This window comes from Salminus brasiliensis, chromosome 8, assembly GCF_030463535.1.
Source record: "Salminus brasiliensis chromosome 8, fSalBra1.hap2, whole genome shotgun sequence".
Taxonomy (NCBI): Eukaryota; Metazoa; Chordata; class Actinopteri; order Characiformes; family Bryconidae; genus Salminus; species Salminus brasiliensis.
The window spans coordinates 21,396,622-21,684,979 of record NC_132885.1 but is presented as its reverse complement, the minus strand read 5'-3'; the positions used below and the strand labels follow the sequence as shown (position 1 = coordinate 21,684,979).

At 42.1% G+C, this 288,358-nt stretch overlaps 2 protein-coding genes across 5 annotated transcripts; one reads left to right on the top strand and one right to left on the bottom strand.

Moving 5' to 3' along the window:
• Positions 1-5,719: 5,719 nt before the first annotated feature.
• On the top strand, positions 5,720-23,188 carry irs2b (insulin receptor substrate 2b). The gene is made up of 2 exons (XM_072686095.1): positions 5,720-9,341; positions 20,666-23,188. The coding sequence occupies exons 1-2, from the start codon at positions 6,086-6,088 to the stop codon at positions 20,668-20,670; spliced, it is 3,261 nt and encodes a 1,086-aa protein (XP_072542196.1). The 5' UTR covers positions 5,720-6,085; the 3' UTR covers positions 20,671-23,188.
• Positions 23,189-99,923: 76,735 nt separating this feature from the next.
• On the bottom strand, positions 99,924-283,439 carry myo16 (myosin XVI). 4 transcript variants are annotated; one of them, XM_072686093.1, is made up of 36 exons: positions 283,414-283,439; positions 245,441-245,698; positions 225,423-225,493; positions 224,724-224,867; positions 210,062-210,170; positions 203,597-203,721; positions 202,741-202,866; positions 197,234-197,309; positions 193,904-194,054; positions 193,102-193,252; positions 191,604-191,714; positions 188,200-188,265; positions 183,322-183,449; positions 177,585-177,690; positions 176,435-176,552; positions 173,911-174,058; positions 171,670-171,787; positions 167,066-167,183; positions 166,119-166,190; positions 163,379-163,520; positions 160,184-160,256; positions 155,475-155,627; positions 151,270-151,470; positions 151,030-151,105; positions 149,386-149,561; positions 145,721-145,801; positions 142,742-142,947; positions 129,845-129,947; positions 129,657-129,753; positions 129,277-129,523; positions 126,112-126,482; positions 124,769-125,938; positions 120,871-121,023; positions 118,590-118,675; positions 112,524-112,604; positions 105,593-105,680 (listed from the first exon to the last, which is right to left on the bottom strand). In XM_072686093.1, the coding sequence occupies exons 2-35, from the start codon at positions 245,661-245,663 to the stop codon at positions 112,557-112,559; spliced, it is 5,544 nt and encodes a 1,847-aa protein (XP_072542194.1). In that variant the 5' UTR covers positions 245,664-245,698; positions 283,414-283,439; the 3' UTR covers positions 105,593-105,680; positions 112,524-112,556. The 4 variants fall into 4 exon arrangements, with proteins under 4 accessions (XP_072542195.1, XP_072542194.1, XP_072542193.1 ...); XM_072686092.1 differs by lacking the exon at positions 283,414-283,439 and adding an exon at positions 282,928-283,157; XM_072686091.1 differs by lacking the exon at positions 283,414-283,439 and adding an exon at positions 266,705-266,920.
• Between the last annotated feature and the right edge of the window lie 4,919 nt (positions 283,440-288,358).

The following is a 288,358-nucleotide window of genomic DNA, read 5'->3' as shown; positions in this document are numbered from 1 at the left end:
TGCAAGCACCTGAGAAACTAAAGCGGGGTGCTGAAATATTCGACTTAATCCTCCATTACAGTTTTAGTGTGTCTCATTGACGCCACACCTTGAGTTTGATGGTAAACAGAGAGGAGCTCTAATGGGTGCACACGGAGCCTCACGGCAGCCTTCTTTACAGCCGTATAAATAAGAGTTTGATGGGCATTTAATGGCCTCATAAATTAATGCATCATGGTGCGTAAATCTCAGGCCAATACATATGCATGCTTCAATAGAGAGCCCAGAAAGACGAAGGGGGATGAGCAGATGGACCTGAGATGGGCCTTATGGTGTGGGTCGGCGTGTGTGTGTGTCTGGGCCCGTGAGTGTGTGTTTGTAGTTTACAGCGCGTTTCACGGGCGAAAGAATCATGCACCTTATTGCAATTTTATGGAGGTCTGATTTGCATTTTGCAGTGGAGTGGGCAAAGTGCAAAACAAACACACACTCTGCCCCCGTGCTCCCCCTCATTGAGGGGGGGGGGGGGGGAGAGAGAGAGAAGAGGCTGTGCTTGTAATGGTAACACAGAGGGAGAGTAATGTCTAGGTAAATAAGATGTATACAGTGACCTTCAGAGTGGTTTGATGTGAAATGCTCCATTCTAGAGACACATGGAGTCAGAATTGTTCTTGTGCTGGTGATAGGAACCAGACGTCTCAAGAGTTTAAATGCCTCTATATCGCTACATCACAAAAAATGATTACATGAAGTGGTCACATATATGTTTTCTGATGCCTGAAACATTGTTTTATAATGGCTTTGAGGTTTTGACTTAAAACCTCAATTTTTCTTTTTTTTTTTTTAATAATACATTAATGGCGGAGAGGTAAATGTGTGGCAAAATATCAGAATAGTAGCCAAAATATGGCAGATTTACACTACATTACCAGAGTTATTACATATAAATGTTACATATATAAAGTCAGAAGAGTTATACAGCAATAGATTTTATTGTATATATTGTGACCCCTAGTTCCTATCAGCACCATAGCAATGATATTTATTGTAATTATTATATAGTTTTTGTAAAATTCTGAAAAGCATGATTTCATATTTAATTTCACATATAATTCAATCATTGACATGTTGCTTACATCAGCATTGAATTATATAGACACTTTGGGAAATTAGTGAAATTCCCCTTTAAATGTGACATTATGATTCAGGTCTCAGCAATGAAGGCAGTAGGCTGCAGTGTTTAATAGGCTAACGATACAATCTGTTCATTTAAAATCGCTGACAGTGTGAGACGCCTAACAATGAAGCATCTATGGGAGCCCTGATTATTACTATGCCTATTACACACATCGCAATAAATGAATGAGAATACAAAAAAAATAATGGGAAAAAAAGTATTAAGTCACTCAAACAACCTTGCTGAAGGACACTGCATTACAAATGAACTGCATTGTCTCCTCTGTGCTCGGTTAAGGGGAACTAACCAAATACATCATTCAGTCCTACCATTTGATAGTGACAGAGTGGAAATCAGATAGATTAATAAAGCCTCCCTTGGCTCTCAGTCACCCCGGAGACTGGGCCCACTGAACTGCTCCGGCTCAATTGAGTTATTCATGTCCAGTGGACAGCAGCAGTATGAGAGATGTCATGCCATAATTTGATTCTATTTCCACAACCATACCAGCCAAATCAGTGGGTTTGTTTGCTTAACCGACCCATGCACTGCTCAAGCTTAATTGACCTTGCCATTGAATAAGCAGGTGATGAAGTGAGCTGAGCCAGCAAAAGCCAGAGTGTTCAAAGCACAGAGAGAGAGGACGAGGCTGGATTTCCCCCCTGCGGGACATTTAAAATGCTTCACAGCAGATTTCAAAATTCACAAAATACAAAAGATGACGTTTCTGACGTTTGTTTTCATCGTTTTATTGAGATATTTTTATTACTGTGCCTATGAGGGCACCCATCTGCACAGTTAGTCTAATGATGGCCTCTTGACCAGTTGAAATAGTCAAGTGGAGTAACGAAGTCAAAGACAACTACAGTTTGTTGGCTGTCCGTGCAGTAAACACACACATACACATCAATATAGTAAGCACACGGCCCCAAAGCAATGGGCAGCCATCACTGCGCCGCCTGCTTGCTCAAGGGCCCCACAGCGGGAGATTGGCAAACCTGTCATCAATAACCTGGTGCTCTAACCACTGAGCCAGCAATGCCCCCAGTTCAGACACACACTGAAATATAGCTAGAACACAACTAATGTACACAAAAGTAGCACCTACAGTAAAGGCATAAACATTATGAATAAAGTAATGCAGTAAATGTTTGTGTATTTGGTTTATTAACGTTAAACAAGCATCTTTCATTACTTTAAAAGATGATCAAATTAAGCATGGACTTATTGTACACATAGTTCTGTTCACTGATACTTTTCACTGTATTTTTCTCTTGTTTTGTGAGCACTGCTAATAATAATGGCATGATGTGTCTTAGAAGATCTCTACAGAAAACTCTACCCATGTGTTTGGGATCTTGGAGACCCCAGTTATAAAAACGTGCCTCGGTGCAGTAGGTCTCTGATCCCTGTTGTTTCATGGTCATTTACGAAGTTCACCTTGCACACACCTACTTGATGCGAATGGTTTAAAGCTTTAAGCTTTTTCTATCTGCTAGATTTAAGGTAGATGAAAAGAAGGAAAACCACATTTTCCATCCATTCATCTTCTTATCCGCTTCAGCATCAGTGTGGTTCCGGCTACCGGGAACTACTGCCTACTCGGAAACACTGGGCGCAAAGCAGGAATACCTCCTGGACAGGTTGCTAGTCAATCATATGGTACCACACACACATGTTCATACAATTTAGCATAGCCAATTCACCTACCAGCCAATGATTCCAGGTAGACTCCAGACCCACCGCGGTCCTGGCCAGGAAGAAGCAGATGGAAAATGGATAGATGGATGTAATTTGCCTACTGTGTTTTTGGGAGGTGGTAGCAAACCACACCAAACTACTGACAGAGAGGGACTGGAGAGAGTATCGAACCAAGAACCCAAGCTCTTGGAGCTGTGTGACACACACACACACACTACCTGCTGCACCATTGTGCCACCAAAAACCCAAAGAACCAGGACAAGGCCTTCAAATCAGGGGACAAGACAGGCCTGAGAATAGACGAGGAGATTGTTAAGAGCACCAAGGTCCATGGTCAACGTGTCACCTCACCTGGTCCCTCAACACCAACTCCACAGCCAGGAAATCCCATCAGCATCTCTACTTCCTGCAAAGACTGAGGGAAGCTCATCTCCTCCCTCCCATACTCACCATGTTCTAAAGAGGGACTTTAGAGAGCATCCTGAGCAGCTCAGGCTTTCACTGTCCGGTTTGGAAATGACAACATCTCACCACTACACCCTACTGCGGATAGTGAGGACAGCTGAGATGATCATCAGGGTCTTTATTTCCACTATCATAAACTTTAGACCCCACCACCAACACCAGCATTGTTACTGATCCCACCCATCCCTTCCACAGACTCTTTGCACTGAAGGTACCAGAGCATCCAGGCCATCACTAGTTCTTCCTACAGACTGTTAGACTCCTCAGCTTTCTGAAAACACCACACAAATGGCCATCTAATGCACCCCCACTATACTTCCTTGCTCACGTTTTCATTTGCTGCTAAATCCTGAATTAACAGGAATACTGTACCTCAGTGACTGCTGTGTTCATATATGCTATAAGCTGAGTGTGAAATATTTATCATAGCATGTTCCATATCTTACACCTTTGTCCTCAGCACACACATTCAGTACTGCTGTGTCAATGCTGCAGTGCGGTTTTTTGTAATTATCATATTAACTTACTTATTTGCTCCATGTTTGCACCTTATTTAATCTTGTGTGGTGTTGTGTTGCTCCATATTAAGACATGGTCCTGTAGGATCATCATTTTGCTTCACTGTGTGCTAGTATATGGTCAATAAGGCCTCCTGTTGTCTGAATTAACCCATTGCCCTGAATATTTTAGTGTTTCTGCTTTGACACACTCCAAACCATAAATGTCTATTATTGAGGTAATTAGTTGGGTCAAGTGTGCTGGGAGCAGGGAAAACACTTAGATGTTCAGGACAGTGGACCTCCATGATCATGGTTGGAGACCATAGTTCTACATGTGTTGGTGGATTCTTTATTAATGAGCAAAGGACAGTGCTGTGAATAGGCTCATTAAACTAGAGACAAACTGAATGTAACATTTGCTTGATTGTGTAGGAGCGGTGTGTGTAACGCCCTTCAAAGCCTGAATCCACTCAAACAACAAACTTTAGGATTCTTTGGACATTTAATAAAACGCAAAGCTGCACAAAAACGCTTAGCTAAAAAAGCAAAACATACCCCGGTAATTTTCTACACAGCTGTTCAGTCTTCAGATCTGCACCACAGTGTCCCACCAACATAGACTCAGTTACCCCAGCATATAGGACTCACACTCCGGCATGAGGGTGGGCCTTTAGCGTAATGTGGGTTACAACAACAGGTAGACAAACACCCGGTTCAAGGACCCATGTAATACATGAAAGTGAGGCTTTCCGTGAAATGGGACCTTTAATACACTTGGTTTAGGGAAAAAACTTTGAATACTCAGGTATCTACAGGATTCCTGGACAGGGAAAGCCCATTTCTGGACTACATTTTCCCTTAAATCTCCATTTCGAATGACTAGCATTACTTAAATGACATCATGCTGCTGGGTGACTTATTCATTATTAACAACAACAAGACAAAAAGGCCAACTTTAGCAATTTTTTAGGATTGTTGTATGTAAATGAGCTCTGTTCTGATTGGCTGCACAGCATTTTGACTGAGCTGGACTACATTTTCATTTAAATGGTAGAATCTCCATTCAGAAGTCTCAGTGGTCCAGGACTAGACTTAGTCAAAGTTTAGTCCAGGACCCCCTGCCAGTGTAAGCGCTGCAATTCTCGAGGTGAACGCTAGAGGCAGCAGTCTCTAACTCTGAGCACCGCTGGCGTTACGCAACTCCGAGGCAGGCTTCTGTACAGTTTCCCAGTGAAGACTTCTTACGAGCCAAAGGCGTGTAAGAGAGCCTGGCAGACCTGAGCCGGGGACGGGAGGAGCTGCATGTTAATGGAGAAAGGCGGAGCTGCTCCTCGCAGCCATGTGGGAAACGAGCTCGTCCTTGTTTACAAAGTGGCAGAGGCTGTGAGCTGAGCCGGTTCAGACTTCTCTTAATCAGCAAATAGTAAACGGAGCAGCGAGTGCCTTTCTGGTTAAGTCTGTCTGAGTTCTGAATCTTGAGCCCTTATTACTGTACGAGATGAATGAAACGAGGTGTGCAGTGAGAGAAACGAGGACAACAGAGAGCGAGTTAGCCTTCAGCTACGCTAAAAGCACGTACTGCACGAGTGTGAAGCTTCCTGTAGCATTAACGCCACCTCGAGTGTGTTACCGCCGTTAAACCCTTTTAGGGGTATTTCCTCCATCCGGCTGCTTCAACATACAGCCCAGAGCAGCGTAGTTAGGCTGAAACGAAGAGTGTTTTTGTAACCGGAGTTAGTCAGAGGCAGCGCTCATCACTCTCTAGCCGGACCAGCCGGGCAGGAGAGGGGAGGGGAGGGGAGGGAGGAGAGGTAAAGTGGGCGGGGCTTGGTTGCCCCCGTGCGGCGCGTGCCTCACTACCATTCACTCGCTTTGACCAATGAGCAGACAGAGCTCGATCAGATTGGGCGGACTGGCATCTACGCCTTCCCCCACGGTCTCACCGCCTCGTAGCAGTGTGTGTGAGTGTGTACGAGTGTGTGTATTTTTTCCTCCTGTGTTTTTTTTTTTGTAACCGTAGCTGGATGTGTAGGACGTCACATGTTGTTTTTCCCCCTCTTCTCTCCAATCAGTAGGCGATATGCGTTATTTACTGTTTAAGCGCTCGTGAGGCTGGAGCGCCGTTAAACGAGTCTCACAGTCTCACCGACCGGCTGCGCGTTTCTTCTTGTCTGCTCGCGCATCTCGTCTCAGCCTCTCCTCAGCTTCGCTTCGTTCAACTTTCAAGCAGGGCAAAAGCGCGAGCCTTCCCCGGGAAGCGAGGATGGCAAGCCCGCCTCCGGCCGACGGCGGCCACGCTCCCTCGGACCCGAGCGTGAAGAAGTGCGGCTACCTGAGGAAGCAGAAGCACGGCCACAAGCGCTTCTTCGTGCTGCGCGGTCCGGGCGAGGGCTGCGCGCCGCGCCTGGAGTACTACGAGAGCGAGAAGAAGTGGCGGAACCGGGCGGCGGCGCGGCGCGTCGTGGCGCTCGACTCGTGCCTGAACATCAACAAGCGTGCAGACGCCAAGCACAAGCACCTGATCGCCCTTTACACGCGGGACGAGTACTTCGCCGTGGCCGCCGAGAGCGAGCAGGAGCAGGAAAGCTGGTTCCGCGTGCTCGCCGAGGTGGTGAGCGAGGGGCGGGCGTGCGCGGGCGGCGCGCGAGCCCACTCCGCCTCGGCGCTCGTGGGCTTCGACGAGGCGAGCTACGGCGTGATCGCGGCGGGCACGGGCGCCGGCGCCTACCGGGAGGTGTGGCAGGTGAACGTGAAGCCGCGCGGGCTCGGTCAGAGCCGCAATCTGGCCGGCGTGCACCGCCTGTGCCTGTCGAGCCGCGCGCTCAGCTTCGTCAAACTCAACTCGGACGTGGCCGCCGTCAGCCTGCAGCTGATGAACGTCCGCCGCTGCGGCCACTCGGACAGCTTCTTCTTCGTGGAGGTGGGGCGCTCGGCGGCCACGGGGCCCGGAGAGCTGTGGATGCAGGCGGACGACGCCGTGGTGGCGCAGAGTATCCACGAGACCGTGCTCGAGGCGATGCGCGCCATGAAGGAGCTCTGCGAGTTCCGGCCGCGCAGCAAGAGCCAGTCGTCATCGACCACGTCGTCGGCGTCGGGCGGAAGCAACCAGGTCACGATGCCCGCGAGGCGCCACCACCTGCACAACCAGCCGCCCAGCCGCACGGGACTGCCGAGGCGCGCGCGCACCGAGAGTGCGTCGGCCGCGGCAAGCAGAGGCGCCCCCTGCCGCGCGCGCACAGCTAGCGAGGGGGACGGCACGACGGGGGTGGCGGCGGCAACGACGGCGACGAGGTCAGGGTCCGGGAGCCCGGTCAGCCCCGGAGTGGACCGGACGTGCTTGAGCCGCTCCAACACAGTAACCGGTCGCCCGTGTAGGACGCCCGAGTCCTCCTGCTCTTCCCTCCAGCACAGCAAGTCCATGTGCCTGCCCACTTCCCGCTCACCACCTTCAGCCACCAGCCCGGTTGGAAGTACAAATCTGGATGGCATCCCCCGACCTGCAATGACCACGTCTGGATCACCCAGCGATGCTGGTTTCATCTCCTGTGAGGAGTGTAGTTCCAGCCCGGCTGACCACCTGCGCCATCTGCTCATGGCTCACCGCAGCAGCACACCTGAGTCCTTCACGAACACGCCACCATCACAGGACGGCAGCGACCTATATGGCTACATGATCATGGAGAAGCAGAGCTGTGGGAACATTTTCCAGCGCTGCCACGGGAGACGTGGCACCCCCGATGGCTTGGGGGATCTGGAGAAAGCCTACAGAAAGAGGACGTACTCTCTCACCATGCCTCACAATAAGAGGGGGCCATCCCAAGTGTCTTCTGCCTCGCTGGACGAGTACACGCTCATGAGGGCCACTTTCACAAATGGAGGGCATTCGGGGCGCGGCTCGCACTCCGCTTCCCCAAAAGTCACGTACCCCGAGGACTATGGTGACATAGAAATTGGATCCTTACAAAAAAGTTCCAGCAGCACCCTGGGAGATGATGGCTACATGCCAATGGCACCTCAGGGGAGCAGGACTGAAAACTACATGCCCATGAGCCCCATGTGTGTTTCAGCACCAAAGCAAATCGTCAACCCCAGGACACACCCCCTCACAGTGGCCAATGGCTACAGGACCAGCTCGCCCAGCAGCTGCTCTCTGGATGACAGTGGTTATATGAGGATGCTGTGTGGCTCCAAGTTCTCCGTGGAGAGTTCGGATGGGAAGCTGTCCAACAGTGAGTACCTCAACATGTCTCCAGTAGACCCCTGTGTCTCAGTCACTCCCCCAGACTACTTTCTCACCACTGTGGGTGGCACGGAGCAGCTCCCTCCTCTCAGACAGCCCTGCTCTTACAGCTCTCTGCCCCGCTGCTACAAGCCCCAGCAAAACTCCAAGAATGAGGACAGCGATCAGTATGTGCTTATGAGCCTTCAGAGTCAGAAGATAGTAGAGGAGCCGGCAAAAGTGGCGCCCAAAAGTGCCCCTTCTCCTCTGAGGCAGGGCAGGGCTGATCTGCTGCACAGATCCAGGATGTGCCGACCCACTCGCCTCCCCTTGGACTCTCTCCGAATGCTGCCCAGCATGAACGAGCACCCCATCCTCCCTCCTGAACCAAAAAGCCCCGGTGAGTACATCAACATAGATTTTGGCCACGCTGTCGAGAAGCACTCCCCATCCTCCACAGAGAGCCCCGCCTCATCCCTCAGCTCCTCCAGTGAGCAGAGGAGGTCCCCCCTTTCAGACTATATGAACATTAACGTCGCAGAGTCGCCCAAATCTGGAGATGCCGCCCCATTCAGTCCTGTGGATGCGGTGCCAGAGCTGGCAGCCTGCCCCGCCCAACCTGAGGAGGAGGAGGTGGGGGGAGTGGAGTGCTACCGCCTCACAGCACAGGTGGCACCCGCATGCAAGGCTGGCACAACCACAGCAAAGGACGATTACACGGAAATGACATTTCGCGTGCACGTCTCTCCTCCTTCTCAGTCCACGCCTCAGCCCGCTGAATGTTCCCAGACCACCAGCCCGTCCTCCTGCGTGCGGAGGTTAAATCTGGGCGAAGCTGTGAGCATACCCCCGGTCGAATCGTTCCTGTTGAGGGGTGCTGCCACTGTGCCACCGGTGGACCCGGACCGGGGCGCCAAGGTGATCCGGGCTGACCCCCAGGGGCGCAGGAGGCACAGCTCGGAGACCTTCTCCTCCACCACCACCGTGACGCCCGTTTTCCCCTCCTTCGCACATGACACCCGTCGCCACGGCTCGGCCTCCGTGGAGAACGTCTCGGTACTGGCCAGGAATGGCGAGCTCCCCGAAGACGAGTACGGCAGCCCCATGTGCAGGGAAACGTCGGCAGGCTTCCAGAATGGACTCAACTACATCGCCTTAAACCTGATGGATGAGGGGCTGGCCAGCTGCGATGCTCTCGTCAGGTTCAAAGCTGCCAGCTGCTGCAAAGGGGGCATCAATGCCATACATGCTAGTCCGTACGTCAGCCTTGGCTTCAAGGAGACTGCAACAGTGGTGAAAGGTGAGCTAGCTATGTGTTTCACTTTTGACGCAGCCTTCTTTTCTTTTGCATGCTGGAAGTGTCAGGGTTATATTCTTAGACATTTCATGTGACTGCTTACAGTTACAAATATGTTCCTGAGGAACTACAAAGGTTAAAGGGTCAAGCTGTGATCGTACATCCGTAAGCGACTGCAGAGACGGGAAAGAAAAGCAGGAATGGAGTGGCATGGCTTTTAGATTACGCAGCAGTGTGGAGAGTATGTGGCTGCTGCTGGGAGTCATTCAGCCTTAGTTTCGTTTGTGAACTTGCTGCCAGCGGTCTTTTGAGATTTCCTCCTTCAGAGGGAGAAAACCTCAACTGCCTTCTTTAACGATTTCCCAGTGCCTGTACATTGCCAGACTGTTCCAGTATGAACCTTCTGAGGCTCGTACTTACTCATATTGTGTGTTTATACAATATGACCCGAGGACAGACCAGAGACAATTGCCGGACGATTCCCCTGGCATGCCGTTTAGCAACTACCTGGAGTATTTAGCAATTACGCACTGGTTGATACCTTCAGCGCGACACCCCATCCAGCGCTTGTGAGCTTATATGGCATCAATATTTAAGGGGTTTGTTTGGGTTCAGTGGGGGGAATCATTTTCGAACTCAAGCTAATGTACCCAAATCCTCTCAGACTGGAGAGAACACTGATGGAATTGCTGTGTAATTAAATTATGGCACACAAATCATTGCTCTGAGGTGACCGTTACACCTTGTCGTGTCCGGTCTGGGTGCTCACAGAGGGAATAGGTGAAATTAGTGTAGTATTTGGTGTGTGATGTCCCGCAGAAGCAGGCAGGAGCGTTTGTGCTTTGAGTGCTATGAGGACGAGGCTTACACAGGGCTGTGTGTAGTGGCATGTAAGTGAGGGGGCGCTGTACACATCACAAACCCTCAGTCCTTCGGCTCAGTAAGGAGCGTAGAGTGTTGAGAGACGTACTGTAAATGACTGTGAGGATGGAATATACATAAATGGCTGATGGACTTCTGTTGCAGCAGCTTGGAATACAGTCATTAGTTTTACCCTTAGTGGAGCCCAGCGTCTCTTATGGATTTCTTCCTTTGTCTCTCTCTATTTCACACACATTCTGTGTATGTGTGTGTGGCTTGCTGACTATTGCCCCTCCAGAAAACAAGCGAGTCTGTTGTTTATCAGCTGGCAGGTACTGGGTTTCAGGGCAGGAATGCAGTCTGTTCACAGCGGTCGGTCAGGGATGTGAATGCCTGCTTGTTTTCCCAACCTGACAGCTCTTTTAGGAGGGGCTCGCCTTTTGTACAGCTCTTGAATCGCAGAAAAACACTTTTTATGTTTACACGTGGGACAAGCTAATAATCAGTCAATGGCAGAGAGCAATGCTGTTTATATAGTATGGCTAATGATGAAGTGAGTGCAGAGACTTACCACCCTTCAGTATTTGTGTGGGTGTGAGCATGTGTGGGTGTTTGCTTTCAGGCATTTTCAGCACATGGGAAAATTTTAGGAAATGTCCTCAAAAAGGAGTTACGTTGTTTATATATGATATTGGCGATAGCGGGGCACGCTGTATGTATGACCTCATGACCTGATAAAAACAACCCAAGTGTGTGTGTTTGTGTGTGTGAGTGAGTGAGTGTGTATGTGTGTCTGCTTGTGGGTGTGACTATGTGACCGCCCCATGCCACGCTGAGTTACTCCCAACATTGGAGGAGTGGGATTCAATTAAGGGAGCACGTGTGTACACTCGCAGAACAGAGCCATTGATGAATGAGCCTTTAAAGAGGTAGCTCTCTCATCTAAACAGCAGACACACACACACACACACACACACACACACACACACACACACCCAATAACACTCACATGTGATCCATCAAAGGCCCTGACGGAGCTGATTTCCTGTGCAGTGTGTGTGTGTGTGTCTGTGTAAGGCTTTGTTGTCCTGTAGGTGAGTATGTGAGAGTGTGTGTCTATGTGTGTATGTGTGTGTGTATGTGTATGAGTGGGTGGGTGGGTGTTGTTCGAGCCGGCTGAAGCAGGTGTACCTGTAGTACTCCTTGTTTACGTCAGAGCAGTGGGCCGAGAATAAAGACGTAGCCTCCAGCTACGGAGCCTCTAGAACAGTGGGTGGAGGCCGCAGCAGAAAAAACACACTCACACACCCACTCGCGCACGCATACTAATGCTCATCCGGCAGGCTCTGCCGTAGGTTAGGGCTGGCATTCCGGAAAAACAAAGGATCAGCCGAAGTGAAAGAACATGGCGATGTTATTTTTGTTTTCCGGAAAAGCCTGATAGGGAGAAGTGCCAGAGCCGGCCTAATCAACATGCTCCATTGAGTAGAGATGAGAGTGTAGATAGGCTGTGTGTTTACTACAGCCAGCCATACACACTTACTGTGGCTCCTCCCCCATCAGCACGCACACACACACAAACACACACACAGACATTCACACACAAACAAAAAGTGAATTTTTCAGTTCTCAATAAACATTGAAAGGAGCTTGAAATAAGCTTGTGTATGCACATATTGCACACACACACATACACACACACACACTCAGGCCATGTTATCCAAAATGATTAAGCAGGTTTATGAGGGGAGGGGTAATTATATTTATGAGTTGATTGTTTTATTGGATTCTGTCAGCTGCTGGGTGCTTGAAGGAACACGCATACACAGGAGGAGGGGTAGGCAATATGACACTATGCTAACTCTATCATGATGAATTACGTTATACATTCTGCCTTTTTATTGTAGTATATTGTCAGTATTTGTAGAACACTGAATAACTGCGGTAGTTGTAAAGCGCTCATGAGCTCATTATGGGGGGCTTACTACTATATATATATATATATATATATATATATATATATATATATATATATATACATACATCCCAGCAGATATTATTAAATGTTTGATATTGTGATGTAAAGGAGACCTCTCCTTGTCTCTGAATAGATGCTGCTCCTCAGCTGTAATGGGGTCAGGGTTTTGTGAATGCCGAGCAGGGCCGAAAGTAAACACTCTACTATTAAAAATTTAGAGGCAGGTCTTGGGGAGAAGGCTCCTCCTTGAGAGTTGTGTGTGTGTGGGTGTATGTGTGTGTTTGAGCAGGGCCAGCAGATGGTGGGGGCCAGGGTCATGCACCTGTCATTCCAAGCAGTGCTCAGTGGTTATCAAGCCCATCACAGGCACTGACAATACACTAATGACTACAGGCCATCTGCTGCCTCATACAACAGCAGAGAGAGAGGCAGAGAGAAAGAGAAAGGAAGAGAAAGAGAAAAAGAGAATTAGAATATATATTTAAATATTAAAAATGTACACAAATACATCATTTAATGAAGGATTTAATGAAATAAAACTAGGTATCGGGTGGCAAAATGTAAATACTGGGCTAAGCTAACAAACTGGCACATTTGGTTGTGTGGTTATTATAATGTTAAAAAAACAACAAGAATATAGTGTAGAAATGTCCAATTTGAGCTGATTTGGAGTTTTCCACATTATAAAAGTGCAGTGTTTGCCTCATTTTGTCCTGGTGCAATTCTCTAACCACAAGCTAATGTGTAAGCCACAAGCAAACAGCTACAAGCTAGCACACTAGTGCCATGCTAACATACTTATCACAATACAGAAATGAATCTTCCTTCAATAATACACACCTGTATTGTGCTTTGAGTATTCACCCCCCTGCCTGACCCAATATTCTGTAAAGGGCCTAAAGGTCCTAAGAGGAACTATCCTTCTATCTTTCTCACACAGACTATATGTCACACTCTCTCCCTCCTTTCTCACTCCCTCTCTTTCTCCAAACCCTCCCCTCCCTTCCCAGTCAGTGTGTTGTTGTGTTTGGTGTACTCAACTTTGCTGATGTGAGACAGACACACAGTAGGTAAACCCACGTTGGACTTTAACTAGGCCAAGATGTTCTCCTAAAACACTTCACTGTTACCCACTTTTAGCAGCACCGGTAAGACGGATTACACATTGTTGAGCAGCTTTGGTTGGGTGTCCAAGGAAGGGGGCGCGCACACATTCACACAAACACACACGCTCTCTGTGTGAGCCACCCTTGTTCTCCATGTACCCCAGACACTGAGCTTAGGTCGTTTCCAGTAAACATCCGAATTTCCTCCAAACACAGCAGAATTCTCCCTCCATGTCTTTTGCATTGAAGAATGGGGGCATGGACCTTTGCTTAGAATGCCCAACTGTGTGTTTCACATATCAGTCTGACTCAGAGGTACCAGAATCACCTTTGGTCCCCTAAAGAAAAAACAAGTGTGTTTTGCGATACTAGATTTCATGGTTATTTACTGTGTATAGACAGAGAGTTTACAAGGGCTGGTTTCCACTGGCAGGGATCAAGTCTGTATAGTCCATGGCCGGGGCAGGAAACGGGCCCTGTGGTAAGTGACCATATGCTATAGATGCAACATTGAAGACTTTGATTTGATTAAAGAACTGTCCAGTGAAAGGTTCTTTAGGGAATTAAAATAGGTCCTGCTGTGGCATCTGTCCCTAGAACCTTTCAACAGCTTTATTTTTGAGACTGTAGAGTTGCTTTGGCTAGACTTGTAGCTTGTTAGGTTCTTTTAGATTATGAGTAAAGGAAAGAGATGTAATCCACTATGTGTGTGTGTGTGTCTGGTTGAAGCATGTGGTTGAATGAGAGTGCTATGATGGTATGAAGAAAATGCAGCAAATGAGCAGCATGTGCCGGTGTGATAAGGCGGAAAGAGTGTGCACAGGCTTTCTTTTAACAACGGGTGTCATGCGTGGGAATAATTGTACGGCATGTGACATGACTGTGAATGAATGGCGCCTCTTCTCCTGTTCCGAGCTGAGCAGTCTGGTTGTGTGTGTGTGTGTGTGTGTGAGTGTTTGCATGTGCTTGGGCTAATGTGTGGTGATAATGATGACTTAATATCATCAGATGACTTGCGAGCTTCATAAATGAACATTAGTCTTAGTCTTCATTGGGACTTTTTTGTGTGCCGTTTTTCTTTGGAAGCCCGTCAGGAGTTAGGAAAGCATGTGCCAGCTGAGCTCAGCTGTCAGTCATGGCCAGGCTTTCATTTACATTCCCACAAAGCCTCTGAGCTGTACTGCGCTTGAATGGTAGCACATATTATAGAGAATGAGGACTAAACTGTTATTCCTGAGGAACATCTAAGCATGCATTTAGGAATATAACCTTTCTCTCAGACATGTTCCTCATCTCTCTAGAAGAACATCGCTACTCTCCATGCAGCCCAGGCAAGCACACCATGCTATATTGAAAGAGTCCAGTCCTAGGGGAGGACTTCTAAGGCTAGAAACATAAGGCATGTAATTACCTAAACGAGATACGTCTGTAATGATTGGCTGTCCTGTATTGTGCCTCATGCAAAAAGCATTATGGACTAAAACACTCCTTTTAACTTATGTTGGTAGTCTTGCCATCCCAAAAAAAACATGGGACTCTGGTGCCAAAGGGACAATACAGTACAACTTAGAGCACCTGTAAACAAGATGTACTATTCCCATAGCCACATTGACTACCTGACTACAGTGACCCGTAAAAGTCAAGGATGTATCATACACTATATGTTCAAAAGTTTGTGGACACCTTACTAATGGCACCATGCCTAATGCCAGGCATGAACTAGAGGGCAATGTGAAACAGTGTTCTCTGGAATGGTAATGCTTCATCCAGAGGTTTCGGGTTGAGTTGGGGAGTCAGGGATGAAGTGACCTAGTGACGCTCTTGTCACTGAATGCAATCAAATCCTCACAAAATGCTCCATAATCAACTAGAAAGCCTTCCATGGACTGTAAGAGAGATTTTTTTTATATCCTTGATTTCAGAAGGAACAATGAAAGGTGCAGGTGTCCCAATACGTTTGTGGTGTCCCGAAAGGTTTCCCAACTTTCACCATTGATTGCAGTGGTGAAATGAACCAGATGTTCATTATGTCTGAAAAGACGGTCTCTAAATGAGCAGTTCATGATGTGGACCGTAAGTAGGGGTGTGTTACTGAGGGAGACTTAGGGAGACTGAGCGAGTGTATAGTCAGGGCTGCTCCTCTGCCTTTTGAATGAGAAAGAGAGAGAGCATGAAAGAGAGGGGGAGTGTGTGTGTGTGTGTGTGTGTGAAGAGAAGGCCTAGTGAATGGCCTCTTGTGATGGCAATGTTCCGCTCATGCTAACAGTATAAGGGAGAAACGATTAATAGTGACAGTGTTAATTAGTCTTATGTAACGCTCATTACTCTTGTTCCAGTGTTTTTTTACACCCTTCTGCCCCGCCTATACACACCATACCACTTTGCCTCCGTACTCATACACACACACACACACACACACACACACACACACACACACACACACAAACATACTCTCTGGGTTATTTGGAATGGCACAAAAAAATAAATTAGTAACATGTTTACACAGAGACCCAGCACTGGCTCTCACACTCTACACTGTATGTGTATTTGTCTGTGTGTGTGAGTGTGTGTGTGAGTAAGAGCATTTGTGTGACTGAGCAAATGTGTGTGGATGTGTGTTCAATTCATGTGTGCATGCGGGCTAAGACAGGCGGCACTCCTGGCTGGTATAAGTGCGGGGGGCTAATTTTAGCTCATGCGAAATAAATAAAAAATGAGCCGAGGAGGGAGAGCGTGTGTGAAGAGGGGTAGGGGAGGAGGGGGGATTTAGGGCATTGGGTTCACTGGCGGGTGACTTATGGTTGATCTGAGTGTTCTGCAGGGGGTCTGAACTTGAGAAGCTTTAGAAATGTGCCTGCATTGAGTTTTCACGCAGCTTTCCTCTGAGGTGTTTTTATACACTTTGCGTGTGTTACACTTTCCGCTCGCTATGGGGCTGCTGTGTGTGTGATGTTGCACTTGGTAAAGTTGTCCAATCAACAATAGAGCCCTTTATGACAAAATTCAAGGGGAGTGGGGGTGTTAAAGACACACACATACACACGCCCTGCTTTTTTTCACCACCTCCCCTTGAAATCCTCGGCCTATTCAGCATATTCATAAAGAGGGGTGTGTGAACTCACACAGCTTGGCTGGGTGAGAATATCCACAGATTGTTGAAGAGGACAGGAAACAACAGGGATGGATGGATGGATAGATAGACAGATATAGCTTTGCTGTGCTCACTGTTTTACCTTTCTGCCCCACTCTGAGCAGCCCCTCTCTGGCTCTTTGCTGCTTTCTGTGGAGCGGTCCCATGACCTCATCGCTCTCGCCCCCTCTAGCCCCTCCGCCTGGTTGCTTTTTCCGCCTCTCTGGAGCGGAATGGGGCATCCGTGGAATTGCTGGGTTTCCTTTTGCTTAATTAGCTCTGTGAAATTCAAACTGCCCTCCTGACCTGACCCCCCCCCCCCCCTTCACCAGCAGCACCTCACACACATACACACGACAGAAAAAACAGACACTCATATGACTCTTGTTCCGTGACGTCAGTAATGTGTGCATGTGTGTGCAAGTGCGTTTGTGGGCTCATGGCTATTTATAAGGAAGGCTAAAATGAGACCACCTGCCACGCTGTGGTCAGTGTCAGGATGCTTATCAGTCTATCCCAAGATGAGAGTCATCCTCTTTTTAGGTTGTTTGAGGCCGGCTAGTATTTCACTGCTGTTTGGGACGTGTTTGGATATCTTGTTTCTTGGTTCTGTGGTTTCACTGTTGTCCTTATGTGGCCACACATTCGGGCCTTATTAATCCTGTCTTATCTAATGGAACATCCAGAGACTTAAGCGATCAGTCTCCTTTACTACCATTTGACTGTGTTGTAAAAGAAGCAAGATGCTGCCTTTATTGTTGGATGCACTGTGGCAGTTTCTGAACATTCGGAGCAGAATTTGGATCTCTAATGGCTAATTATTATTAATATTATTATTATTGACTACTGAGTCATCGGAACAACAATAAAAATTGATTTGGGGTATAGCGATCCATAATATTCATGATTAGTTATGATACAGTTATGGTGGTGTCTCGATTCAAGACGTTATTTTAATACAGCAAAAAAAAAATTTATATATATTAATGCATTAAACTGTCCATTCTTATTTTAAGAGAGCATTGAATAATATAAGTGTTCAACATTCAATTTGATAGCATCATTTAGAATGTAGAACAGTCTGTTTTTGCTGTCAGGGCAGCCTATTTTATAATCTATGTACATGTGGGGCCCAGCTTCAAACAGGGAGAAACTCTCACTGCTGCTGTTTTCCAGAGAAGTGCTAAATGATGAAAAAGAAAAGGATGAGAGAAGCCCCTCTCAGTTTCTCACACCCTCTCTTCCGGGCTGGCTATTAGCAAACACATTCGTCACCCCCTTTACTGGAAGCACAGTGACAGTTAGTGGGGGCTCCTAGGGAGAGAAAGAAGGAAGACGGGGGAGTAAACGGTCAGATGAGGAGGGATGGATGAGGCCATTTCTTCCTCCGGAACTCCATCTCCATCTCCACCCTCTATCTGCACACTTAGTCCAGAACTGACAGATTGCCCAACAGTGTGTGTGTTTGTATATTTATATATATGTGTGTGTGTGTGCGTGTATGTGCATATGTGTGTGAGTGAGTGCACTCCTGGTGGGCTTAATGGTAGTTATTACTGAGGCAGTACAAGCAGTTCCTCTGTGGCCTGGCCTGCAGTGTGTGGATGTGGTGATACTGGGCTTTCATGCAGAAGTGTGTAGACAGCATGCGGCCAGCAAGATAATAGCTGAGATTGTGGCCCACTGTATAGCCGAAGGCGCTGAATCGAGGGGTTGTGGAGTGTGTCAGTGCCCGAGTCCGGCTCAGTGAAAACAGCTCTTGTTCTAGACGGAGGAAAAAAGCTGTCGAGGAGGTGGGGGGCTGGGGCACAGAGGGTCTAAGTGAGCGGATACTTCCGCCCCGTGCGAGGCCCTCATGCTAATGAAACCTCACAAACAAGTACACAGGGTCAAAGGTCAGGCCAGCTATCCTCCCCACACCACTCAGATACACACTGTGAGAGAAACAGTGTGCCTATGTTTCATAATCGTACATCCCCTGTTTTTATAGATAACTATGTTGGATTTTGATGTTAGTTAATTATTCACCATTTATTCACTCTTAGTTATCATTCGTTTACCCGTATCCATTGGAAATGTTATGATAACCAGCATTAATGACCAGGTTTACTACTTGTACCTCAGAAGGATCCCTGAAAATCACTAAAAAACCAAAGACAAGCAAGAACATGAACCATAACATTACTGTTTGTGTAGGTTAGTATTCAGTGTTTTAGGATGGTTAGTATTTTGCTGAATATTCCTTCTTTTGGATGACAGCCGGAAGTCTTCTAGGCATGGCGTGGATGAGTTTACATAAGTGGCGTGTTGGGTTTTCTCTGTTAGATGGCACCAATGTGTATTTCAGTAGCTTCAGTATGTTTTCTGATTTTTCAGTCCATCTGTATCTTTCACAAGACATTATTTTGCACAGTATTTTATTTAAATTTTTTTATCCATTGACAGATGAATTCACCCTAATATTGAAGATTTCTCAAGCAGTTTTATTCAGAATGGTAATGACATTTTGAGGCAGGGGCATTGAATGGTGGCTTTGCAGGAATAGCCTTGAATCGTCATTATGCATGTTTAAGTTTGTGGTCACATTTCTTAAGTAAAATAAGGGTTGGGTGAAAGATGGCACCCCTGGTCAAATGACACATTTTGTTTTTTTGTGAAAGTGAAAGTAAATGGACGAATCCTCAACTCAAATATTTTTAAAAAAAAGCACAATTCATGTTTATTTTGTGAATTTAACATATTTTGATGATAACATGTAATTTGACCTGGGGTGCTCACACCTTTGCCTAATACTGTAGCTGTAGGAGACATTATGTAGGCCTACTTTTTTTGTCCTACCTGCTGGGTAGGACAAAAAAGAGACCATGTAGAAAGGCATTGCTGTCATAAAGGCCAGTTTAACCAGAAAAAGGCTAGTTTAAATTTGCTTACATTTGTTCTTGAGATAAGTTCATCTAATTCATCTAATAATAAATCCATAAGCATTAACATGGAGTTGTTCCCCCCTTTGCAGCTCTAACAGCAGGTTTAGACTGCGGTTATTGAGTCAGCCGAGCGTTAAAAACCTTTATGCACTCAGCGACCCTGCACGTAACTTCACGTGGTCTGTCACTTTATGGCTGAGTAGCTGTGGTTCCTAAATGCTTCCACTTCTCAATAATAGCACTCACAGCTGATGGTGGAATATCTAAGAGGAAGAAATTTCACCAGCTGACTTTCCTATCACAGCACCACGCTGGAATTCAGTGAGCTCTTTAGAAGCTCCCATTCTTTCACTAATGTGTGTAAAGGCAGACTGCATGACTAGGTGTTTGATTTTATACACATGTGGCAATAGAACTGTATGAAACATCTTAATTCAATGATTAAGAGGTGTGTCCCAATACTTTTGTCCATATAATGTATCACAATCAAAACACATGACTGATTGTAAGTTTAGAGTCTGTGCTGATTCCACTGGCGGTAACTGTGTCTGCTAGGGGTTAACAGTGGTTTGCCATCACAGTTCCTCAGTGTCTTGAAGACAGCGTCCGAGGAACTGTCTTTGATTATGTGGGTGTGTCTGTGAGTGCATGTTTGCTTGCAAGAGTGTGTGAGTGTTTATGTGCCTGAGAACCAGGGTGTGCGTTGTATCTCAGTGTTTCTGAAACATGGGAACGCTCTCACCGTCAGCTGCACAATGCTAAATGCCAGCGTCTGTGTTCTCTCACAGCACCTGCCACTTCAGTTGCTCCTAGCTAAGGAGCTCACATTCCTTACTTGGTAAAGGAGAGAGAGAGGGAGGGAGAGAGAGAGATAGGAGATGAATGAGGAGAGAGAGAGAGAGAGAGAGAGAAAGGGAGAGAGAGACAGAGTGTGTAACCTTTTCACTTCCTCAGTCTTACTCATCTCTTAGATATAAATCAGTTAGGAGGAGACGCTGGCGGAGACGTCAGAAGTCAGGCACATGAAAAAGAAAGACACTGAAAAGAGTGAGCAATGTGCCGCTCATCAGGAAGAAAGCAAGGTAGGGAAGAGTTATCCATAAAAGGCAGCTAGTAGATGAGTGTGAAGTGTGAGCGCAGCCTTCCTCATGCTCGGGGTGTTGCATCAGCATTGTTCTCAGAGGGAAAACATGTTTTATTGCTTGTTTTGTCCTGCTGTGTTTTTTTGGCCTAAGTGGAGCAAGGGAATGTCTCTGCGTCTGCGTCTGGATGTGTTTATGGACATCACATTAATCTGTTGCCTCTCTCTCTCTCTCTCTCTCTCCCAGACTAAACAGAGCCAGGCCACGTCCCGCGCCGGGTCCCTCCATCCGTCACAGTGGACGAGGGATGAGAGGAGGAGGAGCAGGAGCGGTGTTCATGCAGACAGATGGACGGCACTCCGACTGCTGCTTCGGACTGCTCACCCCTGACTCGAATGGCCGTCGTCACGGAAACAAAGACACTTGACCTCTGACCCAACCCTCCTACCCACCCGCTGTGCCCCCTAACCTCACCCCACCTGCTGACCAGCTCCCTTCTCTCTGCTGCTCTAAAAAAAAAAACTACAACTCCCAGAAACACAAAGGCTGGACTCCACATCGATCTGAGTGTCACTCCAGAGACCCTTCTTTATAGACGTTGTAGTTCTTGCTCTTCTCTTTCACTTCCCCACTGTTTTTCGTTGTCATCGTTGGTGTTGTTTTTTTAAGCACCCTTGACTTTGAGAGAGGCCAGTGTTCCCCTCAGTCTCTGAACCTGTGAACCAAACCTGGAATGTAACATCTAAACACGTACCTTCTCGCACACGTACACGTACACACACACACACACACATTTACGTGCACACACTTGTTGCACATGGTACGTATTTATTTATTTATTTGTGTGCATTAGAGCACATGTGCTTTGGGCGCATGCATATGTGTGTGTGTATGTGTGTGCGTGCCCATGCACCAAGGTGGCATTTCATCAATATCTTCACAACAGCCAACTGAAAGAAGCCCAGTTGCTTGAAAAAAAAAGAAAAAAAGCCTACCTCAGATTAAGCCAGGTTTTAACTTGCATACAAAAAATATATATATTGAAAAAAACAACAAATAATAATAACTATTTATTTTCAGTACTGAATGTTTTCATGATTTAAAAAATGCCAATCCAAAGCCTTACTGACTGTACTGTCAAACAGTGTTTTCTTTGAGGACATTTGTTTATGGACCTACACACACTCGCAGAGTATCAAAGATAGGCCGCTCGCCATGGCAACCGAAACTGAATGTCTGTCTGTGCAGTAGGGGTGGGTTTCTTTTTTTCGCCCACTGCAGACGATAGTGATTTCTTCTGCAATCAAAGCTTTCTTATATTATTGCTCTTATTATTATTCTTTTAAGTATTACACATATATTTAAAGGATGTTAATATAATTCTATTTATCAGTGCTGGGAGAAAAAAAACGGCAGCGCGAGGTGCAGCGCAACGCTGCCTTACACACGTACACTTATGCAAAGCAGCCTTCCAGAGAATGGAGAGTTAGACGCTTGGAACGAAGCCAACCAGACAGACACAGATACCTGCACCACGCACACTCAAGACACGCTCCAAAAGTGTGTGTGTGTCTGTGTGTGCACTTTAGTCAATGAGAAATGCCACAACGTCAAGCCTAGGCACACCTGCAGCCATCAACCTTTTGATCCTTGGCAACCCGGAAGCCCCCTCTTCCCCCAAACTCTGCCCCCTTTCGTTCACTATTCCCACCCTCACTCTGAAACTGCAGCCTTCCTTTTGCCTTAGATCAGCACAGTTGGCTGGATGTTTCAATTCAGCACCTGCTCCACCAGAGAGTCTGTGGCAGGGCCCGACCCGGCTCCGAGGCGTCCCAGTGGAGCAGGCGGTGAACAGGAGTGATGTGTCGTTTTTCAGGGAACGTATTTCCAGAGGCTTTAGACCATCACTGCTGCTCCGTAGTGTCAGACAAGGACAGTGTCAGTACCAATGCTTTCGTCTTGCACTTACAAACTCCTTAGATTGTAAACACAAGACACTTTTGAATGTAGAGTATTCTGGCGCTCGCCCACGAGCAAAGCACGGACAAAAAAACACCCATCGAAACGAGACGGATGCGAAACAGAAACAGACAAAACAAACAAGCAAAGCGAAAAAACACAAACTCACACGACTCTTTTTAAGCATACAGAATTGCCTAGAAATATGTAAATAATGTACATATGAGACTAAATAAAAGATATGTGCAGTTGTGAAAAAAAGTTTTTTTTAAGTTAAAGATGTTTCTTTTTGTACATAAGCAGTATACATTTGAATGGAATTTCCCCAACCAGTTAAAGCACTAATGAAGGTACTTGCCAAACATGGATGTTTGGCCTGGAGGTTTTCTTTTTCTAATTTTTCTGTAGGTTTGTAAGAGTATGCACACTGTATGATAAAACGCCACTAAGGAAATATTTTCTAATGCTGTAAAAAAACAACAACAGAAAAATCTAATTGAATAATAAAAAATAGGTACAATTCACAAATGGCATATGCAATATTTACATTTTTTAAAAAGAATTAGTTTACAGAAAGAAACCAAATGTATAAATACTGTGTTCATAATGTTTATTAAGGATTTTTTGCTGTACACATTTTTTCTGCCAACTTTAAAATGAGAACTGTTTTCTGTTTTTGCTATTGGATCTTGATCTTACCAGTGATTTTCAGCAGTGTTCTTATTCTGATGATCTTTGTTATTTCTCAGTATGAAAAAGATGACTATTTCGAGGCCTGGCTTATATATGCAGTATATATATATATATATATATATATATATATATATATATATATATATATATATACTGTACTTTTTATTTTATTTTTTGCTGTGTCTTCCATTGTATATATTTCATATACTGCGCATTGTGATGCTATTAAAAGATAATTTAAACTTAGTGTAGTTAGTATTGCTTTAGAAACTGTAATGATTCTGAATAGCCACATGCAATAAAAAAGGTAACATTATTTAAGAAATATTGAGTGTCTGTGTATTCTTACGTTGATTATAAACAGGGTTGGGACATAACTGTTATATCTATGTAATAGCTAATATTGTACTAACTATTGAAAATACATGTGTCTTCATTTAATTCAAGTAAAACTGTAAAAAGACAGTATTTAGTTCCTTAACACAGAAAGCTTATTACACACTAAGGTGTATTACTCAGTAACTACAGGGACTTCTGTACAAACTGGTGGGACTATTCTTTGGTAATAGAAGTTGCTGAAATGGTGTTTAAAGGGTTAAAATACAGTTACTCTAGTATATTTAAATAACAATAAAATATTTAATAGAAACACCACAAATACTTAGTGCAAGTGCAATTAGTGCAAGGTATGTTACAAACGCTCTACAAAAGTTCTTGCTAAAGCATGAGTAGACTGATAAATCACTGTGCTGATCAGGTATTTGTCTCAGTGTTACTGAGCTCTACTAAAGCCTGAGTAGACTGATAAATCACTGTACTGATCAGTTATTTATCTCAGTGTTACTGAGCTCTACTAAAGCATGAGTAGACGGATAAATCACTGTACTGATCAGTTATTTACCTCAGTGTTGCTGAGCTCTACTAAAGACTGAGTAGACTGATAAATCACTCTGTTGATCAGTTATTTACCTCAGTGTTACTGAGCTCTACTAAAGCCTGAGTAGACTGATAAATCACTGTGCTGATCAGGTATTTATCTCAGTGTTACTGAGCTCTACTAAAGCATGAGTAGACTGATAAATCACAGATTTTCAGGTATAGGGTTGTAGACGACAGCCCTGCTTGGGAGGTTGTTGGTGGCAGAAATGGCCTGAAGCTGATGATAAGAATTTATCCCGTTTACCTGTAATATATTTAAATGAAATGCGTTACTGAATACCATTTCTTAGAGCATGCTGCCCAACTCATGTTATGAATGATTGCTCTGTTTTGTCTGAGCTAGTGAAGTTGAAAAAGACTTCATGAAAACAGCCTGGGCCTTCCAGGCAGCAGATGGCTTCATTCATCGCTGCTTCTCAGGGAAGTGTGTTCATCATGAGATCCACAGCGGAAACATTTCGACCACTCTTTGGTTAATCTAAACGTTGTGAGGTCCATGAAGATGATATGAGTTGAAGTCCTATTGAATGAATGTAAGCATCTGTGACAGCGCACAGTGGGTCATTAGGGCTTTCGCAGTCTGATCTACATTGTGCCCCAGACTGTGGCAGAATATGTAATTGGTTGACGGGATTATCATTTTCTGCCCTAAGCCATATGTTGAAGGATTATTAATTCTTGGGCCCATGCTAATTAAAATGGTAATTAAGTCTGGAATGAGATGAAATTGCTCAGTGTGGTCTCTTCTAAGAGGCCAGTGTGTGTGTCTGTGTGTGGTTGAAGTGGACAAAGGCACACCAGAACAGATCAGCAAGCTTGGGATTCTCAAATGTGTGTTTGTGTGTGTGTGTGTGTGTGTGTGTGTGCATGAGTAATTGTGCTGTGATTAGGTGTGGGATGTGTGAGTTCCTCCAGCATCTCTAGAGTGGCTAGGTGGGTTTCTTTCAGGCTTTTTTTGTTATTGTTAGTGTAGGTGCTCTTTTATGTCCAAATGTATCCAGACACCCTTCTGACACCTTATTGCTGACATAGCGCTTATAATCCCCATTGAAATGCATTGCCAATGCAATGGGATGCTCTCAAGCAGGACGCACAGAGGCGCTGAAACGGTGGGGTGGATTAGGTTGATTCAAAGGGCCTCAAATTTATTAAATAATAATTAAATACTAGGTTTATTTAGATGTATTATCAACAGCAATGCAAACAGGGTGCTCGCAGCAGCACCGGCGCTCGGCTTTAAGGCAAACAAGGTCCTTAATATAAACAGACAATTCTTATCTGTTACCTTATGTGTCTTTAGAGTACACTTGTATGTGTGTTTCATGTGTTCCACTTCCCCCAAAACATTGGTCAATAGAGCCATGGAAATACATTATCTGGAGTGACGGAGCTCAATGTAATATCACTGAGATGAGTTAGAGTGGTGGTCCAGACCAAATCATCAGTATGTGATCATACCAATCCTTTTATGGCTGAATGCAACCAAATGCTCACATTAAGTTTCCAACTTTTCATCTAGTGGAAAGTCTAACCAGAAGAATAAAGGCTGCTACTTAGGGTCAAAGAGGGTCAACCTGAAGAAGGTTTTGTCAGAATAGCCACGATAAGCAGAAGCTATACAGGCCATAACTTCTCTCCTCCCTATGTCTTATGAAATGACATCTGTCTGCTCCTACAATGTGCCTCTAAATGGGCCAAATGCCTTTAATACCAAATATCCAGTTCACTAGGTGTTTACGTTACTGTGTGTGAGAGAGAAATACAGAAAGAGTGAGAGTCCATGAAAATGAAGGTTTCACTAAATATGCCTAAAAAAGCCATCATTCACTTCACGTGTCCTCCAGTCGTTCTGTTGGGCTAATTAAGCTCACTAATTGATCCCATTAAATACGAGAGAAAAAAAGCTAGCGGGTGATTGAATGGGCCTCATAGTCCCTCATGAAGACCTCAAGAATATGAAGAAGACAGAAGATAAATAAGAAGTAATAGAAGGAAATCTTTCAGAAAACATCACTCACTCTGTCGCAGTCATTTCTACTGAGTGGCAGTTGGGTGTTGCCTGTAGCATCCCCCAACTCAGATATATGTCAACCTTAGAAATGCTGGACTGTGAACTTAACATGTGCACAAATGTGACAGGTGTGTCCTGCTTCCTTTGGGATAGTGTAGAGCACTGGGTCCTGCTCGTCTGTACTACAGGTAGTGCATTACTCATTGGCCTACCCCTAAACAGCATGTACACCAATTACAGCTGGTATGTTTTCTACTGTCCTGGGAAGACCCTGCTGTGAAGATTTGATTGCATTTGGTCACATGAGCATTAGTCAGGTCATGTGATGATGGTGGAAGATAAGTGTTGGATCATAAACACCACTTCAACTTATCCAAAAGTTGTTGGCAGATGCTATTATTATTATTATTATTATTATTATTATACTAGCTTTTTCTTTGTAAATATGTAAAAGATGAGGCTATATAAACCATCATCATCATCATCATCATTATTATTATTATTATTGTTGTTGTTGTTGCTGCTGCTGCTGCTTGTGTTGTTGTTGATGAGGGGTAGTTAATTATCATTCAGTGTGTGTTGGAGCAGCAATGGCAGGACAGAGACAGGCATCCTCCAGTCCAGGTTCAGAATTTGAAATCAATGGTGCAGACAATTAAAGTGTGTGCTGCACTCAGACTGACGTGAGAGGAGCTGCAGTTGCATGCGTGTGTGTGTGTGTGTGTGTGTGTGAGTGTGTTTGTGTTTGAGTGTGTTTTAGAATCTCTTATTTGCTCTCTAGGGATTCAGAGGCTGTCAGCAGAGGAGGAGACACAAGGAAATTTGATGTTTCCTGAAATTAGTGAGAGCTCGATTTTATTACACTAGAGCTGCCATTGTGTGTGTGTGTGTGTGTGTATGTGTGGCCTGCCTCGCTTCAGCACCATTTCTGCTTCTTTTCCAGAAGGCCCATCATCACCATGGAGATGGCTGTGTCCCTGCAGTGCACACACACACACACACACACACACACGGAAGCTTTACTGGAAATATGTGGCTTCACCTCAGTAAACACCTTGTCCCTCTCTGACAGAGGTAAGTAGGGGATTTGTGTGTGTGTCTGTGTGTGTGCGTGTGCATGCATGTGTGTGTGTGTGTGTGTGGGGGGGGGGGTAAGCAATAGTGGCTTGAGGAAATAAATAATAATAAGCAGCTGTACTACACAGAGAGACGTACCTCTGACCCTCAAAACACAGTGTGAAAAGAATGAGAACTACAAGCATTACAGTTATATTTACCTATTTAATGATTTTAAAGCATCCATATACTGTCAATGGATCTACTGTAAATACACTGCTCAAAAAAATAAAGGGAACACTTAAATAACACATTCTAGATCTGAATGAATGACATATTCTCATTGAATACTTTGTTCTGTACCAAGTTGAATGTGCTGACAACAAAATCACACAAAAATCATCAATGGAAATCAAATTTATTAACCAATGGAGGCCTGGATTTGGAGTCAAAAAATTAAAGTGGAAAAACACACTACAGGCTGATCCAACTTTGATGTAATGTCCTTTAAACAAGTCAAAATGAGGCTCAGTATTGTGTGTGGCCTCCATGTGCCTGTATGACCTCCCTACAACGCCTGGGCATGCTCCTAATGAGGTTGCGGATGGTCTCCTGAGGGATCTCCTCCAGACCTGGACTAAAAAAAAGCCAACTCCTGAACAGTCTGTGGTGCAACGTGACGTTGATGGATGGAGCGAGACATGATGTCCCAGATGTGCTCAATTGCATTCTGGTCTGGGGAACGGGCGGGCCAGTCCATAGCTTCAACGCCTTCATCTTGCAGGAACTGCTGACACACTCCAGCCACATGAGGTCTAGCATTGTCCTGCATTAGGAGGAACCCAGGGCCAACTGCACCAGCATATGGTCTCACAAGGGGTCTGAGGATCTCATCTTGGTACCTAATGGCAGTTAGGGTACCTCTAGCGAGCACATGGAGGCCCTCCAAAGAAATGCTGAAGAATGTCGCAGGCAGCAGATCGCTCTCCACGGCGTCTCCAGACTCTGTCACGTCTGTCACATGTGCTCAGTGTGAACCTGCTTTCATCTGTGAAGAGCACAGGGCACCAGTGGCGAATTTGCCAATCCTGGTGTTCTCTGGCAAATGCCAAGGGTCCTGCATGGTGTTGGGCTGTGAGCACAACCCCCATCTGTGGATGTCGGGCCCTCATACCATCCTCATGGAGTTGGTTTCTAACCGTTTGTGCAGACACATGCACATTTGTGGCCTGCTGGAGGTCATTTTGCAGGGCTCTGGCAGCGCTCCTCCTGTTCCTCCTTGTACAAAGGCGGAGGTAGCGGTTGTGCTGCTGGGTTGTTGCCCTCCTACGGCCTCCTCCACATCTCCTGGTGTACCGGCCTGTCTCCTGGTAGCGCCTCCAGCCTCTGGACACTACGCTGACAGACACAGCAAACCTTCTTGCCACAGCCTGCATTGATGTGCCATCCTGGATGAGCTGCACTACCTGAGCCACCTGTGTGGGTTGTAGAGTCTGTCTCATGCCACCACGAGTGTGAAAGCACCACCAACATTCAAAAGTGATCAAAACATCAGCCAGAAAGCATAGGTACTGAGAAGTGGTCTATGGTCCCCACCTGCAGAACCACTCCTTTATTGAGTCTTGTCTTGATTCCATTTGCACAACAGCATGTGAAATTGATTGTCAATCAGTGTTGCTTCCTAGATGGTCAGTTTGATTTCACAGAAGTTTGATTTACTTGCAGTTATATTGTGTTGTTTAAGTGTTTCCTTTATTTTTTTGAGCAGTGTATAATGTAAAATGTAAGTACATAAATAAACACATTTTACAAAAACTGCACTATTTGGTTTTTGTTCTGCTAGTCAGTTATACGTTAAAAGGGTACCATGAGTTTAGGCCTCAATCATTTTTACGAGGAAGTCTGAATTACATTAGAGCTAAATGTGAATAGGGTGGATTACAGCCCTCATGCAGCAACCTGTAACCTCCATCTCTCTATATTCAGAGAAGGAAAATGAGGGGTAAAGGCTGGTGATAAAGTGAGGTGAAGTTTGACAGAATGTAAACTGTGATGGAGATGGAGTGTGTGAGAGACTGTGTGCTGTGCTGTGCTGACTGAAATGGAGACCGGAAGTATTAACCTCCACAAAGTGGTTTAACAAGCTTCATCAGTGCTCTGTGTGAGTGTTAGTGTAACACTGCTGCTGACAGTGAAGGCAGTGTTGGGGGAAAAGACACCTGATAGTGTAGGGTAGTACAGATGAATTTAGTAAAACAGTGGATGTGGCAAAAATGATTCATATATAAAAATAATGAATGTAGTTAAATGGAAAATATACAAAATAGTGAATATGGTAAAATGGTGAATGTGGTGAAATATTGAATGTGGTAAAATGATGAATTCAGTGTAGTGAAACTGTGAATATGGTGAATATGGTGAAATCAAACATATGATGATATGGTAAAATGGTGAATGTGGTAGATGTAGTGAAATGGTGAATGTGGTGGAATAGTAAATAAAAATAGGAAAAAAAAATAGGAAAACAGTGAGATAAGTGAGTATGCTGAAATGATGGACATGTTGAGGCTGGATATGTTGGAAGAAGTAAAACTAAGACAACACTATTTGGACTGTTTTACCTTCTACCATCAGGAGAGCAAGTAGCTGAATTCATTAACCTCTTATACTTTTGGACAAATATAGGGTCCCCCTCATTCTCTTGGCCTGAGGTAACATGTACTCTGTCCTCTGTCCTCTGTCTCACCTTGAAGTGAGGCCCGGCAATAACACAGAGACAAGTCAAATCCTCCATAGACAGGTACAAAGAGAGACCTCCTGAGACACACACACACACACACCTGAACAGGTCCTGTGTGGGATGAGTCAGTGTCAGTTTGGCAGGGATTCAGGAGGTGAGCTCATGCTCTCTCTGCTCTGCACTCTTTGTTGTGTTTCCCAGAAGTAGCATCAGAAGCAGGAAGGGGCGTGGCTCTGCCAGGATCCACTCACACCTCACCTGTTCAGCCAACACACAAAAAACAACTACTGTGCCATGTGTGGATGTGTGTGCGCAGGTGTGCGTGCATGCGTGCGTGTGTGTTTCTGTGCGTGTGCAGGTGTGCATGTTTGTCCCCACCCTTTGGCCCAATTTGTGTTGATGGATCGTGGGAACTGTGTGAACTGTACCTGCTGCAGCTGGAAAACATTATAACACACACAGCCACCCACCCACCCCAGTACACACACACACACAAACACACACACACACACACACACACACACACACAAAACCACAAAAACAAAAACACTAATAACATACAACAAGAGGACTGGGATGGCAAAACAGGCTTATGTCAGTTGAATAGTATTCATGACTGTACATGTGAGGAATATGAGCTGAGAGGACATGAAAAAGCCACAGAGTGTTTTCTATTAGTCATTTCTGCAGAGTTGCGATCTGGGTACAGCGTGACAAAAACAAGCTAACCATCTTTAAAACAAAACAGTTCTCCTCCTAAGAAATATGACCATAACGTGGGAATTAACCAGTTCTCTGTCCTTCCCTGGTATCTGTCTCTCTCTCTCTCTCTATCTCTCTCTCTCTCGCCTTGCTCAGACAAGCCTTGGAATGTATCCTCTTTCTTCAGCAGAATCGGGTCTTTCCCACTTGTTTACTCTGAGCTGGAGCTGGAGGCTCACTTCCTTGCTCAGCTGAGGTTTGGGGGAATGTTTACAGCTTCCTGGGGGATATAAGATCTAAACTGCAGCTTCTTTCCCACCTCATCCAGCCAAACCGAGCTGATGACCAACAACCACAACACCACCTTGCCACGAAAGCCCCGTCCCATCTGATCAACAACATCTTACCGCGATAAAAGCACCCAGCCTGTAAGTGCTAGAGCATCCTGTCTTGCATAATCATCCTGAGAATTATTGATATTGTTTCCAAGGAAGTGCTTCCATTAAAAAGGAATGGACCAAGACACACCAAGGACCAGGAATCTGCCAGGAAGGCTGTGGTCTAATGACTAACATTTTGACCTAAAGCACACACTAAAATAATTAATGCTTGATTCATATGTGTGGATTGTGACAGTACAGGGATCCTGCCCACACACCATGAGAAATGCGGCTGCTAGCTAGCTGTTTATGTTACTATGTATGTTAGACTGATGTATGGAAATAGGCGCTGTTCTGATTGGCTACTCTGTTTCAAATAGCAGTCCAGGTTAAAACCCTTGCTAGAACTTTGTATGAATGAGTAGCGCTATACTGCTGTAAACTCAATCAGCTATTTTATGGAAATATATATGTATTTTCACACGTCACAAAACCAGTGAATTTTATCCACCTCATTCTTGTAGCTCACTTCCATATATGCACCCAATTTGGGTGCAATTGGTGAAAGAACATTCCAGTAAGAAGCTGCAAAACCTCCTCGTCTCGTTGGTGTCAACCAACAACACATGTGTTGTAAATCACCACATTCTGAATTTATTGGCTGAAATCTTCACCCCTGTCCATGAGTGATTTAGAAGTGATTTAGAAGCACTGTGTGCTGGGGTAGCAAGTAGATGAGATGAGCTTGTCGACTAAAGCTAATTGCTGGGGCTTGTTTGAACCTGAACCTTCTACACCGAACATTCTGATCCCACAGATGAAGCTCTACTGACCAGGGACCAGTCGCCACAGCAAGTCCCACTGGTGGTACTGTCCTTACAAAGGGTTAAAACACAGGTTGCAAGCTGACTGCAACCTACATATAAAGTCTGGAACCTACATATAAAGAAAACAAATAGTGGGTCTCTCATTCATAACCATATTTGTACCTGTTCAAAACATACTGTCTGTTCTTTCCATATAATGTCTTCATATTTCTGTCACATCTCCATTACACACCAGAATGAAGTGTTTTGCTATCAAAATGATTTACCGTGTGTTTACCTCCTCTTGCAACCATTTGTCTTTACTTGCATTCGGGAGGGGGTGGAAGTCTTAAGTAAAGCCCCTTGTAATCTGTACCCTGCTACTGCCCAGGGCAGAAAGATGTTCTCATATTTGTGGAGTGGGTGATAAAAAGGAAGTTTGTGTATGTGCGTCTTTTTGTTTTGTGTACTATCAGATGGAGCCAAAAGCCAAAGGGCAGATGAAAGAATGACGAAACCGAGGTTGTTGCCGTTGTTTACTACGTTCTTCTAGCCGAAGGATTGTGAAACTCTCAGACGAGGAACTCTCTTTGTTTTTTTCTCCTGCATGCTTTTTTTGCATCCTCACTCTGACAAAGTCTGATGGTATCACATTAATCAATCAGAGTATTAATGTGAGTGTTCTATCCTTTTGTTTAGCCGCCTGGAGCAGGACTTGTACAGTAGCAGAAAGGCCTTAAAAACAAAAAAAAACAAAAACAAAAAAAACATCGAGTCCATTGTTTCCTGACCCTTCACTCTATGACCCCTGTTTCTCTCTCCCACTTTCGTCTACACTTGTGTTCATCCCCAATCCCTCTCTGCACTTCCCTTCTCTTTTTTAAATCTATTCTTTTCTTCCTTCCACCCCCTTGTGCCCCCTGCAGCCTTCAGTACAGTGTGTTCTACGTAGACAGCCTCCAAGGCCTCTGGGTCAGATTGTGTAACACAGAATAAGTTTCTGTGAAAGAGAAATGAAAAGAAGCATAGACAAAGGGAGGAGTGAGGACCAGGGAGTATGTGAGAGAGAGAGAGATTCATTTTGAAGGAACAGAAAATAAAAAATCTGCAAAAAAAAAAAAAAAAAAAAAAAGACAACCTGGCCATTTTAGGATTATTACATGTACTAAATATACTTTGACCATTGTTTATATGCATAGTATTGTTGTGCAGAAATCAACGGATATCAAAGGATAAAAGGATGATACAAAGCAACCAGTGTGATTTTACTTCCTGAACCTAAGTCCAACCTTAACCTAACCCATACTGCTGTAATTTTATCACCAGAACCTGCACCTCAGCCTAAACCTAATTCTAACCTTAATCTAACCCTTACCCCCTAACCCCTGTCATTTTATTACCTGATCCTCCACCTCAGCCTAAGTCCAACCTTAACCTAATTCTGCCTTTAGCAGTTGCCCATTCCTTTTGAAATACCAGCCAGGGAGTGGAATGTATCTGAAAAATATGATAGTGCAACTAATCATGAAAGATTGCATCATTACAAATAGCATTCTTACTTCAGTCTTAACAGTAGAGTAGCCACAGTAGCCAGGAAAAGAAAAGCGAGTGAAACAGTCTATACCTTCATTTACTGATTTTTATTGTCCAGCCAGAGAGAGAGAGAGAGAGAGAGAGAGAGAGAGAGAGAGAGAGAGAGAGAGAGGAAGTCTGGGTGGCACAATAGTTGGTTTATGGAAGAGCTGACCTGCCCCAATGATGACCCACATCTCATCAACATGTTATGCAGCCCAGTAGATGTCTAGTGTGTTGTCCTGCACTGTGAGCTTACATACATACATACAGACAGACAGACAGACAGATAGACAGACATTGACATTCAAGCAGATAGATAGACAAACAAATTGATAAACATTGAGGCACAGACAGACACAGATTGACAAACAGATACGAACAAAGTGACAGACAAATAAACAGACAGATAAACAGAGTCAGAGAGACACTGAGCTAGACAGACAGATTATTACAGAGAGACAGATAATCAGACAGTCACAAACAGACTAACAACAAATAGACAAACAACTAGACAGTATTACAGACAGATAAACAGACAGACACAGTCAGAGAGACAGATAGACAGACACATGAGGATGAACAGACAAACACAGACAGACAAATAGACAGACATATAAACAAGAGTCACAGAGACAGAACCATACAGACAGACAGTTACAGACTGTTACAGGATAATCAAACAGCCACAGAGAGAGAGAGAGAGAGAGAGAGAGAGAGAGAGAGAGTCACAGGCAGGTGAATAGATGACAAACAGACCCACAAATAGCCAGAGTCACAGCCAGACAGATAAACAGTCACAGATAGACAGACAGACACATAGATATGTGTCTATGTTTACTATAGGTGCACCAACCAGTGCCTTTCAACCACACATGTGCATCCACAGGAAGTGATGCCCTCTTCTGTCATAATGGACTGTCAGAAACAGGTACATATGTGTGTGCATGCATGCCTCTGTGAGTGTGTGTGTGTGTTGTGGCTGCAGAGTATCAGCACAAGTAAGACAGACAGGGAGACAAACAGTCTCTCTTTCACACACACACACACACACACACACACACACACACAGTGAGAGTGGGGGCTGGGTGAATGAAGCTCTTTGGGGAATTAATGTTTTATTGTGAGGGGTCGTGCTTGGAGGGGGAAGGGGGCTAAATAAATAATTAGGTAAACTCAGCCTGCAGCTGCACACAGGAGGCCGCCCCAGTGGAGAACATAACCACGTCTACACACTGCTGTAGGAAGAACTGAAGGAATACAACAACACCATCCATCACTAGCCATTTTTCAAGATACGTCACCATTCAGTTCATCAATCAGGATGCCGTTATTAGTTGTCGGTGTTGCGTTGCGTCCACCTACTTCAGCTTTGCCAGTAATGATGTTCCCTTTCTTAGTCAACGGTATAAACAAGCCATTAGACCTTAAGGAGTGTTTTCCATAAAAGCATCTGAGCCTTCAGAAAAATTGGTGCCTCAGGCGGCTCTAGGAAAAGATCGGGATGTTCCAACCGCCGTTGGCTTGAGTTCAGCGCTGTCACATTTTCATACTGAGAGATGGAGTATTGTTGTCCCATAGCTGAGGCGATATGCCAAGCCACGGGAACACTTTGGACAAGACACTTCAGGATCATCAGGTCTCTTTGTTTAATGAAACAGATTTACACTCAGCTCTTTGTCCTGACACCTGCATCAAAAGCACCCGGGCCTCTATAGAGACAACAAGCAAGCTAATCCAAATGGCACTATAATTGGACTGACAGACATTACTGTGAAGTTTCTTCCAGTGTTTCACGCTCATCACACTTAGCTGCAGTCAGTTCCAGCATGTTGTTGCCAGTCTCCTCGCGATGAATTGACCTGTGGCTTCTCTTTCTCCTTAGTACATCATGGAGTCTTTAAAAGTATGTATGTGTGCCAGGCTCTGGGTGTGGACTACTCGCCTGACTGCTCTTTGTGGACACAACATCACGTCCCTGTTGACATTCTCTCCGTGGGGGTCACCTGCTAATGTTTGGATATCAGATGGGGCAGAACAAGCAGTATTTATTTCCCCACACAGACCACATTGCCCAGCGGTCACTGGATCACACACACTATCTGCCTCTGCTTATCTCACTTCATCTCCTAGCACTTCCTTCAGCAGCTCACTAGAAATCAAACTGAATATAATGCCGAAGAGCAAAGATTGAAGAACTCATGCGTGTACTGCAGTCCCAGACAGAATATTAGAATCAGAGGTTTCAGTCCTATAAAACAAGGGTTCTTTACTGATTACTAAATTGAGGGTTCTTTACTGATGGCAGAGAGGTTGGCTTGAGACTGGTTTGATTCTGTGGACCAGCAGGATGTTGAGATGGGAGGGATGGAAGGAACACAGCTTTTTCCTCCCTCAGTGTTCATAGCTGATGGTCCCCATGAGCAAGACACCTAAACCCCAAATGAGGTGGATTGCTTCTAATCCAGGTGTGTGTGCTCATTGCCTTTAGTTACTTGTGTGTCTATGTGTGTTCACAGCCATGGATGGGTTAATTATGGAGTTTAAATTCCATTGTACTGCTGGATGATCTTAATCTAATGGCTCTATATAGTAACATGACCAGTTGAAGAACCATCTGAATGTTTCAGGGTTCTTCTCAATGATCCTAGCTGGCCACCAACATTAATAGATATTGTTATCCGGTTAGGTTAAGTAGGTTGTGGCATTGGGTAACCAAAATTCAATGTCAGGACAATGTCTAATGCCAATGTCGGAGGAGGCATGTGACCATTACATGTGATGGGGAGAGTACTAATGAGTGGGTTGGGTAATTGGCTAGGAGGAGGGGGAAAATTGTTGAAAATTGTAAAAAATTATGTCTGATGTCCTTTGTCTGCTGGCAAAGAACCTTTATAAATGTATTATAACACCAAAAAGGGTTCCCCTATTGTTAGGAATGGATTATGAATTATTTGGTAAGTATCTGTTTTAGGGTTTGTGAAATTGACACTAATTGTGGCAGTAATGTAGTTACACATGGGCCTACGCACATCGAACCAGACTGTACTGTTAATTGGAAATCATTTTAGAGCAAGTCTTTTTTTAAATAAATATATATTTTATCTGTTAAAAGATCAACAGCTTTATAGATTCTTTTCTCAGATGCATCTGACCTTTAAGATGTATGACCTGACTGATTGAAATGCTTGACCTTATTGTACCTCAAATACTTAGAAAAACGATAATCTGAGTCTTACACTCTGTTAATTATTCTACAGTTCAATAAGGCAGCCAGGTTACTTGCTTTCTAAGCTACAACAGCGCATCATTTTTTTACAGTGTGAGTGTGTATGAATGCACGAAGGGAGCAATAATGATGGATCCAATAAACACTCCTCTTACTCTCACTCATACACACTCTCCCACCCCCCTCTCCTTGTCCATCTGCGATGTCCCCAGTGTGGGGCGGCGGACAAAAGAGGCCAGCCGCAAGTCCCCATCCCTCATTCGTCCAGACCAGCGGGGACAAATCACTCACTCCACACACTTTGAGTGAAGAATAGGCCCACTGCGAGCTACAGCCTTTTAACTAATGGACCTGGAGGCCTTCATTTCTCTCTCTCACTGTCTTTCTCTATACTTGTTTGAGTCATTGTAATTATGAACATGGAGGAAAAAACTATCAGCAGAAGTAAATGAATGACTCTTGGTTGTTGGTTTGTGTGTGTGTGTGTGTTTATTATTTTTTATTTAACAGAGAAGTGCTTTAGAGAAGTGAATATGTGTTAAGAGCTATTATTTATTTATTGTGCATTTTTTGTTATATATATAGAACATAATGTATATATATATTAGAAATAATCAATGGGAAATGTTTAGAATGTGAGGACACAGTAAACTGGGTTTAAACTAAGGAGAAATTCAGGGAAAAAAAGGAGGGAAATGATAGCACGGAAAGAGGTGGCCAATTTGGTCCACCAGAGCTCACAGTGTCTGGCCTGCAGGCTCTAAAATGTTCTGGCTCTAAAATCTAAATGCTTTTCTAAATGAAGTCAAAGAGGAGAGAATTAGCCTAAGGTGATCCAAAATCAGTCCTACCAGTCCTGAACTGAACCAGGCTAAACATGTCCACACTTTCGTCCTTCAACCACAGGCCAATAAAGGGAGCAAAAAGAAGCTTGTAAGACCTCACTCAGAAGGAATCTGGTGTTGTAGTAAAATGTAACCTCCTCAGTTAGTAGACATAAGGTTCAAAACAACTCACTTTGTCTCCAACCACAAACTGTTGGATGTAGGTGAAAAGGTCAAGTAGGCCAAACCTAGAAAACACCTAGGAAAAAAAACAGAGAGCCCCCAAGGGAGAAAGAGAGAGTGAGAGAAGGAGAGAGAGGAACAGGGAGACATGTAAAGGCAACAGGTTGAGTAGACGATGTGCATAATTCTTCAGTCCAACCTGAAAACAAACTTAATGAGAAGCAGATAGAAGACCACTGCTGCCGGGATTCCACTGAGCTCATTCAACACACACACACACACACACATTAATGGGCTACTTTGATTACTGTCCTAGGCTTGGTCCACATAATTTCATTTGTTTTAGTATGTCTTATGAGCTTCTTTTATAGAGCCTGCAGATCACAAACAAATTCCATTCAGCATTCCTGAAGCAGGGAAAACAGCAGGAAGAGCAGTAAAAATATCATCAGCCTCATTTGTTTTTAACCTGACACTTATGGTTCTGTGTGCATGTGTGTGTGTGTGTGTGTTTTTGGAGTGTGCGTCAGAGAACGAAGAAGACGAGAGAAAGAGATAGATCATATGTTATTTTGCAGTCTTCTGGAAACTCTCTTTTATGCCTGGGTTTCCACAGCCTCTATTTTTAGGGGGTGGTCATTGATTATATTAGCTAAAAGGGGCCCTAGACTAGAAAACCTTGTACCTTGGAATAGTTTAATAATAAAAGTTTGGTACATGGAAGTGACATAGACTGACCATGAACATCAAACACTGTTGTGTCCTTCTTCAAAATCAAAACTCATGTGAGTAAAACAGGGCTGTAAAACAGGGCAATTCTCCCATCCCCCTTAAAATTTAAAAGACCCCCAGCCTACAAGCAAAAGCATTTCAAGGCTGAACACAACAGCTACCTAAAGAGAATATGGAGTCCATGCTAAAAAAAGCCAAAAGCTGGGAAAGCTGATAAGCTAGCGGGTTGATAACTGGGTGCCAGGCTACGAGCTAACCCTACCAGACCCTAAAACAATCTCCTCAGCTAGCTAACAGCACATTGTGTGAACTGGGAGGTCCCAGAAAGGACATCAATATTATCTAAAAGTTCTTATTACAGTCTTAAAAGTTATACTAAGCCAGGCTAGGCTAAACTATGCTATGCTTTGCTGCTGTGGGCTGTCACAATGATGTAAACCAGCCAATGAAAGCACATCGTATAAAATGTTCCCATCATAAAAGAATAATCAGCATGCTTTGTTTTGTGGCAAATTAACAAGATTGTAAATTGACTTGTCACGTCGCACCTGACCATTTATGCACAGATTTCCATAAAGTGAGTAACAGAAACTGAGAAAATACATTGAGAAAATGTGTTCATTGATAAAATTACACACCCCCACCTCCTCACTCCAATACACACACACACACACACACACACACACAGTCTAATCTGAAGTACAAGTTGGGAAAGTGCTGTAGTGCTTGTGCAATTACGTGTGTATATGCATTCTTCAGCATGTAAACAGTGTAAGAGGAGGACAAGTAGAGAGAGCGAGAGGGAGCGAGAGAGATCGAGAGAGGCATGTCAAACTGCAGTCATGAATAGATTTACACTGGAATGCTCTGATGTTGTCAGCTACTTATCTGACATAAATCTCAGTCTGAGTTTGAGAAAAACATGTAAGAACTTAAAGAACCCCCCCTCCTCTTTTCCTCAGCCCCTCTTCTTTACTCAGTGTAGGTGTTTATACAGTGTATAGTGGAGGGGGGGTCAGAGGAAAGTCAGCGATTAGCAGTTCACCTTGTAAGTGCCTCATGCAAAACAAACAACTGAGAGGAGTTTCATATGCTGTGTAACCACACACATACACACACTGCCCTTGAAAAGCTGAAGTGTATCCAGAGCAAGTCATTGTGACTGGTGTAAAATTTAAATTTGCAGATTTTGAAAAGCGCATGATTTCCAGTCTCACAGTCATCTCTTCCAGAAACAAAAGCAGGTCCGCTCTGTACTGGTCGTCTCATGTTTGAGAGACGCTGCCATAGAGAAAAAGACGGCTATCTCCCTGAGTGACAGCTGGAACAAAAGGAAACATTTGGGCCGGCTCAGCCTTCCCCTTTACTATAAATATTTCAGTTCCTACCGTCTCCCTTTCACTCTCTCTTCCGCTTTCAGGGCAGGACACTCCACACTTCCCTGTCAACCGACCCTGACGGATCAGAGCCATTTTATAGTCTACTGTCTGGGATTTTAGATGGGGAGAGGAAGGAGAAAGACACATTGACAGAGAGGAGGAGAGAAATAAAGAGAGGAGAGAGAGAGAGAGAGAGAGAGAGAGAGAGAGAGAGAGAGAGAGAGTTAGTGAGAAAAATAAAGAAGGAGGGGAGCGAGCGAGAGAGAGAAAACAGAGTGAGAAAGAAATGGGGAGAGAGAGATTGAGAGAAAACAGAGAGAGAGACAGCAGTTGGCACAGGAGATCTCAAAAACAAATTTAAGTGGCAGATGAATCATCATGTCTAGGATCAGATATGATGTGCTAATCATGCTCATACTGGGTTTTTGACTAGTGTGTGTGTGTGTGTGTGTGTATGTGTGTGTGTACACATCTCTAACTTCATGTCTGTACAATAGACTGTAAGCACTGTACGTGTTCCTGTACTGACTTATCTCATTATAATGTACTGGTTGGCAACAAAAGGGTTACATTTGTGAAAGGCTAAATGGAAAATGGTCCAATTTGGAAATTTCTCAGTAGAATCCCACCCAGCACTATGTCATTAAAAAGACATTGAAGAAACATTAGTGCTGTTCATTAAACTACGTCCCATTTTGGTTGAAAGTGAAAGCTGAAAAGACATTTCACATTCACAAGCAGAGATGAAGACAGATTAGCCAATAACATGCTTGACAGGAACTGACAGAGGAATCAACCAATCACATTCTGATTTTCAGTGGGTGGGGCCACTTTCAATGACTGTAAATACCAGCGGGAAACTAACAAGAGCTGTCTGAAACTGTGCCCTATTCACTACATAGTACACTACTTGTGTACTATGTACTGAAAACCTAGCACTGAATTTTCAGTGCACTGTAACAATCCCACAATGCACTGGGAAATAGTGTACACGTTATGTCCCCTAAAAGGACATGGAATACCCATAATCCAACATGTTGTTTGGTTGAAGATTTGTGAAGAATGTATTATAATTCATGAGATATTAAGATTTTCATTTCAATCGTTTGCCAGACGGCTCACTGGACAAAACAAAGGCTGAGTTTAGCTATCACCAGAGTACATCCCGCCTGAAATACCTATAGTCGACAGGATTAACGAGCTATATGAGACGGAGAGGGCAAAACTAGCTCAGGATTTGGAACACAGCCACTATTGCTTTTATGCGTTATTATTGGACAGCACTAGGTAAGGACAGCTATCTCAGAGTTACAGGTCATTATGTAGATGAACACTGGCAACTTCATTCACATGCTTTAACAGTCATGAAAACAGAGGAGAGGCTTCATGCTGCGACCTGTGCCAAACATTTTATGGATGTGGCAAAGCAGTGGAACATCGAAAGTAAAGTGAGCACCCTAAACCCTAAACCCTAAACAAGGAATATGATATCAGCGACGAGACACCTACCTGGTATAGATAGATAGATTGATAGATAGACTTAAACAAACTTATTTTCTAACATTTAACATTTACACAGATTTTTAAAAATGTGATTAATAATCACGATGAATTTTTTGAATCGTTTGACAGCTCTAATATTAATGTGTTAATAAGAGTTGAATATATTACCAATTTATTATTTTAGAACAAAGTATGTGTGAATGAAGCTTTGTTGTAAAATAATATCATGTTAAAGTCATGTTATGATGCATGATGTACACCTAGTGTCTGGGATGATGCTATTAGTGTTGTGCTCATGTTAGCAGAGCAGCAGTGAGGGTACAGCCCCCATCCCCCTCATTTCCCTCTGAACATCCAGAGGAAGCAATTGGAATAATGAGAGGAAAGGGAGCTGTTTGCACACACCGCAGACCTGGAGAGAACTGGCCTGCCTCCAGAACAGCACCACTTACTGCTGTCACACACTTCAACATTTACCATTACACACGCATGCATTATATGCATATACTGTCGTGGTCAGAAGTTTATAAACACTCGTTGGGGGCATGAATGTCATGCCAATGTTGAGCTTTAATAATTGTTTGGTTAGTAAGTGTTATTTGTCTCATGCGGAATGAGTTACAGCATTCACTTTAATAGAAAAAAATACGAATTTGGAGCACAAGGGTTTTTTGGGGGGGTGGGTGGAGGGTTCTGAAATCAACACAGGGTTTTAAATATATTTACAGTCTCAAATGGGCACATACAGCATATATATCTATTATTTGATTAAATACCCTTTAGCAATTGCACCTTGACCAGATACTTTTTGTAGCCATCAACAAGCTTCCAGCAGAATTCTGACTGTATATTTGCCCCCAAAAATTGTTGGTTTCCTGGCACCTGACCGGTGAAGCACAATCCAAATATTTTCAGGTCAGGACTTTGGAAAGGCCATTCCAAAAGCTCAGTCTAGCGTAATGTTAGCCTGGGGTCATTGTCCTGCTGTAACACCCAAATGTGTCCCTTTTCAACGTTTCATCGTCTAGCTGATGGTTTGAGGTAGACCTTTTCCTTCTTCATTATTTCACCCACCCTTTGTGTAATATACCAGTTCCACAGAAAATAATACAGCCCTAGAGCATGACGCTACTAACGCCATGCTTTACAGTCAGTACAGTGTTCTTGGGGTTGAACCCCTTACCTTTACTTCTCCAAACATGCCTCTGGTCACTGTAGCCAAACAACTCAATCTTTGTCTCATCTGTCATCATGCCTTGCCTAATTGACCATTCAAGGCATGGGCTCCACAAGACCTCTGAAGCTGTTCTGTGATATCTGGCACCAAGACGTTAGCAGCAGATTCTTTAAGTCCTGTAAGTTGCAAAGTATGGCCTCTTTGGATTGCATCATGACCTTGTCACTGGTTCACCAGTTGTCCTTTCTTGCACCACTTGTGGTAAGTACTGACCACTGCCCCACAAGAACTGCCTGATGTTCTGGAGATGTTCTGACCCAGTTGTCTAGCCATCACAATTTGGTTCTTGTCAAAGTAGTTTAGATTCTTATGCTTGTCAATTTTCTTTGACAGATGAAGATAATCAATGTTTGTTTTTACTTTACCTATGCCAACTTAAATTCAGCATATTGACAGAAATTGTGATTGAACTGCAGAAAAACCATAAATTTGCTCCAAAAATGGTCCAAATGCGTTGTATTTCTTTGTACTTGAGTTCTGTTTCTGGCAGCATCTTAGTTCAGCAGTATTTTTGGACTCTAGCCTATTTACACTAGCTAAGGATATGTTTCCTAAGAGGACAACAAAGCACTTTCGTCAGTTGCTCTAGATAAGAGCCTCTGCTAAATCCCCTCAAATATAAAACTGTAAATGTTATTTAAACACTTCATACTGCACTGACATTAGCCAGGACATTCTGTTTACAGCAGAACGCATGGCTCCACGTTTCAACATACTTTGCACATGATGTGACCCTGCTGCTTGATCTGACCTTTCCCAGTGAATGGTAATTTTTGGTCCTGTTGTGACGCAGGGATGAAAGAAAAGCTCTTGAAAAAAGTCCATAGTTCCATAGTTTCAAAACCACCTACTGAGCATGACAAGCCCTGATCCTAGCGGACAGATAGCTCACAGCCCAGCGTGTGTTTATATGGGTCAAAGCGCACGTCAACCTAACACTCCCAACTCGTTAAGGAGAGATCACATTCGGACACTGTAATCCTCTCTGCCCTGCTGTTGCCATAGCGTTGCTATGGTGTTTCACCAGCGTTTCCGTGGCGTTATGTGCTCTGTTTGTTCTGGACAGATCTGTACCAGAGCCGAGGGAGATAGACGCAGTGCTTGTTGCTGTGGCGACGGAGCTTTGACGTAGCTGTTATCAAACAATAGCTGAAGGTCTGAACTTCTGAGAACGGCGGTTTTCAGCTCGAGCTTAGTCAATAATGGTTAAAATGCCATGACTGCTAAGAATATCACAACTTTGTTTCCAAGAGCTAAGCTGGAAGGAATGACTCACACAAAGTGAGTAGGCCTTTTGCTACTGCTGAATGCAACAAAAAAAGAAAAAGAAGAAAAATGCAGTTAAAGAAGGTAGAACACACAAACACACACTCACCCACACACACAAAAACATCATTAAAATGTCACCCAAACCCATAACCCTTTTAAAACTCTACATCTAATCAGTAAAGCTGTCAAGTTTGGGTAGAGATATTACAGTAATAATATTAGGCGCTCCCTTCCTGCTAGCCTGATTTATGTCAGTTAGAATGCCCACTGCTGCTTATGTGATGTGTGGGCCTGAGTCATGTGTCGGTGTGTGTGTGTACGTGTCTGCGTGTCAGAAACGAAGCTTGTAAAAGTGCTTATTGCAGATTTATGACAAAGTAGAGGGACCTAGACTTGATGTGATTAGACAAGCAAGGCCTAAAGTGAAGGAGTAATGCAGGTATGCGCACGCAGAATGTGTCCCCATCTCATTGCTTATTTACGCTAGACCTACTGATTTGATTTCAGGAATACTGCAGGGCTTTGATTTGACTGAGATAAGCATTCAATTGTGCAGCCAGCCACCGGAGCAGCGTCAATTCTTCACACTCTATTCATAAGGCCTTGGAATTGAGTCTTTAAGCAGCCTAGAAAACAATCTTTACATCAGCTCGAACTGACCTGTGCCGTAATGTCTGACATTTGAGAGTCATTTGTGTTTGTCACTTTAGTGACTCCCCCCTCCAACCCCACCCCACCTCATGTCTGGACGTCTGGTACAGCCAGTTTTAATTCGTCTGGCTTATCTGTCCTTTCCAGCGGCACTCATGAGCCGAACAGCACCAGGCTGTTCCTACTGCATTACTGCCGGATCACGACAGAAAGGGGCACTCCGGAGACAGCAGCATGGCCACTTATGGCACTTTACATCCAGCAGAACGATTATGTAAACGTCCAAGACCTTCCTGTCTGTCAGAAAAGGGCACCCAGAGCCCAATTCAGGCATGAAGATTAGAGCTAAGAGAGAGCTCAGCCCAGCAGAGCATGTCATATAGTTTGCAACACTTTCTGGTAGATGTTCACAGACATAAAGACAACAACTTGTTCTTGCAGGCTAAGCTGAGCTGAGGTACAGATGGCTGACAAATGAAAGGATAAACCTGAATAAATGAGTACAGAAACATAGCAAGTGCTTTCATCAAATGCTGCCAGATATGTGTAATAAATAATAGAATCAAGCAAGAGGAAAAGGTGTATGGGACTTTGAAAGCTGGTTAATCATTGGGATATGGATTGCAGGAGATTCAGTCCCAAAGACTGAAGCTTAACTGACCAGTGTTTCAATAGGAACAATTAATAGACAATCACTTCTGCATTTAGACATACAGGTAAGACATTAATAAATAGGGTTGGAAATTGTGGTTGAAAGCACAGTGTGATAACAGTGAGATACGTAAGAAAAACAGAAGAGCAAAAGTTCCTCCAGTGTCTAAGAATGCCACTACAGGTTGAGATCAGACTATCAGCAAGATCAGTCCGTCCACAACTGCATAGAGAGTTTAGTAGTGCTACACAAAACCACAGGCACTGGCCAACAGTGATGTAGAAAAACATAATATGTTCAGATGAATCATGGGCATTTCTCCACCACTGGATTAGTGCATGTGTGGTGTATACAGGCCTTGCACTGGAATGTTCCCTCAACCTGAATCTGTCCATGTTGTTGCCTCAGCCTTATTTGCAACAACAACTGAGTGGTCTAGGAATTTTGTCTTGAAACATTTGAGAATGTTCTTAAACGTTTTATTTTGGTTTTATTTAAATGTTAAGTTTTCTCAACATTGCCAGAACATTTTTCTGAAGTTAGGTGAACATTCCCAGCACATCAACCCAACTTTATGTGCAACAACAACAAAACATTAAATTAATAACAGAAACATTGTCTTGGAATGTTGTGGGAACATTCTTTGGTCATTCTTTGGTCATTGATTGATCAGTTGAATCTCATATTGACCAGAACAGTCACTGAGCTATGCAGGAATCTGACCCTCCAGAACTGCAGTCACGGTTACCCTGCCTCAGAAGAAGGGGTCACTGCAAATCAATACAAAATTATTCAGACTCATTACATGAAATAAAACATCTTCATCTTGATGGGCGTGGTCTGTTCAAGCATGCCGATACTCCCATCCACAGGGCATGAGGGGTCACTGAATGGTCTGTGGAGTATAAAAATGTTGTAAATCATGGACTGTAGTCTTCACAGTCACCAGATCTCAATCCAACTGAACTCCTAAGGGAGCTTTTGGACTGACAGCACTCTTCACTTCCCCCATCAAAACAATGATGCTCCATCTCCAGGTATGGTGCTCCATCTCTCAAGCACAGATCCAGAGACTTGCAGAATCTAAACCAAGGTGCAGTGAAGCCGATCTGGCAGTTCTTGGCCACCCAAAGACACTTTAAATGGTCTTTTCCTTTCATTTGTCACCTGTCTGTACAAGGGAAGTCATTTGGCCCAATTTACTGGAACATGTGCCTCAGTAAAATCATGGTGGGAAGAAGTCTAATTTTATCTTGGATTGCTGAGCAGAACCACAGGACATGCCACACAAATGCACTACTGGCACTGCATTTCCTATAGTGCCCAGCATCTTTCCAAAAGCTAGAACAGCTAGCATTCTCAGTTAGGGACAGTTTATTCCTTATCAGTCATGCAACAAAAACAAAGGCATTCATCAAACCAGTAAAGGCATCAGTTACATTAGCATAGGATATATTCATGCTAGTAAGTAAAAGGAGGCCTGATGACAAGCTGGCAAAAAAGGGTTGTATTATGCATTATATTATTTACATTTATGGCATTTAGCTGACGCTCTTATCCAGAGCGACTTACAAGGTTACTCGTATTACAGAGGCGTAGTAATTAGGAGTCTTGCCCAAGGACTCTTATTGGGGTAGCGCAGCACAGTCATCCACAGTCTTCTACATGGTGTGGTAGTTCACTGGCAGGTAGTGGTGTTATCTGTTGCGCAACACCAAACACCGACATAACCAATATAGCTAACATAACAGAGAACTTTTTAAAAGCCTGTTATTTAGCTAACATGAATACAAATAATAATAATAATAATAAGAAGAAGAAGAAGAAGAAGAAGAAGAAGAACTAATAATAAAGTAAATAAATAATTATTTAATAGTAATAAATTATTTTTATTATAGTACATATATAACATTATTAGACAACCAGGATGGTACAGCTGTGCCCCTCTAAACTCTGTGCATGCCCCAGTACAACAGTAGTCTAGAAACGCCCTTGGTCTGTACATATTCAGCATTACTGGAAATAGACACATAAAAAATAACATCCTTTCTGCAGTCATGGCTTGATCGTTCCTAATGTATTCCAAGTAGCGCATTGTATGGTACAGGGGCCGCCAAGGTAATTTTCACATAAAGCAATCATGTGCATATCAGTTGTGTGCTTAACAGCAGTAGCTTACCCACACAGTAATCTTTGCAATACAGCAGAGGACCACTGCTTCACAGAAGCAGAACAAGTTATATTAGCTTCTGCTTTGGCCATCCTCTATACCAATGAACCTGTCAGGTAATCCTCAGAGGCTTCCCATGCATATTGCCTATTTTCAGTCAAATCATTTAGTTTCTCATATATTATTTGCTCAAAGAAAAATTGCACTTGGTATTATCACAGGTGCTGCACATTTTCTTCTTACTTTCTCCGGAATGGTTTGTAATTCCAGCACTTCTTCATTTAAAGATGATAAGCTCTTGTGGGACTGTCAAAGCATTCCCACGACTGCATTGGAGTTTCCTAAATCATGGCTGGACCACACTGATAACACCTTCCCCTTCACGATAGGGATCGCACATGTGTGATGATGTGACAGATAATAAGCAGTACTATATTGGAATGGTGCTAGGCTAATAACACACCCAGAAGTCACCATGGTTTTCCATGGGAAGAAAAGGGAACGTGCTTTAGGTAAAAATAGATAAGAGAGGGTGGAATGTTTCAGATGCTATTCTTCATCCTGAGGCTGGAGGACATCTGAACATGCATCATATATACACATTAACCTCACCCACAATTTCTTAAGTGGCAAGAGTGAAGAACAAGAGGAATGATGGAAGAATGCAGTAGAGGCATGTCCTCTGTTGGGTTTCCATTGCTAGAGTCACTAGATTAACTGTGTCTGTGATGGTTATGTGATAGCTTACTGATGCTTTATTTCACCACTCAGATTGATTGCAGCCTCATTCTTGCTTTTACAACACTGTCTGGACAAGTGATCACACTGCTGATGGGGCTAATAAAGCCCGGCCGATAACCCTTCCTCCCTTGACCTCCCATATCCATGTATCTTTAATTCTTTAGCTACACTGCTTATCTCCCCTTGTTCTCAGCCTCCACCCCACCCCACCTCCTTTGCACTTGGGCCTTGGTAAAAGCTTTTGGCTTTATGAGACCAAATTGATTTCCAATGTTTACCACTGGGTCTCTTCTGCTGTCGCTGAAAGGATCTTGACGGAAAGAACCCTACAGCTTGGTCACAAGAAAATGAACCTGCTTATTGCTGTTAGGTCTCAGCAATAACTCAGGAGACAGGAGACATGCACATATCATTGCCATTGTAAAAAAAAAAATAGTATTTGTTCAGGAGAAGTTGTAGTAAAACTGTACTCCTAGAAACAATGGTAAGTCTTCCAAGGAGTGGTCAACCTGCCAAACTTTTCCATGAGGTAAGCCTATGAGATTTTCATTTTAAGGGGAAGATTGTACGATTGTTGTATAACCTAGCTCCATACATGAATTCAGCAACGTTTTTAATCAACAATATGTAGACATTTAACCTTTAAATAACTTAAAAGGAAGTAAGAGTATGGCGTCTCATTGTCAATCCAGGCCCAGAATGCTGCTACTACACTACACCAATACTGCACAGCCCTAGTCATATTTGTAGTCCTACTCTACCGCGTCCGTCCACATGCTTCTTTTACTTCCAGTGCCATTTCTGTATCGCTCAGCTTGTCAACAATTGCACAGTTGCAACATTGCACAAATTGCACATTTACTGCAGTGCATGAGGGGGAATTGCACTCCCCAACTGCAGGGGGAGCTCAGGAGCAAAACGTACCAATTCTTGCATAATGCTGCATATTTTATTATTTGTAATTTTTTAGATATGAAAGAATTCAGTATTACAAATATGCAATAACAGGTGGAACTAAGGGCATTAACATAGGGGAGTGTTAGGAACAAGCCCATGCAGGGTAAAATATAACATTAATATTTTATGTAGTTTAGCATGTGATCATATCATGCCATAAAAGTTACTTTCAGTAAATAGTAGAGAGAGAGAAGTTAAAAGCTTTGATCACACTCTTTCCATATTCTGCTTTTCACATACTGACCCTTGCTGTACATGAAGGAGACTGATTTAATACATTTTACAGCAAAAGTAAAATGATTTTAATAAGGTTTAATAAGGTTCAAAGATGATTGAAGTAGTGTCAGTTTGAATGTTGATTTTTGTTAAAAATTGTTCAATGTTGTTTCCATATTAATTTAGGGCAAAAGTGATGATGAATCAACATCAGATTGGAACATTGGTTCAATGAAGTGAATGTTACAGTTTGACACTGATTAAAAATGTATTATATATATATATATATATATTATAATTACTGATTCACTGGTATGGTAGGAAAACAGCATATCCTACACTGCTTTGCCTCAGAACAGTCAAGAACATCTCTATACTAGACCCTCAGAGCCACAACAAACAGTAAGCTGTGGTTAATACAGAATGATGGTGAAAAGATGGACAGAACAAATAATGATACTAAATGAGATGAGGTTCAGCTGAGCCCATGGCGGCATTATGTGGCCATTGTGACTGTGGGTGTCGATACAATGAATAGTTAAATGGTGGACAGGCGTGGAATCTGAGTAGTCTTTTATTTTTAGCCAGACTGCTAATGCATTTCAGTCTGTCTGCCAAGTCCTGCCAAAGAGGCAGGAGGTGTGTGTGCGTGGTGGGGGAAAGTGTGTGGGGGGGGGTGTTATAGTGCATATGATGCTCTTTTCAAACTAGCTCTCCCCTCCATTACCCATCTAGACAGTCAATCTACCCCTGCTGTGCTCTCTCTCTCTCCCTCTCTCTCTCTCTCTCTCTCTCTCTCTCTTTCTCTTGCTCTCTCTCTCTCTCTCTGTGTCTCTCTCCCTCACTCTCCCTTGTTTTTGTGCCCTAGTGTGGTTCTTGTAATCCATACCTGGATGGGCGCCAGCTGTCTCTGCAGGCACCTGCGTCAGCCAGCTGCATACAAAAACAACTTACTCTCTCCACATTCAACCGCATACACACACACACACACACACACACACACACACACTCACACACACATCCGCACCACCACATATATTTCAGCTGTGTCCTATATATAAATTGTACAGTGTGGGGTACTGTGATTATGTTTGGATCAGATTATTGGGTGCATTTAAGGACACCGGTATTATAGAAATGATGTGTAATGTCTATATAACACTATATTATTGCTATATTCTTATAATAACCAATGTCACTACAGTATGTTTATGTGTATGACCCTCTTCATTTGCTACTCTACCAGGGAAAAGTAAACTTTACCAAGAGGAGCGTGTTGACCTAGAACAGGCAGTGAGTGCCGGAGGTCACTTTGAGCCTCAGGTCACACAAACAAGTCAAATGGCTGACCGGTTTCTGTGTAAAGACCACATGTGTATGTGTGTGTGTGTGTGTGTGTATGTGTGTATGTGTAGTTGAGAGAGAGAGAGTCATTGTAGCATTCTCCCAACAGTAAACACCTGCATTAACTGCAGGGCGAGTGGCGCTGCACCTGTTGTCATGGCTACGGGTGTGTTAGGGGGAGTGTGGCGTGCCGGGCTGCGCTCGTTATCTGGCTGACCCGTAAACCACAGGCGGGCTGGCAGGGGGCCAGCCTTGGGCCAGCTCTCCACACTGCTTTGATTTCAGAGAAAATAAAGGAGAGAGAAGAGGGTTTATCCTCCACGCTCCACAGCGCTCTGAATCTCAGCACCCCACCCCCCAGCCATAGAGAGGAGCATGCAGGGAGGAAGAGGAAATCCTACAAGCCCAGGCACTCACCCTGATAACCCATCTATTGTGGTGTCTACATGTTCTTGTGGGATGAACCTGCTTCCCAATAGGCCTAAGTGGCCTAATCGTGGAATACTGAAAGTAGATTGCATTTGCAAGATTAAAGAAGTACGTATACTTTTAGCCAAAGGGGCTTTATATAATGTGGCACGGCGGTGCAGCAGGCAGTGTGTGTGCTGCACAGTTACAGGGACCTGGGGTTATAGACTTGCTCCTCGCGCCGGTCAGTGTCGGTGAGGAGTTTTGGGCTGTTCTCTTCATGTCCGTTTGGTGTTTCCTCTGGATTCTCGGGTTTCCTCCAACCTGATGTTTGATGCCCCATTCCAGGGGGTCTTCCTGTCTTGCTCCCAATGGTTTCAATGAAAGAAGAACATAAGAAGAATGATGAATGGGATCTGTGTGGTACTATTGTTAACAATAGTGGTTTGCGTGCTCCACAGACCTATAAAGTTCTTTAAAGAACCATATAAGCTCCCAAATAAAAAAAATCAGTCAACTTGTGTGTTTAAGGTAGTAGTGACTTCAGGCTCCTGCAAATGACTGGGTGATTGGGCCATAAATACCTGTGGGGTGTGCAACAGGATTCATAGATTGAGAGGAGGTGGTACAGTGCAGTGAATGTCTCATTCAGTGTGTGGAAAATGGGTCACAAAGCAGATGTTAGTGATTGGCACTCTGTAGCCATCTTTGCAAAGCTGCCAGCTGTTTTTTTCTGGTCATACAAAACCCGGTGTGTGGTGGCCTGTCCATGGGTATTCTTGCCTTCTGCCTGGGGATTCTGGATAGGCTCTGTCACCCTGACTGGAAAGACAAGGATGAACGTGTAAGGGTTAGTGAGGAACTTGTGTATCAGAACTGACTTGAGAACTTGAGAACTTAAGAAGAGTATTACAAGAAATCTGCTATCGTGTGAAGGCAGCATTATGGTGCATTTGAACAGCTGTCATCAACTTACATCACCAAACTGTAACTACCAGCTGTTTGCGTCTGCATAGCCATCAACACCTGGTAGATTTATCATGTAAACAAGCATAAGGTTGGTCTAATTGTATTCATGTGGTACCAAAGAACATAATGGCTGGTGACACATCACAGCTCCTAACCTTGAGCACCATGGAACTTGTTTATTTGTAAGCTGTGTTTGTGTAGCTTTCATGTGGTAAAGACAGAAACGCATGAGTCTGCAAGAACCATCTAAACATACCATTAGCAGTAAGTTTCCGACAGAAGAACTTTGCTTATTGACATCTGAGGAACAGGGCGTACCAGCACGTAGGTGAAAAGTTAAAAGAAGTGACAGGAGCTTTCAGTGGCATTACGTTCTGTTCCTCAGCAGGGGACACACTAAAGTGGCTCCCAGCTAATAGCACAGAGAGCTGCTTTTTCAGGAGCTGGGTGTGCTAGGGTGTGCGTCAGTGCTGAGATAGCGACAGGCAGGGACGTGCAGAGACATTTTAAAGGGCTACTGCTCTAATCTGAAAAAAGGACAAAACTCCTCCTGGATTGTTGAAGTTGCTGTAGGCTATAAAATACAGAAAAGCCCTTTTTAACAGTAAAGATTAAAGATGAAACTCATTTCCTCCTTTAAATTCACAAGCTTACAAACCTACTTTACATTGCCATTAGAATAGGACTAGAATAAGCAGATATAAGCAGATAAGCATTAACCTATTAGCACCATGCCTTTGGCCAGGCGTGGGTTAGAGGGGTATAAACCTTCAACATTGAGCTGTGGAGCAGTGGAACTGTGTTCTCTAGAATGATGGTGCTCCATCCAGCACTTTTGGGATGAGTCTGGGACTTGAGGATGATGTGGGGTGGCGATCATCCAACAGCCTGACCTCATTAATGCTCTTGTTCCTTGTCGCTTTTAAACCTGGTCACATCGTGCATCTGGAATATTAGAATTATATCTGGATAAGGTCAAGCCACGTAAAGATGCAAATGTAAACGCACCAGTAATAATTGTGGTGCAATGAGCAAATCTAAGCAATGAGATCACAGAGCAATGAGATTTCAGTCTACATAACCCGAGACACATTTGACAACTGTAAATGCATATTACTAGTTACATAGATACTAGTTACATGAAGTGGCCAGGTGTAAACAGGGTCATAGTACATGCATGGTATGAAATATGCATGGTAGCTTCTTACCTTCTACGCTTAGGTTAACAACTTTTAGAAAGAACTTTTTAGATCCAGCTTAGCCGGCTATATGACATGAGCTAGCTTATATGTTAGCCAGCTACCTAACTAGCTAAGACTGATTCATGCAAGGGGTAGAGGGACAGCTCAGCCAAGGAGAGTAAATGTGCAGTTGCTCAGGCAACTTTAGCCCAGCCTTGTGCACATTGATGGCGACCGGGAATTTCCAAAAAACTGTAGAGATTATTATGTAGACTTCAGTAATGCAATGTAACAAGTCTGGTCAATAAGGGACACTCCAATAACTGTACTGTTTCTCTTTTTCTCTTTCCTAAACCTGTTCTTTATTCTTTGCTGCATGTAAAAGTTTCTTAGAGAACAACTTTAACTATTAACATCTGAAGAACGAGGTACCAGCACGTAGGTGAAGATTTAACAAGAACAGCATGCAGATCTGCACACTGTTCCTGAGCAAGGAACGCTATAAAATACCTGCCAGATACCGATGGCACTGGCTGAAACTGCCGTTGAGGGACTGGGTGTGCTATGCCTCGTCTGCCTGAAATGACTAAAGCTGTTTGTGTGCCCTCACAGTTTTGGGCTACTTTAGAGAGAGAGTCACAATGTTCCCCTGACAAGCACACCGAGACCCAGCAGAGCCAAAAATCAATGACAGCCTTTCACTCACACTCCCATAGCCACTGCATGCAGCACACGAGCTAACTTGACTAACACTCTTTTAATTGCCTCTTAAAAACTCCTCCAGTCTGAAGTTTGGCTCTTTGTATGTCTTTCAGTCACGCAGGCAAAACTCAGCCTCTTCTATTTTAACAGCATAATTGCCCACTCTCGCTTCGACCGGCACGGCACTCCAACTCCTTCTACTCCACCACGTCTCTGGCTTTGATTGGCTACACTCTCTGCCCAGTCAAATGACAAACATTTCGGCCCGCTGTCCGGCTCTGAATGTTCTGGCACTGATAAACGCAGGTGTTGACAAGAAGATGCAACAAACACACGGTGGGCTAAGCGAGTGTGAGGGCAGTGAGTGGTGTGTGACAGAGTGCAGGATATCCTTTATCTGACTGCTCACAGTGTAACAGTAACATATTGTCCAGCCAAGATGGAAAGGCAATAAATTCAACTCTATATTAGCTCTCTTCTCATCCTTTCCACAACAGCTGGATGGCTCTGCATGGTGTTGGCTCCATTGTGGGGCATGTTGTACATAGGCAGTAGCTCTGTATACACTCTCAAAAATAAACCTGCCCTTAGAAGAACCAATTTTGCGTCCCTAAAGACCCTGACAATACATAAAACACACATTTGTGACAAAGCTCATTTCTCATGCCCCCTGTCAAGTCAGTCCTATCATTTTCACCCCAACTTAGTCATGTCCAATTCCCAGCTACCACTGCTAACACAATGTCAATGGACAGCTCAACACATGTGGAGGAGAATGCTAACTGCTCATTCTGCTAAAACATCATCTACCAGACATTTGCATTGGTTAGCATTGTGCTAGGAAATGGGGGGATTGGGAGAGCCATCTTACCCACCCAGAGAGAGCAGGGCCAATGATGGTGTCTTGGACTCTAGGCCATAAATGGCTGTGACATCACCAAACATCAAACTTGTAATCTCCTACTGTGACAAGGCCAACACTTAGATAGCTGTGCCACCTAGGACATAACATTATTAGCATATCTTTGTTGTCACGCATAAACCTTGTATCTCCATTGTGGACATTTTTCATCAATGGGGCAGCACAGCCAGCTAGTTAGCACAGAACAGTAGCTATGCTAATGAAAGAATGACAGCTGTTAACTTGAACCCCACCTTGTCTTGTACAGTCATTTATCTCCGTTTTGAATATTTTTTACATTTTGACATAAGACAAAACTTTATATTGCGTAAAATACCATGATAAATGGATAATAATAAGTATGCTCCAAAATGTCTTGGAGTCGATTATTTTTATATTGCATTTTTTTTTACTTTGCCTGTAAAGTCACCATTTTGGAGATGCGAGCTTCTTCCACGAGAGCAGCAATATATTTGTACAATAAAAAAAGAGAGGTCATGTATCAGCCCTCAATATCCATGGTAGAGCACAGCCTCTCGTGTATTACTGCGTGTTCTTGGCAGCGTTTGATAATCCTGATATTTATTCCTTTTTCAGACAACAAAGATACAAAAATCTGATTCACAAGAAAGTTTACTCACATCCACTAAGAAAACTAGCTTTATCTGTAATTGAGCACTGCTGTATCCAAACACTAAGGATCATACAGCTCTCTATTCTCCACCTCCATTGATTAGTTTCTCTTTACAGACATCCTACCCGGTGAAAACCCATTTCAAGGAGGCAGCACCAATCAACAACAACCCCCCACCATGTCCCATTTAAAGAAATGCAACCCCCAATGCAACCACCACCCCTCCCCCATACACACACACACACACACACACATACATACATACACACATATGAGGTGTCTCCTTATTATTATTTTTGATATTTTTTTTTTTACAGATTTTGTCTAATGTAAAAATATGTTGTAAAATATGTAATGTATACTTTTCTGTGTATGTAGCAGATTTACAGCAAAGTTTCAGTAAAGAGCCCTTGCTCTTCATTTTTGCAGTGAGTGAGTATGTTTTTGTGTAGACTTACAGACTTAGTGCTGTTTTTTCTCAATTGGTCCCAGCATTTACATCACAGTGAGTAGGTCAGCACTAAAAGATTTAGGGGGTTTCAGAATGAAGGCAGTTACATGGGTGCGCCTGAAATACCTGAATCAGAGACAGTGTGAGTGTGTGTGAAAGTGACCCCTGGAAAGCCTTCTCTGGAGATCCCCTGTCATTCTCTGCCTCCTCTCCCTGCCGGACACTCCGTTCCCTGTTTTTATCGCTCGCCTGTCTCAGAAGAGGAGAATCAATTACTTTTTAATAAGAGCTCCAATTAGGCCAGAGCGCATTGTGCTAAATATAATCCTTATTGTCATGATCTAATAAGCAGGAGGCCGTGGTTTGACCCCTGTCAGTGCTGAGATAGCGACGGGGAGCTTCCCAGGAAAGATTATTATTCAGAACACAGAGTGATGGAACGTAACAAGACAGGCTGACTGCGCTACAAACACGCCCGCGCCGAGGAGCTGCTCAGGCCTGCCAGCACAGCTCAGGAAATGTAATTAACTTTTTCAATGGAAGTTTGGAAACACAGTTCAAGTGGTGGGAAGCTTACTGAGTGACACTGCTTTGTCTCTGTGCAATATTCTCGATGTAAGGCTGCAGTAACTCAGCTAACCAGTCTGTACAATTATGGTAAGCAGAAAGGCATCCCAGAATACACAACACATTGAACCTTAAGGCAGATCGGTTACAAGAGTAAAGGACACATTAGGTGCCAATTCTGTCTGCCAAGAACATAAAGCGGAGGCTGCAATGGGCACAGAATCACCAAGACTGGACAACTGAAAAACAGAGAAACATGGCCTGGTCTGATGAATCTGGATTTTTGCTGAGGCACATAGATGGTAGCGTCAGAATCTGGCATCAACAGGTTGATTTAGGAATGACTAGTACTAGTACTAGTTCCACCAGTTAACATATAGCATATGCTGACATTTGACATTTTGACAGATTTGAATGTACCAATTCAGACACCACAGACCACAACAGCAAATTTTCCTTTAGCCTTGGAAATGACTTGGATGCAAGGTACATGTCACTCCAGCCACTGCTGGAGCTTCAGATTAAACCCTCTAGAGTGTAGGAATGTGCAGGTGTGTAAGATTCTTTGTTTCTCTTTATTTCTATTAATATCTTTGTAATAACACAGAGCAGAAATCCAGTTCAAATATTTCCTGAACCTGTAGATTGTCACATGGTACGTGACTCACATCTGGAGTTATAAGGCTATGAAGACGGTTTGTGGTACTCGTCTCTGCCTCTCATCTGTAATTGGTGGATTTGTGCGGCCGTCTATGCTTTAATTGAAACTGACCAATGTACACTCAGACACACATCTTCTGTCTTTCATTGTGTATAACTGTTAGATTTGAGTGTCCGTCATCTGCCTCTCATCAGTAATAGGTGGATTTGTGACCAATGGAAACTCAGAAACTCAGAATTTTTTTTCTTTGGCGAAGCCACAACTCTTTTCATTTTAAGCACCAAAACTATTCGTCCACATGAATGAAGGAACATTTTCAAAAATCTGACTTCAATCTGAATACATTCTTCAAGTTTAAGGTCAAAGTGTATCTTCAAACAGTGCTCTAGGTCACATGGGGTCTCATTATAGAGAGAGCTGAAATTGTTCTGAACATTTTGGTATTATACATGTGGGTATTATCTTATATCCAAAGGCCTTTAAAAGCGAACTTAAGAGGATATGCAAAAATGGAGAGAATGCCCTTAGACTCCATCAACCGGTGCACTGCTGTGATGGCATGAGGCAATGGCAGACAACTACAGCTGTTAAGCACAGAATGGAGAACTAAAAAAATCAATTGGTCAGTTGGACTATACCTTGTGTGTGAGGGAATGATGCGGACAGTGAAAGGACTTTGATTGACCATGGTATACTGAATAAAATGGTTTACTAACTAAAAACTAATCAAATGACATTATCCTGACTCAACACATAATAATAACACAATTTGATTGGCTAGGCCTGTGATTACACAATCTGGGTAGGCCTAGGTTCTGCCTATAGCTACACCTATCCAACATTAAAGACTTATAAACTTAACCTCAGTGACCACAACTGTTGTCCTAGCATTGTGTTTCCAACACAGTCTTTTGGTCCAAGAAAGCCATATTAAGCTCATGGACCTACGGTGACACTGTGCAAGTCAGTGTTCATGTTCTGTTCTGCAGACAAATGACCTTGGTGCTGCTGTGCCAGCTGGCACTAGTGGAGGAGTTTGGCCTGCTCACATAACCAAGATCATCTCAATAAATCAGACATGCACCATGCTTCCACTGCCTGCCAATCACTGCCATTGTTCAGAAATCTCTCTCTCACACACACACAAGCACACACACTCCGGGGATAAAGATCTCTGAGGCTGCCGGCACTTTTCCATCTTTCCACCAGCTCAAGGTCGTTCTACGAGACACAGAAAGGAAACAGGCACAAATGTGTGTGGGTGTGTGGGTGACATACTGTACACTGATATTGTACTAATATAATAAAAGGTCCATTTTTAGAGCATGTCATGGACGTCAGCACAAGCGCACACTCTCAGCTACCTGCGCACGCAAATGGCATAGCTGGAAATAGAGGCTGAGAATAATTGTAAACAGTCAAAGGACTTAATGAAGTTGTACACGTTGAATAGAAGACTGAATGAAGTGTGTATGTGACACGCATGCCTTGGTCTGGTTGTCGTAATTTTAGATCTGTCAGTCATCGTACTGTAAATGGCTTTTACGGAAAAACGGCAGCAGGACAGCGCGGGACATGCCTGCATCAGCAGAACAGTAAATGCAGTTTTCAAAACGTTTTCATTATAATCACCCTGCTTGTGATTGTAGGTGTATAGCAGTCTGGATGTCTGGTCTCATTGATAAAAACGTGGGAAATTTACACTTTACACAGTAATCCCCATGTAGTCGGCTAATGTTATCCTACATTAAGTACTGATAAACCTTTGACTGCAGTGTGTAAACACTCACCGTTTGACCCCAAGTGGGATTTGATGGCTAATAAACAGTCCGCACAGCCTTGTATCAGTGTTTACTGTGAGATTGGGTTGCAGTATGAACCACTTCGCTTCAGTGGTTGGAATTAACAAAATGTACCGACAGTGCTTATCTCCATTTTGCATAAAAGAGTATAAATAAATGGCTTGGTTAGTATAAACACTATACGTCCAAATGTTTGTGGACACCCCTTCTAAAAAAAAGGCATTCAGCTACTTTAAGTTGCACCCGTTGCTCACACAGATGTACAAATGCACACACATACAGCTTATCTAGACCCTGCAGAAAAGTATTGAATAAGACTCTCTGGAGCAGATTAACCTACTGCAACCATGCCTAATGCCAGGTAAGGGCTTGAGGGGTATAAAGCCCCCCAGCACTGAGCAGTGGAACTGTGTTCTCTGGGATGATGGTGCTCCATCTAATAATTTTAGCATGAGTCTGGGAGTTGGAGATGAAGTGGGGTGGTGATCATCTAACACTCTGACCGTACTAACCTTATTCTTGTCGCTGAATGCAAGGCTCCAAAATCTGGTAGAAAGCCTTCTTACCTGGACAGTAGAGACAGTTACTCCAACACAATCAAGATGAATTTTGGTTTTTAATACCATTCATTTAGGAAGAAACAGTGAATGAGCAGGTGTCCCAATACTTTTGTCCATATAGTGTATCATCTCAGACTGCTTGTTGGTTGAAAATGTATCAGCCTGAATGATGCATGTTAGCGAGCAGCTCATGTCACCAGCTAGAACAAAGCTAACATTTCACATTTGCCTATTTCATATCAAATTGATAGTGAAGTTCTGTTAAACTAATGTTAGCATCTTTAAGAAAGAAGCTAAGGTCCATGTTAGCTTGCAATATGAAAGAAGCTAGAATTGGCTTGTTTTATATAGCTGCCTATATCTTGGCCAGCTAGCTAAGCTTGACTTATGTGATAAGACAATATAAGGCAATATTGCAATAGATGACACTGTATACAGGACATCGCCTTAATTTGGTCTAACTATGGCAATTATGGGCTACAGCCACAACAGCAAAAAATAAAAAGGCAGCCCAGCAAAAGAGGGAAAATGTTGCTTGCACATATTGATGGAGGCAAGGAGTTTCCATGTAGAGATTATTCTTCAGACCTCAGTAACTGAACGTTAACTGAGAGTAATGGAACGTAACAGGTCAGGTCAGCTACGCTCCAATAAGGGTAGCGTTTCTTTTTTTGTCTTTCCTACACTCTTGATTATTTGTGTATGTTCTTGGTATGTGTTGGGTATGGTCCGGGTATGCCAGCTGATGGCACAAAATCTAGTAGAGAGGCTTTCCTGGACAGTAGAGTATGTATATATGTATATATTCAGTCCATCCTTTACCTTTATCACAGTGTCAAGAGACTTACATCCAGTTCTTTGCAAAGTTCTCATCATCCAACTAGTCTCGCATTACATGATGTTAAATTTTAGACTCTGGGGTGGCCAGTCTATTATTCTGAGATGTCTGGGTGTCTGGTGACATTGAAAAAACATGGGAAATTTGCACAGTAATCCCCATGTAGTCTGCTGATGTTATCCTACATTAAGTACTGCTAAATCTTTGACTGAATTGTGTAAACACTCACTGTTTGATCCCAATAGGGATTTGACCCCAAGTGTTTGTTGTGAGATTGGGTTTCAGTATGATCTTCTTCGCTTCAGTGGTTGAAATGAACAAAATGTAACAACAACAGTGCTTATAACTCTGCCATTAATTTCTAATCAGTACAGGACACAGTACAGGTTCTCAAAATCCATCTAATCTCAAGCACATTCAATGATGTTGAATTCTGGACTCTGGGGCAGTCAGTCTATAGTTCTGAGAACACTATCAGCTTTTTTGTTTGATTTGAAAATGTTCTTCTATGTTGTCTGTTTCCTTAATGTTTCTCAGTAAGAGCTTCGTGATCAGTTCTGCATATTTTCAGATTTTTTTTTGGATGGACCAGACTCTTGTGGATCTGAAGTGAGAGTTAACTTCTCTCTCTCAAAGATGAAAGTGGCATCCGATGGGGATAGTTTTGGTGGTCTTGCTTTTCTAGCCATGTGCTTTTGCTTTGACTTTTTTTCTTACTTGATTTCTGTCAAGCCCCTTACCTGGTTTCAATTTGTTGACCCTCCTGTTTGTTCATTCTCGGCTGTTCCTTGGTATGTATATCTAGCCCCTTGTTTGGGCTTGTCCCTTCCCCTACATTGTGTCTGTTACGTTCTGTTGCATGTGTCATGACTGCTTCTGAAAATTAATCAAAAAACTCATCTCAAAGTCTGTGGGATGAGCTATAGGTGCCCAAGACCCTGTCACTGGTTCATCGGTTGTCCTTTCTTGAACCACTTTTGGTTGGTACTGACCACTGCATACCGGGAACACCCCACAAGACCGTCAACCTGTTTTTCATATGCTCTGACCCAGTCATCTAGCCATCATAATTTGTCAAAAAAGTGTCAAAGTGGCTCAGATTCCTATGCTTGCTCATTTTCCCTGCTTTTTATCACATTATCTTCAAGAATTTACAGTTCACCCGCTACCTAATACATCTCACCCCCTGACAGATGCCACTGTAGATGAAGAGAATCAATGTTTTTTTTTCTCTTTACCTGTCCGTGGTGTTAATATTCTGGATGATTAGTGTAACTGTGAGATGTTTATCAGATAGCTCTGTGCTCCAGGTAGTACACCACGCAAACAATTGTCATCACTGTTTTCAACATGTTTTGGCGGTTGGGAAGCTGGCCTCATTCCACATAAGCACTGGCATTGACAAAGCTATTGTGTCCAATGTGGTACTGGGTTCTTTGTCCATCACCTGCGCTGGCTTTGGAACACCACTAGTGAGTCAGATCTTTGCCTTTCTGTTGAGAGTAAATATTGGAACATGTGTATTCTAAAACACCTACTCTCCTACCACACACACATGGTCTTGGTATTGGCGGTCACTGAGGAAAAGGTTATACTGAAGTACTGATAAGTCTTTCATGAGAAATGCAGAATTTTTCAGGTCAATGAGAATTTGGAGATGTTTTGCAACATGATACATTTCAAATTACAATTTGAGATGGATTTCTTTTAGCAGGAAATGCTCTGTAATATAATTTAGGGAATTTGATTAATTATCTGTGCAATGTTTCATAAATGACCAAAAAGACAGAATGAAACATTGTAAGTAAGTAAGATGTAGATGTTAGTGTTACATTTAGGAACGATACACTATAAGCAAAAAGGGTTCTATATAACACAGAAAAGGGGTTCTTCACCATTACAACCATACAGAACTATATAGCAGGCCGAGACCATCTGAGCAGGTGGGTCTCGGCCTGTTTCTAACCAAGCTCTGGTGCGGTTTGTTTGAAGGAGAATGCAGGATGGGATGTCACAAGATGGTTATAAGCATTCTTACAGTGTTCTTACAGCTAGAGTAGAGTATGGCCGAATCTCTGTGCAGGGCGGCCAACTTTTCTGTGCTTCTGTCAGACGCTTTAGTTTAGCGGGGCTGTGTCCCAAACCACACACTACCACACTACTAACATTGCAGTAAAATTGCATGCACTAAAAGTCACTACAGTCACTTGCATGCACTAAAATGCAAACATGTCAGTATGAACACAAAGCAAATCGGCACTCAAATCTAACAATGTGTCATTTTCTAGCTTGGACTGGACCAAGGGAACCGAACTACAAGTAGAAACACCAAAATGCCCAAAGGGTTGTAAGTTTTCACTGAGTATGTGTGTGCCACTTTTCTCATTGTGTTATGAAAATACCTAAGTCAAGTCAAGTCAAGTCAAGTGGGTTTTATCGTCATTTCAACTACATACAGAGTACACAGTGAAACGAAACAACGTTCCTCCAGGACCATGGTGCAACATAGACAGTGCATACAAAACACAAGTGCAACACAAACAAGTGCGGACAGACAACACAACACAGTACAGACAGAGAATAATAAATAATTGCCGGTAGTGTGCAAATGATGTCCAGTGAGGTAGTAAAGTTGTTAGTGCAAATGCTTTGTGCAAAAAAAAGACAGTCTTTCCACTGGAAGTAAACTGAATTTACACTCAAATTGAACACAAAATCATGTTGACAAACAGTGCTTTCATGTACAGCCTAGATTCAGTTTCGTTTCAAGGTAGTGACAGGTGCATTTACTGTATGTGAATCAAGCAATCTATGACTCAAGTGTGTCAAGTAGCTGCACACAAAGAAAGTATGCTCATCGACAGCTTTACTTTTGGCAAGAATTGTGTTGATGTAACATTGTAATAATCTGCAACCACTTGGCACATTTGAATCACTTTGATCCTAAGCACATTTTTTTTGTATTTTTTTCCCCATTGAACCTGTTTTGATCCCACGTCTTCCTGGTACAGACGATTCTGATTTACTCCTCTGTTTGAATATGTGACATTACAGTGAAATTCCGCGAGCTTGTTGTTATTTCAAATAATTATCCAAATATTAACTATTTTACTATGTGCTTTTTCACCTTCACCTAAAACCTGTTGGGCATTTCAGTGTAATTTAGTTCACCTGTCTTGGAATGTACAGTCATGCTACCCAAAATATTTACGTAGTACTGTGGAGTTTGTACTTGGCTCGGTTACTAGGCTTACTTAGAACTGAAGGGACTGTAAAAAGAAAGTGTTACCATATTGTTTACTACAATGTTTTAGGCTTAAAGATCAGATACCAGTAACACTAACAACACATATGACTACCAGCAACAACAATAACAAACAAACTGGACAGCAATAGAACTACTACGTTAAAGATAAACTGAAATAACACAAATAAAGGTTTAGCATATACACATCTATGTACTTTAATACCTGTAATTATAAGAGAAGAAAAATTATAATAAATATTACAATAAATAGAGAAGCAAAGTTTACAATTTAAGGTTATTTTACTCAAATAAGTAAAATTTTAGGAAGAAAAATGTTTTGTTCCATAAGAACAATTCACCAATTCTTTACCAGTTTAAAGGTTCCTCACACTCACAAAACTCAGAACAGTAATGGTTCTTCAGAGACCCAAAATTGTTCTTCTATGCTATTCCTTAAAGAACCTTCTGTAGCATCTTTATTTTAAGGGTGCAGCATATATTCACTTTTGAACATTTACAGATGTTATCATCATATTTATGATGCTGGATTAAAATCACAAATCTTGCCAGCAATCACTGAGCTACATTTCTACTCCTAAAAACATCTATCTCCCAAGGGATCTTTAAGGGATGTCATAGAAGAACCATTTGTGGTTTCAATTCATTCATTATCATATCTTCTTAAGAGTTTTCTTAAAGTGAACATTTTGGGAGCTGGAACACACCTCAAAACCCCTCCTTCTTCAGACTATATATACGTCCATTTGTTCACTTAAGCTATGAGTGGACCAACGGACGCTCCCCAATCCACCCTGAACTCTATTCCATTCCAAGCCCCTGAGAATCTCTTGGGCAGGGTTAGTTCTTAGAGAGAAAAGAGAAGAATGAGTTCTTCTGAAAAGTCCAAAAAAAAGTCGGCATCAGCTTTGTGAGTGCAGAGTTGTTCACAGCGATGCTCTTATATGATGGATCATACTGGGTCTGGAGCCTACCCAGAACCATTGGGCACAATGCAGGAATACCCCCACGACAGGGCGCCAGTCCATCACACAATCATTGACTCACACCTAGAGGCAATTTAGCATGGCCAATCACCTACTGTGTGTATTTTCGGGAGGTGGGAGGTTCTTCACACTCACACATCTATAATACAAACATTGTTCATGTTTCACAAAGTGGTTCTTTTATGGCATCGCTCAAAGAACCCTTGGTAGCACCTTTATTTTTCAGAGTGTAGGGCTTGAGAGTTCATGGTTCAAACCACTAGATTCTCTGTTTATGATCTTTCTAATGCAAGTCAGTGTGACTGACACTCAGAGTGTGTGTGAATGTATGTGTGTGTTTGTGTGTCTAGTGTACCTGATACAGCATTACCCACTTCAGACAAGTGTGGCGACTGGTGTTAAGTGGAAAATGAGCGAAGGATTCAGACAGTATTGAGCAGACAAGCAGGATGTGTGTGTGTGTGTGTGTGTGTGTGTGTGTGTGTGTGTGTGTGTGTGTGTGTTTGTGTGTAACAGTGGACCGTAGCAGTCGCTACTGAGATGCCTGCTGCATACTAATGCACCTGCTCTATGAATGTGTACGTGTGTGTGGGTGTGTGGATCTGACGTTAGCAGGGTGTGCTGGGGGTTTGTGTGTGAAGGACCCTGTCTGGCGAAATGGTACTGTCCCAGACACTACGCACCTGATCTGCCTGTCACAACTGCAGAGGGAAGGAGAGAGGGAGAGAGATGGGAAGGGAAGGCTGGAGGACTCAGACGTTCTGTTCATCAGCAGCTGCGGCCCACGGTCCACGTTTCCAGCTACAAATCAAAGCAGCAGAATCCATCAATCTCATGGAGCCATTCCAGCAGCAAGACTCCAGAGTGACGACTGTCGTCATTCGCTCTCTCGCTCTCTGTCTCCCTCGCTCACTCTCTCTCTGTCTCATTCGCAATTCAGATGCAGACACAGGTAGCTTTATTAGCATGACCGTAATACTGTAACAATATTGCCAAAACATTAGAAAAATAACAACAAATTAAAAACCAACAGACGTTAATTAAAATGAAAAAAAAAAGGTTTTGGCAAATGTACAAAAATACAGTTAATAAATACATATATACTTTAATACCTACACTGATCAGCCATAATTTAATACCACCTGCCTAATATTGAGTAAGTCCTCTTGTGCCACCACAACAGATCTAACTATTAGAGGCATGGACTCCACAAGACCTCAGAAATTGTCCTGTAGTGTCTGGTATCTGTTCCTGGTTCCCAGTGTCTCAGATTCTTATGCCTGGCAGATGCCACTATAGATAATCAATGGTTTTTACTTCACCTGTCAGTGGTGTTAATTTTATGGCTGATATAGTTCTAAGTAAAAAAGAAATAAAAATAAAAATGATGCCGTAAGTATTGCTGTAAATAGTGAGGCAGTGAGATATGTGTGTGTAGGTGATATGGTGAGGTGGTGACCCACTAATACATACTGTGCAGCAAGGGGGAATGTGTACCCCTCTGCACCAATTATCTCTCATTTTTTCAGCCCTGTAAGTTTTTCATAATTTGGCATTAGATGCTTAAATCTGTCGCGTGTTGAATTTTTGCCAGTGAAGCAAATACTTTACTCCCTTTATGGCTCTCTCTTTCTGGTTGTTGGTCTCCCACCTCCTCCCTTAATGTCTTCACTTCTCTTCCACTGTCACTCTATATCTACCTCTCTCTCTCTATCAAATATTTGTCAATTTCCCCATCAAAAGTCTGGTGTCTCTCTCTTTCTCAAGATGGCCTGACTTTAATGAGTACAATATTGCAACAGTAACAATAACAGCAAAAATGACTACAGCAACAATAATGACAACAGAAAGAACAGTGCTTATAGTAAAGACAATAATAATTAAAATAGGCAGAATATATATATATAATAAAAATAATATATACATATAATATTAAATAAATAATATATATATAGTCTGATTTTTCTTCAAATAGTATCTTATATATATATATATATATATATATATATATATATATGTATATATATAAGATACAATTTGAAGAAAAATCAGACTTACAATAATGCGTAAGGCAGGGAGTGAGTAGTTAAGGTGGATGTCTGTGATGTTGGGGTATGGAGTGTGTTACACATGGTCTTCCCTTTTACATCTGTCGCTTCAAAATCCTGCAAACACACACCCTCACTTATCACCACAACACTCATTTTATGACATTCTGAAATTGCAGTCATTAGCTAATCTAATGAATAAGGGAATAACATGAATGTACTACACTGAACATGATCCTTTGCTGACAAAAGGAATGATCGGCAAGAAACACTCTTTCAAATATCTTAGGCAATTACAGACAGTTCCCAGGGGGCTTTTTTAATTAACGCACACTGATGGATCATTTGTTTTCCACAGACACCATTATAAGGTCATTAAAGCGAGAGAAAGATTTCCTATATGGCCGCCTGTGATGGCCAGGCTGATATTATGGAACTGGGTGGTGGAGGGCAGCGCTGAATGGAGAAGCAGACAGATATCATCTCACTAAGAATAACCACTGGCTTATCTTGCGGAAAAGAAAAAAAGCCCTATGGATTAGGCCTCGAATCGGACAGGTGGGAGTGCTGTGTTTAAAAGATACTGATTCTATCTATTATTATGATAAATGGAGCATATGTGTGCTACAGCTACAATAGCTTACATATAGTATAGCCTACATAGCACCTCTCAAACCTGTAATGAGAGTGTAATAAAAGTCTCACTGTTTTCTCTGACAGTGTTGAAAATATGCAGTTCTATATTCATTATTTCTTACCAATAGTTTGCTGAAATACGCAGAATGTTTTTGTTGAACATGCGGAATCTAACATTTTTACTGATTCCAAGTGATGTGTTCATATGTAGAAGAGGAGATATTACTATGGTTTGATTTTGATTTATGAGTTATTGTTGTGTGTACAGTCTCCCTTTGTGGAACGACCATCCTTCATCCTTAAGCCCCCTGTTTGGCATTACTTGACATTGAACCAAATGGGGGAGAAAAAAGATGGATGTGCTACATTTAAATAGTATCAAACATAAAGGTGATGCTAATTTAAATTTCAATAGGGTAAACAACTGAAGACATTTTAACCCTGAATGAAAAGACAGAAGGACATGGGTACATGTTAGAAGCGTGGGTTAGATTTGATCGAAAAGAACACATTAACCCTCTTCTCAACAAATGTGTATTTGCATTTAATGATGCTGAACACTGCTGCTGACAGTAAGTGAGAAAAGATACCTCATTCGTTTATCCATCTGTCAGACCAGTCATCCATCCATCCATCCATACATACAAGCATGTACAAGACATAAAGAATTACAAGACTATTACATGGACACACAGTCTTTTGTAAAAAGGTTAGCCCAACTGCAATGTGTTATCAGGCTGATATAGAATGAAAGCCAGTGTGAATGAGAGAGGGAGGGAGATAATGTGAGGCAGAGGGAAGCTAGAGGGAAAATAGTGGTGGTGAGATTATTCCACTGCTCGTACTGTTTCCTTGTAATTCCACCCTCAGGACTGCTATAACATTTCCTCCAAAGCCCCCTGAGAGGCCTGACAAGACAAGACCATTTGCAGAGCCTCTACAATTCTGTCTAAAGTCCACTTAATGGATTAAGTCTTGATGATATCCGTACAAAAACACCAGATGTGGTGAGTTTTAGCACACATGCCTACATATAAAGTATTTTTAGTGCAATGCCATAGAAGAACCACTTTTGGTTCCATAATGAACTCCATAAAGATATTTCATAAAGAACTGCCGGAAAGCAAGGACCTCTACTTCATGGACATTTCTAAGCTACTTGTTGAACCAGGGCATACACAGAATTTAAAGGGGGCACATCTGTATCATCTGCTTGCCTTAACATATTACTAGTATAAGTAATAATATTATTATTATAATAGCAATAATAATATAAATAATCTGCAACTGTACTTCTGTTTTGATTTTATTTGTTTTTTTGTTTTAATTTTTAATTGAATTACATAGTGTTTGATTTTGAAATAGATGAGCGGTCCCCAATTTCAATCTATGTATTTTTTAGAATGTATGAGAACATGATCAACAACCATTAGCTAAACATTATCGTAAAAAAGAACCTCATATTCTGCATTAATGAAAAATGCAACAGAAGTCTGTGAATTATGAGCAATGACCACAAAGCCCTGTAAATGCAACTCTTGCAGAAATGGTTGCATAAATCCTGCGGAATGTGTGAAAATAATTCTAAAGGGTCGGATAGGCTGTGTGCTTTAAATTGGACAGGTGAAAGGTTAAAGTGGCCAGGGATGCTGGTGAGTCACAAGCCTCTTTAAAAAGACAAAGGGTCGTTAAAGTGGGGTGGAGAAGAAGAGCTGAGGGTCATTTTTACAGCGCATTCTTTACAGCGAAACTCATCAGAGACTCTTACAAGACAATAAGGCAGAATAAATGTCAGCAGTTGGGTTTATGTTAAAGGGTTAATGTGGAAATCCCCCTCCTGCACCTACATACAGTCAAATGAGACAGTTTGGGAACCCTCGACCAAATGACATACTTTGTCTCTTCATATTGAGAGGTAGTAAACCCCTCAAGAAAGGGAAAGATTACCAATCATTTTCAGCTTGTGATTTCTATTTGCTGTTTATGACAGTTCAGGGAACTGTGGAGGTCAAGGTGAGATCTGGAAGACTAAGAAAACTCTCAGAGAGTAAGAACTGCTTGTATGTCTGTAAAAAGGCAAATCCAAACCTATGTATGACCAAGGAGAACATTAATTAAAGAGCCAAGAGTGTGGTGCACTGTTCAACTGTGCAGCATTGTGTGCAAAATCATATTCTTTATTGAGAAGTCATAAGAAAGAAACCTTGACTCTAGCTTGGCCTCAATCAGTAAAGACAAATACATTTAGAAAAAAGGAACGGCTTTTCATGAAAAGAACACCTTGCCAACTGTGAAGCATGGAGGTGGATCTATCATGATTTGTGGTTATGTTGCTGCCAGTGGCATTGGCAATATAAGAATGGATTCCACAAAATTCCAGAAAATCATGGATGCAAATGTCAAGCCCTTTGTTAAAAGGCTGAAGCTGAAAAGAAGATGGATTCTTCTGTAGGATAATGATCTAAATATCATACCTATGAAACATAGTGGACTACCTAAAAAGACACAAACTAAAGAATTGATATTAAAAAAACAATTAAATGTGTCATTTTTTGCATTTGCATAAGAAACATTTGCATAAGACACACATGTAAAACATTCAACAAACCAACTGCTTATTCTCGCTCTTGCGCAGGAAGCAACTGAACATTTGAAACAAACATTTCTATGTCTTCCTTGTTTGTGCTATGTCCATGTTCCTCTTGTGTGGGAATCCCCCGTTTTCTCACCTGTCCTAAGTGTTTACACTGTTTGTGGGAGTGGTGTTCACACATTTGCTTTCCTCTGTTTGTTCAATTGCACTTGAGAGAAAAACAAGACAGAAAGAGAGGGTGAAAGAGAAAGGTCAAATATGCAAATTAGCTTAATAGGGTGTAGCAGGTCTAAACAATGTGTGGTCATAACAAATAGACACATTATAAAACATTAGGACAACCTTTGTCTTTTGTAATATATTTAAACATCTGGACATTTGATCTTCTGTTGAACAATATTGCGAGAATTAGGTTATATAACTAAACCCATACAACTGAAAAAAAATTATTTTACATATCATTTCTAAAATGTATTTAAAAGTATAGCCTCCACCACATTTATTTTTACCTAGAATGCCAATACATTAGAAATCAGCAGAACATCATTAGAGGAGGACGTTTTGGAGGAGTCTGTTTAATTTATAGCTCAGACATTTAGCTTGGTGTGCTTCTGACTGGTAAAGTGAGTATTATTACCATTGTGAGATCCATCAAGCTTTCTGAGGCCTTCAGAAAGAAGGTTGTAGATGCAGATGAGTCTGGGAAAGGATTTAAAAAGATCTCATTAGCAACAATTAGAAACCAGCCATTATAAGTGCAACAACTGCTGACATGACCAGGCCATCTTAGCAAGTTCAGTCCAACAGCAGACCACAAAATGCATAAAGAAGTCTCCAACAATCTGAAAATGTCATCACTGGATCTAAAGGTAGCTCTTGCCATAGCTGAAGTCAAAGTGCAACATTTACCATCAGACAGAGACCATACAAGTTGATTTTTCTAATGGGAGGTGTGCAACGAGGAAACACTGTAGGCTAGCGTGAAGCTATTTTTAAAAGCATTTCTATTGGTCCGCTCCTCACTAAATGTTCACACAATGTTTTGCCAGGGATCTTTACTGAAACCACTGAAACAACAGGCAGTCATTGTAAACGGCAAAATACAGGGAATATAAAGCAACATCTGTTACAAACTTCCAAATACAACCAAAAATGGAGGCCTAGCGGTAATAGTCACATTAACACAGGGAAACAGATTCAGAAAAACACGCACACACACACACACACACACACACACACACACACACACACACACACACACACAGTGAATGAGTGAGAACTGGGTCAATGCATCAATTTACATTTCTTTTCAGCCTGTCAGCTTCAAAACACGAGCTGCCTTCTTATATGCTTGTCAGGTGATTGACAGAATAATGATAGTGTGACTTAAAGCAGAACAAAGACTGTGTCCAAACCTGACCTTACACTGCTTCTGAAGCCTGTGCCACTATTCGCATTATGATGGCTTGTCCATGGCATGTACGACCTCTACACAAGACCTAACTGCTATCTACTTCAAGCTTCATCTCTGTACCTTACATCTTTGATTGCAGTTTCAATGCAGACACATACCAGTAATGGGAAAGTAAGAGGATTTTTTGAGCTTAAGACATTAATGTCAAATCACTACATTTATGACATTCTGACTTTGATTGGTCTGAAGTGATTATTCATGTATTTTGTATAGTTGTCAAACGATGCGAGTAGTTGTGTAATAAAGAGACCAGGTTAAACAGGTTGTGTCTTTTACACTGTTTAACCTGGTCTCTTCGTCACACAGCTACTCGCATTAGTGTGAAAAAGCAATCGTGAAGCAGACAGAAGATGCAGGATACATAGCTTCTTAAATGGGCACACCAACCTGCTCAGTCCCATTAGCAAAACCGCACATTCATTAATTACATCAATTAAGAGTCTTAATTAGGAAGAGAGCTTGATTCACAGGGATCCAAAAAAGTATCTACATCATGCAAAATTCTTCCAATCCGGTCTCCGTTGCATTTATCCAAATGGGCAGAAATGGCCAGGCAGACAGAATAAATGCAGTCATGAAGATAAACAGGCTTGTCCTAAAGCCTAGTGCTTCTCCATTTCTCTCTTTCACCCATTTCTACAATGGCCATGAACATGACAATGGCCCATAAAACACTGCACTAGTGTCGGTTACAGCCCAAATACTTTATAGACCCACAGCAGCTATTTGTTTATCTCATGGTTATTTCCATGAGAGAAATCATTTAAATGGATGACTGCTGTAATAAACCATGATGGAAATGGGCTGCTTTACACTGGATTTTGGAGCTGTCATGGACTGTTATTACCTATTTTAAACACAGAAAATATCAACAAACATAGACACCAAAAAAAGGATGAAACAATTATGAAAAGCTTTTTTTGTGATTTCATGATTATGTATTGTTTTAATATTTGAAGATTTTAGAAATAATTAAATAAATAAGAAATGTACAACAACAATGATTATTATTACTACAACTACAAATTTTTACAACAACAAATTATTATTATTATTATTATTATTATTATTACTAACAACCATTCACAATAATAATAATAATAATAATAATAATAATAATAATAATAATAATTTACTAGTAGTAGTTGTATTGTAATACTAATAGTAATAAGTAATAATAATTTGTATTTAATTATTATTATGATTATGATTATGATTATTAGCAGGAGCAGTAGTAGTTTTACTACTAGTAATAATAATAATAACAACTAGTACAACAACTACTGCTGGTAAAACTACTACTAATGTGTTTTGATTCAGTCTGAAGCATGACATTTTTCTTTTATATGTACACAATTCATTATACACTAATTGCAATTAATATCATTTTTTATCATTTTTATTCAAGATATTTGCATTCTGTAAATTCCCAGCCGGTCACTGCACTGGGGAAAAGCTCTTCAAAACCCAAAAACTGTCTGAAAGTTTGTGTATTTATTGGCCCATTACCTCATGAGTACAGTAGATCAGGTTTAATTGCTCTCTGTACTATTGATTTTAAAGTATAATGGCTTACTGGTTTGAAGATATATGGTTAAATTTGTTGCCTCGTTTGCTGGCTAACACATTACCCATTTCATTACCTTGCTTTCATTTCTTTATTCATCTAAGCTCCTCGGCTGGATGTCTTCCAGACACATCATCTCCTATTGCTACTTTCTCCTTAGATCCCATTAAGCCCTTAATGAAATCAATTATGAGTTTTAATTAGCTTGCCGATGCTTGATTATGCCAGTGAGATATAACACTGCAGAACAGCAAATCTTCAAGCAGCCAGAACCACATGCAGCAACATGAATTGTGTGTGTTTATTTAAGATGACACAGGTTTACCCCTTTTTCTTTAGCTGTATCAAACAATTTTGCACAAAGGCAACTTTTTAATTAATCCCAATTAGTATCAGTGTGTACAAAGACTCAGAAGAGCTTTTTTCATATGTGCAGTCTGCAGTGGGTCCGTTTTTTAATATACTATGTGAGTGTTTCCACCCCCCGCACATTCTGATCCTCCCCCACTCCCAGAGAGACCAATGAGAATATGAATCTTATATTATTCCCAGACTCCAGTATTATCCGTGCCCCTTCCCAGTTACTCTCAATCCCTTCTCTGCGGGATCCTACCTATTCATCAGAGCCCCGCCCTCATCCCTCAGCTTCCTCCAGCGCCCTCCTGCATCCCACAAATCCATGCAGCCCAGCCTTGAGCCTGGCCAATGCACAAATCAATAATTTCATTTCTACACTGTCTCAATTTTCAATTAAAGATGAGCACAGTTTCAGCAGACCACTCCGGCGGGCCGTCAATCAAATGGTTCCAGGCAGTCTCTGCTGGAACACATGTGCCCTCTCTGTTTATGATCACACTTCATCTCTTCCAGCTTCTAGAACAACAGAAGCTCACCCTAAAATAACACATTATATCAAACAGACAATAGAAAACAGGTCAGGCTATCTAAAGCACAGGTAAACTTCATCCTTCATTTAATCTGTGTGTTTAACACTGTACATATGAAAGATAACTGAACTGTACTGTAGATGTATGCAGTGCAGATACATAGAGTATGTATGCATTAGTTTAGAACACATCCTCTGTAGACAACACACTACTGCTACTGCCTATTTGTTTGATTTGACATCAAATATATATTTATTTTCACATATAAAAACATTTTAACGGGGTGTAGGTTTTGGTGTTGATACTGGATAATACTAGTATTGGTGTTGATACTGGACAATTCTAGCATTGGTGTTGATACTGGACAATTCAAGCACTGGTGTTGATATTGGACAATTCTAGCATTGGTGTTGATACTGGATAATTCTAGCATTGGTGTTGATACTGGATAATTCTAGCATTGGTGTTGATACTGGACAATTCTAGCATCCGTGTTGATACTGGATAATACTAGTATTGGTGTTGATACTGGACAATTCTAGCATTGGTGTTGATACTGCATAATACTAGCATTGGTGTTGATACTGGATAATACTAGTATTGGTGTTGATACTGGACAATTCTAGCATCCGTGTTGATACTGGATAATACTAGTATTGGTGTTGATACTGGACAATTCTAGCATTCGTGTTGATACTGGATAATTCTAGCACTGGTGTTGATACTGGATAATTCTAGCATTGATGTTGATACTGGATAATACAAGTATTGGTGTTGATACTGGACAATTCTAGCATTGGTGTTGATACTGGACAATTCTAGCATTGGTGTTGAATAACCTTTAATCTAACCCTAAAACCCTCACCCCAAACATAACCATAGTAGAATGTGATGTTTTTACCATGTCTGCAGGATTTTCAACCCATTATTCCTTTTTAGAAGCTCCATAATGGAGAAAGCAGAATGCTGTGGCCCCGCTGTTTTCTCAATTCCTCTTAGAAGACAGGTCAGGGTTGGGTTGTGCGTATTTGGTAAAACAGCGCCACCAGTGGACAGGTGTCACAATAGCATAAAGCTGAAGTAAAACAGTAAAGCTGGTTTAATGGCAGGGCTATCCAACAGAAGGGTTAAGCATAAGTATACCAGTTACATTGATCTCTGATTGGCAGAGGGTGAACTCATAGCCATGACATTAGGATCTGATGAATTATGAGAGTTAAAGTTTGCAGGCTGTTCGGATATGTTATGAGAACTGGGTAGCATGACAACTGGAGCTCCTTATGACTCGTAAAATATGTCATATAAAATATGAAATACTGGAATGGGAACTCCAGGAATTTATTTGGGGTTCACTTTGGTGGTGTATGAACAAAGTTTATGAGATCTTTCCACAAGGTGTAACTCGACATTTAACATAATAATAGATGTGCTCTATATATATTTTTTGACTTTATATTTGTAATTGTGACCTTTTTGTTTAAAGTAAAGATGTAAACATGTTCTAATTTCTTCAGATCAACGAGTAACACTGACAGCAGTGAGCAGGGCCCTCTTTCTCTTTTAGCATGCTGTAAATTGTCAGCAGCTTTGCAGATGAGCTGTGGAAGACTGCAATAATCAAACTAATTAACAGAGTGATTAGCATGATCGGCTGGTGCCGAGGGTGAGCAGGCAGTGGAACGGATGCTGGAGTCTGAAGCTCTTTGTCTGACGCTTTCAGAAGTCACAAGGGAGGCCGGCACAATGAGTCTTAATAACCCACTGCAAGTCTAACTAGAAGAATCAACACACACAGCCCTGAATCTCCACTACATGCTGAGAGGAGCAGCCTGTTCCTTCTTGTCTGAATTACATTACCTCTCCTTCTGCATTGGGTTATACTGCAGGATTTATCCTTTCTCCTCGTTTTGAGGAGCAGCAGTAATCCATGGTGCTCGGCAAGACTTCAAATTGCATGGGAAAAAATTGAATCTCAAAGCAGTTTATTAAACACAGTCAATAACAGTTGCATTGTTTCCAAGGAAACTGCAGCCATGACCTTAGCCGCATGCTTCACTCCACCTGCAAGGCCTGTCACTGTAGCATGCCTTTAAAAAAAACAGAGCCTGCTGTTCCTGAAGAACCATAAGGAGACCAAATACGTAGATAAAAAGGCCTCTGAAGAAACTCAGATCAATTTCAGTCATAATCCTGAACACCTAGTAAATGAGAATGTATGCCATTGTACAATTTACAAAAAGTAATTCCCTGAATTTTATTCCCTAGCTCATGTGATGAAAAGTACACAAGGAACACTGTGAAAGTGCCCACATAAGTAAAACAGAGCTGTCAAACAGGTATTAGCAGATTTATTAACCATAATATAATATGGTATAATATGGTATAACTTAATATAATTATAGTAGTGATGGGATAATTGTTGTTATAACAATAGTGGCAGATAGTGGTAGATTGAAGACTCCGTGTATATTATATATATATAGTCATTAGGCAGGTAGCAGTAGTAGGAGGGTTGGCAGCTGGCACCTTTTACTGGTGTTTCGGTTACACTGGGACAGGTTTTTGTTGTCTAATGTGTCTTGGAGAGACGAGTGTGTTTACACTGCTATAACGTGGCTCAAATGCATCTCAAATCATCTCCTGAAGTGGTTTGAGTGATTGGATTTGTATCTGGTTTAAATCTTGGGTGTTTACACTTGCATTTTTGTGTGAATTGGCCTTTTTTTCTAGAGACCTGATACTGAAGACGGATGCAGTGACCAAGTGTAACTGGGGTCTTAGACAGGGTCTTAGACACCTGGTCACTCTTACAATCTTAAGTATCAGGATTATTTTTTAGATATAATCCTTATCCAGATATAATCCTAACACTCAAGTGATCAGATGTAAACAGGGTCTTAGACAGAAAAAGTGACCAGGTATTTTTCTTCTCTTGTAAAGTTGACAATACACAATACTATGATGCTGAATAAAATCAATAGCATGACTGTTCTGTAGATAACAGGTACTGCTGAACCATTTGCTAAATTGGTCATGTATTCCAATATTTACATATTATACTACATGATCTGAAGTTCCTTAAACAGCAATGGGTGCACATTAGAGCTCACATAAGTTTGCATTAGGAATACAGGGCTGTAATATAAAGTGTACAGTATACAATAAAGGACCCAAGTTGAGTGCTTGTCCGTTTTCCAAAGCAGTATTTGTAGCTTTCTTTGAGTAAACACTGAAACACTGAAGCAACCGAGGCTTTGTACCTTCTCATCTCTCACAGATGAGGTCTCTCATTACTGGTCCACAGAAAGACTTCTGCAGAGAGAATGCAAACTCCTCTCCCTCACTTTTTTCTCCTTCTCCCTCACTTTGCTCATTAGTGTGAGGAAAAAGTTGTGCTCTCTTCAGGGAGATGGTCATCTGACTTCTCCTAACATCCCTCTCACCAGAGACCCCAAGGTCTAGAGGCCATGTTTGTGTTTCTCTGCGTTCATTGTTCAACTACAGTGAGCTATTGATTTCCTTTTGTTGCGTATTGAGCTGCGTTTACCTGTTTGTGCTGTGGGTGAATGCTCATTTGTCTGTATGTGTGCAGTATGTGGGTGGCAGCACAGAGCTGATGAAATGTATGGTTTTCAGTGTGGCTGGAAAGTGCCTCTATTTTCACCCGCTGACATTTACAGGTGATCTAACATTTGCAGGTGATCGCCACCAAACACATTTGCTGTTAACGGCCCACTGGGGAGCGATTGGCGTTGGGGCTGAGAGAGGGTTCTTGATGGTCAAAACCAAGTGGGATGGGGCAAATTTAGAGCAAAGGTGACCTAGAATAGAAGCTTTGTTCTAGGCAGAGAAGTCAGGATGACCAGTGTGGCCTGGGCCATTATTACTAAGGCATCAAGGGGCAGTTTGATAGCAATTACGTCCCAAGCCCATAACTCTGCACCATGTCCCCAAACAGCTGTAATGAAAGACCTTTCAACCTACACAAAATGGCCTCCTCACCATCGCCATGAAAACAGAAATAAATCAGGAGTAGGGATGCTGGGGCCGGCTTAGCAGCGGAGGACCCCATGCACGTGCATGTGTGTCCATGTGTATGATTGCTAAGGGGATAATTGGAGACTGGTAGGACCTGAGATTTGACTGGTCACATATTGGACATGCTCGGGAGATGGTGCACTGGGGGGGGGGGGGGGGGGCGGGGGTCTGTGATTAATTTTACGAGGCTGTATATTGCTTTCTTTCGTTTGTGATTGGAACATATTGGTCCTCTGGCTGCAGTAAGAACTAATCAAAACCCATGGCAGGGAAGGGAAACAAAAGGCAGACTCATAAAGAGTCCCGCTCATTTTCTGCATGTGGCAAATCACTGTAGACTTGCGCTGTAGGGTGGAACCTGTAGATCACTTTGACTTTTTCTTTTTCTTGCCAGGACGCCTTTCATCAGCTCATGCTGTGCTCAGACGATCATGATTATTGCTGGAAGTGTGTACTGTCCACAAGCACTTCGCTTGAGTCCTTTGGAAAAGAAGAAAAATAGAGACGTGGTCTACTTACACCTGTTTGGTGAAGGCTGTGTAGTTCAGTTATATATCACACACACACTCATATTTCCAATTAATGGGATAAAAGGCATGAAAGTAATAATGTTTCTGAGAAGATAAAAGCGGATTATTATTACTAAGAGTAATCCAGGGCTACACAATTTTAGCGGACACTTGAATGTACGACCTTCTTATGAGCTGAAATCTATGCTTTAGTGATTGTAGTAAGCGCTAGTTTCAGAGAGGCTCCTTGAATAGCATTCCCCTGAGTACTTCACCATCCTTTGAAAGATACAGGTGAATAATCCCTGAAGAACATGATGTAAAGACTAGAGACTAGAAAAGACCTGCTAGTGTCTTTCGAGGTTAAGTGTCTGCTAATCTGTTCGGGTTGCTGGTTTAACCCCTTACCCACCCTGCTGCTTCTTCTGTAAATCAGTGTTTCCCATCTTCTGTCATGTGGTCCACCTGCACTGCAAGATTGTGCGGTTTGCCTGCACCTGAGTCTTATCATTAGCTAATGATCAGGTCCTTTTCAAGCTGAATCAGGTGTGTTAGAGCAGAAAAGCACAAATCTGTGCAGTGCAGATGGGCCTCCAGAATTGAAGCTGTGAAATTCTCCTTGAAACTCGTTATCGCACAATGCAGAGGAGGGAGAAAGTAGACCCTGCGCTGTAATAATGGACGAGTCAGTGGTCAAGCGAAGTGGAAAGGGGAAGTAAAGGTCAGAGTGATATTTAAGGTGGGTTCAACATGTTTTTTTCATCCCAATCCAAAGCAGTTCCACCCAATGTGATCTCTGCAGTGAGATCTAATGGTGGCCTTGAGAGACCATATTGATTTTCTCTTGTCTGGGTTTTCCTGTTTGTGCAATCATCCCCCTCACTCACTCTTTTTCTGTCTCTTTCTGTCTGACTGTATAGTGACCAAATTATCTGCATCAGGGTGTGTGTTGGTGGAGAACTGGAAGTAGGCATGGTGTTATGGTAGAATAAAATGTGGTTTATACATTGTCTTTTTTGGTACATTTGTGTAACCTTGTGTATTTTCACTGTTAGGGTGACCATATGTTGCTTTTCAAAAAATAGGAATAGGATAACAGAAACATGTGGTTAGGATTTCAGAAACAGTTTGACCAATGATTGATGCAGATGCAGGCACATGTAGACTCCATAGCGGGGGTGAGGAGGCAGGGCTAAAACAGACGTGTTTAAAGCTGTATAAATTCACACATAGAATGTGTCATACCCGTAGAAGCAAACATGAAATCAATGCAAAATCCCAGACATTTTACACAATTTAGAAATCCCACCCGGATGCATTTTTTACATCTTGAAAAGAGAACGACCAGGAAAAAGAGGATGTATAGTCGTCGATGTATAAAAGTTGCTATTTTGGAACTATGGAGATATGAGGCCTTTGAGTAATAGCAGTGATGTGCTTTTTTATATATAGATATAACAGTCAAAAGTTTGGTTGAATGTGTTTCAAGTAGGCTCAAGTTGTAAGTTGAATTGAAAGGAGATGATTTGGTCATATAGGCTATTAAGGCTGTTTGCTGGTTTTGCTAAATGAGTTAAAGTTTATCTATTAATGTACATATATATATATTAATGTACAGTATATATATATATATATATATATATATATATATATATATATATATATACTATAGATGCATGGTTTGAGAGATATTTCCACCTTCACACATACACATAACCAAAGGCCTACTTCAACTTCTAACTATGGAGGATACCCACGTGTCCCCAGTGTCATCTTACAAAAAAAAAAGTCACCCTGGCATTTGGATCAAATGTTTACAACTGTCCACTGTGTGTATATATATATATATATATATATATATATATATATATATATATATATATATATATATATGTATATATATATATATATATATATATATATATGTATATATATATATAGATATTACGTATATACACATTATATAAACACATAAAAAATATATATGTAAACATTTATTGAATAACATACATACAATCTCGTGTAAGTACTAACATAGCAGAGAAACAAAATGGGAATACTCAACATCTCAGCAGCCCATGATGCGTGTATGTGGTTGGTTGTGTTTGCTTTGCTGTTCATTGAAAAAATAAGTCCCAATCTTCCCCAGGGAGGTGATGAAGTGAGACGAGACCGACTGGTACCTTGGGGGAATCTAATTGCTAGTAAGACTTCCTTCCAGCAAGATGTTTAGATAAGGCAAGAGAAAGATCTAAACAGGTGATTATAAAACAAGCTCAGGCTTCTTCTTTCCTCTTACAGTACATCTAACACACCATGCTGTTTATGGCCACTTCCATCTTTTCTGTGTGTATATAGTATGTAAACAGAAAGGGAAGATGAGAGTAAATGAAGATAATACATTGTTGTTGGTTTTTTTTTGGATTTTTGTTTTTGTTTGTTTGACAAACATAAATCTCTGCAGTATTCTGAAAGGTGCTGTTTATTGTTCTCTTGCATTAAGAGGGAACCCGAGAAAAGCATCTCTCTGTGAGCAGCTTCTAGTGCTAGTGAAAACACTGTTGCTCCTCAGGGAAATACCTGAAAGAACAAGATCAATGGTGCTATAATGTCAAACAATAAGCAACTCTTTTACCACCTATTGCTTTTTTTACTGCAACAAGGTGAGATCACACAGTCACTGAAGGCAGGCGAGCATGGACCTGCTGCAGCAAACGATCACCTGCCACGCCCACACTCGTCAATCTGTGTGGCCATGTGCATGAACAGTCTTGTCCTTTGTGTTGTTTGTTCTCTCCCGATGACTGTGATGTTCCCGATGTACCACTGCTAATCCTCCACAAGCCACTTCCCATGGATCCTGTTTCCTCTTCCATTAAAAGCTAGCGTTTAATTAAATCTGTTTAGTCAAAAATGTAAGAAAACATTAAGAACACACACAGACACACACACACAAAACAGGTTCATGAAAGTAAAATGCAATGTCAGGGTGTCCGGCCATTCGTACAGCATTTATGTATCACATAGAATAACCACAAAACAAATGTAGAGAAAATGTTCAAACACACACCCACACACTCAGCATCTCATTAAACACACACCAGATATCCCCAGCACTGTATCAAAGGGCAGTATGCTCACACACAGGGCTGTACCTGCAGCCAACTGCCCTTATGCAAATACGCACCGACGGAAATCACCTACATTAATTTTAAATGGAAGAAGACAACTGCTGTACCTGGGAAGTCATTGGGTTTCTATTTGCTTTGCATGCATTTTATTGTGCTCTCTGAAATGTCACACAAGCCACCAGAGGGGATGTAAAGTCACACACCTATTGCCATTTATAGTACCAGTGCTCAAAGGTCAAAGTGCTTACAGGGTCTGTAGTTTCTTAAGGAGAAAAGTGGGCAATTAGGCACATTTATAGGTTAACAGTTTCTAGTGGTCACATTTTATCAGTTAGTTACAACGCTCTCTAATTGACCTACACATTCTCCGCCAACACATACGTTCTTTCATAGCTACTGTTGCCAGGATGGATAAGCTTTACAGCACATTGAGAAAAACACATGGAACCTAATTAGAAACCATAGTGCCCTTTGTGTTTTCTAGCGCAGTTTCCACTATACAATGCTGCACCACAGAAATCGTCCGTAGGCCTCGGGATTCAGACGGGTTTACATTTATATGAGGTTTTGCTTCACTGTCCAGATCAGCCATGTCAGTGTTTTTGTCCCTGGTCTTCTAAGAAAATGACAGGCAGGATTACCTACTGTTTTTCACTGAACTCAGTGGTGGTCCGGTCATTTTAGTCCCATTACAACGAACGTCTCTATGTTTTCCCAGTCAGATTTCTCCTCGCATTGGAAAAAACATGTTGTTGGCCACTGCTGAACACAGTCTCTAGTCTCAGAGCGCACATGTCAGAGACCCTTTCCGAGTTATGAAATGAAAATGAACCGAAAATGACTCAAACTTCATGGTTCCTGTGACAACGTGACGCAAACATTCCGATACTAGAAACGAACTGGTCCTCTTGTAAAATGTGGTGCCCAGATGTGACAGTTTTATCACTGAGATGTGTAAAAAAAATGCATGACAACTATGCCAAATTTGCCCCATGCTAGTTTGCTAGAAAATGTCCTGAGACAAATACAAAAAAAAGACTATTTGAAATGAATGAAACTCATGCATGAAGTTAATGCTACAATTTTTTCTTTAGATTGAACAGAATTTCTGAAATCCAGCTTTTAGGCTACCACTTGTGTTCTCAGTCCTACTCAGTCCACACACCTGGGACTTCCAGAAGGTCTTGAGTGACGTCTCTTCTTAAAAAATTAATCCCACCCACTGTGAATTGAAATATGATTGTTGATTCCACTGTCACTTTCTCATCACTTTCTAGTGCAGCTCCGGAAGTCCTAACCAACGAGAGAGGCAATTTAGACACATCTGCTTAGATACCACAAAGATACAATTCTTTATTGAACAGTTTAAAAAGCTAATGTTAATGCTAAAAGCTTACGTTAGGCCAACAAGAGCAAGCAACAGTGCTGTTATCCGGTGTGCGGGTGTCTCTGTAGTTTTCATTTTTTTCCATTTCAGTTTGTAACCCTTTTGTCTCTAACCAGAATTGGAAACATGTATTTTCCCCTAGACACACTTCATCCTTCTCTGAAGTTCTGGAGGCCTAGAAGGCCCTGAATACCCCCTCTGAAATCATTCTGTAAAGCTTGTCCAAAATCATGACAGCAGATACTAGAGAACATATTTGTGGGTATAGCATGGACAGGCCAGTTCCTCTAATTTCAGATCCTGGGTAGCGCCAGGCCTTTCTCATCCGTGACATCAGGTAGACTGCAGCCTCTTGCGTAAAGCTGTTTCTGTGTTCAGCAAAGTCCTGTGACATTTCACATCTGTCTTGACGTATTCCGTCATTACTCTCCCTCTCTCTGTGTCTGTCTGTACGTCCTTAGTCACTGCTGTTTTGGACTGCCTTGCCCACAATCTTATTATGATCAGCTGTGTGTGCCTGGTTGCAAGAGATGATCCTATGTGGCAGGGCCCAGATGTGCTTCATGTCTTATGTGGCCCTCAGAAAAAGCCAGGACAGACTAAAGTAAGGCAGATGGGTAGATTGTGATCGTGGTGTTCTTCTCCATCCTGATGTAAAAAGAGCAACACTATGTTGTTTGTTGCTTTGTGGTTTCCTCTAGCTAACGTGAGTGAGCTGCTAAGGTTTATTGAAATTGGTTACGGCCGGGTGTTTACTGAAACCCCAGTCGCTATGTGCGTGATGTGTGTGAGGTGGACATATATTGAACCATATAAATAACTGGTTGACTGTGGATGAACAAGGTGAACTGTGTGTGTGTGCATGTCATGGATAAGGGTCAGCAGTGTTTACTGGTCTCCTAACAGCTATAAGCAGAGTGCAGCAGGGCAGGCATGCTTAAGAGGCTCTTCCCCAGCCCTTAGCCCGCCTGTTATTACCTCACTGTAATGAAGAGCGTGCTCCCTGAACCTCCTGCCCTGCGCACACTTCAATTCCTTTACACCACCAACAGCCATCCATTTAGGAATCTGTTTGTATGTGTGTTTGTTTTTCATCCATTGTTTTTGTAGGAATTGAAAGAATACTGGGAAAAAAACAACATAACCTACCAGGTCAGGGTCTGCAAAAATGCTTTTAATGCCCCCACCCCCCACATACAACAGGATATTTTGAGGATATTTAATGAGGCTTGGATCAATTTAAATGGCCCACATCGATTCAGACTGCTTTAAATTAAGCTGTCAGATCTAGGATTTCAGAGATCTGAGCTTTAATACAATAGAAACACCATAAAACACATAAAACATTCAGTGCTGTGCTTTGTTTACATTAAATACCTTATTATATTACATGTGTTAGTCTACCAAGCCCAGTATTTAAAGCTACCATTCCATACCATATCTAATCAATGCTTCATTAAAGTAAACCCGATGAGCTGCTGGTGGAACTGAACAAATCCATACAGCGTCTGGAGTTCACAGAGAAGCCAACATTATTTAATGAGAATCAACGCATTTTGACTGCTGTATTTATCTTTATTTGTATATATTGTATTGCAATTTAGTGTCTTTTACAAGCTGAGAATATCATTGAGGTAAATAGATTTAAGCAATCTTTGCTACTGCCTTGCATCCAATGGTTTTGACCCCTCATCCAACAGTACGGTAATGTATTTATTTATTGCATAAAGGTTTCCTAAGATGGAAAACTGCATTTGGCATAGTTGAATTCTGAGAGTTTGGCACATGGAACGGACATATTGTGAGCTGTTAAATCTGAAATATGTTAATTATACAAATATGGAAGTTAGGCATAAAAGGCTAAAAAAAAAGGCTAGGCGAACCAGAGCAAGCACCGGAGCATGCAGTTAACCGAAGCAAATATTCAGTTAACCAGCATGCAGATGCCTCTGGAGCGACTAAAAAGGCTAAAAGCTAATGTTAGGCCAAGCAGAGCAAGCGACAATGTGGTTATCTGATGTGCAGATGCTTCTTGAGCTAACTAAAAGCTAACACAGCTGACAGGCTACAGTCTTTTCAGCAACGAGAGAGGACAGTAACACTATCTGATGAGGGATTAATTAATAATTAAAATAATAGAAGTTTTTATGTGTGCTTGCTACAGTTCTGAGCTATGCTAGGCTTTTCTAGGTGGTGGTGAAATGTCATAAATCGTCAGGATCGTCATTTCTCTCATGTTTCATTGTAAGGCAAAACCACAGGGTTGTAAACAGGCTTGCAAAACTACATCTGAGCATTTTTCACTCCCACCAAAAACACATACTTCTGTGCCACCAGTGTCCGCCAGCTCAATATGGAAATCTGGACCTGGTTTTCATCCGTTTCTTTGACAAATTTGTGTATATGAATTCATTTCTTCATGTGTTTTCTGTAGTAGAACATCACACTACAGGAAGAACAGGGGTGCATTAATAGTGAAGTATTTGCACTGGGGTCATGAAAAAGAGGCAACCTGAGGAACAACATGCATACGTTTATGTTTTAAACAACAGATCTGAATGTGTGTATCTGTATCATTTCAAACACACTGACAAAATGTGCACAGACATATACTAACACACACACACACACACAAACACGCACACAAACACACATATGCACATATACAGTTTATGCAGCACATTTATCTTTTGACAGTGTTTGTGTATGGCAGTGTTTTTGCGAGGGTGTGAGGCATAAGTATGTCGGGGTGTGTGTATAGGAGTGTGTAATCATTTGTGGTTACGCTTAATCATGGTGTCAACACCTGTGTGTAACAGGTGTGGTTAAGGTCGTAAAGGCAGTGTGTGTGTGTGTGCCTGGAAACCATGTCAAAGAGCTTCCCAGGTTCGTTTATACATAATGCGTCAGCACAGGCGAACACACACACACACACATACACTGCTGTAAGGGTACACTTGTCATAAACCATGCATAGTGGAGTGACAGGCTACAAATCACCAGCTGAGTCAAAACAGCATGATTTCTCAGAGAGAGAAAATGAGTAATGATAGTGAGCACATCCATACAGTGTATTCTGCTCTCACACAGCCATATCTACACACACACACACGGACATACACAGTCTTAGGACACATTTGAGGTCGTATGACAGAAACGCCCCACCATGGGGACACCACTTTCCCGAAAGCGTTAGAGAAAAGCTGACAACACAGCTCTGTTCCAAAATGTCTCAGTAACACAGAAAATCACTTATTCATCAATTGATATTTTTCAATTCAAGCATATTTTTGTCAGTGTGAAATAATAATACCATTTTATAATACCACATACACACACACAGTCATTTTAATGTGCCCAGAAAGACGTGATACACTGAATCAATTACTTGAATCTACATTGTGCATCATTTGAATAACATATTGCATCAATACTATACAGAGACTGAGGGGCACAACCTAATGCATTTTCTGCTTTGATTGTGCAGGATTACACAAGCAGACTGAAGAAAATTAAACCCTCGAGACCTTAAAAACTTAAAAACAACACCCTGTAGGTAGGACTGACTGTAATGGACTGAGGGGATTTAATTTGGTGTAATTATCAAACACAATTAAGGTGAAGCACCGCAAATAAACAGGGTATTTTTTTCTGGATATCAAAATGAATTCTGCAAAAAAAAAGTTTTTTTTTTTTTTATATGCAACATATAATGGTGCTTTATCTAATTATATATATATGTATGTGGTTGATTTGAAATGGCAATTTTGGTGTGGTGCAACAGATAACACTGCTACTGAGCTGAGCTGCCACACCATGTGGGAGACTGGGGTTCGATTCCAGGTCTGGGTGACTATGCTGCGCTACACCAATAAGAGTCCTTGGGCAAGACTCCTAACACTACATTGGCCCTCCCTTGTAATACCAGTAACCTTGTAAGTCGCTCTGGATAAAAGCGTCAGCTAAATGCCATAAATGTAAATGTAAATGCAAATTTTACTGTTAAAATATGGGTATAACTGGATACAATTGGTATTGTATGGTACATATAGAAGCATTGTATACACACAGAAGAAGTATACACACAGTATAAAAGTATACACACAGTATAGCATTGTAATGTAAATTAAATAAATAAATAAATAAAAAATGTAACTTAAATCATCCTTTTAATCTGTTACATCTCTCTTGAACTACTAATTTGTGTTGTTTGAACAAGACAAGCTTTTCCACCTACATATATATCAAAGATACGTATGATCAGTAAAAAGCAGCTTTGTCAAACATAGCAAATCTATTTTTGGCCACAAAGTTGAAGAACTAATATCTAAACCATACAATTTAAATACATTTAATTTCACATGAAAACTATTAAATCAATACACACTATATGATCAGTGCTTATCTCCCCATTTAGAACCCATTTCTTCTTTCAGTATAACAGACACACAGCTCTATGCTGGAAAAGAAAGCCAAACAGAGGCTTGTATGAAATGATGAAAGGCTCGCTGGTTTGTGAAGAAAGAAAGGCTCAGGAGAAGTGAACTAGGTGGGGAAATGTGGTCAGGCAAACTCTTCCTGGTCCCAATTGAGCAGCTCTGGCTTTCAGTCCACTCTGTTACTGACCTCTCTCTGTTGCTGGGAAACGTGCTCTGTTTGAAATATTGTAAAAATGACAGTTCTTCAAATGAATGCAACCCCCAGAGTGTGCTTGTGTGTTTGTGTGTGTGTCATGTGGCATTTTTGTTTTGCTAATACAACAGAGAGTTCTGGTTCTGAAATCTGATAGGCTAAGCCATAGTAAAGCTGTAAAGAACAGCAAAGACCTACAGGAGACTGTACTATAAACAATGTAATAAAATACACTAATAGTCAATATAGTTCATTAATAGTAAGATGTGGTTTCCAAGATGCATAATGGCTTAAGGGTATTTCATGGACAGCACAATGATTTCAATAACTTAACGTATTAGTAAAGAATGAACGTGTTTAGTCACAACATATATGCATGTATTTATCTTGCTGTGCTATGATATTTCAACCTAACAAACACTCTCCTCTTATTGCTGTATTTCAAAATGCAAATGTATTGACAAAATACTGCTCAGTATGTAAATGTGCAGCCTTCAAATGCAATTACACTGCAGATGTAATGGTAAAATGATGATATTGAATTGCAAAAACACGATGATGGTTACATGATTTTATAATTTACAATATTTAAGGCCATAGCTCACAAGTCTATGAACAACCAGTATTCACTAGGATATCGGCTAGGAATATGTTAGACCCTATTGGTAGATATTTTAGTTGAAATTGAAAATCAATTTGACGTCAAAAACCAATATTGGGTTGACCTCAAGCTTTAACATGAGCTAGACGTTGAAGATTGGTTACCTGATACCACAATTTCAAATCAACAAAATGTCAACGTCTAATGATGTTATAATTCCATCTGCTGGATGTTAAGATTTTGACATTTAGCAGACGTTGGGTTTTGTTTTCCATGCTTCTTGACTAAATGCCAATATTCTGTGTCAGTATTACAGTATTATTATTAGTTGGAATGAGACGTTTGGAAGATGTTGGATTTTGGATACCTGACACTAAGATTTGAAGAAACTAGTAACATCTAAAAAAATATTAGAATGTCATTAAGATTATGACGCCCCATCAACAGCCAGAGCCTAACAGAGCACAATTGGCCATGCCAGTCTGGGTTGGTGGATGGCACTTTCGGCGCTTTCTTCTGAGCGCGGTGTTTGCCTAGTGATGCTGCTTTGGGGGCAGTTCAAAACTATATTGGAGATGGCATGTGTCAGTCCTCACCCTCCTCATTAAATTGACCTTGGAATTTTGAACATTTGACATCACAACCTACAATCAGTCAAAATGTCAGCTGAGCCTCCTCCTACCTCTAGTCTCATTATTAAATTATGCAATAACATGAATACAGTATATCCTTTTCTTTATTAAACTTTTGTTCGAATATTGTGTAAATATCAAAAGCTGAACTCATGAATCAAATAGACTCGTGGACTGAGTGTATCATCACACCCCTATCATCTTCAGATACCCTGCTTCTGGGTGAGCCCATGTTTTTCCTGTTATTTGAATACCTCACCTTTCCTCTTCTATTCTCCTCTATCCTTTTGTCATCTTTTCAGTTTCTGCCTCATTTACTTATATGGTCATATTTTATGAGCCTCCTACACCCAGCTATGAACTTCCTTCCTCAGACTAATATACAAACATAATAAAGGACATGTTAGGTCTACACATACACACAGTACTGTGAATATTGATAGAGGCAACTGGTTGATTAACCCTGTGTGCTGATGCACACTGGCCATCAAGTGATGGTAATGAAATACAGGGGGTTTTGAGAAATTAGTCTATTTCACTTAATGTTTTAGATGTGCTACTGTGTCTTTTATATATGCACACACAGAGAGAATACACAGGACACTGATTTCCCCTTCAAATTCCCAAATGCACAATGTTAAAAACAACCTTCGAGGACATACTGTTTTTAATTCACTGCCAGGGACGTCGCATGTGCCCTGTATGACCACATGTGGTCAAAAACAATCTGCTCTCCAGATTTAGTGTGTGGGAGAGTTATGTGAGAATGCTGTTTGAGGGAATGTCCAGCCCCAATCTAATGGTGCAGAATCATTGTGGGCAATGACTGAAACAAACAAGCCTGCACTCCTTTTACAAACACACACGCATAAACACACACAAACACACTCACGTGTTATATTAATCCACTGCTATCACAAGAAACTTTGTTCAAGCAAAAATCTAGAGAGATTGGCAGGTATACATATAACATGATAACTCATTCACATTTCAATTAACCCTCTAAATCAGCAAAAATTATTACACAATAAGGCATATTATAAAAGTTTGTGTTTTAGTCATAAGCTGTTTAACAGTATGTGTAACATTATGCCTTGTACAGTAATGTATTAGTCTACTCATGCTTTAGTAGAGCTCAGTAAAACTGAGATAAATGACTGATTAGTACAGTGATTTATCAGTCTACTCATGCTTTAGTAGAGCTCAGTAACACTGAGATTAATAAATGATCAGCACAGTGATTTATCAGTCTACTCAGGCTTTAGTAGACTTCAGTAACACTGAGATAAATAACTGATCAGCACAGTGATTTATCAGTCTACTCGGGCTTTAGTAGAGCTCAGTAACACTGAGATTAAGAACTGATCAGCACAGTGATTTATCAGTCTACTCAGGCTTTAGTAGGACACAGTAACACTGAGATAAATAACTGATCAGTACAGTGATTTATCAGTCTACTCAGTCTTTAGTAGAGCTCAGTAACACTGAGATTAATAACTGATCAGCACAGTGATTTATCAGTCTACTCAGGCTTTAGTAGACTTCAGTAACACTGAGATAAATAACTGATCAGCACAGTGATTTATCAGTCTACTCAGGCTTTAGTAGAGCTCAGTAACACTGAGAATAAGAACTGATCAGCACAGTGATTTATCAGTCTACTTAGGCTTTAGTAGGGCACAGTAACACTGAGATAAATAACTGATCAGTACAGTGATTTATCAGTCTACTCAGTCTTTAGTAGAGCTCAGTAAAACTGAGATAAATGACTGATTAGTATAGTGATTTTTCAGTCTACTCAGTCTTTAGTAGAGCTCAGTAACACTGAGATTAATAACTAATCAGCACAGTGATTTATCCGTCTACTCAGGCTTTAGTAGAGCTCAGTAACACTGAGATTAATAACTGATCAGCACAGTGATTTATCAGTCTACTCAGGCTTTAGTAGACTTCAGTAACACTGAGATAAATAACTGATCAGCAAAGTGATTTATCTGTTTGACAAAGTCTGCCCATGCTACTCATGCAGTAATTTACTTTGACATAGTTAATAAACAAACACTTATAGTATTTTATACATTTTCTATAAGTAACTATTCTCTTCACTCCAAAATAACTTGTCTGACTGAATACAGACACCTACTTTCTGTATTGTTTAATGTGTATTCCCAATAAATATTGTAACATCTCAATTTCAGTTGAAAGGTTATTGATATGTCATTTAATATACACTTTAAATCCTCTGAGTTTATTCCCATACTGTTTAAATAAAAAACTGACATCATTCTTGTTCACCACTTTCACATTTTCAGTAGCTGACTAATTGGCACATCCCAAAGGACTCAAGGTGAAAATGGCTCATTCCCGTTAATCCTCTGGGTCAGAGAGCTTATTCCTCAGAGTGCCGTAATAGGGTAGTCAGGTACAGGTAGTGAGTGTGTTCACAGTTTTCATGAAATGTTGCATCAGCATTTCTCCAGACGTCTCCTCTTGTAGTGTGTGAGGTTCATACCTGTGCTGTTGTTCTTCCACAGCCTATAAGATCCAGGCAATAATTACATCACATTGCAGCTAGGGATTACAGTATGGCTTCAGCAACAGCAGGAAATTTGATGCATATGTATGAAATGTTGGAAACACACAGGAGAAACTGACATCTGGTTACTTCAAGGAGTGTAACATTACAGATTAAACAAAGGGAGAGAGAGCGAGGCAGACAGACAGACAGACAGACAGTGTGACGTTCTGCTACCCTAAACAATAGCGTCTAGTCCTGATCCAATTAGGCTTCTCCACAGCACATTTCACAAAAGCCTGATTCAGTTTCAAACTCCAAAACACAACACATGAGAATGCACACGGCGCTCGCTTTAACTCAATCATCAAATGAACTCATTACAGTCAATGTGATTCTGCTGCTACGCTGCTAGGTGAAGATTCATTTTTTCACAAAGGGTCAGTTATTATAAGCTCTTACATTAAGTTTTTAGATATCACTGCTCTGATTAAATCAGTGTTCACATTCTCGACAACTGCAGCATCTTTCAAAAGCAAGCATGCCATGAATCAAATGCTTACGCAAGCACTGAAATGTCTGTCGCATGTTCAGCTTTCTGCTCAGAATGCTGATAAAACAAAAAACAAAAGCCAATCTAAGGCATCGTCCAGCTCCCTTGGCGGGCACGCCTGGGCTACTCAAGTTGTCCTTTCTTCCATTGCAGTTTAAATGTGATATAATAACTGATAGTGACCTAGTGATATTCTATAACCTGTAATCTTTCTTTTCTTAAACATAACGTATGTAAGCATCTCAAACTAACAAAAAGGGTTTAGCTCCTTCAGCTCCATAGCTTCATCACCTGCAGTGAAGCTTTTCATTTGTCCTCTACTCTCTTTTATCCACTCCAATCCCACCTAGCACCCCCACCTGCCCACCGATGCCTTGTCGCAAAAGAACATAAGCCCCAGGCCATTGAATTGTTCCTCCTGGATAAGTTCTTGGAATCTAGACCGGAGGCTCAAAGGTTTAAACCAGTACTGCAAGTAGGTACAAGATATCCAGGAGAAAAGAAGCATAGGAATTTAGACCTTCAGGTCTAGACTCTAATCCAGAAGCTTAAGCAATTAACCCCACAGCTACCGAGCGCTCCACATTCAATAGACAAACACCATTGGCATTCCTAGGTCCATTCCTGAGTAAATTCCCTAATGTTTCTTAGCGATTTCCAGACCAAACACCCAACATTCCTTCCTCAAGCAGTTACGCAGCATTCCATAGTTAAGCGCATGTCAACAACATTCCATAATGATTCGGCACAAAACATATCCCAATCGAGTTATCACGTTCCTGTCATTGTTGTGACATTTGCTGGCAAAATGTAGGGGCTCCAATTACACCGCGATTTCATTTCCAACATGCCTTCATCTCACAGTAATCAAATGCTAAGAGACAGCGATGAACAGCAGTGATCTTACATAAAGGGGGGGCAGTGGCAGTGTCCTAATACATGTACACAAACTGTCATTAGTATATGTGACGACCCACCATTTTCTTGTCTGTTGAACTCTCTTGGCCTTTGCTCCTCATTCATGGAATTAAGGTATTACTATTCACTTTGGCATAGCTAAACAATGAGAGTTTGATAAATGGACGTGACGTGGATGTGAACTTCAAATTCAGCTCTTTCATCCTTTCATCCAAAACCTCAGAATAACTCAAATTTGGCTGTGAAATGGGCCATTTCCAAAACCTCAAAACTTTGGTAACAGTCTCAAGTTATTATTTATGCCCCCAAAATGTTCATAGACACTAGTTAACTAGCGAAAGCCTTGTGAGCCTTAAAATGTCTCCTAGTAATGGGAATACAGATTGCTACAGGAACCTTGCTTCTACTAAACTATGGCAGCTGACTACCACACTGGAGCTAACCACACATCAGAAGGGAAGGTAGTGGTGTAGGACTCCAGAAAGTTAAATCCAGGGAAGCAAGCAGGTGCTATGCTAAAATCAAACTGGCTAAAGTCTCTTCAGCTAGCTAACCGCACACCGTGATGATAGGACACAACAAGACAATTGCGACACTGGAAGTCTGGTAAGACTTAGGGATACAAGTAATTACGAGTAAATGTTGTTACAGTGTTCAAACTCTGCTATAATATTCTAGCTTATGCGCTTTTTTCATGAGCCCCCTGTTGAAGGGAAACAAGCATGTCTCATTCTGAGGCCAAATAACAGGGTTGTAAATAGGCTTGTAAAACTGCACGTGAGCATTTTCCACCTCAACTCAATAAACGCATAAGTAATAAAATGCATTCTTTAGCACTTTTAAACTGCTGACTTCTGTGTAGCCATTTCTGGTTATGCTATGATTTACTATACAGTCAGATCTGGTCAGCAAATATTATAACTATATTCTGTCCTTTATCACGCTGTAATTAAATTAACATATGAGAATTTGTTTCTGCTACTGTCTGTAAAATAATATAATAAATAATTTTGTCTATTTAGTCTAATAATTTCATAGTAATATCTTTATAATAAAAACAATACTTATTCACTAGATTCAAGATGCTATTTTTTTTTTTTTAATCTAACGACCGGTCTGATGAAAGACCATCAGGCCACTGTGCACACTCTCTCACTCCATCCCTTTTTCTAATGAAGTTCCCCTTTCAGTTCATCTCTTTTTCATACCATTAGAAAGCCATTATTAAGCAGCACCAATCTGGTGCTCATTAGTAACAAAGACGAACAGACTGCTATATATATGCAGAACAATATCATATTCATATTCAACACCTGCATGCTTCATTTCTGCCTCTATCTTTAGTGACCTCTGACCCTTAGAGACTAATGAGTCTGGCACACTCTCTCTCTGAAAAGGCCAGTGACATATGGGTAATGACAGCCCAGGGCAGGAGACGAGGCCCTCTCTGAAGTACCTTTTTTTCCAGCTGTTACTTAATGTAGCCTGCATGTACGCCTTCACATTTACAACCGTCAGTGGACACAGCTATAGCTCCAAGCAATGCTGATCAGTCCACAGGCTTTAGAACTCCACTAGGTTTTCCATTGAACTTAGTGAAAAAAAAAAAAAAATGGAGGTGCCAAAATGCGTTATTTGGAGCAAATATGTAGAAGAACCGTTTCTGGTTTCCTACAAATCTTTTAATGGAAGGTTCTTTAACATTTACTCCAGGCCCTCTTTAAAAGTTCTAAAGCCACATTTTCTGGAGCAGATAAAGGCATTATTCTTAATGAGCTGCATGAGCTAGAGGGTTTTCTGGACAGTAGGGACAGTTACTCCAACAAATGCAGGACAAACTCGTTTGTAATAGCCTTAATTTCAGCAGAAGCAGTGAATAAGCAAGTACCCCAAATACTGTCAATAATGTCAATAAAGTGGATACATACATATACACTGATCAACCATGACATCACAAACTTATACAGGGTTAAAAGGGGGAAGACAACACTTGTGAGGTTTAAAAAGATGAAAAGATTGTGTTTGAAAATATTATCATTGGTATTTTATCTATATTATAAATCTGAGCCTACCAAGAACATAAAACCAATCTCACCAAAACATGATGGCTAGAAGTTCACTTTTTGAAGGAACCAAAAGTGGTTCTCCTAGCTTTTGCTCCAAAAAGTCCTTTGATGAGGAGGCGTCTGTATTCTGTGTTAACCTGAGGGCTTGATGTTTGCAGTACATTTACTGTACAGTTTGTAGGCATGCTGCCAATTTACACATGATGTCAACGCTTGCAGTCCAGACACCATGTGCATGTGGAAAGGTCATGTAGATACTGTAGTGTTTTTGGATTTTTGTTGTTATGGCAGCTATGTTTTTTAGTCACAGCCAGGTCTCAGTGTTTACACTGCTTGTGTTGTAGCATGTGGTGTGATTTACGAGCCATGGTCTGTCTTTATGGCTCAGTGAGCGATAAGAGAGTAATCAGTTTACACAAGAGCTGCACCCAGCCCAGCACTGTCACACAGTAAACACACTCACCCTGTACTCATTCACATCCCTGCATTATGCAACAGGACTCACTCTCTTTCCACCCCCCATTCACTTATACACACACACACACACACACACCCATTTCACACTGTGTATGGCCTCTGCACACCCACGGATGTTTGCTGTTTCTGTCTCACAGGAAGGATGCGTAAAATCTAATATTTACCTGATCTGTATCAGCCGTGTGCTGAGAACAACACGATACCATATGCTTATGCTCATCAAATAATGCAGTGTGAGAAGTCATGGACCAGCTGTTTATCTTGCTGTGGAAAATAACAGGTTACTGGTCCCTGGTTAACTACAGCTAGTACACAACTACATCTTGCCCAGCCTCCGTTTAATCCTGATTTCACACAGCAAAAGGAGGTGCCCAGCTGACAGTTTTTGGCTAGTAGAATGTTTTTGTTGTTGTTGTTTAATGTATCAAGTTTTCTGGACAGGCCTAGAAGCCTTTTCTGGTGAAACTTTATTTGGAGTGGTCCTTTTTGGGTGAAATAAACACTCTCAGAAACACAGCAACAACAGATCAGTGATGAAGCAGCAGTGAAGCATCTAAACATCCAGGAGATTGTCAAGAGACATCTACTGAAGACATCTACTGAATTCAGCTGTCTCTCACTATATGTGGAAAGCCCAGGTTTAGATCTGTAGATGTTCAAGTGAGAAACCACTGATGGTCTGACAGGTCTAATACAGACCATCTCACATCCTCAACCAGCTGTTGTAGACCTGCTGCTGACACCAGTCTGGAACTGGAGTTTATCTAGATTAGGCTGAGATTAAGGGGCCATGATAAGGGTTAGGATTAGGTTTTGGGCTGAGTTAAGGTTAGTCTTAGGGCCAGGATGAGGGTTAGGATAAGGTTTTGGGCTGAGGTTAAAGTTAGGTTTAGGGCCAGGATGAGGGTTAGGATAAGCTTTTAGGCTAAGGTTAAGGTTAGACTTAGGACCAGGATGAGGGTTAGGATAAGCTTTTGAGCTGAGGTTAAGGTTAGGGCCAGGATGAGGGTAATGATTAGCTTTAGGGTTGAGGTTAAGGTTAGGACCAGGATGAGGGTTAGGATTAGCTTTTATGTTGAGTCTAAGGTTAGGTTTAGGGCCAGGATTAGGATTAGGATTTGCTTTTAGGTTGAGTTTAAAGTTAGGATTAGGTTTTGGGCTAAGGTTAAGGTTAGCCTTAGGGCCAGGATGAGAATTAGGTTTTGAGTTGAGGTTAAGGTTGGAATTAGGGTTAGGATTAGGGTTATCAGGGTTAGGTGTTACATTTCAGTAATGTTTATTTGTTTATTCATTTTATAATACAGGCTTTTCACATTTGATAAGCATTTTTCAAAAAGTTAATCAATGAAAGTTCATCATTTAAACTTTTTTTTAATCAGTGTAAATTCAGAGTGCATTCAATTCTATGTTAAATTCTATGGTGCTCTAATTCACACTTGTCACATTCATTACATATTATGTATAAGTGTGACATCACTGTGATTATCCAGCAGTTGCAGAATGTTACTCCAAACGTTTTCAAATGATGTTGTAAAAATGTTGTGATGCAAACCTTTATTAAGTCACACCTTCAGAACATTTCTGTAATGTTACTGGCTAACCTTCCTGGAACCTTTTAAAAATGTTGCTGAACATTTTTATAACGTCCTCTGTTTTTACTCCACAGTGATTGAACAGACAGAACGAGGCAGGCTTGTGCTTTTGTGATGAATTCTGTGGTATTTCAGCTTCTCCATGTAGGTAACTATACTGCTATACTGCCTTATATGCTTCATAGAGCAAGACAGAGACAGAAAGCACATTTGTGACTGTACAGTTTTTTTTACTATGTTTAAAGGTGGTAGTTTTCAGGACTTTCTGCATAATTAAATGATTAAGGTGTAAGAAAGTCATTTAGAGTGGTTTAGTCTGAAATGCTCTCTTCTACAGAGTCAGAATTGTTCAGTGTCGGAGACAGAAACCAGATGTCGTACTGATGATGATTGATGAGGGTCTTGTAGTGTATTTGTGTTGGTGGGGGGAGATAAGGTTGAGGGTGTGAGTGGGTCATACACTAGTTTAATTTGTTGGGAACGTGTCTAGAGGGAGTGCACAAATTCAGGGGGTCCGGGTACAAAAGGAGATTGTACATTGTACAGTCTTGTGCAGGAGAGTGCTGTGATGGGTGGGAGCTATATTTCTCTCATGAAATCACCCAGTGATTGTGCTGTCATGTGCTGTCTGAATATACTGTACCTCTGGATATAATGCAAGTCATAAAAAAATGTAAATAATAATTATAATCGAAACATAATACTTGTGTGTATTAATAAGAAATATTTAAATACATTTTTGAAATACATTTTATAAATAAATCTTTTTAGCTTATTATGATTTTTCCAATTATAATTTCTCATGTACAAATTCATTTTATAAATACACTTACAATCATCAAAATGGTTGTGTTTGTGCTGTGGACATCACAACGTCTGGTTCACCACCACTGTAAAGAGATCACGGTATCACTTGAATGGTCCATTATTAAGGTTAAGTTAAGGTTAGGTTTAGAGTTAGATTTAGGGTTAGATTTAGGGTTTAGGTAAGGGTTGGGGTTAGAATTAAAGTTTAGGTTAAGGTTAGGTTTAGGGTTAGATTTAAGGTTTAGGTTAAGGTTAGGGTTGGGGTTAGATTTAAGGTTTAGGTTAAGGTTATGGTTGGGGTTAGATTTAAGGTTTATGTTAGGTTTAGCGTTAGCTTTAAGGTTTAGGTTAAGGTTAGGGTTGGGGTTAGATTTAAGGTTTAGGTTAAGGTTAGGGTTGGGGTTAGATTTAAGGTTTAGGTTAAGGTTAGGGTTGGGGTTAGATTTAAGGTTTAGGTTAGGTTTAGGGTTAGATTTATGGTTAGATTTAAGGTTCAGATTAAGGTTAGATTTAGGGTTAGATTTAAGGTTTAGGTTAGGTTTAGGGTTTGATTTAAGGTTCAGATTAAGATTAGGTTTATGGTTATATTTAAGGTTTAGGTTAGATTTAGGGTTAGATTTAAGGTTTAGGTTAGGGTTGGGGTTAGATTTAAGGTTAGATTTAAGGTTAAGCTCAGGTTTAGCATTAGATTTAAGGTTTAGGTTAAGATAAGGTTTAGGGTTAGATTCAAGGTTTAGGTTAAGGTTAGGGTTGGGGTTAGGATTAGGGTTGATTCGAAGGTAATGTTTAGCATTGGGTTTTAAGGTTTAAAAGGTTGGAATCTTTGTACTTCCAACCAAAAAATAATTGAAGTTTTCATTTTCTAAAAGAAAAACAACACTTTTTACTCCTTATATTTCAGTTACACATTTCAAGCACTTCCTATAATGCTCAAGATTATCCAATTGGCATGTCCTTCAGCTGGTCTGTTGTTGGACAGAGCTTCAGTTTCGTGGAAAATTTAAAAAAAGCCTGCTTTGTGGAGGAGTGAGGTTTTAGGCACCTGATCACAGTATTTGAAATTATTTATCTCAGCAATAGGAGTGATATTGCTTGTAAAGATCACTTTTAGAACAGATATGAGTAAAACACAAACACAGTCGAATGTAACAAATGTGTCATTTTAAAGAAAAGTAGTTGAGATCTTGTGAGCTGGTTTGAGAAACAGAGCTTGGCTCCACATTTCTCCTGGAAGCCTGAAGCCAGTTTGTGGATTTGTTTAAATTCATCACCAGCTCACCTGATTTAACATCATTTAGCACTGATTTACTAAACCTATATATATATATATATATATATATATATATATATATATATATATATATATATATATATATATATTATTAACCACATTTCTAAACACTTACTGTCCAGATTAGGACATCCGGAGAATTCGACCCGGAGGTCACCCAGGTGCTTGTTCAGTCTCTCGTCACTTCCAGACTTGACTACTGCAACTCTCTTCTGGCTGGTCTCCCTCTGCGCACCATCAGGCCCCTGCAACTCATCCAGAATGCAGCGGCACGGGTCGTCTTCAATGTCCCAAAATTTAGCCATGTCTCTCCACTGCTGCGTTCTCTCCACTGGCTTCCTGTAGCTGCTTCCCACATCAGATTTAAAACCCTGACGCTGGCCTACAAAGCCAAGAACGGACCAGCCCCTCCGTATCTGATGGCAATGGTCAAAAGCCGATCCGCACCAAGAGCCCTTCGAGCTTCAAGTACGGCTCGGCTCGACCCGCCATCCCTCAAAATCCACAGAAGACAAGCGTCCAGGCCTTTTCCTGTTCTGGCACCAAAGTGGTGGAACGAGCTGCCCCTGGGTGTCCGAATGGCCGAGTCGCTACTGTCTTCAAACGCAGACTGAAGACCCACCTCTTCAGAGAGTACTTGGACGAATAGTTCTATGGTCGCCTTATTGTATTGTGTTTAGCAATGTCTAAGCTTAGAGGTATCTTTTGAATTATTAGCCTATTCTAACTAGCTAAGGCTTTTCTTGGGTAAATAGCAAAGCACTTTGTAAGTCGCTCTGGATAAGAGCGTCTGCTAAATGCCGTAAATGTAAATGTAAATGTAAATTTACTTCTAATTTTCCACAGGTGAATAAACATTTGCTCAGTACTGTACGTGCTGTACCCCAGATTCTACTCTGTCAAGCTGTTTGGCTTAGTGTTCAACATGACGCGTAAGCCCTCACTGTGCAATGCTTTGAAGAAACTCAATAATGCAACTCTATATGGTGCTTTATATGTTCTCCTTTTTATAAATATGAGCCTTTCTTATAATTGATGTAGAAAAAAAACGAGCCATGTGTGTCTGTGTCTAGATTTCTGACTGTATGCTCTTGCTAACTCCACTACTCCATTACACTGTGTAAAAAAAATACAATAGCACAGCCCACTGTAGAGGTGTTCTCTGACATGGCCTTTGGAGGGGGTGGGGAATGTCTAATTAGTGGGCCCAGACCCCAATCACCCCCCCCCCCTTAATTTGCCCTCTGGAATGACAGTGTGATAGAGCCAGTAATTGGACACTACTCTGCTTTATTGCTGTACAGGAATTTTATAAAACATAATTAAAAGAAAATATGTACCAAGACATACATTTTCTTTCCTTCCCCACAGACACGCATGTATTGAAGCAATAGTTATATTTATATATTGTGTGATGTACAAAACAAAACAAAACAAAAAAGAACATGAAGAAAAACAGGGAACCACAACTAAGAATGGCAGCAACAGCCAGGTTGGTGCAGTCCATATACACCATGACTTTAGAGAGTTGGATCAAGCATGGGTACTAAAGCTCTGTCACTCTCTGAGACCCAGGGATGACTGTGAGAAGTAAAAGTCTTTGTCTGTTCACTTTAACGGGATGTTTTTTGGAGTCGAGGAAGGAGGATTGGGTTTCACATCACATGGATATATCGAAATGTCCACAGAAGGGGTCAGGAAGGTTCCACAGCACCAGATGAAACATGAATGACGTCCATATGTCCACAACGCAGCACACTCAACACAAAGAAACGGTGAGGTGTGCCATTCATGCTGCAAGTATTTTCTTTTGGAACTATACCATAATAATAATAATTAAAAAAAAATGGGTCAACTGTACAGTTGTTGCGATTACACTGTTTTTGCTTATGGTACGGGCTAAATGCAAAACAACTGGCATTGTAAAAAAGAATGGATAAATAAAAGAGTGCCAAAATAGATCATCCATAATAACCCTGTTTAGCAGAAGCAAAGCAAGAAGCAGCTGTGCTTGCACACGCCGTAAGTAATAATCTGGCTGACTGCAAGAGCAGGTGTGGATCCAGCTTCTCAAAGCGCTGCAGTGTTAAGCTCTTCTGTAACTATTACACAGTGTTCAAAGTCACACTTACACAATACCGTTTGGGTCACCCCAGGTTCTGCTTCCATTTCAAACTCCAAACCCAAAGTACAGGGCCGTCTTGAGTGATATGATCACACTGCTCACAAACCCTACCCATCCTAACATCTTTGATAAGAGCTGAGAAGAGCTTTATGGAGTGAAATCTACAGTATGTTACAGAGCATGGCAGTGCACAAATTCAGGGCATCCAGTCACAAAAGGAGATCCATTCACTGTATGAATTTGAGAGGGCAGAGATGTGGTGGGTGGGAGCTACATATCTCTCATGAAATCACTCAGCGGATGTACTGTCTAGATATACCTCTGGATATATAACGCAAGTCATATTAAATAATGTGGTTTTTTTTAGATTATAATTGTTCTCATGTACAAAGTCATTTTATAAATACACTTACAATCACCAAATGACAGCGGTCGTATAGACGGTAATGGGGGGATTCCCGGACAGAGATCACAGATCAGAGAGACTAGATTAAAGTCACCATAATCACTGGCCAGAAAATCCATGCATTTTCATGGATGGACTTATTAAAGTATCTCTGCAAATTGTCACAGGTAGGACAAGCATGTGCTTATTCTTCTGTACATTCAATTAGTCACCCAGCTCCAGAATGAACGGCAATAAGATTGGGTGAATGTGGATTCAAGAAAAAATTAAAAATGTAATTATTGTGGTGTTTGGGGGCTCCTTTGCACGTCAGTCGTAAAACACAAGATCTAACTCCGCCATAGCCGGTGAACAGATCGGAGCTGACATGCCACAAAAGAAAGTGCAGGGCCGAGCAATAAGAACAAAATAAACAGCAAACGTAACAAAAGAAAATACCTCCGGAATAAAACATAACAAATATTCATTGTACATTTAAAAAAACACTAATTGCAGTCTTACAAGGATGAATGATATACAACTCATACATAAACCACCGTACTCGGCCATTGCAGTAATCCTTGAACATTCATAAACCTCTCGCCAGTCAATAGAATTAATATATTCCACCTCTGAATTCTGTAATAACGTTACCTCTGTGCTTTACAATTCCATTCAATTATATCAGACACGTGCCTATGCGGAGCCCCGGGCAGACAGATAATAAGGACCTGGTCGACCTAGAAAATCAGTGCCTCAGCATTAAGCACCTTAAGTCAGTGCTTATAGTGGGGTCTCCTGGTGCATACCAAAAGAAATTCTCCACAATTCAACATTTACATACACACAATCGATAAAAAAAAGAGAAATCAAAAGCAAATGGAGTGTATAAACTACACCTCTCACAACTGTTTTTCATCTTGTCAAGATGTTAGAGGAGTTTTTACTCATTAAGAACAAGTGACAGCTTTTAGGTCTCAGAAGAGACCACAGAAGATACAATATATAGCAGTGTATAAGTAGTTGGACAGTGAGAGAGCTTTTGGTTTGGTCCTGTTCAGAAGCGCATTAAATGACTAGAATGAATGACTATGCAGTTAAAGTGCAGACTGTCAGCTTTAATTTAAGGGTATTTACATTCATATTGTGTGAACCATAAGGGAATTAGAACCCTATACCTTGTTGCAGGTTTTTGTCCATTTTGTCCATAAACACCTGCAGGGTGTGTGACGGGATTCATAGATTGAGTGAATGTCTCACTTGATGTGTGGCAAAAAGGAGTGACTGCATTTGGCGTGCCAAAGACCAACGTGTAAAGGCGGAGCTGAATTTGCAGGTGTAACAGAAGCGTACGGTTATACCAGCAGTGCAAAAATCCCAGAAAAGGAAATTCTCGTTAGAATTGTGCTCAAAAGATAAAACTGATGGACAGGGTCCTTCGGCGTGTTTTGCAGTTTGTGAATAAAAATCTCTCTTTACTTCCAGGAAAATCGCTTCTAGACATTAGGTATTTCATAACCAATTTCTGAAAGAACACTCCACAGGGAACCTCATTTTCATTGACAAACCATGAAACCTGCCGGTCATCCCTGTCCTCTGGCCACAATTCTGACAATAATTTCCCGTGACTGGTATTTTGCCACTGCTGGTAGACCAGTATGACCGCATGCCTCGACAAACCTGCAAATTCTGCTCCTCCTTCACACTATGGTCTTTGGCATGGCCAAATACAATCCTTAACATCTGATTAACAACCTATTTTCCACACATCCAACAAGACATTACTGCCCTATACCACCTCTTCTCAATCTATGAATCCTGTTGCACAACCCACAAGTATTTATAATCTGATCATCCTCGTGCAACACCATCTGCAGGAGCCTAACATTACTACCTCCTAGAACATGCCAGGTGTCCAGGCAGCTTATATACATACTGTAATATCGTATATACTGTAGTTTTTACATTTTAGGGAAACAAACCTATTGGCCAGTTGGCTTTCATCTATTGCATCTGCCTGAGACTGTTGGCACACAGCAGAACTAACGTTCTAAGGTTTTAACAGCCTAAGAGTTTATTCTCTTCTGGCTCATGTATCTGGAGCCTGGTGCTGTTGCCTCTCAACATTAGGAAAAAAGATGCGTCAGTGCCAGGAAAGACTGAATAGATCTAAATAAATCAATCAAAGACACGGCCAAGAACATTAGGTGTGTGATGAATTGTTTGGTACACTGTTAAGAAAGCAAGAATGCCTTGGGGAGTGGCAGAATCCTCTCAGCAGTAGCAACCAACTTGGCCAAACACCAAAGATCACAGCAGCAGAACACTCAGAGTGCTCTGAATCATGAAGAAAAGTGGCAAACACATCAAGTATGTGTCCAGAACGTATGCACTGATGTCAAATACCACCACAAGGAGAAAAATACACTCGAGAAGTGGTGATCCAGAGCATGCCACCTCATCTATAAAATCCTGTGGTATGGGGTGTGTATGGCTGCCAGTGAAACTGTCTCACTTGTCTGCACTGATGATGTGGCCGTTGACGGATGAATTCTGAAGTATCCTAACTACTCGGATACAGAAAACGCACTGGATGGTGCTTCACCTTGAAGCAGGACAATGAATTAAAGCATGCTGCTAAAGCAACTATGGAGTCAGACAGGGTCAAAAAAAGGTTACCTTCTGGAGTGGCCAACTTAAACACAATGTATTTGAACAGCCACTGCAGAGAAGCAGAACCTGGCCAGGCAGACCATCAACAGGGACGATACCCAGCATCTGGTGATGTCTGTGGATCACAGACTTCAAGCAATCATTGGATACAAAGGATGCACAACCAGGTGCTGAACATAAAAACAGCTGTTTTACAATAGGGCTGGTATTCCAGTGTGGTTCACCTAATGAAGATGCAAATACCCTTGAACTAACCCCATTTCAAACCCACTGTGAGCTAGAGCACAGAGCCAAAGCCCCACTGTGTCACTGTCCAGCCTCTTACACACTGCACTGTGCGCTGTAAACTGTTCGTCTGCCACCACAATGGCATGAATGTGCGTATTCTCAATCAACACAATGCAGAAAATCTCACCTCGGAAATATCACAAGGGTTTCTGGCAACCCTCGAGGAGTGGAGTCTGGGGACTGTGGCTCAGAACCCTGTGGTGAAATCATAATTCGAAATCCACACATACGACTTCTGATCATGTATCTCTTGATTAGTTTCCACCAGCTGTCTTAATTCTGCATCTGTTTGAGCTATAGGAAGTGACACGTCTGGACTAAAAGTGATGTTCTTCAATATTTACCAGCGTTTGTTTTCCTTTGTGTGTCTATGTGCTGCTCGTCTGCTTGGTTAAACGGAGAGTGTGCTATAATCCTACTCTGTCAGGTGGACGTGTGCTTTGTGTCTGAAGCTGGTGGGTTTTTTTGTTTTGTAGCGTCGGATGAAAGTGCACCTGGGCTTTCACTGAGAGTTTCCCTGAACCCTGGCCTTCACGAGAGCTCACGACAGCTCCTGTGAAAGGGTCGTGACCTCTGAAGGTGGGTCTCAGAAGCACCTGAAAAGAAGCGTGAGGCATAGCTGCGTTGCTGAACCTGAAGGAACGACACAGTTCGCAAAGCAAGAGCACTGAGGTCCTCACAGACACAAAGAGACGCATCATGTAAACTTCAACTATGTCCACCGCCCCTTTATGTCATGCTGTACTTCAGCTGGGTCATAAACGCCACTTTTTCAATATATGAATATATCTAGTAAGCGGTGGACACCAACTAAGGCAACAGCATCACATAAGAAGCAACCAGCACCAGTTTGATTCTGAGAAGCAACACTGACATATATGGCGTACAAATGTAGACTGGAACCACATTACAGAGGGGCAAATTGCAGATACGGTTGAGAAGCCCTAGTTTTAGTGGTTCGGATAAGATCTTCCATACCAGTGCAGTGCTTGAAACGAATAGCTGTAGACTTGTAGGGCTTAGAGGAGCCACCCAAAGCAGTGTTTATGCTCCCTCTCTCTTGTGATCTCTCCCTCTCTCTGGACTAAGGCATGGCAGTGAGTCCTTTGGGGTTCCACGTTTTGGTCCCGAATAGCCACTAGCCAGAGACAGAGACAGACTGTCCACTGTGAAGACTTGAAGACTTCACAGAGACAAGAGAGAGGAAGGAGAACAGGAGAAACAAGAGCTAGAGTCCTTCTCCTTGCATGAGGATGCACACTCAGCACACCACCATCTACAGAAAGGACCAATCCATAGCCAGACACTTTGGAAAGGGAAAGTCTTTGACAGTCTCTGATCATTCAGGCTGGGGCAGTAGAGACGGACTCGGTGTAAGCTTGGATTCTAGGGTGAGGTTTTCTTGGCCATGTTACTCTTGTGTTTTAGCAACAGGGTAGGTGAGGCCTGTGTGTGGAGCCAGGCGTTCTGCCAGTCTGTCCGACCATCACACACACTTCGCCGCCGCCGAAACAAATCCTGCAAAGCAGCCCTCTGATCTCCACACACACGGAACCGCTGCGTGACCTGAAAAAAGAGAGATGGAGAGAAAGAATGAGAGATGGAAAGGGAGGAATTTAGCTTAGAACTGTAACAATATACCGATGTCTAGAAATCAGCTAATTAGTCTTATACAATTCTCAAAATGAGAACTATTAGATACTTTGACTGGATGTAAGATGATCTGATTTGATATTGTCGCTTTGTAGATGCATACTGCTACACAATTTATAAACCACTCTTTGCCCTTTATCCAGCAATGGAAAGTTACCATTGTCTGACACTTACTGACCAGATATTGCAACACTGCAGTGAAACCAAAGTAACTATGGAACATCAACGTGTAGGACTGGTACACGTATCAGGTATCACACTGTGCTGAGGTTTTCACACACCTTGTTATCACTACTGTGTTGACAATAGTCTGTCAACCACAATATCCAGCCAACAGAGGTCCTGTGGTCAGAACCAATAAAGGATGACAGGACAACTAAAGTAAACTGGGCAGTAAAGACGGGCTACTGTCTCTAACTGTAGACCTACAATGTGGATCAACAAGGTAGGTGACAGTAAGTGTACATTATTTTAAACCCGAGCAACTCTGCTGTGCCTGATCCACTAGTTCACCTCCCAAATAAAATCCAATGGTTGTCCCTTTCCATTGATGCATAGGGTACAGAATGGCTGACGAATTGTGCATAGCACAAGTTACTTACCGTAGAAAATACATAAATACAAGTAAATCACGTCTAAATCTGATATTTACATTTCAATAAGGATTTCACAAAAGCTGGAACAGAAGGGGCAAAAAGAACCCAAAGCATGAGAAAAATGGTGAGGGGATGTGTGGAGATATCAGAGCTCTGGGACAAGCTAGCATGATGTATCAGCTACCATTACAAACTTAACTGGACTTCAGGCTGTAGTAAAATCCATATTTCATGTGTAACAATTTCCCCCACCTGTCTGCTTGCAGAGCCACACAGCATGAAAATGACTTGCTCACCCATAGTGCCCCAGCTGCGAAATACCTGGGCATGAATTACCCATGGAGACAGAACCTTGTCCTGACAGCTGCTGCTTGATGTCAATGTATATGCATGAGACATAACTAACAGTCCCCGTTTGCACACACATACGCTTAGTCCTCATCCATCAGTCAAAAGTAATCAATGCACAGTTAAATCAATCAAACAGCCATTCTAATCATCTGCAGCTGGCAGCAAACAGAACAAGACCTCCTTCTGGGCCTCCTTCTCTGATCCATTCGAAAAGATGATGGGGGTGTTGAGTCGAGGACAGAAAAACATAAGGCTAAAGAGCCCCCCCCCCACACCATACACATCCATGATCATTCTTTCTTTTGGTCCCCCCACTGAGCTTCAATCAAAGGGGGGATTTCTTAAACGGAAGAGAGGTCTAAAAGGGTGACTCATTAGGCAGTGGATCATTATCTCCACACATATGGTCACTGAGTGGACAGGAAAATATGGAGTCTAATATGTGTGAAGGAAAGAAGAAAAAAGAAGATGAAAAGAGGCATATAAAAAAGCTCTAAATCAAAAGAGCAAGACAGGGGCTGCGCAGTTAGGAAGAAAAATAATTTGGTTTTTATAATGACTAGAGAAGCTAAAAGCTCTGTATCACTGCATAGATTGCATAATGCGTTCAAGCTTCCTGTGCTCTGCTTTGCTTCAGTTATCGTTTACAGCCACTGTTTTATTGGTGTTCAGGTTCAGGGTCCTAACAGAGTAGTTTGAGGATTACAGCCCTAATGCAGCAGGAACATTTTACGTGCAACTCAACAGGGTGGTAAGCAACGCAAGCATTTCAGATGAGGCGCCAGGCTATCCCGGTTTCATCATCCAATCTGAACACATGTGAGAAGAACTCATCCATAAACATTGTCAGAGCTTCGGATTGATGTTGCAGTAGAGCAACGGTGCATCCCAGGGATCCAGGACACCCAGGGAGAGCCATAAGACGCTCGCACAGACACACGCATACATACACACATAACCCCCCAAACATCCATCAGTGCACAGATGTCTAATCCATAATTTACACCTATCTGTCATTTTTTTCCCTCAGTATTGACGCAACAGTCAGGAGCAAGAACAGTGAGCTGACACACTATTGACTGTATGGACTATTTTCCGGCCTTATCTCTATTTATACTACATATGTGGCCAAGGTCATTTACATTTATGATATTTAGCAGATGCTCATATCCAGAGAAATGTATGGTTTGGTAACTATAGGTAGGCTAATGTAGTGTTAGGAGGCTTGCCAATTAGTATAGTGCTTTTGTTGGTGTTGTGCAGTGGACATACATTTAGGGCATTTGGCTGTTGCTCTGATCCAGAGCGATTAACATTAGAATCATGTTACACAGATGGGAGAGTGTATAGTTTTACTTTTAAATGGTGTATTATAGTGTACCTGCCCAAACAGGAGACCTCTCGAATCTCTGCGGTAGTATTACCTACTATGCTACACCAACTGTGTATTCACGTCTTTGTTCTTAGAACCCTAATACACTTCAGCCTACTGGCTTCTATTATAAATGCATTTGAAGTCAACAGGTTTTCTGTTCCTTTACTAAGCACAATGAAATTGCTGTTTACGGTAATCAACCATATTCCACACATGTGGCAAATAGAGATCAGATTAAGAAACACTAGAATACTCCTTTGGACCTTGCCTTGTGAATAGCTAGCTCATTTGCACCGCATTGATGGAATATTCCACATTATTTTGCAATTCTAATGTGATCAATGGTCTCGTGTGCAGGGAGGCATCACTGTGGGGGCATGAGGATGAAAAGAGTGACTCCTTTCAAAACCTTTCAATCTAATTGCAAAAACACTTAACACACAGGTCAAATACATCTAAAACATCTCTGATGGATCTGCAGAACTGCTCGTCCAGGTGTCAGATTGAGACAGAATTTCTAACATCAAGAAGGTCATGTCAGGGCTATGTTTGCGAGTGTGTATATAACCAGCATAAGCAGAGGTAGCTGGCGAGTGTGTTAAGAAGCAGGGTTCACTATGAGATGAGATGTCGTCTCTGAGGAAAAGACAGCCTGTGCTCTGACATTAAGACCCGCTCTACCTTTTATGTTGATAAAGAGTTGGAATCCAATGAGGGTCGCTCCTGACCATCACTGTACTGAAAGGTCAGTAGGGCGTGCTGGCCTCATCACAGTCTTATCAGCCTACGAACACTGCGGTGACATCCAGACTGCATTAACCCCACACCTATTAAAGCAATCTGAAGACACGCGGCAAAGGGCACAGCAATCAAGGAGAGTCATTACTGTAGAGCATATGAGGCAAAAGCCAGCCATCTTTTCAACCATCCATCCTGTGGAACTACTCATTAGCTTTCTAATCTCCTGTGCTCGGCCCGTCACTCTACATCCACCTTATCCATTTACAGAAAACGTGTCAACAGTGGTACGCACAGTTGAAATGATACAAGCTGTTTTTGTAACTGTGCCTTCAAGACTGATGCATGCAAATGATCTTTGTTCTGACTGGCTGCTCTTTTGACTTGCTATTTCAGCGTGAATGGGCAGGACTAAGCCGGCTGAACTGGTGGATTATACAGTATGCACGTGCACTGCTATACATGATACAATAAAAGTCATGTTTTTTTTTTACAGATTGATTTCCATATATGGATTAGAGAAAGGGAAAAAATCTTTTTTTAAAAAAGCAAGAAAAAAGATTTTTCCATGATATGGGCCCTGTAAATCATTTACATCTGTTGTGATATTCCTGGGGAAATTCCTGCATCCTTCTTTGGAGAATGCTGTATTTCTATGCACACAGCAGATTTATAAAGTTATATCACTTTACAATCAATGAGGAGATCAGTCTGGGTGCTCTCTTACATGTTACCAGTAAGCCTACTGTAACAGCTCCCTACTCGGCAGACGTTCCCACAAGGGGTTCTTTTGGATGGCGAAATCTAGACAATGCGCATAAAAAAACAACATTTGAATTTAATAACAATGAAACTCCTCATTTTCATTTCCTTCTTTGTCTCTGCATCCTAGTATCTCTCATTTGGATAGCAGCAAAGCAGCATGTCTTGCGCACCGATGGGACAAAGCTGCCGTGGAGCCACTTCGTCTATGTCTTTATTCTGGGAGGTGGCGGTCGTCCATGGGCTTTCATTGACTCAAATTCCAAACACTGTTTATTGAGGATTAGCCTGTCCGAAAGCAGCACAACTTGAGGGTAAATTAGACAGGCTCTGCAGTGTAATTGGCTAATGGTGGGAGTGAATGGGTGGGCATTGTTTAGGGAGTGTGTACAGGGTCCCGTGCACAAGGCCAACTTGGTCTCATCAGATTAGCGCCTCAGAGGGAGGGAAACACACACCCATCGGCCCGTGTGTATTAATCAGATGCCACAGAGACTGTGCACACACACAAAGGATTCGGGATGAGGATTAGGGGCCATTCAGAAAATATGATTGTGTGTGTGTGTGGGTGAGTGGGTTGGTGTGAAAAACATTAATGTTGAGGATGTTTTCCCCATGTTGTCTGCATAGAGCATTATTCTAAGACACCTCAGAGAGAAATACTGCTGGCAGTACTCTGGAAAGATGAGTCTGATGAGTTTCCCTTTATATGATGATAGTATTCGGTAGTCTGAAAGCTACCATTTGATGGTGCTCAAGTTTAAATTATTAGTATATGGACTTAACAAATAATGGGTGTATGTGCTGTTTTTTACTTACTAGTGTTTGAAACCCACTGCAAACCACATAAGAGCTCGAGATTCATGGTAAACATCACCTGTCTGCGGCTGAGTCTAACTACACTATATGTCCAAATGCTTGGGAACACCCCTTCAGATTAATGAAGCTGTAGTCATTACGGACACAGATATGCAAATGCACACACACAGCATGTCTAATCACTGTGAAGAAGTACAGAACCTATTGACACCATGCCTAATGCAAGGCGTGGGCAAGAGGGGTATGAAGTCCCCCAGCATTGAGCTGTGGAGCAGTGGAACTGTGTCCTCTGGAACAATGGTGCTCCATCCAGTACTTTTGGTACTTCATTTGAGGAGTCAAGGATGAGGTTAGGTGGTGACCATCCAACTTTCTGACCTCACTAATGCTGTTGTTGCTGAATCCAATCAATTCCTCACAGCAATGCTCCAATATCTAGTAGAAAGCCTTCACTGGACAGTACAGAAGGATAAACTCTAATACACCTAATATCCCTTGATTTCAGAAGAAACAATGGAAGAGCAGATGTCCCAATAATTCTGTCTAGCTTGTTTAGTGTATACACTTCCTATTCTGTCTGTTTTCCTTGATTCTAATCTGTATACCATGACCAAATATAAACCTGTGTTCTTTGTATAACAGGTATTTTGTAGCTTAACCTCAGTATCCAAAAGGCTGTGCACTGCATTCTGTTCCAAAGGGTCACAAAGCAGTGTCCTTATAGTCCCTACAGTTGATTACATTTCTGTACGTATTTGTCCTAAAAATACATGAAAACAAACAAAGCACACACAAACAACAGATTTGTTCTTGCTGTAGTGACAGATAAAGGCAGATTGGATTTGTGGCTAACAGTGACCTTACTCAGCTCTTCATCTCCCTTTTCTCGTGTTCCTGAAAAGCCTCCAGCCTGCAGGCTTTAGTGGTTCAACCGAGTGCTCTTACACTCAACAATGTGTATCAGTTCGCTGGGTCGTAGCAGGACAATCCTGGAAGGAGCTTGCTTTCACGGGACAATCCGAGCCAAAGCAGGATTTTGCTTGAGTCAGTTCAGCACAGGTTAATACCAAACCTTATGTTACACTAAAGAGTGGAGGAGAGGTTTGACTGTGTTGACTGAGGTTTGTGGAAAAGGGTCTGAAGAACCCAGAGTGATTACACCAAGTTACCTTTATTGTAGTAATAGAAAGAAAGCAACGATGCAACTGTGTATGTCTGCCTACACCTTATCAACTGCACACCATGTATTAGTTTAAATTAGTACTTTTACTAATATTACTGTGCCATATACACAACAATGCATTTGGCAGACACCAGCATTTGTGGTTTCGTAGACGTTCCAGTCAGAGCAGAGATGTGGCTCAAAGCTTCTGTGTACATAAGGCATGATTCACCAGCCAGCAATAAGCATCTCGGCATGTGAATAAACTCTATAAAGAGCATAAAGAGCCTCTGTCTCTGGCACAAATAAATAAATAAAGCCGAGGGAAGAACTCAAAGAAGGAATTGACTGAATGAAAGCTTGAGCGGGACTGCTATGGAGTCAGCAATGAAAGAGAGCAAAAGCAGCAGAGGGGGGGGGAGCAAGCACTGGGGTAAAAAACTGCAGCTCGTTTGTCTTTTTTTTTTTTTTACCCGCTGACAGGAGCATGCACATCATTGTGAATGCACATATTTAGTCTTCTTCTATAGAACTCAAGTGGTTTCAGAAGATAATCAGCATGGAGGAGCTTTTCCATCATAGTCAGCTCCTATTGAGGACCCGTTTCTATCTGATCTACAGCTAGACGTAAATTATAATTACAGACATCCAGATCCTTAACACCTCTAGTGCTGATGCTAGATATTTCGAACATTAAAAAACGTCTTTCTGAACGTTCTTCTGACTGACCACTGTTTGTTTTCTCTTGGCATAGCACTGTACAATAGACTCCCAAGTCAGCTCCATTTCAGACAGCCTTTACTGGCAGACATGAAGCTATAAACCATAAGTTTATTGCAAGAGCACGGAGCTGCAGTTTCCTATCGAAAAAAGATGAAAACAGGGAGTGGCCCAGGTGGGAGTGCAGGGCGAGAGGGGAGCTAATGAGGCGCCGGCTAGGAGAGCAGACTCACCCCATCCCTACAAAGACAATACACATGCCCAGGCTACAGCGCCGCCCCTGCACCAAAGGGCGAGAAGTTGAGATGCCCCCTCTGGAAGAGAGGAAAGAGAAAGAGAAATACACAAGCTTTAGAAGTACATAGAAAAAAAGAACACTGGGTAAAAATGACTGGTGTCCCAACTTTGAGTAAGTAACCTGTCTGGCTTTAAACTGTGGTTTTAGTGAACTTCGAATAGTTTGTTAAAAAGGAATGCAAGACATGGACATTACTGCTCTGTTAACAAATTACTAGAGGTTCAGTGCAATTTTAAGTCAGTCAGGTCACTTATATTTCAATTAAAACAACAATCAGCATGTTTACAGTGAAGGCATTTGTTTAAAACACTGTGTCTTAGCAGAGTATAGCAGTCATAACACAGCATTAGAAGACGAAGGCATAGCATGTAAGTGTGATAAATGCAGAAAAAAGGTCCTTTAGTTATGTGAGGTTTTAGTAGATCAAAGTGAAGCTATTCTCACGCACTGAGGAAAATTAATGATCTTATTAGCAAAACACCATGATTTCTGCCTGAACTCTGAATTGGGAAACTACACCTTTACACCAAAATCAATCAATTTGCTGTTCATGGTCTGAACCTCAGGTCTGCTCCTAATGAGAAACTTCATGACTTCATGACTTCGGGGGTTTGAGGAATTCTGTCATAAAGCATCACTCTCCAAGGTAGCAGAGCCCCTTCTTCTGGGACAGGCAGCACAAGACTCCTCCATTAGTGAAAGGGATGAGTGGAAACACTTTGTTCCTCCAGCTGTCCCGCTCACTCCTCTTGAGAATTCTCCCCTCCACATGAATTGGAACACCGATAAGAACAGAGGAGCATTTTCCCTCTCAATCATTATCTCTACACAAACCGAACCAATCAATAATTAACCACCATGATATTCCACATGTTGACTTTTTCTTTTTCCTTCTTCTTCAATGCAGATCAATGGCGAGCGGATGTGGTAGGCAAATGGAGACATGTGGTAAAGGCAGGCTGGCTGCTGAAATATGAAGCAGACATGTTGCCAGGGCACATTAGCAGCAAGGAAGGAGACTTCTATATTAAAAGGCCATTTCCTGTTTCCGAGTGCCATAAGGACATTATGGGCTAGAGTGTCCTTCTGAAGTTGACCTCTGTTGGGGTTACAGTTGAGTAATGGAGGGGGCATGTCACTACAGCCATCTGGCTTTCTTCCAGCCAGGCTTTGGGTACTCTGAGCTGCTTGTTGTTTGTACAGTAACCTTGTATCTTAAAAGTCTTGGTGAAGACTCACTCCTCAAATTGTTTTCCACATTTTGTAGTGTTAAAACCTGGAATTCAAAGAAATTTGGATTTTGCACAGAACAGCCCATCACACTGGAGTGGGGGGAAATCTTTCTGCAAAGCATGGTGGTGGTAGTAGCATCACAGAGAATCTTTTATCAGCAGGGACATTGTGTAAATCAGACTGCAGAAATCCAAACTAACTCAAGTCCAGGCAGTGACAATACAATATAGTCATACACAGTCATATCAGAATATTATGACCACCTACCTGGCTCAGCTCACACTAACGAGACATTGTGGCATGGACTGTATTAGGTGATGGAAGGTGTTCATTACAGAGATTAACTGGTCCAACTGTAGCACGTAGATCGCTCTGTACCATGCACCGGACTCATTGGTCCCTTTTGGCCTGTGGGGCAAAACTGTTATGACAGTTAGAAGGCACTTAATGTGTGAGAGGTCCATTCTCAGTACATTCTCCAGAACATTTCACAACATTAGCGGCGAAAGGTGGTAGCATCTCAGAAACCACTAACTTTATGGGATGTTCTAGAGCTGCTGTAGTAAAGAGTGTACCGGGAATGGACATTGAGTGTCTCCAAACAACATAACTGTGGTGCTCCACGGGCCATTGATGCCAAAGGGTAACAACGAATCCAATGGGTGGTACAGAGCAATTAACACTGTAAAAACACAGTTAAAAAAGCACTGTATTTACTCTTCACATGATAAATTGGAAATGGGTACTTTCTTACTTTTATTACGAATTGTCTGTACCTTCCATTTCCTCTTATATTGTGTGTGTGTGTGTACCAGCATAACATCCTAGCATAATACTCTACTGTATTTGCTTCTCTAAATATTGTATTTGTGTGTACCAGGCACAGACGGCTGAGCTTTAAAGAGCAGGTGTAAAGTTACCAGCAGGGCTGAGCATTAGCGGTGAAGGAGAATACATCCCAGCCTATGTAGCTCCAGTTTCAGGGCGCTTGAGTTTAGATCGCTGGCCTCTGTGTTTATTTTTTTTTTGGGGGGGTGGGGGGGGGGTTGGTCTGTACCTGTGAATATTTCACTGGCCACTTGAATAATTCAAGCTTTATTTAAAGCGCAGGAGACGCGCCTGACTGTACAACATGTGTATCATTTATGATGCCTTTTATGGCTACGTCTCTGACTCTCCACTGGCTGAGGACTTCCTGGTTTCCAGGCAGTCACATGACCCTGACCCTATCATGTGGCACAGTATGAGGATGGAGGGTTGAAGGGGATCTGGTAATTGGAGAACCTGTGGCACTGAGTGTCCCTAGAGGCAGAACAGGCTTAGGTATCACTAGTGAAATGTTCAATACTCCACCCATCAGCCTTCTAAAATAACACAACAAAGCCAAGTGGTGCATGAGTTTTAGGAGAAGAGTACTGGACTTCAGCACCGTTTGGATTTGGTTACAAAAATAGTGAACCACAGAATGTGTCAGACATTCTGTAAAGTTTGCAGTTTGAATGTGTTTGAATGATAAATCTTATGGTTGGTCCGTTGCCCACTGCAGCCTCAGCTTTCTGTTCTTGGCTGAACAAAGTGGAAGCTGATTTGGTCTTCTGTTGTTGTAGCCCTCCCCTCTCGAGGATAGATTTGTAGATGAGTTACTGTAGTCTTCCTATCAGCTTGAAGCAGTCTGGCCATTCTCCAATGACCTTTCTCATGAAGGAGGGCTTTCTGCCACCAGAAGATCAGCAGTTCCAGAAATACTCAAACCTGCCCGTCTGGTACCAACAATCAAGCCACCATCAAAATGACTAAAAATCATATTTTTTTCCTTTCCTGATGGTTGATGTAATTGTTACCTGAAGCTGTTGGTCCATAGCTACATAATTTTAGGCACTGCATGGCTGCCAAGCAATTGATTAGATAGACTGATTACATAATTGCATGAAAGAGCAGGTGTTCCTAATAAAGTGGTATAAAATAATAACATACAGTGTATGTACTGGAACAGTGTGAACCATTTTGAACACACAGTTAGACACACTTTTTATGTAAACAACAAAAAGAACTGTAGTACAGCCATTAAATTCAAACCAATCCTGAAGCCCCACAGCTGTTTATGTGATTATATAATCTGTTAGTTAATTACAATAATGACAGGCTTCATTCAGTCTGAGTACACGATAGCCTGCGCTGGATGGGAAAGGCAGGCCACTGGGGCCATCACTGAGAAACTAGGACACATCTCTCTGTCTACAGGCTCATATGACAATACTACTCGAAAGTGAGGGAGCTGAGAGAGAGCCGAGAGAGAGAATATCACCTCTCCACTCAGGTATGTTCCAGCAATTATAGCCCATGATAACTGTTTACCTGACACTGTGCTTTACATTCAATGACAAGTGGCCCGTGTGGGCACACTAGACATACATTACGCGAAGGAATGCCTAAGTGCCGGAGAGAGCAAACTGACCTATATAGTGCACATGCTCATAAATCATTACAGCTTAGCACGCATTGCATAATGTGAGGCCCACAGCAGGGAGGTCTAGATAATATGCCGAGACAGACAGCAGCCTCTGCTGGATATCTCACACTCTCACAAAGACACAGATATGCGCACACACACACACACACACACACACACACACACACACACACACACATTATCTGTCTTTTTCTCAGCCATTATAAAAGTACACAGCCATTACTGCGATGTGTGGGAGAAGAACCAGTCAACAGAATGTATGAGGCACATGATGTATACATACCTTTGCAAGCGTACAGTCATTATAACGTCAGGTCAGTGTAGTGTGAAGGAAGGTGGGCAGTCCTGTAGCCCATGAGCTTGAAGCACATGAGCTCATGCTATGGGCATGTGACAGCCACCCATCATGACTACTCTCTCCAGGCTGTCAGCGAGTATCATCATGTGCAAATATCTTGTGTAGTCCAGCTTAGGAGGTTAGCATGATTGCATGCACCTGACCATTAATTATACCACCCCACCCCCACACCAACACTCTTACCTCCTACACATCCTACATGTTTGTTGTTTGTTTGCTACCTTGGTGGTCTTAAAATGTGTGAGAAACACTTGCATGACATGTCATAAAGGACATGGCTAAAGCCCTAAATCTGCTAGCCAACATGGCAGATAGAGAACATTCAGCTCGACTGATTTAGGTCTCTGGCTTTAAGCCACATATTATATATGACAGGTGTCACACTTGTCACCGCACATTTGTCATGTAATCCCTTATCCCAGATTTTAAGATCTAGCCACAAGTTCTGCCCACATCTGTGTCTGAGAGGCATTCAGATCACATAGAAACAGGTCATCGTGGCATAGATGTAGAAAATGCCTTGTTTCCCACGCTCTTTTTTTATACTTTGGTTTAAATTTCTCTCTAAAATTAATCTCTGTTTGTTTAACAATGTTTGGGTGCAGAGAATGAATGGAGAGAGAAAGAAACAGACAAAGGGATGAGGGAGATATGCCAATACTGCAGTGGAAACCTTGTGTCGTGTCGCTTCATTAAGCTTTAATACAGTGCGAGCATTAGCCTGCTCTCAACACACAGTGTGCAACAGCGAGAAGTGAAGCTGGGCAGATGGGGATAGACTGATAGCTCTATGATAGCTTGGCATGTGTGCTGAGGATGTGTGGCAGGGGACCGGTGCTCCTATTCCAGGGCCCTTTCTACGCTGGATGGAGTGATGCAGCAGCGAATGTAATCTCTAGATAAGCTCCCTCTGAACTTATCTGGCAGAGCGATGGGCCTGAGAGGACACGAGACCCACTCTTACTTTCATTACCCATGATTACCTGCCCACTGGAGGGGTCCACAATCCCAGAGGCTTGAATAACAGAGATATATTTTTACATGAGTGTGTGTGTGTGTGTGTGTGTGTGTGTGTGTGTGTGTGAATGAATTGTGCACCTCCAGACACTGCTTTAAGATGCTCCCATTGATGATACTGATGTTCAACTGCGCACACAAACACACACTGGAGGGACAGAGCTCCATCCTGTACTAATCATCCAACATCAGTATCTGACCCTAATTAAGACCTATTGTTGGTCTTAAAATCAGCACTAATGTGGACAAGCAGGAGTCTACAAGTCATCTAATTGGGTATATGCAGGTTTGGAAGCTTAGGTCATATACCATATTTTGGTATATAGGTCAAATAGCAATTTTGCAAGCCAGACTTCGAACCATTGCCAAATAGTCTTGTCACCCAACACGGGGCCAATAACCATCTTACACAAAGAGACCATTTCACTCATTTTAAGAAAGGAGTAGGGTGCAGGTTATGTGTCAAGGCGTGTGTCAAATATCTCTTTAACAAAAACGCACCTGTGTGAAAAATGATACTCCATGACTCCTATCAATCCAGCATCTACGTATTGCTCCACAAGGTTCAATGTCATGCTGTACAGAGCCGGGGCTGCAGGCTCCGAAAGTTTGTTTACTTATAAACTGATAGAAATCAGTGCGTAGATACATGGCAGTGTGAACAACCAATGAAACTCTTACATTCTGATTCAGCCAATAATGTATATATAAAAAGTGTATAAGTGCAAACTGTTATTTGCCATCCTCAACAATTGGAAGATGTCATATTAGGAAAAAAGTCCATAAGGAAAATCTATTAAACTCTCAGTACTGTTGTGGTGCCCTTTCTAACCAGGATAATGGTTTATGTGTAACAGGACAACAAACACATTAAAATAAAATAAATATATATAAATAATAATAAATAATAAAATATACATTACCTGTGTGTGATGACTGTCCATGTGTCTGTGTAGTGTGGAGGCACTGGATGCATTTGACTTGTGGTGTCCCTCATCCTCTAATGTCCCTGTTCAGATAGTAACGCACACATTGATGCATGAAATTGGAAGTTTCCCCCAACAACCATCCATTGAACCATTAAGTGGTTGTGCTATGCATATCATCACTGTCCAAAGAAAAACACGTAACTCCAAAATGGTGACTTTACAGGACAAGGCAAAACGTTATTGACTTTGAACGGAAGTAAAAATATGAGTTTCTATATGCAATTCTGAACATTTCTATTGGTCTGTTTATCCATAATTGTTTATGCAGTGTACAGAGCAGCTACAGTATTCAAACCCTGGAGAAAACAGAAGATATATGTTTTTAATTGGACAGCGGTGATGTATACAATGGGCAATGGGACTTTATGTAAAAGGAAAATAATAAATAAATAAAGTTTCTCTCTCTCACACACACACACATACAAAAAGCTTATATGGTTTTACACAATATCCACTGCCCATTGTATGTATATAACATATGGTCACTGTCACACAAAATCCTTGTATCTCCATTTTTAGATTTTTTTTTTTCACTTTGTGACATAATTTAAATCTAATATTTGTACTTTACATTATGATGAATGGACCAACAGAAATGCTCCAAAAAGCTACAAAATAAATTATTTCAATACTGAAATTCACTGAAGGCTGAGAATGTTTTTCCCTTCTCCTGTAAAGCTGCCATTTTGGAGATGTACTGTAGGTGTACTGTATCTATGCAGTTTAATTGAGAAAACTTTTCCCATTGCTGTTTTTCCCTCTTTGAGACCATTAGCCTCTTCAACTCTGTGACTTTTACTTCATCCTAAGGACTGTTATGTAGTAATTACCTGCACATTAATGCATACTGCCTTTTATATAAGTTATATAAGTATGTTGTTTAGTCGAGTTTAAGAGGTTAAAGGGCTACAATCAGAGCATACAGAACCAATTAGTGGTAGTAATTATGGACTTGGAATTATGGGATGCTAATCTTAACACATACTGACTGTGGGAGAACAAAAACCCACAGTGATAAAGTGATAAAAGCCATCCCTGTATTTAACAGGATCTTCCTCAAACTCATTCATTTTTCCCACTTCCTTCAGTATCTTAGGGTGGAGAAGCCACCACCGTACCCTAAGCCATATTAGTCTCACTGAAGACACAAAGGCAAGCACAAGAGATGGAGTAAGTGTATGACAGAGAGAGACAGAGAGAGAGAGAGAGAGAGAGAGAGGGGAATTCTGGTTGGACTGATGGCTCTTAGGGAAAGCACTTTATCAACTGCAGGGCCTTTCACGCTAATCACACACACTGGCTCACTGATAGCTTCTGGGTCAGCTCACTTCATTTTCTCCATGTCTGTCCACCAACCTTGCTCTGGGTATGTTCTACACACACTCATTCCTTCATTCACCGTCTCCCTGTTTCTGCCCTCATTCTGCCAAGTTTTTCTATCTCGGCCACTTTCCCATATTTCTTCCCAACATCACTATCCAGCCTCTCAGTCTCCATCACTCTCTTCCTCCTCTATGTGTCATGGTCAGCTGGGCCAAGGTTAAGCTGGCTGAACATGTGAATGGGTAAACATACTCCCAAGAGCAAGGCTGAAGACCACTGAGGACTGGACTTTCCCTTCATACTTAATCTGTGTATTTGCCTAAAGGCCATGAATAATGTGTCGTCTGTCACTATTATGATTATTCATTTTACTCTGCCAAGGCCCGAGCCCTGCTGGAGGGTAGTGTACAGTATTTATACACATAGTGCACTGGACACAGGATCCGATTCGCCATGGATATTGGGGGGTATTGATTATTTCAATTTTTATTTTAATATTCACTTATAGGTTACACTTTAGTAAAATTGCACATAATAAAACCTGTGTGAAAGTCCTTGTAAGCTTCATCAAACCAGTAGGTTTCCAGAGCATTTGTGTATTACACATCATAACCTACTGCCCCACATTTTAGATGTCAATTATTACAGTGTTATCAATCCCTTTTCTAGTTAATATCTGATCATAAGTGTGAAGTATGATGTATCTGATCATCATTATATAATTAAGGAGTAACTAGAGCAAAGCAAGCATTTCTCTATATGGACAAAAGTACTGGGACACCTGCTGGACTTTCTTTAAAATAAATATTTGGAGTATAGATTCTCTATGAATGAATTGTTGTAAACACTATGGTAGCCCAACTACCTTATCACCATGAACTGCTATGGTTACCGTTAGAGATCTGGTTTCCATTCTCAATGGGGGCGGGACCAGGGGAGTTGGGGGAGGTGTGGTTATTGGCGTTCTTGTCCTGCAGCTGTGGGGATGAGGAGGTGGGACCTTGTTCCTCTCTTCCTGGCAGGTTCATGTTGGAGTTGGAAAAACCTGCAGAGAGAAATACAATCAATGACACACATCACCAAGACTTATGTCCTTCTCTGTACCTTTAATCAACCTTCAAATAAATCACTAAAAACCATCTGCAACTTCTGATATACATCAACCAGCTAAAACAGTGACCTCTGGCCTCAGTCTCTGCACATACGACATGCGATGAGGGTGATGCGATGGCCGGAAGCGCGCGGAATGCAAGGCTAACACCTGCCACCTCTAGCCACTCTGGGCCTGGGCTGCAGCAGCTGCACAACTGATGGGGGTCCCATGCTGACGCCAAAGCAGAAAGCAGCGGAAGCAGGAGGGGCTGGTGTTAAGCCGTGCGGCATGCAGTCCTGCTTGGATCTGACCGCCAACCAGGATGGATTTAGCATCGAAGTCAGCTGCCCCTTTAAAACACCACCATCAGCCCTATTTCCATTACAGCATGCTCTCAGGCAGCTCCTGTGACCTCCAATTCAGCACCAACTGGAGGTCCAAACAAGGTCTAGACTTGACATAGGGGTAACACAGAGACATCTATTACTGTTTAACTGGATGACGGCATGGAGGTTAAAATGACCTTCTAACATGATTGGCGATGTGATGGAATACTAGAAATTGATTAATACTACTAATTATCGAAAGCTTATATGTCAATTAAAGGTCAAATTACACATCTATGCAGATCTAGCTATCTTTTTTTAATGATCCCTTTCTCTCGTTTAAATCCGGAAGGGATCAAACATGGCATGGAAGAAGACAACTCACAGAAAAGTCCACTTAAGTTTACTCAAGATGATTGACAGGTAATGTCTTTAATGAAGTAGGAGCTGAGCTTAAGCATTGTCAGAGGCTCCTCCCAGCAGCCTTCACTGACAGACGGCAAAATGAACAGAGCTATTCATACAGTAAGATCAACTGGGGATACACCAGTACTGGCCACTGAAGACAAATACTGCATAATGCAAAATGTGACCATGCTAGTGAGTGTGTACAAGGTAGACGGGCCTATTTGACATGCTGTCTGATGTTGTAATGAGTGAGCATTCCACAGCTTCAGAGAAAGTGCCTGGCTGTGTGAGAAACACAGTGACAATAGGCTTGTGTGATGAAACATGCTTTTAAACAGCTTGATGATGATGACACATATGTTGTGGCGATTAACACGCACACATGGACAGTAATTCAAGGAGTCATTTCTTCCTCTCTGGTGTTACACACATTTATCCTAGGACACGAGCATGCACACACACACATACACGTTTCTCAAGGGAACCTCACATACTTGGCTATGGAATGAGCCACACTCGTCAGCAGAATGGGAGACTTCGATATTTAATATTTCATAGCTACATCATCTCCTGCTCATGTAATATTCATGGAACTTGTGCTAATACCCCCTGCACACCTTCAGCCCCTCCGGTTTGGGGGAAGGGGGTCTGAGCCCAGATTTTGATGCTCATGTTCATTTATTGGAAGCGTAAATGGTAGGAGAAGAAGAGAGTAACTCTAGTGGTCTCAAGTGTGCTGCAGTAAATACATGACTCTGTATGAACTCCATAACAAACCAGTAAATAGCACTATGATGTGGCCATTAGAAATACCAATTAACACTATCCCCACTACCCCCCCCCCCCCCCCCCATTCAAAAATGAGCAATATAAAGGCCAGGTTTCCAAACAGGGATTAAGCCTGGTTTTGGATTAAACTGCAATGGCAATAGTATTTCCCCATTATCTTAGGCTGGAAACCCAGAAATAGCCATAGCCATTACATACCTAAATCATATGTGAAAACACAATTTTATATGATAATGTTACACATGTACATAAACTCTCAAACAAGGACACACAGTGTTGTTGACTCAAAGCACCAAAAGGTATTTGATGTTTATAGCACCCTCTTGTGTAGAATCTTCAAACTGCTAAAGGTGAGTGGAATGAATGACAAGGTGCCATTTAAATGCTCAAATGTTTATTTTTCTGCTAAAATTGTTCTTAATAATACAAGAAAATTATCATACATAAGGGTCAATATCTGAGAGCACAAAGTTGAGTGAATGGTCTTGGGAGTGTTTTTGATCGTTTTCAGGCACACTCAGTAGATTGGTTCATTCTTACTCTGTCTTTTAGACAAACTCAGCGTCAATAATCTGGCAACTATAGTAGGCAGCTACTACCACAACTTCTTTCCACCTGTTTTCAGAGTGTGATATTAGTGGGCACCCACAATGCCCGGACCCTTTGGCATGTAACAGAAACGGATATTTGACACATCAGACACGTCGTAATTTGAAATACCATCTTCATTTCGAGATACCGTCAACATTTTTAAATAGCGTGATTGTAAATGCGGTATTACTGTTATACTGCCCAAGCCTAACAATATAATATAAATATATAACATACATAACATTTGAGATGTACATGATACTAAAGTATTAAAAAAATGACTGATCGGTATAATCTGGACCAAGAAGAAGAAGAATGGCGAAAAACATTTCCCATTTATCAACAGACAATGCATGTGCCCTGCTCTTACAACAGTAGTACTATGGGTCATTCTCAATATTTCTAATACTTTGTTTTTGTAAACATATATCTGTGCATGCTTTTGTTGTTCTGCATAACCACTCAGGGTGCTGTAGAAATTAAATGTAGTCTTGTCTTGCTTACAATTAGCATTATCCAATAACCACGAGCCTTGCCTGTACGCACACAGCAGGCTAGGAATAATCAGAGCATGTCATTAAAGATCCTTTGCTATGGAATTTATAGGCAGACAAAAGATATTAGTGAAAGACATGACACACACATTTAAGGAGGATGTGCTTAGGGATTTAGGGTGAGAGGTGTGTGGTTGTAAGGCTTCCTAACATACTGAAACTCCCTCTTCCTCCCACACACACACACATACATACAGGGAGGAAAGCCAAGGCGTGGTCAGGGACGTGGTGAACCGATGCTCATAAATCCATGTGATGGGAGCAGCATGGGGCTAAAGCATCTTTAATTAAATACAAAGGTTAAGAGGGGGAGGGGGAGACTGTGGGTTCAGCACAGCATGAGAAGAAACTCTTGAACTCACCCCCTCCATAATACACACACTGCATGCTACGTAACTGTTAGAGCAGTCTGTTATCTCTGAGGGTTGTTTTGTGTTTTTTTATGATTAAGGTGTCAGTTTCAATGTGCCATTAGGCAACCTCACAATAACCCAAAGTAAGCAAGAGACTCATGCGGACTCATGCAGTCTTATCCACCATTCAGGCTTTTTTGGATGTGTGTATGGGGGACCAATGGCAGTGACAGGTCAGCAGTCTAGCTGTGTTTGATGGCAGGGTTTGTACAGGGCTGCTGTAGTGTGGTAGCACTACTTTCCCACAGCAGATGGGAAACGGGCCCACTGACTTCAGTTTTACTACAGTTTAGTCAACCATAAACCATTTTTTTGTTTATTTTATGTACATATATACTTTTAATCAACAACAAGTTGCCTGTTTTTGAGAATGAGGGACCTGGCTTCCGATGAAAAGAGTGAAACCAGTGCTTCAGAAAGTGCCTTTTCAATAAAAGTATTGTTCAAAGCCCTCAAAAGTATCTCCACATGTAACCAGAATGATGCTGGGAAATGCCTCTAAACAAACCAGACCTCTGGAACAGACATTTTTGTGTGATGCTCTGTGAGTGTTTCAGTTTGCTGGTGTTTCCACTGTTGAGCACACATGATCACACACACACACTCTTCAACTCACCACTGTCTCTAATCTTCCTCCCGGTGGTGGACTTGCGCAGCAGGCTGCGACCCGAGCTGAAGAGCGTGTTGAGCTCATCCAGGGGGCTGGTGAGGGGTCTCCCGTTGGCCGGATTGAAGAGCAAGGGTGAGGATGAACAGGAGTGAGCCCTGCGTGGCTCTGGGCGAGACGACTTTACCGGGGAGTAAGGAGGTTTTGCACTAGCTGGGGGCGTCTCTGCTAGGCTGTGACCCCCTTTATGAGGTTTGGGGGAGTCAGTGCTGGCCACGGAGGCGGCCCGGGTCAGAGCCAAGAAGTTGGCTTCAGGGGGAAAGGGGAAGTGTGAAGGTGGACGATACGGAGGAGGCGGGATTGTGGGCGGGACTGGAGGTGGAGGAGGCGGAGTCAAGGGTGGAGTGGATTTGTCTGGCATAAGAATTGAGAGGCTAGGGGAGGAATCAGCCCGCTGGCGCATGTATTGGGGTGAGAGCGGGCTGCCGCCGTCCTGGCTGGAGTAGTTGAGGTTGGTCTCGAAGACGGGGAGCTTCTTGACCTCCAGAGGTGTGAGGGGTGACTCATCTGAGGCTGGCGAGCAGGTGACTGGGGATGGAGGAAAGACCAGCAGTGGGGGTCTGTGCGGTAGAAGGTTAGGGAAAGGAGCTGGAATGTCACACGATGTCCCGTCCTTGTTTTGCTGTCGCCCCACCAGCATGTTAGGGTGGTCCAAGAGCGCCACTGGCCGCTTGGCTTCCAGCATCTGAGGTGGTAGAGGAGCAGGCTCACATACCTCAGGCTTGACTTGCGGGATGGGTACTCCGTCCTCAGGTGGGTAGTACTTCATTTCCTCATAAACGGCCTCACCCTGCTCCGGACTGCGGGATTCGGCCCGGCTCAAAGCCCTCCAGGCACCCACCATCTCTATATAGACATCCTCCTCATCCTGGCCAGGGCGCAAGGTGAGCATGGCCGAGTGCGGGCCATCCTCAGAGGCCGCCCGCTGCACCAGGCCCAGAAGATGCCCCCCGCGTGCCAGACATGCCAGCTTCATGTCGGTGGGACGAATAGGGGCAGGGGCAGAGATCTCCTCATAGGAACCCGTCAGCTTTGTGTTGGGGCTGCGCTTGGGTTTGGGAGGGGGAATCTTCTTCATAGTGCTGTAATCATCACTGTGAGGACGAGGTTTGGAAAGAGCTGGAACCAGAGAGGGACAAAATAAAATAATTACAAATAAAATCCAAATAAAATAATTCATAGGGGTGTAAAAGGTATAAGCACATTCTAATGCAGTGATCAGAAAGTTGAGATTAACACATAAACCCAAAGAACTCAATTATTATGGTGCACACTATAATGGGTATACGTACGGTCAGTGGGGGAGAGCTGGGTTTTAGGGGGACTTCCAGAGGGCGAGCTTTGGCCCTCAACAGGACTGTCCTTAGGAGCGATGCTCAGACCAGCACTCACTGCCTCATAAGATGCACTTAGACGTGTATTGGGGTCCCTTTTAGGTTTGGGAGGAGGCTGTTTCCGTGGTGATGAGAGCCCGCCACCAACCCCCTCCTCACTGGTGTGGGTCACTGTCTGCAGGGCTGCTTTGATTGATGGCCCAAAACCGGAATGTACCAAATTGTCCATGGCGAGGGGGATAGGCACCGAGCTGGAGCGGAAATGTCTTGCCGTCCGGCTCCCTCCTCGGCCTGCTGTATCATTCATCCGCCCGCTCTTCTCCACAGGCCTGAGAGCAAAAACAGAGGAGTTTGTTTGTCCATATAGTATAGAAAGTATTGAGACACCTGCTTAAGGTAAGGCTTTCAATTAGATTATGAAGCATTGTGGTGAGGATTTGATTGCATTCAGTGTCAAGTTCAGTATGTTGGATGATCACCACCCCACCTCATCTCAAAAGTACTGGATGGAGCACCATTATTCCAGAAAACACAGTTCCACTGCTCCACAGCTCAATGCTGGGGGGCCTTATACTCCTCTAGCCCACGCCTGGCATTAGGTATGGAATCTATAGGTTCATGTTTATCTGCTCCAGGTATTCTATTGGCAGTACTTCTCTACAGGGACTAAACAAGCTGTTTAAAGTGTGTGTGTCCGCATTTGCACATCTGTGTTTTACCATATGACAGAGATTCTGACATATTTTTCTTGGGATCAGTTAATCAATCTATTCGCATATTTAGTCATCTATTTACTCTTATCTCGTTCAGTTTTGAGTATCAATTGAGAGACTCCATTTTGGTCTCTAGCCTTTATTGCCTTCCAGAAGAAGTAATCACATATCCTCTTACAGTATGCTACAGGAAAGGTAGGGAAAGTGCTAACCAGCTGCTAAATGAAGCAAGGTCAGCATTAGCCTCAGTAAAATCAATACTGGAATCCAAGCTGACCAGGCAAAGCTGGCATGACTAAGATCGGCACAGGTTTCAAGGGGTAGCTGGAGAGAGCATTTCACTAACTAGAGGATTTCCGTATGAAGTCACTCATTAAAGCACTGTGTGTGATTTAACTGTGGTCTTTTTATGGGAAGTAACAAATAACATAGCAAGCAGTGTTCAATGGTGCCCAGCGGCAAAGGATAAAAATAAATGGCTAAATGGTTAATCTGTTGATTAAACACAGAATAGCTTTCCCTTGCATGGTATGAAATGTGCATGCTCTTCTGATATGCCCCCTTTAAAGTGGGATTGCCATCTGTTGGTCCTCAGAGAAGTGTGTGTGTGTGTGTGTCTGTGTGTATGGTTGGTGTGTTGGGGGCCTTGTAGGAACTTAATACTCTAAAGAGATTTCCCAAACTGTGTTGGGGGCTTTATCCATCTATGATTGGCAGCATGGCATTCAGAAGTCATAACCCTTTCAACAGTTATTCCCTCATCTGTTCACTGACTGAATGGCGACAGTAAAGGAATAGAAACATGAGAGACGAGAGAGAGAGAGAGAGAGAGAGAGAGAGAAACAGTACCTGTCGGCAACATCTGTAGATTACTTTTGAGTAAACGGTCTGATTTGAAAGCAACTTTAGAAAGATTAGAGACTTTAGGTAAACAGCTGCGCCGTCATCCCATGGTTGGGTCTTTTGGCGAACTAACAAAAACGATTCAAAATTTGGTTCTACGCATACATGCAAACACACACACACACAAACACACACACAGCTCACAAGTGCCACTGCTGCCAATGACATCAGAAGCAAGCAATCTTTGGCAAATTCCCTTTAGACATTTGCCAAGGACATGGAGAACCCATAAAACTTCTCATAAATTGCAGCAATTTTTTAAAAATAAACTCTAGTTATAGAATCTCCTGTTGGGGAGATATTATGTCATCCATCGCAGAGATCTCTCAGAAATCTGGCCTATGGTGCAGACGGCTCGTTATCTGTAAGCAGTAGACAAAACAGGGCTAAAGGAAAACATCTTTGTAGGGACGTCACTGCATCTGAATGGCTGCGATGATCCAGATTCGCTGTAAGGGAATGCTGGACTGCATAAAGAAGAAAAGTCTGGACCTCCATTGTAGATATTATAGTATTATAGTAATTATTGTAAGCCCTGTGTGGTCGCATGTATGAAAATAGAGTTCATGAAAAATACAGAAAGCTTAGACTGGTTTACTTGTATTAAAAAGCAAATATAATTAGACCTGGCAGTTCAATAACTATTGAAGAGTTTCCATACTTTTTACCCTATGTTTACTAAACTGCCAGGTCTACTTGCTATGTTATTTGTCTTATTACATCATTATAAAAACCCTGCACCTTAATACTGATTTTCCAGGTGTTGTTTTTTTTAATAAACAGAAAGCTTTCTGTATTTCATGAACTTTATTTTCTTACATGCGACCACACAGGGCTTACAATAATTTAAAAAAAAAAAACACTTTGTGAGGTGGGGCTTCCATGGATTGCATTAATGTGCCTAAGGTGCCCAGGATTCTGACGTCGGATCACAGGTGGTTACTTTCTTGGATCACTGTTGGTAGGTACTGACGACTGCATACTAGAAAACTCCACAAGACCTGCCTGATGTTTTGTAGATGTTCTAATCCAGTAATCTAGCCATCAAAATGTGTCATCAAAAAAGTGGCTAATTTCTCCAGCTCTTAGTACATCACCTTCAGGAACTGACTATTTAGTTGCTGCCTAATACAGCCACCCCTTGCCACTGTAAATGAAGATAATCAATGTTTTTCACTTCAGCTGTCAGTGGTACTAATGTTGTGGCTGATCAGTGTATATGTCCAGTATATGGTGCTTTTCATCACTTCTAAAGCTCTGCACATCTCATTCCTGAACCACTTGTCCCATGCACCCTACAACTGGCTAAATCCAGACTTCTGCAGGTTTAGACTGACCTCCGGGGTGGTCAATCATTGACCATGCAGTGCTGTCTCGTAGCCTGTTTTTAATGTGTTGCTGCATGTCGATTTTCACTTTTTTGACATAGTTTGTCACAACATTGGACAGACTCTAAATAGTGATAATGACGATGATGGTGGTGGTGGTGATGATGATAACTGCTTACTTCTTAGGGGAGTCTTCCTCTTTACCCACAGGTTCAGGCCTTTCCCCCAGTGGTGGAGCGCTGGGGTGGCCCCGCAAGCGATCGTTCTCCCGGGCGATATCAGCTGCGTTCTGGATGACCAGGCTGTCGTAAGCACGCAGGCCTAAGTCTTCTGCTCCTTGCAGGAACCGCTGCACATTGCACTGTTCTTTCTGTTGATAACTCAGCCTGCGACGCACACGCTGCCTCACCAACCAGCCACGCACCACTGCCATACACACACACACACACACACACACACACACACACACACACACACACACACACACACAAGCTTTAGCAAGCAAACGCTACAGATAAAGGTAATATAGAAAAGGTGCTCCTGTAAACTTGTGCAGTACCTTTCTGGCAGGTAACAATCTTCTTTTGGAGTTGGTGACAGCGGTCATTCAGGTGATCAGCCTGCCAGTACCTCAGAAACACTTTGCTGGTGCCCATCTGATGCAAAACCAAAATCAGCCATGGTTTGTATAGGTGTCTCACTGTGAGGAAAGTGGGGTAGGGGGGAGAAAAAGAAACATGTACTCACCTGCCATCCCTGAAGCTTGCAGTGCTGGAGAACGTGGCGGCACTTCTCCTCTGCCAGCAGCTTCCTCTTGTCAGTCAGAATGGTCTCAGCCAGCTCTCGGTATCTACAGCACAAGCAGAAAAAACAGGACCATGCTGAACATGACCTAACAATTGCAAAACCTCATTAGACTCTTTTCCATTGTAGATTCAAATGGTTCTCAGAGTGGAATCGTGCTGTGTCGCTCTGGTGCAGGCACATGGAACCGATTAGGCTTTCTTTCCATGTCTTTAGAACATGTCCGATTTCCGCTCTCTCTGCAAGACCATTTACACTTTGGGCTCAGAATCAGTACTTTCTAAACAGGATGATGAGGTAATACTTTCGATCTACTAACTAGTATTAGCCTAGCTAGCTGGCTACAGCTCCAAACGCCACAGGACAGGTTGGATATTTAGATGATTATCATCTAAATTTGCCACAATCGAATTTGTTATTTAGCAGTTAGACTGTTTTTAAAGTGTTTGACATTTATTGCATGAAATAACAAAGTTTTAAAATTTGCTAATAATGCAGGACGGGTGAGAAAAGGTGACTTGCAACCAATCAGTGAACAGCTGGATTATTAAGTCATCCCACCAGACCAATTTTGTGGCTAGGAGTAGGATGATTCTCAGGGCCTGTGACTGATTTTTTGGGTGTTGAGTATTTAGGCACAACTGTTAAGAGTTGTAGGGCCCAGTGTAATATCTCTTCATGGGGCCAGAAAATCCCTGGCAGCGCCCCTGGATTGGAGTATGGTTCGCTAATGGCTGCTGTGCACTGTTTATAATACTACATATTATAAACATACACTGTAACTACTATTGTGTTGGGTAACGTCCAGTACTTCAAACTTGTGAGTCCAACACTGGAAAAGAGGGTACACTGTCTATCAAATGAGGGCTATAAGGTGAAAAACCACATAGGTGTTGCAATAACAGGAAGAATCAAGAAAATCCAAATGAAGCTATTATTACTCTAGCAATGGAAAGACTGGAATTAAGCCAATATTAGAGTTAAGGCGACAGAGTATGGACAAAACACCATCATTGCAATTATACTGCAACATACTGTGATTGCTATGTGGTTCCTTATTGGCCAGCATGACCAAACTAATTTACTTCTTTGCTGGATCACATGAACAGAAACACCCAAACAACAGCTATGATTGGTCAGGATTCTCACATTCAGCCCATATCCAGTGATAATGTAAAGGCTGATTTGAATATTGTATTGTAATGATATTAGCATTGCAAAGACCTATTTTTGCGACAACAATGAAGGAACATACTGAGCAGCACGTCTGGAAATCAGAGGCAATCTGCCCTAATTTAGCTGGTCCCAAGGTAAGATCTCCCCAGTAGTCTGAACTGACTCATCACTTGAGGTTGATTGAACATGGTCTAATTCTTGCTGTTGGCTCTTTGAAAAGTGAGCATGAGCATAAGGATGTTGATCACAGTCCTGCACTCAAATGCCATTATATGTGGCTAAATTTTACGGCAGTTCAATGGAGAGCCCTTTAGGGTGAAAAAAAATCCAAAGCCAATCTCAAAACATCTGCCAGACCCTGTGCCATCTGAGTCAGAGGTCAAAGGATGTCAGGAGTCAGGTTGACCTCTGAGCATCTGCTGCTACGGGCATTGTCAAGGCAGTAGGCTGACCCCAATAAGGTCAAACTTGGAGTGGTGTGTGTGTGTGTGTGTGTGTGTGTGTGTGTGTGTGTGTGTGTGTGTGTGTGACTGTTCAGAGAGGGAGAGCCCAAGCTGTGTTAAGCAGGATAAGCAGCACACACACCCTTCACATACACGTGTATGTGTGTTTGGATTAGTGGATTATGATCGAGCTAGGATAAGGCTCTTGTCTTTTAGATTATGAATCATTTCGGATTCTCTGTGGACTTTTTTTGCATGACGCTGCTTTGCTTTCTGATGTCTGCATGTTTATTTGTCAGTCGCTCCTGATAAAGTGCATGACTAAGAGCAGAGTGACTAAACGTAAATGGGAATGTAGTGTAAACATCACTCTTTAACGGTAATTGACATTTATAATGGAATTTACCAAAGCATTACCTCATTTCAGAGCATACAATACAAATACATTGTAATATTATACACACCTTTCCCCAGGCTAAGGCTAATGCACTGCACTATTTGATGGGATTTACCCTAACATTGCTGAACTTTACCTCACCTCTCTACCCTATGGTAATGCCCATGGACTAAGGCAGCCCAGAGGCACCCCAGAAGGGCCATAAAACACCAAGTCCAACAGAACCCGGGACCTTTTGTATACGGATATGAAAACTATCAATAGCCTCTGAGTTTGTGGGGCTCCAGGGGATTGAGGCACATGGGCTGAAGGGGCCTAAATTGACTACCAGATAGTTGGGGGTAAACAGAGGGTCCCGCTACCCCAATTTCCACATTACACAATGGCAATAAAACAAGTATGGCATAAACAGATCTTGACCCCGGTTCTGTGAAGCATTGTTCAGACACTCAGCATATGCTCCGCTTCTATTTTATTTAAAAGAAAAACAAAGAAAATGTTGCTGAAATATTGGGTGTGCTGGTATTGGTGTGTGTTTGTGCATCATTTATGCATCGTAGCAGCACAAATGGAATAAATTAGGATAGATATCCTGTAATTCTCTTGTAAAGTTATCATTTGGAGTATGTGTTTTCTTTCAAAAGGGTGATGTAGTGGAATCTAGTAGATCTAGTAATCTAGTACAAAGCCTTCCCTGGACAAAAGAGACAGTTACTCCAACAAAAGCAGGATACTCTCTTTTTTTATTACACTTGCTATCAGAAGAAACAATGAACGTGCAGGGGTCCCAATACTTTTGTCCATATAGTGTATCATTTCTCATTTACCTAATTATGTAATGAATTAAGTGACCCAGTAATTGCTTTTGGAAATTGAAAACCTAATAATATCACTTTTCTTGGACTTTAAGCCTCTGTTAAGTTACTTAAACATACATATCTGATTCTTCCTAGTCAGCGGTTGGTCTGAAGCATATCCGAAATCATTGGGTACAAGGCATCATATCAATCACATCATCAGTCATTGGATACAAGTCCATCGCAGGGTACTACACACCCCCATTCACTCAAACCTGGGGGCAATTTAGCATAGCCAGTCCACCTACCAAATGTGTTTTAGGAGTTTGGAGGAAGCTCCCACAGACACCAAGGAAAGCACAACACAGTGCTTACAGACAGAGATTATTATACACTATTTTAGTTGTGAGTCTGAATATAAGTCTATCCTAACGGACACAGCCAGCTCCCTTTCCAGCAAAGGAGAGACACATCAACTGTAAGTAAGCACAGAAAACAAGCTAACCCCCTACATTTCCAGGTTTATTGCATCTGAAGGCGTCTTCTTCAGTAATTACATGGAAAACAATGCCAGCTGACTGATTCTTGAAGTGTAGGAGTGAGGAATGGAAGTTAAATGATGCCCCACAGCTTCAAACTGTTTAACTTAGAGTACTGTGAGGCAGAGCACATACTAATAACACACACTGTGTTAAGCCATGAGGTGGTTTAGACCTCAGGAGAGCAACTAAAGCATGATGAATACATAGCAGTTCATTCACAAACAAAGACCGGGAAGGAGAGCGAGAGAGTGCGAGAGCGCACGAGAGAGAGCGACTGACTGTGATAGACAGGAGGAGTCGGGAGGGAGGCAGAGTTAGAGAAACATGAGCAATGGCTGAACAAGAATCAGAACAAGCCACAAAACAATTATCTGTGGAGGACGTTCTGATTGACTTGCACAGCCCAGCTTATAAACAATGCTTCATACTATACATCCATTAAAAATAAAAATAAAAGACAATCTTTACCTCCACACACACACATATATATCTATGAATGCATGGAGGCACAGGCGGCTCTGAATGGGCTCTTTGTGAAGGGCAGGCTCTTTTTAGCCTTTCGTAAAATGAACACGGCCTTGGCAGAGAAATGTTTTATATTAAGCACACATGCACACACTGCAACACACACACACACACACACACACACACAATGCAGCATTTATCCACAGCTTTTCATTCATAACATATCTGCTAGGTACACACTCCCACACACGCACACCTCTAGCAGAGCCCGCAACAAGAGAAACCGATCTACATCCAATAAAGCAGGGGTGTCAAACTCATCTGAAGTAAGGGGCCTTGTTACACACAATGTAAAGGGGTCCGGACAGATTTTCATTGGAAAATGCGACACTGTGTCCCCTGCTTTTACAAACATACTCAGTTGAGAATTACATCATTGGCACACATATATAGCGGCTGACTGACTGACAAACGACTGTTTCTCTGACTGTTAAAAGACAACTGGACCTCTGACCGACTTGACATACAGCCTCTGTCAGAGCTATGAAGTAATTAAAACATGTCCCAGGTAACCTATTGAAGAACAGTGACTGCGTTCAGCGTTTGTTTGGTCCGTGCAGATTCTCACACTGCTGTAATCATGCTAGTCAACATCTCTGAAGAAAATGAGGTCTTAGCTTAGTGAGGTAGCAGTAAGAAACACTGACTGACAGTTAGTCAATTCCACAAACTGTGACCACAGACATAAATATTAGTTTTTGCATCGTAGTAAAAACATTCCCTGGATTAGTGAGTTACAGCCAATGTTTTGCAGGAATTCTAACTGGCTGGTTTCACTGTTTGGGTGAAGTCCCCGCCCTCCCCAAATTCTGATTGGTTCTGCCTCTGAGTTTGACTCTCTGTTGTCCCACCCCCCAGCTGAAATGGAGATTCTGACTGGTTCTGCCTCGGAGTTTGACTCTCTGTTTAGGAATGCGATACTCTCTCTGTTCACGTCTACAGGTCAGTGTCAGTGTGGTTTAGGGACAGCAGACTTTATTTAACAGACAAATAAACTCTTCAACTCATCACTGTTGAGGCAGGCCAAATAAATCATGATCAGAACCCAATCAGGGCTGGTTCCGGCCTGCAGGCTCTACGTTTTCCACCCCTGCATTAAATGATTTGTAGGCCTTTGTCTGTCATTTTCTCTGATCTGAGAAAATCCTAATGCTAATCCTCTGGATTGACACACTGTGTAATGACCGTAATTCTGAGAAGTGAAGAAAATAGACTGCAGGTAAAGAAATGATGCTCAGTATACAATACACTGAGCGGTGGGGGTGAAATGATTCACAAATCTCATATGTATTTCAGTTTTGGCATCAAAATATTTTTTCGATAATCAATAAAATAAGATAAAAAAAACAGAAAAAAAGTAAAGCACTGATACGCCCCTCGGACACTTCCCTCATGCATCATGCACCCTTTTTAATGAAGCATGTTTGTGCTGGTGATTTCCACAATATCATCCACAATACACTGTCAAATAATTGATCACAACAGCGCTAAAATAATCTCCTACTGCCAACCCCTACCTAACACTAACTTTAACCTCAGGTGACTTTCATAAAAAGGGCTTTGCTTTCTGTCCTGAAAACATACAAAAACAAACATGCACACACACACACACACAAACACACACACACAGTGCTTAAGAGTGCTGAACACAATACACAAATCATGCAGGCAAGGGCTCTTGCTAAGGCCATGTAAAACGACCCTCGGTATCAGGCCGCGTCGTGCTTGAAAAAAAAAAAAGCACAGCATTTCCATCACAATCGGCTGGGCGCTCTCTGCCGTCTGCCTCGCTTCGACAGCCCTCCCTGTCTGGCCTGCTGCTGCCCTATTGTGATGCTAACACACCCACACATAAGCACACACACGGACACACACATACACACTCAAACAAAAACAAACTGTACCCATGGCACAACGTCACCCAGTAAGCCACTCTCAGACTTCAAAACAACACGTCATGAGAACGTGTCTGTCTCCATAGAGTGTCCACTCTCTAGTGAGCATGCAAGTGTCCATCTGTTTACTAGCTACTTATCATGACAGATCACTACACTGCCTTCAGCTCCACTATTTAAAGTCAGGGGTTTAGTCTGAAGTTCTAACAGAAAATGAAACCCCATTCAGCACCTCCAGAATCAAAGGTGATGCAGTGAAGTTACTCGATTAGTCATTTTAACATATTTAAACATGAATTATTGATCGACATTTGAACAAAATTGTAGTTTTATGTCTTATATAGTTCATATAGTTATATAGTAAGGAGGTCTCTAAGATTCAGACAGAAACATGTAAATGTTGTGACATCAGGGTTTTAATAAAGCTCTGTTTATAAACTTCTCAACCTTGGAGACCGTTTGCAAAAATCCAGTTTTCAGCTTTCCCTGTGGACGGGAGGCAAAAATACAGGCAAAAATCTTTTTAAAGATATACGCACACGTGGGAACGACGTAGACTTACACCTTCTGAGGCAGTATTCAAGGGCCGGCTACTAAGGCAAATCTTGCCGACTTGTGAAGACAGCTGAGATGTATCCCATGATCCCCTGGATCAGCGCCAGCTCATTATTCATGATTATTTTGAATATTTTATTTCTGATGAGAAATGGCCAGTGTTGTAGTGGAATGATTTTTAATGATTTTCTCCACCAGCTGAAAAATGGTATTTGGTTGAGCTGAAGCTGAAACATCACACAGCTGAAAGAATTCTGCATGGAGGAGTGGGGTATCTTTCTCCCAGGCAATGACAGAGACTGGTTGATGGTTTTAATATGTCTAACTGAGGCTGTTTCAGTCAAAAGGCAGGAATATCAGCTATTGGGGCACAGGGTTTCCTCACTAGAAAATTGGATTTTAAAAGACGTTTCTCAGTATTATTCAAATAAAGATCAGTGCTGTGTTTTCTGGGGTGCTTAAACTCTAGGGAGGGGCTTTAGCTCTTCAGCACTGCACACATTTAAACCAAGTTAATTCAGTTTATGCCTTTCAGTGCCTTTGCAGTATATGAGATCACATCTATGCCGGTTGAAGAATTATGCACGTCTGACCTTTCAGCATGTAGAAACATTAAGCCTATCAAGAGACAATCTGCTCTATTTCACACAGTCACAACATCAGACAGCATCACAGGACAATCTGAGCTACGCTCTCCCCGGCCTGAACACAATCACAGTCACAAGACTATCTCCGTTATTCCATCCAGTGTCAACATCAGACTGGAAATGGGCCAGAGAACTATGAGCCTCTGCCCAGATAAAGTGTCTTCAGCGGCCATGTCTGACCCTTTTCATCTCTCTTGCCTGTCCATTGCTCTTTCTACAGTCTGCCTTTCTAGTGTCTGTCCGTCTGCATCTCTCTATCCCTCGCTCTCGTTCTCTCTCGCTCATGTGTCTCTTTCTCCTTCTCTCCACTGAAAGATTCATGATGTTTACAACAAAGTGGTGGAAACTTCCAGCATCATGTGACCGGCAGTGTCCCAATTCATTATCTCACTGGAATGTTACCGTAATCCTTTTATCCTTTACACAGAAAGAGTGAAATAGACAGAGACAGAGATTCAGACAAAGAAGAGAGGGAGACAGCGAGAAAGAGAGAGAGACAGGAATGGAGAGAGAGAGAGAGGAGAGAGTAAGACAAACAGAAAGACAGACAGACAGGTAGATAGATGGAGGTAGAAAGAGAGGGAAAGGGGTAAACACAGAGCGAGGTAGAGAGGAAATAGATAGAGAGGGAAAGAGAGAGGGAGACAGCTGGAGAGAGATGGATAGGGAGAAACAGACAGAGTTAGAGAGATGGACAGAGATTAACAGATGGGAAAAGAGGATAAAGAAAAGCAAAAAGAGAAAAAGGGAGTGTATGTGGAGGTAGAGAGAGAGAGAGAGAGAGAGAGAGAGAGAGAGAGAGAGAGAGAGAGAGAGAGATGGATAGAGAGAAATGCAAAGAGAGAAAAGGAGAGGTAAATACAGAGAGACAGTAAGAGAGAGATAGGAAAAGAAGTAGAGAGAAAGAGAGAGAGCTGAGCACTACCCGTTACAGATTAGGCAAGTTTTCTGAGAAGAACGTAGATGATGGATAGTGGAAGATCAAATGATCTTCAGAAATTATCAGAAATAATCAAACCCGGGAGAGGAGCAGTATGAAAAGCAAATGCAATCAGATGAACAGAAGGAGGAGATTCTGAACAAGGGTAGGAGAGGAAGAGAGAATTGGGCAAGAAGAGAATTGCAGATGGGGAGAGAAAAGCCGAGGGCTGCAGAAAGATGAGAACGTGACAAAGACTGAGAGGAACATTCTAAGCCTGTGCAGCAGACTTCAGAGCCAGAGGGAGTGTGTCAGTGTGACACAGCGCTGTGGCACCGTGTTCCTCGGGAGAGATGAGAGCGGAGTCACACCGTACTCAGTAAATGACAGGCTCCGCTCTCAGCCTCGTTCATCGGATGGAGAGGAAGAACACCACGCTTCTGCTACAATTACATCTCTCTCAGCTTCTTTTAAGCTCTTCTTCCCACCCTTCACACGGCATTCTCCCTCTCTCTATGCTCCTTTTCTCCTCCTCTCCTCTTCCTCAGATCAGCCTGACCTGTCCCTGACTTCCGCAGCCTCTCTAAGCAGACCCATTTCCAGTCTATCACAGAGACGCTTATGTGAGAGCCGCTCCAGCTGGGCCTTTCAGGTCATTAATCATGGTGCCAGAGTAACACCCCACCCCCTGCCAGAGATCTTCAAACACACACACACACACACACACACACACACACACACACCTCAGTTGCACAAAACAATGCCACAAACAGTTCAATTAATTCGTATAATTAATGCAGATAGGAGCTAAGTAACTGAAGCTTAAGGATGCTAGTTTAGCACTGTGTAAAGTAGTGGACATAAGCCAACAAGTAACTGAAGCTTAAGGATGCTAGTTTAGCACTGTGTAAAGTAGTGGACATAAGCCAACAAGTAACTGAAGCTTAAGGATGCTAGTTTAGCACTGTGTAAAGTAGTGGACATAAGCCAACAAGTTACTGAAGTTTAAGGATGCTAGTTTAGCACTGTGTAAAGTAGTGAACATTAGCTAACAAGTAACTGAAGCTTACGGATGCTAGTTTAGCACTGTGTAAAGTAGTGAACATTAGCTAACAAGTTACTGAAGTTTAAGGATGCTAGTTTAGCACTGTGTAAATTAGTGGACATAAGCTAACAAGAAACCGAAGCTTAAGGATGCTAGTTTAGCACTGTGTAAAGTAGTGGACATAAGCTAACAAGAACCCAAAGCTTAAGGATGCTAGTTTAGCACTGTGTAAAGTAGTGAACATTAGCTAACAAGTTACTGAAGTTTAAGGATGCTAGTTTAGCACTGTGTAAAGTAGTGGACATAAGCCAACAAGTAACTGAAGCTTACGGATGCTGGTTTAGCACTGTGTAAAGTAGTGGACATTAGCTAACAAGTTACTGAAGTTTAAGGATGCTAGTTTAGCACTGTGTAAAGTAGTGGACATAAGCTAACAAGAAACCGAAGCTTAAGGATGCTAGTTTAGCACTGTGTAAAGTAGTGGACATAAGCTAACAAGAAACCGAAGCTTAAGGATGCTAGTTTAGCACTGTGTAAAGTAGTGGACATTAGCTAACAAGTAACTGACGCTAGTTTAGCACTGTGTAAAGTAGTGGACATAAGCTAACAAGAAACCGAAGCTTGCGGATGCTAGTTTAGCACTGTGTAAAGTAGTGGACATAAGCCAACAAGTAACTGAAGCTTAAGGATGCTAGTTTAGCACTGTGTAAAGTAGTGGACATAAGCTAACAAGAAACCGAAGCTTACGGATGCTAGTTTAGCACTGTGTAAAGTAGTGGACATTAGCTAACAAGTTACTGAAGTTTAAGGATGCTAGTTTAGCACTGTGTAAAGTAGTGGACATAGGTTAACAAGAAACCGAAGCTTAAGGATGCTAGTTTAGCACTGTGTAAAGTAGTGGACATAAGCCAACAAGTAACTGAAGCTTAAGGATGCTAGTTTATCACTGTGTAAAGTAGTGGACATAAGCCAACAAGTAACTGAAGCTTAAGGATGCTAGTTTATCACTGTGTAAAGTAGTGGACATAAGCCAACAAGTAACTGAAGCTTAAGGATGCTAGTTTAGCACTGTGTAAAGTAGTGGACATAAGCTAACAAGAAACCGAAGCTTACGGATGCTAGTTTAGCACTGTGTAAAGTAGTGGACATAAGCCAACAAGTTACTGAAGTTTAAGGATGCTAGTTTAGCACTGTGTAAATTAGTGGACATAAGCTAACAAGAAACCGAAGCTTACGGATGCTAGTTTAGCACTGTGTAAAGTAGTGGACATAAGCCAACAAGTTACTGAAGTTTAAGGATGCTAGTTTAGCACTGTGTAAAGTAGTGGACATAAGCCAACAAGTTACTGAAGTTTAAGGATGCTAGTTTAGCACTGTGTAAAGTAGTGGACATAAGCCAACAAGTTACTGAAGTTTAAGGATGCTAGTTTAGCACTGTGTAAAGTAGTGGACATAAGCCAACAAGTTACTGAAGTTTAAGGATGCTAGTTTAGCACTGTGTAAAGTAGTGGACATAAGCCAACAAGTTACTGAAGTTTAAGGATGCTAGTTTAGCACTGTGTAAAGTAGTGGACATAAGCCAACAAGTTACTGAAGTTTAAGGATGCTAGTTTAGCACTGTGTACATGACAAGCTAGAAGCCAACAAGTAACTGAACCTTAACAATGCTAGTTCAGCTCTGTGCAACCTACTTTGCTCATGGGATTTCTTACACTATACAGGGTATATACATAGCCCATTTATATTTAATAATTTATATGTAAGAAATGTATATTTTGCTGTTTTTGCAGCAAAAATTTGTTGAAATCTGACCATAAATTTGTTATTAGAATAAATTTATTTGCATAGTTCAATACATTACTGAATGCAGTTTCTAAATTTCCTCACTGACATCCAGTGAGAACACCTGCGGCTGGACAGTTTGTATCATATATACCATTCATGTATACCATGTAGGCCACAGTCAATGGCCCATTTACCCATGATGGTCCGCTTTCATACAGCTTGTGGATTCTTTACAGTACAAGCTCTTATGAGGAACTGGAGCTTTCCACTTTATTATAGATTCAGTTTTTTCATTTTGCAATAGGTCTCCTGAAAGACTACAGTCAAGAAGTCTGTCAAAGCAGCACATAGCACAAGAGCAGCTGGTCTTTAAACTAGAGATGGTTGGAAAGGTCAAAATACAAAAATGCATGAACTGTTAAATCATTCATTATTTATAGCGTTAATGTGTTCAATTCAAAAACACTATTACAGCACACTGAAGGTTCTTCTGTGCCATCACTCACTACCTTTGTTGTAGCACCTTTTTTTTGTTGGTATATTTAGCACACACTGTTAGGACCTACCTAAAATCTACAGTTGAGCTTCAAGGCTTCTACTATAACTTCTACAACTACTGTGTTTAAAAAAAAACTATATGTCCAAATGTTTGTGGACACCCCTCCTAATGAATGCGCTCCGCTACTTTCAGTTGCTCCCACTTCTGACGCAGATGTGCAAATGCACCTGCACACAGCTTGTCTGGTCCCTGTAGAGAAGAACTTCCAACAAAATAGGTAGGCAGATAAACTTAAAACCAATTGGCACCGTGCCAAATACCAGGCATGGCCCCCCCCCTTGGGGATGGTGCTCTATTCAATACTTTTGGAACCAGTTAGGGAGTTGGGGATGAGGCCAGGTGGTGATCATCCAACATCCTGATATCACTAATACTCTTGGCACTGAATGCAATTAAATCCTCACAGCACTGCTCCTAAATTTACTAAATATTTTTTATATACTCTATTTCAGACGAATCAATGCATGAGAAAGAGTCCGGTTACTTTTGTCCACACAGTGTAGGTGATGTGACTTGGCCCATCAGAGATGCAGTGTTGACCGGTAAAGTCTAGTCTTCCATTATTTGTTACTCCAGTCAAAACTAAAGGAGAGAAGCAGAGACGCCAATCTTCAGTCTAAGGTGACAGACTGTGTTTGGGGTACGGGGGAGATGCGCAAACTTGATTCTCTGTCAAACTGTTTCTTTAAAAATCCAAGCCTGCCAAAACTGCACCGACATATGTCAACCTGAGAGAAAGTGCACTTTAAACGCATCCGCCTTTCAGTGCCTCTTCACCTCACTTAGCCCGGGCGGCTGAAATCTAAGCTAAACGTTTAATTGCAGGCAGTGTGTGCTGAGTGCACAGAAAACTGTGGCCAGGTCAGCAGCTTAGAGGCTTAATGTACAGCTGCTCTATCTGCACTCGCTCACCTATCTGATCCTTTACTCTGTCCTTATGTACCCTCACACAGTGAGGACCGGCCACACACTGTGAGAAAAACACTCAGGGGAACCTACCAGCAATAGCTTAAACATGATGACCAGAAAAAGAGAACTACTAGACCTGGAACTGTCATGAAAAGCACTGTGCTGGAGAGAGTGCTACATGTAATTATGGTCATTTTACAGGTACTTTATTTCTTACAGCACATTCTCCACTATGCTATCAGACAGCACTAGAAAATGCATCCCAAAGTGCTGTTTTTTTAACAGCTTACACAACCAAATAGTTTATTAGGTATGCCTATTCTGTGCCTAGACTTGCTGGCCATATTTATCAGATACCTACCATACAGGGGCACTTTATAGATATGCACATAATGGCGGACTGTATAGCATAGCAAAGTATGCTAAATAGTGTATCAGTCACCCTGATCACTATCAGACCACTGCAGACCACATATTAGTCAGAGGGTGGACCCCTCTCTGTATAGCACTATGACACTCTCTGTGACACTGAGTGGTGGTAGAGTATGAATATGCATAGGCAATAGTTATGGACATCTGCTATAGACCAGATTTCAGTTTCTGTGCATCTGTACTGAAATGAAGCATGAGAGTTAGAAGCTGTTACCTGCTGAGGAAGCCGGAGAAGGGCAGGCGCACTGGGTAGCCATAGCGGATCATGCGCACCATCTCTAGCACCCCCACATACTGCAGCTGCGTGGAAACCAGAAAACTGTCGAAGGCCTCAGGTTGGCCTGACCCGTTGGGCCTCACGCACTGCACAAAATGAGGAGTGCATGCCTGGAGCTTACTGTTGATCTCTGATAGGGAGTTCTGGAAGGAGAGGGAGAGAGAGAGAGAGAGAGAGAGAGAGAGAGAGAGAGAGAGAGAGAGAGATGTGAGCTGTTGTTCGAACTCCACCACTACAAATAATGCATCCAGCCTGTCTGAATGACTTTGTTTACTTCCGTTTTGCTGTGGTATGAATCACAGTATATCCTCCTCAAGCCATCTGGCAGCACTTAGGAGGCACACACAGAAAGAAACTGTTTGCAGAATAATGATTTCATAGGCCTCTGCACTGAGTCAGCATGGCTGCCTGACAGGCCTCTCGTCATTCGGTGACATTTAGACTGACGGCAGGCAAAGATGGAATGACGTGGGGAGGGAAGGCACCGCTATAACTTCAACCATACACACACTGTTCAGACAAACAACCAAGCATAACAATAACATCCCCAATTACGCATTGTGGCATTATAACTAGCTGCTGTTTATTAGCCTGTAGAGGATTATGATATGTTCTCACAGCGCTTTGATGTCCTCCTTTCTCTCAGAAGCCGGCGAAGCCACAAAGAAACCGCCACATGCTAGTGAGGAGGTTTACAGCTCCAGTTTGGTGGAGGGAAGTACGGGGTGTTCGAGCGTGGGTGGAAAGAAGTAGCGGGAAATAGAGTCTGATGAATATATAGGATAGCCAATAATATTGGTTGAGGTCACAGCGGCTACCACTGATACATTAGAGGCTGAGCTTATGTTGTAACGAACCACAGATGTAACCACAAAGTGCCAAAAAAGCACTGAGAAGTCTTTCTCACAAGCAAATCTTCATCATCAGCTCAATTCTAACACAGCAACACAATCTGAATTATTAAATTTAAGCACACTTTATTTAATAAACAAAATTATCCATTCTAAATTCACATAGATAATCTGTTAGAACAAAAATATTCCCTGTACCGAAGGCAAATATGCTGAAAAGTTGTTAATAGACACTAAGATAATAGACTATCAATTTAAAGAGCAACTACCTTTTTTTTAAACATACTCCTTGTAGTATTTTGTTGAAAAAAAAGTGATTACAAACATTATGCTAGTAAATTACGCTTTTTCTGTTCCAACCCGGCTAGTGCGTCCCCTAGTGGCTGTAAATACAGTTCTGCTTCAACTGTAGCTCCGCCTCCACTGTTGACGAAATAGTCAGGATTTTCCCCCACAGTTACATAGAGGTGGGCAGCGGCCTTCTGAATACTGACGCTCCTACTAGACGCTGTGACGATGTACGAAGATGTACGAAGCTCTTATTGGCTCCGTTTTCCCTTTCATGCTCCTCTCTAAGCCCCGCCTCTGCACACTTGCTATCAACCCGTAACATGCATTTTCCAAACATGCTGAGAGATCGGGAGAGCTGCTAATATTGAAGGTGAACCTACTCTGAAAAGGTTTGTGCGATTCTGCTGTTTGGGTTTAATTAAATGTGACACTCGAGAACTTTACACTATAAACTTTATTACTGTTAAATATTTACCAGTGCGCTGTCTTCATCATCACTGATACAAGAAGAGAAAGCCTCTCTTCATGCGGTCACTGTAGACCCGAGTCTGGAATTAGGTCATGGTGTGTGTTTTGCGTCAATGGTAATATTAAGAGAGAATGTTTGTGTGTGTGTGTGTGTGTGAGGGTATGTGTTTGTGAATACGGGAATGTGATGCAATCTTATTCTGTTGGGTGTGTTCACCTCAATATGCTTGAAAAATACAAAGGACTCTTTGCATGGAAAGAGCAGGAGTGGTATGTGTGTGTGTGTGTGTGTGTGTGTGTACTGACATCAGACTGTAGTGAGAGAGCGCTGTGTAATGGTGTGTGTGTGTGTGTGTATGTATGAGATGCCAGTCTGCTCCTCTCTCCTACTGGAACAGTGAGACAGGGAGCCTGTTGTTTACTGTTCATTCATATAAATGGCATCAGCTTCCAACACCAATTCTTCCACTCACACACAGACATGCGCAAAACACTCTCAGTGGCCTTCTTCTGTGTCCTGAGGTGACCTGATCTAAGCTCAACGCCAACAAGCACGCACATGTCTTAGTAACTCTGCTAATCAGTCTGCTAACGTCTGCTAATCGGCTGTTCTCACCAGTGTATACTGTACATTGTATACTACACACTGTATCTGTACATACTGCACACTGTACCAGTGTATACTGTACATGGCACACTGTACCTGTACTGTATACTGCATACTGTTCTATTACCAGTATATACACTATATACGGCTCAGTAGTGTAGACAGCACACTGCATACAACATACTGTAGTAGTAAATACTGTACACTGTACCACTATATAATATATACACACACCCAAACACACTATACCACTACTACATACTGCACACAGTATACAACACACTGTACCAGTATGTGCAGTATACAGTACTGTTAGTGTGCCTTATATAGTAACAGTACTGCTGTATATGGCACACTGTACCAGTCATTAATACTGCATACTGTACCAGTATATACGGCACACTATTGTATACTGTACACTGCATACAACATACTGTAGCGATAAATACTGTATACTGCACACTGTACCAGCATATACTAATACCACACACTGTACCAGTACCAGTACCAGTATATTGCACACTGTGCCAGTATATACTGTATACTGCCGGCTATCTACTGCACTGCACTAGTACATACTGTAATCTGGACACTGTACCAGTATACACAGTACCACTACACCAGTACTATGGGTTAACATCTTAAATGTGTTTGGTCCAGTGAAGGCTGGTTCAGAGTGATCAGGCATGCTGCACTCACCCGCAGCTGCACTGCCACAGTCACAGGCCCACAGCGCTCCAGCCTCTGCAAGAACGAAGTGGCTCCTTTCTTCTTCAGAAGCTGCAGGGAGTAGCACAGAGAGATATCACAGTGTCACCACATACGGGAAGTGGCATTACATTTATCAGTGTGAGCTGGAATGCGTGTGTGTGTGGGTGTTTAAGACAGAAATATCTGCAGAGAAGGCAGAGAAAGGTACGAGAGAGATATAGAAGTGAGTGATAAACGGGGAGTAGGAAGACAGGAGGGAGATAAAGAATGGGAAAAACTGATCAGGCGAGCAGGGAGGAAATGATGGAGCCATACATGAACACACACAGACACACACACACAGACATACTCTACATGATGCAGTACTCATTCTCCATATCTAAATATTCTGATGCTGGTATAAAAAGATAATCTCCAAATTATACAGTATATGTTGCAGTATGCTACATAATACAAGATTTTCTTTATTGGTTTACAACACCTTGGCTTATTGTGTGTTTATTAGTCCATTTGTTATTGATTTTTTTTAATTATTATTTCTTTTGACATGAATGTGCATTTATAGCCAGCTACGTTTCACACGTTCTTCACCCAACCTCCTTGTATTAGTTTAACAATTAATATACATGAATTATTATTTTTGTTTTCTATAAGATAGGCCCTTTAAAGAACAACCAACCCTTATTCTGAGGCAAACAACCGCATACAGGTAGATATTAGTGACTGTTATACAAGAATGATGCCATATTCCACACTCTCCGCTTGCTGTGATGTCAGCACTCATCAGCACTCAAACCTTTTGTTGAATCCACTTTCAGGCAAAAGATTTTTAATATGTGCTTTTAAAACCATTATTTAAGCAGAAACAACTCTTCACAGCAAGGAAGACACTCAGAGTGCTGTGTTATTGATCACTAGGTTGTGGGTTCAATACTCGGGTCTGCTAAGTCGCCACTGTTGGGCCCTTGAACAAGGCCCTTAACCCTCTTTGTTCCAGGGGCACACAAGCATGGCTGACCCCAGCTTTCCAGCTTTCCAAGCTGGGATAAATGAGGAGAATGGTTTCATTGTACGATAGAAGTTTAATGACAATAAAGGTGGTTAAAACTCAAAATTGATGAACACGGGGCTGAGTAGGGAAGCCATGATTGCTCAATTAGGCGCAATTACTCCCTTTTAAAAATCTAATTTCACATTTTCCTTTTTGATAAATGGGCACTGATTAGATCTGAGTGATAAATATGATGATGCATATTTTAAATATACCTACTGGTCTTTATCTTCATTCTAGAAAGTATTCTAAAAGCTGAAAGGCTTTACCCGGTTTATTATTGTTCATATTTAACTCAGCTTTGAGTTAAATGATTTATGTTACCTTACTGTTCTGTTCATTTCACAACTGTTCACAAAAGACAGTAAAATTCAATTTATTGATAATCACAAAGGAACTAGAGGTGATTATCTCCCAGTGTTCCCATTCTGTGATTTATGAAGCTTCCCTGAGCGGTCTACTGCTGAATTACAGTTCTTCCCCATTTAAGTTCACATGTATGGATGCCCCCATTCTTTCCTGAATGTCTCACACACAGGCTACACACACAGTTAAGGTGAACTCAAGCTTGAAATGCAAAGTTTAAAATGCACTGAAGTGAGTATAGTAAGTGCCCCCACTTATTACATTCCCCAGCTGTATCTACCTTACCAGAAAATCTTTTTTCCCAAATGTTTGTGGACACCTCTTCTAATGAATGCATTCAGCTATTCATTGCACCCACTGCTGACACAGATGTGTAAATGCACACTCACAGCTTGTCTAGTCCTTGTACCTATAGAATAGGACTCTCTGGAGCAGATAAACATGAACACCATGCCTAATACCAGGTGCGGGCTAGGAGGGTTTAAAGGCAGTGTTGAGCGTGGAACTGAGATGAGATGGGGTGGTGATCATCCAACATCATAGAAAGCCTTTCCTGGACAGTAGAGACAGTTACTCCAACAAAAGCAGGATCAACTTCTTGTTATCAAGAAGAAAACAACACTTAGGTGTCCCAATACTTAATGGAAATAATGGACATGTTTAACATGATTTTCCTTGCTCAAGAAAGAATTCTATGCAGCGTTCCCTTCAACTCCCTTAACTCCAACTGAACCAGAACGCTCAGTTCCACCGTGCTATTCCCCTCATGCAGAAAGATGTCATAATGGTACTTCACATTAGCATCCCCATGGTGCTGCATGAGTGTTACTAGTGCTTATGTAACTGTGAGACGGTGGGCTTGTTTTTCATGCAGTGGTGGGTAATAAGCGGAGTCAGTGGCTGGTGCACTGAATGGCTTACATAAGACTGAACCAGCTAGACAGCTCAGCTCTGCAGTCCATACACTACATACAGCATCTACAGCTTACCGGCTGTAGCCCAGAGAGCATTTATACAGCATCATATCTGACTGTAACTTGGGGGGGTTGGTCTAAGGTGTGCACTGAAGGTGACACTGAAGACTGTCTATTAGTGAAAATGAGAGTGTTGATGCTTTAATGATTCTGAAGCAACTGTCTGCAAAGACTGAGAAAGTGGGATGATAACAAGCTAACCAGAGAAAATAAAGAGGGTTTCCTATGAATGAGGAGGATCCTGCAGTAGGGAAGATGATCAATGAAAAAGCAATAAGAGTGTATTTGGGCTAACAGAGTCTAATTTGTGTTGTTTCCCATTGCACGTTCAATAAGCTAAAAATACTGGGGCTCACTGAAGCTCTGGAAAAGCAAGCACTGTTTGTTCCGGTCCGCCTGCTTAACGGCTAATGCTGACTTGTTTGTGAGCAAGGTCTCTGCCGTTGGATGGTCATGGGTGTTTACAAGAGAATTTATACGCATGTGTTCATGACAGCATGTGTGTGTGTGTGCGAGTGTTACTATTTCGTAAAGGCCACAAGAGTGCTGCTAAAGAGTGTTGCTTACATAATCCTACTTGCTGCACTTACACTACTACAGTAAAGAGGACCACACAGCATCCATGGGACATTAATGGTCTACTATTACTCAACTCTTTGTTTTTCATTTAAAAAGAAGCTGCCCAGGAAATATAATCTGTTAGGTTATTAGGGAGTAAACAGCAAAGAAAGGATGACTGAACCTGAGCGTGAAGGTGCTCCTGAAAATCTTGCAGTGATGTAGATCATGTCAACGTGGGTCAGAATCTCAAACGAATGCTTCCTAGTGAGGCTATTTAGAGAGTAAAGGGAGGCCTGACCCAATAATAGTGTTCCTAATAAAGTGCTCACTGAATGCATGTAAATCCAACATCACAAAAGCAATTAAAAAAGGACTGTTGCATATTAATTTCCATATGAACAATATATGGACTGTGGGAGTAAATGGTAATGGTGAAATGTGAAATTACTTTCATTTACATAAAAAAAAATCATAAGTTTTTTGAAGTGCATGCTAATTTATTAAGCACGTAATTACTGTTAGACTTTTTGCAGTATCTACAAAAAATTAATTGCCAACTATTATGCTATACTAGATATAAGAGTGATGAATTAAAGTACAGGCTCAAATCAATGTACTTCTCCTTCTTGTTTATAGAGTTAGCACGACTCACTACATTTATTAAAAACAGAGTCTGAAAGGCTCTTCACTAAAATGAGTACCTTGCTGAGCTCCAGGTATTTCTTGGTGTCTCTGACCGGGCTGGGTGAGCTCATCCTGTGCAGGAGTAGAGCACCTTTGGGCCCACGCTGCTGCAGCCGCTGGAGTGGAGGCACTAGCGAGCCGGTCTGAGTCAGCTTACACTGGAACATTTGATGGATGAGCACGTTCTCACTGGCTGCTCAGAGAGAGAGGAGAGCGAGAGGGATGGAGAAGGAGAGAGAAAATAAACACGGGGGCTACGTATCCTCAGAGCTTAATTATGCTAGGCGCCAAAGCTAATTGACTCCACTCATTACTGAACACATATAAACACACACAGACGCACACACATAAAAGAACAACAACCCATTCTCTGAAACAAAATGACCCTTTACTCGAAAGGGGGCAGTTGGAGGTAAACTAAGGAGACAGGGGCCTTGGCTTGGCGAATGTGAAACAAATGTGAGACTAATTTTACACTTCTTTATATATATATGTGTAGAGTCCACAGTAGTAGGAGTGTTTCAGTGATGGCAAGACAGAAAGATGGATGTGTAAAGATGTGTGGGTAAGTGAAACAGAGGGAGAGATAAGGAGAGAGAGAGGAGAGAAATAGTAGTAGTAGTGGTATTTCTATCCAAAGGAGGAGGAATTTTATTGGGTGGATTTTGTACCAGTTTCCTGGCTGCACATCTTTCCAAATTGCTGCTTACACAACGCCATTAGAAGTCAGAGGACACGAACTGTCAGTTCTGTTACGTCAGGTAACAGACATCCAGGAGTGACTGGGGGAGAGGGAGGGCTGTCATACCCAGTGAGAGCATGGCCAATTAGCAATTATGCTCTCTGGGACCCCTCGCCAGAAAGCATACTAACACACTACCATACTAAATAGTTTGCAAATAGTAAGTACATTTATCCCTATTATTGAAAGGTATAATGTGTGTCATGTGTGACGCAGAATAATAAAAACAGACAGGTAAAATATAGTAGGATCTAGATGTACATAAGAGTGAAAAAGACTTGAACAGAATGCCTCGATCAGTAGATTCTGGGAGCAAGAGGAAAGCAGACACTACAGAAAATGCTAAATTAATAAAATTATAGATTGACATATCAATCTCGACTTATGTGATGACAGGCTTTAGCAGGAAACTGATCATGTCATTATGTAAAGCATTTTTTTTTAAATTAATGAATTATTTTTTACAAAAAACCTTTTCTTCTTATTGCTTGTAATTTGTGCAGAACGTTGATGGAAATGTAGCTGAACTGAGGGTAACACGCTAAATAGAAAGAAAAAAGAGTGGAAGGTGGAGAGAGACAAAAAAGGAGAGAATGAGAGAAGGTTAAATGATAAAATATCAGTAATTAAATGGAGTCAGTAAGAGGAGAGGAGCGATGTGCATGTGTGCAAGGCATGATTCTGAGCATGTGTTATTCCCCACCAGCCTCATTCATTTGCATCTGCTTAAAATGATCATTCCGCCTGTGTATGTGACAGAGAAAAAGCATGAGCGTGTGTGTGATAGAGAGCGCGCGCGAGAGAGAGAGAGAGAGAGAGAGAGCTTGTTTGTCCCTTTCACACTGATGTCCTGTACTTATTTAAAGCTGGAGGTGGTCAGTGTTTTGGTGGTCAGTGGCTAACACACCACAGCACTTACATTTGAGGACAAACAGGATGTTTTGGGGCAGAGCGTCTCTGTTCCTCTCCAACGAGCCTGTCAGATCGTAGCTCATCTGCAGAGCACAGCACACCCATGAGTTCAGCACCACCGTGAGAACACACTAAACCAGCTTTCAGAGTCAGAGCCCACACACATGATCAGAGGATCGTGTAGGACACTTTTCTGTCGGGCCAAAGCTTTAGGCCTGATTAAAGCTCTAGCATCAGTGTTGCTCACCTTTCCAGCATAGTGTGTGACGGTGAAGGAGGGTCCTTGGTCTTTGGGTGGGGGGTTACCGTTGCCATCCTTGGTGGTGAGTGAGACTGCGTCAGAAGCCGTGAAGTCCAACTGGGTCTGCAGTCTCTTGTACAGGTTGAGCTCTGAAGGTCTAAGAGACTGACTCTCATCATCCAGCACACACAGCATGCCCTGAGGCTTCTAGAACACACACACACAGCACAGAGTTTGTCTTTCTCCCCCTATAGTCAAATATAAATACTGAAGCAACCCAGTGAGCATGTATTCAACAACATAGGGACTGACAGTAACACTAAATAACTAAAGACAAAGGTTCGGACAAGGATGATGTGTTGAAGCTGTGGGACAGTTGTGGGGTATGTGTTCGGGGGTACTGAACCATGGCTTCTGAGCATCTTACTGACCTATCAGTGTCTTTACTGAGCCATATTTCTCACAAAGACATCTGCTATCTGGGCGGGTTTGTGTGGATGTGTTATACAGTAGATGTTTGGACATGTTAAACCCTTCACTTCATTTGGATGGTCTAAATGCACACCTTGAGGCCACAAAAGCCTCAAAAAAGTTTCAGAGGTTCTCTGGATATTTCCCTCAAAACTAATTTTACTCCAGATTGACTGTGTGTTTAACGTTATTTGGACGCTCGAAATGAAAATAAGTTTGCATCTGACTGAAAATATGGATTTTCCACTACTAAATATCACTAGAACAGTAGTTCCCCGACTGTCCCGGATCTCCAGCAGCCCTGGAGAACCCCCTGCCCTGCATATTTTTTACGGTTTCCAGCTCTTACACAACACCTTCATTTTAAAAAGGCCTTGTTAATTAGCTGATGTGGAGAAGGGCAAGGAATTCTCTAGGACCAGGGTTGGGAACCACTGCACTAGAAAATACTGGATGTTTAATACAGCTGACAATACTGTATATTGATATACAGTTTCTTGCTGTAGAAAAGTTGTTAAGATGTAGTTGAAAGTCAGCTGATTGGCTTCAATTGGGAAAATAATAAAAAAAAAATGATTTTAGAAAAACCGGGTACTGATGCATCAACTAGCACACGCCCATGCTGGTCAGCATCACACTAAGGAGTGGGCAAGCCATCTACCCACCTGGAGAGAGCAAGACAAGAGCCATTGTGCTCTCTGGGGCTCCGGCTGCTGATTACAGGCAGCATGATCCAGGATTCGAGCCAGTGATCCTCTGGTCATAGTGACTATATGATATAAGTTGCTAACACTAGAAGCTGAGGCTCACCGAACAGTTCTATAGCGTAGTATCTTTAATCAATAGTTATTATATGGAAGCGTTGGCATTTGCTTTAACATATTTTGTCTAATAATAACAGATTACATGCATACATGCCAGAAAAATGTTTTACGAAGCCCAGAGTAGAGTACTATGAATGCTTATATCATCTCCCTGTGTTTCCTATCACCACCTCCCTGCTATCCAGCCCCCAAAAAGGAAACCGCGCTCTATAAACACCCGCCATATGGAAGTATTCTTAGAAACACAAAACAACTCTTTGTCTTACGCAAACACCAAATCTTAGGCAAGACATAGAACAGATTTAGGATGGCTACCAGCCACGCAGCAATAAGAAGCACATTGTCTAATATATAAAAAAAGAGAAATGACAGCTGAAAGTAAACATTTTATATAACACAGTCATAGAATGCACGATAACCATGTGTGTCTGGGCAGCAGGAGTAGGAGTGAGCTGTGAGCAACAGAGTGGAGAGGGAGGGAGTGTATGTGTGTGCGTCTGAGTGTTTGTGAGAAAAATGCTGTATCACTCTTAACCTCACAAAGGGCTGACTCATTTCTGTGACTCATAAAACAGTCATATCTTGCAAAAGGCTAACAGCGTCATCACCCCAAAGATTAGCTGAACCGCAATGAGGGGGTATATGTGCATGTGTATATATATGTGTGTGTGTGTTTCTGTGTTTGGCCTGCATTATAATAGAACAATGACTCACAGCAGTCATTCTGTACATTATTGAGCCCGTACATTAGAGAGAGAGAGAGAAAGAGAGATAGAGAGAGAGAGAGTGAGAGTGAGAGTGAGAAAGAGAGAGAGAGAATCTTAAGTCTTAATTTTATTTGTTGTTTCTTAATTAAATGACAAAGTCAAGCTTACTAATGTAGTATCTTCTTAATGTTTTGGTATCCCTTTACTTGGGTGGTCCATTATAGATGTCTCATAGATGCTAACATTTAAGTGAATATGTATTAAACGCAACTAAACCCTAAATCCTAACCCCAACCCTAAACCTTAAATCTAACCCTAAACCTCACCCTAAAAGTTCAGGGATAGGTGTAGGGTTACATTCAATGTATGCATTAAGGTCACATTCCCGCTAGAACCAGCCCCCTTTAGTCTGAGTGGTGAAACATTCTGCAACATGGCAGCATTTATTAAGAAAAGCAGCCAAAGCGATTATCTGCCCAAGTTAAAGAGCGGCTGGATTGACAGCGGTCCATCCAAATGACCAAAGAACCAATGGTCCATGGATAGAGACGTTTTGCACATTTAGCAGACTGGTTCATCCAGAGTTGCTAGCTTGGCCTTTTACTTGAACTTAGCATGTTGCTAAATTCACAACTACAGTGGGCTTGCTTTTTCCCCCACCTGTTTTTTTTAGAGCGGGACTTTAACAGTGATCTCCCACACGTTTCGGTGCCTGGATTCCAGTTGTTGAAAATTGCTGCAAATCCATTAGTTTTTTTTCGTTTCTCTTCAGCTTTCAGAAGTCTGTAAAAGAATATCTCAGAATTCCTGCTGAATCTGTTTGTACATTCAGTTGTACAACAGCTCTTTCCCGTTTTTGGGTTAGGGGCAAGCACACTGAATGCTAACGCTGTCTTTTTTGCCACAGTGGGTGTGGCCACATTGACTTTCATCACCTGTGAGCATACTTTTTATACAGACAGTCATTTGAATTCAGCTTAAGAGTTGAACTTAACTGAATGTCAAGTGAGCATTTACAAAGCATCTACATAGGACCATCCGAGTAAAGGGATGCCAATGTTTCTGCCCCATTTTATCTTTGCCAATTCTCACTCATTAGCTAGGAAGGTAGCTGTGATGAAATGTGAAGCCAGCCAACTGCATCTTTTCAAGCTAAAACCTGCTGAAGCATCATTGGACACCTCAACACTGTTGGAGCAGAGTGTTTACATCCAATTCTGTTATGACCCTGATATTGTGTGAGTAATGGCCATATTGGCCAACCAAGTCAATTATGCTCCCTTGGACTCCTAGCCACAGATGGCTGTGGCATAACGGGGGCCCGAATTCATGACTTTCAGATGCTAATGATTAGATTGTTGTGCTACTCAATAGCCTTTGGGGTTTAAACTCAACCAAAGCAAGATGGATTAGGTGTCCTCTTAGGTTGTATGTTGGACAGCAATGCTGCAGTAGTACATCCAACTATAAAGGTACCATCATGCTTTTTTATACAGTGAGAGAAAACACACTAATAGTACTTTATAGTATTTTTTCCAATGTTTTGGTCATTACCAACTCCCCCCCACTTGCTGGAAGGTTGAAGGCTAGAACATGCTTTCTCCAAGACATGTACAGTCGCCCAGCCGTGTCTTTCATTGGACATCCCAACACTCTTGAAGAAGAATGCTAACCAAGCAACTCTGTCATGGCTGAGATATTGTGTTGAGTAGTGGTGGAATAGAGAGGGCCACCATGGTCACTCTGAGAGAGCCAAGCAAATTATGTTCTCTTGGCCACCCTACAATGGATGGCTGTGGCATAACTGCATAACTGACTGAACTCAAGGGATCACCAATGAGATGGAATTTACATTCATTAATAATTCATTTGACAGGCCTGTTTAAAACCTCTTGGGTTGTATGTATGACAGCCATGCTGCAGAGCATCTTACAATACAGGTACCCTCATGCTTCTATTGTACTGTGATAGAAAGCGCTGATTTTATTCCACCATGATGAACATGGACAAAAGTGTGATTTTAACTATTCTGGGGGCAGATCGAAAAGGCAACATTTCCAAACTCTCCCAATGTAGTGCAGATGAAACGGCACACAAGATGGGCTCAAATATGCTAATTTCTCTATTAAGGAAGGTTAGGATAGGAAATCATCCCCTCTTTATTTCCCAGTACTACTCTCTCTTTCGCTCATACTCTCTCTCTGTGTACCTGGTAGAAGAAGTCCAGTACTGCCGGCTGGTTGGCGGGGGAGCGTAGCGTCTCCATGGCGATGCCTTCCTGCAGACACTCCTGCTGTTCTTGCTGGAACAGCACCTCTGTGGTGTACTGCTGAATCCGCTCATTTAACATGTTTATGCACAACTACAGAGGGAAAACGAACACACAAACATTAACACATTAAACACTGCACACACACATACACACACACACACTGGATTAATTGCCTACATAAAACCAACACACAGTGCTCTGTATTGTCAAGTGCTACTTTGCAAAAACGTATTAAAAGCAAGATGACCGAGGCAGGCTGTAGATTTATCTAGAAGAAGTGCACTTTCCAGAATCATGAAAAGCTGACACAGGTTAATTACTGCTACCTAAAGCCTGTCATCTAAGCTTTTAACCAACATGGTGTTAATTAATGAGCTCTCCATGTTAACCGGCTCATAAATACACAATCAAACATGCTCACGCACAAAGTAGTCATATTATACACAGGCTCTTGTCTCATCACAATGTAATGAGAATTACTTGCTAATTAAAATGCAGGCTCATTATCATACATATGCGCAATGTGGAAGGGGGTGTTGAACAGTAAATACCTCCTATTCCCCAAATAGCTGATGTCATTAATCTCAGTCTCGCACATAGACACACACACACACACACATTCCTAATATGTGCTCTCTGGTTCTCTATGCCCTGCAGGTCGGAACCTTGAAGTAGAAGTTGCCTATATTGCACTGTTATCAGCACCACAATACTTCACTGGTAAATTACCTCTTTTCTGAAGAACTAGAGCATTGTGGTTGTGTGATTCAAAACCATTATTTCAATTAAGTTCAACTTTTTGTCATTATACTAATACAGGGTTGCACAGTACAACCAAACACTGTTAGGCTCCGGTGCAAAATAGGTAGGACATGGTACAATAGTGCCAATAAACAAAACACCAAACAGGGTGTGTAGACTATGCTAAGTACAAGGACTATAAAAACTAAAATATACAAATATGTGCAAGAGCATGTAAAATGTGCAAATGTGTGTATGAAGGCTGGGTGATTAAGTTCCAAACTAGGTTGCTGTACTAATAGTAAAGGTGCAAAAAGCTCTCATAGCTTTTGTAATTGCATAGCTGCGTAAGGCTTTACCTTGTTCTCTGGTGATCACAAGCATGACTTTCGACAATGCCCATCAATCCAAGAGAAGGGGAGTAAATTAGCCTAAACTCATTCTAGTCTTAAGTCTGTGTATTATGCCAAAATATTATCATTTTAAAATACTGAGACACGTATAAGTGCATCATTCTACATAGCACACCACACTACACCAATAAGAGTAGGGCAAGACTCCTAACACTACTTTGGCCTACCTGTGTAACATGATTCTACAGATACTCCCTCTCTGTAGATCTCGACTATAGATCAGTATGTTGAAACCCAGCAGGCTTCAAGGGTCTTTCCTAAACTCAACTTTATCCTGAGGACCTTCTACCGGCACATATTAAGCCCCCTATGTCCACTGATAGCAAATAATGCAATCGCTCAGTGCCAAATACCACCTGATGCTTCAGAGACCAAATCTGGCCAAGTTTATGAGACCTCGTGAGGCCAAGCGTATCCTTTGTGTGTAGAAGTGCAGGTTCAGCTGAGGGCAGCGCAGAGTCATTCCAGCACACACACACACACACACACACACACACACACACACACACACACACACAAAAAAAAAATACACTCACACAGACATCTGAGCTCTGCATTCTGACCCTTTGTATTCAGTTTCAGAGATTTTTCTTCTTGTGGTATTGTTCAGCCCTGACCTCTAAGCCCTCAGGCAAACACCCTACAATACAACACCACTAATCAAAGACTCAAGACATACTGCTTAAGATGCTTGGGCAACTGGACACGGCCTCGGACATGACCTCTGTGAACAATAACTCTAAAATAGCAAACCAGTGTCTTCCACAATGATATACTGCAGCCATAGAGCTTGGCCTTTCTGCTATGCTGCTTCCTAAGACCTTTAGGAAGACTCTGAACTTACTGGAAAAACCTTTATAACAGCAATGTGAAAAGACATTCTCCAGGACTGTATTTCCAAAAATATCCAGACACTCATTCTAATTTTTGAATGAATTAGTGCTACTGAGGTGCACTCATTGCTGACACAGGCGTTCAATCGCAGATCTCTATAGAAAAGCATTGCCTAAAATGAGATGCTCTAGAGCAACTGCAAAGGAGCGTAAGCCCACTGACAAGTGTTAGCTAAAGGTGTGGAGTTGTGGAACTATGGAGTTGTGGAATAACCATTATCATTAGATACTAACTTACTTTGTCCTAATCATTCATTTTGTCCTTTTTTTTTTTTGTTACCAGACAAGAAGACCAGAAAAGTCATGAAGAGTGAAGGCAGAAAGCAGTCCCCTGTAGTAGAGTCTCATTCCTAGAAGAAAACTATAGTGCTTTTAAATGTTTTTAAATTAAAATTTAGCAACAAATTCATATAAAATCCAAACCTCTTATTTAGATGCAAAAGGAGAATACACATTTGTAATAAATAAGGCAAATCTAGGGCTCTGAGTGGTCCAGTGGGCCAGGCGCTGCCACCATGACCTGCAGATCACAGAGGACCTGGGTCATGCTGCCTGCCATCAGCAGCCTGAGCCAGAGAGAGCAAAACTGGTCTTGCTCTCTGCGGGTGGGTAGATGGATCCCTTACTCTCTCCTCACATCACTGCAGTGTACTGCAATGGCATAGGTATCTGCTAGCCGATGCATCAGTGCTGGGTTGCCCAGTGATGTTGCATCGAGAGCAGTACGAAAAGAGGTGGCTGGTTGAGCATGTCTCTGAGGAGAGATCAGTCCTCACCTTCCCAGAGTCAGGGGCATTACATGCAATAGAGGTAGAGTACTAATGAGTGGGTTGGTTAATTGACTATATATAATAAAATGTAAAAGTGAGTAAAATTAGTAAAATTGGGTTAAAAAAAAGCCTATTTCTAGTCTTTTGGCTCAATAATATCACAAAGTGCTTGGACCCCAGTGATTGTCACTTATATGCAATTTGAACATGGATGCTTCCATCTCATTGCGGTTAACATGGTCCACAGAAATCTATGCATTCTATCAATTTCAAAAGAAAGCTAAAAACTACCTGGTTGTCTAATGATGGTTGTCCAATGATGTTCACAAGTTAACCACCAAAACATGAATGTGTAAAGAAAGAAAATCTATTTCAAAACTCAAAGCACAAAACACTCTTTTCACATTGCAGTTCAGTTTAATTCTTACTGACCTTTAAAAAAAGTAATACTGTACTCGCCGACTCTGCGAGTAATGACGCGGGCTGCTGCTGTGCTATGTTTGGGGATGAGAAGAGAACCTCCGAGTTTTTTGACAAACTCCCTATCAATACCCTTGATAAAGAAATGTTGTGTATGAGCAGGAGTCCACAAACATTTGGACATGCAGTGTATGTTATTACAGAAACCTCACAACAAGCAAACTTTTTTTAAGTTTGAAGTTTAAGATCACCCTCAAGGACACTGGAAGAAGGAATGAGGAACCACTCCATCGCCATTTTGTCCTCCTGACACACTAGTGAGCACACACACAGTGAGCACATGTGCCGGGAGTGGTGGGCAGCCCTGGCTGTGGCACCCAGGGAGCAGTCAGGGGGTTAGGTGTCTTGCTCAAGGACAATTCAGTCGCATCCTATTGGAGCTGTCGACCCCCACAAGGTCACATCTCAACCTTCACTTCAAGCCACGGCTGCTCCCACATTGTTATGAACAGCTATCTCCAGAGTCCAAAGTGACCAAAAATAGCAGGTTGAGTCTCTTTAAGGACATGCTTGTGATCAACTACAGAAGTTTGAGGAACTGCTACCGTTGCCTGCTGTCCATGCAACCAAAATCAAGGGAATGCAAGTCCATTTCTTCAGACTAAACCAATAGTGGAGCCCCACTGCTTACCTAAACCTTATAAAGCTGTTGAGATGAAGATTTGCTTTCAAATATATATCTTGGATGCAGATACGTGAATGCAAGTCTCTCATGCAAGCAATACACCTTTCAGAACGCAAATCGCACTCCATCAAGTAAGCCTACACCAAGCAAGCAAAGAACTTTCACTGAGATTTCTATATTTGCAGCTCATTTGGGACACAGCCAGTGTTAATGTCTAAAAATGCCCTGGCAGTGGGCAGAGGCGTGCTGCAGGGATCTGTGGGACAGATTAAGGTTTCCCCATACGGGAAGTAGGGACCACAGGCATAATGCCTCCATTCCCTCTGGCCTGCGGCTGCCCATCGGCCCCACATCAAATCTGGGCTGACCTTACCAGTGTACACGAGCAGATCGGTGTGTGAAGACACAACAAAGACAGGAAGGAAGAGGCTGCAAGCAGTCTGTGTTCTATAAAATTAATAGAGTGGGTCTATCTAAGGAGGAGCTGTGCCTGGAATGCTGACCAGTGAAGCCGCAGTGACGCTATGGATGCTGCACTTAGGCAGATGTGGCCAAATGATCGCAAACATAGGGGGGGATATAAGAAGGATACACAAAAAGGCTTGCGCACATAAAAGTAAACTTTTTCATCAGCCTCACTGCTGTTTTTGTCACTGATCATAAACTAAATATTATAGAGAACACTGTATACATTAATAATAAAAAGACTTGAAGAACTTCTTACCTGCTCAAAGCCATTCTTCTGAAATTTCTCAAAGCCAAAGACATCCAGGATGCCAATCTCAAGTGCGGGGTCCCTGTAGACACACACATGAACAGATACATCTCTAAATAAACGGGAGGAACAATAACAACATTGTCATAGATGTATAATAAGCCAAACACAATAAGCAATATTTCATGATACACTGCTTATGTCTCCTAGTTCATCCTCTGCTTGCTACCTTCTCATCAAAGTGGCAGCTCCCGTGCCCTCATTGATCAATAATAAGCATGCTTATGTGCTCGTCAATGGCCATTAGGCTTATCCAAATGCAGCTGACACTAAAGCGCTGACCGGCACAAAAACCTGGAAAACCTGCTGGCTTTGCCCACTTATTGATCCTGCATTAGAAAGTGAGGGGGGGGGGTGGCGGTGGCCGGAGTCTACAAGGCCCTTGTGTGAATAAATGCACGGTACTGCGCAGACGTTTTAGGCACCTCAGCACATTATATGAACCATTTACCTCAGAAATGAGACTGTGTGAGCTTGTAAAAACACCAGGTCACATTAGAACAGTTGCAAGAAACCATGCATAGAGTTAAAAGTGACAAGAATTCCTCATGTTTAATTGAATTTTCACAGGTGGCTAAAACGCTTGAACAGTACTATATGTGTGTGTGTGGGGGACTAGGAAAGAATGACATATTAGATTTCATGCAAGAGGAGAAATAAAGCTTTTATGGCTATTAACATTCAATAATAGTGTCTGATGACGTCAACATAAAAGCCATGAATAGGGACTGTGCACCTGTCTTTTGAATATACACAGGGCTGGCAGATAGTAACCCCAGAGAACTGTATATCCATATACATGTGTTTTTACAATACACTCCGTGTGTGAGTATGTGTGTGTCTAAACACATACTTGGAGTTCCACAAAATTATTTTGTGGCTTTCAGATGCTGCATGTCAAGCTCAATGACAGTGCAGAGGTTTGGGAATGACAAGGCCAGAAGTCCATTAACCAGCAGATAAACCTTTGGCTGTGCGCTAGAAGCCCCAAAGCGCATTCTTTGAACTAATACGCAACTTTATTTTCATCCCTATTATTGATGTTATTAAACAAGGCTTTTGGGAAGGACTTGCTGGCAGTGCCCTGTTTGCACATGAGGAATTGCAAAAGGTTAGGCCCTTAAATCTGTAGAGGTAGCTAATGCCACAGAGTTGTTATTGTAATATGAGGGAAACGGCATGTACGGTAATGGAATGTGGTGCTGTGGTAAACAGCAGCAACGAGGAAAAAGGACCAGAGCGGTCACGTAATCATAAAAGCTCTTCACCTATGACTCACCGTCTATCTCCTTCTTGCATGTTTTCTCTATCTGTTCTTCTTCATTTAGCAGCTGTTCCCATCGCTACTGATCCACTTCTCTAGTACAACAGTTGCTCATTTAAAGGAGTGAATCAGTTCCAATGATATTTCAAAACTTCTGCATAATAAAAGTATTAGGATGTAAACAGAGTCATTGGGCGTGGTTAAAATGAGCTGTACTGTTCTGAAGAAACCTCTAAAGTCAGACGATTTCACAACAGTGGTGATAAAATAGAATGAAGAAATGAAGAATACGTTGCCTGATTGGTCCAACGTTATTTGACGACAGTTTCAGGAAAGTTTTGGCCTAAAAAATATTTTCTAAAAGGTATTTGTGGTGGAGAGTCATATGCAGGGAATTTTGAGATAAAGTAGTATGTAGGCTTATGTAGGTTCACTGGTGGTTTTAGACCAGAGGAGGGACACAAACGGCCTGATAAAGGTTCATAAACTGCAGAATAAAATTCATTTAAATTCATGTCCAACAGTGGCTGTTTAATTTATTTCTGCAGTTTGTTCACTCTCAGCAGAAATTCACTTTTCCTAAACCACTCTGACCCTGACCTTATAGGTGAGAACAGGGAGGGAGCCATCATAATCGTTCTATCTGCTGGTGAGAGGGACAACAGAGAGTCAAACTCAGAAGCAGAACCAATCCGAATTTCCATTTTAGAAAGGGTAGGGGCAATCAAGAGTAGTGGTGCGTCACCAACTCATTTAATATTAGTTGGCGACGTCTCATGGTGACTAGGAACGGATTAGGATGCACCACCCATTAATCGCCAAAGTTTAATAATAACAGTGTGGAATAGAGTTTGCAGCAACATCACTCTGGTGTGTGAGTGGTGAGCAGAGTTTTATTAGTGTGAGGCATGGGAGTCGCATATGGACACGGAACACAAGCTTGAAAAGGGGAAATCTTTAAGTAAGGCAACCTCAGAACGATGGAGTGAAAAAATTTATAAATAAAAAGGAGCACAAGAGAGACGCATCAATCCACTCAACCACTACATCCCAAACAGACCAGGTCAAAATAAAAGTCACTAATACACATAAACAGACCGTGTTAAAATAAAAGTCACTAACACAAACAAAAAAACTGACCATTTCCAAACAAAATAATACTAATACTAATACACTAATAGAAACATAGCGATTGTGTTTAGTTTAGTTATATCTCATTGCTGCTACTTTGCTTGGTTTTACATTTTAACGGATAAAAGATACTGCCGTTTTATTGATCAGGAAAGTTAATTAAAGCAGTGAATTTTTAATAAGTTATTCATGTTTATTGTCTTCATTGTTAGTTAGCAAATGAATAACACAAACTCAAGCTAAATGTAAAGCCTGACAGCTACCTGAGAGTTGTTTGGTAATTGAGTGATTCATAATGTCAACAGTCGATTATTTGTTTCGGTGGCGGACACATTATTCAACTATTAAAACAGCCCTAACCGAGAGTCAAACTCAGAAGCACATTCAACCAAAAGATCCATTTAATGGAGGGGTGGAACTTCATGTTTTTTATTGGTTATCCAATAAAAACTGGTCCAGCCCCCTTGACACTGGACTGCGTGTAAAGCAGCCCCTTATCGTAAATGAGTTTTAGCGGCACTAAATGAAATGGCCATATTTGTGTTGTAGACATCCCAACTCCTGGTTCTCCACACCACCACTGTAAAGAAGTGCAACTCAATAAGATTCTCTGCAATTCACCATTTCACATCAAAACTCACTCTGAATGACTTTGCTTTTAGATCTTAACAAATGAATTATGCAGAAATGCTGAACAACTAAAGGTATTTCCCCCTTAAACCCGCAAACACAAACACTATCAAACCTACCCAAGGCTCTCGTCTTGTCCTTGCAGATAAAAGTTGATGTTGTTTACTAGGTAGCTGAAGAGTCTTCCGTACAGAGCTTTGGCCAGGAGGTCTCTGTGGTGGTTGGACATCTCCACTGTGTGGCGCCGCGTGATGACATCGCCTGGATTAAAGCATAAAAGACGAGTTTGATCAGCCACTTAAACAGCACGCTTGTTTACAATGATGCCCAAAGGGAAAGTTAGAAAATTAGCAATGGTGGTTTGACACATTTGCAGCCACTGTAATAACAGTGAGGATGGGCTGGATGGTAGCTCTGCAATAAGAGAGAGGTGAGCCAGCAGCCGGAAGGTCGCAGGTTCACTTGTCCTAGCTGGCGTTGCTGTGCTGGCATCAAACACGCAGTGAAAAGACGATGCCCCTTGTAAGCGAATCAATAAAGTGAAACCTATTTTAATGCTGTGACATTGTGAGGCAGCTCTAATGAACCTCTAACATGTATGACGGTAACAAAGACAAACCGTGTCATGTGACTATAACTGAGTCACCACATTTGCTATGGCATTCAGGGCCTGTCATAGTGTGTAAGCTCACGTATACACACAGCCACCAGTCTACTGCCAAACAGAGCAGTGTGACAAATGCACTGCTGTTACGCCACGAATCCTAACACATGAGTTCATGAGTGTGTTCTTCAGCCTGCACTGTCTGTGTTGTGCAAATTGGGAAGGCATTTTTTTTCCAAATCCAGTTGACTGTGCCAAATTGAAGGCCACTAGTCATTAGGGTAGTCTATTTGGGAGTTTGCCTCAGGCGTAATCCATTGATGACTTTCTGAACAGACTGGGCCCAGGCAAGTGCTGCTACAGTTTCTCAATGAATGAATGAATGAGTGCTTCAGTCTTGAGATCCTGAGAAATACTGAAAATACACACAGGCTAAAAAGCAGAGCTTTGCTATAAAGGGAAACCAGACAATACAGCCAAAAATGAACAGCACCCATGCCCCACTACTGTACAATGTGTAATACTGGTTGTGAATGCCGGTGCCTGATTCCAGAAGATGAGGGTCCAGCATTGTTGACTGGAGTACTGGGCTATATAGCATGGCTTGCCTATAGAAAGCACGCTAGCAAACTAACCTCATTCTGAACGTCTTGCTGAACCACTCTAAACTTTCGCCTGAAGATCATCTCACTGTTGGGGTAGAGGGGGTGAAGGCACTTACAAAATTTGCAGGTGAACCTGATGGGCACTCTGTGACCTGAAACTCATTCTACTTGGGAATACTCATGGGACCTAAATGAGGTTACTTCATGGAAGACATCACCTGCTGTAGATGATCTGCAGTTCATAAATAGCTTAATATTCACATTATGTCAAAAACGGCATAACGGGACAGCAATGATATAATAGTGATGCATCGACATACTACTGCTACTAAGTTAGATAACTTAAGCCAAAGTTCATAACTGTACAACAGCAATGTGCTTTAGGCTTAAGTTATCTGGCAAGAGCAATGTTACTAGCGATTCAGGTCTTTTTAGTGGATCAGATATCTGCTTTTTATGCCCGATCCAGTTCTGACCCTTAGTTTTGTTGTAGCAGAGCGCCCTCTGGCATCTTCTAGGCACTGTTAACAGACAGGATTCTCAGCCTCAACCTCTTAGAAGGTAACAAAACAGTTTAAGAGTCTGCAGCACGGAACAATTTCAGAGTGGAACATGAAAACTTATATCAGTGTTTCCTGTGCTTTGACTGCATTTAAATCTCTCTCTGGGTTTGTCTATTTTCTACCATTTTTATCCATACCGGCAAAACCAGCCAGTTTGGTTGTAGCCTACTTGTGCAACAACAAAGATATTCTATTCCATTACATCCGTTTGGGAATATAATGGATATATTTATTCTTGTATTACGACTGTCGAAAAAATTAAACTATTATAAAAGCGCTCCATTCTACCAGTGGGAGAACCGCACTTCTTCCTTTGGTTCTAAACCAGGTATGTACGGCGCGTTCAGAAAAGAGAGGAGGTGGCTAATGCACAAGAGCTATAGAAAAGCAAATCTTGCCTCATTCAGTCTTGGCCTGGGCTCACTTATAAAAGAGATTATTCATCTCAGTGCGACCACCCTGGTTAAATATATTTGATTTGATTGTAATGTTTTAAAGGAACTTGTAGCTGAATGGAAGAGACAGAGTCAGATTGGGTTATAAGACATTAAACACACCATAAAGTTTAAAACAGTCATTTAAAATTGCTACCAAAGAAAATACATTCTCATTATAGAAACTGTTCACTATAAACACAGTGATTTTACTGGTGTTAACTAGCGTAAATTAACAGGACGCCTTACATAAGTTGGGAGGCTGTATTATTTATTATTATTTATTTATTTATTTACACAAAGATTGAATCGGAATCGGGAGACATTTAGATAACACCCCACAGGTCCAATGGCAATATGTGCTCTTAAACTGCATAAATAATTTTTAATAATTTTCTTTATTCTATATTTAACCCTTTTTGCTGGAAAATATAGAAAATCAACCAGTCATTTGAGCAGGGCTGTCCAAACGATAATACTTTGCTACTACAAAACACATATGCCGTAACAGGGTGCCGATATTGACTGACATTGGGAATGGTTGCCTTGCATTTCAGTGTAAGCCTTCTTTTTTTCCACTGGTTATAATTGGGTGCCTGCTACCTAGTCTACTGTTTCTCCCCATTGATCCCTGCCCCCATTGCAAGTCATACCTTTGAAATACTGCACATCAGAAGTGAGAGCAGAGCTCAGGTCCTCCGGGCTCAACTGCAGCATGCCTGCCACTACAAGCACACAGAAAAAGAGAGACTTCCTTATCCACAGAGATCAGCATATCACATCTACCTGAAGCTGTAAACAAGTTCATTTGCAAAAGGAAAAAAAAACTCATGTGTTGTGTATTTGGAACAGTCAGCAGTGAGCAGACCCAAACATCAGGTCCCAGTGTTACGCTTAGTGTCCCTCATGACCTGCTCTGCTCCCTGCCATGGAACAGCAGACAGCAGCTACTCTGCCTTAATGCAGTGTGGGTGTCTGTGTGTGTGTGTTTGTGTGTGTGTGTGTGTGTATTAGGGCGTGTTTTTGTGCGTAGGCTCATGGGGACCACTTTGCACATCTGTGACATCAGAACCAGTTCACTCATGTATTGTTAATAATGGCCACATTGTGTGAGTGTGTGTGAGAGAGTCAGAGAGAGAGAGAGAGAGAGAGAGAGTGTGAGCGTGTTGACGTCACTTGTTTACCATGGCTCGGGTCCGTACTGTAGTAGCTAAGTGTTGCATTATGTAAGGTCGAGGGCAAGCCGAGCTGTTCTGCTTCAGCGCTCAGCAGGACTTAAGAAAACAGGTGACTGTGTGTATGTGTGTGTGTGTGTGTGCTTGAGAGCAGGAACGAGTAATTAACAAAACAGTGTAATTATGTGAAAGTGTGTGTGTGTGTGTGTGTGAGTGTGAGAGAGATGGAGACTTTTCCATTGCGTACTGAGTGATCTGCTATTAATCCACAGCAGAACTGATGTAAACAGGCCGGGGTGGTGGGTGTGTGACACCATTCTAACTGTGTAGTCTCTCTCTGCCTCTCTTTTTCATTCTCTCTAGGCCTTTAAGATGAGCTTGGTGTAGCTCGCCCCCTGCTGGCCCTATAGCGCAGCTGAACCGACCTCTGTCCAGCAGCTGCAGGTCAGAGACCAGCGCAGTCTCTGCGTCCGTCAGGGCCGTGAAGCGCAGGTCCCCCAGGTGTAGCAGTGCAGAGAGAACCACAAAGACGTTCTCCACCTCCTAGAGGAAACACACAAACCGAGAAGTTGGTCCAGCATTTCTAGGGCAAACTGTCCTGATTTTGTGTTATTTTTTAGAGGGCTAGGACTAAGCTCAGGCTGAAGCTTAAAACGTTTTTTTCAGTTTTGACATAATATTGAATCTGGCAGTTGTTCTTGACATCCAGTCAAAATTCCAGTGTGAATGGACCAATAGAAATGCTCCAAAATGATTTGGAATAAAATCTTTTTACACTGACTTTTAATGAAAATTAGGAGGGTTACATAATGATAATCATACATCATAAACTTCGATAAATGGCTGTGTAAGCTTAACCCTTCCTAAAGCACTCCCCTTGGCAGGCCAGTATTTACAGCTAGCATCCAATACCTAATTCATCTGACTGGTCCTTCACTGAAGCAAACCAGGACCCATATTTACCAAGCCTCTCTGAGTATACGTGCTGATCAAGAATCAGGGTCGGATTCATCTCTTATTTACTATGACTTTACTGACAGAAACAGATCTGAGAGCAGCTTCCAAACAAACCTGTTCAAATGGCATACATGTAAATGTATGTGTGTGTGTGTGTGTGTGTGTGTGTGTGTGTGTGTGTTTGTGTCTATGTATGAGCTCTGCAAAGGCCTGAAAGTGAAGCCTTAACCTGACCCATTCCCACAAGTTTGAGACCCACACACACACAGTTCTGCCTGGTACTGATCAAACTGAACCTGAACCAGATACCCAGAACGCAGCTACTGACTACAAAGTTGGGAGAGAGACACAAAGTGGGCCTGTGAGAGAGTGCCCATGAGAAAGAGTGTAAAAGAAAATAAATCTACTAACTAAAAAACAAACAAACAAACAAAAAAACACTGCTTTAAACCATATCCTGATGCTGTATGTGAAAAACAGGCCCAAACTCTGCCCGAAACCTGGTTTCTGTCAGGCCCTGTTGGGCTCCGGTCAGGTAACAAAGCTTAAGAGTGTGTGTGTGTGTGTGTGTGTGTGACACAGAGACTGGGTTACACACTGAGTCTTTATGAAAGGGCTCAGTAGACTCTGTTTACAGGCTAAAGAGGATTTAAAGATGAAGTGGGCACAACAACGGATTGTTGATTTCAGAGAGATGTGCAAGAGTATGGAAGAGAGAGAAACAGGTGAGAGGATAGAGGACGAAAGAGAAAATATGACACAGAGAGGTAAAAGTGGACATGCCTGCATGCATCTACCTGCAAACCTGTGTGTGTGTGTGAGAGAGAGATTCATCATTGAGGATCGTGTTGCAGTGATGAGATGAGGGAACAATCCCTCTTTAATGAAGCAGATTTAGAGAGGTTCCTGGTAGGATTAGCACACTTTGTCTGGCTGGGGATCAGGTGTGTGTGCATGTTAGAGTGTGTGTGTGTGAGTGTGTGTATGTGTGTGAATTTCATCCAGGGTGACCCAGGAAAACGTTTTGAACACAAGGTGTGAGAACGCCGTGTCCCCTGATATCATAAACACTTCTATTATAAAAGCACACCAGTCCCCTGTGTTCCTGACGCATGTGTGTTTCTCATTTTCTTCCAGTGGTGTGCCCAAGTGTGTGTATGTGTGTGTGTGTGTGTGTGTGTGTGTGTGTGTGTGTGTGTGTGTGTGTGTGTGAACTCTAAAAGACCCTTTCTGAAAGTCTCTATCTACAGCACGCTATCTCTGAGCAGACTCTTTACAGCAGGACAGAATTAGTACCATGTAAAACTGAGTCTCTTCTGTCCATTTGCTCCATTGAACAAAGCACAAGATGTATTTGGACAGGTTTTTTTTGTTTGTATTTGTTTATATTTTGCCTCTGTGCACATCCTCAGTAGATCTGAAATGAAGCTAATAAAAGTAAACCTTCAGTTTTAAATTTAAAGAAGTTTAATAGCAGTTAGGAATTACAGTCATTCTGTACAGTGCCTCTATTTTCACAGGCTTAAAAGTAATTGGACCAACTAACAATTATAAACAGAATGACAGCTGGAAATCTGGAAAGTCTGGAATCCATGGACATCATCAACTCCTGAGTTTCTTTGCCAGGCCGTAATTTTAGGCCTCCCGCTAATCTGAACCCTAGCCCTAACCATAGCCTTAGCCTTAACCCTAACCCCAATCTTAACCCAAGCCCTATCCATAAACCTACTTCTAACATTAACCCTAGTCCTGGCACTACTCCTAGCTCTACTTCTAACACTATGACTAGCCTTAACGCTAGGCCCAACCCTAATCATAACCCAACCCCTAGCCCCACTACTAGCTTTACTCCTAATCCTTACCCTAGACCTACTGCTATCTTTACTCCTAATCCCAACCCTACCCTAACCATAACCCTAGCCCCACTACTAGCTTTACTCCTAATCCTAACCATAGCCTAACCATAACCCTAGGCCTACTACTAGCTTTACTCCTAATCCCAACCCTACCCTAACCATAACCCTAGCCCTACTACTAGCTTTACTCCTAATCCTAACCATAGTCTAACCATAACCCTAGGCCTACTACTAGCTTTACTCCTAATCCCAACCCAACCATAACCCTAACCCTAGCCCTACTACTATCTTTACTCCTAATCCCAGCCCTACCCTAACCATAACCCTAGGCCTACTACTAGCTTTATTCCTAATCCTAATCCTACCCCAACCATAGCCCTAAACCCTTACCCTAAGCCCTAGCCCTAGCTTCCATTCCAAATCAAAGAAAACCTGTTGTGCATGTCTAAAGGAGATGTTAGTGGATAGTTATGGATAGGCCATTGTTCTGAGGGGAGTAGGCTACTGAATGCAGGGTGTACACACTCAAACATAAGGGTGCTCCAAATGATGATACTACTTTCTGTTCCGTAAAGAACTATGATTGTAGAGATCAGTGAGGGTGAACCTCTTAATTAGTAAAGAGCTTGAACTGAAGGTTACTTAGACCTTTGAACACTTCTTCACGCTCTCACACATCTTTATTACAAACACGGTTCTTAATGGAACCAGTAGTGGTTCTTCTATGGTGTCATTTGAAGCACCTTTATGCTGAAGAGTGTAGACCATGCACATCATGCCAGCAGTGTTTCTTTGGAGATGAGCGTTCTCCGTTTGGAACAGGACCAAAGACGTCACTGACCCAGCAAAGACTGCATTTTTCACACCTCTGGCATGACGCAGCACCTTCTGACATTAAGCATTAGCCAAATGTGACTGTTCCCTTTTAATAACTCACCTTTCCAGTAAACATTCTCCTCTAGAAGCCTCCAGGAGACTGACTTCTCCTTCAGCATCTCACTAGGCTCCAGTGAACCCTCCCCTCTCTCGCCCTGCTACTCCTCCTCTCTCTTTCAACATACTTTACGGAATTCCCCAACAGACCGTGTTAATTATACTGCTACAATGTGTGGCGGTCAAGGCTGATTTCAAGCGCGGACACGCACACAGCTTCACGCGCATTCTGAGTGGGGTTGTTGTGGCGGCAAAGTAAAAGCCACTCTGAGGTTTGTGTGTTATTAGCTGGTAAGTCATCAGTCTGCAGACATACGGTAATGAGCTTCAGAGAGTGGCATTATTGTGCTCTTACCGTAAACTCCTGCTGCCAACGCCCAAGGCCATACACCTCTCTCTCTCACACACTCACACAAACCCTCTGTGCTAGAGGCTCAAAAACACACACATTTCCTTTACTCACTGTAGACGGTTGCGTATTAACGTCTGCACAAGGTTAACAGACTAATAAGTTTATACAGCAGCAATATAAATATACAGAAAATCTGATGTACAAATTAGTTTCCCCAGGTGTGTGTGTGTGTGTGTGTGTGAGTCTGACAGCAGCAACAGCAGAAACATATTAACTGTATATCAGACAGTGTTTGTTGGCACTGACCACCGCCTCACTGTCTCTCACATGTCCCTTAAGCACACACAATCCAATAAGACACAAGAAACAATTTGTCCTCAGTGTGTGTCTGTGTATGTACACAGCATGTACAAATGTTTGTGGACATCCCTTCTAATGAATGCATTCAGCTACTTTAAGTTGCACCTGATGCAGATGTGCAAATGTACACACAGCTAGTCCCTGTAGAGAAGTACTGCTAATAGAATAGGACTCATGATGACCTATTGGCACCATGCCTAATGCCAAGCATAAAGCCCTCCTTAGCATTGAGCTGTGGAGCAGTGGAACTGTGTTCTCTGGAATGATGATGGTGCTCCATCCAGTACTTTTGAGATGAGGTGGGGAGTTGGGAATGAGGTGGGGTGGTGATTATCCAATACCTGACCTCACTACTGCTCTTGTCACTGAATGCAATCAAATTCCTTACATCAATGGTCCAAAATCTAGAAGAAAGCCTTTTCTGGAGAGTAGAGATAGCTACCCCCAGCAGGATAGACTATTTTAATGCCTATGAAGGAACACATTTGTCCATTAAGTGTATGTTTTGGTTAAAGAGCATGTGTGTGTGTGTGTGTGTGTGTATGTAATGAAAAGAATGTTCATACTGTACCAGTTTGTTGAAGCCAAGTGCACGCAGGGCTTGTTTCAGGGATGCAATCTTCTCTCTGCTCTGCGTGCAGGCTGTGCCTACTGCAGCAGCTTCACCAGGTGCCCCTGAGGTCAGGTACCTATACACACACACACACACACACACACAAACATCTATTTGCACAGTGCTTTAAGGAATGTGTTAATCTGGAAATCCAGGTTGAAATCCCAGTGGTTTACAAACTGGGCCTCAAAGATTGGAGGATGCACGAGGACCATTTTGAGAACCACTGACCTAAAGAACAAGCTGAACATTTTAATTATTAATTTTCTAAGTGAAAATAAGAACACTCACATTTCCGTGTACAATGACTGTTAACATGCTTAATTTACCATACTGGAAAATATGCACATCTACAACAGATGTGGCACTTCTGATATGCTTTCTTTAATATTTTACAATATATTAAATTCATCATCATGAAACCATTTGCCTTTAGCTTTGTGGCATGATGGATTATCATGCTGGAAGTAACCATTAGATGGGTAATGTGGTCATGAAGGGATGAACATGGTCAGCACCAATCCTTAAATAGGCTGTGGCATTCCAGCGTGTGCCGCAGAAGAAATCGAGATTAATCAAACCACTTTGCCTGTAACTGTTTAAGTAGATTGTTACTATTTTACTTCAGTTAATTTGTTTTATTTCTTTTTATTTGGTTTCATTAGCATTATTCATGTTTATATTTTTATTTATTTTAACTTTATTTGCATTTATCACTTTTTATAATTACTGTTATTTTAGTTTGTTTAACTTCATATTAGTTGTATCCTTGTCTGATCCTAAATCTTTGTTTTAAAGTTTTATCATTTTCCTGGTTGTTCTAAATTGTTACGTAGACCTATTTACTATTATTTTTATGTATTTTTTCCTAATTTGTTTTTACCCATATCATGTTAAATAAGTTTAATTCAAGGCATGATATATTATGCAGTGCCCACAATGGCAGCTGTTACATATAAAAATAAATAAATAAACAAATAAAGTAAAAACAAATCAGTAACAGTTTTGTTTTATTAATTCCTGCTTTGTTTTATATTCATTTAATTTTTTTTCTTACTTATTAAATCTTTATTTAAATCTCAAAATCTCTTTTTCATAGTAGGTAAATATTGCTTTTATTTTCTCTTTCAATCTCTGTTTATTGTAAATGCTTGGCTACACTGTAAATGAGGGTCATCCTCAATGTACGTCCAAGTGTAAATAGAAGTATCTTTGAATTTTTAGTCTATTCATGAGTAAATAGCGAAGTACTTTCATAAGTCGCTCTGGAGAAGCGCGTCTGCTAAATGCCTTCAATGTAAAATGTTAATTTTTCTAAAGGCTGATGTGAACATTAACTGAAGCTGCTGGCCTGTATCTGCATGCTTTTCTGCACCGCACTGCAGCCACCCGATTGGCTGATTAGATAATTGCATTATTAGTAGGTGTGCAGGTCTTCTTAACAGAGTGCTCAGCGAGTGTTCTTCTGTCAAATCAACAAAACATGTAGTTCAGAGTAGCTGAACCTGCTTCTTCACAGCATGTAACTCTTATACACTGAACCCAGGTCAACCCTCCTTCCATAATGGCAAAATGAGGACAGATGCAATCTACGCAACTGCTCTGAAGATGACATAAACAGTCAGCTTTTCAGACCAATATCACACCTAGCTGAGGCCTCGAGAGGATTTTCAGTTAAATAAGTGGAACAGTGAACTTGTATTCCACCACCAGGCTTAATCTGTGGCTAGATTAACCACCCCATCATGCACAAAACATGCCAGTTTGAACAAAAGTACACCCACACACTCACGCTCACACACACGCTACAGCCTGTGACCTGCTTCTGTGATTTTTGCACAATCATGTTGTGAATGCAAAATTTATAAGCAGCACATGGGACAGCAGGTCACAGAGAGGGAGGGCTGAATTTTTAACGAACGCACTGGCACTGACCCCTACAGATGATTTCCAGACCTAATGTGAGCTGTGTGCATATATGTGTGTGTGTGTGTGTGTGTGTGTGTGTGTGAGATGCTTAACGTACTTTAACTGGTGAATCTGCCAGGGCACTAAGACTAAGTCACTTCTGCTAATTGGAATCAAAAGAGGTGGTAAAATAGCTGGTAAATCCCATCAGAGGGTCTGAAAGTGCTATTTAACCGTTTTTATGTACGAGTATCAGTGTGTCTCACTATGTGTGTGTGTGTGTGTGTTTACCTGTGGGATAGGACATTGTTGAGGTACAGGTTGCTCTTCTCTTCAGCTGAAAGGCCCTCAGCCATCAGGTAGAAGATGTTGAAATTCTGCTGATACTGGGGCATGCTGACGAGCCTGCCCTTTTCCAGCATGTAGGTGTACACACGGGCTGTCCATACATGCACACACACACAGACACACACAGAGACCAAAATTGAGAACCACCAAAAAAAACTGTGCAAATTTATATAATTTATTATAATAAGAATCAGTCCATTCAAATAACTACAGCACTCCCACAAACTGTCAGCATATCTTCCCTGCAGGATCACACACTCATAACTCATTACACCATTTAAAAAGGGAACAGTCCATAGCAGACTGCCATAGAGATGTGTTAGTAAAGTTATGAGCTGAGGGACCTGAGGAACTGACGGTTTGAAAAAGGACTGCTGAACAATAAATGGAGCACTGGCGCCCTCTGCAGGGAAATCGCTTGCCTCCACCTAAATAAAACTACCACATCAGACTAAACCACAGCTCTTCAGCTGCAGTCCTGGTAAGCCTGAGTTTCTTATAGTTTAGCTACCTTCCTGCTGAAACACACCTACTAAACCGGACATTGAACAAATGCCCTCATCCAGGCGTGTTTAAGCAGGGAACTCACCAAACTGTGCTTGAAACTGAAGAACCCTGAAGTAGGCATTCAGAGTCATTCAACGTGACCATTTGAGTTAACAACATTCACCATCAGACCCCTAATAAATCTCCTAATAAATGTTTTTCAAGCCTATTGATCCTCATCGACAGAGCTTATGATTTTTTTTTACTGCAATAGGAAAATAGGATTTAGGAGCACAGCCTTTTCTCATCTCCCTAAAGACAACTTTAAATGGAAGTCAATGTAAAAGAAGAGTTTATTCCAATTAATTTAGAGCATTTCTATTGGTCTGTTGATCCAGAATTATTTACACAGTGTACAGAACAGCTGCAGGGATCAAATGCAGAAACCCTAAAACTGACAAAAATGGAGATACATGATTTTCATTGGCCAGCAGCGAAATCTAAGTTAACATTGAACCTTTGTCAGATTTGAATGCCTGTCTGCTTCCTCATAAGCAATAATTTCTTAATTAATATACCATTAAAAAATCATTTGAAGAACAATTTAACTGTGAAACAGGACAGGTGGATGATGAAAAGCAGGCATAAATATGAATAAACACAGGGTCAGACGCTACTCCACAGTTAACCAGTCAGGCGCCATTTAGTGGTGGATATAGGTCACTGCACTTGAACAGCACTAAAGATCACAAAAAAACAAGAATTCTGTATTTTGAACACCATGACCCAACGTACTGCGCTTAAAATGACCAAGGACATGAATTAATAACATGCCTTTTTGATTTCAGGCTGACTTTAAGTCTTCAGAGGAGCTTGCTTCAAAAGCTTAGGTAAATTTAGCTTCTATTCAACAACGTGCTGCTTTCACCATTGTTGAGTCAGCCAAGCTTAGTAGGTCTAAGCATGACAACAGAGAACAGTTCACAACCTGACATACTCCCTCCTCCCCCCTCACATTACCCTCACAAGTTCATAAAAAAAAAAACAATAAAAAAAAAAAATTATTATATATATATATGTCACTGGCAAAAAAATAACAATATATATATATATATATATAAACAAATAGAGAAAGGGAAACTTTGGTTAATATGACAACTATGGATGCCAAAAAAAACCAAACAAACCTTCACACCAAATGCGATTCGTCAGAAGGCAATAATACAATATTGTTATTTTTTTGCCAGCGACATGCATTCTCTCCAACAAATCACAGCTCTCCATGTGCCGTTGGCATGGTAACAGCCAGCCATGACTATTGACAACTACAACTTTTAATTGAACTCACTGTGTATCCTCCTCACCTGTGGAGCTGCGTCTAAAAGAACAGTTCAAACACAGTCCAAACTCTCATTAACGTGGAGCCGACCTGTGTGTAGTAGCTCTCCTGAAGTTTAACCTGCGATAAAACCCTTCATTCTTTATCCACTCTTCCAAAAAGCAGCATGCAGACTGCATAATCTGTCTGATCTCACCGGAGTCACTGAAATTCAGCAGTCGGTTAGATAACCCTCCTTTTAACATGCTGTCACGATTTAATGAATTTTGTATTTGTTTTTTTAAGTAGTGCATGGTGTGGGGAGTATGATGTGATTTATGGCAGTGTCGATAGTCTCTTCTCAGAAAGAGTAAACTGTGCAGGTCTTTAGAGACTCAGCTCCACAGCATCAAATCTCGTTTCACAGCTGATTCAGTCCTCCAGAACACATTCTGCTCGTCTGTGCTTTTTAAATTTGTGACCTGAACAACTCGCCAAACTGGCAGAAAAAACGGATCACATCGGGGTAGAAATTATGTGCTAATATTTCACATTTTTTTGCCAATCATTTCAACGTAACAGCCATTCAACACAGTGGAATAACATTATTACATTCCACTAGATCCGAAGCATCTGTTCTTTAAAACTGCACCAAACACAGACCTCTGAGCAGAGTCCTCCTCTTTTCACAGTACTGCAGAGAGAGCAGCTTCATAAAGCGGCTTGCGTTACTGTTCATTGGCGTCTTGGCGTGACCAAAAGCCTCTAGGATTGCATTCACCTGAAAAACAAACAGGCAGACAAACAGATTAAATAATTAAATATGGAAATTCCCATAAAATATATTGTGTTCTTGGATTATGCTGCAAAACTGAAGGGTCGTTCTACATTCTATATCTACGTTCTATATCTTAAACTGTTCTTCAGGGCCTCACAAATAATCCTCAGAATCGTTTTAAGAACCGCCGGTCTACAGAATGCATCTAAGGTACATTTAACAAGTGCAACCTTGCATTTGTTCGGATGCTGTTAAACGCTCCACCACCAGGTGGCGTGGTGACACCAGTTCCAGCAGCACAGACCTGGGTGTGTGTGCGCACTGACCTAAATGTGGAGCTTGTGACTTCATCTGATGCAACATATACATTGTGCTTAGCGTTCTTAGCTCATACCCCCTGCTACATGCCCCACAGGCTACTAGCCCTCCACCCTCGACTCCCCTGCTGAACACTCAAAGCAATCCATACTCCCTTGACTTAAAGAACTGCTTCAAACATTATCCTTCTTAGAAAAGACCTGGAGCGACTGAAAGTGCAGACTGAATGTGTATGCTGAAGAGATACTGAAACCTCAGGTAGAGGGATGAAGCGCATTCCAAACATGAATGAAGTGTATTCGACCTGGTGGTTCTGCACAGCACTTGAACAACACACTCGAAGCGCAAGACTGTTTTCTAGTTTCTAAATGGATCCCTTAAACCCCCGATGTTCAGTTTTTAATCCTAATGCATAAACGATGTGAATATTGTTAAAGTTTGTAAATGTTTAGAATAGCATATCTTGTGGAGTTCCACAAGGTTCTATTTTAGGTCCTATGAAACTGATGTTAAAAATGACAGCAATGTAGTTATGAGTGTGAAGAACTGAGGTGTGGGCTACAGTGGGCTGAGTGTAAGGGGTGAAACTTGATCAACTTTTTTTTTTAATTACCATGGTTACTTCTTTGCATTCTCTGTATCAGTCTACAGTGAGAATGCAGTTGAACGGAATAAAGTGAACTACAATCTCAGCCTCAGAGGGATGGAGGTACTCACATGCTTCATGCGTGGCTCCAGGGCGAAATCTTTGGGGCAGGAACGTGCAGCCAGGTGCTTCAGGATGTGCTTGCAGGCCTCCGACTTTCCAGAGCCACTCTCCCCACTGAAATACAAGCATTAGTAATTACTATCCTATGAGAAAATCTGATATGACATATACAACAGTGTATACAGGTCTACATCTAAGCTAGTCTACATCGCAGAAAAGATCATAGCAAGTGAAATCATTTTCAATCCTGTCTAAATAGGTAATATTTCTTATTTTGAGATTATTATAAGAATATTATGAGATTATTAGTTACGTTTCTTTTCTTATTTCAGCAATTTTAACTACTTAACTACTAAGTGTCTTTCATTAAATGTTGCTTAATTAAAGAATAACCCATCTATATTTCTTTGAAATAAGCAACATCATTTGCCAATGGAATAAGACACTTAAGTTACAATTACTTAAAACAAGCAAAAATATGTAAAAATAAGTTAAACTATATTATATTAATTTTATATATTTTATAATATTAATTTTTTTTAAAGCCTTCCAGGACTTTCAGGACTTCCAGGGCATGGTCAATGGTCCAGTAAACTCTGGCCCAGTCTTGCCATCACCCTGGGGGAATGTTATTTGCTTACTCTGTATATTTACACCTGGTTCTGATGAAGTTCTTCTTGATCTTGAATCCAGCAAGACTCCAATACATTGTATCTGCATGGGCTATCATTAGCACATAAATGCATAGAAACACACAATCTTGGCCAAGTGTGTCTCGTCTAATTCCCTCTGGCTAAAAGAAAGATCTGTCTCTCATCGTTCACTGTGCAGGCAAACAGTGTTTGATGATGAGGCAGGCTGCAGAGCTGCATCCGTGCTGCTGTGTTATCAACTGAGGCAGGAGCTTCCTTGCCTGGAGCAAAGCGCAGTCCCAGACTACTGTTGCCCTACGGCTCTGTACATGAGAAGGTGAGAGACCTACATTTGACCTGTCCTGTGGATCCTCTCTGTTCTGGCTGGGCATGTGGGTGTGGACCCTCCAGGCCCTGTCTGGCTCGTCTCCTTCTGGGGTTCAGTCACACTACAGCGTTCACTACGACTGCAACAACTATAGCTTTACATGTTGTACATAGTGTATTAGTAGAGGTGTAGGTGTCATCATTGCAATACTACTGAGGAGCCCTATGTGCAGATGTTGTTGGAAGCTGACATACACTCATAATTGAGGGGGGTTGATCCTAAAATTAAGACGGGCTGAAAATGTAATTATTTATTAACTGTTTATATGTTTGGAAGGAAGGTGTATACAGTGGGGAGAACAAGTATTTGATACACTGCTGATTTTTCAGGTTTTTCCACTTGCAAAGCATGTAGAAGACTGTAATTTTTATCATAGGTACTCTTCAACTGTGAGTGATGGAATCTAAAACAAAAATCCAGAAAAATACATTGTATGATTTTTAAATAATTAATTTCCATTTTATTGTGGGAAATAAGTATTTGATACACCAGAAAAAGAAACTTAATATTTGGTACAGAAACCTTTGTTTGCAATTACAGAGATGAGACATTTCCTGTAGTTCTTGACAAGGTTTGCACACACTGCAGCAGGGATTTTGGTCCACTCCTCCATACAGATCTCCTCCAGAGCCTTCAGGTTTCGTGGCTGTCACTGGGCCACACGGACTTTAAGCTCCCTCCAAAGATTTTCTATTGGATTCAGGTCTGGAGACTGGCTAGGCCACTCCAGGACCTTAAGATGTTTCCTACGGAGCCACTCTTTAGTTGCCCTGGCTGTGTGTTTTGGGTCGTTATCATGCTGGAAGACCCAGCCACGACCCATCTTCAGTGCTCTTACTGAGGGAAGGAGGTTGTTGGCCAAAATCTCACGATACATGGCCCCATCCATCCTTCCCACAATACGGTGCAGTCGTCCTGTCCCCTTTGCAGAAAAGCATTCCCAAAGAATGATGTTTCCACCGCCATGCTTCACGGTTGGGATGGTGTTCTTGGGGTTGTACTCATCATTCTTCTTCCTCCAAACATGACGAGTGGCGTTTAAACCAAAAAGTTCTATTTTTGTCTCATCAGACCACATGACCTTCTCCCATTCCTCCTCTGGATCATTCAGATGGTCATTTGCAAACTTCAGACGGGCTTTGACATGCGTTGGCTTGAGGAAGGGCACCTTGCGTGCACTGCAGGATTTTAATCCTTGACGGCGTAGAGTGTTACTGATTGTTTTCTTTGAGACTGTGGTCCCAGCTCTATTCAGGTCATTGACCAGGTCCTGCCGTGTAATTCTGGGCTCATTCCTCACCTTCCTCAAGATCATTGATGCTCCACGAGGTGAGATCTTGCATGGCGCCCCAGACCGAGGGAGATTATCCGTTATTTTGCATTTCTTCCATTTTCTAATAATTGCACCAACAGTTGTTGCCTTCTCACCAAGCTGCTTGCCTATTGTCCTGTAGCCCATCCCAGCCTTGTGCAGGTCTACAATTTTATCCCTGATGTCCTTACAAAGCTCTCTGGTCTTGGGCATTGTGGAGATGCTGGAGTCTGACTGATTGAGTGTGTGGACAGGTGTCTTTTATACAGGTAACGAGTTCAAACAGGTGCAGTTAATACAGGTAATGAGTGGAGAACAGGAGGGCTTCTTAAAGAAGAAGTAACATGTCTGTGAGAGCCAAAATTCTTACTGGTTGATAGATGATCAAATACTTATTTCCCACAATAAAATGGAAATTAATTATTTAAAAATCATACAATGTATTTTTCTGGATTTTTGTTTTAGATTCCATCACTCACAGTTGAAGAGTACCTATGATAAAAATTACAGTCTTCTACATGCTTTGCAAGTGGGAAAACCTGAAAAATCAGCAGTGTATCAAATACTTGTTCTCCCCACTGTATGTTTGGAGGAGTAAAAGTGAGACATTCAAGCCCAAGAACACTAACAACTGTTAAACATGGTGGTGGTAGCAACAGATCCCGCTATGAACGTCTGAATGCTTTCAAACATTTCTGACCATAATGATGACTTATATGACCAGTAGAACATCTAGCTACCTCCTGCACCTCAGTGCCTCATCTCACTGACAGCAACTTTTTGTTTTTGGTTCATTTTTCAGGTCTCTATGGGTAATGGCACATCAAAGTGATCTGCCGTTACTGCGGCCGTATGGGTGACACAAAAAGAACATAAGCCTGCTGTTGTTAAATGTGCTCAGCCTCACTTTGATGTGAACTCCAAAAATGAGGCCTATTGGGGGACCTTGCACTCGTTAGACATGTATAGTATGATATGCTTAGCTAACAAATAACTCCTAAAAGGTTTAATACAATTCTTGCTAGGTGCAGTGCGTATTGAAACCCCCTTCCTTTGTACTGTAAGTAGCAGACAATCTCATTAAAAGGCAAACGTATCAATCAACACATACTTCAATATTATATACAACATATTATATTTAACATATTGTCGCAGTCCAATTAAAAACATGCATCTCCAAAATGGAAATGTTTATACATAAAATGTTCATTAATAAAATAAATAAAATTAAAGTAAAAAAAAAATATTCCAAGTATTTTTATTGATCTGTTCATCCAGAATTATCCACACATTATACAGAGCATCAACAGGGTGTTCAAGCCATGAAGAAAACTAAAAATAGACAAAAATGGAGATCCGTATTTTTAATTAGACAGCAGCAATATACACTATATGGTCAAAAGTGTTGGGACACCTACACATTACCTACAGGAGTTTTTAAATAACATCCTATTCTACATCCAGGCGCATTATTATAGCGTTTGTCCCTCCTTTGCAGCTCTAACAGCTTCCACTCTTCTGGTAAGGCTTTCTACAAGATTTTGGAAACACTGCTGTCTGTGGAAACACTGATGCTGGACGAGAGGGCCTGGCTCACAATCTCTGTTCTAGTTCTAGTTCATCCCAGAGGTGTTCAAAAAGTAAAAATGGAGGTTTTTGCGCAACTATCTGCAAATCAAGTTTATTAAAAACACTAGATCGAAACACTGAGGCTAACTTTACGAACGACAGTGTGTGTACCCTTTCTGAAGGTTTAACACACACAGGAACAGATCAGTCTACACAGAATCCAGTTATTCTTACCACCACATTGTGTTAGTATTATGAACTTGAATATACTCATCACAGGTGACTGATGAGAAAAAGGGAGAGAGCGAGACATCCTACTTTTCATTTTCTAAAAGATGAAGGCTTGAACCTTTTTCCTTCTCCCTCATTTGTCATTTGTTTTTAGAAAATATTTCAAGGCTGTGTTTGAACTCAAGGGCACAATGCATTTTAGAGGTGTGTGTGTGTGTGTGTACCTCTAAAGTGCACTCAGCCATTTTTGTTTCAGCCTGTAATCGCTGGTGTGCGGCAACATTGGTCCCCTCTCACCTGAAAGGCAGGAATAGTGTGCAGGGGAGTGTGTGTGTGTGTATATCTGCATGATGGATGGCCTAGGCAGTGTGGGCATTAAAGTGGTTGCCAGAACTTCTCTACCTCAGCAGAATGTGGCCAGCAGTGGCAGCAGAGTAACCTCAAACTGCAAATACGGATTTAATTGCAATCAGCTCTGGCTTGGGCCCACAAAGGGACAAAGAGCAGGAAGTAATGGCAGCCCTGCAGCCATTAATCTCTCTGTAAGCGTTTAACAGGTCTGGATTTACATTCTGTCCACAGGACATTAATCTCTGTGTTAAACACGGTCATACACACATTTGCAGGACAACACAATGCACATCCCACCCTAAACCCCAAACACACAACTCACTACACGAGTCACTACTAAGGAACAGTCTGTATTAATAATGCACTTTATGTCCAAATGACTGTGGACATCTTTTTATCTGGCATGGTAGAAAAGGACCTATTTCATGATTTTTCCTTACTTTTTTTTTTAAACATAGCAGCCTGTTCAGTCTACAGCAACTTAGCCCCGCCCATTCATGCAGAAGTTATAAGAAGTGTATTACCTTTGCCACAGAACAGGCATTTAGACTAGAGATTTTTTACATATATGAGCCTTAAAGGCACAGCTACAAAAACACCCTGTTTAATACTAAGGGATAATAAGGGGAGCCCTTGAGTGTCGCAGTCATCTAAGCATTGGCCCGATCAGGAGGTCCCTGGACGTCCCAGAAAGCATTTGCGAGCAAATGACCTCGTTGTCTCTAGGTTGGTAGGATGGTCTCTTCACACAGCACAATACTAGCCAGTGCGGCCATCTGATGCACGTCTGCGGACGCTAATATAACAGAACTAGAGGTTTAGTGTTCTCCTCCAACTCATCCCAAAGATATTGGATGGAGCTCCATCACTCCAGAGAGCACAAATTCACTGCTCCACAGTGTGCCATTGTATTAGCAATGCTTTTCTACGGAGATTATGGAGACAAGCTGTGTGTGCACACCTGACTGCCTGTGTCAGCAACGAGTGCACCTTAAAGTAGTGCTACTAATTAAAAGGGGTGTCTGTATACTTCTGGACATACAATGGAGCAATTAAGCTTTACAAATCAGATATGCTGATTATTATGAGTGCGCCTTATTAACCTCAGCGCCACTCTAACGGTTCCCAATTAACACTCTTTTATTCACTTTTGAATGCAAGAGCCACTTAGGCTGTGTGACCGGCTCTCTGTTCGCACATCTGAACGAAGAGTGCATGTAAACACTGCGCGCATTTGTTCCGCAACACTGGCTGTGTTATACCTGATGATGAAGCACTGTGGCCGTCGTTCCTGCAGCATCATGTGATAGGCTCGCTCAGCTGAGGAGAAGATGTGAGGAGGGAGAGAGGAGCAGAGCCGGCCACTGGAGCTCAGATATAGCTGACTGACCTGAGAAAGAGAGAAAGAGAGAGATACAGAAAGAGAGAGAGAGAGAGAGAGAGCAGAGAGAGATAGAGAGAGAGAAAGAGGGGGGGAGAGGGGGACAGTAATTAGGATGCATTACACATTTACATAACGTTCCTAATCCCCCGTGAGCAGTGCTGTCAGGTGGTGTAACTTCAGCCTTTGCACAACCCTGGCTGCAAGCGTATCACACCTGTGAGTGTGTAACTCAACTGCAGGAAACACTCTGCTGAACAGGCACCTGCTGGGTGTGAGTGGGTGGTGATGGGGTGTTTGATGATATGTGATGCTTAGGGATAAAAGGAACTAAGACAAGAACAGACAAAGCTAAAGAGTGACAATATGTGGAGTAAAGACAGAGTGATCCATCCAAAAATGGGACAATTATACAAGTCAGTGTTGCAGTTTTCTGTCTAAACCAACACATCCTTTCTGTTCAGTGTGTGTGTGTGCGCGTTAGAGAGAGGGAGACAGAGAGAGAGAGAGAGAGAGAGAGAGAGAGAGAGAGAGAAAGAGAGAGAGGGTGAGTACAGAGGCAAAGCTACATTTTAGCCCCATTTGGGGAGAACAGGAAACTAATGCTGAGACCTCATTACTCGCATTCATGGAGACTCAGCATGCATGCACACATGCACACACACACTCTGACTGAGACACAGAGGACACCGGAAGGACAAAGAGATGGCCAAAAACAGGAAGAAAGAAGGCTAGAGAGAGAGAATTAGCCCTTGGAAACGAGTAGACTAAATAAAATAAAGTTTTCTTACAGTAGTTTTCTTACATCTGATCAAACAGGAAAACAAGTTGAGGGAAAGTCACTGATTGTCAAGACAACCATATTCACCATTTGTGCTGGACACAGATGGAATCTGGCCTCCGCCTTAGCTCATGCAGTGAACACACACACATACACACTATTGATCAAACACACACAGTGACTGTGAGCACACATGCCCGAAGCTGGGAGCAGGGAGGGTAAAGGGCCTTGCTCAAGGGCTCAACAGTAGCAGCTTGACCAGCTCAGGCCACAACCCACAACCCTGTCATCAGTGGCTCTAACCACTAACCTAACTTACCCTAGTGCCTTTAAAGATCACGGTTTCAATACTTTTTATTATTATTGTATATTTTTAATATACCCTTGCTTACTTTCCCTTACAGGTCAAAACTGTACCTGTACCACTGTACCATCCTTAAAAAAAAGAAATGCATCTACTGGCATTGTTTGGTGACCGTAACATGAAAATCCTGGTGCACGCTGACTAAGAAATGGGGGACACTCCTGTAGAATTATTTGGCTTGTTGAATTAAACAACTAAGCCAATTTGAATCATGTCCAAATACCTCCGTTTGAGATGCCACATCATAATAAAGAAGGGAAGTCTAAAACATTGCTCATCATTTGTGCTCCATGCTGGCTCCAAAAAGTGCTTGGACCCCAGTGATTGCCCTTTTCAATATAATCTAAAGCCGAATGCTCCAGTCTAAGATGACAGCCCATAGAACTCAATGTGTCCCAGGTCAATTTCAGAATACTGCTAGATATTAGCTGCAACTGAATATTAATATAAATTAATTTACATAAATTATCATATAAACCGATATCCACATCCAAGGGTCTCTGTTTCTGCAACATTATTGTAACATTACTAGTGGAGCATCACAGTAAAGCATCATCAGTAGTCATGTTTAGTAAATAAAGGACTTTACAGTACTAAGTGCTTGAATAAACAGAACACAGCAAACCAGACGTGAAGTCTGCACGTTGACTTAGTACCCCCCCCCCCCCAAGGGGTCATGTAAAAATACTGTACTTGAGGTAATGCAGTAATGGAATGTTCCCTTAAGATGGCGTCTGGGATTGCCCTGCGGGAAAGTAGTGCGGTCAAGTCAATAAAAGCATACTGAAGCAGAGGATAGACGTATGACATGATACATAAGTGTCCTTAGGAGACCTTATGAGAAACACTACAGCCTGAGAGACGGATGTAGACCAGGGATGGTCTGTGTGTATAAAAACAAGCTAATCTAACTCAATTCAGGTTGCTTAAGACTCGCACAATGATAACAGATTCATATTGGCTGATGTATTTATGTATTGATTTATTTAATCTCCATTCGATTTATGCAACCACTGTTGTTTAGGTGGAGGGCTTGCTCTGTTGGTACTCGGCCATGCAGATTTCTCCTGTACAACATCCAGAGAATTAGACCCTTCCTCTCTAGAGAGCCCGCCCAGGTGCTTGTTAAGTCTCTCGTCACTTCAAGACATGACTACTGTAGCTGCTTCCCACATCAAATCCGAAACCCTGACTCTGGCCTACAAAGCCAAGAACGAACCAGCCCCGCCGTCCTTGATGGCAATGGTCAAAAGCTGATCTGCACCAAGAGCCCTACGAGCTTCAAGTACGGCTCGGCTCGACCCACTATCCCTCAAAATCCACAGAAGACAGGCGTCCAGGCTTTTTCCTGTCCTGGCACCAAAGTGGTGGAACAAGCTTCCCCTGAGTGTCCGAACGGCAGAGTCGCTCACTGTCTTCAAACGCAGACTGAAGACCCACCTCTTCTGAGAATACTTGGGCGAACAGCAGAGTGGTCTCCTTCTGATGTGTGTTTAGTAGTGTCTAAACTTAGAGGTATCTTTGAATTATTAGTCTATTCAAACTAGCTGAGGTTTTTCTTGGGTAAATAGCAAAGCACTTTTGTAAGTTGCTCTGGATAAGAGCGTCTGCTAAATACTTTAAATGTAAATGTATCACCTACTTCACCATACTTACGTATACATACATACATACCATACATACGTATACCTGTGCCTTTATATACATCTAAAATGTATTCTAAGGACAAACAGGACAATCTCCCTTCACAAGTATTAATAAAAAAAAACCTGAGAATCAATTACCTTTCAGAAACATGTGTAAGCATGCTATTCACCAGAGCTCCGGTCACTATCAATGCTTTGTTTAATGACTTGCTGTTTTTAGAGTGCAGTGTGTACAGTGTAATGGGTAACACCTCCGCCTTCCACCCAGGAGACTGAGGTTTGATTTCTCACTTAGGCAAACACATCATCCTGGGAAAGACTCCAAATACTACATTAGCTTGTCATTGTAACATGAAGATACTTTGGCTAAGAGTGTCTGGATAATGCTGTACATGTATCATCAGCTAAATTTCCCTTTTTCATAACAATATGAAATTTCACTGCCAGTCTGTGTCTGTTTCCATGCTCTTAAAGGAATTTGCTGTTTGCTGTTGCTATTATTATTATTGTTGTTGTTTTTGTTTGTTTGTATTTGGTTTTATTGTTATTTACTCACCTTTTCTTCCTCTTTCTTTTGAATATCCAAATTGTATTGTAAGCTAATCAAAGCTAAATACCGATTTTTTACCAACTTCAACATATGTTAACATGAGACTGTTTCCATTTTCTATATTTTTATTCACTTATTTATTGATTTATTTTCCCCTTTCTAATCATGCTTATTTGTCTTGAAAAAAAAAGTTAATACATGTTGCTTTGATATTTTGTGATCTCTTAGTTTGGTTTACAGCATAGTTTGCAATTAATAAATTAAAGTAAATATTATATTTGTCATTTCTAATATTTTTTTCATGATTGTGAGGATAAACTATAGAGCAGAACATTGTATGTCATGAAAAATTTCTGAATTTACCCATACAGCATTAGCTGTTAAACGAGTTGGCATTAAGAAGCCCACAGCCATAGACCTCCTTTTTCGTGAATATAAAAGAAAGGAAATCTTAAAAAAATCTAAAGTGGTTAAATGTCCATTCTTATTGTAGACCAGAGGGCAGTGGCATCAACCATAAAGGGACCAAAGAAAGAAAGACACAATGACCTAGACAGACACACAGACAGAGTCAGACTGGCAGAATGGTTGAGGAGATAAGAGCTAGGGAGAGATAAGGAGAGATGGAATTGAATGGAAAGTTGGGGAAATGAGGTTAGGTGATGTAATGTAGCTAGCTGGCCACCAAGTGAGTGTGTGTGCGCGAGTGGTGTGGGGCAATCACAGATGACAGAGCATATGTGTTTGTGTGTCTGTGTGCGTCACTCTGCTCCAAAAGCCCATCAGGGGACACACAGAAGAACCCATGCCTGAAATGAGCATCAAACGCAGGGGGCTCCCCACCCACTGACCAAGCTGGACCTTGTGCTAGTGTGTCTGTGTGAATAGGGCTCATTCAGATCCACCTCAAGTGCCATTAAAGCATTAAAACAGACAGATGGCCATCTTGTCATCTTTTATTTCTCCTCTTCACTGAGCAGGGCCTGATTGGCTAGTCTAATAAGCACTGTCCCATAGCAAAACCCCCACACCACCCCCTGCCTAAACACACACACACGTCTGCAGGAGGTGGACAGCTGCATTTAAAGTGGGCCATCTAGAACTGAACTTGAAACATGAGCATCTCTTAAGCAGGGGAGGCAGAGGAGGAAAGAGAGAGGAAGAGGAGAAAGATAAGGAGAAGGAGAGAGCAGGTCTGATGAGAAGGAAGGCGGAGCAGTGCTGAGTATCACTGACAGGAAAAGGATGAATTATTAATCAAGAGATCAAGGCCAATTCCCACTGTATGCACACGGCCAGAAACGCACACACTTAACATCACACAGACAGATAATGAAGCATTTACAGCACTCTTCAGAACATAGAACCCACAAATACACACACACACACACACACACACACACACACACAGTACTTACGAGATTGGAGTATATAGGCAGGTCTTTGTTGGGGTTGATTAGAAGAAGAATGTGTCCAATGTAAGTCTGCAAAGAAAGAAGGAAAATAATAAAGAAAGAGAAGAGTAAAGAGGTAGACAAAAAAGAAAAAAAAAGAAAAGTAATAAAAAGGAGTAAAGAAAGAAAGAAAAGGAAGAAAGAAAAGAAAAAAGAAGGGAAAGAATAAAGAAAATGTAGACAAAAAAGAAAAAAGAAAGTAGTAAAAGGGGTAAAGAAAAAGAAAAAAATTAGAAGAATAAATAAAAGGTACAAGAAAGAACAAAAAAAGAAAAGTAACGAAAAATAAAGGACAGAAAAAGAAACAGAACAATAAAAATGGAGAAGAGAATGGAAAAAAAAGAGTATTACAACAAAAGAAAGAAAGAAACAAAGGAAAATGAAGGAAGAAGATAAAGAAAATAAATAAAGACAGAAAGAAAAAAGGAGTAAAAAAAAGTAGAACAGAAAAGAAAATCAAGACAGAAAGAAGAGGGAAGTGAGTTAAAAGCTGTAGATGAATGTAAAAGACTGAGAGCTGTTTCATCATTGCAGACGTTCTGAGCTGCCAGTGGAAACCTTCCGTTTGGCCTGCAGGCATGGCAGCACTCCGCTGTCCTGAAGGACAGAGGCAAACCATTACTTCAAGCTGCCAAGAAGAGGCCTGGGGGCAAAGCTACTGCACCAGTGTGCCCATATCCACCATTTCTCCAGAGAGCAGGAGCTACTGACTTTCCTCCCCAGTCACAGACTCTGCACTGGTAGAGCAGCTGGGTGAGCACTGATGCTAAAGTGGAGTCTCCAGAGTGAGGAGCGCTGTGTATGTAATGCTGATAATAAATAGTCCAGCGCTCAGGGCCAGATCAACCTTTTGACTTTGAAATGTGTAATTCAATTTCTCAACTCTCTGCTCTGCATGTAAAGTACAGCGGACCACCAATGTGGTGGAAAAGACAGGATTACTAAACCACATCCTCAGTTCTTCCTTACGTTGTTAATATTCACCTCCAGGCTTTCATGACATACACAAAGATGCAAAAATCTATATGAAAATACACACACACACATTCTTCAGAAAACCCCATCTTTAAAGCTTCACCCTTTCTTCTTTTCATCTCTGAGTTTCATTTATAATGTAAATATCTGATCAGTCTCCTCTCTCTGTGCTCTCCTCGTTCTTCTTTCCTTTAAACTTTTCCTTCTATATCAAAAAGACTCTCCGCACTGCAGTAATGACAGGCCATCATCAAAAATTGCTCTTTCTGCTCTTCCTGCTCTCCCTCTCTCCATCAGTCCTGTTCATCTCTGCCTTCAAGTCATTCCACACAGCCTCAGTGCCAAGACTTTATTAGGCTTTATATAACAGTGTGGAAATAGCTGCAGCTATTAGGCATTGATTTGACTCCAGCCATCAGGCGGCACAGCCTGCAGTTCCCCACTGAGACTGAGCTAGCGGCCAGGCATTACTGCCCGCACGCAGCCGATGATGGCAGGCCCGCTCAAACGATCCAAGCCTCGGCTGGAGGGAGAGGATGGAAATGCAGGAATGGATTTCTTCCGTTAATCACGCTCCTATTGACTCGCACACAATGGCAGGACTGCTGGAAAGCACGTGAACAGCTGCGCTATGTGGTTTTATGCGGAGAGTGAGAGGAGAGAGAGAGAGAAGATACAAAGTTCAAAGATATGGATTCACTCATCAAGCACTTTATAAGGAAGACCTGTACCTGTACCCCTACTTATTTATCCAATTATCTAAATCAGCCAATCGAATGAGAGTAGTCCAAAGCATCCGATCATGCAGATACAGGCCAGCAGCTTCAGCTTCAAGATCACATCAAAATCATAAACATCATTAAAATAGAGATAAATATGTGATCCCATGACTGCATGACTGTTTGTGACAGGACACCAGCACATCTGGATCAGAGTGGTACTCTGTACAACTGTAGTGAGCAGAGAAGCATCTCAGACACCACATAATCCAACCTTGAGATGGCTGGGCCACAACAGCAGAAGACCATGTCAGGTTCCACCTTCGCCAACCAGGAACAGAGCTGATGCTGCTGTGAGCACAGGTTCATAAAAAACTGGACAGTTGAAGACTGAGGGCGGGGAGGGGGGGGGGTGGACTGGTCTAATGAGTCTCAATTTCTGCTGTGGATCATCACACAGATGGTAAGGTCAGAATTTGGTGCCAACAGCTTGAATCCATGGACCCAACCTGCCTTGAGCCAACAGTTTCAATGCTTGAATGCTACAGACCATTTGAATCTACCCATCTTCTAACGGCTACTTTTGGCATCATGACGCACAATGCCACAATCCAAAGGCTGTCTCAACCTGGTTTCATGAACATGACAATGAGATCAGAGTTCAGGACGAGAGATCCAGCAGACTTTTTTGTGATGCAATCATGTCAACATGGACCTGAATCTCCAAAGAATCTTTCTTGCGCAATCCATGCCATGAAGAACTGAAGCTATTTTGAGTGCAAAATCTACCCAGTGTTTGTGCAGTATTTTTAATAAACTGCTTGGTGAGTGCATTTAATACAGTATCCCAATATTTAATAGTTAGCATTTATTATTATTATTATTATTATTATTATTATTATTATTATTATTATTATTTCTCACTCCTTTAAGATCAATTCTGCACAAACTGTAGATTTAAAAAAGCTCCCAAAGCTACCTAAATGCTACATTTTGCTCTAATGGCACACAGTTGTAGAGAAGACATCTGCACAGAACTGTGCAGCAAAATGACAATAATACCTCAAAGCATTAAAGGCAACAGTGGTGTAAACATGGAGCAGATAAAGTAGAGTAGTAGTAGAGCAAACAAAGAGGCATTGTAAGAATCTCTCTGCTCCTTTCCAGGGTTGGCCAGTGTCTCTGGCCTAAATACACTACCCCTAAAAGGCTGCCATCCAGACACCAGGGCCTGGCAAGGCTACAGTCGAGGGAGCTCGGCCAGAGTCCAAAATCGCAAAGGAGACAGCCACTAAGCGAGTGTGTTTGAGTGCGTTCTAGCTCCTGGCAAGAACACAACCACGGGGCGAGGCACACTGAGCCCAATGGCTCAGACAGAGATCAAAATGTGTGTGTGCTTAGGGCCAGCGTCCAGACCCTCCTCTCTGCTAGGAGGCTCCAGAGACAGGGAAAGGGGGCCTTGCTGAAGTCTTGCCCTGAGAGCAGGCCTGCATGTGGGATAAGACTGAGCGCAAACTCCCTGCATAGGAACAGACAGCTCATTTTCACTGCAGGGCCTTTGAGACGTCTAGGGATCAATACATTAAACTGACTGCAGAAGAAACAGCTTTACAACATCCCAGCTGAGAGAAAAGCAGCATGTATGTGTGAATGTATAGGAGTATGTATACGTACATAGATCTGGTCATTGCCAAAACGTTTCTGCATCTCATACAGAAGGCTGCTGTCTGTTAGCTCACTCAGAGATGCTAGGTCATCGTTAGGCGCCGGGGGCATTAGCTTCACCTGAAACACAACAACATCGGAATAGCCATAAGTCAGAAATAGTCACAATGGTCAGGAATACAGAAAATCTAAAAATATGCACTTTCATGGTATGGATAGGTATGGTAGAGTGAAATATCAGTCTGGTTGTATATATTCTTCAATATATTGCGGTGGTCATGAAATTACATGATTAATGGACCAATAGAAATGCTCCAAAATGACCTCCACAACCTTTTTACCCTGACGTCTATAGAAAGTTTTTTTTCTCCTTTTCATTCATTGTTTCTACTGAAATCAAGGGTATTAAAAAATATTTGGAGGTCTCTACAGTCCAGTGATGACATTCTACTAGATTTTGAAGCATTGCTGTGTGGATTGAAATGCATTCAGTAAGAACAGCCTTAGTGATGTCAGTATTTTGGATGATCACCACCCTACCTCACCCCCAACTCGACTGAGAAGTATTGGACAGAGCACCACCCATCATTCCAGAGAACACAGTTCCACTGCTCCTCAGATCAATGATGGGGGCCTTAATACCTCTACAGCCCATGATTGGCATTAGTTGGCATAGTGCCAACAGGTGCATCATATTTATCTGCTCCAGAGAGTCCTATTCTATTGGCACCCCTTCTTTGCAGGGACAAGACAAGCTGCATGTGGGCACTTGAGCATCTGTGTCAGCAATGGGTGCAAGGTAAAGTAGCTGAACGCATTCATTAGAAGGAGTGTCCACAAACATTTGGACGTGTAGTGTAAGATGTGAGAGCAATGATTTATAGGCCCTGGGAACCATAAGGATACCATTTCACATTTTTTACGTTTCTTCATAGCACATTCTCGCATCTTTCTGGGCTGCTTTAGGGTCCACTGTAGTTCATAATACTACCCTGAAAATACTGTGTTTTGTAGTCAATCTGACCTAAAAAATTGTATTGGTGATTGAGTGGTATCTATATTCAGCTAAGGAATCTGCCATGGAAAATGGGCACGTTGTAACCCATCTAAAAATGGTACAGTTCAGACTCCAACTACCAACATGTCACACAAGCTCAACACCCTCAGCGGACGGTGTAAGACTAATGGCTCTAATTTCCTTTATTCCCTAGAGGTGAGAGTTCATCCCCAGGGTTAGAAGGGTCACTAATGCTGCGGGAAGATTTCCTCAGTTCATCTCTCTTGACCTTAACTATGACTGATACCACATTGTCTACAGGCCAACAGGAAAAGCAGGTCCAGCTCAACTACATTAATCTAAATTCCAGCCAAGCAAGCATGGGACCAAGTGTACTAGATGTAAAGCATCTGTCTTCATCGCACTTTGTAAAGAAGACAAATCGGGGTACAAAATCTTGGAGATAAAAGGCGATGTAGCTTCAGGTGTCTGGGGCGTGATCCTCCGTACCTGCTCTAGTTTGTTTGTGGCGCTGGGGTACGGTCCATCTAGCCCATTGTCCTGGGATGACTGCCGTGTCAGTGCTCCTCCTGAGTCCCGAAACATGGCATCCTTCTCCAACAGACTGTCCCGCTTAGAGATGGGCAGTGCCATGGGGGTCCTATGGGAAACAGTTCATACAGTACATACTGTGTGGTCCAGAAGTCTGAGAAAACATTGAAAACATTGGATTTTCCAATACTTACCTTTTTCTTGTTTAAATTGTCAAATCCACCTTAAATGGTGCAGTAGTTACACTGAGGCACCTCTACAAGTATATAATTTAAGGTGGAATTAAAATGTAAATTAGAAGCTGGAAAATAAGAAGCAAAGCATAGCAGATTCATAGCAAAAGATTAAATCTGAAGCCTGCCTTTGACCTTCTCTATACCATGGGTTTCAAACACACACTAAGTGAAAAAGTGTCAAAAAGGGCTCTCTGGAGAAATATCACAGAAGAATTTCTGCTTTATGCCAATTACAGGCTCCTTAGGAACCTTTCATTTTAACATCACATAGTAAAAATATCATTTAGAAGCCTCTGGAACATCTTTATATCGCCTACATCATGCCGTCTTGTTCCATACGGATCTCCACATGCAGAAGTATGTGGACATATGGCAAAATTCAAAACTCAGTTAGCCATCTGTAAGGGATTAGCAGTGATCACTGCATATTTGATCCATTACTAGCTTTAGGACACACAGTAGTCCTCTACTACATACACAGTTATGTTAATGTACTTGCCATGGTTTTACTCTAATATACATACAGTTTCTTAACAGGCATGCTGATGTCCTGGTTGAATTCTTCACAGTGTTCGTCCAGGTGAGGAGGCTGGGTTGTGGGGTCCTTCTGTTTCTGCACCCAGAATCCCTCTGCCTTGAGTAACACGTCCGCTATGAGGTCAGAAGCAGCGATGTCTGAAAAGGAAAAAAAGGGGCCATCAGGGCTGGTGTCTCATCAAATCACTCTTTTGTTGTGGCAAAAGAACGACCAGTTGCCTTGAACGCTGGGTTGAAAGGGAAGGCTGCAGGAGTTCAGCTCCTTTAGTGATTGGCTGTGAGCTCAGCCAGGAGGCACTGTGAATTACTTTAGCAGCTCCATAGAATCAATGACACCTCATTTAATACGCACTCCTATCACTGCGTTTTACATCAATATTATCTAATGCACATACAGCCGTGATAAAGACCCTCTCAGTTCAATAGCCAGCTGTGACTGTCTCTCTCTCTTTCTCTCTTTGTAATGGTCTGTGGGTTTTTTCTTTTCTTTTTTTTTTTTTTTTTAAACACTTTCTCAGTAACCCGCTCCCCTGCTGTCTTTCATGTGTGTCTGCCTATGCTGAGATAGGCAATGAAGCCCACTGTGGATCGATCCATCTGTGCTTAAGAGACAGAAAGACAGTAAAGTTCCCTCCCCCTAATGAGCTGTAAGAGGCGATGAGGGGCCAGTTTCCATTCTAATAAAAGAGAGTGACACCAGATGACTCTCTTTTTGTCCTTCTCTCTCTCTATGGTGCAATAACTATATTTACCTTAGGCCATATTCATCTGGGCATTAACCATTTATTTGTCTGGACTGAAAGCTAATAAATTCAGCCTAATGATTTCCAAAGCTCTCCAGGAAGGTCAGTATTATCCAATACCTAGTTTTTCTAATCACTTTAATCAAGAACTGAATGAATCCATACAGTGGCTGGAGTTCACAGAGGTGGAAAAGACAGTGTCTGTATGGTTGAAGGAAACTCGTTTTTCATATTGGTTTATATTTTTTAAATATAGAAGCAAAAATGATTTATTAAACAAATAAAAAAAATGCTCATCAATGAATGCAATCAAATCCTCAAAGCAGTGCTATCTAGTAGAAAGCATTTCCTACACAGTAGATACAGTTACTCCAACTAAAGCAGGATAAACTCTTTTTTAATATCATTGATTTTAGAAGAAACAATAAACAAGCAGGTGTCCCAAATTTTTTATCCATATAGCGTATGTCTAAGGCTAACTAGAGATGTGGGCTAGCAAAGTTAGCTATCTGAGCAGTAAGGCATGCAGCTAGGTTCAAAATCAACGCCGACTCTGCTTATAAAAGGGTCCACTGGCAGAGACAGAGTTCTGATAGAGGCTGTTAGTTTTAACTGGTCAGTCAGTGGTCCAGTAGCATTTTGGCATTCAGAGAAAGCTGACAGTATTTAACCACTTTTGTATGTGTGGCACCATCTCTGTAACATGTTATCCCTGTATCTCTGTTATTTATAGTCATTATAACATTGCCTAATATTTTACATGCCTCTTACAAATAAAGGTTTTTAATGGAACCAAAAGCAGGTCGTCTATGGCATCATTTAAAGAACAATTTGTTGCACCATTATTTTTTAAGAGCATATCTACAATATTTGGACAGTACTGTAAATATCTATATCTAATCTGAACTACGTAACCCTGATCCCAGACCTCAATCATACAATAATCTCAGTAATAAAATATATATAAACATATTTTCCCTTTTGGATGAATTTTAGCTTTTGTAAAAGGTCACTGTTTGGCCCTGATATTGTAGGTTAGCTCTATTAGCTGGCTCTAATCTGGTTCAATTTCATTTTTGTCCAAAAAGCCTCTAAAAACCCACAGGCATACTCAGAGTAGCTCCTGTTTATTTAAAGGTGTTTCCTTCATGAGAACCTGATGTTTGGTCCCCATAAAGCAAGAGGTTCCCATGATGTGACTGTCTGAACAGATTGTTGTTCCCACCATGTGATGATTACCAGCTCAATCACAGACACACACGCAAGCCTAAACTTTCTTCCAAAGTTAAACACGTCCCCACATACGTGCTTGAGTCTCCCTAAAGCCCTAAAGAGGCGTTACGTGGAAAAAGAAAGGCTTCATTTGGCCTCTGAGCATCATGCCCCCGACATCCTTGAGCTCAGCCCTTGTGTTAGAATGAGCTATTGATTAGCAGCAGAGGTGAGGAGCGGAGTGGGGAGCTGATGAGAACAGAGGAGGAGAAGCGAGGAGTGGTTAGAGGGAAGGGAACAAGCAGTGTCAGGGGAGTAAGGGAGAGTTAGTATGGAGGGCACGAATCACTGGGCTCCTTCTGCAGAAACTGCAGCGTTTACTGTGCAGTGTCTCCACTCGTTGCACTTCCTATTCATCCATCAGTCATGTACTTGTTTAATCCCTTAGAGCCTGTCTGCAAACCCACATTTCTTCACTCTCATAACAACATTACTGTCATAATTAACATCAGTTTCATAGGTCCCAGAATAGAACCCTGTGAAACTCTATGCGATGCACTAAACGGAACGGTTACCAAATAGTTAACGATAGTGTCTGCATTGGGATAGTTAACGAGTCTGCATTGGGATGAGTAAATGAATAAGAAAACCTAGGGATTAAGGGGTTAAACCTATCAAAAAGATGCATTATTCTAATATTAGTGTCTGTACTGCAAAAACCTTGTATCTTCATTTTGCCGTTTTTCACTTTCTGACATAAATGAGGAATGGACCAATAGAAATGCTCCAAAAATGATCTGGCATGACATATTTTACATTTACTTCCATTTAAAGTTCAGAAGGTTTTTGCTTCTGATATGTCAGAGATACAAGGTTTTATGTTACCGTGACAGTAATCTGCTCATCTTTATATACTAGGTGTCATGAAAATGAAATGCAGGCAGGTCCATGCACTAATGGCTATTCACAGAAAGTGAATGTGCAAATGATTGTATGAATGTAAATGTATCCCTCTGATGTGTTATTATAAATTCAATCAGCAATCATGCCGCATATTTACACTGTATTCAGATACATTCTGTATGGATCAGTGTATTATTTAAATGCTGGTTCAGGAGTGGTTTAATATTGACAGCATTTCAGTGAAAGTGCTATAAAGACATGATCATATGCTGCATTCACGCCTCCTGAATGTGAAACTACTGTATTGGTAATGATGGTGAAGGCAATGAGTGGAATGAAATTATGTAGACCTCATTACAGAAACCATGGAGCCAAGAACATGAACCGCTCCAATTTACTGCCTCATTGGGGGGGTGGGGTTGGGGGGGGGGGGGGGGGGTTATGTGTGTGTAGTCTTACCTGAGGGCTTGTCTTGGTTGCAGTTGAGGAGAGTAGGGTCGGCTTTATACTTCAACAGCTGGTTTACTATCCGGGTCTATGAGAGAGAGAGAAACACACACAGACGTACACATTTTGATCACTGGAGGAAAACTCAAAGAGAATGCTTAAAGACGTTCACCATGTAGGTCACATCTCACAGCAGACTGTGCACTCCCCCACCCCACAAACAGCTCTCAGCTCTCTCTATGAGCCCCATCTACTACAGCAGATGCAATAGAGATCATGCTCAAACAGCTTAGAGCCATACACACACACACACACACACACTCACTCATTCACTCATGCAATCTAACACACCCCCTCACACAGTCATACACACTCACTCCCTCACACTCACATTCATAATCACTCACTTGCTCATATAATCATACACTCACTCCCTCCCTCACACAGTCACATACACATTCACTCATACAATCACACACTCACATACACAATCACTCATACAATCACACACTCACATACACAATCACTCATACAATCACACTCACATACACAATCACTCATTCACTCATACAATCACACACTCACATACACAATCACTCATACAATCACATTCACATACACAATCACTCATACAATCACACACTCACATACACAATCACTCATACAATCACACTCACATACACAATCACTCATTCACTCATACAATCACACACTCACATACACAATCACTCATACAATCACACTCACATACACAATCACTCATTCACTCATACAATCACACACTCACATACACAATCACTCATTCACTCATACAATCACACACTCACTCCCTCAGTCACATACACAATAACTCACACAATCACACACTCACACACACAATCACTCATTCACTCATACAATCACACACTCACATACACAATCACTCATTCACTCATACAATCACACACTCACTCCCTTACAGTCACATACACAATCATTCATACAATCACACACTCACACCCTCACAGTCACATACACAATCATTCATACAATCACACACTCACACCCTCACAGTCACATACACAATCCCTCATTCACTCATACAATCACACACTCACTCCCTCAGTCACATACACAATCACTCATTCACTCATACAATCACACACTCCCTCACACAGTCACATACACACTCTCTCATTTACTCATATAATCACGCACTCATTCATCTAAATCACTCATTCACTTCACCACACACTCAACACTATACTATACACTATACTAAGTCTGTGCACACCTGTACCCTGAATAGATTATCCACAGATACTGCATGTGTGTTTCTCATCTATTGGTCTATTTCTTTTGGATTTCTTCCTTCACACATGCACACACCAAACTTAAGCGAAAAGTCCTTTGATGTTTGATGAGTGTGTGTAGCCATCAGGCCAGCTCATTGGTCTGCCAGTGCAGACAGCAGAGTGTGAGGCAGAGCCATTAGAGCCGCTGGATGTTCAGCATGCTAATACAGTAGTGGAGGATAAGCCACCATCTAAAAATACCTCACTTACACACTAGTGCTGAAACCACTACTGTTCTGAATACACATGAGCAGCGTGGCTCAGGGCTTTCATACAGCAGCAGCAGCATCTGCACTGGCTGGTGTGCTCTCTGTCTCTTGGCTCTGTGTGCCCTCTGACTGTACAAGAGGGAAGAAGGGCATCTGTCTGTATTTTGCCTGCATTATCCTCTCTAGTCTCTAGATAATAACTTGGCCCTGACGGTCACAAAGTCAGAATTGTGATCTTCCAATAAAGAAGCCAGGTCTCAAGAATAAAGCCACCCTTTCACTCTAGGAAACAGCACACTTTACATTCTGATTAGCGAGGACTGAAAATCAGCACCTCAGGAAACTTGGATTTGGGAGTGAATGCATGAAAAGAAAAAGCACAAACAGCCTTTTAAACAAGCATGTGTATCCAAATACACCTCCCAATTATTGATGTAATACTGCATAGTGTAAGTGTGCCTATGGTACTGCAGAGAAGTGAGGTATAGGGTTCAATCAGTGCACATCTGGATTCTGCAGAAGTATATAGCCCTTTTCAGACATACACTGTAACCCAGAAGTGGGCGGATAATTTTTCACAGAATTCACAGTGGGTACAGTGGATACAGAGGTGCCACCCCTTGCCTAAATCATGCAGAACATTTCCTATAGTGAGAACGCATCTGACGTGGAAATTCAGCCGCACACCACATGTGCGAAAGTATTTTTACTGATGGTTTCTGCTCAAACTACCCTGCAATATACAGCAAGAGCTCAGCTCTAAACCCAGTCCCCTCGGTCAGATGGTTCTGGGACTAGCTAACCCACCAACCCTCAAAATCAGAAGTGAACCAAACGATCAAACCAACTAAACTGGGAGCACATCAAAACCCAGTCTAAACTACAGAGTTAACAGACTGTATGAATGAGCAGAGTATCTCTTGTCTATCAGCTCAATATCTAGGACAGATCCTGCGTTGTGTCCACAGCCTGGCCGTACAGATGGGCTGGTATGAAAAGCCTGCGGCTGCACCAGAAACCTGAAGAACATCCACCCAAATCCTGAAATGCTAACTTTAAACTGAAAAATAACCAATTAAATTGGCAAAAAACAAAACAAATACACATATATGGCCAAATGTTTGTGGACGCCCTTTCTAATGAATGCATACAGCTACTTTAAGTCAGTCTTACCCATCGCTGACACAGATGTGTAAATGCAGACAAACAGTTTGTATAGTCCCTGTAGAGACTCTTTGAAGCAGATCAACATAAACCTATTGGCACCATGCCTAATGCCAAGCATGGGCTAGAGGGGTATAAGCCCCCCTGGTATTGAACTGGGGAGCAGTGGAACTGTGTTTTTTCTTTGGAATGATGGATGGTGCTTCATCCTATACATCTGTGATGAGTTGGGAATGAGGTGGGGTGGTGATCATCCAATATCATGACCTCACTAATGCTCTTGTCAAACAATCATGTATCATGTAATTTTCTGTCTTTTATATTGTATGGTGTGTGTGTGTGTGTGTTCAAAATCTGAGTGATGAAAGGTGACAGGAAAGACATAATCAACTCCTCTTCACAGCCCACCCTGGCTGCCCTCCAGGAGAGCAATAGAGCTCCATCTTCTCTGAATTATAAAAAGGAAATAATCTCTCTCTCTCTCTCTCTCTCTCTCTCTCTCTCTCAGCACACACACACAGGCTTAGTCAATGTAATGTACTGCAGACGGTAAAATGACTCTTCTGTTGGAAACTTGGATGCTTGTTTACATCAACATGCAGCCATTAAAAGAGTGGAATGAATGAATGACAGGAAAGGTGTGAAACAGAGCGTTAGACACACTTGTACAAAGATGTGATTCCTGGGAAGGAAACAACAAAAGAAGGGGAGGGGGAATCGATTAGCAGAACAAATTCCCCCTGTCAGCAGCCCAACTCTGTGGTCTCCATCGTAATCAAATATTTGATCATGTCAGCAAGATTCCACAGCCAGGTCTGTCTCCCTCTGGAAATCAATCTCAGCTCTTCCAGACGTAGTATTACACTTACATTACTAATCATCTAAAACACATTCATGAGGCAAAGCTGTGCCCGATTGTGTACAAGCAAGATCAATAGCAGACAGCATAATGCTGGGCTCATTAACTGTACATATTCTCCAGCTGCTCCTGGACAAATGCACATTTGTTGATGTGAGCAGATGTGCTCTGTCTTTAGACACTAGGCCTGTAAAAATGAGAGTAATGAAACTTTTATTGTTACACTATATGGATAAAAGTATTGAGACACCTGATGGTTTATTGTGTCTTTCAAAATCAAGAGTTTGTCCCGATTTTGTTGACAATAGCGTATCCCCATCTCATTCCAAAAGGTATTGAGTTTCACAGCTCAATGTTGGTCTAGCCCACACCTGGCATTAGGCATGGTGCCAATAGGTTTATCATACTTATCTAGAGTCCTATTCTATTGTCAATACTTCTCTACAGGGACTAGACAAGCTGTCTGTGTGCATTTGCACATCTGTGTCAGCAATAGGTGCAACGTGAATATTCAAATGCATTCATTAGAACGGGTGTCCACAAACATTTGGACATTTAGTACACATACATACATACATAGCTCCTACACATGTCGTGAACAAATGCAAACATTTAGTTTAGTTGAAAGTGACTGTAAATGCTGCAATTACTCTGTGGCAGGGGTGTAAGTAATACTGTATCGATTCTCAAAAGCACACAATCAAATTTTAATGAATAGTTTATATGCAGAGATTAGTGGCAGAGAGTGGTTCATTTAGTGTTGTGTTTTACTTGATAGCAGTGTTTGACTCGGCAGATCCCACTGTTCTGACTGCATAAAAAGCCTACTTTTCTTTTACGCTTTCACTCAGATTTCATGTATATAATGTCAATTGTCCTAAAAAATATATAAAAATAAAATAGATAGAGAAGTACGAGTTGATGCAACAAATTAAATTAAATTAGACGCTGTCTGAACCAGACAGGTTTCTGCAACTAAATACATGAAAATATCGGCAGAACTAAATCTGATTAGTGAAGAGGATGTGTCAGGATCTAGCTCTGATGAATCTGTTTTGAGTTTATATGTGGGGATGTAGACTGTTGTCATTGTTGGGTGGTTAAGTTGTAACAGCATTAATCTGGTCAGCTTTTGCTGCGAGTGGGTTATATCCTCCTTATTTTGCCACGCCCATTTTCAAAAGTTTAGAGCCATGTAGAGCAGAGTTAACTAGCTTTCCAACACAATACTAAAAGATCTAAAAGAGATTTATAGGGTATCATTTCCAAAGAAGAGGACCTGCATCTGTGTCTGCCTTTACTATTTTTGCAGAGCGGAAAGAAACACCACATCCTTTCCCAAAGAAATGGCTCATTTTTTCCCACCTCCAGCCACAGATGCAGGTCCTTTTCTTGGTCCCTTTCCAAGGCTGTGGATATGTTAGATGGTGCTCCACAGCACTCTGATCCTTTTGTGTTGCATTCAGGACACTTGTTTATGCGAAATTCTCCTCTTCTTACAATTATTCTGTCATATGATATATGCATATGATACTACTCACCGTATGTTTATTATCATTGTGGTTATAATCTATATCACTGGATCTACTGCCGCATCGGAAGATCTACACAAAATAAAATGATGGCCACCCCCATTGTTTAATGGAAAATTTTGGATTCTTCAAAAATGGTGTAATATTACAACCAGGGTGATCAAATAATATAGCATGATAATATTTGAGGAATCGTAAGCAATCTGAAAGTCATGTTACGCTTTACGCACAGTTCTACAGCATGTAGAATGGCTTTTCATGTAACTCCACACAACAGAACTCATTTCAACTGGTCAGTTTAACACAACAAATGTAAAAGGGCAGCTGCCACCATCAAATGATCTAAACAAATACATTTAAAATATGACGGGAATATCCTGTGTGGACAGTAACAATAGCAGAACAGCACAGAGACACTGACCTGTCCGTATTTGGCAGCCAGGTGAAGAGGGGTCCAGTAAGTGTTGTCTGCAGCCTGTACATCTGCTCCACTCTCCAATAAGAGAGACGCCACATCCCTGTAACCACTAGCACATGCCATGTGTAGCTACACACAAAAAAAAACAACAACACAGATTTCAGTATATTGATGCATTATGAGTATTAATGTAAAACTGTTGATGCACGGATTGAGTAATGTTAGAAATTATAATTATAATAATTGATCATTGACTGTGTGCATTTTATAGTCTATATTTAAAAAAATACACCCCTAAATAAGGCAAAAAAGGGTTGAGTATCATTAGAAAAAGATTTCCTGTGATGCTACAGTCATCTGTGGCTGGGAGTCCAAGAAAGCATAACTGGCCTTGCTCTCTCTGGGCTGAGCCCTCCCTCTCCTCATCAGTCAACTAGTTAGCTGATGTAACACAATCAGAAGCTAGTGCTCACCTCCAAGTGTGCTTTCGGGTGTTACCCAGAGGAGGTGCATCTCAGCTTGAGAAAGCTGGTAATGAAAAAGGGGGGTTCTTCTGGGGTTCTTAAGTACAGGCAGTGGTTCTATATAAAACCACTCTGAGACTCATTTTTCACCTAATTCAGTGACCCTTTTCTGCAATGGAAAATTAAGTGAAGGGTTCCAAAAAACAAACAAACAAACAAACAAAAAAAATAGTGTATCCAACAAGCCTCACACATCTTTTATACAGCAGTATAGACATGGTAGATCTTACACACTGATCTATTGTACTATGCAATTCAACCAGTCAAAAGCAAGATTCCATTCTGTAGGAAGAGGTTGAAAGTTTGTGCTGAGGTTAAGGTAAATGAAGCTTTACCAGTGTGACTCCATCCTCGTTACGTTGGTTGACACTTGCTCCACTGCTGACCAGCTGTCTAACGTCAGACAGCATGATGGACGCTCTCTGAGTCTTCATCTGGTGCATGGAGCTCACATCTACACCTGACATACACACACACATATACACATAAAATGAGTGAGGGATGAGGACTCGGGCATCACATCTGTTCTCACCTCCCACACTGTTATAGTGTAATGATGGCCGGAGGGCAGCAACTCAGAGCTAAAGTTTTGCGGCAATATTTCCCCCTGTTTGAAAGTGCCTGTGTCTTAACCCCCCCCCCCCCCCCCCCCAAAAAAAAAAAAAAAAAAAAAACACACACACCAAGTCACCCAAGCACAGAAGTCTAATGTTTTATATAGAGCGAGGACAAGCATGTAGATAAGGAGGGTGCAACCTATTGCGGTAGAGAGTGAGAGAATGGAGGACGTGGGCTGATCTCTGGAAAAGCCCATCATTAGTGTGTTCCTAGCCTGCAGGTAAGCCTTCAGTCAGAGCAGGGAGAGTGGGATATCCCCTGTCTTCTCAATAGCTCCCACGCAGAGCTTTGAACTGTGGCCAGAATAAAGACTAGGCCACTCTCCACCCTCTCTGTCTCTCTCTCCTGCAATCTCATCAGCTTCATGCAGTGCCTTTCTCTTCCATTGTCTCCCTCACTGCAAATGATGCACAGTGGGGTCTTGCTGCTTACCAAGTATGTGGCGTGATAGAGGGAATAAAACATAAACAACTTTGCACAAAAAAAAAATCTATCCACGTCTCTGACGTGTTGAGTCTCTATCTCAGATAGTATTGATTTTTCAACACATATTAATTATGACATTTTAAAACAATACCAATACTTATTTTCCACACCACTGATTCTATCCATATCGGATGCTGACTCTTTCTTTTAGCAGTAAGCTGATACACACAGGTTACCTCACACACACACAGACACAACAATCACATTGCACCTATACCAGCTTTTATGACATCCCATTCTAAATCCATAGGCATTAAAATGGAGTTGGTTCCTAGTTTGCAGCTCTAACGGCAGGTTAGGAACTCTTGGTCTGACACTTTGTGGCTGAGTAGCTGTGGTTCCTAAATGCTTCCACTTTTCAATAATAGCACTCACAGCTGATGGTGGATAATCTAGGAGGAAGAAATTTTACCAACTGACTGATTGCAACGGTGACATCCTATCACATCACCACACTGGAATTCAGTGAGCTCTTTAGAACCCTTCATTCTTCACTAATGTGTGTAAAGGCAGACTGCATGACTAGGTGCTTGATTTTATACACCTGCTGCAATGGACACCTGAATTCAATGATTAAGAAGTGTGTCCCAATACTTTTCTTAATACAGCAACAGCTCAATGCAACATACAGTCAATAACATGTAAGCTGAATGATGAAGGACTGTTTCAAGCTTCAAATATGCACCACTGTGTGCTTAATACTAAACAAAGCACTACAAATTCTGTATAAGAACCAACAGAAATAAGCAACAAACTTAGCATTGACTTATAAAGCAAATTAAAAAGCAATGTATGGATATGGCAGGTTGTCCCGTTTCCACGCTAAGAGTGCATTGGGCTCTTAGACCCTGAGTAGTATCGCAAATGGTATTACATAATCAATACTTTAATCAATACAATACTTTTAAAAGTGCATGCGAGTTACATGTGAGAATATGAATAGTAAAGAAATCTAAGTCTTCTGTGCAGATGACTAGAGGTCACTACAGGTTTGTATAGTGTTAGAAGAGATCAATGTTGTTCTCAGTGTAAAACAACCGTGGGAGCTCAGACGAGCTGCACTATTGATCTCTTCCAGTCTGAGGAGACGTTTCCCATGGTGAACAGAACGAAAGAGCTTCATTTACTGAGGGTTGCCTAGAATACCTAGAAACAACTGTTTTAACAATATCTGACTTGAGATGGACTCTCCACAACTAAAAATGTTCATGAAAAAGCCATGTCAGTTATATGGTAGGCAGCAAGGTACTACTGTGAGAAATATCCATAGTGGATTGCTATTGGACTGATCCAGGCATATTTTAATGGGTCAGGTATCAGCAATTTTAAGGAAGATTCATATGTAATCCTTTGTTTTTACTGCTGAGCCATTATGTTAGCGGGCCGCACATGTGCTTTTTTTGGTTTTTCTGCATAACAGAAGGTAACAAAGCAGTTCAGATGCCTGCAGTGTGCAACTAGTTTACAGTAAAACCTGAAAAGCTGTAATATTCTAGTGTTTTACATGCACTGGAAGAATGCATCCTTCCTTCAGATGTGAGCATGTAGTTGTTATATGGCTACTTTTCTATCATGAGTCATTATGGCAAAACTATGTTGGAAATACACTTAAAGACAGATTGGGTTAAAATTTGTTTTAAATGGGGAGGTGGGGTAATGTAATTATTACCAGGGTTTTGCAGTGAAGTTATCATGATGAATGGACCAATTGAAATGCTCCAAAAGGACTTGGAATGAACTTGCATTGACCTCCATTGAAATTCTTCTTTTGTAAAGTCTATAGTCTGTGTGACAGCAACAGTATATGTCCATATGTCCATATGTCCAAGCAAGCACACAACAGTGTGCTTGCTTTTTTACTTGGGGTCATCTTTAGCTTTTAAGGTAGGCTGGTTTTAAATATACTTCTAACTAGATTCTGCTAACACTCTTGTCTTAAGGTTAACATAGAAGCTTGGTGCTCACTAGTTGATTGAGGTGCTGATTCAGGTGTAGTTTCAGGCCAGCTAGAAGTGTGAATTGCAGAGGAGGAGCCAAGTGCCTCCAATCTTGATAAATTAGGTGTGGAACCATTTAGAAATCAGTGTGCTTGCTTTTTTACTTGGGGTCATCTTTAGCTTGTAAGGTAGGCTGGTTTTAAATATACTTCTAACTAGATTCTGCTAACACTCTTGTCTTAAGGTTAACATAGAAGCTTGGTGCTCACTAGTTGATTGAGGTGCTGATTCAGGTGTAGTTTCAGGCCAGCTAGAAGTGTGAATTGCAGAGGAGGAGCCAAGTGCCTCCAATCTTGATAAATTAGGTGTGGAGCCACTCAGAAATCAGTGTGCTTGCTTTTTTACTTGGGGTCATCTTTAGCTTGTAAGGTAGGCTGGTTTTAAATATACTTCTAACTAGATTCTGCTAACACTCTTGTCTTAAGGTTAACATAGAAGCTTGGTGCTCACTAGTTGATTGAGGTGCTGATTCAGGAGGAGCCAAGTGCCTCCAATCTTGATAAATTAGGTGTGCACGTCTGAAGCGGTTTGTTAGACGTCATGACTCCTAGCTAGAATATCTGCTGCGACAACTTTTTTTTTACTCAACTCTATTCTGTTGTACTTGAAGATGTGCTTTCTTCTGTACAACATCCGGAGAATTCGACCCTTCCTCTCTAGAGAGGCCACCCAGGTGCTTGTTCAGTCTCTCGTCACTTCCAGACTTGACTACTGCAACTCTCTTCTGGCTGGTCTCCCTCTGCGCACCAAGAGCCCTTCGAGCTTCAAGTACGGCTCGGCTCGACCCACCATCCCTCAAAATCCGCGGAAGACAAGCGTCCAGGCTTTTTTCTGTCCTGGCACCAAAGTGGTGGAACGAGCTGCCCCTGGATGTCTGAACGGCCGAGTCGCTTGCTGTCTTCAAACGCAGACTGAAGACCCACCTCTTCAGAGAGTACTTGGATGAATAGTTCTATGGTCGCCTTATTGTCTTGTGTTTAGTAATGTCTAAGCTTGGAGGTATCTTTTGTATTATTAGTCTATTCTAACTAGCTAAGGCTTTTCTTGGGTAAATAGCAAAGCACTTTGTAAGTCGCTCTGGATAAGAGCGTCTGCTAAATGCCGTAAATGTAAATGTAATATAGCATGTCTTACCTAATGACGCGGCTTTATCTGCAAAAACACTTTCAGCACTTCTCGGGCCGAGGGTAAGACAATCCAGAATGCTTTCCTCAGATTTCAAAACATTACGGTTACACTTTCATAATAAACTGTCTTGTAGATTTCTTTACAAAAGTGTGTGTGTGTGAGATATGGAAGATATGGAGGTAGTGACCAAATACCATAGGTCAACAAGAGGATATTAGTAGGTCAAAAGCAGGTTGGAAGAACAGTGTATGTATGTATGTGTGTGTATATATATATATATTGTGTGTGTGTGTGTGTGATGCCACGTGATCAGATCTATTGATTATGTTATCCTGTGGGATCAGAACTGACTCTCTCCCTTTCCTCCCTGTACGGTTGCTTAACATTTCAGCACATTTAGTCTGCCTGAGGGCACACTTCACCCTTATCTCACACACACACAAACACACACACAAACAAGGGCAGCAGAATGAAAAGAAGAGCTTCCTGGGTGCAAAGTCAGATTAACTGAAGAGCAGCTCAGCATCTTTCTGTGGAGGTAAAACTCGCTGTCTGCAAAGTTTTGGCAGAAATGAGTGATGTGTCTGTAAACTATGAGCACTGACCGCTGCACTGCCATGCATCAGTCACTGTGCTGAACCTCCAATGATTTACAATGACTCCCAGAACTTTCAATGGGAATTTAAACAGTCCATTAGCAAAAGGGGGTAATGATTTGAATTATTTAAAATGGGATAAATCAACATCTGGAACAATGCATCAAAATTGAAAGCCATTACCAATGAGGTCTTTGGTCTCAGGGAGGGGCTTATAGTCGTATGCACATGTTTGGGCACTCTTGGACAAATTATGCGTTCTGTAGTTCTTTAATAATCAAACTTTTGTACACTGGAATTACAATTACTGTTTATTTGCTGAATGTAATGTGTTGGGAATAATAATACAACTGTAGTATGTGCAAAGAATATGGTACATTTAATATGTCGTGTAAAATTCAGCAAATAAAGACATTTGCAAAAAACAGCCATATTTGGGATTGTTCAGTCTATTATTATATAGAAAAATAAAACATGTCATTGCAAATCTTCAGCTATGCCAGCGTCACTCTGACTGGGAAAAGGGTCATTTTGGATGGGGTGCACACTGTCATTTTGGGGGCTAATTTTGTAGATAGCTGTTGTGGCAGTCACTGAAAGTTCTATCTGAGCCAAATGCATTAATCCTCTGAATCAAATCTGTGCAATAACAGAACATGAGCTCTGTTGTAACACATAAAATATTGAAAACGGAACCTGATTATGAACTCAGCAATGAAATTCACATTGAACCTGAAAAAAAGTGTGTATTCTTACAGCCCTATCATGTGTAAATGTGTGTGTGTGTGACAGAATGATTTGTTGAGCATGTTCGTAATTGACATAATTGACTTTACTTCAAGGTTGCGGACAACCAGATTGCTGATTGCTGTTTGATTGCTGCCCTCTGATAAATGTCACGGTAACTCTTCCCTGTATCTTGACGTAACAAGAGGGCTATAGTTAGAAGTAGTCATTCATCTGTGCGAATACCTAGTTATGCAGCCCTACTGTTTCTTTATTTTTTATTTTTATATTTATTTAGGCCTTTGGGCAAGTGCGGTCCCAAGCGTGAGCTGCTCAGTATTTACGAATGATCTGTCCAAGCTGCCAGCTCTCCTCCCCTTTAGCAGATGCATCCTTCCTCTCCCTCTTGGCCCTCGGTCTGATTGATTCGTAGACTAAGTGGCTTTTACTTTTTAGGGGCGAGCTGGCGGAATGGATGGCTCAGTTAGGGAGCACTGGAGACATAAAATGCTGGGTGATTTGTACACTGCTGGCAGGTCTGTACACCAATCTGCCGTGGACCGTAGGTCGCAGAATATGCAACGCAGCAGTAATTTTAGCAGAGCTAGCATAATAGCAAGTTAACAGATCTCAGTTAGAGTCCTATATTTCACACCTTTCTCTGGGTCAGGCAGGTGTTTATGTTATTTAGTAGCGCCACCATTGACCTTAGTCAATGTCCTCTGTTCATTAATCCCACCATCTTTCTCATTGCCAGCATAATTGTGTGGATATGACTTATGAACAGTTCACGCGATTTGTTCGTTACTCCTCATATTTCTGTCAGATCTCAGAGAAGACGATATGCAATCAGGTGATCTTGCCTGTGCTATACCTGCTGAATGAATAAGAGAGGAGAATGAAGGCTAAGAATATGGCTGGAGGTGATATTAAAATTACGAATCCTTAAAAAACGTCCAGGTCCTTCTCCACTTCTTTTTTTAATGTATTTCGGCAGGGGCAGAATGATCTGTGTGCGCATAAACACTGTAGAGTAGAATATTAAAAAGATTAATGGATCAGTGTCTCAAATCTTACTGCTGCAGTGGGACTGCTTGATACCTTTTTGCTTCTATCTGACATGCTTCTATCAGTTTCAGACATGGCAGTCTAATATAATTTTAATTTTTTTGCTTTATCACTAATACATAATAATGCGCCCCCCCCCCCCCCCCTTACATTCATGTCACGTAACTTTACTTGGACCTACCATTCTCCTCCAGGTGCTTGATAAGGATGTAGCTGCTCTCGGTACCCTCTGTGGCGTAGTCCAGCGGTATGTTCCCGTTGACGTCCTGCAGAAGCACGTTGACCCCGGCCTTCCAGACACAGCAGCGTAGAGAAAGCGGTCAAGGTATAGCGGCATGGCCGAATAGGATAGGTGGGGGGTGGGAGAAAGAGAAGACATAAACAAATTGAGTGCCCCTCAACCTATTCATCAGTCAGCAATCGATGATAAACAAGCTCCAATTATCACACTTTGCCAGCACCCCCAGGTCACCTGAACCCAGGATGAGCTACATTAACAGACAATGGTGAGTTAACTAACTCATTAAGAGGAAACCCCCTGAGAGGAAATGATGGGGGACTGGGGGGTTTTAACACTGTCTACAGTGCAGCGTTAAGTACGGCCCTGGTAGGGGGGCTGACATGATTTATGGCTGCTTATGGTCCAGAGAATCCAGAGGTAGAGCAATATGCTTCAAATGCAAGTGTTGCACAACATCTAGCGAGCATATGGCTCTTACTGTGCGCTAGGATTAGAAATTCCAGAGGGAAAAAGAGGAAAAATGGAAGTCCTTGAATAAAAAGCAAGCTACACTTTGGAAAAAAATGCGGATTTGCCATTTAGTTTCATGCTAACTGGTGACTGGTGATGCTACACAAGTGGTGAACTACAACCTAATTCAAATGCCAACAAATCCTTAGAGCCCTCTACAAAGCAATAGCAAATGTGAAGGTCTCTTTCTTCCTCTCTCTCTCTCCCTGACTGACAGCAAAATGAACATTTCCATTGTTAGCCTGAGCCCATAAACTGGGTAATGATTTCTGTAGGCCATAAAGCAGAGTGTGGGCTAATGACAAGCCCTGAGCTAACACAGATAAGAGCAACATGGCGGGGTCTCATTGAATATTTACTGCTAATAGAATTCTAAAGAGTGTGTAAGCATTTCAGGCAAATGCAGGGGGTGTGTGGAGAGGAGAGAGAGAGAGAGAGACAGTCAGAGGAAAATGAGGCAAAACCTCAGCAGATCGCGGCCTGAGATTCGAAACCTCTTCACAGGACGACAATCAAGCAGCTCCATCTATTAGGCTGGAGCACAAACAAAGAGTGATACACATCAGCTGTTTCACATTCATTCAGAGGGAGCCAGAGCTCGGGCACATCCAGACATCAGCATATTCTGCGCACTCGGGCCAGGGAGGAGGCTGCGTCAATCATGCGAAGAGGTTAGGGCCAGGTTAATGAATGTATTAATTAACATTAACCATCAGCTGCTCTTTTGTTTCTATTCATGAGCGGTGGGGCACTGGAGGAGTCGCGGTGTTCCAAATCCTTAGAGTAAGCACACACGCATACACATGGTTATAAAGCTCCAGAGGGTGATGATGGATTTGACAGTGTTCCAGACCAGTAAGGGATGTGTTCTGCAGGTCTCAAGACAATGTGCCAGGTTAAAAAAAAGGCCAAAACTGACACTCTTCTTAGCAGCTGACTCACTGAGGCATCAACACAATCATAATGATGAACACCATGCCACAGCCATTGTTTTCCCCTCCCTTTTGGGTTAGTTAGATAGTTACTGTTATTAGTGTTGCTAATAACTGTGTAGTTACACATGAATAGCCATGTAATAACAATGTAACTACTGTAATGCAGTCACTGTTACATAGGCATTACTGTAGTATCAATATCAACTTTTTTGACTTATGGGGTTACATTTGTAATATACAAATACATGTTGATCAGCCAAAACATTAATACCACCTGCCTATTATCGGGTAGGTCCTTCTTACGCCGCCGATCTGAGCTTTCGAGGCACAGACTCCACAAGATCTCTGAAGCTATTCTGTGGTCTCTGGCTCCAAGACGTTAGCAGCAGATCCTAAGGAGTGAGGTGGGGCCTCCATGCATTGCATCAGCTGGCCCTAGGTGTTGCCGCTTCATTGGCTATCCTTTCTTGAACCACTTTTAGTAAGTATTGACCACGGCATAGCAGGAACACCCCATCATAATTTCATAATAGTCATCTAGCCATCATAATCTGGTCCTCACATCCGTCTGCTTGGACATTTTCCTACTTTCCACTGTAGATGGAGATAAGCAAATGGTATTCACTTCACCTGTCAAAGGAGTTAATGTTATGGCTGATTGGTATATATAGGCACAGGCTGTACTCCTTTATCCATTTGTAACAGTGAATACATCACCAGTGGTTATACTGAGTATAATTGTGTAACTACACAGTTATTACACACACGTATCAAAGTTAAACCATTCTAGTTCTGAAATCTGATTGGCTATTCCTCAGATGATACTGACAGTCACACACAGTCATTGACCATCACCTACACGGCCACAGGCTGGTCATTTGCAAGGGTCAAGGTTGTGTGTGTTTGCAAGTTTTGCTGCTTATTGGGGCAAAGTGTCTATTGATCAGTCTGAGACCAGGACAAACATAAACCCTGAGGAAACAGGTCTTACTGAGCAGAAATCCATGCGAGATGCATCAAGCTAAGACATCTTTGTGTGTATGTGTGTGCTGATGGGCTCAAGAGAGGAAGATAAGGAGGATGATGAGGATGGGTGGTCAGGGTCAGGATGTTAGGTTGTTTACCTCCCTTTGTGAACTCAATCAGTGATTGAGCTGAGGAAGCTGTTTACCTCTCTTCCAGAGGATATCACCACCGCTGCATAAACTCACCTCACTGAGACTCCGCAGCATTGCCACCGACCTACAATTTCTAACCTATATAAGGCAAATCAGATACATTAACTGTCCAGAAGTATTCTGCTTATTTAAGGTACACTCAGTGCACAGCACACCTTGTATTATCTCCATTAGAAAGGGGGTTCTGTACTTCAGCTCCTAACGAGCCTAAGGTCATCATGCCCAATGTCAGGAGTCAGCGAGAGGGTTTATCTAGTCCCTTAGCACTAAACTATGAACTCGGACGGCCTTCTCTGGAATAATTAACCACAACCAAATACCTTTGGGATGAGTTAGAGTGGCATTTGTGATCCTGAAGTAAATCAACCAACATCAGTACCTGAACCTCACTAATGCGTGGCTGAATGCAATCCAATCTCCACATCAATGTTTTAACCTCTAGTGTTAGAGCCTATTACAGCAGAAAAGGAGGGACAAAGCCCCCACTGGATCAGTCTACAGTCTCACTGGATGTATCTATAGACATCTGGACACAGTGTAGCTTTTTTGTGTAAAAACGGAAACTACCATATATCAAAATAAACGGAAATCTGCTATTTCACGCTCTCTCTCATTTAGAGGCTCAAACTACCATTGTTTCTAAGCAGAAACCTAGACTATTAATGCCTTGACTTTATGTTCTGCAGATAAATGGCCTCTTGAACATGCCGAGCATTTAAAAAATCCAAGTGCTATAATGTTCCTCCTATGAAAGGATACAAATCATAAATAACATCCATCCATATTTTAAAGGTGCCCAGCGCAGGACCAACTGCAGCTACAGGCTGCACATAAGCACCCACTGACTCGGCCTTGGCTGCAAAAAACACACACTGGGGAACCGTTGCTGGCTCCAGCTCATGGTGGTCGGGAAGGGCTCTGCTAATAAAGCACTTTCATTGATTCAGCTGGTGCATCATGTGTTTGACAGCAGATAATAAAATGCTGCCACATAAATTGTAGACTACCTGCACGTGTTCCTGGCCAACACAAGGGGTTAACAAGTTGACCTCTGACACCAGTAACACCCCCGCCCCCCCTTCCCCACACCCTCCTCAATTGTGTTGTGATGAATGGCCATGTAGAGGCGTGACGACAGCAATCCATTTTCAGCGGCTCCGAGACTGTTATGGTGGTTGCCAGGACAACAGCATCGATTCAATACAGACCTATAGAGTGGAAACATGGGAGGTCTTGAAGGTGCGCCAAGACATTAAAGGCTGCTATGGATTCCAAATCACTTTATATGATATTATAGTGACTTTATAGTGACTTGGATTAAATATGGAGGACCCAAAAGGACTTGTCCAAATCAGCTTACCCTTATTGAATGAGTCACGAGAGAACATCTAAGCTACCCATCAACCGATTGCTGCAGAAACTGCACTTATGGGAAAACACTCCAAGAGGGGAAAAACATAGAATATGGCGTTCAGATGTTCAGATGAAAACAAAGGAAAGCTCTGATGGGTAGCCACTAATCTGTATATTTCATTAAGGTGAACATCCTAACCATTAAAAAATCCATCAATGTTGCAAAAAACATGCATTTAAGAGAGGAATACATATAGCCAGACAGCTAAACTAAATAAGGGTCAACATTAAAGCACACTGAGTTTCAATGAAAGATGACTGACTGATTGATTGACTGCTTGACTGACTGACTGATAAAAACCTTTATACCTTTATTACAGCATTTATTCATTTTTTTCATGCCCCCTAATTTGAGTCTTAGAAGTTGGAGCACTCTGTTCCTCACAACCAAAGAAATCCCCAAAACAATCAATAATGTTAAGGTCAGTCCTATGGTGGGCAGTTCATTGTTCTGGAAACACCAGCAACTTCTCTGTTTAAATCTGGAGCTTATCAAGAAGCTTTTATTGAGAACAGAGGACCAATCATTCAGCTCTACAGAGCTGAGTTTTATTCTCATAATTGGAAGGAAGGACAGGAACATCTGCAAATGTTTTCAAAACTAATGTGAAAGTGGAGCTGGATTTTATCTGTATCTTTTAATCATTTTTTGAACTTGAGTTTTTAAACTCCTGCTATTCTTCATGCACACAGACAGAATCTTATATCTAAACTCCTCAAAAACATCCCTGAAAAAATGTGTAACTTACATCTAATGGACATTTTGACTGATGAATCACACACACATGTCCCAATGTTTGTGGACACCCCTGATAATGAACTTCTACTTAACATTGCACCTATGTGTACAAGCACACACACACAGCTTTTTTAGTCCCTGTAGAGAAGAGACTGCCGATATAATAAGACTTTCTGGGGCAGATAAACACGAAAAATCTATTGGCACCATACCTAATACCAGACATGGGCTAGAGAGGTATAATGCCCTCCAACATTGAGCTGTGGAGCAGTGGAACTGTGTCCTCTGGTTTAATGGTGCTCCATCCAACATTTCTGGGATGAGTTGGGGAGTTGGGGATGAGGTGGGGTGGTGATTGTCCAACATCCTGAGCTCACTAACGCTAGTCACTGAATACAATCAAATCCACAGTTGCTCCAACAGAAGCAGGATAAACTCTTTTTGATACCCTTGATTTCAAACAATGAAGAAACAATAAATGAGCAGGTGTCCCAATATATTTGTCCACATAGCGTATTACATATATGAAACTATCTATCTGCAATAGGCTATTTCCCATTAATGCATGTCCATTGTAGCTTACCTGTGCCCAAACAAACACACACACACACACACACACACACACACACACACAGCAGGTGCTCACAGTTTAGTAGGCACAATAAATGAGAGTGACAATGCAAGAGGAGATAAGAGGCCCGATTTGACTCTTCTCTGAGAGAGAGAGAGAGAGCGAGAGAGAGAGAGAGCGAGTGAGGGAGAGATAGGGAGATGAAACCGCCTCGGCAGGGTGGCGGAAAAACAATAGCAGACACCTAACTCCGATTACATGAGGGAATAATTAGGGCAAACGCACTATTAAATCTAATCTGTCTTATGATGGCTGTCCGTGCCCAATTATAGGCGTACGAGCCCTGCTTTAATTGCTTCTGTTAAATTTAATCTGTCATGATAATAGGCCAATGGAAAGTCAGTACAAAAGGGAGTGTGCAATTAACTTTCTAACAGAGAACAGTGATTTAAGAGTGTCATGGGGTTGCAATACACTGCATCTCTCTAATGTCTAAAATATGGGTTCAGTTAAGTTCTACTATTCAGATTCCAACTCTTCTCCTTTTGGTTGACTGTGCATTTTAGTGCATTCTAACTGAACTTTTAGGTGAATATCCAACAGGCCAAATTGGAATGCCTGTAAACATACAGCTTGGAAATACATCTTATACATGCTAATAGAGCATTAGTCCACTTCCTCTCCTTTTTCTTACCGATGAGGAAAGGAAAGCTTTGGGTGAACCAGCCTCAGAAAATATATGCAATACTGGTCAGCTGCAGCTAACAAATGTTAACTAACTAACACAGGTAGTGACTGATAAACTCACAGGAGCTCATTACAAGCAAATGACTAATCTCACAGCAGCAAATCATTACCAGCCAAATTCTTAGTGTTTCTAGGTTAATAACTGTACCATTAAGAAGATAAATGTCATAGTGGACAACACAACATATCAAGGTAAAATGCTAACACCATTACAGTCCCCAGACACAAGAGTTTGATGTTCGTTCTGGTCAAACACTCAAACAATCTCTATACCAAGACGAATCTGTGTCCAAGAGTACAAGATTAGATGAATGTATAGCAATTTTAAAGACCTACTTCGTGGTTATGGCTGGGAATGAAGGCAGTACAGGTAAGGATGAAGGATGTACAGGGGGGAAAAAATATTGCAGTGTTGCTGTGTTCACTGCAGCTTAATGCCCCTAAGAACATATTTTGATACACTGAATTTCTTTGTATAATAATAAACCTAGTTGTTAAGTGAAGAGTTCAGCAAAGTTCAACAAAGCAGAAATATGAAAAATCCCTCCTCACAAATTCCCAAAATGCACTCACTAGACCTCTCTGACAATCTGTGGTCCTACTGTAATAAACGTGGTCTGACTGATATCCCTCTATCTCTGGTGAACACAATTTGTTGACATTACCATGGCAACACACACATAAGGAGTTGCGGTTGTGATTTCACAGATCTTCAGGATTTACTGAGATTTTAATATTCGTAAACCAGTTACCAGTCCGTATATAAAAACACGGGCTCGAGCCACGACTGGGGGAGCAGCTGCCCTGCATGTCCAGTCATTCTTCCTGTCTGGCAGTGGATCTCAGCTTCAGAGCTGCCTCGGGACCTTTTGTCCATCCCGGCACCCAGCCACTACGATTTCGCTGTGAAGCATAGATGTGAGGGACGACAGGGCAAGCAGAGCAGCCGTCATCCCTCTCCCTTTAGCTTTAGCTAAATCTAAAACTCCATGTTGCTCAGATGCAAAGAGAGGGTGACAGACATCTATCAGACTTTAGGAAGATGCAGATTTACACTGGGGGTCCTGATTAACTTCATTAGAAAGACAATTCCGATTCAGATGTTGCATTTCTTGAATCCTGACTAATGCCCCTTTAAGTAAATCTTAATTTACACACAATATATCTGAGTGTTTGACCATTTAAATGTTAAGATCCCTGAACGCACTGATTTTTTATAAAACTTCAGCCCAACCTGAAACCTATACACATGTTTAATACTGCATATCAGTGATGTCATAACGACAGCTAGATTAAATATGCTCCAGTCATTAGCTGGTATATTATGTAAATAAATAATAATAAAAAAATAACTAGTGGCCTAGTTTCGGTTTTAAAAGGAGAGAGAGAGCAATACAGAGAGCAAAGCAGAGAGAGAGAGAGAGAGAGAGAGAGAGAGAGCCTGGAGTGGGTGTGGGAGTAGGAGGCTTCATCCCAAAGCAAGCATTGCACTGAGGAGATAAGAGCATTAACATTAGAGACAATAGCACACAACAGAAGCCTCTAGGCTCTGGGAGAAAAGGAGAGAGAAAGAGAGAGAGGGAGAGGGAGAAAGACATCAGATGGGTGATGCACTTCAAGTCTTGATCGACGGGAATAGGAATAAAAAAAAGGCAGAGAAAGAAATCAATGACTTGCACTATGGAAATGTGGAAAAATGGGTGAGAAAGGGTAGGCATGGGAAAATTACAGGACAGAAAGGGCACCAGGGACTGGATCTTGGATAAGTGGAGAAGGTGTAATGAATGACTTACAGAATCTGGGTGAAAATATCTTTTTTTTTTTTTTTTTAAAGGAGGGTTAGAAGGTTATTCGGAAATAAAAGGGCTCCCGAATTAAATGGCAGAGTCAAATTGGTGTGTATGAATGAAGGTGGGTATAGGCAGTCATAGTGAAAGCCCTGTAATGTAGTATGGAGGAGGTCCCTGACTTGTATCCATGGCAACGAAGCAGTTCCTTCTGAGCGAGCTGACTCACCTGTGAGCGGTGGCAGGAGCGTGGATGCTGATGCTAATGCAGTCTCACAGTGGAGAATCCAGCTCCGGCTCTTTATCTTAATAACCACGCCACAGAGAAAACAATAGCAAGTGCCACTAATCCACAATACCTGCGTAAGCTCCCGAAAGTGCTGCTAATAGGACGCGAACATGTCAATTAGGCTTAGGCCTGTCAATCACAGCATCTCTGCACGAGAGAAGGGGAAAGGGAGGCAACCTTCGAATGCATGGCAGTCACTTCACGCCTTCCTATGTGTTCTCCATCAGCAGTACAGTCATTTGAACTCGAGCCTGATGCGCTTGACAGAGACAGGTGCTGCAGAAATCCACGAGTGAAGGGAGAGGGGATGTATGAAAGACTATTATTAGACAGGCCTCCATTTTGAAGAGGTGGGAGAGTGGAGAGAGAGTGACAGTTTAAAGGCAGAGATGCATTTCAGCCTGCTGAAGACGTTTTTGACGGTGAACTGCTGAAATTAAACGTGTTGTTCTACTGAGAATCTGTGACAAAAGATTTAGCCATTTCCACTGTTCCTCAGGAGAGAGAGCGAGTAAGTAAGGAAGAGAGAGTGAATTGCAGGGAAGTGAGAGAGTCTGCTAATGAAGTTGTAAGGCTCTTTCTCTGTGTGTGTGTGTCTTACGAGCATCTCCTCTTACGCTGCAATGCAAATGAGACCTACTTTTGGAAATGTTCATTCATACATTTCCAAGGACTACACACACACACACACACACACACACAGACGCACTAAGTACAACAAAGGGGAGCTTCAAAGCACTGTGTTAAAAATGCAGACGATAAATAAGCAATATTTGCATCATCTGCCTTGCTCATACGCAAACACGGACACACTTCCCATGGTTGCTTGCATAGCTGTAAATTTCTGTTATATTTGAGAAACATTCTATGCAGCACCACTAGGGATAGAAAGGGAAAGAGAAACAAATATAATTTTATTGATGAGTGGTTTTTTGATCATTGTCATGTTGCAGAACCCAACCCCTTTTTATCTTCAGCTGACTGGTTGTGTTGCATTTGCTTCCAGAATTAGCTAACAGTGAGTGGAGTTCATTCTTCCATTCTTCCACCCAACCCCAAAGCATAACAGATCCAGCCCCATGCTTAACAGTTGGCAAGAGGTTCTTTTCATGAAACGCCACTGCTTTCTTTCTTTAAATAGAGCACAGGAAATTGTTGTCAAAGCCTAAAATCTGTACTGGGTCTGGGGGTTGTAAGTTAGAATGCCGAGTCATGTGCACCTGTCAGCTCACTTTATTTGCAAAGCTCCATAATAAAATAACCCGGTGACCCAAAATACACTGCAAAATATCACCCATCATACACAGAGTACACTGTTATTTCTCCAACAGATATACTGTACCATATGTACCATAAGAGACTCTAACATACTCACTTATTAGTTATAGTTAGCATCACATATTGCATATACATTATCGTTTGCTGCTGAAACTTTCTCAAACTCAAACAATATTGCATATGCATGTATCCTGCCTATCCACCTGCTCCTCCATACCACGAGAAGCAGCTCCACAAGCTTCCAAGCAACCAGTTAAACCGACCCCAGCATGGAGGTTAGAAACATCAAAGCCATCACAACGCCACAGTGGACTAATAACCCCAAACACACCAAAACTCACACAGCCTATCAGTGCCCGCAGCAAACAGACTTACATCTGGATGCCGAGCCACATTGGAACCAATCAGCGGAAATAACCCACAGCCTGCCTCGCCCGCACCATTTGGAGGACAAATTCTCCACAGGAAAGGTTCTCTTTGAAGTCACAGCTCTAAAAATAGCTCTTATTTCCTCTCTTTCACATCAAGTCACCCTACTGTGAGTGTACACACACATACAGATACATGCACAGAGAGGTGTGAAAGCCGGATCAACACAACATTACAAAAAGTAGTAGAGAACTTGCTGAAAAGGTCCAGCTAACAGTTCTAGAGACAGAAATGCCAGTAGTGTTTCACAAATATACATTAGAGCTCAGATCGAGCCCAAAAACTGCAGCCCGACTCTACCCGAGCTTGTGCACATTCTGTATTAGTACATTAGTAAGTACAGCGTTAAAAATGACCTTTTTAACTACAATTCTGAGTTGTCTGAATGACAGAAATCTGCTCAGAAGGATTGTAATGAACAGTGCAGCACGGAAGAAGCAGAGGCTTGTTATTAAAACTGCTTATTAAGAACAGGAACTCCCAATGATCCTGCGGTCCATCAAAACCAGCACAACACGTCATGCTAACAGCTTCTTCCCCAGAGCTGTAGCGCTCCTCAATCACAGTGGTCACCTCCCACTGTAAACCTCTAAACTTACAACTGAACTGTACCAAACCGGACTGAACAGTTATTTGCACTCTGCCTATTTTGCACTATGACTATTTGCACACCTGTACAGATGTTCTTTTCTTTTCTGTAAATACATCTTTCAGCTCTTTATTACCTTTATTACCTTTAGTACTTTCTACTTTTTTTTTTTTTTTTTTTAATTTATCCCCTACCCTATTTATTGTTTAGTGTAATTTTCCTTTAGTTTAAGACTGTGTTCTGTGTTTCTTTGTTACTTGTCATACGTGTTGCTCTCACCAAGACAAATTCCTTGTATGGGTAACATACTTGGTGAAATAAAGAGATTCTGATTCTGATTCTGATTCTGATGATTAAAACACCAACAATGCCAACAATGATCCACAGGCCTAAACATCGGCAAAATAAGCTACAAGAATGATGTCTGAATGACTACTCTTATATAATTTAACAAGGTTTAAGAATATCAAATACTTTCCAAACAAACAAATATATTTATAATAAGTGTATAGCCTCAGTGCAAACACGTAAAAAAACATAACAAGGCTATGGCAATTCTCAGATTGCGCTGCAGGTGAAGTGTAATGCGGACAGGCGGAGGAGCTCAGGTGTGTGCGCCGCATGATTATATTCTAACTTGTGCATTTTTTTAACGATCACAGTGTGATTTGTGCCTGTGCTATATTGTGATGATCACACCACAGCTTTATGGAAAATAAAAAATACCAATAAAAAAAAGGCCTACATCACAGAATTTTTTCTTGAGCTAGAAAGTGGTGGGTTTGGGTCGGACAGAGAATCTAAACTCAAATACATATCACTGACCAGGTTTTCCATCATTTTAAATCCACAAAATAATTACATTGCACCCCCCCCCCCAAAAAAAAAGTTTAAATTTCAATTTGTCCCAAAATCTTAATTTGAAACTTATTGTGTTATTCATTTGTACACATATTGTATCAAATTGTGTTAAATATATGATCATAGTAACACACGACCACAGATGTGTTCAAATAGCTTGGGTCATTAACCAGACCTAAGGCAGGGGTGATCTCTAAAACTACTTATTTGAAAATTCTTCAGACATTTTTCCATTCTTCACACACTGACGTCTGTAATACGTCTGCAGGAAGGTGTCTGTCTGATGACCACTCTATGCAGATCATATTTGAGCAAGCAATGCTGTAGAATTCAGCATAAAATGCAGTAGAAGAGAGCATCAATTGGGGGCCAACTCGTGTGTAATGTGTAGGTGTCCAAATACTTATATTTTTATATAAATAAATATATATATATTTTTTTTTTACTTGATCTTCATATTTGATCCACTTTGCATTTCTATCTGCTTCATATGTTCTAGTCAGTTATCAATGCATTTCAACCCTAACTGTGCCGTGTATTACTGTGAATGTGACAAATTATTAAAAATGTAAAGCTTACAGCTGTTGCGAATTTCTATTTTCCAAACATTAATCATTAATGCTCGTACAAGTACGAGATATCAGTTCACCGATAACTGATCGAGATATCGTCCAGCCCTGCTAGACATCGATGTGTCAAACATCAGGTTATTATTTTCTACTATTTTCTTATTTTATATGCTCAAATCTTCATAATCTTGGCTTGTCAAATCCTCCATCAAAACTAATCTCTAAGTGCTGTGTCTCGTCAGAGCATGTTGTTTCGCCTTGCTGAGAAGTGCTCTCTAAGCGTCTCTGGTTCAGGGACGCTGCTGCGTGTGTTTGCCGTTTGCCGTTTGAATGGGCGTGATCTGACAGCACCATGGCCTGGCTGAGAGCCTTCACTCTGCACAGACAGGGAAATCCGCGCCCCGTCTGGATCTGTCTGCACGCTTCACTATGCAAGGATTATGTTCCTTCCTTCGACATGCCTGACACGTCTCTGACAGAACCTCAGTTTAAGCTGCCTGAATCTGAGCCCTTCCTATTTGTGACTTTGTGCATGTTTATTTTTGAATGTGTTCACGTGTGTGTATGTGTGTGTGCTCACTGATGGTGGCGTAACTATGACAAGCACAGCAGAGGAGCAAAACACACTGCATGTCACTACAGGGGTCCAGGTGGGTGACAAAGGACGTCACTCTGGCATTTTATCTTAGCATAGACGTACTCACCCAAGACACAAGCCAATGGCAACTCATTCAGCTGTAAGGAGCTTCTTTCTAACCAATTATGGGCAAGAGCTGTCAAGAAGGCTAGACAATCCTCACCCCCTACATTCTTTAACCTCAAGCACCCCCCACCCCATACACACACACACACACACACACACACATCTAACGAGCTTGACTGGTGTGTAATCTGGAACACCTCATTAAATTCACAATATCCTGCTGAGAATGGTTGGGTGGGTGGGTGCTTCTCATCTTTTCGATATTATTGTCACGTTTCATGCGTCAGTCCGAGAACCCTGTTATTCTTTTAGACGAGGGTGTGGCAGCTGATGTGGCCGGAGGAGAAAATCAAAAGAATTCTTTTAGAATGAAGTGGAAGAGGGAGCAGATTCCCAATAAAAACTGGAGGAGCAAGATATGGGGTACACTCTCACAGTGAAGGGGTCAGTCGACATCCCAATCGCAAGCCTTATTGCTCAATTTTTTGGTTTGTTTTTATGAACGATGACAAGCCGGAATGAAAACAAACTGAAATGAAATAGGAGTAACGAAGCTATTTTTAAATTGTAAGGAGTAGAAAGTACGGATACTTGCCTGAAAATTTAAGGAGTAGACGTAATAAGACAGCTGAACAATAATTACTCCAGTAAAGTATAGATAACCAAAATTTCTACTTAAGTAAGGTAACAAACGCCATCAAGTGCAATAAGCAACACAAGCCTCTGTGCTCTGAACACCTCTCAGCTCTTCTTCATTAGAACATGAGAAAGATGAACGACGGTCAGATGTCCTGTCTTTGTAACTATGATTAGGACTAACTTGATGTTAGACGCTCCTGCATACTGAAACTAAACGATGTCGCTTGAGCAGCGATTTCAATCTCACATGGTGACAGTGTCACCTGAACCCCATTAAAACTGAGCGTTTAAGCACTGGCTCTACCAACAAGAGATTGCAGGTTGGCCAGGAGTCCAAGAGAACACAACTGGCCTTGCTCTCTCTGGTTGGGTAACATCACAGTTTGATTATGTAAGTGCTTCTTCAGGACTGATGTGATTTGTACTCTTAACTGTGTGTTTGAGTGGTCAAAACTGTAGTCTGTACAGACACATTGCTAGATTACATTCTTTTGAAGTGTCAAACACAAAACAAAACAGCAGAAATAGCTACATATCTGGCCTTATAGGTTGATGATTTAAAAAGAAAAGAATGGGAAAAATAGATTTCTGCCACTTTGACTTGGGAATCTTAGGATATTATCAGTTCCTTAAAGCAGTGGTGAATAATTTATTAAAAAAACAAAAACAATACAGACTGCCCTTAGAATGAGCTTGTGCATTTACTCTTCATATACTCATGTATCCTACAAGAACAATCCCTGTACATCTTTTAACCAGCAGTAAAAACACAGTAGCATACAGAATACACATTTAAATGTGTTTTAAAAACATATGCAAAACCTTTTTTTAATGTTGAAGAAAATCCATATAATGTCCAGTCAAGTCAAGTCAAGTTTATTTGTACAACTGTTGTCGTCACAAAGCAGCTTTACACAATTAGTCATTAGTAAAAGACAGAAATGCAAGAAGACATGAAGGATCCCCCAGTGAGCAAGAGTTATGATTAGGGTTAGGGTTAGTGGCAAGGAACAACTCCCTCAGAGCTGGAGGAAGAAACCTTGGGAGGAACCAAGACTCACAAGGGGGACCTGACCCATCCTCCTCTGATCAGAACTATTTAAACATTAATGATAAAAGTTACCACACCATCTATACTGTTGAACTGCTCTGTTCATAATCATAATATAATAATCATGGTGTAGAAAGTTAGTAGTGGGTAATGTCAAAGCAACCCAAGCTTTTCTGTAAAACTGGAGTTAACTGGAATAAGAATGTGAAAAAGATTAAAAAGGAAAAATCAGAGTATGTGTGTGTGTGTTTGTGTGTTTGTGTGTGTGTGTGTGTGCACTTGTGTGTGTGTGTGTGTGTTTCTGTGATTCTCACCAGAAGCAGCAGCAGCACCATATCAGCGTGGTCGCAGGCGCAAGCCACATGCAGGGCAGTCCAAAGGTCTTCATCCTGCAGATTGACGTTCACGCCTCGTTCTATCAGAACCTCCGCCGCAAACACGTTGTCATGGCGCGCGCACTGCAGGGGGGAAGATCAGAGTGGGATTATGGGTAACTGAGGCGCACACTATGGGCCCATTTTCTGCCGACGAACAGCAAAGAGCTCCGGTGGATGGAATTTTAATAGTGTGGCATGTCAGAATTAAAGCAACAGAGGGAAATGTTAACATGTCACATGACCTTTTTATATCTGACTATTCTCTGGATGACTTTGTGCACCTGTGAATATGCAATTTTTGGCTGAACTACAAAAAAAATACATCTTGACAGTGAAGAGTGAAGGAATAGTGTCAAGATGACATGATAGCAGAGTGAAGAATGGGAATGACTGATGAAAAAGATAATAGAGGGCTGAATAGGAAAGCCTGGAGAGAAGATGGAAAAGGGCAAGGCCAAAGAGAACCAAGGGGAAAAAAGCTCAGACAGAGAAAGAGATAGAGAGAGAAAGTTTCATGAGAGAGAGAGATGAAAGAATAGGAATGAGATAGAATAGGTCAGGTGCATCAGGAGGCAAAGCTGATCGAGAAAGAGAGAGAGCTAGTGGAAGACCCAGAGGGAGAGTGTGTATTCTTACCAGATGGAGCAGGGAGCCTCCAGAGGAGAGAAGCGTGTTCAGGTCAGCCCCCTCCTTCAGCAGCCTCAGCACTGCAGCAACAGAAATACACAGAGGTATATACGTCTCTTCAGCACCTCGAGGACATCAGAATATGCGACTCACTCCTACTCCTTTCAATTACATCTTTCATTCTCTTTCCCTCACAAACCTTCTGCCATTATTGTTGTCTTGAGGGCACACAGGAAATAGATGCAAGAAGCTGTTTTGTGGCAGAACAATAAAACAACACGGGCTGTAATGATCTGATTCCCCCCACACTGCTTTCATAATTCAATATTCTCACAATGGTGACTGTATCCCGTTGTTGCATAATGTACAAATGAGACTAGAACTAGGAGGCGGGGGGAATTTTGTTGAATGGTGCTGGTGAATGGAGATCACCAGTTCTCCATGATCACCAGTTTCAACATTTTCATGGTTTTGTATGGTGAGATCACATTCTGGGGACTAGGGATGGACCTATGATGTTTTGCAGAAATTCTAACTGTATCCTCAATTCAGCCCTTTTCAATTCCCACCCATTAGCTGAGATTTCCCCAAACACACAATGCCATCAGTGCTCAAAAGGCGATTGCTAGCACAGGTGTTCTCTGACACACATTAAGCTAACCACGGGCTTGAGACTTTTTAAACTGCTGCTAATGCAACGCCAGTGGACAGCTAAACACTCTTGGAGGAGAGAGCTACTGTAAATGCCAGTTCTGTTACTGTCAGCTAACAGATGCGCAGACTGGCTAGCATCAAACTGAATGATGGGGGCCATCCTATCCAATCATAGAAGCCAAGTAAAATTATGCTCTCTGGGACTCCCATTCACGGATGGCTGTGGCATCACCTGGGAACAAACCGGCCATTTTCTGTTAGACGACTGCACTACTCAGGAGAACCATTTCGGTCTATATTAATTATCGTTGTTTTTAACTAGCTCACAATAAGGGGGTTAGATGAACACATGGGACTTTTTGAATTGCTGCTAATGCAATCTCATCGGACGGCTGAACACCTTTAGAGGAGATAACTGCTGTAAATGCCAGTTCTGTTACTGTCAGCTAACAGACACTCATATTGGCTAGCTTCGCACTGAATGATTGCGGAGAGATGGAAGGCCATCCTATCCAACCAGAGAAAGCAAGGAAAATTAGACTCTTTGGGATTCTGGGCCATGGATGGCTGTGACATATAAACCTGTAATTTTCTAATGATAGGGTCAACAGTTAGATGACTGCACTACTCAGGATAACATTTGGGTCAATACTTTTTCTTTGTTGTTGTTTTTTTAACTAGCTTGAAAGTAGGAGACACCTGCAAACCACATCTGCTAATCAAACTAATAAACTGGTTGACTGCTTGGTAGAATCCCTATCTTGGTCAACTCTGCTCATATATATATATTTTCGGCACAGTTAAATGGGCCATAGTGTTCAACAGGAATACTGTATATCCTGCCCCACTAACTGCTCTGTACATATCTCATAGTATGTTACACATCTGCACACCTTTGTCCTCACCATACACATTCAGTACTGAGTACTGTGCCAATGTAGCACTGTCCTGTCTGTGTACTGTGCCAACTGTCCTTCGGATTTATCGCATTTACTTATATTCGTTTATTAAACTACGTTTTGCACATTTGAACTCTATGTAGTCTTGTGTAGCGTTGTGTTGCACTATGTTGCGGCATGGTCCCAGAGGAATGCTATTTCGCTTCACTGTGTACTTGTATGTAGTTGAAACTATAATAAAGCCTCTTGAACATGAACTTGTGATCCTAATAGAGATATTACACCAAACAAAATCTGTGATATGACAAACATTTCATTTTAAAACCCCCATATCATATCATCCCCTTGTTCAGCAAGAGGCCGCTTGTATATTGTACGCATTTCTGAATGAAAACACTAAGAGCGCCTGTTAAAAACAGCAGTGAAATGCAGGCTAAGATGTGTGCAAATATGCTCAATCTACAGGCTCCAGATAACCGCACAACCGGCAGCAGGACCCTAACAGTCCATCTCTCGGATTCAGTCGCTGTTATTCTTCATAGTCTTATTTATACGGGTTTAATCAGCATCTTTCTCTTTCTTTCTTACACACAAACACACAAACAGCCTGTCCTGTCCGTAGGGAACCGGTAACAGTCCCCAAAGAGAGAGAGAGTGTGTGTGTCTGTTGCTGCACTGCTCAGTGCTTCTCCATGCTGAACACAGCCCTGCAGCCTCCTCCTATCATAATGCCATGGCCCACGGCTCAGATCAGTGCACTACACAGACCTCCAAATGCCACTCCCTCTGAGACCTTACTCTCACAAGCAAAAGTATCTCTCAACTGCTACTGGAAGCTAGTGACCACTGTAAGATGCGGAGATTACATGATGATTAGAATGCTGTCCCTCATGACAGTGGTCCCAGTGTGAAGCTCTTTTGAATGACAAAGGCTTTGAAAAATATACACTGTATGTCAAAAAGTATGTAGACATTCAGCTACTTTCAGGAATACCCAATGCTTAACATGGGCATAAGGTTGTGCACTGGAGGTCTGTTGGGTGCAAATCCCCAAGATTTGCATTATTAGTGGTGTTCGTAAGCCGCCGACAGCAGTCCATAAAAAATATGGCTGCTTTAAAGGGCTGCCAAATCTGCTCTGACTGCGTTTCTGATCCTCAATCACTTTCCTATTTATGTCCACTGCTCGGTTGAAGGGCTAAAGAGCTAATGATAATAATTGAATTCTGCAATTTCCAGTTCACATTTACAAATTTTATGGTGACTATATTCATTTTAGTATAAGTATTAGCACGTGTGCAAATCATCATCATCATCATCATCATCATCATAATCATCATCATCAACATTTTCTGCTTGTTATTGCCAACATTCTGGCAATGACACTGATAATGACTGTGATTACTTAACTGCATTGATTAAGCATTTTTATTAAAACTATAAAGCTCAAATGTACATGCATTTAAAATTTGCAGGTTTTGATGATGCCCCAGCCATGACTGGTAGTCCTAGGGGGCACAACTGGCCATGCACTCTCTGAGTGGGTGGCATGGCCCTCCTATTCCCTCAATCTCTCAGCGTGATGCTAGACAGTTTTCCATTCAAACACCAAAGCTTCCTCCAAAGATTATGGGTAAAATTTAGGTGGCCTCATTTAGCCATCATATTTGATGAATCAGGGCCAAATGTTAGGAGCGCCTATTACCTCAGGTAAGGTTTAGCTGGCCAGCGAGAGACAGGTGCTCACTCTATACCCGCAAAGTCAAGTACATTAATCTGGACCTAAATGCAGATTTTCATATACACACCCCATCACCCATGGCGGGAGCGAGGATTATAGGGCTTGGCAGATAAGAGACGACCCAGAGGCTCTGGCATTCTTACCCTTAACTTCCATATTTCTTGTCGATTGTAACCACGGCATGTGTGTGCCAAAATGGCGCTGTGATAAATGAGAAGAGCTTAAGGGTTGATTAGCTGAATCTGCGAGCTCACCGAGCGATCTCCAACAGGAAATGCAACTCCAAGCAAGATTACACTGCGCTGACAATACAGGAAAATAAAAATAAATGAAGACTCTGCAGAGGAAATGAGAATGAATGCACACTGTCTGATATGTCAAAGTAATCAGGAGCTATTCAAAGATAACAGCTTTCCTTTCACTGCTCAAAATTAGGTTTGGACCCTCAACAGAGCACATTTCGTCACTCACAGCAATGGCAACATCATATTAGAGCTTGTGTTGGACAGAATTGTTACCAAACAGATAACAAACCACTCCAGACACCTCTTGTAGCTTCTTGCACTGATTAATATGCAATCGAAGACAATATCATCTGCCTTCCAAGTGTCTGGAAAACACCTGACCAAGGCCTTACCAGGAAAAACCTTCATGTATGATGCAGTCAAACTGTACCTGCTCACTGGAGCCTGGTTAATTGCAGCAGTAATGAAGCTATGATAGACCTGGTTATTCAGCTCTTTTCCCACTGTGTTGAAATGTTATGACCCCCAGGGGGGTGGCTGTACTAAAGTGGTCATTACATCAAACAGATGTGCTTTCAGCAGCCAGGTTTGCCCTCCTCACAGCTGGATCGGGCAGACATGTGCTTGACTTTGCAGTCTGTCTACATGGTTATTCAATCTGCTTATCATCTGCATGTGGGCAAGTCTGTAAACATCCCCGATCTGATTATGTATGTGTGGTGTGAGTGGGTGAGTGTTTATGCAAAAGCTTCAATCCCATCACATTCATATTTATGAGATGTTGTTACAGTGATCTGACTCAGCAATATGCTCGGTTCTTAGCTGCACTGCTGGTACGATGTAACAGGTACAACGGAAGGGAACTATGATCTGTGATGCACTCTATATGTTAGAATATGAACTAATATCTACACCGATTTCTCAGTAAGCTGCAAAATGACAATGCTCTTGAGGGAAGCTATTTTGTAATATATGCTACATAAGTAATGTTCCAATTACCAATAAATGATGATATGCTTGGCAATATTTTCCCTTCTAGATGTACACTGGGAGCACATCTGATTTGGGTTAAGTCACAGAAACAAAGCAAGTGAAAGCTAACCAGTGAGCTAAAGCTAACTCAACCAGCATAACCAAAATCTAGCAAGCCAGCTGCGGTCTCCATCACTCTGCCGGTCAGACCTCCATCTGTCTGTTCGGCCATCCAACTGGCCATGCGAGGATCACACGTGTGTATTCCCTTTTAAATTTTACCTTCTTTAAGGCATCTCCACATAAAAGCTGGGGAATGTTTGCAGGGAGTGATAAACACAGTGGGCAAAAGCTCATTAATCATTTTGTTTCCAAAAAGCAAGAAAGTTTTAAGAGTGCTTAAACTGGAAACTCAACATTGCCTGGCAAATCTATACTCCAACCTACATTAACTTAGTTGAATGGGATTTTTGCCAGTGTTTCGTAAATACTGTCCAAAGAATGCATTTATGACCGGTCTATAGATAGGTCAGTTGGGCAGAATTAACTTTAAATATTTGACTAACTGGGAAACTAGCATGGGAAAAGCTATACAGCAGAGGTCACCAGGGGTCGATCTCATCCATAAAGCCCACTGCGGCTGCTACAGACGGAATTTTATTCCACTCTAGTTGGAGCTCACCTGAATCCTCCTGATTAATTAGTCGGTCCCTGTCTATAAACAGATAAATTATATGAGGGGTGCTCCTGCTTGGTTGGAAGGAAAATCCACACCCCACCAGTGCTTTGCAGATTAGACTGTTGACCCCTATTGTTTGTGGAACATTAAAAAACTGATTTGCAAACCCATAAACCTATGCCTGAGAGAAAAGTCATAATTTCTGGCAACATTTTATTTATTTCTTTATTTACTTTAACACCCACACAGTAAATCCCTGCATCGTACATGAATAAATTATCAAGCAAAAAAAAGAAAAGAAAAACACACTCTTTAGAGCGACGCAGCTCTTATGTTTGAACATATCTGCTTGATTAAAGCTGGTTGCAAATCGTAATGGCACAAAATTAAATTGCTTGTGGCAAGTTATACAGAAATCTCAGCCTAATCTACCTCAATCAGCACTGTTCCTGTCGGTGCGCAGACAGCGGCCCTATGCTTGCTACACTGTTAATCAAGCAGGCCAATCTGCAGTCATTAGAAGGACGGCTGCTTAATTAATTTCTCAGGGCTGAAAGAAGTCCCTTTTCTCTAATGAGCAGCGTCTCAGAGTTCCTTAGACATGGCAGCACCTGCTCCATCCTTCACTGTCACTCATGAACCAGACGCTTCCTTTCCCAGCACTGCTGGGGTCCTTGCTAAGCTAAGCAATTCTGGATGATTGGTGGGAACCAGTTAGTCTCCCTTAATTCCTTATACCCAAAGGCGTTTACACTTCGTACCTCAGGACCCCACCTTATGGCTTCATAGATTTAGCAGATACAGTACAACTGAATTCAAGTAAAAAAAAAAAAAAATCCACCATACTTATCAGACACTGCAAATGCCTTCACCCTCCCTGATCTCCAAACTTCCTTGCATCCCACTTGTATCTATTGTGTTGCAATCAGACAATATTAAAACCTAATTATCAACTAATTATCAACAGCTACTGATTGAGATCTGCTTGAGAACACAACTGGAAAATGAGCAGAACATCCACGGTCAACAGAGGACAGATTTTCTGCTGACTGCATAAAGAGAGAGAGAGAGAGAGAGAGAGAGAGAGAGAGCGTGCCAGAGAGAAAGAGAGCAGGATCCATTTACATAGATCTCCAGAGCCATACAGGCACATCTGTTAGTCAGTTAAACGCAGGGCACCTAAGGGGGACGGAGACTACCAGCACATTACTGATTGTGACTAAATGGAGGTCAAAAGACACACTCAAACCTCTGATGCTCTTCTCCATATGCCCTTTATTTCCTTGAACTGTGCCATGCCACTGGACCTGACACTGTATACCCTTTTTATGGACTAGCTCATATGTAATCTGCATTTTCTGAACCCTGTCTAATGGAGTAAAACATACAGTCAATGACACACTCAAAACAGGCACAATATAGTATAGTTAAAGGACCCATGTCCTACATATATCTAGTGTTTGTGTTTTCCAAGGTCCACGGATGATGTTTTTGTGGGTTTATGCACCTAAATTAGTCACAATTCTCACAGTTTTTCACTTAGAATTAAACAGACTGTGCCTTTAAGCCTGATGGATGTAAATTATCTGATTGTTTGCCATGTACTGTGGCTCATTCAATAATCAGTTCGGGATGAAGCACATTATAACAGCAGCAAGAATGCCAAAAAATATTAATTAAAAATAAAGAATGGACTTTTAGGGCTGGGTAATTAATCAAAAACCAGACCCTCTAACCGAATGAATATTGTCCAGACTTCTGATAATACTTTCCCCACTGTGTGTGTTCTGGTACCTTAAAAACATACTACTACGTGTGTAGTCATGACTACGCCCCATCCAGTCGATGGCCAGTGCAGATTCTGTCTCTGATCTTACATCTACAAGGTGGACCAACTGGGTAGACGTGTCTACTAGCGTGGAGAGTGAGTGGCGTTGATGCTGGGAACAACCCACCACCCAAATAATACCTGCCTCTGTGGTGGTCCTGGAGGCTGACAGAGTAACGGAACTACAACAGTGCTGCTGTTAAATATATATAGTACGTGAACCAGAGTACATTCCAAACTGTGGGGTGGTCATGATAATCTGATATTACCGTGTCTAGTCCATTAAGGCAATGGAAAGAATTTGGCAATTCTCCCTCTGTGCTGGTATCAGTCTACTGGATTTCATTCCACTGGTTGCCGCATGTAGGAGTGGGCGAAACACGCAGTCTGGCGCTGGGAAACGGCAAACCAGCTGTCAGAACCGTATGTGGAGTTTCCATGGAAACCAGGCATGGGGAGTGGAGAGAGAAGAGGAAAGGGTGAGAGAGAGGAAGATGAGCTGAGAATGGAGGAAGAGGATGGGTAGGGATTACCAGAGGAATGAGGAAAAGGAACGAGGCATAGAAAATGATGAATAGGTAAGAAAGGGAACAGAAAAGGAGCTGCCACCCCATGATAAAACAGGCTTAGCTGAGCAGAACCAGCCTCAACTGAATTAGGGTGAAAGCTTGGGGGGAGGGGGTAAGCTGGAGATTTTGGACTTTCAAACCTCCATGCCTACATACACCACAAAGTACACTCACTCAGCCTCTGACCATCACTGTGAAGACTTTTAGGAGTTTAATGCAAAACATTGAGACATACTATCCTCTCCCAGCCTCTCCTGGAAATGACATGCAGACAGCATTGCTGCTCACCGACGATCTTCAGACCTTATCTTCCCAAAGGACCTGAAGTGTTTCCATTTTGCATGAAGTTGTTCAGAGCAAGGCGAATGTATTGCTGCACCAGAAAACAAGCACCTGACTGTCTGTTTCATAAGATGCTGCAACAGTGCAAAACACAGTGTGGGACGCTACAGCTATCATCCATTATCACTGGCTTTAAAAGGTACGGGGATTCAATCTCGGAATGCTGAGCGCAAAGGGGAAAGGAGCTGTTAGATAATGCACTACACTTGCTGAGAGAGCCAGAGACGTGTTCAGAGCAAATACCTTCTGTTGAGGCTATACCAGAGAGAGAGAGAGAACGAGAGAGAGGGAGGGAGAAGTAGAAAGAGACAGAAAAAGAAAAAAGGGGGAACAAGGGGGTGGGGGGGTAGAGGGAGAGAGAGATAGATGACAAACAGCAGAAGGAAATGACAGTTTTATTCTTTGTACAAAATCACTTTCTCTGCTCCTTTCTCCACCACTCCATCTCCGTCCTCCATCACAGCCTTCCATCATGATCGTGAAACAGATTCCCCACAAGTAAACATCTGCCACTATACCTGGAGCAGCCCCTTCCTCTCTCTCTCCATCCTTCTGTCCTCTCATCAATCCTAACCCTCATTTGTTCCCTTATGTGCCACCAGCACAGAGCATTTCATCTCCAAAAACAAATATATATATATATATATATATATATATATATATATATATATATATATATACATACATATATATAATATTTATATAATATATATATTATTTTTCCTCTTGCTAAACAGAAAATCACCTTTTTCACAATCTCTTAACCTGGCAGAATCCCACCTGGAATCTCAGTCAGGCATGGACGCTTCATGTTTTCAAATGGGATTTTTTTTTCTGCTGTGTTGGATACTCTGGAATAAGAGGCTCAGGATTGAGGGAGTGGAAGGTTTTTAAACGAGTTCAGCCAGCCAGAACCACACTCGGAGCAGAGATGTACGGAGTGGCGGAGTGTTCCCACATCCCTGAGGAGCTGACTCAGATCTCATTCTATCCTGTTATCACCTAGCCTAGAGCAGAGCACACTACATCTATTATAGTTGCTTATAGGAGCTTCACCACTCCCACAGAGCACACAGCACTGATAACTGATGGGATGGCTTAGCTAGTGCTTTTGCACTTGTGGTATACAGGCCCCGTGCTCATGTTTACAATACAGAATCACATTGACATTTTACCAATGCATAATTGTCTGATTCCCTGTCCTGACTTGTTTTCTAAGCCCTCCAATCACTGCCAATAGTTGCTATCCACAATTACCCCTCAGTCAGGCTCTTAGGGATACTGTAGATTTAATCGAGTACACTTATCTAAGATTAGGTCTCATCAGACCCATTTAGTGCCATAGAAAAGGCATTAGCTGAACCAGAATCAGCATTTTTTTTTTTAACTATGAGAATTTTGATAAATGTGAGGCACGTTGTACAGATGTTGGTTGGAAAGTCACATATCTGTCATAAAATCAACTCTGGGTTCACATCAAGCTCAAACATTTAATTTGAGTTATTTAACACCATGAATTAACAGCAACAAAATATCAACGTCTCACAACGTTACCGTTTTGCATCGGGTGGACGTTCAGCAGATGTCGGGTTTTGACCACCACAGCTAAACTTATTTTACGCCATAAATACATGATGTTCGATATTTGGAATTTCGAGAGTTGGATTTGGGGTTACTGATGTCCCAACCTGCATTCAACCAGACAACGACGTATTTCAACTTTGGCGGCCAGCTGGGACAAGCTGCTCTTTAGGGGGACTTGTGAAACACTAAATAAAAGAGTAAGATGTTTCTACTGTTCTTTCTGTGTACTTTCACATATAAAAACAACAGCAGTTGTGTATCCATCTCTGTGGTAAAGCATAGTTTCATCTATGAACAGCTTCAGTGAAATCTTGCTCTGAGGTTTAGGCTATTTATGTAGTATTTCACTCAGCTGCTTTTGCGGTAATGTTAACAGCCTGAGCCCCATGGCATTTTAGCAGCAGTGCCTTTTATTATAATAATGGGATAAAAGGTAAATGGGCAAGCTAATTGTCCCCATTATATGTATGTAACCAGTTCTATCCCTTTTCCGTGACCGGAGGGGGGGGGCACAGTTCTCTACTAAAGCCTGAAGCCTGAATTACCAAGCCTGCTCCTGGAGACCTACACCCTGCTGCCTAGAGCTCCAGCCCTAACCCAGCTCACCTGCTACTGGCCTTCAGAATTTAATTCCCAGTCAAAGTAGCCAAAGAGAGGAGAAGGAACATGAAAAAGGAAAGGAGATGTAAAGCAAATAAACAAACAACTGAAACAGGAGTTTCCAAACCTGGATTTAATAATATTCAGTCAGTCAGGAAGTCAGGTGAGCTGCTGGTGCAACCAAAGAAATCCATACAGTGGCTGAGAAGAGAAGCCACCAATCAGGCCGGTGTTGTTCTAGCTTGGGAACACTGAATGTTCAACTCAGTTGTTCAGACTCCAGACCTCATCGTTATAGACTTTGTTTGGTATTAGCTGGATGATGAGCAGCAGAAAATCTATCTATAAAAATCGAACATAATCAAATGTCTTTCCTCAGATGTCTTATAAAGCATGCTACTATACCCAGAACGGTACCTGCAGTGGAAGGTTTACCCCAGTATCATGAAATAAATAGCTTCTGTACACTCCATTCTAATTCCGAAATCCAGATTTGGTGAATGCTTTAAATGTTACCAACAGCTGCAAAACATATCTAGGCATTCTGAAACAAAGCGGAGAGACGTCTGCAATGCAGGATTTGCGATGCTGGCATATTTTGTATTGACCAAGTTATTATTCTGCAGCCTAGGCATAGTAAAGCATTTTAATTAAAACTGAGAGCCCTAAAATGAAACAAGTTCCAAATTCAATTTGGCCTGTGTGAGCAGACAGTGATGACAGCAAAAGTGTTTACTTTCATCATCTCAGTTCATCTTAGGCTAAAGTATGTCCATGCAACTGGAAAAACATGACTATATATAGTACACTGACATGGAAAAGTTTTTGGACACACTATTCTTCTGAAATCAAGGGTATTAAACAGAGTTTATCCTGCTGAGTTGGAGTAACTGTCCCTGCAGTGCAGGGAATGCTTTCTACTAGATTCTGAGCATTGCTGTGAGGATCTGACTGGAATCAAGGACAAGAGCATTAGTGAGGTCAGGATGATGGGTGATCACCACCCCACCTCATCCACAACTCATCCCAAAAGTACAGAGAACATAGTTCCACTGCTCCACAGCACAATGCAGGGGGACTTTATACCCATCTAACCCACTCGTGACATTAGGCATGGTGACAATAGGTTCATGTTTATCTGCTCCAGAGTGTCCTATTCTATTGGCAATATTTCTCCACAGGGACTAGACAAGCTGTGTGTGCACACCTTTGCAGTGTGCACATCTGTGTCAGCAATGGGTGCAAACTACAAACTATGACAAATTACAGATAAGCCAAAACATTATGACCTACTGCTGGCACTACATGCCACATATCTACCCAGTCGTATCTGTAAAAGAAAACAAACAACCTCATTCCTTTGCTTTAAGGTCTAGTTCTGATGCTTGTATATGTACTGTAGGCTCTTTGGACAGTGGACAGAGGTCAGCATGGGTACACAATTCTCCCTTAACACTTTAAACTAAAATTGTTCTGCAACAATCTAAACAGTCTGCAAATGTGACCATGGCAAATATGGTTGCGATTGAAAAGCAAGGCACTTAAGACACAACCATGTTACACAACCTAAGGCTGGAAGCAATAATCTCATGGGCATGTCTAATGTTTGGAACCTTCTGGCTCCCTCTGTCTAGCACAGAATCCACAACGCAATCTTCTTTAATCAGTGCTAAAGAGACAAACCACTGCGTGGAGATCATTTGGAGCTATTAAGTGAGACAGAGAACGTAGTAATAAAGAGGACAAAATGCCTGACAGTGGCCCACCCATGTAGTTGTTGGAATGGTGGAACTTTGAATCAACTGCACCGCTGATTTTTGATAGTTTTCCAAGGTTTACATTTTCCTGGCAGTCAGACCTGAGCTCTACATTTTAGGCCAAGCAAACATCTGAACAAAGAAACGCAAGAATGGCACTTATTTTTTCCTGGCGAGGTGTGTAAGCCCAGAGGAGGTGTAGATGTATGTCTGTGACAGCTCTCTCACTTTGACTCATCACACACAAACAGGAAATTGTCTGGGTTGTTAGGGAGTTTAAAAAAAAACACTGAGCTCATTCCCAAAGCAAAATAGACGTTCTAGGTGTCTAAGAAGAGAACCAGAGGCAATTCAATAAGGATTGTTCAAAAAATCACAGCACGACTCATCAAAGATCGGTCCCAGGCCTCCAGCATGTTCCAACTTCAGGTACCTATACATGTGCAAAAACACTGAGAACCATGAGAGAGAAAAAAACAAATACAAAAAAAGGTACATTAGAGTGTTTACCATCTCCAAACTTTCCTCAAGAATGGCCAATATTTACAGATCCCATCCAACACCAATACTTTGATGAAGGCTTCATTAAAGGCAAAGCAGGTGAGCTGCTGGTGCAACTGAATAAATCTATACGCTGGCTGGAGTTCACAGAAAAGTCAGCAACCAGACCGATGCTCTTCTAGCTTGGAATGTCCCGATCCAGATCTTTTTTGCTCCCAATCCGAAACAAAGTACCTTAATGTTAAATTCTGGAGATAATACAGCTACAAAATTCACAAATTCAGAAAACAGACAAACATCCTGAGGAAAAGCAGCTCAAATTTAGTCAAAACAATGGAACCACACATATAACTCCACACTGGAGACTCTAAACTGTGGTGTTACCTTCTGAGAACACTCCTCACTGGTGTGGGCTGCGAATAATGTCCACTAATGATGCCTAAAGAACACCAGAGGGTGCTCTGCAAGAACACATCGTAAAAACCAAAGGATCAGAACTGGGTCGGGCTTAAAACAGCTATACCTCAATCCATTAAAATATGCTTAGATCAGATTTTGGACATCCACACTTCCTACTTATTAATAATTTTACCCATAACATGACTGAGTACACCAGCTTATTTAACGTTTCATCCTAAAGCAAGGGTATTAATAGCTTTGGAGCTTGTCTGAGTCAGATCTAGTTTGCTGCAGAAAAAGTTTGCCTCTGTTCTGGTGGCTCAGCGATCAAAGCATTAGTGAGGTCAGGTGCTGATGCTGATGCCTAGTTCTGGATCAAAAAAAGCCCAATCCCTCTCGTCTCTGAGATATTCTATGGTGCTTTTTCACTGCAGAGGAGCGGTACCATCGGTCCACAGTCTGATGTTCAGGGGTTTATTTCCCTCTAGCTGACATGAGGTAACCTTAAGCTAATGTATGGCTGCTTCAGAGCATGCTGCTGTATGGAGAACATCCAGCACAAACATGTGCACAGTTTGCACATACAGTATATGCATTATTATTTGGATTTGTTCCAATGTTCTATAGCATTTTTGCAGAAAATGCACACTTACTGACCAAGTTAGCAGTTTAACTATAACTATCAAGAGAATGATCAAGATCTCTGTCAAGATAATGTCCCGTTCTTTTGCGCCAGAGCCGAAATCAGAAACCTGCTACTTTTCACTCGGGTCTTCCAGTCTATTCATATCTGGGACTGTCATTCAATTTATCGTGGCAGCCAACACAACATTCAATACCAACCCAATAACAGCCCGAGACTGGCAGTGAACACCACTCACATCAGCATTCGAGGAGTGCACATAAAACAATACCGGCGGGATTGATTTTCAAATTCAGCATTCAAAGAGCAGCAGATGCTCCTGCCACACTCTCACACGGCTCAGCGGAAGGTAAAAGAACGGGTGGGGGGGCGTGGGGGTGTAATAGGATAACACACCAGCACACATGCACATAGATATACGCGCACACACCAACATATAAAATATGATACAGTCGAATAAGGCAATGAATATTGAGGTCTCCTGAACTATCCGTTCCCCAAGGAGAGAGCCTGACCCAAAAAACCAATCATGGTCTCAATCTGACTTTGGAGACAGGGACTGCTGATAAGGTCTCTCTGCTTCGCGATGAGTGAAAAATTCTGATTAAACCGTCAGCAGATACCCAGCTTCTCTCTAGACGGAAGTTTTATCCGCTAATCTTTGCCTGAAGGGGGAGGAAGAAGCAGTGACAAGGTTTAATCAGCAAGCAAACACCACGCAGAGAGAAACAGAGGGTGTGCGAGAGTTGGGGATAGGGATGGGGCTGCTTATGCGTCTAGATCTCCATCTCCCAGTCATTTACAGCTAAAGCGAGGCTGACGTCACTGCAGCAGGACGCTCCAGTGCCCCGGTAAACCGCTGTCCGAATGGAGCCCATCAGAACGGCCGAGAAGAGAAAAGACTGATCTAATCGTGTTCAATTGCGCTTCAACAGGACAGGCTATATGATCTCCATCTGGAGCTTTCCAGGAATGGGAAAGGTGCCACTCGTCTGAGAGCAGATTGATCAAATGCTTATTTGTGGCAATATATGGGCCATCCGAGTGTTTCTGTTAAACTGGCCACGTGATCTGACCGTGTCAAATTGCTCAGGCACAGTCTATTAGTCAGATTTCCACACCTTTCCACTGCAGCACCATGAGATGAGAAGCAAATAGTAAATAATGAAAATCAATGTCTTCAATCCACAAGAGCTTTTCAGTTATATCCTAGACAGAAGCATGCTTCATAAACATTAGCTGTGTGTGGCGCAACACTGACGAACCGATGGATTTCTCTCACACGATTCCATCAATGCTCTTTTACATCTCCACTCCGTTGCAATCGGTTTGTTACACACTCCTCCCACTCCAACCTCCATATCTGCCAGAATGAAAAACCCTAGGCTGCACTGTGTAGGGGGTTAATTACACGTTTCCTCTAACACTTAAAATAATTAAAAGATATAGCCACAAGGAATATGCTAATGGGGTTCCCCAGAGACATTGTCCCGAGGTTAACTTATTCCCTAGAAAAAGCACCAAGACCAGTGTAAAGCCCCAAAAACAGTACATGCCTGTAACACTAGCTTTCCAATAAACCGAATTCTCAAATTAAGTATATAGAATCAAAGGACAACCTAATTACATTATACGCCCCAACCCCCAACCCCCAAGATCCACATATCATGTTTGAAAAATTTATTTTAACATGACCATGATTTAAACCTCTCTTTATCCCCCTTTACAACCGTAAAAAAATGCACGGCAAGTTCCCGAAAAACAAATACAAGCAAGTTAATGATGTCTTTCACAATGAGTCTGAAACTGACTGACTGTGACGCTGCGTGAATTTTTCAATTACAGCCTGATCTATTTTCTACGTCGTATGGATGCGTTAAAATCGGGCAGATCAATCAGAGCTCCGTTGTCATGCTTGCAGACCAAACAAATGAGTATCAGCACAATGGCAAAATTGCTCATTTTGTTCGTAGCAGAACACAAAAGATTATACGACAAGCAGCAGAAACATGTGGACTAAAAATGCAGAGGTTAAAGAAAACAAATAATTAAATGGAGTAGCAAAGCTGATAGTGAGGGGGAAATGGTGGGAACTTAATGAAGCTGTTTTTAGTTTGTTTGTTCATATCCACAAAGAACTGCATCTTAATCAAACATGTTAACTGTGATATTTAGAGAATCTCCCATTCAATTAAGAAATAAAGAGAAAGTTGAAAATTCATTAAATTATTATTTTTTTAGGTAGATAGTAGAAAATGTCAACTTTGTTACCAATAATTCTGTTAATAAGTTAAATGATTTCCAAAAAAAACATACCTAAAATGTACCAGTAATTCTGGAATGGGCAATGTGTGTTTAAAAAGTATATAAAAATGTATATAAAAATTTTTAAGATTAGTAATAAAGTCTGAGTGTGGCACGAAAAAACCACACACAAAACAAATGCACACACTCATGAACTGTAAGGAGTGTTTGTTTTAGTCTTTCTGTTTTGTCCCGATATGTGTGTGTGTGTGTGTGTGTGGAGGGGGTGCCAGCTGTAGACCACACTGAAACAGCAGATATCAGATGGGCTTCTTATCCAGGCACCATGGCTTTGGCATGGTCTCCCAAATCCAGACCAAACAGCATCAACACAACTCTGGCTATATCCCAGACCACCTGACAGACAAAACCTTCTCTCCATTGTTTCCTCTTGCAGAGGCCATACAGCATTAAACACTATATGATTCTGCAGGTGAGAACAAAGGGAGCAAAAAGAAGATTCACAGCATGTGCTGACTCACCTTTTAAGAAGCAGCAAGTCGTACTTATTATTAAAAGGTCCAAGAATCAAATTCAGCCCTAAAATATCACCAGAGGCCAATTTCAAGACACTGCTTTCTGAGCCTGTTAACCCTTTAGGCCTTCTAACAGAGTAGCACAAATGCATGTCCGCAGTGGCCACAGTAAAACATATCAGCACATGCATGGAGCTTGAGGTTCCTGTATGCTGCTGTGGAGGTAGTATGATGCTACCTTTATAGTTGGATGCACTGTGGTGATTTCTGAACTGTGAACTGTGAACACACATTCAGAACATAATTCCACTCACCATTGATTGGTTTCATCAGTAAGACATATTTAAGCATTTGTTTGCTTGCTGACAATTTGCATGGGTTGCTGACACAAGGAAAAAATGAACATGTATATATAAATATGTGCCAGAACATAATTTTAAAAATAATGTTATTAAATGAAAAAGTATATTTAATGGACAGAAAATTCAGTTTTATCCCCCCTCTTACTGTTATTAAATAGCTGCCGTATTACCCTGTATAAGGATTATGCATGAAAGTCTAAAACTAAAAGTGGCAAGGAGCCATGAAAAATCAATAATCGAGTCACTGGCTGGTCAAGAGGCATTTGCACAGGACACTGAGCGCAGATCTGCTCGTCTGGGTGACTCCGCAGTCCAGGACAAAAGCACCGGGACTTGCCAGATTGGTAATTAGTGTTTAGTAGGTGGGCTGAAGTTGTCATTCATCCCTCGCCAAAGGTGCCATGTTTCCAACAGGCGTTGCCACGGGAACACCAGCTGGTGCCGCGGACCAGCTGAACCCAGTTGGCAGCCAATGGGTGGGATTTACACACTGACCTGCAAAGGCTGCTGGGAGATGTGACACAGATTTGGCCTGACAGCTGGGTAAACCATTAGGAGTGACTAAGACGGCGGCAGAAGATGGAGTGGAAAAATGAAGACAAAGGGACACACTGGGACTGCATAGGGACTGCTTATAAAACAAATAGCCTGATGTTTCTTTAATAGCGTTAAGAAATAAATAGCTTTAATAATCTTCAGACATCCCAAAGAATGTCCAATAAGGTGTCTCAATAAGGTGTGTATTACAGTAGCGAGCCTAAATATCTGTATGTGTGGCAGCTGAGAAACACTGTATATAGTCTTCTCACTGTAAAAGGCTCAAGAATATAGGCTATGTTCTGAAGCCTCAATAAAGCATTTACTTAGTAATGTCACCAACAATGAGCCACTAGCAATCTAATACACAGCCATACGTAACAGGTGACCTTCACACTGCAGGTAAAAACGTGGCCCAAAAGCCAATTTTCTGCCCAAATCTGATTGTTTTGATTAGCTGTTCACAAGAGCTTTTTTACGTGGCCTAAATCTGACATTAGTCTGAACAGATCAGGCTCCTGAACTGACCTCCATGTGCAAAAGAACAATGCTCTGCCCAGGACTTATCCAACAAACACAGCTGTCCTGTATATTTCCTCAGCAATAACTCATGGAAGAAGCATCAGAAGGTGTCTGCAGACTTTTAAACATATTGTTGGTGCATTTCAAGAGCTTCCACTATATGTCCATATGTTTTTGGACACCCCGATTATTGAATGCATTCAGCTACTTTGAGTTACACCCATTGCCGAGACAGAGCTTGTCTAGTTCCTGTAGGGAAGTACTGACCATAGATAGAGTAGGACTCTTTGGAGCAGATCAACATGAACCTATTGGCACCATGCCTAATGCCAGGCATTGGCTAGAGGGGTATAAAGACCCCCAACATTGAGCTGTGGAGCAGTGGAACTGTGTTCTCTGGAATTATCCAAAAAATAATGTAATAAAAAGCCTGCACAGAAGAGGTAGTTACTCCAACAAAAGCAGAACAAACACTTTATTATCACCCTTGTGTCCCAATACTTTTGTCCATATAGTGTATATACGAATAGTAATCCTCATAAACCGTCTCTGCATCAGTAAATGCCATCAGCTTGTGATGAGTACATATGATCTGCCTACAGCATTAGCACAGGCCTGCTGCCAGTTGTTCCTGCAGTTGTTGCTTTTTCTAAGCAAGGCCTTTAGAGTCAGCTTTGCCTAACATCTGACTCATCCGACTCATGCCACACCGGGGAAATTGCTGAGCGTCTGCTAACTTGCGAATGGCAAGCCTTCTGATATGATGGGTGTTAAAGAGTGCTATTTTCCTCAGAAGGATGGCACGCTGTTAGGAATGGAAGCCCTTAGCTTTCCTGGGAGGAACGAAAATAGCTCCTGCTCTCTCCTCCCCACAAAGTCACAGACAGAAATAGCTGACTAGGTTAAATTCATTTCTCCTTCCCCATCGCTCATGATGGGGGTGTGCTCGCTCTGCGATCGTCATCTAGCCCTGCCCGAGACCTACAGTTTGCAAGCTCTTGATTAGATTACTTTTGCCTGTCCCAAGAGTGGCACGCGACACATTTCGAATATTAGCTTTCTGACTGGGCTGTAATCAGCGTGAAGAATGAGTTAATACCCGGCGGCTAATGGCAGAGCCTGTGACTCCTCGCCTTGCTGGAAATTAATTTGGTCTTTTTCACTGACTGGGCAGTGCTCACGTGCACATGTCCACCCACACACACACTCACGGGGCCCCCCACGCTTACACACAGAGTCTAATCTCCTCATCTTCTGGACCCACTCAACAGGACCTGCAGCATAATAAACACTTACATGTTTATGCAGTTACAAACCAGAGAAGATTACTGGCTTAGTGAATTTGGGATGTAGGGGTGGGCGATGTGATGATGGGAGATCATCTTTATGATATCATAAAATGCACGTCAGTGGTCAGCACTAATCAGTATATTTGCAGTATTGTCACTTTTCTAACAGTGGTTGCATAGCGTTGCTGTTACGCAAAAACCTTCTATTGCCATTTTAATTTTTTTTTTTTTTTTTTTTGATGGACCAAATTTTATGATGAAAGGTCCAAAATGACTTGGAATAAAACATTTTACACTCACTTTCATTTAAAGTTAAGAAGGTTTCTTCCTTCTCCTCTAAAGTTTCAATTTTGGAGAAGGGTTTTGTTTAAAAATGACAATACGTAACTTGACCAGTCAATTAGAACATCTAGTAGTAGTTGCTGTGGGCCACAGTCGAAAAGCTGACCAGTATCTGATGTACAGAAAGAAAGAAAAAGGCAGGAGTAGAGTCTAGACGTCCAGTATTTTTACTAAACATGAAGCCCTAAGCTTATGTTGAAAGATGAAACCACCTCTACTGCCAGCTGTGTTGGCAGAAGCTTTGAAATACAGCCTTGCAAGCCAGACTGGGTAAGTTTGGAGAACCGCTGAGTTTGACTGGACAGTCCAATTACTAACATGACTAACATGACCAATGATCATCACTGATCATTTGGTGCAACATGCCTGCCAAAATAAAAAAAAAACCCAAAGGCACTGGTCTGCAAACCAAATCTTGCTTACTAGCTACCAATATATTCATTCAAACTTCAGTAATAACTGGTAAATTGACCGTATCTTACCCTGAAAGACCATCGTTCTGTGGAGATGACCACACTGAGAGCTGTGGGCAGAATATCTGAGGAACAAACCTACTGAAACATAACCTCCACTACAGTGCATACTTCCCACCATAGAACACGGCATTTGCCGCTATGTGAACTACTATAAGCAACATAAAAACTACTGTTCATGTATGTATGAACCATCTTAACAATTTATATTATTAAGTTCTTAAGAATAATAATAAAAAACAAAAAAACAAAAAAACATTTACTATTGTTAAGCTCGTGCATTATGTCTGCTTTAACTTCAAATCTCACCTTCTTTGTCATCATGGCGTATGACGGCATCCTGAAGGATGTCGGAGAGGGAGAAGCTGATGGCGCGTTTTTTGCGCTGGCTGCGTGGTTTGTGGCTGCTCTGTTTCTGTAGAGTGCGCTCACGCTCGTAGTACGCTCGTAGCTGATCACACCTCATGCGCCGCACCAGCCTCTGCCTCTGTCCCAGCGGCAGAGACTCCAGCAAACACTGGTCTATCTCCATGTTCTGCCTGAAGACGTTACATAGCTGGAAACAACCTGAGAAAGAGACAGAGAGAAAGAATAAGCGAGAGTGTGTTTAAATTAAGACAGAACATTGAGACAACACATTTACTTAACAGTAGACAAAGGACAGGGGCCACAAATCCCACCCCAGCAGGGTCAGTGTCTCCAATCCTAAGAGCTTTTTTTTTCTCTCTCCCAATTTGGTACTGCCAGTTAACCCACCCATTCATAGCTCCCCCTAGCAATGCTCCCGACACTAGGAGGGCTAGTAGTAAAAACTTAACACCTGTCAATATTTGAGCCAGTCGCACAATAACCAATGCATAAACACAAAGCGGACTGCCTCAGGTGAAGCTCCACCGTACTAGCTAACAGAGGAGAGAGAGCGTGCCATCTATCCAACTCGTGAGAGAACGGCCAATTGTGCTTTCTGAGACTCCGGCCTCTGATGGCAAAAAGGCAAGGTTCACTTAAGGGCTCATCTTAAGTATTAAAGCTGCTTAAACCACAAGCAAATCTTTTTTTCCTCATGTATAAAGAATAGCACTTTGTGGTGAAATATCAAACATCCCTGGAACACAGACGAATGGACGGATGGTTAGTACAGCAGCCCTTTGTGGAAACTTTTCAATCAAGGGACTGAGTAGAGAGTGGACAGAAAATCAAATGATTAAGCACTGTGTATTTCTGTGTGTTCACTCACATCTGACATAGTCCTCTTAGCAGGATGGCCGTTCAACCTTGAAGCAGAGACTTTCCACCCACACACATACACACAGTACCAGTAAGAGATTAATATCATGACACTGCATATTTCTGCAACACAGTCAGCAGCACCCTTCACACATATCACACCGGATGCTGGGCAAGCGTTTCAGACAATAAAGCTCTCCATATACATAGCACGCTGAAAAAAAGCGAGGTAAGGCCTCCAATGAGAATTCATGTGTGTTTAATAACTGGCTATTCATGCTGGTGATAGAAACGCTGGCTAGGAGGCATCATTGTCCATCAAACTATTCACCATCCTTTGCCTCACAGCAACATTTTCCTGTAACCAGATTACTTCAAGTAACTCTAGCACTGACTGAAGCTTTAATAGGGTTCTTGTACTTGCAGTCATTAGCCATTTTAGCAGGTACACCATGTGATCCTGCAAAAATGGCTAATGAGTAATACGAGTACTGACTGCAGCTCATTTGTTTTTGCACAATTTAACATCTGCTCACTACTCTGTCCATCAATAGAAAGGGATCTTTATAAGATCACCACTGACCAGATGCCCTAAACGGACAAAAGTACTGGGACACCTGCTCATTCATCATCTCTTCTGAAATCAAGCTTATTAGAAAGAGTCTATCCCGCTATTGTCGGAGTAACTGTCTCTACTAGATTTTTAAGCACTGCTGTGATGATTTGACTCGATTCAGTGACTATAGAATTAATGAGGTCAGGATCTTGGATGAACACCACCAGACCTCATTCTAGAAGTATTGGATGGAGCACCATCATTCCAGAGAACACAGTTCCACTGCTCCACAGCTCAATGCTGGGGGCTTTATACCCCCCTAGCCCATGCCTGGCATTAGACATGGTGCCAATAGGTTCATGTTTTTGAGCTCCAGAGAGTCCTATTCTATTGTCAGTACTTCTTTACAGAGCCTAGACAAGCTGTGCATGTGCATTTCAGCAATGGGTGCAACTTAAAGTAGCCGAATGCATTCGTTAAAAAGGGTGTTCACGAAAATCTGGACTTGCTGTATAAGCGAGTCATTCTTAGTGCAGCATTGACACCAACACAGGTCTGCAGTAAGAGACTACAGTGCATCTTCTTCCATGCACAGCCATCCTCCAGCCCTGGGCCACTGTGTGATGGATGTTTTTGGTCATCAGAGCACCCTAGACTAAACAGGTTACACTGGGCTGTGTAAAAACCTCTGCATATGCCTGAAACACTCATACGGGTGTAGCACACCAATGAATGTAGGCACAGGGTGATGAACTGGCAACTCCAAGTCCATTTACAAAGTCAGCTACACCAAACAGCATCTACAATCACAATATATGGACTGCAGAGCTGTGTTGATATTAAAAATGTGCTACACTCGTTATGATTTCAGTCATGCCTGAGTGTGGATAGACCTCCATTTCCATTTTAAAGGAAAATTTTATCTTGATAAATTATTGACGCTCTGAAACGTTGGCGATGAATTGGCTGTTCCTCAACTCAGGGTTCATTTGCAGCAATCACGCGGCTGCTCTGTCATTCTCTCTCAGCTTATATTACCCTGCTCCTGCAGAGACCCTTCCTCAGCCACACATCATACATTATGAAGCTATCCACCAGCTACCATCCACCTCACCCACAGAGAGAGAGACAGAGAGAGAGAGAGAGAGAGAGAGAGAGAGAGCTCATGAAAGCATGATGCTGTGATAGCAAGGTAGACATGAAAAACAGCAAACTTGCTAAGATCCGAGCCGCCTGACTCAGGGACAGGGTGTTTGTGACCTTGGTGGGCCATCTCAATCACTGCAATCATTTGGACACATTCATCACCTTCCTTCCGGCCAGGCATATAAAAAATAAATAATAAAAGTTTGCTTTGTGTGAAAGTCCTCCGCACGCGGTGACGTCTTAGCTGTAGCTATGTGCAGACTTGTAATTACTGAGATAATTCAGGTCACTGGAAGCCCTTCGGCCAGGGAAATACTGGTTTAAAAAGTCTGCCTTTGTAGATAAATTAGAGACAGCCTTCTTCTCCACCCCACGCTCCCTCACACACACACGCAAAGCAAGCACACAAGCACACATGCTCTCTCTCCTTTTGTCTTTTGCTCTCCTTCTCTTCCTGATTCAGCTGGCTTGCTGGCAGTCTGCAAGCCTTAAAACCACTGGCAGCGCTGTTCGCTTTGAAGTGCCAGCAAGCCTTCTGTCATCCGTTCTCTTTTCTATTCGGCTTTTTTTTTTTTTTTTTAATTCATTCTCAGGCAGCGCACCTTTTAAATGCGGCTGTGGAGAGTGGGAGAAGAGGGCTATGCAGGGCTTTGTCATGCCAGAGATGAGATGAGAGAGAGAAGGTTATGGTTCTTTTATCCAGCCTACTCAAGAACATTTCCATAACCTTCCCAAAAAAAAAACCTGCCATAACACACTGCTAGGCTGGGCTCGTCTTTGAACCCACACCTCTGCAAGGACTCTATAGGCAATGCAATGACACTGTTCCGCCTGCTTAGAAGAAACTATGTGATCTCATACGCTGTAGAGGGCATTTTATTACTATGAGTAAATGGAGACCTTTAAGTAATCCAATTCAGCTCCTCCGCAAGCCATAAACCTTTACTGCGCTCCGATATACTGCCTATCTAGCACTTGTCTTTGGGGAGACGATCTGAGCACTAGGCTCTGTCAGTTTACTGGACCATGCTGGACTCTTGTTTTGGATAAGAAGCAGTAGTAAAATATGCTAATTCAATTAGACACATCTATGCAAAACGTCCGTGTGTGCAGTCATGTTAGAACATTATGACCACCCCTGGTTTGGAATGAAATTGGCCCATTATATCAGCTCCACTCCCCATATAGGAGCACTTTATATTTATTCTATAATTACAGACTCTAGTCCATCTGTTTCTCTGCATATGTTAGCCTCCTTCCACCCTGTTTTTCAATAGTCAGGACCCCACAGGACCACTGCTGTGCCTGATCTGCTCGCAACACCAGCACACGCTAACACATCACCACCATGTCAGTGTCACTGCCATGCTGAGAACATCCCACCACCCAAATAATACCTGCTCTGCTCTGTGGTGGTACTGTGGAGCCCTGACCATTGAAGAACCATTCAGAGAAACAGATGAACTACAGTCTTTCACGTTAGCAGAAGCCTGGACATTCATATGGATGCCGATTTGACTAATGCCATGACATTGTTATGGACCTAGTACACATGGCAGTGGCCTCTTTCAGCAGGATAATGCACCCTACTGCACTACATGCACTGTCCAGAAATGGTACATGGAAAAGGACCAAGACCCTGGCCATCATATTCCTCAGATCTGAAACAGCCTGAGCATCTGTGGGACGCACTGAAACACCCACAACAAAGTATAATCCTCAGTGGTTCTGGGATTTTATGATACATTGATTAATGTCTCAAATACCATAATCAATATAGTCTGTTATGGGGTCAGACCTTTTTCAGAGCTGTTTTTTAGACCTCAGTTAAAAAGTGCCACAATCCTTGTTTAAAGCAAAGTCAGAGAACAACAATAGTCATCAAAACCACTAAAACCATTTCAACGGATGGAATTATGAAGTGTTTTCAATCTTCTGTGGCATCATCAGGGACTGAATCTTCAATCTCCCGACCGAAGTTTGGACCACAGCACCATACATGAGCCCCAGGCACCATCACTTCAAAGAGAGACGTCTTCAGAAAAAAAAACACTGCTGCTCCAGACTTTTCCAAACTACTCTAGAACCAGCCTGAACCAGTCTCCCACAGTGCCCTTGACTCTTTATTGGAATGCAGCTCCGTCTCCATGCAAAGCAGGCACCAGCAAATCAATTCCAAACCTTGAGACATCCTTCAGACCAAGAAGTCTGCAGAGTAATGACGATCCATCCACGCTCCTTACCACCTGCTTGGTCTGGCCCTGACGATAAGGTCACACTGGCTCACCACACTCTGTCGATGACTGCTAGCCTGACTTTACCCTTTACCTCTGAGTGGCTCAGACAGAAAGCAGATCGGAGATGGTTATCACAGGCTATCAGGCAGAAGGAGCCGGGAGATGATTGATGTTGCTGTGGGCTCTAGGCGCTCGGATGCAGATAGCCATCTACTTCCAGTCTCTCCCACCTGTTTCAGCGGGCTGCCTAATGGACAGTGGGAGACCATACACCGCGAGTGTGCTGAAAAAGGCCAGTCTGATTTGCATGAGCTCTGGTTTGTATTGCTGCAGCATCGGGTTCCCTCCTGGCAGATGTTTACTTAGTTCAAAGCAGCAGGCTTTTTAAGTTCACTCTGAGGGGGGAGTTTGAGATTGTTTGGCTCACTAACAATAGGATTTCAAACGGCATATGGTAAATAAAAACTTCAGTAAGTTAAAAGAAAACAGCCACAGGCGCTCGGCACAGACGTAAAAAAGTAGAATAAAAAGTAGATAAGAAAGTACAGCAAGTTCTATCCATAACTGACGGCTAGCGGGCTCACACGGAACAGATAGACAGCAGATGGGCTATCAGTGATCAGTGCCGAATATCTGATCTTGTGACAGTTCAGGGAGGCCTGACTATGTGTTAACACACATTTGGCAGAGCTCTGGGGGCTCTTTATGACCCCATTCCAGAGAAAGTGTGCTTGGGTGTGTGTGTGTGCAGTGACACCTTGAAGGCATGCTCCCAAAAACTGTAAATGAAACCATCTCCAGGAAAAATCCCTGAGGCAATGAGCTCAAGAGCTCAAGTGTGGACTAGAGTGCCTGTCAGAGAGAGAGAGAATGACAGATAGTGGAAATGAGTCATTTCAATGTGGAGCAAAAATGTGTGCTACCTAAATAACACTCATTGCTCTCCTTTTCCTACTCGTGGAGAAAACGACCATATAGCCATCCCTTCCTGACTCTTTTCCGAGGGGCTGCTAAGCATCTCATCCTTCCACTTTGCATCCCCTGTGGTTTCAGTTTGGCATCCCTGCCACAGAATCCCTTTCTCTGTGATTATAGCATCTGCTCAGACCCGACTGCCTGTGCAGAACTGGGAGCGCAGAACCGCGGAGTCCAGCAGAGAAATGTGCAAATAAAAGGTTTGGAAATTGGAAACCCAAACAAATGAAAGAAGAAAACAAGAGCTGTGGCTGCTGCTCCAGAGGACTGCGCCGACGCTGGCACGACCACGTTTTCAAGAACAACTATCCGCTTTGAAGACTTTTCTCAGCAGAGAAACGCGTTTCGCTCTTTTTTCTCACAGGGGTTCATTTGAAGGCTGATCCAATGGCTTTAAAAGAATTTTGTTCAGTGCCCACTAGCTACGGTAATATGCACAAATGGCATTTATAACAGGGGTGCTAGACTGAGGTTGTACAGAAAACCAAGTGTTAGATCATAGTTGTTAGACATGGAGAACTTTTTCCCAATACGACATAAAACAGCAGTTTTAACAATTTTAACAGTTTTAACAGTTTTTAACAATCTTAAGCATGCCTGCATACATGGATACAACACTAAAAGGTTCTTACCCTTACCTTCTGGAGTCTATGAATGTGCCGGTTTAAGCAATTTGAGTATGTAAAATCTTTACCTTAACGTATTTACAGTGAAATGTGTCCTCCGCATTTGACCTATCTGTGGTAGTGAACACTCACACATACCCAGAGCGGTGAGCAGCCAACTCCAGCACCCAGGGAGCAGAGAGGGTGAAGGGTCTTGCTCAAGGGCCCAACAGTGGAAGCTTGCTGGGAATCGAACCCACAACCCTGTCAGCAATAGCCTGGAGCTCTAACCACTGAGCAAACACAGCCCCATTTCAATTGGAATACTGGCACATCAATTAAACACAATTACCCAAGTATTAAGCAGTCATTCAGCGCCTCCCCTTAAATGACCTTAACATTTATGGCATTTAGCCAACACTCTTATCCAGAGTGACTTACAAGGTTAGTTGTATTACAAAGGTGGGACCACATAGCGCTACAAGTCTTGCCCAATGACTCTCATAGGTATAGTACAGCATAGTCACTCAGACTACCAGAACCCCATTGTTCCACATGGCGTAGTAGCTCACTGGTAGGGGTAGTAGTATTATCCACTGTGCCACACCAACCACATCGCCAGCCAGAACACTGATCATCTCCACAGAAAGAAGCACTTTTGTAAATCACTCTGGATAAAAGCGTCTGCAAAATGCCTTAAATGTAAATGTAAAGAAATGAACACGTGGCTCCCTGAATACAACTCTTGATTTTTCAGAAGATGTAACATGACTGTTGAGAAGAAAGTGGTCAGCATCATGGCTGTTCTGGTCTGTTGCTAACAACTCATGGTGGTGCACACCATTTATGCTGGTACAGCATCTTCTGGATGTACCCTGTTAATGTCTGAGAATGTCCAAAAAAAAAAAACGCACTGAATGAATAAAAGTATAACACAGCCACAACTAGGGTACTTTGGTCGGTCTCTCTCTCGCACGCTCCCTCGCTCTCTGCTGAATCAGTCCCTGTGCTCTGATAAGACTGTTCCGATTAGAACCATTTTAAAAGCCTCAGCACCAGAGTGAAATAAGCTTCTCATCCATAAAGAATCCAATTACCCTAAAAACAGTTCCACCCTCTCCCTTGCCCTCCCCAGGAGAACAGTGCGCTGATAGGAAATGAGTGCTACAGCACAGGCGCTGCTGGGACCAGATAATCCCTACATGCCATGGGCTACTTGCCCGAAATGCGACAACCCTCCACTTCTACAATTTGGCCTTTTCTCTGTAAAACTCGACGCTCTGTACCCCAGCACTAGTGGCAGTTAACAGCCCGCCATCGGAACTCCCCCACGCTAAGTATTGTGAGGACTCTGGTGAGTCATTCACACGACTGCCAAGTTTTTGAAACAGTGTTATTTACACCTCCATAATCCCCGAGCAGACACAGTAAACACGCTACAAGCAGTAAATGAGGCGACAATGGTCTGAGATCACCGCTGCTATACTTCCATAGAACCGAGGACGCTCCTGGATTTAAATGAGACGCATCCTTCTTCTTTTGGACCTTCTTACAGAATTTGAGCTTAGGTAACAAAACCAAAAAACCTCTCCTTAACCTTTTACGATTAAACAAGGTGTTGGTTCTGGTGACTTTAAGATATGTGACAACTAGGGCTGTTCAATATTGGACACAACAGACATTGCGATACTTTTTTGTTCTGCAATATAATTGTAATATTAAAAAATACAGGAATTTATACCAGATTTATCCTGAAGTCAATGATTCAACAGGTCATGACAATAATAATGCATTCTGTGTATCGAAGGTTAGCATAAAAGTAATGAAACTGGGCAGATATAAATGTACCTCTGGCAGATTTGTCTGCCAGGTACCAAATGAGAGGAGTGTGAAGCTAGTTGTAGCATTACGGGTATGATTTCATTTGCCTTACATGACGTTGCATGTCTTGCGATGTGACTATTGCACGTGTGACGATGACGATGCCGAAACTATATATCGTGCAGCCCTACAGACAGCTTAGGTAATACTTACACATAATAATCTACACATGTAAATTACTTGGCTGTCCCAGCTGTCTCCAGGCTAAATTGTAGTAGTCATGTGGAAAGTAGATTATTTCTGTGACATGACAGTGAAACATAAACAGAGCAATTACATTTTGTGTCTTCGTTTTATTGTCCGTATGGATTCAGGAGTGAATGGTATGGTTAGAAAGTTTAGCAATTCTTACATTCTGTACAATGAAAATACCCTTGTATTTCAAAAAAGCCAAGGAAATCTGTTTTTCCTCAGGCCTTTTTGTCCATTCAAGGTACTCTGGCCTCTAGACACGGAAATAAGCTCAAGACATCTGTAAAAAATTAAATTGTGTTTTCATCATCAGTTTAGATGACAGTTTAGAGTATGAATGAAGATAGTCCACTGTTAATTTAGTGCTTCAAGTTCAAGTTAAGGTGAAATAACTTTAATAGGTGAACATTAATCTTGTTCCGGATTGGAGGAGGATTGTCAAAGTTATTTCGATGTTGTACCCCAAATTTGTACAGATTTATGGCCATTCCTGGTAGAGAAATCAGATGACATCATACAGGCAGCAGTGGTCTAGTGGTTAGAGAGATGGTGTTGGAACCAGAAGGTCACCGGTTCGGTCCTGTCCCCCGAGTTGCTTTGCCAGTTGCTTTCAGTTGCTGCTTATTTGACTGAATCTGAGCAGAAAGTGAAGCTCTATACATTTCCATTTAAATCATTTAGCTGATGCTCTTATCCAAAGCGACTTACCCATCACTGTTTACTCAGAAAATAGCCTTAGCTAGATGGTGCCAAATATAAAACTCGGTATGGACATCGCAATATTCAACACACACTACATGTTCCAAGTTCTCTTGGAAGAGGTGTGTCTTCAGCCTGTGTTTGAAGACAGCGACTCTCAGAGAAAGTTTGTTTCACCACTTCGGTGCTAGGACAGAAAAAAGTCAGGATGTTTGTCCTCTGTGGATCTTAAAGCATGGTGGGTGAAGCTAAGCCATACTTGAAGCTCGAAGGGCTCTTGCTACAGATCGGCTTTTGAATATTGTCATCAAGTACGGAAGGGTTGGTCCATTCTTGGCTTTGTAGGCCAGCGTCAGGGTTTTGAATCTGATGCGGGGAGCAGCTACAGGAAGCCAGTAAAGAGAATGCAGCAGAGGAGTTCGAAACATTAAAGACAACCCGTGCTGCAGCATTCTGGATCAATTGCAGGGGTCTGATGGTGCGCAGAGGAAGACCAGCCAGAAAGGAGTTGCATTAGTCAGGTATTGAAATGACAATAAATTGAACAAGCACCTGAGTGGCCTCTCCAGAGAGGAAAGGTTGAATCCTCTGGATGTTGTAAAGGAGAAATCTACATGACTGAGTGAGATTTACAACATGAGTTGAGAACAATAACTGGTCATTCACAACTACACCAAGGCTATGTGTAGATGCAGATGGCGGGACCAGTAAGTTCTTGAGATGTCCAGTAGTTCCAGGGATGTACAGCAGCTTGGTCTTGCTGGGGTTGAGTTTAAGGTGATAAGCTGCCCTCCAGGACGAGACGCCAGTGAGACATGCTATACTCTTCAGAATTTCTCCTGCTACTATTCCTCAGTAGTCACATCAATAGTAAACACCAGTGATCCAGTTCCACTGCCAGTCATACATGCCCTATAACAGTGCCTCCATCGTGTTTGACAGATTATGCGGTATGTAACAGATCAAGAGAACCTTCCTTTCCTCCTCCATACTCAAGTGAGTCTTGGCTTCATCTTTTTTTTTGTGTAATCTAGCCTTTTTGGTCCTTGGGTGTTACCAGTGGTTTGCATCTTAACATAAACTCTGTGTGAAGGTTTCTCTTGATTGTAGACTTTGATAATGACATGCCCACCTCCTCCTCCCTAACTAAATGTTGTGAAGGGGGTTTTCTTCAGCAAGGAAAGAATTCTGCGATCATCTGCTTTAGTTGTGTTCAGTGCTTTTTCAGGCCTTTTGGTGTTGCAGAGCTCACCAGTACATTCCTTCTTTTGATGATCAGACCTAAGTGATGCTTTGGCCATTCTAAACGTTTCTGCTCTCTCTCTGATACAGAGTGGTTTTGTTGTTGGGGCGGGTGCTCAGACGCCTTACATAGATATGATTAGATTTTTCCAGCCTAACATCACATCCGAAATCCATTAGTACTCTGCCTTCACAAGACTCTTCTACGATCCTGTTTAAGGGGTTAATAAAACCTTTGAGATGTTAAATAAGGAAATGAATACCAACATAATGAAGGAGTACTTGAGTGTTCAATATATTTGCCTTAATTTTATTTTTAAATGGGCCTTTTACACGCATTGCTCACGACTGGGTAAATGGATGCCCTTGAAAACACACTGCACTGTGAAAGCTAGCTGGAGAGACGGAGCTTTGAGAACAATCTCAGTAATCAGACGGCTCGCATCCAACGTCCAAGCAGTGGGCAAAGCCAGCAGAAGCCTCTCCCTGACTCCCCAACACTAAGCTGAATTATCGACTTAAACATGTCTTAGACATGGAGGCGTAGGGAGGAAACTCACTCTCTCTCTCTCTCTCTCTCTCACACACACACGCATATATGCAGCATGCATGCATAAGCACTCACAGCAAGTGAGCCTGAGATTTCATTAACAAAGAAGAATTAGCTCAGCGGCTCGATCTCTCTCTGCACTCACTATCTCTGAGCAACAGCTATGTAGGACAGTAGGATAGTAGCACAGTAGGGTAGGAGTTTGGTGCAGAGCAGCGCTACGATACACACTGTGATATAACATGAGACACTGGTGCCGTCAATATGTGGTTACATTTGAAAGCCACACTGCTTTTAACAATACGCAAGAAGAAATAAACAAAATGATAACATGAGCCAAGGGCAAATGCTAATTTCATTAAATACAGATTGACACTTGTGGGACCGTACGAATGAAATTAAGCTGAGTTAGGACGCTGGCACACTGGAAGAGTAGGCCTACAGCCACACAAAGCAACTATCTATGCAGATCATGCCATGTCCTGCAGCTACATGGGCTCCCAATGGTTTGGGATATATTTTGGAGTTGTTTGTAAGCTAAAACACTGTCTCCCAACCCTGATCCTGGCCTGTTGTTGCTGAGCTAGTGCGGTGGAATTAACTCCAGACCTTTTGTATCCGGAATTTGTCCTGAATTGATGAGGGAACAGGGCACAACAGGCCATTAAACTGCTTAACAATAGTCGCAAGTAGGAATGTCCGATTAGGTTATTTTATCCCAATTTGAGGCTCTTAATGCTGACTACCAGCCGATACCAATCCGATCTTGGTGTTTGCATAAATAATACAGTCTGTGTATTAATACAGTTTAGATGAACTGCTAATTAGCACTGAGGTAAAATTCAGTAATTCTTCATGTTCCACTGTAAAATAGTTTCACACTGCAGACTCTAAACTCATTTACCTTTGAGAACGTTCTTATTAGTGCCAGTCAGACAATAATGTCCATAAATAGCACTTTGAGGACACCAGATGGTGCTCTGAACATTGTGGTTAAACAAAGCCTGCAGAAATGAAATGGGATTAAAATATGTCTGTACAGTATTTCAAAATTCAAACTATATTGCCCGTATAGTAATCTAGTAGTAACCACTACCACTATTGAATGAATAAAACTTGGCATCAAACCTGGCATTCAATCAGAGCAAGATTGTGGACTGACTTTTTTTGGATACATTTCTAAAACAATTTTGGAACCTTTATGCTTAGGGATATTGATTAAGCTATTTCATGACTATTTCAACATTAATCAACCATGCATCTTTTTACCTGCACTGCACAAATACCAAGAGTGTCCACATCTAAGCATTGAAGTTGTGTATATTCCACAATATCCGAAACCGGACGGTTTTTGAGTGTGGTTTTGATGGACACGACTGTCCCCCAATGCAATGTGAAACGGAAAGGGAGAAGCTGCCTCGTTGGTGGATATGGCATGGTAGGTAGGTAAGTGATGGCAGCAAGAGAACTTGCAATGACCTATTTTGGCAAAACAATGTTTAATCACTTCCTGTTAGTACAAAACAGATGAGGAGTGCTAATATTTTGTGCAAAAACATAATAGTGGTTGCTCAGCGGTTAGAGCTTTGGGCTATTGATAACAGGGTTGTGGGTTCGATACCCGGGCTCGGCAAGCTGCCACTGTTAGGCCCTTGAGCAAGGCCCTTCACCCTCTCTGATCCCCTGGCGCTGGAGTTGGCTGCCCACCGCTCTGGGTGTGTGTGTGCTCAATACCCCTAGTTCACTAGTGCGTGTGTGTGATCACTACCACAGATGGGTCAAATGCAGAAGACACATTTCACTGTACATAGTACAGTGACAAATACAAACCGGATTCCAAAAAAGTTGGGACACTAAACAATTGTGAATAAAAACTGAATGCAATGATGTGGAGATGGCAAATGTCAATATTTTATTCGTAATAGAACATGGATGACAGATCAAAAGTTTAATCTGAGTAAATGTAACATTTTAAAGGAGAAATATGTTGATTCAAAATTTCATGGCGTCAACAAATCCCAAAAAAGTTGGGACAAGGCCATTTTTACCACTGTGTGGCATCCCCCCTTCTTCTTACAACACTCAACAGACGTCTGGGTACAGACGAGACCAGTTTCTCAAGTTTAGAAATAGGAATGCTCTCCCATTCATGTCTAATACAGGCCTCTAACTGTTCAATCGTCTTGGGCCTTCTGTGTCGCACCTTCCTCTTTATGATGCGCCAAATGTTCTCTATAGGTGAAAGATCTGGACTGCAGGCTGGCCATTTCAGTACCCGGATCCTTCTCCTACGTAGCCATGATGTTGTGATTGCTGCAGAATGTGATCTGGCATTATCTTGTTGAAAAATGCAGGGTCTTCCCTGAAAGAGATGACGTCTAGATGGGAGCATATGTTGTTCTAGAACCTGAACATGGTTCTCTGCATTAATGGTGCCTTTCCAGACATGCAAGCTGCCCATGCCACAAGCACTCATGCAACCCCATACCATCAGTGATGCAGGCTTGTGAACTGAGCGTTGATAACAACTTGGGTTATCCTTGTCCTCTCTGGTCTGGATGACATGGCGTCCCAGTGTTCCATAAAGAACTTCAAATCGTGACTCATCTGACCACAGAACAGTGTAGAGTTTCAGCTGGCAACGGCGGATGGCACGGTGGATTGTGTTCACTGACAATGATTTCTGGAAGTATTCCTGAGCCCATTCTGTTATTTCCTTGACAGTGGCATTCCTGTTTGAGGTGCAGTGACGTTTAAGGGCCTGGAGATCACGAGCATCCAGTAGAGTTTTACGGCCTTGACCCTTACGCACAGCGATTGTTCCAGATTCTCTGAATCTTTTGATGATGTTATGCATGGTTGATGATGATAACTTAAAAGTCTTTGCTATTTTACGCTGGGTAACACCATTCTGGTATTGCTGCACTATCTTTCTGCGCAACAATGGTGGAATTGGTGATCCTCTTACCATCTTGGCCTCAGAGAGACACTGACACTCTGAGAAGCTCTTTTTATACCCAATCATGTCTATTGACCTAATTAGTGTTAATTGGTCGTCCAGCTGTTCGTTATATGCTCAATTTCCTTTTTCCAGCCACTTATTGCTACTTGTCCCAACTTTTTTGGGATTTGTTGACGCCATGAAATTTTGAATCAACATATTTCTCCTTTAAAATGTTACATTTACTCAGATTAAACTTTTGATCTGTCATCTATGTTCTATCACGAATAAAATATTGACATTTGCCATCTCCACATCATTGCATTCAGTTTTTATTCACAATTTGTTTAGTGTCCCAACTTTTTTGGAATCCGGTTTGTAGTTGCACCCTTAAAAACCTGCCACACTTTAGCATATAGTATTTACCATATAGCACTAGTGTGTGCTATGCAACTGAGACACAGCCACACTCTCTTAACCTGACAATTAACAGCGGGGTTAGAACCAGGTGTACTGGAGTAGGGACATCAGTAAAAAACATTGGTAGGCCAGATCACAAATAACCCACAAATAAATTGATATATCATTGATATGGATAATAGTGTGAAATTGAGTTACTGGTTACTGGTATGAATCGTGAAAAGGCATTAATTATTAACACTATAGTGATTTCTAATACAATATATGGAAAAATTAACAAAAGAGGAAACTACTCATAAATGTTAGGATTTACTTATAACTCTATACTGTCTATTTATATTAGCTCTAGCACATTCTATATCAAAAGTCTAATCAAATATTAAAACATTAGATAAGTGTACTTTTACACCCCTATCAATGAATCATAACACTTCTATAACTGTATTAAGACCAAAAATCAAAATCCCTATTTAGCTACATGGGTGTGTCGGGGAAGAGAAAACTCCGGACTACAGAAGCAAGGCTATGTTGACACTGAGCTATACATACTTGCTGAAACACAAAGGTGACAGGAGGTGTTGTATGTGCTTCAATTTAGAAGACAGAATAAGGGCAGTGCTGCTGGGGAGCAGACCATGCAGCTGGAAGAGTGTACTATTGGAAGTACAGTACAGAGAGCTGGAAGGTGGAAATAAGAGGTTGCCATAGTGCTAGCCTCAGCATGAGACTGGATGAACCTGCAATGAACTCCTGCCTTCGATACGCGCCTCGGGTTTAACTCTCTGTGCTCTTCTCGCGCTATTTAAAGGATTTTTTACGCTATACCATATTCATCGCAATATTTTGCACAAACAACGTAAAATTGGTAAAAACTGCTATGCAGATACTCTCCAATAGTGAGTACTGTAATGTTTACTGAAAATATGCTTCACGCTTTTGAATTAAATAGGACAGACTACTCTCTGTGTTATGAAATGTGCAGTTAATTAGGGTTTTTAAGCACTGACAATACCACAATATACCACGATATACTGCATCACGATACAGCTTTCCCCAGAACTCTTCATTCAGCTATGTTTTCTCCGTTCAACTATCAGTCATCCACTCTCTGTATCTCTCTCGGGAGGTCTGGGGGCTTTTTTCTTTAACCTTATTCACTGGGGAGTCTCAGATGGAGTCACTTTATGGCAAACACTGAGAGCGTCCATAACTGGTTTATAGGACTCTGCAGAACACACACACACACACACACACACACACACACAAAAAGCCTTTATAGAGGCTGTTTTTTTTTTGTTTTGTAAAAGGGTTCATCATAAACAAAGCTTTGGGCATGACAATATTGCCTTGTCCAAGTAGTCACGTGACCCCAACAGAAACATGAACACAGTATGGTAAAGTGAAGGTGCTGCCTAGTCAAACCAACTGTCCCTCGCCATGAGACTCTGAAACATCATTCAGTCTTCCCAAAAGAAAATGTATTCCGGGCTGCCGAGCCTCCCACTTCTCGTCTGTCCAGTATTGATTCACGCTGGAAAATCCCACACAGGCTTCAGTTCTTAAAAAAACAGAGGAGGAAGCATAACTTACAATATCTATTTCTCTCTCTCTCTCTCTCTCTCTCTCACCCACTTGTTTTTCTATATTGTCAGGATGTGGGGCGTGCATGTGGCATTTGTATTTCAGTGATTTTCTATCAGACAGTGCAGAACGGTATTACAAATCTGTGATCCCATATTTTCTCATTATTCCTACGGCTGATTGAGCCGTACTGTCACTAAGTATCCATGCTGAAATTGGTTGAAATTGGCTGGGTTTTCATACAGAGTGAAATGCTAATGCAGCATATGATTACAACACAGCTACAAGAACAAAGTGGCCATCGGTTGTCATGGTGACAACAGCCTCCTCTGTCTTGGGAGAGGTGCAAGGGCATCCCAAAAGTTTCCCATGTATTCACAAACACATACCTTCATAAAAAGTGTCCTCCTCTCGGGAGGCGCCGATCTTAGAAAGGCTCACTTTTCTGAGACTCGCCATGTGTTTCAATGCAGGGTTTCACATGCCCTCATCCACTCAGCCATTCCATTTGACCTCAGGGGGAATCCTGGACTTGTGGCCACTTGGGTAACGCAAGCGTGATGCACATCAGAGGAGTTAGTCAAGGTTGGAAAGGGGATGTTAAATACAGTATTGAGCCTTAAAGCAGCATTATGTAGCAATTTTACCATAAGATACCAGTTCAGAATCACTGTGGTGCTCCACTGACCTGCTCCTTATTACTCTGGGCTCGGCACACCAGAAAATGCACTGTGTAAATCTGGTGAAGTGGGCAGGGCAACCCCTGTGAAAACTGTGTAACGATGCTTAACATGTTTATGTAAAAATCCTGTAAAATTATTTTACCGGGTCAGCCCACATGCTTCTCTCGCTTTCAGACGCCTTTTCTGGATCTCTCCGCTAGTAAAATGTGTGTGTAAAGCGCGTCCTTTAGTGACGGCTCAAAGTGTGAATTACAGTTTCCGACTGTAGGGGGAGCCCAGGAGCAAGAAATGCCAATAACTTAATGACGTAATACATATCTCCTTTAAAACATGCAAAGCCAGCCACCGCCTCTTTTCAAACTGCCACCAATGCAGCATTGCTGGGCAGCTGATATTGCCGGGTCCCCAGCTCCACAACACCACTTGGCACCCACCAGCGAGTACCAGATCAGGACATAAGAAAAAAAACAAAAAAAAAACATTATCCTTCTGTTGTTGCTGACTGTTTCTCGTGCAGCAGCTCAAAACTAATGCTATCAGTAAACACGAAGTCACCATGATGCAGACACCTGCTCTTCTCCATTTCTTCTGAAATCAAGAGTATTAATAGGGAGTCTGTTCCTCTTCCATCACAAGAACATTAGTGACATCAGGTGGCAGATGTTGGATGATTAGTTCTGGATCACAAATGCCACTCCCATTCATCCCAAAGTATTGGATGGAGCTCCATCAAAGTGGGGTGGGGTGGGGGCTTTAAAACTCTCTAGCTGACGTTTGGGGACAGGCATGCCAAGGCTCATAAGCAGCTGATCCCATTCTATTGGCAGTGCTCGTCTACGGAGATTATAGAAGCTGTGTTTGGGCAACTGAACACCTGTGTCAGTAGTGGGTGCACTTTCAATTAGATGAGATTCATTAATTAGAAGTGGTGTCTGGATACATTTAGACAAACTGTGTGCATTATTATCTATATGTAATAAACAACTCTAAGTGGCTCTAAGTAGTCCTTAGAGCTCAGACACAAGCCAGGGCCTGATCACCACTGGTTGTGTCACTTGGGCGAGGGTGTATGATGTTGAAAGACACAAAACACCTAATGACCCCAGGTAACATCACTGATGATGTGTCCAAGTTGTACCGAGAGGTGTATTAAAAACTCAATTCTAAGGTTCGGGTTAAGGGTTCAACACCAAAAAAAACCCATAATGAACAGGTAGCTTTGGGGGAAAAAAAGGATTGATAGCCAGTCCTGGTTTTATTTACTGGTTTTGTCCTAAAAATGTCCAAAAACAAACACACACATGGACATAATAGAGGGATACACAGATAAACAGACATTTGGCACAGCACACACTGTTGTGAGCTTCTCCTGTAGAGACTCTTATAAAAACAGACAGGACTGGATGTTTCAGAGGCCTTTAACCTCCCTCACGTCTCCTGTACTACACATCAAACCCTGAGGGGCATCTGCAGGAGGACACACACACACACACACACACACTCACACACACACTTACTTACTTAGTGGCACAGAATCAGACCAGTCTGCTGCTCTGCTAAAATAAAGACAGTCAGTTTCTCATCACGACTGCACACCCACACACTGAGTCAATCCTCCATATATTCCCTTACTGCATATAATCACATAAACGCACAGCAGGCAAGCCCATTACTCTCTCTTTCGCACACACAGACACTCACAAGCGATGCACGATAAATTGTATTTTAAATACCACTGCAGTTTCTCAAGATAGAAGAACAGACAGGTTACGGAACGGTATCCCAGCAGTCAGCAAGAGTTCAACTCACACAGAGTGGCTCTCGGCAACAGAGAAACTCAGTAGCACTGTCAAGACTTTCAAATCTAATACTTGATTCAGATTTACGTTCGCAATCAATCGGCTTAGGGATTCATTTGCAGTTTGGGAGTCCAAAGCATTCACAGGTCATTATGAAGCTACGTTCAGCAGTCTTAGCATTCTGCAGAAGGGGGAACCAATCAGCACTCAAGCCATTTTAATGTTCATCACTGAAAAAATAAAATAAAAAAAAGGAAACCCACACCAGCAGGACTTTACAACTGCACATGTTTGTAGCTAACTTTGATGCATATAGTAATAGGTTGGTTTACTCGGATCTTGGTTGCCAAGCTACCAGGATACTCTTCATAGTAACTACAGTTACCCCAACATATTCCAAAAGATTTGGATGGAGCACCACCATCATTCCAGAGAAAACAGTTCCACTGCTCCACACTGGCCCCTCTAGCCCTCTACACCCCTCTAGCCCATGCCTGGCATTAGACATGGTGGCAAGAGGTTCCTCATGTTTATCTGCTCCAGAAAGTCCACATCTGTGTCAGCAATTGGTTTAACTTAAAGTAGCCGAAAGCATTCATAAGAGGGGTGTCCACAAACATTTGATGTGTGTATATAATACCACTTAGGTGGTAGGCCATACTCAGCGCTGCAGTGACACTGACATGGTGGTGGTGTGTTATTGTGGGTTGCGCTGGTACGAGTGGCTCAGACACAGCAGTGCTGCTGGAGTTTTTAAACACTGCCTTCACTCACTGTCCGCTCTAATGAATACTGCTACCTAGTTGGTCCACCTTGTAGAAGTCAGAGACAGCAGCTCATCTGTTGCTGCACAGTTTGAGTTGGTCATCCTCTACCCTGCTCATAGGATGCTGTTGGTTGGATATTTCAAGTTGGTGGACTATTTTCAGTCCAGCAGTGATGTTGAGGGGTTTAAACACTCCAGCAGCACTGCTGTGTCTGATCTACTCACAATACCAGTGCAACACACGCTAACACCACCTCCATGTCAGTGTCACTGCAGTGCTGAGAATCCACCACCCAATAATAGCTGCTCTGTGGTGGTCCTGTTAGGAGTAACAGAGGAGGCAGAGGAGAAGACGGACTACAGCCTGGAATTATGGAACTACAAAGTGCTCAAACATCTAAATTTCATTTAGTTTTAAAGGCAAATTTAACTGAAATTCAACACATCACAGATGCCTGTGCCAGCCAACATTGCGCCATCTACCCAATCAGAGAGGGCACAGACAATTTTGCTCTTTCAGACTCCGGCAACTGATGGCAAAGCAGCGTGTCTCTGGATTCGAACCACCCCTGGCCATAGTGTTAGCAAATTAGACCACTGTGCCCCTTAAGAGCCTAATCATCACAATTTTCTACTTTATGACATTATAGTTTCTGCCCCAGTAGCGCCCCAAACTGTGTTCGGCTGGTGCTGCAACTGATGGTGCGACCTTGTCCGTCCTCTTTCAGGTTGCCTCTGGCGCTGGACATAAGAGAGTCTCACACTGGCCAACTCTGCAGAGTGTGAGACAGACTGGTCAGACAGAGACAGAGAGACACCGAGGCAGGAGAGTGAGAGGAGGATGGGAGAGGGATAAGAGGAGGGGATCTGGCAACACAAGACAACAAAAAGTTTATGTAAAATAGGTAGGGGATGGGAAATGTGTGTGTGTGTGTGTGTGTGTGTGTGCTGCAGATAATGAGTAACATTTGTAAAGCTGAGAGTGGGAGAGATGAGGGAGCAGTGTATTATCTGAGCGCAGATGAAAAGAGAGGCGTGGTGAACGGATGAGTTTAACAACAGCCTTTCATCCACAGCTGCTACAAACAGCTCTGATTATCCTTCCTCTATCTGAGCATCTCTCTCGTCCTCACTTCCCTCTCTCGCCCCTATATCTCACCCTTCTCTTCTGCATTCCCTCTCTCCATTGACTGCCTGATCTCTCCACATTCTCAGATCTGTTCAGTCATCCCTCAGTTCCCCTCATTTACACAAACCTGTGCATTCATTCATTCTCTCTCTCTCTCTCTCACACACACACACACACACACACACACACAGCTCTGTGGGTATCTCACTAAGGCTGACAGACTGTCACACACTGCCTGTCTCTCTGAAATTACCCAGACTCCCGCGGGAGCTCTGTTCACACCTGCCGCAGTCACCGGTCAACTTTTACATGGCTGCCACATCCTGCAGCAACTTCTCTCTCTCTATCTCTCTCTCTCTCTATCTCTCTTACACACACACACACACACAGAGAGAGAGAGAAAAATGGCACAGCATCGCTAGTGCTGATGATACTACACGCTGCAGGATGGCGTGTCTCTCTCTCTCTCTCTCTCTCTCTCTCTCTCTCTTTCACACACACACACACACACACACACACACACACACACTTTACCCTCATATACAAACATATTGGCACACATCCACACACACCCAATCCACAACATACACACACACACACACACAACACATTAACAGCACACATCCATGACACTCATGCATATAGTACATAACACACAAACACACACACACACACACACATCCAGTCGCCATACACACACCTAATCCACAACACATATATGAATACATTATATCCACACATACACCAACACACACACACACACAGTGTACATATCCACACACAACCTGCAACACATCCACAGCCTCACACATTTACACAGTCTGCCTCTCCATCTCTCTGCACACATGCGCGCACGCTCTCTCTCGCTCGCTCGCTCGCTCTTCTCAGCGATGACATCATTGTCAGGCCGCTGAAGTGCAGCTCTGCTCTTGTCCGTTACTCACAGCATTTGATGAGGTGGTAGTGTGACATGCTGTCTGTGTGTCCTCGCGCTGCAGCTACAGGTTCCCTCTTCCTGCACAGACACACAGAGCCCGAGCGCAGCAGTCACCCCCGTGCGCGGCTCTCTGCATAATTCACAGAGCCGCGAGATCCGCTTACAGCGCTGCACCGCACCGCCGAGGAGGAGCACAGCCGGCAACAGCTCTCTCTCTCTCTCTCTCTCGCTCTCTCTCTCTCTCTCTCTCTCTCTCTCTCTCTCTCTCCCTCTCCATGAGCGGTGCACGTGCTATTGGAACGCTAGTGACGGACACGTCCGTAGCTCCGCCCACTGCTGCGCACACCCCTCTCTCTGTCTATCACAGGGGCGGCGCAGACACACACCCCTGCACACATACGCGCTCCTCACACAAGGTAGTGGGAGGGAGTGAGAGAGATATCTAGTACGAACGGGAGAGAGAGAGAGAGAGAGACAGATAGAGAGGGTATAAAGATGGAGATTTGAGGAAAAGCAAGGTAGATAGATAGACAGAGAGAGAGATACAGATAGACAGAGAGACAGAGAGGTAGACAGAGAAAAATGAAGAGTCAACAAAATTTAGTATTAAGGAGAGAGAGAAAAGGGAAGGGCATGAAAATGGAAGAAGAGAGAGAGGGAGAGGGAGAGAGTGTAAGAGTGTGAGAATCTACTGCAGTGCGGTTCTTCCTTGCAGTCTGACAGCTTAACTCTCCTGCCATAGCTTTTGACTGACCACAAATGAGCTTCGAGAAGCTGACCTCCACTTAACCATGGCAACCTCCATCTTCCCTTGTCTGTGGGTCAGGGGGCTGTAGTCGGTGTGTGTGTGTGTGTGTGTGTGTACAGCACAATTACATGGAGATGTTTAGGCTGTGAAGTACTGCATGCAAGCTTTAAGACACTGAAAGCACTTATCTGACACGAAGAAGCGTGTGTTTTTTTCCTTCTTTCCATTTCTCCCTACCAACCACCTCCGTACCAACCCACACATCAAACACCTGACAGGGAGTACAGACAACTGCAGGAGTGTACGAGAGCGCTAGGCAGGGAGAGAATGGGAGCAAGTGTGAGGGAGGGAGGGAGGTAAGACAGACAGAACTTCAGAAATAAAGCCTGTCATCCGTATCCAGGTCATACACTTAACTCTTTCCTTCTCCAGCATCACCCAGGCCCTGAAATGTATCCATTGCACCACCAAACACGAGTGCTTCTACAGGCAACGGATGCCGATTTGACGTCAGAAAGACAAATTTGAATGGAAATTAGAAAATCAGCCTGACCTCAAAACCTAATGTACAAATGTTAGATTTTTATTGGAAATCCCATATCTGTCAAAAACCAGCACTTGGTTGACATCAAGCCCAAATGTTAGACAGACATTGAATTTCTGATGGAAATCAAAGTCACATCCACAAAAAATAAACAGTGGATTGACATCACGCTCCAATGTTAGAGAGATGTTGAATTTTGGTTAGAAATTAAAGTCACATATCCATGAAAAAACATCTTTGATTTCCAACCAAAATTTAACATCTGTCTAACATTGGAGCCTGATGTCAATCCAAAGTCACATATCTGTCAAAAACATCTTTGGATTGACATCAAGCTCCAATGTTAGTCAGACGTTGGATTTTGGTTAGATACCAAAGTTACATATTAGTCAAAAACCATCACTGGATTGACCTCAAGCTCTAACGTTATAAAGACGTTAAATTTGGTTAAAACATTAAGTCACATATCTGCCAAAACAAAATCTGGACATTTAGCTTCAACATTAGACAGACGTTAATTTTGGTTACGTAACACAATGACTTACCACCAACATCATAACTTCTAACAATGTTTTGAATTGTATGTTGGGTGGACGTTGACATACATATGATTATGTTTAGCAGACGCTGGGTTAAAATCACCAAACCTCAACTAAACTAAAATGTTAAATGTTATGTCCACATGATGTTGGCATAACTGACACTGAATTCTGGTCACCCAAGATAACTACCTACATTCAACCAGACCAAGCAAGGTCTATTAACGACGTTGACCAGCTGACCCTAACTCACATTTTCCTTCTCGCTCCTTACACTGTCTTTCCTTATTCAGGGCAGAATGCTGGAGAGCCAGTGGGTACGGTCCGAGAGCGCAGAGTGAATGACTGCTAGAAGAAACGAGGACAGACTTAAATGCCACCATCTTCCTTGCTGCTTTCACTTCCAACAGATGTGCTCACGCAATGCTGCCGAAGTGGAGACGTGGAGAAGAAGAAAGAATGCAGGGGAAGGACAGATGGAGGGGTGGATGACAGAGAAACACAGAAAGATGAAGCGAAAGAAAGGGAGAGATGTAGATGAGGGCTGGGGTCGAGGAACAGCGAACGGCGCCATGGCGAATGTATGAATAGGAAAAGCTAGCGGTGGGTTTAACGCAGTAATGCAGCCGAAATCATTTTGATGAGCCAAGACATGCATGCCGGCCAGATTCAAAAGGTGGCCACTCTAGATCTTATTTGTCAATTTCACACACACGTACATGTGATGTCATACTGCACCGATGTCAGAGCAGATCATTTCAATTGAGACAGGTGGCAGAGAATTGTGGGAGTGGCTGAGAAACGAATATATATATATATATATATACATATTGTGTGTGTGGTGTATTTGATTGTTGTAACTGCCTTTACTGTCCAAGGAAAGCTTTCTGAGCCTTTCTGAGCATTTCTTTTGAGCATTGTTGTGGGGACTGGATTGCATTCAGCAACAATAGCATGAGCTGTAGTCCCCACCTCTTTTCATAACTACATCCCCCTCATCCCCACATCCCATCCCAAAAGTGTTGGATGGAGCACCATCATTCCAGAGAACCTAGCATTAAGCAAGGTTCATGTTCATCTGCTCCAGAGAGTCCTATTCTATTGGCTTAGAGAAGCGTTGTGTGTGCTCATTTGCACATCTGTGGCTGATCGCATTCCATACATGTTTGAACTCATAGTGTTTTATACATAATTTTATATAATATGAACAGATTAATATTGCCACTTGACTATCATTTAAATGCAAAAATAAATAAATAAAAACACCCACACACACAATCTCAAACTACTGAGTGAAAGCACTTAAATAAGCTCGGCTGTAAGAAGAACACACAGTATTACAATGTGACAAGGGCACAGTGTCATTAATGTGGAGCACCAAAAGCTGTTTGAGTGCCGCCCTGTAGAGAATCTGTGGAGCCTGCTAAACGTGTGTGTGAGTGAGCGTGCGAGTCTGGTTTTACCAAGTAAGCATGGACATGGACTGGCTAAATCATGAGATGTGTCAAACTACTATATACAGGTTTTTGATCATTCAGTGGCCACCCCAAACTAACCTTGCGTCCAAGCTTGACCACCCCAGTCAAAATCTACTGGACCTGCTAGCGATTACCTAAAGCGATTTTCATTATGTTTTTTTATCTAAAAATGAGCAAATTTACGTCATTAAACATGTCACAACAGCTGATCAGCTGCATTACACTGGCAGAGAGAACATTGCACGTTCTGGTCCTAGTGTCTGAAGAGAATGGTAGACAACAGCACTCGGCATGCAGAACAACCTGGACGAACAACAGAACTATTCCAAGTCAAGTACAGATACATAAGATGGGAAAGCATGGCGAAGAATGCCCTACAAGGAGGCCAAGTATGTCAGGCAGCTTCATAGTTCATCCTTTACATGTGGTCTTTACAGAAGGTCATGCTTCACAGAAGGTCACCAACCAAGATTCTGCATCACTGCAGGGGGTCCAAAAACCCCACAACCCCTGCCAGAACCCCTGCAGCTATGCAAGACAGATACAACACACACGCACTGCACACACGCACACACCTGGGGCTGAATTAAGAACGAGAGGCAGAGTTGTCAGCTCCTGTCCCAGTGCGGAGCAGATGAGAGTGAGCCAATCCAGCAGGTTTTAGCCCCGTCTCTGGAGAGACAGCCCTACAAGGTCGGGGATCTGCAGCGGAACTCATGGTGACTGCTCGTCAGACTGGAGCCAAACGCATTGTGATAGCTTCCCATTTCTTTCCGACGGCATATGTCTCCCAATCTTTAAGAAAGAGACAGGGAAGAGCTTTTGGCAGAGAGAGGAGATTGGCCTCTGCTGCAGAACGGACAGAGGTGGCCCTTGTCTGATTTAAATGTCAGGATGGAGAGAAAAAAAACCTTCCTATCTCCACATGATGGAATGTGAGGAAAGGTGTGTGTGTGTGTGCGCGCATTAAGGAATTTTATGTTTTTTCTGTGTTTTTTATGTTTATGTGTTCACATATCTAAACCAGTCATAAGTCATTTATTATTTTTATTATTTATTAATTAATTATTATTTATATCAAATTATTATTAATCTTATTCATTTTAATTACTGTGGTTACCTCTGCTCTGATTAGCCACTCTGTGTTATCCCTTATTTAAAAAAAAAGCAGTCCAGGCTAAAACACTGTATAAAACACATATACTGTATTCACTATGGAATAATAGTACACGTAAAGGTAACCATGTGTACATGCTCTCTTGCACTGCTTTTGAGCTCTCAAAAGGTCAGGCTTCCATTGCAATTCCTATTAAAGCAACACTATGGAAAATTGGCATGTCTTTCTCATGGGCTCCCTCTACAGCTGGGAAGTGTTATTCGTATTTTGAGCCACCATTAAGAGACATGCTTTTCAGGAACGAGTTGAGATCCATTACATATCACAGTACAGTAAAATGAAAGAATTTTACACGAATATGACTGGGGTTACACAGTGCTGCGCAGTTTTTAGAAGAGCAATGACAGCACCACTATTCTCCCTATTGCAAGGCAATGAAACTTAACAATAATTTTGAAGTTGTTATTTTAAAGGTAAAAACACTACATAGTGCTGCTTTAAAAAGCACATGTCATGGAAAACTGCCTTTTTCTCACTATGGTGAAACTGCATTAAGGGATATGTAAGGATGGCTGTCTTCAAGCATACTGTTTACTCCACAATGCATACATCTGTACCTAGGCTGTAAGAGCAGCACATGCACAGCTGATTCTTTCTGTAAAGTCACAAAAAACAGTATTAACATAATTTTACATATATCTACTGAAGTACTGTACTGAAGCTTATGTCCATCCATTCGCAACGTAAATATAAAACTGTAGAAGGAGTAGTTCAGCCCAGCCTGAGGCACAATGAGCCAATCAGAGAGACTGTTTACAAATCAAAATGAAAAAAGGTCAAGTGAAAATCAATGACTCCTTTAGTCTATATCAACCCAAAAACCCACCAGTGGACAACAGAAAAATAAACAAAATATCAGAATAAAATGTACCATACGAGCTGTTAGGGAGAAGAAAAAAAACAAAACAAATGTACATATGTTTTTGTCCTTATGCAGGAATTCCCTAGCTGACAGAGTTAACAATTCACACTGTGGAAAATACAGATTTTTCAAATATTCCCAATCTTTCCTGTTAGTTTGTAGGCTTATTAGTCAGAATAACAAATGAATAAAATTCATAGTGATTAGGACAGAGTAAGCAGCATAGCCTACTTACTAGCAATAATATTGGCTCGTGTCTCATATGTACCAGTCCCAGACATTAGGCCTTTTAGCATAATTCAAACAGAGAGAGAGAGAAAAAAAAACACAAACAAAGAGAGAGGGTTATCCACTGATTCCACTGATCAATATTAACATGGTTCTTAATGGTTCATACCTCCCCAGGGCTCACTTGACAATGTCAGCATTCATTATTGAAATGACTCTGGTTTGTCACAGCGTAGACATCAAGATTTAGGTGGGGATCGAGTAACAAGCAGTGTCAGTTATGTCATGTTTGCATGATCACTGTTGCTTATGGGGACAATATTAGAGCTTTGTAAGACTGTAGATTCAACAAACACCGCAGAAATGTCAAGGTCACTGGTGTCAACCGCACTAATCGGAAGTGGCTGGTTGTGCAAGCATGACATCTTACGGAGCCACAGAGGTAGTACTAAGTGTATCGTAAAAAAAATAGTTCCACATTGCTGCAGGTTGGAAATAATGTCTGTTTAGGACACAGAGAGAATGCCAGAGGGCGCTCTGCTAGAATCAGGACTGGATCGGGCTTGAAATAGCGGATACCTGATCCTTTACAATATGCTTGGGTTGAATTGGGACACCTCAAGATACAGATAAGGCCTTATGTGCAAATCGCTATACTTTCCTTAACACAATCTTACGCAATCTACAAACACCATAAACTGTGTTTGTGTGTGTGTGTGTGTGAGTGTGTGTGTGTACCAGAGATTACGCACAACTACTGGCACAGATGGTGGATGCTCATAATAGCAGAGTGACTAAAAATAGCCCTACTCCTTTGTCGTCTCTGGTGTATTGGGTTGTTTCTGATGTCCATGCACTATCAGGATAAAAGCCATTGATGAACACCTGAAGAAGCCATTTCCACTAATTACAGCAGCGGGAGGAGCTCGCAGCCATCCGCAGCCCAGCCTGCTCAACCATGCTGGAGCAGCACTCTCAATTACTCCACCAGCCATGGCCTGAGGAGAGCTGTGCAGGAACAGCCACAGATCGGAGCATGAATTAAACATGGGCTGGGATCTCTACACGACATTAATTATTCAGTCTTTGTGTTGTATTTACTCAAATAAACTTTCCTTTTCCCCAAATTTTAATGCTGCATTTTATTAGCATAATTTAAGGGTTAATTTTCCTAACCAGTAGACAGGCAAATGGAAAAATGCACACAATCCAATTACGCATACAGTGAACGATCAGGTAAAGCCAAGTAGCCTCCACAAGTATGGAATACACAATTCTGACTGACAACCACAGTGATCAGACACTGTACTAACACTGATTAGCTAGAAAATGTTTAGTTTACAGCTTTTTTTTACTGTCTATACAGAAAACAATATGAAGAATAGATTTGCGATTACAGTAGAAGAATGTATTCAGCAAAAAGCTTCTTCTCCCAAATGGGTACTGATTGTGAAGCTAATACACTCACACACAGACAAATCTGTGGACACAGACTCAAACACACACTCCAGTATTTCATTATATCACAGATTTAAAATCATCAATTTCTCTCTTTTGCATTCACCCAAGGCTCGCTCCACTTCCATATGCTGAAATTTGCAGACGTTTGCTGATTAGGATTAAATAAAGTAATTTAAGGGCCCATCTTCTATCATTTGTTTCTTACCAGAAATTATTGATGCACGTAAAGTTTTACGTACCAAAATGGTCAATTCCATAATTCAGTTTACACCTCCACTTTCCAAATAAATCTCTTTATCCCTTACAATTATTATATGTATTTTTTGTGCAACTGCACCTGCTCTAATTGGCTGTCCTGCAGTGCACCTCATTCAAAAATCACTCCTCCCCCCTCCTCTCTGATAGAAACCTACACAACAATGAAAACCTACCAGTAGAGGGCTTTTGTCTCTTTTTACTAACAAATATATATATGAGTATATGTATAGTTTGCGTAACAGTCAGTCATCAGGCACTCTATGGACAAAAGTATTGGGACACCTGCTCCTTCATTGCGTTTCGCCCAATATCAAGGGTATTAAAAAAAGAAAAAAGAAAAAAAAGGCTCCGTCCTGCCTTTGTTGGAGTAACTGTCTCTACTGTCCAGAAAAGACTTTCTATGTTGAACTATTACTAAATAACATCAGGGTGAATGGTTAGGGCTAAACTGCTAAATAGATGGGCATATGTAAATGCATTGGGTTTATGTGACATCACAAAAACAACTAATTCAAAAAGATATTTTTATTGCAGCTTATTTTTCATCATTTTGACTGAAGGAACGTTTACAAACCACATTGAACTAGTTCACAAACAAAAGAGGCCATAAACATCACACACTGGCATTACGAAAGGACGGAGTTTAGCAAAACTGGGACAGGTAAATTTCATGCTGTACTGATCTTTAGATGACGGGAGATAATCTAATCCAGTGTAATTCTCATAAACAAATAATGACAAGGCCTGGCATTAGCGCTCTGAGCGATGTTAAAATGTGAATACAAAGAGTCCCAGTTTTGTTTAGTTAACCTTACATGACCATGTGCTTTACTGCTGCGATCATAGCCGACGCCTTTTGATTGGATTGAAGAGCTAAATGGAGTTTAAAGAGCTGACTGGCCAAGTCAAGAAACAGTGATGTAATGTCCCGACAGAGCCAATAAGGGCATGTCTGTTTCTCTGGATTACTGGGTCAGGAGTGTGCAAGGCTGTACGTGTGTGTCTGTCTGTGTGTGTGTGTATATTTCTTGCAGCGTGCAAGAGAAAGAAGGTGGGACACACACACACACACAAGCAAGAGAGCACAGTATACAGTAAGCTTTTGAGCAAGCCTACTACTGTATGCTTCACAGCACAAGACAAAACACTCCCCACCCGATTCAACCTCTAAGAACACTCAGCACTCAGCACTAAGGATGAACTCCTCCTCCTCCTCCTCCTCCCCCTCCTCTTTGAAAGAAACCTACAGAAGAATGAAAATCTACCAGTAGAGGGCTTTTGACTCTTTTTACTTACAAATATGTATATGCAGGGCTTATGTAACAGTCAGTTATCGAGCCTCATATTTACTCTATGGACAAAAGTATTGGGACACCTGCTCATTCACTGTTTTGTCCAATATCAAGGGTACAAAAACAAAAAGGAAAGTACATTCTGTTTTTGTTGGAGTAACTGTCTCTACTGTCCAGAGAAGACTTTCTACAAGATCGTGGAGCATTGCTGTGAGGATTCGATTACACTGAGACACAAGAGCATTAGGGAGGTCAGGATGTTGGATAATTACCACCTGACCTCATCCCAAACTCCCCAACTCATCCAAAAAATGTTCAACCATCATTCCAGAGAACACAGTTCCACTGCTCCACAGCCCAATACTAGGGGGCTTAATACCCCTCTAGTCTACACCTGGTATTGGGCATGGTGCCAATAGCTTCATATTTTTCTGTTCCTGATAATCCTATTCTATGGACAATGCTTCTGTACAGGGACTACAGGAGCTGCACATCTGTGTCAGCAATGGGTGCAACTTAAAGTAGCTGAATGTCTTTATCTGAAGGGCTGTCTGCAAATATTGGGACACATAGTGTATCATACATCATCACTGCAACACCAAAATGACTTTACTGACGACCACTGAAAGTTATGACGTTTTTTGGCTTTTTTTATGCAAATGTCTTTGTGCCAGACGCCACAGGGCACACACATGCACACACACATATATACACAGCCATAGGTCGGACTATGGCTTTTAATGAACAGTATAGTAGTAGCTGAATCCACACAGATCAAGGTCACTCATCGGTGTGAGGAAAATGCGCGCACACACACGTACACACACGTACACACACACACACACCATTTAATGCCTAAAATCTGGTACATCTCACCACAATACCCCAAAGCTGCTCTAATCTGAGTATCAGCAGTATACAGGATTAAAGCCTGTAATCCAACCTTTTTTTTTTTTTTTTACTCAAAAAGAGCAGCTCAGCCGATTTACTGCACTATTTATGGTCTGGGATCAAATGGGATCATAAATGTAACTGAAACAAACTATTTTTGATTCTAATTATGTGACGTCTATAGAGAACACACATCTGTTAGATCATTTTCTCCCCCAAATATGTTCCAATCAGTAAATAAGTAAGAACTGAGTAAACATAAGGTGTTTCTACACATCAACAAAAATGTGTGCACTGACCAGGGGTTCCCAAACATTTGCATACCACATCATCTGTCAAACATGGTGGAGGCACTATTATTGTATGGGCATGTATAGCTGCCAATTAAAGTGGGTCACTGGTGTTGACCAGAGAACTATTTTGCGATGTCTGTGTCTTGTAGACTTCCAATAGTCTTTGGCTGCAAAATATTTGCATTTAATAATTAAAAATATTTTTATATAATATAATATTTATATAAAAATTATATTTAACATTGTCAGCTTTTGAGCCTGTGAAACTAGAGGAACTGTGAACCAAATGTCTGGAAATCCTAAATGGTTAATGCAATATTTTTGTTAAACCCCTTGAACCAAAGTTGAAAGCTAAAAGTTCAAATCCAGCGAAAATTACCATAGTCCAAATCCTTATGGACCTGACTCTGTGTATGTGTGTAATATATATATATGCACACTAACATAACTAGCCCAGGATATTTCAAGGTCCCCTCAAAAGTGGGCCCTCCCTTACTTGGCTACAAGTCTCAAGTGGAGCATCAGGGATACCAATTAAGCTCTCTTTCCATTTCATCTAACAGAGCGTCAGGCCTGAAGACAGGCCTGTTAGAGCTACTACTGCCTCTGAATGTTTAATAAGCACTTGCACTCCCTCCACTCACTCACTCACTCGCTCGCTCGTTCGCTGGAAACATCCACACTGCCAGTTCCAGGCATCCAGGCCCCTGAGCACACACAGTCAAACACATCCAGCATTACTGCAGGAACAAAAAGGGCCATGACTTTACCTTTCTTAGCTGATCATCATGTCTAAATGACTGTGTATGTGCTTATCACATCTACATATTTATTCCTATAATAACATCTGCATGCTGAACTCTCTTCAGTTCTTTATCATTTATGATACGTGTGATTTAATATTCATTTTATCTTTACCAAGCTTCGCCAAAACTGCTTGTTAGAGAGATTCTATGAACAAATCACAGCATTACCTAGAATCATTCACATATGATACATCACAACTCTACTTATATAAAAACCTGTGTGTGTGTGTGTGTGTGTGTATGTGTTTGAGAGTGAGTGAGCTAGCAAGTGAGATGCAGAGAGAATCTTCACTGAGAAAGAGTAAAGATGCATGATAAGGAGGGAGGAAAAGAAGGGGTGCTGGCGAGGTGTTTCAAATGAAGCACCAAGAACAATTCACCATGTCACAGATAACCTGTAAGACTGGAGTGAATCGGTTACCTCACTCACTTACCAGCAACACACAGACAAGCTGGAAGAAGGGAGGAAAGAAAGGAAGGGAGGGCTGCTGGCAGGGCCGTTCCATATAAAGCAGCAAAAAACAAAATGAACATGACATGGATAACTGGAAAGCTGAAAAGAATTGGTTACCTCCCTCATTTACTAGCGACACACATAAGAAAATGTGTATAGCTCTTCCAGGCACGTGCAGAACAGGTATAAACACTAGAGGGAGTCTGTCCTTACAGCGAGTCCTTAATGAGTGGGGATGAACTGAGCTAAAATGCTGAAAACTAAAAAGATATAATAGTGTCTAACCACTTGTCCAGAATCTTCCTTTACTCCCTTAAACAGACTGTGGCCCATGGGCCATTATAAGCTTCTACTACCAAAGATAAGCTCTACCTGTTTGTACAGAAATCCTGAGTAATATGCCTTAGTGTGTGATAAACTAGGATTTTGTTCAAATGCACAATGCTTGCCCATTCATTTTAGATTCGCTCAGGAGCATCCTTTGACCTAATTCGACAGGTAGTTTCACAGGAGTGCAGTGGGTGTGTCTTAAGAGACACCTGTCTAGAAGCTTCAGAAATAGGTTAATCAGTATTCCTGGCTACAAATACACTGGGAAGACAAATGAACACGCAACACAACCCAAAGCGTACCCCAATAAATTAGTAAATAAATAAATAAAATTAATTGAACATTCCCTGGATTCATCCATCATTTAGTCCATCCACCAGAGGCAGTCAAGGCATCCATATTGTGTAAAATGCCTTAAAATACAATAAATAAATAATAACTGTAGTTTTGCTTTCTTGTCTTCAGAACTCTTTTCCTTCACCTCTCCACTTTCTTTCTCCCTCTCTCTCTCTCTCTCTCTCTCTCTCTCTCTCTCTCTCTCTCTCTTACTCGCTGCTGTGTGGACAGACAATAATTCAGATACTTTCACAGCTTTCTTTATTCTTCATCACTCATCATCCAAAAAAAATATACATATTTTAGCTCGGCTTATAAATAAAAATAAGTGTAATAAATCATAACAGCCATTTTTAGGTCACTCGCCCCTAGAAATATGTCTAGTATGAAAAAATCCCACAGTGCTGCCACGCTCCTGACAACAAGACTGTACATGAATGGAAAGCTTGAGGGTAATGAAAACTGACCTAGGTCAATGGTCTGATTGAGGGTTCTTCAAATATGGGCTATGCAATAAATCTGCAGGTCAGGTGAGGTAAATGCGTTCAGAGACATTGAGCACTGCCTCTACTAGGTAAGCAGTGAAATAATACAAATAATACAAATATGGATCTTTACTGTCATCAGAATCCAGCTTAATGATCCTGTTCCACATGGTTTTTAGACTCTACTGGAAATGGACCATTTGCGTTGGTTTCTGTGGTGCTGGTTCTACTGAAGTGTCCTTACTGTTCTGTTCTCCTACGAGTTCTCCTACGAGTGAATTAAGACCTCCATCTTCTTCTCCTAGATTTACCCTCGCACTAACACACAAAGGCATGTGAACGCACACACGGACACTCGCGCACCGCAGGACAGCTCGCACTGAAAGATCAGTGATTAATATGGCCCATTAACTGCCATAGCCAGAGGGCAAGCGCGAGAGAGAGACAGAGAAAGCGCGAGAGAGTGCGAGATTATTGAAAGAGGTAACATTTCGAATCCTCATCCTTGTGCTCCTGCAACTCCTCCAGAGAAATGAAGACAGGCAGAAAGTGTGTGTCCACAGCAAGTAATGGACGAGGCACACAGCTTGTCCTGAGCTTACCTTCACCTTCATGTGTCTCTCCCAGGGTGAGCACCATTACTCCTACACCGTCTCTCTTCCTTGCACAACACCGGTTACTGTACAAAGTCGCTGTGACAGCTGCTCCCAGTGCAGTCACAACATTCACAAACGTGAGTTCGGCCCTCACACACTCAGCTGTTTGAAAAGCAAGCTGCTCATGAGACAGGACATAGCAGGGATATAGAGAGAGATAGAGAGAGAGAGAGAGGGTGCAAGAGAGGGCTGATCCTGCATAGATTTTGAACAGGGTACTAACTGACTTAATGCTAATTCCAGGAGCTCGGCCAAGTGTGCTGTCCAGATGTACATTACAGCCCAAAGTTGGACAGCCACCCAAACACTGCTTTATTCCCTCTGCACGAGACGGGACACACACACACACACACACACACAACTGGGTTTCCCCTCCCAAGTGTGTGCCGAGTCTCTCTCTCCCTCTCTCTCTCTGCCATGTGGTGCTGGTCTACTTCTCCCCAGAGACAGAGACAGAACGAAGGATTTGACCACAGCCATGCGTACCAGATGATATGAATACCCCACACACGCGCGCACACACACACATTTGCTCATTTGCTCAGCCCCTCTGTGGTGTAAACAAAATCATGCTGCTTAGCAACCCCCACTTCTGGTAATGTAACAGCATGAAATACAGACAGACAGACAGACAGACAGGCAAAGAGGGACAGAGAGATTAGGGTAAAGGAGGACACAGGAAGGAGAAGTGTAATACCAGAAACTGAACTGTAATTTCTCACTCTAACCTGAAGGGGGCAGTCTCTTCACATTGAGTCCATCATTCTGGAGTCAGGGTGCTCTTCTCTCCCCACAAATTACTTAGTTTCACAACAGGGCAGCACCTCACACTCTCTCTCTCACACACACACACACACACACACACACTTTCTATGTATTCTCAGGACCCTCTTTATTCACTATTCAACCCCAGCTTTGCAAACACTGATCTCCTACAAGTCCAACAAACGAGCAGCACATGGCTTCACACTTCATAATGTATCAAATCCAGATCACTGCACACTGCTGATTCCAGTTCAGTGCCTAAACGAGGGGGACACTCAGACGTGGAGTGCTCTAAATGAGTGTGTGCTGCAGTGGGATAGTGGTGTAGATTTCCCGGTTCGGCTGTCTTTGGAGACGGACTGTATAGATTCAAATGAAGCAGCTAAACGAGCTCACATGCATAATGAGGAGAATGAATAATTGATTACTCTCAAGTGGAATAGCTGATATTTCCACTGCTCGTACGCAGAGGTTCAGCAGAAAGGCGTCCACAATCTAGTACCATCAGTACCACCGCAGCCTGTAAGAGTTTCACAAATACACAAGCGGACGTATCCATAGACGTAATAAAAGTGCACTGAGAAAATAATGCATAAAAATTATCTAATATATGCAATATGCATTTTTACATATTGAGGACATTTACTATCAATCAAATCACAGTGCGAAGCAAAGGTCTTAAGCTTTCTGATGTTACTTTTAATACCTAAATAAGTAGAAAATTCATATAAAGTTAATGATGGGACAGTATTTTCAACACTTTAAGCAAGAATAGTGGATGATTTTAGTCTTGTACAATTTCTAAATGAAAAGAATAGATGAAAAAAACTCCTGAGAAATTTGAGCATTCATTTTTGCCAAGATCTCACACCATTATTAGCTTGTTAGGTCTATGGCGTGATCACAGTCCTAGTTAGGTGATACAAATGTCTTGCAGCTTCATAAACACTTTGACTCCTCAATCCTTGTCCCAACAATCAGCAGTCATGGGATCCTGAAAGCAGCTGCCTAGCATTAAAAAAAAAAAAAATCACTGATGCCCACAAGGCAGGAGGGGATGCAAGATATAAGACGATGGCAACATGCTTTCAGGAAGCTGATTCCTACAGTTTGTAATTCAATGACTGTTAACAGGAATATGATCAGAGGTCAAGCTGAGGTCTAGAAAACTAAAGCTGCTTTTACACTGAGCACTTATTGGTTTCTAAACAACAAGGGCTCCACATAGCCAGTATGGAACCCAATCGTGACCCATCAAGAAAAGCAGGTGTCTGTCCAAGTTCGTCTTTCACTTTTGTTGTTACCAGCATTTTAACTTTGTAACAAAAGGTAGCCTCTGAGATCAACTTATCTTACTTATCAACTTCCAACTTTCCAAATGAGCAGTACACATATGCAGACCCTCCCTCGCTACAGAGAGCGCCTCCTACTTTTGCCGCCCACGCCAGCTAAGGACAACTTTCTCATAGAATTGATGAAAAATGCCAATCAACAAAATCCCTGTTTGACTGCAAAAGGCCTTCAGGAAGAATGAGCCGACTCTGGAGTAGTGGTGCGCTGTTCTACTGTGCGGTGATACCTGCACAAACAGGACACCTCTCTAACTGTTGTGGTGGACTAATCAAGTTCGAATATGGCCTGGTTTAACCATGACCATCACCCTCTCTAAATAGCATCTCTCTTGGAAAGGTCACCAGGTCACCTCATCACCAATCTCACGTGAAACATCTACAGAGCTCCACCACCTCACTGCAACAGCTGAAAGAAAGGACACGCTTAGGTGTGATTCAGCACTGGACAGTCCTCTGAATTTCAGCCTTCACTTCACACACCATATATGGCACACTTACACTCACATACACACCTGCTGTGGCCACACTTGACATTGACAGACCTTTCCAGGCGTATGTGGATGCATGGTAAGGCGTCGGATTCTCATTAAGGCGATGCATCCTCTACACACATTTGTTTATGATGACAGGATGCGCAATATACACAAAGATGAGCACACGCACACATGCATGTAGCACCTCACTGCTTTTCACTTGCACACAAAAGCTGCCATGTGATCACCACCGAGAGAAGGTTTTACTTGGTTCAAGTCCAGGAGGAGCCCAAAGCAGCAATACACAGACATAATCTCTGAAAGGCAGGCTGGCGGGCGGGCGGGCATTTGTCACCATCATGTCAGCGACCTTGGACAGGATGCTAACGTGCCGAGACTGATGGGAGAAGAACGGGAGAGGAGCCGGCAGAATGAATGGGCATTTTCATGCATGTTAGCAGCTAAAACGCTGCTGCTCATTCTACACAGGACACACTGCCCCTCACATTACAGAGCTGGACCAGGCGCACCACGCATCTGCCTGCCTAGCTCTTCCGTACACAGCCTGACACACACTTCCACACACACACACTCCTACTGTCATTCTCTCTGCCTCTTTCACCCACTCCCCTTCTTTCTCGCACACTTACTCTTGCTTACGGCGTGCAATACAGACAATAAATACCCAGCCTTCAGCATTTATCACCTAAGAGGCATCAGTAGACTGCATGAGCATTCACACCTGGAGAACACAAAGCACAATTCCAACACAAAATTCCAAAGGAAGAAGAGCATGCCATACCTTAGATTCTGTCCGAGGAAGGTGAGAGAGCGAGAGAGAGAGAGGCAAGGAGAGTAGAACGAGGGAGAAAGAGAGAGAGAGAGAGAGAGAGAGAGAGAGAGAGAGAGCGCAAGAGCGAGAGCGCACGAGTGGCGGGTAGAGAAACGTGTGTCTGCGTACGCCTCCGCTCCGCTCCGCCAAATCAATTTCACACTCTCTCACCTCGCAGCCGCCATGATGTCATTCATTCATCCGTTTGCCGTTGCCATGGGAACCCAAAGCGGCGTGCTTCGGGTCACCCACCCCATGGCTCTGTGTGCGAAACCCCTCAGCAAGCCCCGTTCCCACCCCTGTTCTCACCTTCTGCACGCTCCCTCCTACACACCCTCTCTGGTTCCCTGGCTGGGTCGGCGTGTGAGCGCACGTGTGCTGCTGTGCAACACGACCACCTTAAGGAAGAACGCCCTGCAGCCTGACACAATTAGTACAACACAAGTGTTCTCTCACCTTTAAAGGAGAAGTAAACCTCCTGACGCGTGCAGTCAGTGTGTGCATGTGTGTGTGTGTGTGTGTGTATGTTGCATCTCATCCGCTCACCAGCGGCTTCCCTCCCACACACGTGCACACACACGCAAGCAGAATCTCATTGTATCCCTAAAGCTATGTTTGCTTGCTGCTTGTACTCACCCGTCCTTATGTCACACCCACCCTCCTCTCCTAGTCGGTGCTTCGCATTCAGCTACATGTGTCTGGAATACATGCATAATAATATTTGGAGTACTTTGAAATTTGAATTTGACATTTTTGGAAGGAAAAAAAGGACAACTTTACAGGAGCAGAAAAAAATCTCCTATGCTCCAGGTCATTTTGGAGCTCTGAATCAGTCAAAAAAAGTGTAAAAATGGAGGTACAAGGTATGTGTATTGTGGCTTCTGGCCAAGTCCAGTCTGGCTTGTTTATGTCACTGTAATTTTTTTTCCTAGCATAGCATCCTATTTCAATCAAATGACGGCAGTTCTGAGCTGACACTGTGTCTGCATCTGAAGATTATTTATTTATTCAGCTTTATTAATTAATCTAATGATTCTTTATTTATCATCAATTATTATTTTGTTTTTGTTTTTTATTAGTTGATTCAACTAACAGTTAATTTATTGGGGTTTTTTTGTGTGTGTGCTTAATAATTAAAATAATTTATCCAGAATAATAAGCCAAAAAACAAAAACAAAAACAGTATCCACTTTTTCACAATTATTCCACAACAACAAATACCTCTTATTTTAGGTCGTTAATTGAGTATTTCTTTACTGGATAATGTGTAGTAAAGGTAAATCACTGGCAAATGTACTTTCACATCAATGTAGCGCAAAGAAAATGATTTCCAGCCAGTAAGTTAGCCACTCTCTCACTCTAACACAGCCATTGAAGTCAACAGAAAAATATCAATGTTGGATAATGCATGTTGCAGTGTTACATTACCATAACAGCAGAGCTACAGAAACATGAAGCGATTAAGACGTACGTGTGTTATACTGTAGGGCTGACCTGTTCCAGTAGTGCTTGTGCATAGTAGTTGTACTGCTGTGATTAGCCATCTTCACTTTGCAAAGCTTACAGGGCATCACACTGTCAGCTCAGTGTCCAAAATACTTCCCAACTTGAAATGCCCATAGGTCGGATTTTTAGCCATAGCTTGCTCTCCAGAGAAATCCAGGGGGAGTGTCTGCACGAGTGGTGACTATGCTTTGTGCTGTAAACCTCTTAATGATGTTGCACACAGTGCACAGGAACATTAAGATCCCTAAAGATGGACTTTTAGCCTTGAGAGCATGCAATTTGCCCACAATTTTGGCTCTCACATCCTCACAAAATTCTTAGCTCTTCCTTCTTTTCTCCAGTGTCCCACACTGAGACCAAGACTGAGTCACCTTTTCTCTATTAAACTGGTTGAACGTGTGATATCTCTATTGCCAGAACTTTACTTGCCACCAATACAGCAGCATCACATGACTGAAATGTGAAGACTTCTAACAATTTGGAAAAGATGCCAAAAGTGTCAATTTACACACTCATCTACAACTCAAGGATTAATCCACTGAAAGTTCCTTTATGCACCCAGAAATGCTTCTTGGCACTGCCCCAAGAACTCCTGGCACTTTTATTGTTACCAATTACAAGACCATTTAATCCACTGTCCACAAGTTCATGCTAATTACAAGCTACAGTTTACTAAGCTCCAACAAGACTACGAGATTCCTCCGTATGCTACTGTACGTCTAGGTGTGAACATGTGAACATGTCTGATCCCAGTTCACCTTGTTCTCCCAGTCTCTTCCCATATGCTTTACAGCCAAACACACACACACATTCACAGTCACTCATAAATACACCCCCCTGGAGCATTGTCTGGGTGCACAGGTTCAGACCCTCTTTTGCACCCTCTATCTTTCTAGTCTTCTGTAATGAATAGTTAATGTGAGTGGTCTGTCTCATTACCATGCTCTCTCTGATAATCTCCACAGTGACCTTGGAGGGCTCTGACATCTTCATACGAAGCAGAACCTCCAGTATTTAAATACCCACCTGCCACCACCCCCTTTTCTCTGTCCCTCTGCTTTTACATACCTAGACCCTTCCCCCATTCTTCCTGTGCTAGGTCTTATAATCATTATACACACCTCCTCCTCCTCCCCCTTCTTCCAGTCTGTACAAGAGGAGCATCTGACCATTAACCAGCATCCACGCAAACAAGCTGTGTCATTTTTGCAAGTATACCTTGTTTTGCTGCTTGGCACCATTTGCTGATATGAACCCCTGATATCTAGAACTGTTTATGAGACATCAGGTGTTGCAAGCTAGGTCGCTGCATGCATATACCATCTGCTCATACATCCAGATATGGTGTGGTACTACCCACCTTTACAGAAAGCCATTATTCTGCTTACAAATAGTACACTGTTCACTACACACACACAACCCCAATGACTTGTGCAATATGGTGAGCTTGCCTGGCCTGGGAAATGAACCCTGGTCTAGCATGGGGAACACCATATCTAAATGTATAGTGTTGTTCATTCCCAGTGATGTTTATTTTGTGTGTGAAAGGTTGTACTAATAACTTGGTCTGCAGTTTGTTTTCCCTCCCCAATTTCATCATTGCTAATTCCAACCTACTAGCCAGGACTCAACCAGACACTACCAGCACTGAGAAGGTGAAGGCTAGAATGTTTGTCCTCGGGGACATGTGAGGCCAGCCATCCATGTCTTTTCATTAATGCAACATCACTGGAAAGCTCAACACACTTAGAGGTGAACATTAAATGTCAATTATGTTATATTATCATGTGAGCTAACAGACACCATTGTTGGTTAGTATTATGTTCAGTGATTGGCGGGGAGGGGGCAACATGTAGTGTTTTGTCCCAAAAAGGACAGCTTGTTTAGTTTGCTTATGTGTGATTAGTAGGTGTTTGTTAGCTCTGCTGTGTTCTGATACTCACTATACTGGGCAGAATGATAGAATGATGTACTTCAAAAATGGCAGACAGAGTGTAAAAGTACAACCCTGGCTCTAATGGACTTCTGCAGCCATGCACATGCTCCGTAATTTCATCTAGTGGTGGAAAAAGTAACAGAAGCATGCTGTGACCCAAGAGCATATGTGCTGTAATCCTTAACTTGCGAATGTGATCTGATCGGCTTACGATCAGCTAATTAGAGAAATATTGGCCTAGTATAATTTGGCTGAAAATCCACCAATACCCAAGCAACTAATTTTACTATCTCTACTGGAAACTAACTTTGTAATGGCATTCTAAGCAATGTAAAGTAATTGAAACTCCAGAAGAATACGATTTTGTGAGTAGTATATGCTAAGCAACCATACCAAGCAACATCCACCCTTGACTTGTACTGCACAAAAAAAAAAAAAAAAAAAAAAAAAAAAATATATATATATATATATATATATATATATATATATATATATAATAAAATATCTAACTTAAAACAATGTACTAGAGTCCTATTCTATTGGTAGTACTACTTTACAGGGACTAGACAAGCTGTGTGTCAGCAATGGGTGCAACTTAAAGTAGCTGAAGAAGGGGTGTCCACAAACATTTGGACATAGTGCATGTGCATCAATATTCCAACAGTAAGTATACTATTTCTGGATAAAGATTCTGGATACACTGCAGTGTATCATGATAAAAGGGAAGACCAGGACAGAAAACACATAATCTTTCACCAGAACGTCCCCCCACCAAACACACACACACACACTGTAATTGCAGGCTAGTGTTGTCTCTGGAGAGTGCTGTCTGACTGCTCCTCCAGGCCCCATCTCTTGTCCTCAGTTATTAATCAGACTGTTAACACAGTGAAATCTTTTATGGAACTGATACCTTCAAGCTCTCTCAGTTAACACTTTAACCCTTTAATACAAACATAAATGTCTGCAATTTAATCTGCCCTTTCACCATTAATAACCTGATAATAACCTCTATGCTAGAGCTCATTTGATAATGTAAAAAACACTTGGTCTACTAAAGGCAAAAAATGTAAAATGTTACGCGAGTTACGCATAACACACAAGGATTTCCAGGGAGACTTGAGGCCTGATAAGGATCAAGGCAGGATGCAGTACATGGCTGTTGTCAGACATGGGACACATTGTATAAAAGAAGCCACTTAAGGTCAGCAGTGCGTCATTGAGCTTTTTGGAGTACATGGCTAGACACTTTAGAGTTTGGGGTGCAACAATGTGATCAAAGATGTCCTGAGGTGAATAACAAAGGGGGTGAAAAAACGAATCCATAGTCACTAAGACTTGAAAGAATACTCAGAGGTGAAAAGTTAAAAAAAAATCCTTAGGGAAGCCAAGACTGAAAGCGCAGAAATCCAGCCTACACGCACGCTAAACCTGCAGCACTCAGAGGCATTTCAAAAAAAGACATTTCTACACGAACCTGCTGTGCATATAAGTGTGAGTGCTGTGCTTGACTTGCACACTCCCATCCTGCATCCCTTTTATTCACTCTACATTTGGAGAATCTGGGGAGCCTACCTGCATAATCGCAGGTCGCTAGTGATTGCAAGAAGAATGAGAGAAGTGTGCTGATGGCACAGCCTCTGGGTATACATTATACCTCCCAGTTCTTACAACATTCAAAACTATCGCACCTGTCAGTCTAGCAAGCTGCTAACCCTAGTGCTCATTATCATGATGGACATGCCAATCTAATACCCTGGTGGCAGTCATTTTGATATCTGAAGTTCACAATATGGTTTATTTGAGGTACACAGTGTAAGAGACATAAATGATCTTACATTTCATACTTCTGTGTAACTTCTCAGCAGAGGCCAGATAAAATAAAATAAAAAAAGAATAAAATGAATAATCTATAGTATTTTATAAAGTATCTGCAGTTCCTCTGGTAGACTCTGCCCG

What these genes read in the sequence shown, in the direction of transcription:
- irs2b (XM_072686095.1), top strand. Translation starts at nt 6,086, where the DNA reads ATGGCAAGCCCGCCTCCGGCCGACGGCGGCCACGCTCCCTCGGACCCG.
- myo16 (XM_072686094.1), bottom strand. Translation starts at nt 266,732, where the DNA reads ATGTCACACTACCACCTCATCAAATGCT. An exon ending in TGGTGCTGCTGCTGCTTCTG is followed by an intron (nt 210,171 to 224,723) that starts GTGAGAATCACA and finishes TGTGTCTGGAAG; the next exon opens with GCCGGGGTCAACGTGCTTCT. An exon ending in CTGTGGCAGTGCAGCTGCGG is followed by an intron (nt 142,948 to 145,720) that starts GTGAGTGCAGCA and finishes CTCTCCTTCCAG; the next exon opens with AACTCCCTATCAGAGATCAA.